General features: G+C 42.4%; 3 protein-coding genes across 4 annotated transcripts; 2 read left to right on the top strand and 1 right to left on the bottom strand.

Annotated features, from left to right (window-relative positions):
* The first annotated feature begins 8716 nt into the window (after nt 1-8716).
* Nucleotides 8717-24351, top strand: casp8ap2 (caspase 8 associated protein 2). The gene is made up of 10 exons (XM_061707350.1): nt 8717-9025; nt 10878-10937; nt 13583-13657; nt 13763-13863; nt 14070-14144; nt 14459-14574; nt 15046-17669; nt 18818-21551; nt 23186-23285; nt 23379-24351. The coding sequence occupies exons 2-10, from the start codon at nt 10913-10915 to the stop codon at nt 23439-23441; spliced, it is 5913 nt and encodes a 1970-aa protein (XP_061563334.1). The 5' UTR covers nt 8717-9025; nt 10878-10912; the 3' UTR covers nt 23442-24351.
* Nucleotides 24352-45945: 21594 nt separating this feature from the next.
* On the top strand, nt 45946-54094 carry gja10b (gap junction protein alpha 10 b). The gene is made up of 3 exons (XM_061707351.1): nt 45946-46066; nt 46160-47536; nt 51642-54094. The coding sequence occupies exons 2-3, from the start codon at nt 46181-46183 to the stop codon at nt 51678-51680; spliced, it is 1395 nt and encodes a 464-aa protein (XP_061563335.1). The 5' UTR covers nt 45946-46066; nt 46160-46180; the 3' UTR covers nt 51681-54094.
* Nucleotides 54095-100954: 46860 nt separating this feature from the next.
* On the bottom strand, nt 100955-246482 carry bach2b (BTB and CNC homology 1, basic leucine zipper transcription factor 2b). Of its 2 annotated transcripts, XM_061746747.1 has the most exons (6): nt 246218-246482; nt 220407-220542; nt 147336-147590; nt 119127-120638; nt 102533-102739; nt 100955-101486 (listed from the first exon to the last, which is right to left on the bottom strand). In XM_061746747.1, exons 2-6 carry the CDS (start codon nt 220443-220445, stop codon nt 101001-101003), a joined length of 2499 nt encoding a protein of 832 aa, XP_061602731.1. In that variant the 5' UTR covers nt 220446-220542; nt 246218-246482; the 3' UTR covers nt 100955-101000. The 2 variants fall into 2 exon arrangements, with proteins under 2 accessions (XP_061602731.1, XP_061602732.1); XM_061746748.1 differs by lacking the exon at nt 220407-220542.
* Nucleotides 246483-288358: the final 41876 nt, after the last annotated feature.

The raw sequence follows: 288358 nt of genomic DNA, 5'->3' as shown, positions 1-288358 counted from the left end.
AATACTTCGAGAATCTCCTCAACCCGACTGACATGCCTTCCACTGAGGAAGCAGAGAGTGGGGACTCTGGGGCGTGCTCATCCATCACCCAAGCCGAGGTCACTGAGGTAGTTCGTAAGCTCCTCAGTGGCAGGGCACCGGGGGTGGATGAGATTCGCCCTGAGTACCTCAAGTCTCTGGATGTCGTAGGGCTGTCTTGGTTGACACGCCTCTGCGACATTGCATGGAGGAAGGGGACAGTACCGCTGGAGTGGCAAACCGGGGTGGTGGTCCCTCTGTTTAAAAAGGGGGACCTGAGAGTGTGTTCCAACTATAGGGGGATCACACTTCTCAGCCTCCCCGGGAAAGTCTACGCCAGGGTACTGGAGAGGAGATTACGGCCGATAGTTGAAACTCGGATTCAGGAGGAACAATGCGGTTTTCGTCCCGGTCGTGGAACACTGGACCAGCTCTATACCCTCCGCAGGGTGCTCGAGGGTTCATGGTAATTTGCCCAACCAGTCTACATATGTTTTGTGGATCTGGAGAAGGCATTTGACCGTGTCCCTCGTGCCATTCTGTGGGGGGTGCTCAGTGAGTATGGAGTCCGGGGCCCTCTGTTAAGGGCTGTCCGGTCTCTGTATGATCGGAGCAGGCGTCTGGTTCGCATTGCCGGCAGTAGATCAGACTTGTTCCCGGTGCATGTTGGACTCCGGCAGGGCTGCCCTTTGTCACCGGTCCTGTTCATAATTTTTATGGACAGGATTTCTAGGCGCAGCCAGGGGCCGGAGGGGTTCCGGTTTGGGAACCTCAGGATTTCATCTCTGCTTTTTGCAGATGATGTTGTCCTGTTGGCTTCATCAGACCGGAACCTTCAGGATGTGCTGGGGCGGTTTGAGGCCGAGTGCGACGCGGCAGGGATGAGAATCAGCACCTCCAAGACCGAGGCCATGGTTCTCCATCGGAAAAGGGTGGCGTGCCTTCTCCGGGTGGGTGGAGAAGTCCTGCCTCAGGTGGAGGAGTTCAAGTATCTCGGGATCTTGTTCACGAGTGAGGGAATGATGGAGCGGGAGATTGACAGACGGATCGGTGCAGCGTCCGCAGTTATGCGGTCGAGGTACCGGTCCGTCGTGGTGAAGAGGGAGCTGAGCCGAAAGGCGAAGCTCTCGATTTACCGGTCAATCTACGCACCTACCCTCACCTATGGTCATCAACTTTGGGTAGTGACCGAAAGGACAAGATCACGGATACAAGCGGCCGAGATGAGTTTCCTCCGCAGGGTGGCTGGACGCTCCCTTAGAGATAGGGTGAGGAGTTCGGTCACCCGGGAGGAGCTCGGAGTCGAGCCGCTGCTCCTTCACATCGAGAGGAGTCAGCTGAGGTGGCTTGGGCATCTGTACCGGATGCCTCCTGGACGCCTCCCTAGGGAGGTGTTCCAGGCATGTCCCACCGGGAGGAGACCCCGGGGAAGACCCAGGACACGCTGGAGAGACTATGTCTCTCGGCTGGCCTGGGAACGCCTCGGACTCCCCTCGGAAGAGCTGGAGGAAGTGTCTGGGGTGAAGGAAGTCTGGGCATCCCTGCTGAGGCTGCTGCCCCCGCGACCCGGGAACGGATAAAGCGGCGGACGATGGATGGATGGATGGATATATATATATATATATATATATATATATATATATATATATATATATATATATATATTACAACATATTATTACATGTGTATATATATTAAGTAGTTTTTCGAAAAGAAAAGATACAATTTCAACATGTCCAAGCATACCCGGAATCATACCCACGTTAATGACGTTTATAATAAACCAAGCCGTTTGTAAATCCGTCAACATTTCAGCAAGTTATGAATATTTTTGTCTGTACAGACCACTCACCCTCCAACAGCAACAACGATAGCGTGCCAAAGAGTGTCCTGTGGTAAGATGGCCGCCGGTGAACAATCGTGAACAATCTGCAGGATTTTTACCTGGCTTATAAAACTGTTATGATAGCAGAGTTCCATGTCGCTGCCCATGTCTCATTGTCTAGCGCCCAATTATAAGGTTTACACAAAAGTGGAACCAGATCAAATTGAAATTCTTTGAAAAACTAATTTGTATATCCAGAGGTGGACAGAGTACTCGAGCCCAGTACTTGAGTAAGAGTACAAATACTACTGGTCAAAATTAAGTAAAAAAAAAGTAAAAGTAGCTCAGTCAAAATATTACTCGAGTAAGAGTAGAAAAGTACTTGCTTTTAAAGGTACTTAAGTATCCAAAAGTAAATGCTTTTAAATTTACTTTAAGTAAAAGTAAGAGTAAGAGTAAGAGTAAATTTCTTATTTTCCACATCAGTAAATTACTATATTTTTTCTAAATTAATTAAAGGATCTTTTAACTCTTGTTTCTGAGAATTAACTCTTTGAAACCAGCTGCACTGATGTGCTGCTTTTAGAACCACAATGTTATATAAAATCTGCAGAAACACCAAAAACAAATCAAATGAATGGGATCATAAGAGCATAAGCACATGATGCAGAGTTTATTAACAATCATGAACTGAAACCAAATGAACCTGCACCATCCAACTAAGTCTGGATCCCCCTCAAAGACCACTGCTTTACAAAAAACTACATCTCTGCTTTCAATAACTCAATGTTGAAGTCACTTAACTTTACATGAAGGACATGTACCAGTACAATATAGCAATATAGAGCGTAACAAACTGTCTCCCCATGTCTGTCTTGGCTGTCTCCCCATGTCTGTCTGAGAGCGTGCACTGTGATAGGTCTCCTCCTTTGACAAAAACAGCTTGTGTCCAATAGGATTTTAGGGAAGAAGAAAAAAGAGCAGACCTGAAAGTAACGAGTACTTTTCAGCCTTCCTAGAAATATACTCGAGTAAAAGTAAAAATATTTGTTTTGGAAATGTATTCAAGTAAGAGTAATAAGTACCAAGGAAATCTAATACTCAAGTAAAGTACAAATCCTCTGGATATGTACTTAAGTACAGTACTCAAGTAAATTTACTCCGTTACTGTCCACCACTGTGTATATCCATCACTTCCAGGCGATTAATGTGCTTTAAGTTTTTTAATTTGATTATTAATTTCTTCCTCTGTTATTGCCCCTGTGAGTGCGATATTCTGTTCTTCGGAAACTTCAGGTAAATTCAACTTTTGGAAAAATTGGCAAATTGATTTGCTATCTCATTTCGACCCCTTACTACAGTCTTAGCATTTTTTTCAATGAGCTGCATTACCGATACCCTCTTTTGCTGTTTTTTAAGCTTATAGGCCAACACCGTGGCTGCTTTGGGGCCTCTGTCATATGTTCTTTGTCTTATGAAACACAATGATTTCTCTACTTCCATATTCAAAATATCATTCATTACTGCTTTTGCCTCTTTAAGTTCTTTCAATACCGAGGTTTCCCCAGAGGTTTTGTGTTCTCTTTCTAATTCCTCAATTATCCTTTCAAGTGATTTTCTTGCGTTTTCTTTTTTTTTTCCTAAAAGAGGCATAAGCAATTATTTCACCCCTTAAAGGAGCTGTATGTAAGAGCAATAATAAAACGAATCATAAAATGACCCCGATATGTCAACAGACATTTAAAAATCATGTTCATTTCAAATACTTATGTCACTGACAACAGCACTCAAGCCAGGACATTCCAGTTTAAAAAGAGGAGTTGCAGCCCTCAACTGATGTTTATGTTGTCATTTTTTGTTTTGGCCTGAAGCTCCACCCTCCACCTATCTCCCAATCACCAAGTCAGTATTGTTTCTGAAGCTCCACCCTCCACCTATCTCCCAATCACCAAGTCAGTATTGTTTCTGAAGCTCCACCCTCCACCTATCTCCCAATCACCAAGTCAGTATTGTTTCTGAAGCTCCACCCTCCACCTATCTCCCAATCACCAAGTCAGTATTGTTTCTGAAGCTCCACCCTCCACCTATCTCCCAATCACCAAGTCAGTATTGTTTCTGAAGCTCCACCCTCCACCTATCTCCCAATCACCAAGTCAGTATTGTTTCTGAAGCTCCACCCTCCACCTATCTCCCAATCACCAAGTCAGTATTGTTTCTGAAGCTCCACCCTCCACCTATCTCCCAATCACCAAGTCAGTATTGTTTCTGAAGCTCCACCCTCCACCTATCTCCCAATCACCAAGTCAGTATTGTTTCTGAAGCTCCACCCTCCACCTATCTCCCAATCACCAAGTCAGTAGTGTTTCGGCATCCGGGTTGCCAGCTCGGCTCTAATTATCGCAGCCATGGCAGCCTACGTTCCTGCTGCATTCTGCAGCCTACCTGGCAACCTCTGGTCGGGGGGAGGAGGGGGAGGGTACACGCCGCTCAACAATATTTTGAAAGTGACTGCAGTACCAGTTTTGGACATTTCTTACAGACGGCTCCTTGGCCCCTTCCCATAATATTAATGAATTCACAGCTTCTGTGTCATTAAACCTTATATATTCTTGTAACACCTCTCTTACTTTTATTTTAAATTCCTTTTCTAAAATAAGAGAATTATTAAACCTCCAAATATGAACACCTTTCTCTATACTACTCTTTAATGTCATTTGTACAGGTGCATGATCGGATAACTGCATTTGGCCGATTTTTATGTTTTTAACTGATGATAGGTCTTTAGCAAACACAAAAAAAATTATCAAGTCTAGAGTAATTTTTTGTAACTGAAGAATAATATGTGTAATCCCTTTGAGTTGGATTTAAGGCTCGCCACACATCCACTAATCCAATATCTTTAGAGAATTTTCTCATCAAAAGTGCATCCTTTTAGGCCTTATGTTTTGTACTACTCTGTGAATCCATCTTCTCGTTCATCAATAAATTAAAATGTCCTCCTCCTAACACAGTTATACCTTTACTTTGCACTGTAATTAAGTCAATAATCTTCTCAATTACACTTGGACCTTCCTCAGGAGGGTTGTATATGTTAAGTAGTGTAATGTATTCACATCAATCCTCCCCACTACAAAAACATATCTGCCCTCTTTGTCACACACTACATGTTCTATTTCAAAAGGGATGTGGTTCTTGATCATAATTATAACACCTCTTCTGGATGAGTGATAAGATACTTTAAACAGTTTTGCTAATTTCTCATGCTCTATTTTGGACAAACGTGTTTCCTGCATATAAATACCATGTCTCCTCCTTGATATTTTCATTTGCGCAAGCACTTTACTCCTTTTAATTGGTTTGTTCAAACCATTAACATTAAATGAAATTATATTACAATTCATACACTACCACTTAGTGTTTTCTGTTTTATAAATCTGCCATACTGATTCAACAATACATCCTGTAAACTTAATCCCATGTAGACAACATTAATATCCTCATTTGTAAGTAAAATATTCAATATATCCTCCAATCCCGTATTATTTTTTTTATTTTTATTTTTATTTTTCTTTATTTAAATCTAAATACAGATAGATTCCAACACCAAATTGTAAAGAAATAAACAAAAAAATATATATAAATGTAAATGCTGTACTTTATTTATATAGCACCTAACATCGCCCTACAGGTGAACCGAAGTGCTTTACATAATAAACATGCAATCAAGACAAAAAGTGCTTGCAGAATAAAAGAAGAATAAAACATACCATCAAGACCAAAGTATAAAAAAGTGTCGCCACACTACTGGGTATTAAAAGCCACCCTGAATAAATACGTTTTCAGTTTAGATTTAAAAAGGCCCAGGTCAGAGATCACACGTAAGTCACAGGGGAGTTTATTACAGAGCCCGGGGAACTGAAGAGGCTCGGTCCCCCCAGAGCTTCTGCTTTGACCTGTAAACTTCCAACAAACGTTGGTTGGAGGCAGTACACGAGTTGTAAAAAAAAATCAAGGGGGATGGTGGATTTTATCATATGGGGACAGATAATTTGTGCTGATTACAAATAATATAATATATTACAAATAATAGCAGTGACCAAAACAGCTGCAGAAATACTGCAGGAATGACATAGCAGCAGTTAAATGCAGCCTTCTGTAAGCTTTAAATATCCACTGGGCTTACATCAAATACATCAAAACACTACAATAAAAAACATTTTTTAAGAACTTATCAATATGTCTCTGTCCTTCACAAGATAAGTAAAATGGATCACTGCAAAAACTCAAAATCTTAACAAGAATATTTGTCTCATTTCTAGTTAAAATGTCTCATTTTAGTAAAAAAATCTCATTACACTTAAAACAAGACTCATCACTGGAAAAAACAACAATTTTCACCTGTTTCAAGTAGATTTTCACGTGAAATAAGTAGAAAAATCTGCCAGTGGAACAAGATTTTTTTGCTTGTAATGAGAAGATAAATCTTGTCAGATTTTCCTACTTATTTCAAGTGAAAATTTACCTGAAACAGGTGAAAATTGTCACATTTTTCTGGTGTTATTTTTCTGGTGATGACTCTAAATGTTGAAATAGAAGTAAAACCACATTCATTGATGAAATGACATGAGGGATGGAAAGGGGGGGTGGCAGTTTTACTTTTACAGGGGAGGGGGGGAGGGGGGCCGTTCCCTCTCATCCCCCCTCAGCTCCAGTACTGGTTGGAGGATCTCAGAGCTCTGCCAGGCTCATGCACTGTTAAAATCTCTGATAAATAAGGAGGGGCAAGGCCGTTCTGAGCTTTAAAAACAAACATTAAAAGTTTCAAATCAACTCTAAAACGAACAGGCAGCCAGTGAAGGGAATAGAGGACCGGGGTGATGTGCTCTCGTCTGGGTGTGTTCGTTAAAAGACGGGCAGCTGCATTTTGTACCAGCTGAAGACGGCTAAAAGAAGATTGGGCGATGCCAACATAAAGTGCATTGCAATAGTCCAATCTGGAGCTGACTAGAGCGTGGATAGCTCTCTCCATGTCGTTAAAGGCTCAAAAATGTTTTCACTTTGGCTAAAAGACGCAACTGATAAAAACTCATCTTCACAACAATGTCCACTTGTCGGTCAAATTTTAAAAAGCTATCGAAAATCACTCCCAGGTTTCTAACTTTGGGCAAGACAGTTGAATGTAAATTAAAAAGATAAATTAATAAAAATAAAAACAGCATAATGTGCGAGAGTAAGTTTCATGTTAACAAATTCAGCGATTTATAGATGCTGATGGTCTTTTGTGCCTTTGTATTTTTCGATGAGTAAATCGTCGTCATATATTGTTCAAGTTCTTTTTTGAGTATAAAGAGTTCAGGCTTTCTGTGGATGAATTTGCACTTATGTACGTGAAACTTTGCTAAAAATAAAGACAGATTTATAAAAAAAAAAAGCGTCACTATCTTTGTGATTAAAATTTAAAACCAAAAATAACATTCTTATAATAAAGATGAAAATCAGAAAAGACAGAATCAGCAATATACTTGTGGAAGTCCCTCCAGAATTTATAAGTGAATTCACATGACCAGAATAAGTGAGAATATTTTTCAGGATGCCTTTGGATAAAACAACAATTAACATCTATATCATTCTTAAATTTTGATAAATATTGTTTTGCAGGGTAGACCTTTTTTTTTTTTTAATTATTATTATTTTATTGGAAACCAAATCTCTCACTCTTTTAAATCAAATCCACCTCAAGGGTCTACTGAAATGTCACAAAAGTAAATCTTCAACAGAAACACCTTTGCATGTTCACTTTTAAACAATTCAGGGTTGTTTCCTGTAACTTTGACTTGTTGTTGCGTATTTCAGGAAACAAAGACACGTCAGGTTCGGAGGTTTTACTTTGAAGATGGTTTCAGTGGGTTTTTTTGTTTTTTTTCTCATTGAATTTACAAAAAAACAAGGCACATTGTGCATTCCAGAAAAACATTTTCATTAAAGAACACTGAGCGACCAATGAGTAAAACAAAACAAAGAACATACACAGCGAAAAGAAAAAAAGGAATAAACAAACAAAAAGAAAGAAAGAAAAAACGCAAGTGATCAGTCAGGAATTAGGGTACAAAGATACTTCTGAAGATGCTGGGAATCATGCAAGATTTTAAATATTTGTTGTACTGAATTATTTCGTTTAGATATGCAATAAAGATTGGATTAATTTTCAAAAAGCGACATTTATGAATAAAAACTTTAGCCAATATAATTAAATTATTAATTCCAAAGTCTCTTTTTTTGTCCTCCACTTGTAAACCAACTTTAATGCTTTCAAATGTAAGAATAGGAATGGTTTGATCATTATAGGTTATCCAGTATTGGAAAGCTTCCCAAAAGGTCCTGGTTAAGCTACAAGAGAAAAAAAGATGCTCTAAGGTTTCGATGTCTGTGTTACAAAAAGTACAATTATTCAAATCTAAATTAAACCTTTTATGTAAAAAATCATTACATGGATAAACCTCATTCATTATTTTAAAATGAACTTCTTTAGCCTTAGGTGCAAGGGGAAATGAGAGGTAACGGGTTCTCATCTTAATTAAAAAAACCAATGTTGATATGTTTCCTCTTCAAAGGTGAAGAGAAATACACCAAAGTAAAATTAGTTCTCAAGAATTTATTATTGCATTTTTCTCTAAAAAAATACAACCATCTGTAACTAAAGAAGGCATTTGTGGACTAATCATAGAATAAATCATTCTTATCTTAATCTTAATCTTAATCAATCTTAATTTTGATCAATTTTGTTTTGCAGGGTACGACGCGCTGCGTAGCGATGACGCGGCACGTAGCGATGACGCGGCACGCAGCGATGACGCCTGCGCAGCGACACCGACGTGCTCCCCCAGCCGAGAGCAGCAGCTGCTCCGGCTCTGATCAGCTCTTCTATGCAAGCTCTTCCTTATTTACTTTTTCCCCCCCAGGAAACGTGAACCGCTAGAGCAGCCAGTGGACCTAGGTGTTGGCGACCTTGCTGAAGTTGTAGTGGTTGTTCTAAGAGTTGTTTTCTGTGTTTAATTCCTCATCCTAAGCCGTTTGTAGCAGCGATCCCCCGAGCTGTGACGAACGCGGGAAAATGTCGTCGCTTCCGGTGTGAGGAAGAGTTGGCGCGACTCTGCACTTGTAAACACAACAGATCACCAGCAGGTAAGGGAAACGCTTTATTACGCTTTATTTGCTTTTTTACTTGGTTTACTTTTATGACTTTGTTTAATCGATGCCTATTAACTATACACGTTACAGATCTGATAATTGAACTGATGTTCAATACTCATATTCAAATTTAACCTTACCTCCAATAGTAACTTAACTGACCAGTGCATTTGTAATTAGCATAAAAACATAAGCATGTTTTTCAAAGGTATTATTTTATCATTATTATTTTATCAATAAACTAAGTATAATAGTATTATCGCTAATCTGTGACATTTGACTGATTCACATTAGAAACGGGTTCAGGGCTGAGTTTGGTTTCCTGTCTTTTGTGTTGTGTCCGATTCGCAGACAGATTTCAATAAAGGAAGTTAGTCCAAGTTGTTTTTCAACTGAAGTACATGAATAAACATTGTTTATTCAGTCAAAACCCATACCAAATAATCCCACATAGCAGTCTTGCTTTATTTACAGTTGATAAAGTGTCAACAAGGGTTTGAAAGCCGTAACTATCTGATTTCTGAGATGATTTCACGACTGATTTTCATATAGACCAGAGGTGGGTAGAGGAGCCAAACATTGTACTCAAGTAAAAGTACTGTTACTTCAGAATAATATGACTCAAGTATAAGTAAAAATTAGTCATCCAAATAATGACTTGAGTAAAAGTAAAAAAGTACTTGGTGAAAAAACTACTCAAGTACTGAGTAACTGTTGAGTAACGTCTGATTTATTTTTTTAACACAACCATTCAAACAGACAAAAGTACAAAATAATCATCTTCAGGTAAATTAAATCAATAAAATAATACAATAAATTAAAATTAATAAAAAAATAAAAATAGCTTAAATTAAAATAATCTTAAAGTAAATTCAAGTACTTTAATAAATAATAAAATAATAACAGAATACAAAAATAAATTAAGCACAAGTAGCACAAAATTTCCAGCCTTTGTACTTTTCTTTTTTAACCAGGCAGAACTAGAACAAGCCCATGAACTCATAGAAACTCTGTGTGTTTGAGTCTGTGTAAATGTGACAAAACATGCAAAAACAAACTTTTTCCCAAAGAATCACCCAGTGATGTCATGAGATTGATGCGTACGTGGATAAAAGGGATAAAAGAAAAGTAACAGCTCAACGTAGCCTAATGTAGCGGAGTAAGAGTAACAGTTTCTTCTTCACAAATCTACTCAAATAAAAGTAAAAAGTATAGTGATTCAAAACTACTCCTAAAAGTACAACATTTCCCAAAACGTATTTGTGTGTGCGTGTGTATATATATATATATATATATATATATGTATATATATATATATATATATATATATATATATATATATATATATATATAGGACTGTCTCAGAAAATTAGAATATTGTGATTTTCTGTAATGCAATTACAAAAACAAAAATGTCATACATTCTGGATTCATTACAAATCAACTGAAATATTGCAAGCCTTTTATTATTTTAATGTTGCTGATCATGGCTTACAGCTTAAGAAAACTCAAATATCCTATCTAAAAAAATTTGAATAATTAATCTTAAATTTACATTTTTTCAAATTTTTTGTTACAACGGATAAGAAAAAACAACAGCAGCACATAATTCAAGTATACCACACCCGACAATGTTAGATAAAGTTAATTAAGTAGTAAAAGAAAAGACAGAATTATGTTAGATTGCATGCAATGGTCCAAATAATCCAGTGTTATGGTTAGTTCTTTGAATAGTAAGTGGAAAATTGTTGGTTTGAGATTTATGAATTCAAAAAAAGGAAGTCTTTTAATCAGTTGTGATAATTTTTTTCCTTGGATAATAAAAACACTTTAATTTTCTCAACAGCCTCACTATATGAAGTCCAAGTGAAATTTGACAGAATGGAGAGCAGCTCTGCTTCTTGTCGTAAGTATAGTATTGTTGGTTGTTTTATTAGATTGATATGTCTTTTGGTTTTTAATACTGGTTTTTAATACTGTTGGACATTTTCAATATTTGTTTGTGCTCAACATTGGTTTCAGTTACAAAATGACTGATGATAGCGAAGTAACATTTTAGAAGAGTTATTGTGGGGCTTTATTCTGATGAGTGAGAGGTTTTTCTCTCTGGATCGTTGACATGATGTCTGTGTTTTAATCAGGAGCAGAGGTGTCTTCAGTATTCACATTCATTACTCAGGTAGAAGTATAGATACTAAAGTTTAAAAATACTCCTGTAGAAGTTGAAGTATCAACTCAAGTTTTTTACTCGAGTAAAAGTATAAAAGTACTGGTTTTAAAACTACTTAAAGTATAAAAGTAAAAGTAATGTAAGGGGGGAAAAGCCATGAAGGACAAAAGCCATTGAAAATGAATGCATCTTAGTATAATGCAAATATATTAAAGAACCATATATGTGTACTATTGAGCATTAACATGTGGGTCAAAGACGTATAAGGCCTTTGAGTAGCCCATTTTTAAAATACTTAAAATAAAGATATTTTTGGCCATTTTCCAAACATTTGAAATGTAGTGTACACATACATGTATGTGAAAACTTCAAACAAAGGTATTTTAGTGTTTTTAAACCTTTAAACCGTCATTTGGGGCGACCATTTATCTCAAAATTAATAGATTTACATAACAAAATTTATATTTTAATAAGTATCAGTAATTAAATTAACTGTTCAAGAAAGATAGACACATTTTTCCTTTCATTTTTTGAAAACCATTTTTAAATACATTCTATCCATAATGGCAGTGTCACCCTCTTACTTACTCTAAAATTCATAAAACTGATTTAAAATGTGTACAAGGTGTATCCACTTATGCATGCTATACCAATAATTTATATTTGAACCAAAACTGATAGACATTCAATTTTGAATTTGATACAGAATTGCCATTTGTTGGTTACCCCACATGACAGGTGGTCACCCCACATGATGCTCTCAAGTTTAATCAAATATAACAGGCTAACAGTTAGCTATGTGATCTAAGCTAGCTACTTCTCACCACATATCACTAACAAATGTACCTTCAAAATATAGATTTGCAAATAAAACAAATTATTTACAGTTTTAGGGTGGTCACCCCACATGATATCAAAATGTGACGTATACACTGCAGCAGTTAGAAAGAGGATTTATTTGTAAAGGAGAGAGAGACTACTGACCTGCAGGTTGTCTCTCTGGGACCCTCATGGAGTAACTGGCTGATGCAACATCCTCTTTGAGATGATTTTGAATATAAAAGTCCCTCAATTGTATTTTTTTCATGGTCACCCCAGATGATAATTCAGACAATGAACATATTCGGACAAGATTAGTTTGTGTATTATGATTGAAATGTGTGTACAAATGTTCCATAACTTTGTCAATAAATCTAAAACAAGTTTGAAAGTATGCCCAATAGGGCAAGCATTATTTTTAAATTGTTTTAATGTGATTTAAAACCAGTTGTCCAAACAGAAGTCAAGGCGGGACGGTCACCCCACATGATGTTTTCACACTTCAGATGGCAGAAAATGACCAATAACCAACATGTTTAGATAAAATAAGAGTGGGCACATGTAGAAGGAACGTATTAGACATACATGTTATATTTTTTATTCATTTTTATGTTTATTATTAGGTAAAAAGTTCCATCGGACAGAAAAAGTAAGCGTCACGTCTTTGACCCATGTGTTTCAGAGAGCAGACGATATGATGACTAGTTGCCTATAAGTATTGTAATGGTGCAAAAAGTCAAACTTCAGAGGCATGTTATCATTTATCCTAACATTTATTGGAATGTACATCCAAGTTGTACATCCAAAACTGGACAAGAACATCTGAAACAACCACAACCAAATTCACTCTATCCGGATGGAGCAATTTAACTGGATAGTTTTTAAGTTTTTAAGTTTAAGTTTTTAAAGGCCCAAATGAAATAGAGTAACGAGGCTGTTTTTAAAATGTAAGGAGTAAAAAGTACAGATAATTGTGTGAAAATGTAAGGAGTAAAAGTAAAAAGTCGTCTGAAAAATAATTACTCCAGTGAAGTATAGATAACCAAAATTTCTACTTAAGTAAGGTAACAAAGTATTTGTACTTCGTTACTTGACACCTCTGATCAGGAGTCACCAGTTTGAACTAATAATGCAGATTAATAGCCAGATGCACCTGTGATTAGCCCTTTGCTGTAAAACATGTGACCACCACTTGTTCTATTTTGTATATTTAATTTAAATTTTTTTTTTATAATTACTTATTTAAGTTAAGCCAAATTTTGCAGCTTTTGTAACTTACAAACTGTTTTATGTTATCGAATGGGGGGAAAAAAGAGGAATGGCCTAACACAAACAGTTGGCCCAAACTTACAAACCGGCCGCATTAATCAGCAATCAAAATAAACTTGTGATGGAAAAACCCATGTCAGTTTGCCTCTAATAGCTCTATTTTGTTTAAACCCATCGTTTTACTACATTTTTATTGTCTAATTCGTATTGTGAAATTATTCAACTTGTGGCATTTTTACTAAAATCAATGACATTATTTTGATTAAAAATTCAAACATTCTAAATGTTTTCAGGCGCAGTCCCTGCAGTTAACGAAAACTCTGTGGATATTTACGATGGCCTGGACGTTGGGCATTGTAGCAATCCAGGTAAGACTACTGTTTGAAAATGTTTTGCCTTCATCTGCTACACATCACTACGATGAATCAACAATATGTTGAGTTCTGACGCTGAATATTTTTGGTTTATTACAGAGAACTCGCCCCGTGTTAGCCCTAATCTGAAAGAGTCGATGGATCTTTATGAAGACATTGTGACGGAGGAACAGCAGAGCAGAGAGTCGTCATACATCGAGGTGAGACGTTACCCGTTACCTTTTACATTTCTCACAGGTCTGCCAGTGTGCAGCCGTGCTGCAGGAAAGCTGTGCTCAGTTAGGCAGACATTGTGATGGAAGTGGGGAATTATTGGTCAGTATGAAACATACTTGGCATCTGTGAAAAAAACTACAACAGTTTGCATATTGGAGTAATGTTTTGTCTCCGTTTTGCTCGTCCGCAGTTAAAGTCCATACTCCAAACGGCTCAGACCCAAATCAGGGAGTTGCGCGGGAGACTGGAGCAAATGGAGATGCAGGTTTGTTCATTTTTTAAAAATGTTTCTGCTTAAACAACAGGGGTCTAATATCGTTTAATGTTCATTAACATTTTTTGTTAAGAATCCATTAGATATAATTATTCAACAAGTTTTTTTATTTCTTGTTAACTCTACATTTTACTCATGAAGAACTCTTACAGTTCACAGAGGAGTGATTCTGAGTGGGTTGGCAGATTTTCTTCATGACTAAATAAATGAATAGACTTTGTTCCAATGAAATTCTGTTCAGCAAATGTTTTTTTGATCAGAATTGATCATGTCTGATAATTTCTTTCTCGTCTCCTTGTCGCTAGAACACAGGGTTGAGCAGTGAAAACTGCCGTCTGAAAAAGAACATCTCTGCGCTTTTACGGACGGCGAGGCAAGAGGTGATGCGAAAAGATGCCGAGATTCAACGGTTGAATCAACGGTACGTTTCATTAAGACCCAGTGAGCCACTAAAACTGCAGTTTATGTCTGATGTTTGGGCAAACTTAAAGGGGACCTATTATGAAAAACAGGTTTTCTCTAGCTTTAACATTTATAAAGTGGTCTCCCCGCCCACTCAGAATCCCACATAGATAATGAGGTTAGAGAATGGGAAGATAAAGACATGGCTAAGAGGCTGGATTTCTAATTTATTTAGCAAAAACAATCAAAAGCTTGTTATTAAGACATTCAAGGCCTGTTTAAAATAGGTATTAGATGTCATAATAGGTTCCCTTTAACACTTTAGACACTTGCTCAAGGAACAAGTGGCTGAAAAGGCCTGATGTCAAGGCCTCGGTCTTCTGGAGCTGTTCTTATAGGTTTAACTACTGTGATTAGTGGACAAAAGTCTGTCTTATATGACTGTTCTTGTAAAATTATTCAATTGTTGTCCAATCCCTGCTCTCCACAGGGCTGAGAGAGGTCGCCATTCCCACCAGTCTCATGTGAACAATGTTCGGGATCCAACGTTCTCCAGTCACGCCTCTACAATTGATCCCATAAGCAGAGCGCCTCTTCCACCACCACCTTGTCCTCTTCCACCACCATCTTGCCCTCCTCCACCACCACCATGTCCTCCTCCACCTCAGTCTTCCAAGACAGAAAGTCACAGTTGTCCCCCTGCTTCCCATCCACCTTTGCCAAGTTCACCTCACAAGGAGGATCTTCCTCCAAAGCATCCGCCTCAACCTTCCAAGAAAGAAAGTTATAAATGTCCTGCTCCTCCCTCTCTACCTCTGCCGGCTTCTCGGCCGGCTTCACCGCACAAGGAGGTTCCTCCTCCGAGACATCCGCATCAACCTTCCAGGAAAGAAAGTCACAGTCGGACCAGATCATCCAAAGTGTCGCCTCATAGGGATCCAAAAAGAGATATCGAAGTAGCTGACAGACGGACTAAATCAGAGAAATACGAGTCCAAAAATGGTCAGAAATTACCTGAAGCGGCTGATAGGAGGCATAGAGATTATTCAGATCCCAACAAGAACCCTCATGCACCTGCGAAGAACAGGTCTCAAAGAGCCGACAGAGATGAAGAACAAAGGTGTGACTCCATCTCGTGTAAGAGCAAGAGCGACCTAAGTGTAGACGGGCTCCACAGATTAGCTGCATCTAAGATGTCTTCGTCAGAGACTTTACACAGTTCAGCCTCCTCTGACAGCAGCAAAGGAAGCGGTCGTGAGCAGCGGCCAGATAAAGCCAAAATGGTCACCCAGAACCATGAGGGTGATAAGGCTCACCACTCAAAAGAGGGCCATAGCCGAGAGCGCAGGAGAATCAGAAGCAGCCATTCTCACGACAGACATTCCAGCTCCAAGGACAAGAAGAAGTCCTCCCCAAGTCAACATGCCGAGGGCCAGGCCGATCTAAACAAAGACAGGGAAGGGGATAGACAAAAAGAGAGAGCGGAAAAGGGACGCGAGAGCCAACTTGACAAAAAGCACAAGAGGAGAAATGGGTCAGAGGCGAATAGAGAGCGTGAAAGACGGAACCCCAAAAAAGACAAAGTTAAAGCAGATGCACGCAGCCAGGAAAAACCCCAAATGAAGTCTGAAGCTGTGAAAATCTCATCTGAAAAGCCAAGTCTGGATGGAAAGAACTTTTTGACTGAAAACAGTCCGAACAGGAAGCTGTGTTTTATGGAAACGTTGAATCTGACCCGTTCACCAAATAAAAAACCGGCGTTTCCCATTGATGTCACCCAAAAGGACCTCACACCGGTTGATAAGGACGCTGGAAATAAACCTGATCTGGATAACTCTCTGCTTAACATGGAAGACATGTGCGTCATTGATGAAGCAGACAACAGTGAATTAGAAGAAGGCTCGGGGGAAGTTTTAGGGCAGTCTCCAGATCTCCTCAGCAGCCCCGGCTCTGAGAGGATCCATGAGAGATGTGCGGATGTCGTGGGTGTCCAGGAAAAGGACAAAGCTGTCTCCGCTCAGAGCAAACCCTCTGATATCGGCCAGAATGAGGAGACTGTGCACCTCAGCTCCAAATCTCCAGAAAGTAGTTCTTTAAAAGATATGGACGGGTCAAAACAGGGGGACAAAACCAAGCTGGTCGCAAAAAAACAGGAAACTGAATGTGGAACATTGGAGGTCGCACATGGTACAGATCCCAGCGACACGCCGCAAAGCATTTCTGAACATCACACAAAACCTTCCCCTGTCTGTCACAGAGATCTCCCTGATGCTCTCCCTGATGCTCTCCCTGATGCTCTCCCTGATGCTCTCCCTGATGCTCTCCCTGATGCTCTCCCTGATGCTCTCCCTGATGCTCTCCCTGATGCTCTACCTGATGCTCTACCTGATGCTCTACCTGATGCTCTACCTGCTGCCGACACAAACGGTGCTGCTCCCCATTCACACGAATCCCAGAAGGCGGTCTCTCTGGATTCAAATGAAGGCGCTGCAGACTCAACCCACCCAAAGGAAACAAACGCTAACAAGGACATAAGTGAAGAGACCAGTCCCAAAACCTCCCCCATTCCCCCCGGCGTTGCACCTCATTGTCCCAAAACCTCCCCTATTCCCCCCGGCGTTGCACCTCATTGCCCTCCCTCCTCAACCCAAGTCACTCCCGAAAAGGAACAAGAGTTTCCCAAGGACACGGATCCCGTATCGAGTACCATCAGCCTAGACTTGCTTCCACAAGAAGGGCTGAGTTTGACAGAGGCCATTTATGTTTTAACCGAAACTACCAAAGATGTCAGTGACAGCAGTGTCAGTGTCAGTGAGCCCAGCTCTTCCACGGGCTGCATAGCAGTGTCCAAAGTAAGCAGCACAACGGGCGAGAAGATGCTACCAGAAAAGGACTGCGTTGTCACTGCCACACCCAAGAAGAGTCAGGAGAGTAGCGCCGAGCCGTCCAGCTCTGTGCCCTTTCTCCACGACGAGGACTCAATGATGCGCACGCTGAGCAATCTTAAGAGAATCCCTGACGCCATCAGCCCCCTGAGGAGCCCGGTGCGGAAGAGCAGGCGAAGTCTGGCTTATGTGCAGAGCAAGCCGGGATTCATCAAGAGTCTTCAAAAGGGTACAGTTTACCTTTTTGTGATATCTAATGGTTTCTACTTTGCTTCGTTTTAAGTACTTTGTAACTCCAAATCTGAAAAAGTTAGGCAGTATGGTAATGAAAAGTAGAAGATATATTATTCTTATATCAATTTTTACTTCCTCGCTTACCTCCATGTTTTTCCTTATCTCATTTATTTCATTTAATATACATTAGGAATGGGTGATATTTTACCGTTCACGATAAACCGTCAAAAAAATTCCCCACGGTAAGAATTTGTCATCTTGCGGTAAAAACGATAAATTCCCGTTGATGACGTTTTTGTGTGAAGCTGATTTATAGTTCTGCATTAAATCGACGCGGAAGGAAGGAAGGAAGGAAGGAAGGAAGGAAGGAAGGAAGGAAGGAAGGAAGGAAGGAAGGAAGGAAGGAAGGAAGGAAGGAAGGAAGGAAGGAAGGAAGGAAGGAAGGAAGGAAGGAAGGAAGGAAGGAAGGAAGGAAGGAAGGAAGGAAGGAAGGAAGGAAGGAAGGAAGGTGGATAGATAGATAGATAGATACCCGTTGATTAAGTTTTTTGTGTAACAAACATGGCGGATCTGAGTACAGGTGGACTCATTTAATTGGTTTTTATCAATTCAATTTAATTGGTGTAGTTTAGTATCTTTTAGAGCAGTGATTTGGGGGCTCCAAAGACTGAATGTGGTGATAGATTTATAGTTACAAAGGTGGAGTTGAATTGGTATTTTTTTTTATCGTTATCGGGATAAATGCCAGAAATTATCGTGATACATTTTTTAGTCCATATCGCCCATCCCTAATATACATCCATTTTTGTGCTAACTATCAGCAATGTGTTCCAAGAAAAAGTCTGGCTAGTCCTGCTTTTGCCGATTTTTCAATGCGACCATCCTTCCCACACGATTAAAGAGTGTTGTTGTATTGAGGACACAAAGCCAGGGCATGATTTTGTCATTCTTTTCCCCCAAACCCATCATCCGCCAACCGTTGAGGTTTTCCATTGTCCTGTTTCCTTCATCAAAATTGTTGATGGAGACTTTCATGAATACTGCTTGTGTTCCCCTGTATGAGCAGATTGCTCCTCTGCAATGAGTCTTTAATGTGCTGCATCAACAGATATTCTCTTACTATTATCTGTCTTTCCTCTACAGATTTTTCCACAACTCCCGTCGACGGAAGTTCAAAGACTTTGGATGTAAACAAGGAGAACAAATATCCCGGTTGTGCTACAAGTCATGACCATGAAAACTTGGCAGATACGGTGTCCAACCTGCCTTCCTCTGACACGGATCTGGAGGAAGGGGAAATCTTAAGTGAAAGTGATGAGGCAACTTCAAGTTCCCCGGTTCCTGCAACTAAGAGAGCGAAGCTAGTAAAGCCAGTCAGACAAAAACCAAGCCCCATGTCTGTTTTAAAGCGAAAATCTGAAGAAACCCGTGCTTCCTCAAAAGAGACTCCTGAAGCAGCAGGTATATCAACTCAAAGTCCCAGGAGTCGCTTTAAAACAGTTTGCCCTACGGCAAGCAAAGCTTCTTTTTCCAACATAGAGGAAATAATGGAGACGTTTAAGTTGGTTCGGGCTGAGATCCGTAAAAAGTTCATGAAACTCCATAAAACATTCCCTAAAAAGAGCTTCTACGGTATGATGGACAACTTCCAGAAGTCTTTCTTAGAGTTTGTGGACGGCGCCCACTTTGGCCAAATCTGCAGTCAGGTTGAGGAGCTGAAGGCCAAGCTGAAGAAACTGATTGGATCTGTGTTTGGCAAAGTATTAAACAATGGTATTGTAAAACGAATTTTTGAACAACAGGCAGTTGATCTGAAGCAAAAGTTGTGGGACTTTGTTGACGTCCAAGTTGACTACTTGTTCAAGGATATACATACGACGCTGAATAGCCTTTGCAAACCGACCAGAACACGGGTTGGGGACAAGAGGACCCGTGGAGATGAGAAAGCATCTCAACGGCCTCCCCCAAAGAAGCTACAGTACAAGCAGAAAGAACTTCAGTCTCCACCCTGCAGCCTGGATCAGGTCAAACAAGGTGCCACGCCTCCTTACAAAACAGGCCTTGGCAGTAGGGGCAAAGACATTAGAATCACACCCACAGAAAAAGACAGAAATGCTAGTTCAACGCCACCAAATTGCCAAAGTACACAAATGGTGGTTAGACCCCTTCCTCGGAACAATCTTCCCTCGACTCCAGAAAAAAAGAGAGTGTCTACTTTGGTGGTCTCTCAAGGTCGCTCTGCATTGGACAAAACGGACTTTGAGCTGCTGACAGAACAGCAAGCCTCCAGTTTAACATTCAACCTGGTAAGAGACTCTCAAATGGGAGAAATATTCAAGTGTCTACTGCAAGGATCTGACTTGTTGGAAAACGGTGGGGCAACTGGAGACAACCCCGCATGGCCCCTTGGTACTCCAAGGAAAGACGGAGAAAGGTTCATCAGCATCACCACACCATCCAAATTTGACTCCCCATGCAAGCTGCATTCCCCTGCCAAGTTTGATTCTCCCTCGAAGCTTGTGGCCACCGCATGGTCCAGCATTTCTCCTCGTAAGATGCTGTCCCCACGGCCAAAAAAGCAGATATCACTCAACCCAGCGATGTTTGACGAAAGTTGCCTCTTGGAAGTCCCATCGGAGAATAGACTTGTGCTGCAGACCAGCTTGGCACAGAAGTCCTACTCCATTCTTGCAGAGGATCTGGCAGTGTCCCTTACCATCCCATCACCTCTCAAGTCTGACAGCCACCTCAGCTTCCTACACTCATCCAGTACCAGTATGCAGATTATGTCCACTCCAGAGAGCGTCATCAGCGCACACATCAGTGAAGATGCCCTGCTGGATGGGGAGGACGCTATGGAGCAGGACATTCACCTGGCCCTCGATACCGACAACTCCAGCTCTGCTTCCAGGAGCAGCGTGGCCTCGGAAATGTCCATCACCCCTTTTGTGTTCAAGCCTGACATACCTATGCAGGCGTTGGTGATGGAGAGGTCGAACGATCACTTCATCGTGAAGATTCGACAGGCAAGCATCGATGCCAATGTGACTTTGACTGCTGACGAGAGCTTAAGTCGGACATTAACAGAAGAAGATGACCAGCATCACACAGACGGTGAAGTACGACCTCGGGAAAGTCTAACTGTTTTTCTGGAGACATCTCAAAGAGAGAGCACTTCCTGCTGTGCTTTCCCCTCAGAGAAAAGCTTCTCTGAACATACTGGAAACATAGACATTAAATTGGATACGCACCACACTTCGTACAATCCATCCCATAAAGAAGGAAATATTTCTCTTCAACAAAATACCTCAAAATCCATGAAAAACCAACCTGAAACTGCTCATTCAGGTGACGCTTCTAAAAAGGATTCTGGTCAGTTTACAAACTCTGCTCGTGAAAGAAGAAGTCGGAAGAAAATCAAAAAAGACAATAAAACAAAACGTCCTTCAAATGCTCCTTCTGAGTCACAGAAAAGGACTGGTTCCCCTGAAACCGCTGCCTCCAGTAACTGTCTGCCTTCCACTCCTGATACCAGAGGCACAAATGGGCAAAGTCAGGGTTCACGGGCATGCCCGTCGCAATCGGAGACTGACGACATCAACGTTTCTGAATCAGAGAGGAGTCTCACCATTGCAGAGGACATGAGCATGAGGACACCAGAGAAAGCTCGGGGTTGTGATAAAAGCAGGAAACGGAAGAGGCATCGAGAGAAAGTGAAAGCTAAGAGGCCTAGAAAGAAGGATGTGCTGAGGGAAACAACCCCCTCCAAGAGTGATGATGAGGAGGCAAAGTCTTCACCGCCAGCGCTATCACCCAGCAGTCTGTCAGCCAAGAATGTTGTCAGAAAGAAGGGCGAGGTGGTCATGACTTGGTCCAGGTTTGTATTTTCATTTTGTCAATGACAGAATTTCATGTTTAATGTTCCTTTGAGATTTTGTTCTTTGAGAAGATTATCATATCTAAAGGGTCTATTTCCTTTTCTGTGGTTGAGATCAATACCAATTCAAAAACCGGTGTAATACAGCCCTGTCAGTTGGCTAGGAAAGGATTAGTTCTGAAAAGTTCTCAAGTGAGCCTTTCAGAGTTTCTGTGAATGTTGAAATCACAGGCCTAGATATCCGGCCTCCTCCTCATCATCTCCATCCAACTTCCCGTCTTGTTGCATTTCCTTTCCCCCAGAAGTGGTTAGCACAGAGCTTTCAAAAGAGGTATTTGAATAAAGGGTGGAACACAGCGTTGCTAGAAACAGAGCAGTAACAACATGGTTGAAAAGGGTGTTTTTGTATTGTTCCTACTAGAGCTGGGCGATATGGACCAAAAGTCATATCTCGATATTTTCTAGCTGAATGGCGATACTCGATATATATCGATATTTTTTCTTTCTTCTTCGTGACATAATTGGGGTTTCCCCCAAAGCATTATAGCATAGCATCTCTGTTAGCTTCATTTTTTTCTGAGGCAAACCCTTAAAAAAACAGTCAGTTTTAATACAAAGCCTCGTTCCAAATGTCACAAAGGTTCCTTTATTAACAGAGGTCTGCACAATATCAAAATGTATAAAACAAATGAAATAAAAATAAACTGCCTGCATATATAGAATAAAAATGCTTGCAGTCAGGTTGAAAGCATGAATCAGAAAGAAGTTTATTGACAAGTTTAACACACACACAAGGAATTTGTTGTGGTGATTGCTGCAATACAAAAGAGCATATTAAAGGAAAAATGTACAACAAGTTGGTGCTAAAGTGCCGGAGTAATGAGTCTGTAGGAAAGAAAATGTACATGAGGTGACCTGGGATGTGCGTTAATGTGACACATAAGGTCAGGAGTGGAGTCTTTACATTAATGTAACGTAGAGTGGGGTGGGGGGACAGTCTTGTTGACGAGGCCAGCTGCAGTCGGGAGGAATGTGAGAGTCCATTCAGAGATGAAGCTCTACCTTTGCAGAAAGTTAACCTTCAGATGCAAACTGGAGTTCAGTAAAATATTACCTTTTCTTTGTTGTAGCCATATACTGTATCTACAATACAGGACTCTCTCAGAAAATTAGAATATTGTGATTTTTTTCTAATGCAATTACAAAAACAAAAATGTCATACATTCTGGATTCATTACAAATCAACTGAAATATTGCAAGCCTTTTATTATTTTAATATTGCTGATCATGGTTTACAGCTTAAGAAAACTCAAATATCCTATCTCAAAAAATTTGAATATTCTGGGAATCTTAATCTTAAACTGTAAACCATAATCGGCAATATTAAAATAATAAAAGGCTTGCAATATTTCAGTTGATTTGTAATGAATCCAGAATGTATGACATTTTTGTTTTTTTTAATTGCCTTACAGAAAATAAAGAACTTTATCACAATATTCAAATTTTCTGAGACAGTCCTGTATAGACATGTTTTCCCTAGTGATTCTGCAAGACTATACAGTATTGGAGGAACAGGAAAACCGTTTAAAACATGGTGGTTAAAAGGATGCGCTGCTTTGTTCTGTGTTCTGCAGAGACGAAGATCGAGCTATTCTGATTGATCTGAAGACAAAGGGGCCTTCACGTGAGACGTTCACCGCACTGTCAGAGAAACTGAACAAGCCGTCAGGCCAGGTAAACTACACAGCCTTTGTTCCCATTCTTTTAAAAACATTTTTTATTGTATTTACTGTGCAGGATGAGTAAATGCTACCGTTTCTTTTCCAGGTCGCCCACAGATTTTACCAACTCATGAAGCTTTTTAAGAAGCAAGAGAAGAAGGAGGCCTGATATCTTAACTGATCGTATCAAAACATTTTCACATTTCCTCCAGCAGCAATATCGTGACGTTATGCAGGAAGGAGCGAGTTTGAGCTTTAAGTTGACGTGTTGATCACCAGCGACTGTGTCCGCTGACATCTGGAGCTCTCCACCCACAGAATTTTGGACGACTTTCTCGATTACATTTTTTTGTTTTCCAAGGACAACTGGAAATCCCGTCATCGGTTCTGCTTACTTAACATTACCAGCCCTTTTTGTATTAAAAAGAGATGAGGGCTTGGAGGGATATCAGTGGGGAAACAACCACTCAATACTGTTTTTTCATGCACTTTTTTTTTTCAGCAATCCACATTGCGATCACTACTGCAGCTCTGCATCCAGATCTTTGCTGATTACACTTCTCACAGAGAAATGCACAACTATAAACTTTGCTGAACCTGTTTCTTTCCTTTCTTTCCTTTCTTTCCTCACCTTAATATGACATGGATGCCTACATATTATTTCTTTTTCCTTAAATAAATAGGGAATCTACCTTCAGACCTCCCTGTTCCACTGCAGGAATCCTCAATTTTCTGACATTGTGTTATTCAGTTCATAAGAAGTTACCAGATTTCTCTCTGAGAACAGTTTGAATATCACACATTGATATGCTGTCGGGTTGATGTTTTTTTGGCCTTTTGTGTGTGAGTGTGTGTGGTATTTTTCATTTTACTCAAACGGATCTATTTGTGTTTAAGGTACTTGATACATTTAAGATGCTTCATGTGAAGGACAGTACACCTATCTCTGTTAATACAGAGCTTGTATCTGTGGGCCGAAGGGGCATCTTTCTTTCCTCTCATAGATGAACAGAATTAATCCACATTCAAAATGTTGTACATAATTTTTACTGAAAATAAAGTTTTATTTATTTATACTGGTTGGTTTGTGAGTATTATTGTTTTGTAATGCACAGGCGGGCGTTTCATCCTTCACTGTAAATGTGCTGCTCAATAACAGTAATTTAGGGATGGTCACTGACAAACATTTTTAAACATTTTATGAGTTATTTTATACGATCACACTTTTACCAAAACCCCTTTCAAAGTCAAGAAGTTCAAACATTTTTGAGCAGATACTCGTAAAAAGTGCAGGACAAATAAGACAAATAATAAATCTGTAAAGCGCTCTGGGTGCCTAGAAGGGCGCTATATAAATCCAAGTCATTATTATTATTATTATAAATGCAATCTGAGATAAACAACATGACTTATTAAATCATTATTTGAAGTGAGTGAATGAAGAGATGGCCAAAATGTGTAAAAGAAATACACTATTACTTCCATAAGAAACGAGGGACTGGAGTATGGACTGAGCCTTGTCTTGAAAAATACTAAACTACATTCTCAGTATTCCACTTGGTTCCTTGTCAGTAGTCCATACTCCATTCATTTGCCATTGATCTCACATTTCCCACGACAATCAAGGATGGGAATAGTGCAAATTTCCTCCTTGCTCTTCACCTTTTTATAATTCAATATCCACATGTTCTTCAACCCTATTCCAGTGATGCTTTGGAAAGCTCAGTTGCTTCCTCTCGCAAGCAAAGTTCCTGTCATTATTGGGCGATAAAAAATCCCAGAATTACCATCAGAAATTCTTAAAGCAGACCATAATTCAAATAGGTGTCAAAATTGTTTCAAAAATCTGTTATATGGGTAAAAAGTTCATTATAATATTTCAACATGATACAAAAGACGGCAATATAGACAGAACAAACTGAATATAATAACATTTTCTTCTAAGGCGGATTTTTATATTTCAACACTGTTTGTTTAGTCAACAGAGGTTTACACACCGGGTCCTCACTGCCTTATGTATCACAAAGAAAACCATACTAGTAAATTGGAAACAAAAATCCAGTTTATGTATCAACCATTTTAGGAATCTTTTATCAGATCATATTAGTAGTGAGATAATGTCTGCCTCCACTGAACAACATTCGGCTGAATTACACTCTCTCTGGTCCCCGATTATTGGCTTCGTTACCTAGTGGGGGCGGGGGGGTGGTGATCTCGTAGCCCTTGGGGTTGGGGGTCGGCTTGGAGGGTCTGGGGCGCGGGCCTCTGGTGGCCCCTGGGGGGCCGTGGGGGGGGGCCGTGGGGCCCTGTCCCTGGCCGGTGGGGGCCTTGGGGGCCTATGGGGGGGGTTGCCTCATGGCAGTGGGAGGGGTGACTGGGGGGGGGCTCGGGCGGGGGGCGGTGGCTTGGGCATCTCCGGTTTTCCCGAGAGGGGCTGGGCCGTGGGCTTGGGTGTCCCGCTCGGAGGGCCCGGCCCTGCCTGGGTGGGGGGTGGCTGTCTGCGCTGGGGGGGCATTGCTGCCTTGGTGCTCTGTCGCTGGGCGGGGGCCGCGTGCCCCTGCGTTTGTGGGGACTCCGTGACCCTTGAGGTGTCCGCCGGGGTGGCCCCGGGGGGGGGGGGGGGCGGTCCGGGGATCGGGCCTCCCCTGACCGGGGGGTGCACGGGCGGGCGCGGCGGCGGGGTGGCACCATTCCCAGGTGTCTATGTCTTATGTTGTCAGTATGAATGGGGGGATGTTGGACCGTTTCCCCCCCCCCGTCTGGGGGCTCCGGCGGCGCCGGGGGCGCCCGTGGAGGTACGGTGGGGTCCTGGCCCGGCTCGGAGGGCCGGCCACCGTCTACTGAATGGCCGGTGGGGGAACGCGGGAGTCTTACCAGGGCCGGCTTTGCTGGTCCTGCTTCCTGGCTTCGGCCTCCGCTCCCCCTCCTTCCCCCCCTACACGATTCATACGCACATAGGCTAAGGGGCGGGGGGTCCGGGTCGTGGGGGGCATTGTCCCGCGTGGCCTGGCACTCCCCGCCTCACGGTTTTAACAGCAAAGTAGACACTGCACATTCAACACTTAATAAATACATTTGACAAGGACACGTAGTTCGGGAGGGGGGGGGTCGGTGTCAAATCGATACTTGGCCCTCCCCCTCCCTGTTTTTATGGCATTAATCACATGCACTCAACACCAGGGTTAGGAGGGGGTCCCACATCACCCGCGTTCCCTCACCGGCCTGGGATAGGTGGGTCGGGATACCCGGGCCCGGCGGGGCTCGCCGTGCAGCCTGGGGTGCCTTCTGGCGGTGCTGGACCCCGCGGGGAGGGGGAAACGGTGCGTGATTGTGCGTCTGTGTCGGTGAGAATGCGGTGTGGAAGTGTCCTGCCATGGAGGATTTGAGCCTCCATGGCTCGCAGGCGGTGGGGCTCGCAGGCGGTGGGTTGCCTCCCTCCTGCTTCTCCCCTCTGTGGGGTTGCCGGTGGCCTGGGTTCCGGGTTCTTCCGTGTCGGCCTCTGGTCTCGCGGGTGGCGGGGTTGCTCCCCCCCTCCCCCACTATAGATACACTTCAGGTGGAGCTTTGTTTGGTTTATTACACACACACACACACACACACACACACACACACACACACACACACACACACACACACACACACACACACACACACACACACACACACACACACACACACACACACACACACACAGCCACTCAGTCACATACATATACACACACATACACAGCCACACAAACATATACATACACACACACATAGCCACAAAGACATGTACACACACACGTACACATACACATATACACACACACATGCATGATCATATACATACACGCATACACACACATAGACATACACGCATACACACACATAGACATACACCGGCTTGTTCACCTGCATGCTGGCTCTGTAGTTTTTGGGGTTAGGTAGCGGTAGCGGTAGCTTAGCTCAGACTGCGATCAGATCTCAAGATTTGGGTCGATTGCTGTTCATGTTTTGGTTGGCTCCGTGCTGGTTTCGTGTTTTGTTTGTGGTTTTTTGTTGCAGATTTCCAGTGCTTGACGTGTGTCTCCGTGTGTTCCTGCTTCCTGGATTGGCAGTGGATGTCGAGACAGAATGGGGGGAAAGAATCCAGGAAATCACATTGTAGGATTTTTACTGAGTTAATTGGTAAATTCCTTGGTAAAATAAGTATTTGTTCACCTACAAGCAAGCAAGATTTCTGTCTTTCACAGACCTGTAACTTCTTCTTTAAGAGGCTTCTCTGTCCTCCACTCGTTCCCTGTATTAATGGAACCAGTTTTAACTGGTTATCAGTATAAAAGACACCTGTCCACAACCTCAAACAGTCACACTCCAAACTCCACTATGGCCAAGACCAAAGAGCTGTCAAAGGACGTGAGAAACAAAACTGTAGACCCGCACCAGACTGGGAAGACTGAATCTGCATAGGTAACAGCTTGGTGTGAAGAATCAACTGTGGGAGCAATTATTAGAAAATGGAAGACATACAAGACACTGATAATCTCCCTCCATCTGGGTCTCCAAGATCTCACCCCGGGGGGTAAAAATGATCTCAAGAACGGTGAGTAAAGATCCCAGAACCACACAGGGACCTAGTGAATGACCTGCAGAGAGCTGGGACCAGAGTAACAAAGGAACCATCAGTAACACACTACGATCAGGGACTCAGATCCTGCAGGGCCAGACGTTCCTGCTGAAGACAGTACAGTCCAGGTCTGAAGTTTACTAGAGAGCATTTGGATGATGCAGAAGAAGATTGGGAGAATGTTATATGGTCAGATGAAACCACCAATAGAACTTTTTGGTAGAAACACAACTTGTCGTGTTTGGAGGAGAAATAAAGCTGAGTTGCATCCAAGAAGAACACCAAACCTACTGTGAAGCACGGGGGTGGAAACATCATGATTTGGGGATGTTTTTCTGTAAAGGGACCAGGACGACTGATCCGTGTAAGGGGGAGAATGAATGGGGCCATGTATGGTGAGATTTAGAGTGAAAACCTCCTTCCATCAGCAGGACATTGAAGATGAAACGTGGCTGGGTCTTTCAGCAGGACAATGATCCAAACACATCGCCCGGCAACGAAGGAGTGGCTTCATAAGAAACATTTCAAGGTCCTGGACTGGCCTAGCCAGTCTCCAGATCTCAACCCCCTATAAAACCTTTGGAGGGAGTTGAGAGTCCGTGTTGCCCAGCGACAGCCCAAAAACATCACTGCTCTAGAGGAGATCATGGAGGAACGGACCAATCACTGCTCTAGAGGAGATCTGCACGGAGGAACGGACCAATCACTGCTCTAGAGCAGATCTGCACGGAGGAATGGACCAAAATACCAGCAACAGTGTAGAGAACCTGGTGAAGACTTACAGAAAACATTTGACCTCTGTCATTGCCAACAAAGGGTATATAAAAAAGTATTGAGATTTACTTTTGTTATTGACCAAATACTTATTTTCCACTATAATTTGCAAATAAATTCTTTAAAAATCAGACAATGTGATTTTCTGGATTTTTTTTTTTTTTCACTTTGTCTCTCATAGTTGAGATATATCTGTGATGAAAATTACAGGCCTCTCTTATCTTTTTAAGTGGGAGAACTTGCACTACTGGTGTCTGACTAAATACTTTTTTTCCCCACTGTATGATATATTGTAGACATTATACAGTACATACATGCAGTTGTAAAGTGCTTTAGAAAAGCATTGATTAGGCGATTAGGCTCCTAGGCTGGAAAAGTTATCAATGGTCATTTTTACGCTCCAACTGTTTTTGAAAGCGTATGGTGTCCTTGATACTTTTCTCTGTTGTTGTTGTCTTGCCTAGTATAGCCTAGTATTGAGTGTGTGGGTGTGTCAGTGTACTCACACGTGGACGCCGCATAGCTGCTGCTATTTGATTTGTTTGATGTGTGTGTGATTGGATTGTGCCTTAAAATGGATTTTAAACTGTGTGATTTTGTAGAGCAGCCAACGCTTGATTTATTTCATCGCTACACGACAGAGCAGTTGGTTTAAAATTGCCGATCACTTTAATGTAGACATTTCCAGTTGCAGAAAGTTTAAAAGTTTAAATCTGACCTGTGGTCTGCTTTAACAGATAGTGAGGTTTACCTCCTAAACCGGTCTCTCCCTCTAAGGAAAAGTCGTTTGAAATGCTTCGCCTTAGAGAGTTAGATCTCGAGATGTGCAGGTTAGAGATTAAAGAAAGGGAGCTAAACAATAATCTCGAACTGTGTAAAATGGAGAAAGAAACAAAGCACAGGGGCCATCCTTGGAACAGTGGCGCAAGGCAGAGATGGACTGGGGAGACAACCAGCAACCCGCTTCGACCGTGCCAGCGGAAGAGAGAGGCAGAGGTTGGTGCGGGAGGAGGTGCGAGCTTCAGTCGAGGAGGAGAGAACCAGCAGAGCAGTGGCCATGTGGCAGCAGGGCGCCTGGATGAAGTGGGAGCAGGCGATGGAGCGGAGCGTCACCTGGAAGGACATCTGGCGGTGGAATCCCCAGAGGATCAAGTTCTTGATCCAGGGGGTTTACGATGTCCTCCCAAGCCAATCCAACCTGTGCACATGGGGCAAAATAGAAACAGCTTGCCCCCTGTGTTCCAAAACAGGGACACTGGAACACATCCTGATTAGCTGCTCCAAGGCGCTGGGTGAGGGCCGGTATCGATGGAGGCACGACCAGGTCCTCAAATCCATTGCTGAAGCAATCAGCAAGGGGATAGAGGGAAGCCGATACACCCAAGCCACAGCTAAGGCCATCCGCTTTGTCAGGGAAGGACAAAGGCCAGAGAAAAAACCGAGAAACTGCTCTACTGGTTTGCTTTGCACGGCCTGAGACTGGGTGATGACAGTTGACCTGGAAAGACAACGGAAGATTCCACCACACATCCACCAGTCAAGATTGAGACCTGACATCATCTTGGTCTCAGAGGCAACAAAGCAACTCTTCTTGCTGGAGCTGACGGCTCCCTGGGAGGAGAGGATGGAGGAGGCCCATGAAAGAAAGAGGGAGAAGTACCAGGAGCTGGTGGAGGACTGTCGGAGGAACGGGTGGAAGACCAAGTGTATGCCAGTGGAGGTGGGCAGTCGGGGGTTTGCCAGCCACTCCCTGAGCAAAGCCTACAGCACACTAGGCATAACGGGTGCCAACCGTAGAAGGGCCATAGGCAACAATGTGGAGGCAGCAGAAAGAGCCTCCAGATGGCTCTGGTTGAAAAGGGGAGAGCAGTGGTTGTAGTGGGGGTAGCATGCCACTTGGCCGCAGGCTGAGACTTGATCACCTCGGCCGGGTCGCCTGGATGAGGGAGTCTGTTGCAAGACCCGAAACACCCAGTGAGTCCAGGATACAACACTGATGATGTGTCCAAGTTTGTGCATCAGCAGATGTATTGTTAACTGAATAGACGTTATACATACATGCAGTTGTAAAGTGCTTTAGAAAAGCATTGATTAGGCGATTAGGCTCCTAGGCTGGAAAAGTTATCAATGGTCATTTTTACGCTCCAACTGTTTTTGATAGCGTATGGTGTCCTTGATACTTTTTTTTCTCTGTTGTTGTTGTCTTGCCTAGTATAGCCTAGTATTGAGTGTGTGGGTGTGTCAGTGTACTCACACGTGGACGCCGCATAGCTGCTGCTATTTGATTTGTTTGATGTGTGTGTGATTGGATTGTGCCTTAAAATGGATTTTAAACTGTGTGATTTTGTAGAGCAGCCAACGCTTGATTTATTTCATCGCTACACGACAGAGCAGTTGGTTTAAAATTGCCGATCACTTTAATGTAGACATTTCCAGTTGCGTTTAAAAGTTTAAATCTGACCTGTGGTCTGCTTTAACAGATAGTGAGGTTTTACCTCCTAAACCGGTCTCTCCCTCTAAGGAAAAGTCGTTTGAAATGCTTCGCCTTAGAGAGTTAGATCTCGAGATGTGCAGGTTAAAGAAAGGGAGTTTAATAATAATCTCGAACTGTGTAAAATGGAGGAAGAAACAAAGCGACAAGTTAAACTAAAAGAACTTGAATTACAACAGTCATCTTGTTTTCTAGCTCGTTCTGACAAATTTGACATAAATCGGTGTTTTCGTTTGGTCCCCCCATTTAGCGATAGAGATGTGGATAAATATTTCATTTCAATATTTCTATTTGAGCGTGTTGCCACCACATTAAAATGGCCTAAAGAAATTTGGCCGTTGCTCCTGCAATGTGTTTTTACGGGTAAAGCTCAGGATGCGTAGGCTTCTTTGTCACCACAAGCCAGCCTTAAAGGAGCATGAGGCAGGATTTATGAAAAAAATGCGTATACGTTTTAAGTTTTCTAGTAATAATGTCAGATGAAGCGTTCCAAACCAAAAAAGAATGAGCCCTCTAGTGTATCTCTCCGTTTCCTTGAACAGGCTGTGTGCTGCAAAATGTGCTGCAATTCCGGGCCCAAATTTCCCGCGCTGTCCTGCGGATGTGACGTCACATGACACTGCATGCGCATTCTCCCGTGCCGGCTTTGCTGTTGGCTGCAGCAACCCCGACGGTCGTCGTGGCGCTCATGAGTCTCATTTCTTATTCTTGCCTCAAGCTCCTTTAACTATGATCAAATTAAAATAGCTGTGCTAAGAGCATACGAGCTTGTACCTGAGGCGTATCGTCAGAGATGCCGCAAGGTTAAAAAAAAACGATAGCGATCGCTACTCATATTAACGAGCAGAATGTTGCTGATGTGTCCAAGGCGGCTGTCTTGGCTGATGACAATTTAGATTGTTTTCTGGTAAAATAGCACTATATCTGGTACATTACTGTCTTTATTTCAACACTCGCTCATTTTCTCTTCCGTAACTTTCACTGTCACCAATCACCGATACATTTTCTGTCCGTTAGCCTCCGTTAGCATCTTAGCATGGGCTCTCCGTCTCCCACCGTTTCACCTCTTTGCTGCTCAGTGTGTGAAATGTTTAGCTATTCCTCTGCCTCCTTTAGTGAAGACAGTAAGTGCTTAAAGTGTAGCTTATTTGCAGGGCTGGAGGCGAGGCTCAGTCAGTTAGAGGTCCGGTTCGGCCAACTAAACCATAGTCCGAGAGCCTCCTCAGCTAACCAGGCTAAGCTAGCGGCGGACCGGCCCGTAGCAGCTGAGCGTAGCCGCTCCCCTGCAGCTCCCGAGCAGCCGGCCAGTCAGGACCGCTGGGTGACGGTTCGGAGGAAGTGTAGTCTTAAAGGGCTCACGGAACACCACCACCCGCTTCATGTGTCTAACCGTTTTTCCCCACTCAGCGACACATCTGTTGAGAAACCGACCCTGGTGATTGGAGACTCCATAGTCAGACATGTGAAGCCGACTCCAGAGACCATAGTTAGGTGCATCCCGGGGGCCAGAGCGGGCGACATAGAACCAAATTTGAAGCTACTGGCAAAGGGTAATCGTAAATATGGTAAAGTTATCATCAATGTTGGAGCTAATGACTCCCGTCTTCGCCAGTCGGAAGTAACCAGAATGAATATTGTCTCGGTGTGTAACTACGCCAAAAGTATGTCGGACTCCGTAGGTTTTTCTGGTCCCCTCCCCAATCTGACCAGCGATGACATGTTTAGTCGCATGCTCTCGCTCCGCCGCTGGTTGTCTCAGTGGTGTTCAGAAAACGACGTGGACTTTATTGACAACTGGGAGACATTCTGGGGAAAGCCCGGTCTGATTAGAAGGGACGGCATTCATCCCCCCCGGGATGGTGCAGCTCTTATGTCTAGAAATCTGGCCAATGTTATTAGACACTCCCCCTGACAATGCAGGGTCCAGGCCAGGATGCAGAGCTGTAGTTTAACACACTTCTCTGCTGTCTCTCGAGGACCAACGCCTGCCAACAAAACTGTAGGATTGCATTATGTAATTAGCAACTCTAAAACTGTAGGATTACATGATATTGGCGACTCTGGCCAGGTGCCTAGCAAAATAGAAGTGGTTGCAGTTCCCCGCCCTCCAAAAGTTCACCAGGTGCGGCGTTTTGGAGGCGTTAACCAAAATAACCTTGTAAAAATTAAAACCAATGTACATCTGGTACCAATTACAGACCGAAAAATTAGATGCGGACTACTAAATATACGATCATTAAGCTCTAAGTCTCTGTTAGTAAATGATATAATTACAGAGAGCAGGAGTGATATTTTCTGCTTAACAGAAACATGGTTACAGGAGGAAGAGTATGTTAGTTTGAATGAATCAACTCCGCCCGGCTACTTTAATCATCACATTCCTAGAAGCACGGGCCGAGGCGGAGGAGTCGCAGCAATTTATAACTCCGGTCTCCAAACAAAAATTTAACCTAAGTGCAATTATAATACATTTGAAAGCCTCACGCTTAGTCTGAAATTTCCGAGCTGGAAATCAGAGAAGCCAGTTGTGTTAGTGGTAGTGTACCGGCCCCCTGCTGGTGCGTATCTAGAGTTTTTGTCTGAATTTTCAGATTTCCTTTCTGGATTATTGATCAGCACAGATACATTCATCATAGTGGGTGATTTTAACATTCATATGGATGTTGAAAGCGATAATCTTAAATTAGCCTTCGATTCTCTTCTAGAATCAATGGGTATCTCAGAAAAAGTGAATAAACCGACGCACTGTTTTAATCATACTCTCGATCTCGTTCTCACCTACGGTGTTGAAACTGATGGTCTGTTGGTGTCACCTGTAAACTCCCTTTTATCCGACCATTACTTAATAACGTTTGAATTTAATTTTGTTGATGTTGAAGTGCAAAATAGGAGGTATTATTTTAGCAGATGTTTGTCTGATGAAGTTATTGTTAAATTTAGGGAGGCCATTGCTCATCTTACGACAGTGCAAAATAGTGATGTAGTCGAGACCAGTGACCTGGGTTCTACCTCTACAGATGTTGATTTCCTTGCTAGTAACACTGCTGATTTGTTGCATTCAGCTTTAGATGAAGTTGCTCCTTTGAAAAGGAGGGTTTCTAGCCACAGGAGCTTAACTCCCTGGTATAATTCAGATATCCGCATGTTGAAACAAAACGTGCGTAAAATGGAAAGGAAGTGGTACTCTTGTAGGTCTGTAGACTCTTATCGTGAATGGAAAGATATTCTAATAGTATATAAAAAAGCCATTCGCAAAGCCAGAACAGCTTATTATTCAACGTTGATAGAGGATAATAAAAGTAACCCACGTTTTCTGTTCAGCACTGTAGCCAGGCTGACAAAGAGTCACAACTCTGTTGAGCCGTGCATTCCTGCAGCTCTCAGTAGTGAGGACTTTATGAGCTTCTTCAACAGTAAAATCACGAGAATTAGAGAAGAAATCAACCAGCCGGTTGTAGGTGTTTCTTCAGCTTTAGCAACTTCCCTAGGCTCTGACTTGACTCTAGACTGTTTTGATCCTATAGACTTCCCTGAGCTGACCTCACTCGTCAATAGAGCTAAGTCAACCACATGTATGTTAGACCCCATCCCGACTCGACTATTCAAAAATGTTTTTTCTCTTATTGGTACGACAATACTGGACCAAATTAACCTATCCCTAAGTTTAGGATATGTACCACAGGTTTTCAAAGTCGCAGTAATTAAACCTTTACTTAAAAAACCTTCTCTTGACCCAGACACCTTAGCTAATTATAGACCAATTTCCAACCTTCCATTTGTATCTAAAATTCTGGAAAAGGCAGTTTCAAGCCAGTTATGTGACTATTTGTATAGAAATGATCTGTTTGAAGTCTTTCAGTCAGGGTTCAGAATGCATCATAGCACGGAGACAGCACTGGTTCGAGTCACGAATGACCTCTTTATGGCCTCAGATAAGGGATTAGTTTCCATACTGGTTCTACTGGACCTCAGTGCTGCTTTTGACACTATAGATCATGGCATTTTACTGCACAGGTTAGAGCATGTTGTTGGGATTAAAGGGACAGCTCTATGTTGGTTTAAATCATATCTATCTGACAGGTTCCAGTTTGTTCATGTATATGAGGTTTCTTCAGAACAGTCAAGGGTCTGTTATGGTGTTCCGCAGGGTTCAGTGCTAGGGCCAATCTTGTTCAGTTTATACATGCAGCCATTGGGAAGTATAATCCAGAATCACGGCATACACTTTCATTGTTATGCTGATGATACTCAGCTCTACTTGTCTATGAAGCCGATGAAACAGAACCGTTAGTTAAACTTCAGGCATGTCTTAGGGACATCAAGGACTGGATGTCCAGAAACTTCTTGCTTCTAAATTCAGATAAAACAGAGGTTATCATTCTTGGTCCAGAGCATCTTAGGAAGGGATTAGATGGTGTTGCGATGGCTTCCAGTGCAACTGTGAGAAACCTTGGTGTTATTTTCGATCAGGATTTGTCGTTTAAACCATATGTTAATCAGGTTTTTAAAATAGCCTTTTTCCATCTCCGTAATATTGCAAAGATTAGGAAGATCCTCTCGCGGAGTGATGCAGAAAAACTAGTTCATGCGTTTGTATCTTCTAGACTAGATTACTGTAATGTGTTGTTAGCAGGATGTCCAAGTAATTTGCTGAATAGGCTCCAGCTGATCCAGAATGCAGGAATCAGCAGGAGAGACCACGTCTCTCCAGTGTTAGCGTCGCTCCATTGGTTACCCGTAAAATTCAGAATCCAATTTAAAATTTTATTACTTGCGTATAAAGCCCAAAACGGCTTAGCTCCGCATTATTTGCAAGACCTGATAGTGCCTTATGTTCCTGTCAGAGCTCTCCGTTCTCAGAGTGCAGGTTTACTCGTAGTTCCTAGAGTATCCAAATGTAGATTTGTAGGGCGGGCGTTATGCTATCAGGCACCACTACTATGGAACCAACTTCCAATCTGGGTTAAGGAGGCTGACACCACCTCCATCTTTAAAACTAAACTTAAAACCTTTCTGTTTAGTAAAGCCTATAGTTAGTGTTTAGTAAACCTCTAGCTGGTGTTGGTAAATCTCTAGGTAGTGTAAACTTTAGTGTGTCAGAGTCGCTCCTGTAGTTTCTTGTGCTGGCCCCCCCTTCTCCTCCCTTTTCTCTCTTTTGTCCATGTTGCAGCATCCTTTGCCGGACACCGGAACCTGCAGCGTGGGAGTGAGGGGGGCAGGGTAACAGCCCGGGCAGGCGGGGGAGAAGGTTTGTCCGTCAAGACTCCTCTCCTTGGCCCTGCCCCTTTTCAACCCTTCCCCAACCCTGCACCCCAACCTGGGACTTGATGATTGGGCCGGAGCTTCGGGAGCTGCGTGCTGGCCTGCGGTCCCCACCCCTGGTCATCCCGTTGCTGCTTCCACCTGCCTGCTGTGCTGTTGCCGTCCCTGACCCACCAGTCTGGCCCTCGGCAGGAGGGTCCCCCCTTATGAGCCTGGTCCTGCTCAAGGTTTCTTCCCTCCTAAAGGGGAGTTTTTCCTTGCCACTGTTTGGCTTAAGGTTTTTCTCCCACTAGGGGAGTTTTTACCTGCCATTGTTTATGTAATAACTGCTCGGGGGTCATGTTCTGGGTATGGGTCTCTGGAAAGCGTCTAGAGACAACTCTGTTGTCAGTGTTGGGGGTAACGCGTTACAAAAGTAACGCAATTACAGTAATGTATTACTATTTGCTGTAACGCAGTAATGTAACGCATTACTAATAAATTTTCGGTAATATTTTACTCGTTACAATCTAAGTAACGCGCGTTACAACGCATTTTAACCCGTTTAGCTGTTGTTTTTTAAAGAATTCACCAACACCGCGTCCGCGAGACATCCCGACAACAGAAAAAAGCGTTGGGAACGCGGCGCGGCGGAACGTAGCGCCGCTGGACACTGTTTGTGTGGGGACTGTTCAGTGAGCAGAGCCGGCAGGGAAAAGTCAACAGTGCGGCGTGTCCGCGTGTAACTTAAATCTACCATGGTCTCAGCGTTAGGGCTCTTGATGGGTGCTTACTTGTAATCTTCCTACGTTTGTACTTTCTAAACAGAAAACAAGCTTGATATTGTGATATTTAAATGTTCTTCTATTTTCTTCCTGTCACTCGCGTTGAAAGCTGGTTGAAAACACTGTAGGAAACAGTCATGGATGAGGAACGGCTGATCCAGTTAGTTGAAATGAGAAGTTATCTCTATGATTCCTCCTCATTTCACTACAAAAACCTCAATAAAGTGGCAGAAAGAAATACTATCTTATTATTATTATAAGGTCCCGGAACATCGGGAGGGAGAGAAAAGGTCCTGTAAGTGGGGAAAAAAACGAACAATTAATAACTGCGTGTGGTGACGCAATCAAACAGCGAACAGCGTGGAATGAGCGGCGTGTTCGTGGTGTTAAATGCAGCAAACATATCAGCATGTCAGATCATTACTGGGATGTGGGGAAAAAGCAGAGAACACGAGAAATGATCCAGGCTGAGTTTTATTTGGGAAACCGCTGGTGAAGTGGAAGAAAATAGAAACAGGGCGCCCGACAGAAATCCAGCTCAAAACGGCGCTGCGTTGCGCTGCGCCGCTCGCAACCAGTATGGACAGTGCAATAAAAAATAAAGCAATGGAACTGTATTAACTCTGTATTACTGTAATAACTCTATTCGAGTTGAAAGCGTTAAGACCCTTTTTAACCCTCAATGGTTCCTTTCTGAAAAAGGAGGTTATAGTAAAGAGATTCACGGGTTCAAACATGTTGTTTACAACGGTGCCTGCTATGCCTGTAAACCGGGTCGGACGTCAGCCTAGAAATGACGTCACGCTAAACAACTCAATTCGAGTTGAGGGGGGATGAGGGGTGATGTGATGGCACCCCCCCTGAAATTAAAACGGTCCAAATCATCCCCCCTGAAATAAAAACAGTCCAAATCATCCCCCCTGAAATAAAAACGGTCCAAATCATCCCCCCTGAAATAAAAACGGTCCAAATCATCCCCCCTGAAATAAAAACGGTCCAAATCATCCCTGAAATAAAAACGGTCCAAATCATCCCCCCTGAAATAAAAACGGTCCAAATCATCCCCCCTGTAAAACTGCCATCCCTCCTTTCCATCCCTTATGTCATTTCATCAATGAATGTGGTTTTACTGCTATTTCAACATTTAGAGTCATCACCAGAAAAATAACACCAGAAAAATAACTTATTTGACAATTTTCACCTGTTTCAAGTAAATTTTCACTTGAAATAAGTAGAAAAATCTGCCAGTGGGACAAGATTTATCTTTTTTTGCTATTTTGTTGAAAGTAACTCAAAAGTAATACACAAGTAGTGTAACGCATTACAATTCAGATATAGTAATATTGTAATGTAACTAATTACTTTCAAATGACAGTAACTAGTAATATATAATGTATTATATTTTGGATGTAACTTGCCCAACACTGTCTGTTGTATTAGACGCTATATAAATAAAATTGAATTGAATTGAATTGAATTGATGAATACGGCCTCACACATAGGGAGTCATTTGAAAAGCTCGCTTATCCATCTTCAGAACGCACGTTTCCTTCTTTAGCCCCTCTGTTCCAAGTCCGACATCGGCAAATTCGGAGGATGGGAAGTTAAGGGTGGAAGAAGGTGATAAACCAGTTTGTGTGTATTGAAAAAAGCGGGGGCATTTGCTCTTGAAAGGAAACATAAAACTTCAAAGGCTGTTAACTTGCTGAAAACAGAGCCACGGTCCCAACAGCAGGTTTCAGTAAGACCTGAACTCGAGGTGTATTCTCCTTTCCTGATGAAAGGGTTTGTTTCCCTGTCAGATGGAAGTCCAAAAGTTCCGGTGACCATCTTGAGGGACAGTGCAGCCTCACAGTCTGTACTTCTTGAGGGGGTTTTGCCGTTATCTGAGGAGTCCTCTGTAAATACATGCGCTTTGGTGCGTGGCTTTGGGATGCAGGCGTGATTGGGAGGAACGGCCTCCCCGATCTGAACCCGAGTGGTGTTTTGTTGTTGGACTTCTGTGCGAGTCGCAGTTTGTCCATCACGAACACCATGTTCAAGCATAAGGGTGTCCATCAGTGCACGTGGCACCGGGACACCGTAGGCCGGAGGTCAATGATCGACTTTGTTGTCGTTTCATCTGACCTTCGGCCGCATGTCTTGGACACTCGGGTGAAGAGAGGGGCTGAGCTGTCAACTGATCACCACCTGGTGGTGAGTTGGATGCGCTGGCGGAGGAGGAGGTTGGACAGACCGGGCAGACCCAAACGGATTGTGAGGGTCTGTTGGGAACGTCTGGCTGAGCCCTCTGTCAGGGACATCTTCAACTCCCACCTCCGGGAGAGCTTCTCTCGGATCCCGGGGGAGGCGGGGGACATCGAGTCCGAGTGGACCATGTTCTCTGCCTCCATTGTCAACGCGGCGGCTCGAAGCTGTGGACGCAAGGTCTCCGGTGCCTGTCGTGGCGGCAATCCTAGAACCCGGTGGTGGACACCGGAAGTACAGGATGCCGTCAGACTGAAGAAGGAGTCCTACCGGGCTATGTTGGCCGGTGGGACTCCTGACGCAGTAGATGGGTACCGGCAGGCCAAGCGGGCCGCGGCTCGGGCAGTCTTGGAGGCAAAAACTCGGGTCTGGGAGGAGTTCGGGGAGGCCATGGAGGAGGACTTTCGGTCGGCCTCGAGGAAATTCTGGAGGACCGTTCGGCGCCTCAGAAGGGGGAAGCAGTACTCTGCCGGCACCATTTATGGTGCTGGTGGGGAGCTGTTGACCTCGACTGGGGACATTGTCGGACGGTGGAAGGAATACTTTGAGGATCTCCTTAACCCGACTGACATGCCTTCCACTGAGGAAGCAGAGGGTTGGGGCTCGGAGGCGTGCTCATCCATCACCCAAGCCGAGGTCACCGAGGTGGTTCGTAAGCTCCTCGGTGGCCGGGCACCGGGGGTGGATGAGATTCGCCCTGAGTACCTCAAGTCTCTGGATGTCGTAGGGCTGTCTTGGCTGACACGCCTCTGCGACATTGCATGGAGGAAGGGGACAGTACCGCTGGGGTGGCAAACCGGGGTGGTGGTCCCTCTGCTTAAAAAGGGGGACCGGAGAGTGTGTTCCAACTACAGGGGGATCACACTTCTCAGCCTCCCGGGGAAAGTCTACGCCAGGGTACTGGAGAGGAGATTACGGCCGATAGTCGAACCTCGGATTCAGGAGGAACAATGCGGTTTTCGTCCCGGTCGTGGAACACTGGACCAGCTCTATACCCTCCGCAGGGTGCTCGAGGGTTCATGGGAATTTGCCCAACCAGTCTACATGTGTTTTGTGGATCTGGAAAAGGCATTTGACCGTGTCCCTCGTGCCATTCTGTGGGGGGTGCTGAGTGAGTATGGAGTCCGGGGCCCTCTACTAAGGGCTGTCCGGTCTCGTTATGATCGAAGCAGGAGTCTGGTTCGCATTGCCGGCAGTAAGTCAGACTTGTTCCCGGTGCATGTTGGACTCCGGCAGGGCTGCCCTTTGTCACCGGTCCTGTTCATAATTTTTATGGACAGGATTTCTAGGCGCAGCCAGGGGCCGGAGGGGATCCGGTTTGGGAACCTCAGGATTTCATCTCTGCTTTTTGCAGATGATGTTGTCCTGTTGGCTTCATCAGACCGGGACCTCCAGCATGTGCTGGGGCGGTTTGCGGCCGAGTGTGACGCGGCAGGGATGAGAATCAGCACCTCCAAGACCGAGGCCATGGTTCTCGACCGGAAAAGGGTGGCATGCCTTCTCCGGGTGGGTGGAGAAGTCCTGCCTCAGGTGGAGGAGTTCAAGTATCTCGGGATCTTGTTCACAAGTGAGGGAACAATGGAGCGTGAGATTGACAGGCGGATCGGTGCAGCGTCCGCAGTAATGCGGTCGATGTACTGGACCGTCGTGGTAAAGAGGGAGCTGAGTCGAAAGGCGAAGCTCTCGATTTACCGGTCAATCTACGCCCCTACCCTCACCTATGGTCATGAACTTTGGGTAGTGACCGAAAGGACAAGATCGCGGATACAAGCGGCCGAGATGAGTTTCCTCCGCAGGGTGGCTGGACGCTCCCTTAGAGATAGGGTGAGGAGTTCGGTCACCCGGGAGGAGCTCGGAGTCGAGCCGCTACTCCTCCACATTGAGAGGAGTCAGCTGAGGTGGCTTGGGCATCTGTACCGGATGCCTCCTGGACGCCTCCCTAGGGAGGTGTTCCAGGCATGTCCCACCGGGAGGAGACCCCAGGGAAGACCCAGGACACGCTGGAGAGACTATGTCTCTCGGCGGGCCTGGGAACGCCTCGGACTCCCCCCGGAAGAGCTGGAGGAAGTGTCTGGGGTGAGGGAAGTCTGGGCATCCCTGTTGAGGCTGCTGCCCCCGCGACCCGGTAACGGATAAAGTGGGAGAAGATGGATGAAATATTGGTTTTTATTGGTTTTATTGACTTCATGTTGAGGTATTCTCTGATTCTCAGCTTCTTTTCTTTATTACCAGAAATACGGTAATTATTTAGGTCTTCTCATTCAGTAGAAGGACGTTTTGTGATATCCAGTTGTTTACATTCTTGAGGCACTGACAAAACACATTAATAGGAGTGTGGTCATGTAGAGACAGTTCTAGATAGATGGATAGATTTACCATTTAGAAAGATCTAGGTATCATCTGCATAGCTACAGTACGATTATTATTAGCACTGGAGAATATGGAAGAGTGGGATCATGTGCGGGTTGAAAATCCTTGCAGCCCTCTGTATGTCAAGGTGTTTCACATACCAGTACTATTGGTCACAGAACCACACAGCTCTCTAAAACGTAGCTTTTATCTGTACTTTAATATGTTGGAAAGTGTTTATTTTACAGTGGCAACTGCCTGTGTGAAGACCTCGTCCCAAAATGTTTTGGACATATTTTTGGTCACAGAATTACCACCTTTTGCTGAGAAGGATTCAAATAAAACTTAAGTATGCCACGAAGGGATATGTCCAAACTCTAAAAGTACATATGGTTGGTAATAAAGTTAGACTGGAGGCCAGGGTTTGCAGATTACAGTACAAGCAGGTGTAGCCTTATCTTACATTTCACAGATTGAACTTCTAGCATCAACACTGTTCACACACTGCAAAGTAAGATTCATTTTTAGTGCTGTGTAGTGCTAGATATGGCATTATAAAGATGTAATATACCATATATATGACATACCTGATGCTTAGCACTAAATATAAAGCTATAGCTTTGTGTCTGGTGCTTGGTAGGTCCATTATCTGAGGTAAAGTCATGACACTATTGGAGATAAATGTTAGCTAATGTTAGCACAAGCTAGCTAAAGGATAATGCAAAGGCTGCAACATAAGCGCAATTTAATAACTAGGTAACTTTAGCAGAGTTAAAATGTCCTTGTTGAGCTTCCTAACTAACATTACGCACCTTGTTTTTGAATTGTGCTATAGAAATAAACTTACCTTGCCATTAAGTTAGCTGCTTAATCCAACGCAAACATTTAGCTCTGTTTTATTTGGATTTAGGAAATGGAGTGAAATAAACAAAATTATTCATCATCTTGGAATACCTGGAGACAGTAATACTTCAGACACATTGTTTTAATTCTTTTGACGTGAGCCAGTGGCCAATAGACGTGGCCAATAGAGGGCGCTAGGGCCACAAAACCACCACAAAAAAATAAATAAATAAATGTGTAGAAATATGTATTTATAATTTTTTTGGATGAGCAAGATAAGTAGTAGCCTACATAGTGAGTAAAGGTGTTTATTTTCATTTATGCTTACTAAAGTTAATGATTGGTCACGTGTTTCCCACGATGCGTCTGTGACTACTTTTACATGCAGTCAAAATTCGGGTTATTGCTAATATTCCGGTTACTGAAACATTTGGAATATTCCGTTTACATGCGTGAGCAAACAGGGTTATCCCTGTATACATGGTAATTAATAATTTGGGATATCTGGATCAAACCAGCGACGCACGAAGAACGTGATGACGCAATTACTGTCATTTCCGCTTCTTCTTCCTGTATCCAAATTCAAAACAACTGCTGCTTCGCGCAACTTTTCGCTCACCTTCTTGTAAATCTCGCTATCCCGGTACTTTCTACCGTCTACAAATGACAAAATGTTCATATCCTTCATTACATTTATGAAGTGATTAGTCTCCTCCTGGTCTTGTGTTTCTCCGTGTTTAGAAGAACTTCCTGGACTCAAAAGACCAGGATTCCTTGTGAACAGAACATGTGCAGAAAACAAATTCATGTTCCGTTTGATGGGGATATTCCGTTTGGCGTTTACATGACCCAATATTCGGGTTTTAAAGGTATTGTGACATGAAAAACACATTTTTATTGATTTTTTGTGTTTTGTTAGGTGTCTTGACATCAATTACACCCAAAAAAACCGAACTTTTAACATTCAGTGCATTGTGTGCTTTCTGGGATTTTCCGCACAATTATGCAAAAACGGCGCATCTGGTTTGGTGGCGGACCGTTACGTAACGGTCCGCTAAATCACCGCCCCCTCCACCCAGCTCCCTGCCTCCTCTCCTCTCCAGCGCACCATAAAGGCTGATTTATGGTTCCGCGTTACACCGACGCAGAGCCTACGGCGTAGGGTTACACGGCGACGCGCACCGTACGCTGAACCCTACGGCATAGGCTCTGCGTCGATTTAACGCGGAACCATAAATCAGGCTTAACACGGAGCTGTTTAGAGCCCCCTCTGTTCTCATCACCGGAGGACAACTGCTAAAAAGACCCGCGGCCACTGACTGGACTTAAGATAAGGGGACACTGCTGCTTCGCATGCCTTTATTTTTATGATTGTTTGCTGTGGACTGCTTTGCCGTGCTGCTTTTCCGTGCATGCTTCGCCTGTCGCTCCTGGCTTAACTCTCTGACGCCGCTGTTAGCGTATTGGTTGTGGCGAGCTACGGTGCTGCCTTCCAGTCCTCTTGTCCCGGACTTCATCCCCGGGCTGTAGTCGCCCTGTCTGTGCTGTGTGTGTGGGTGTTTGTGGTTCGGTGTGCGCGCGTGTGTGTGGAGACGGCAGAAGTGTGCAGCAGTTGGGTTGGAGGAGGTTGGGAGGAGGAGCGGGGCAATGATTGACAGTAAAGGGGGAAAAGGAAGCGTTTTTCACTGCGCAAAAAAACACCGTCATAAAAAGCCAGGCATGGAGTACTGGAGTGAAGTTTTTCTTGTTACACCTTTTTAGACACATTTGAGGGATATTGGCCAAGACTTTTAATAGTGTTAAAAGCATGTTAAAAATTATGTCACAATATCTTTAAAAGGAGTAACCCAGGGCTCATATTCGGGTTTTTAAAAACCGGAATATGAGCAAATTCAGGTTTTTCAAAGGGGTTATTGGTGTTTACAGGGCCGTGCAAATTCGGGTTATTGCCAATATTCGGGTTTTAAAAGGGTTATTGATGCATGTAAACGCAGTCACTGAGCAGCATCGCAGGTCCTTCCTCCCCGCTGCCATCAGACTCCACAACCAGGCTGATCACCGTAGCAACGGACAATAATAACATGTGCAATAACAACATGTGGAATATCTGTCTACCTCCTACACATCCTACCTGCTTTTTTTGCACTGTTTTTCTTTCTTTCTCATACATGTACTACTTTTTATTGTTCATTCCAATGTATATATATGTTTTACTTTTTAACCCTTTCCCTGCATGTGTGTGTTGAGTGTACTGCTGCTGCACAAAGTGAATTTCCCCATTGAATTTCAATTCAATTCAATTCAATTCAATTCAATTTTATTTATATATCGTCTCATACAACAGATGTTGTCTCTAGACGCTTTCCAGAGATCCAGAACATGAACATAAACATAAACCCCCGAGCAATTATTATATAAACAATGGCAGGTAAAAACTCCCCTAGTGGGAGAAAAGCCTTAAGCCAAACTTGAGCAGGACCAGGCTCATAAGGGGGGACCCTCCTGCCGAAGGCCAGACTGGGGGAGTCAGGGACGTCAGCAGCACAGCAGGCAGGTGGAAGCAGCAGCGGGATGACCAGAGGTGGGGGGGGGGGGGCGTCAGCAGCACACAGCAGTCATGTGGAAGAGAAATAAAGGATAATCTTATCTTATCTTGTCAAAAACAGGACAAAACTTATGTACAAAAAATAAAACGCTGCATGTAATTATAATGTTGCTATTGTAATTTAATTTATTCAAATACAGATCTGATACCTTAGTACACTATTTGCCTGCTTTTTGGTATATGTCCATGTTGGAGTTTGGTATAGCCCCCCCCTGGAGTAATCTACACCAGCAGCCACTGACGTGAGCTCTATAAAACAGATGAAGGTTCAGGATGGTTTGCTATGGAGCTGAAAGCTACAGATGCCAAAGCTCCAGTCTCTGTGCAGCTGATACATAAAAACTATTGGCACCATCGGCGTTTCCAGGCTGGGTCTTACCAATAGGTCAACTGCAGAGAAGCAGACCACAAAGACAGCGAGGAAAGAGTTGATATTGGCGACGTCCCACTCTCCTGAGCTGTAAAACACAAGCCATACTGCAAAAGGGAAAATGCAAAGTTGTTTCTGCATTCTTTCAGTCGTATTGTGCTCAAAGAAAAAACGCTGTGAAACATTCTGCCTAGCTATGTATTGACATGTCAGTTGGTGCTGTTTCCAGTGTAGTGTCCCGGTGAAAGTGTGGCAGGGTGAAACTAACCTCGGGGGATTACAGGGTCATGTGGTGGATCAATAGATTCAGACTAGAGACCTAGTTTGCCGCAGCATTGAAATAGTGTCATCCACTGTGAGAAGCGATGTCCTGACAGTCCTCAAGGGACAACAAACAAGCGCTGATGTCACCTATAATAGGTATATTTTTGGATAAAGGTTTTATGGTAAACCACTCGAGGAAAGGATCCTTGTAAACATGTAAGTAAAACTGCCTTTGTTGCATTTCGATTCCAGTTTTATTCTGCCTGCATAAAAAAAAAACTATGATGGGTTTTTTTTCTTCACCGACAGCTAATTATGATATGAGAGAGGATGGGGGACTGGAATTTATTAGGCAGTATTTTAGAAGAGGTCCACATTCATTCCACCATCGTGGGAAAGATCTGGCTAACCATCCTCTTCATCTTCCGGATGCTTGTGCTTGGCGTTGCGGCCGAAGACGTCTGGGATGACGAGCAGAGTGAGTTTGTCTGCAACACGGAGCAGCCCGGCTGCAAGAACGTGTGCTACGATCAGGCTTTTCCCATTTCCCTCATACGCTACTGGGTCCTGCAAATCATCTTCGTGTCCTCCCCCTCACTCGTCTACATGGGCCATGCGCTGTACCGTTTGAGGACCCTTGAAAAAGAGAGGCACAAGAAGAAAGCCTGCCTGAAAGCTGAACTGGAGGGGACGGACCCCGTCCAGGACGGGCACAAGAGAATCGAGCGAGAGCTCAGGAAACTGGACGAACAGAAGAAAGTGAGGAAGGCTCCACTCAGAGGCTCCTTGCTACGCACATATGTTTTTCATATCTTGACCAGGTCTGCGGTAGAAGTGGGCTTCATCATTGGTCAGTGCGCTCTATATGGCATTGGACTGTCTCCCCTGTACAAGTGTGAAAGGTTGCCTTGCCCCAACAGTGTTGACTGTTTTGTGTCAAGACCAACAGAGAAGAATATTTTCATGGTTTTCATGCTTGTTATTGCTGGAGTTTCTTTATTCCTCAACATCCTTGAGATTTTCCATCTGGGGCTGAAGAAAATCAAAGACAGTTTGTATGGATATAAGTATGGAGATGATGAGAGTGTTTGCAGGTCAAAGAAAAACTCCATGGTACAGCAGGTTTGCGTGCTCAGTAACTCCTCACCGCAACGGTTGATGCAGCTCACGCAAATGACTTGCTCTGATGTTCATGGAGAACTTCTGCCTTACAATGTGGTCTCGATGGCCACTCAGAACCAGGAGAGCTCCAACAACTCCAACCAGCAGCCCCCCGCACAGATGCAGTTGGCGTGCCGGGATAACAGGAAGCCCTCGTACAGCAGCGAGGAGTCAAACGGACCTCAGAGTTCGGGAAAGCCGCACTACGGAGGACCGCGGGCAACGCTGATGTCCAGCCACATGGAGATCCCAGCCGCTCTGAAGAACCCGCAGAGGAAGCAGAGTAAAGTGAGTGTTTACAAGGAGCTCAGTGACATGAGCGATTCTCCAGAGAGTGGCCACTACCCTGGCGCTGCCAGGAAGTGCAGTTTCATGTCCCGAGGAATGTCGGAGGCTCAGCTGGCCAGTCCGTCCGACACTTGCGATTCTCAAAGTGGGACAGACGGCGAGGCGCAACACCTCACCCAGGGAGAGAGTCCAGCGGTGACCCCACCTCCTCCGGCTGGCGGGAGGAGGATGTCCATGGTGAGGAAATGTCCCCACTTTCATGTTTAACAACTTTAAGGTGTACCATTTTATATCAATTTATTAACAACCTGAAAAGTTATGTCTCGGCTAAAAAAATGGAAGGAAACAATTAGAATGACAATGTTTTATGTGATCGTCGGCACATCTTATAAAAGCCAGTGACATCCATTTGTATTGAGTATTTTTGCATCTCTGTTGGTCAAAACTGGCCAAGTTTTCTGTCCAATACAGCCCAATTATCAACCAATTATATTCCATTTGAATCCAATTTGGTATGATGTAGCACAGTGCACTGGCACCACCTGGAGTTCACCTGTACATCAGAGCTGGACAGAAATCAGACCACACACGGTTTCTAGTTAGTTTTGTGATCACCACCGGAGAAGTTTTCTTATGGCGCTTATCCACTAGTACCTACTCAGCGCACCCCGACTCCACCCGCCTCGTCCTCGTTTGTTTCTAGACACCCAGATCAGAAGTAGGAGGTTGGAGTGAAGCTGCTGTGACGTATTTGATTGTGTAATCTAAACGAAGAAGACAACAACACTAAAGATGTAGAACCTGGAGGAGATGATATATGTGCTGCTGGGTCTGTGACTTGTGTTTGATATCAAGTTAAAAAATGAGAGTGAAAGAAGCTTCAAACGGCGACGATTTAAAAAAAAAATTTGTTTGTGTCGGAGCTGAGGAGAAATCAACTGAGAGCCGCGAGCAGCTATGAAGAGACAGATCTCCTGGTAGATCTGGTCGTTCCTTATCGCCCGTCTAGATCCGTTTTTAATTCTCTCCTCAGCACCAGGTTTATGAACATCTGCACCTCAGAGTTGGATCACCAAACAGACTTTTTCGCTGCCATTGGCTGTCGGATAAAATGAAGAGCCGCGACTCCCGCTTCCTGACTCAAACGTCTGACAGCCCTGCCCCCCGACCAATTGGTGGCGTGTAGTGTTATGACGTCATGGCGCTTTTCCACTAGTACCTACTCAGCGCGCCTCTACCCGCCACGCCCCCGTCTTGCGCTTCTCCACTACGGGCCGAGGCGGGTGGAGGCGTGCCGAGTACGTACTTTTTCTGTATCTATTCTGCCGAGGTTCTGAGCGGCTGAGTCGGCTGTATCTGACGTCATCACACTACAGGCCACCGATTGGTCGGGGGGCCGGCAGACGTTTGAGTCAGGAAGCGGGAGTCAGCGCGAGAACGACTCGCAGCTCGCAGCGATTTTATTATACAGCGCAAAAGTCTGTTTGGTGATCCAACTCTGAGGTGCAGATGTTCATAAACCTGGTGCTGAGGAGAGAATTAAAAAGGGATCTAGACGGAGATAAGGAACAACCAGATCTACCAGGAGCTCTGTCTCTTCATAGCTGCTCACGGCTCCAGCTGACTTTTCAGCAGCACAGACACAAACTAACAAAAAAAAAGCGCCGCCACTTGAAGCTTCTCTCTCTCTCATTTTTTAACTTGGTATCAAACACAAGCCACAGACCCAGCAGCACATATATCATCTCCTCCAGGTTCTACATCTTTAGTGTTGTTGTCTTCTCTGTCTAGATCACACAATCAAATACGTCACAGCAGCTTAGCTCCAACTCGCCCACTTCTCACCTGGGTGTTGAAAAACAAACGAGGACGAGGCGTGCCGAGTCGGGCGCGCTGAGTAAGTACTAGTGGATAAGCGCCATTAGAACCTCGGCAGAATAGATACAGAAAAAGTATCTACTCTGCCAGCCTCTACCCGCCTCGGCTCGTAGTGGAGAAGCGCAAGGCGGGGGCGTGGCGAGTAGAGGCGCTGAGTAAGTACTAGTGTAAAAGTGCCATTAGAAGGATAAGGTACTGGGTTCTGTAAAGATCTGTAGCTCATTTCCCTCAAAACACATGTCTGTGTATGTCATTTACATGAAAGAATTGAGTGGAGGTGGCTCATAAAACTGTTGTGGCTCTTGTTCAGTAGCTCCTCAAGATATCAATGGGCCAACATTAAAACAAGGTGAAGAATAAACAAATATCCCACTCAGCAATGATCTTTTGGATAATTGAACCATAACAGCCCCTGAAAACTGATTTATTGGTACAAAACCTTTGAACCAGCTGATTCAGCGTGTCCTCTTGTCCTCCTCAACAGTAGGTGTGTAGTAGTAGAAGTAGTAGAAATGGTGTGTGACACCCCTGGAAATATCTTCTGCCTTTACGTCAAGGCCAAATGTATTTATATAGCACATAAAAAAAGAACAAAATTGACCAAAGATCTTGATAATCAATCAAAAATCATAATTTGAGATATGTCAGGAAAGTTTTTTCGGTAGCTCTGGATCACGTCTGCATAATGTACTTCCATCCTTTCATTTTACAGAATCGCCCTGACATTATCCCCGAGCATAATCTGATTAACTTGGAAGTTCACGACGGCAAGGGGGTTGAGCAAAGCAAAGCTAAACCAGACTTCACTGTTGACATGATGTTTTGAATTTTGCAAGCTCTTCCCTTTTTGTGCCATATATGATGCTGAGAAGAATTGCTGAACCACTTCAACTGTTTCGTCAGTCCACCAAACATTTTAACAGCAGCGTAGCAGATTGTCAAAGTGGTCTTTGTCATCATTTATAATAATATCATATGTAATATCACAATTCTTTGTGGAGAGCAGCATCTTCCTTCATTCTCTGATTGACACCCTGCCTGTACAATTATTTCCATACGGTAGAATCAAAGATATTTGTCTACTACGGCGTATTAGGGCCAAACTAAGACAAAAAAATTACGAGAATAAAGTCATAATATTACAAGAATAAAGTTGTAATATTACGAGAATAAAGTTGTAATATATTATAAATATATAAATATAACTTCACAAGAGGCTCAATATTCCTCATTTTAACACAGGGAGAAGATGCTCTTCCTGTTAGAGTTCTCATAAATTACCACTTCATTTTCATAATATTACGACTTTATTCTCATAAATCACGACTTTATTCTCGTAATATTACGACTTTATTCTCGATAATATTACGACTTTATTCTCGTAATATTACCACTTTATTCTCGATAATATTACCACTTTATTCTCGTAATATTACCACTTTATTCTCATAATATTACCACTTTATTCTCGATAATATTACGACTTTATTCTCGTAATGTTACGACTTTATTCTCGTAATATTACGACTTTATTCTATTAAGACTTTATTCTCGCAACATTACGACTTTATTCTTGCAAAATTACGACTTTATTCTCGTAATTTTCCGACTTTATTCTCATTATATTATGACTTTATTCTCATAATTTCCAATTTTTTTTGTCTTAGTTTGGCCCTAATACTCCGTTGTATTTGTCAGATCCAGTAATGTATTTAAGTCTTCAGCATTATGGACTGTTTCTTCTTCACTTCACTGAGGATTCTGAAATGCTTACTTGTAGGAGCATAGTCAGAGTACGAAACTGTCTCCATTATAAGTAATGTTTAGTTTTATTTTAGATTTAATTAAGTCTTTCTTTTTGACAACTGATGGATGTCTAAACACTGAGATTACTTTGTTTCCGTGTCCAACTTTAAACAAATCAAATATTCTTGATCGTATGTCTCCAGAGATCTTCTTTTGCTAGGCATGGTGCACATTATGAGTAGCAAACTTAACAACTTTTAAGTAAAAACTTTAATAACTGTGCTTTTACCAATCAAAGTAGCTCCAAACCCATTTCATTAATTGAACTGCTTTTATTTTTTTTGCAAACAACTGACTCCAATTGACTTTGACTGAAGTAATTTCAAGTAAATGGTTCAATGATTTAATTTCCCAGAATGTGAGTGTTTAACAGTGTGTGCAGCACATTGTGTTTGTCTGATGTCTAAGATAAAAATCAAATCACATGAACAAGCAAATCAATGCAGAAAACAAGTTGCTCTTTTTTTCCTACTGTAACCTTGGAAAGATAATTAGAAAAGTGTAGGACTTTTGCATGTAGGTGACATTAAGTTAAAAGCTCAAAAGTACTTAAAACTATTGTAAAGCAAAAGCTTCTCATTTGTTGCTAGCTGTATATGTTACATGAATGATAATACGTCATCCAAATGTACTTTTTATTTATTCTTTTGTCTTTCAGAGCATGATTCTGGAGTTGTCTTCAATCATGAAAAAGTAAATTGAAGTGGTACTTGGGACAAAGCCAGAGACATCTTGAGACATCTGTTCCGCGGCGACATTGTCTTCACAGCATCTTTATTTGCGTTTGCACAGAAGGTTCAGTGCAGTTACGTTCACACTACTTAACAGGCATCAAACCTTTCCATTCTTTTCATTTAGAGTTCAATTGTTTTCTTCAGCGTATTCTTACCAGAATAGATTTCCATCTACTTGTTTAGATCAGTGGGTGGTAGGAGTCATCACGACCATATCTGTATATATGTTAAAGCACACGACTGCTCCGTCATGACATTACAACATGATACATGGAACAGCAAAACCTTTTTATTTGTGGACTTGGCAACAAAAAGATGACAGAATTCTCTAAACCACATTCATATGTATGCCTGTATATAACCAGTACTCGAGTTGTAAAAAAGAATCAGGGGGGATGGTGGATTTTATCATATGGGGACAGATAATTTGTGCTGATTACAAATAATATAATATATTACAAATAATAGCACTGACCAAAACACCTGCAGAAATACTGCAGGAATGACATAGCAGCAGTTAAATGCAGCCTTCTGTAAGCTTTAAATATCCACTGGGCTTACATCAAATACATCAAAACACAACAATAAAAAACACTTTTCTGAACTTATCAATATGACTCTGTCCTTCACAGGATAAGAAAAATGGATCACTGCAAAAACTCAAAATCTTAACAAGAATATTTGTCTTATTTCTAGTTAGAATGTCTCATTTTAGTAAAAAAAATCTCATTACACTTAAAACAAGACTCATCACTGGAAAAAATAACAATTTTCACCTGTTTCAAGTAAATTTTCACTTAAAATAGAAGATAGTAGAATAGTAGAATAGTAGAAAAATCTGCCAGTGGAACAAGATTTTTTTTGCTTGTAATAAGAAGATAAATCTTGTCCCACAGATTTTTCTACTTATTTCAAGTGAAAGTTTACTTGAAACAGGTGAAAATGGTCAAATAAGTTATTTTTCTGGTGTTATTTTTCTGGTGATGACTCTAAATGTTGAAATAGCAGTAAAACCACATTCATTGATGAAATGACATAAGGGATGGAAAGGGGGGATGGCAGTTTTACTGGGGGGATGATTTTGACCGTTTTTATTTCAGGGGGGATGATTTGGACCGTTTTTATTTCAGGGGGGATGCAATCGCCCCTCATCCCCCCTCAACTCGAGTACTGGTGGTAGGAGTCATCACGACCATATCTGTATATATGTCAACGCACACGACTGCTCCGTGACTCACATTACAACATGATACATGGAACAGCAAAACCTTTTTATTTGTGGACTTGGCAACAAAAAGATGACAGAATTCTCTAAAGCACATTAATATGTAGCCTGTATATAACACACTAAATGTATCCAGCTGCACAGAACAAAGGCTGAGATATAATGGAAATGGGAGCTGCCACCTTTTTCTGGTCATTTTCAATGTCGTGGTCACCCCTCCTGTTTAAGCCAAATCTTGTGTTGCCAGGTTGAATACTTTTTTGCTTCCTCGAGTACATGTATGTAAGGTCACGATTTGAGGTGGCCAACCCTGACAGCCCTGGGAAGGTTTTAAATTTATTGAAAATTATAGAACATTGATAATGTATCCATAAACATATTCTTTTGACATGAAAACACATACACCAGAATTTTTTTTTTCTTTTTTCCTGACAAGACTTACTACCACTACGGAAGAGTATCAGGGCCAGGCAGGAGAAAAATAAAAATAATATTTTAGGATAATAATAATAATAAATTTCATTTATAACGCACTTTCCATTCGGAGAATCTCAAAGTGCTACAAGAGGGAAAAAAAAAAAAAATCATTGATCATTGATCATAGCTAGCGTATGCTTTGTTAAAAAGGTGTGTTTTCAGTCCTCTCTTAAAATAGAGGAGGAAGATTCTTTTTTCATTATGGACTTCGAGAAAAAAGTGGAAATGCCGAGATTAATGTTGAAGTACAATGTCGAGAAAAAAGTCAAAATGTTGAGAAAAAAGTCACAATTTTGTGAATAAAGTGGAGATTTCAACTTTATTCTCGAAATTTCAACTGTATTCACAAAATTTCGACTTTATTCTTGAAATTGTATTTCAACATTAATCTCGACATTTCCACTTTTTTCTCGAAATTGTATTTCAACATTAATCTGGACATTTTGACTTTTTTCTTGACATTTCCACTTTTTTCTCGAAGTGCACAATAAAAAAAAATCTTTCAAAAAATCTCTCTCAAATATTTTTTCTCCTGCATGGCCCTAATACTCTTCCGTACTACCACCCACTCACAGCTTACACATGCAAACTGTGTGTTTTTGGAATTGCAATCTGTATTCTGTAGTTGCTGATACATCTGTGCTTGCAAAAATAAATGACCATTATTTGCTTGGATTCTTGATAAATCTACAAGTCTTCTTCTTCTTCGTCTCCCTCTCTCTTTCTCTCTCTCACCCCCTCTCTCTCTCCATACACACACGCACACACACACACACACACACACACACACACACACACACACACACGCACACACACACACTGATCTGTGAAGTAGTTCCTTCCATCTGTTGGGGCCACTCTCCCAGCTGTGAGGACATGACTCCAAGTACTCCGACTACTACTGGCTTCTCTAATGCCTTCACCTTCCTCACCTTCTTCATTTCTTCCTTCAATGCTACATATTCAGGTTCTCGTGTTCCTTCCTCTTGATATTGCCGTCACTTGGGATTGCCACGTCAATCACTCTCTTCTGCAGTTTGTCCACCCCAACAATGTCCGGTGATCAGTACTGGAGTTGAGGGGGGATGAGGGGGATGGCATCCCCCCCTGAAATAAAAACAGTCCAAATCATCCCCCCCTGTAAAACTGCCATCCCCCCTTTCCATCCCTTATGTCATTTCATCAATGAATGTGGTTTTACTGCTATTTCAACATTTAGAGTCATCACCAGAAAAATAACACCAGAAAAATAACTTATTTGACCATTTTCACCTGTTTCAAGTAAATTTTCACTTGAAATAAGTAGGAAAATTTATCTTCTTATTACAAGCAAAAACATCTTGTTCCACTGGCAGATTTTTCTACTTATTTCAAGTGAAAATCTACTTGAAACAGGTGAAAATTGTTGTTTTTTCCAATGATGAGTCTTGTTTTAAGTGTAATGAGATTTTTTTTTACTAAAATGAGACATTTTATAGAAATAAGACAAAGTTTTTGCAGTGATCCATGTTACTTATCCTGTGAAGGACAGAGTCATATTGATAAGTTCAGAAAACTGTTTTTTTATTGTTGTGTTTTGATGTATTTGATGTAAGCCCAGTGGATATTTAAAGCTTACAGAAGGCTGCATTTAACTGCTGCTATGTCATTCCTGCAGTATTTCTGCAGGTGTTTTGGTCACTGCTATTATTTGTAATATATTATATTATTTGTAATCAGCACAAATTATCTGTCCCCATATGATAAAATCCACCATCCCCCCTGATTCTTTTTTACAACTCGAGTACTGCCGGTGAGTTATCCATTACCAGTATCGGTCTGGATCTGCAAACCTCACGGGATCTTTGCTCTTTCATTCTCCACCATACATGGAGGTATCTCCCACCATGACTTGGGGATTTGCAACCCATACTCAGTGCAGATGTTTCTGTACACTATAACCACTACATGGTTGTATCCTTCCTTTAATGCTTTACCTGCCAACATCTTCCATCCTTCTATTATGCCCTGCATTGTCTCTGGGGCTTCCTTACACAGTCTGGGGTCTTGTCTGGTGTGGTAGACCCCAGCCCCTATCGCTCTTGTGCTCACGGTCTGTTCTTGTGCTGCTATGCCTAATGCCTTTGTACTTGGTCTTCCGACCAACCTTTTCCAGACACTGCTAGGATTTTTCGACGTCAGCCAATTCTTTAATCAGTCGATGGTGCGTTGGCTTCTCTTTCCAAGATGGTTCCTGCGTCTTCTTTCATGGCGTTCCCTGATTGACATCCTGCCTTTAAAATTATTTCCATACGGTAGAAGATATTTGTCAGATCCTGTAATGGATTTAAGTCTTCATCATTACGGGCTGATTCTTACGGAAGAGTATTAGGGCCAGGCAAGAGAAAAGAAATTTGAGAGTGGAAGATTTTTTTTTATTGTGCACTTTCAGAAAAAAGACGAAATGTCGAGAATAAAGTCGAAATTTCGCCTTTTTTCTCAACATTTCGAATTTATTTACGAAATTTCGACTTTTTTCTCGACATTTCGACTTTTTTCTCGAAATTGTACTTCAACATTAATCTCAACTTTTCAACTTTTTTTGGCAACTCTTTTTTTTTTTTTTTTTTTTTTTTTTTTTTTTTTACCTTGTCTGCACACATATTATTGATTGATACCATGACGGTAGAAACCAAAAGTGTATATATGTGCATTATTACTATAGGTAATATATACATATATATACGCACACATATGCGTACACATACATAAATATACACATACAAACCCAGTGTTTTTTTTTTTTGTTTTTTTTGTTTTTTTTTTGTTTTTTGGGGGGGGGGAGGGGGTGGGGGGGGGGGGTGACGACATCCACTGCCAATCCAGGAAGCAGGAACACACGGAGACACACGTCAAGCACTGGAAATCTGCAACAAAAAACCACAAACAAAGCACGAAACCGGCACGGAGCCAACCAAAACACGAACAGCAATCGACCTAAATCTTGAGATCTGATCGCAGTCTGAGCTAAGCTATCGCTACCGCTAACTAAGCCCAAAAACTAGAGAGCCAGCATGCAGGTGAACAAGCCAGTGTGTATGTCTATGTGTGTGTGTGTGTATGTATATGATCATGCGTGTGTGTGTGTGTGTGTGTGTGCATGTGACTAAATGACTAAATGTGTGTATGTGTGTATGTGTGTGTGTGTGTGTGTGTGTGTGTGTGTGTGTGTGTGTGTAATAAACCAAACAAAGCTCCACCTGAAGTGTATCTATAGTGGGGGAGGGGGGGGAGCGACCCCGCCACCCGCGAGACCAGAGGCCGACAAGGAAGAGCCCGGAACCCAGGCCACCGGCAAACCCCACAGAGGGGAGAAGCAGGAGGGAGGCAACCCACCGCCTGCGAGGCCCCCCCCCCGCCCGGCGGCGGCCGAGGGGGCCCGCGGGCGGGGCCCCCACGGCGCGGAAAGAAGCAGCCAGGGATCCCGCGGCGGCGGACCGCGACCCAGGCAATCCCCGGCCACCCGGTCCGGGCCGGACACGCGGCCAGGAGGCCCTCACCCTTCAGGCCAACGACCCCCACCCGGCAGGGGGCCAGCCTGCCCGGAGAGACAGAGCCGCCCCGGCCGCCGACGCGGGCAGGCGCACCCGTCCCCCACGAAAGTGGCCCTCCAAGACCAGAGGGGCGCCCCGCCGTAGAGGCAGCGGGGGGGACCGGAGACGGGCCCGGAGAGAGGGAACCCCCCAACAAGGCGACACCCGCGCAGGCCCGACAACGGAGGGCCCCAGACCCAGGCATCCCATTCATTCATCCATTCACCTATCCGATACCTATACTAATAATAATATAATATACTATACATAATAATAATAATAATAATACTAATAATAATAATACTAATAATAATAACCATCTTTGTATAATATAATATTGATAAATTATTAAGTTTTTGATGTCCTGCCAATGGAGGCTCAAATCCTCCATGGCAGGATCCTTCCATACCGCATTCTCACCGACACAGACATACAATCACGCACCGTTTCCCCCTCCCCGGGGGGGTCCAGCACCGCCAGAAGGCACCCCAGGCTGCACGGCGGGCCCCGCCAGGCCCGGGTAACCCGACCCACCCGTCCGAGGCCCAGGCCGGTGAGGGAACGCGGGTGATGTGGGACCCCCTCCCGCCCCTTGTGTTGAGTGCATGTGATTAATGCCATAAAAACAGGGAGGAGGGAGGGCCAAGCATCGATTGACACCGACCCCCCCCCCTCCCGAACTACGTGTCCTTGTCAAGTGTATTTATAAAGTGTTGAATGTGCAGTGTCTAGTTTGCTGTTAAAACCGTGAGGCGGGGAGTGCCGGGCCACGCGGGACAGTGCCCCCCACGACCCGGACCCCCCGCCTTTCGCCTATGTGCGTATGAATCGTGTAGGGGGGGCAAGAGGGGGAGCGGAGGCCGAAGCCAGGAGGCAGGACCAGCAAAGCTGGCCCTGATAAGACACCCGCGTCCCCCCACCGGCCATCCAGTAGACGGGGGCCGGCCCCCCGAGCCGGGCCAGGGCCCCACCGTACCTCCACGGGCGCCCCCGGAGCCGCCGGAGCCCCCCAGACGGAGGGGGAAACGGTCCAACATCCTCCCATTCATACTGACAACATAAGACATAGATACCTGGGAATGGCGCCACCCCGCCGCCGCGCCCGCCCGTGCGCCCCCCGGTCAGGGGAGGCCCGATCTCCGGACCCGGCCCCACCCCCCCCCGAGGCCACCCCGGCGGACACCCCAAGGGTCACGGAGTCCCCACATCCGCAGGGGCACTCGGCCCCCGCCCAGCGACGGAGGACCAAGGCAGCAATGCCCCCCCAGCGCAGACAGCCACCCCCCACCCAGGCAGGACCGGGCCCTCCGGGTGGGACCCCCACGTCCACGGCCCAGCCCCCCCCAGGAGGCCCGGAGACGCCCAAGCCACCGCCCCCCGCCCGAGCCCTCCCCAGCCACCCCCCCCACCGCCATGAGGTACCCCCCCCCACAGGCCCCCAAGGCCCCCACCGGCCAGGGACAGGACCCCGCGGCCCCACCCACCGCCCCCCAGGGGCCACCAGAGGCCCGCGCCCCAGACCCCCCAAGCCGACCCCCAACCCCAAGGGCTACGAGATCACCACCCCCCCGCCCCCACTAGGTAACGAAGCCAATAATCGGGGACCACAGAGAGTGCAATTCAGCCGAATGTTGTTCAGTGGAGGCAGACATTATCTCACTACTAATATGATCTGATAAAAGATTCCTAAAATGGTTAATACATAAACTGGATTTCTGTTTCCAATTTACTAGAATGGTTTTCTTTGCGATACATAAGGCAGTGAGAACCCGGTGTGTCCAATTAGGATCTATTTGAGTGTCTCCCAGGTGACCTAATATACACACCGTGGGGCACACTGGGATTCTGTGGTCGATCCATGTGGATAAATCCTCACAAATCTCCTTCCAGAACCTCTGTACCGGTGTACAGAACCATAAAGCATGCATATAATTATCTGGGGTGTTCTCTGTGCATTGTGAACAGATATTAGAGGTGACAAAGCCCATCTGGAACATCCTTTGTCCAGTATAATGTATTCTATGAAGAACTTTATACTGTATAAGTTGTAAGTTTGGGTTTTTAGTCATAGTAAACGTATTTAAGCATATTTGTGACCAAGAAAGCTGGTCGGTATTCAGAGAGAGATCCGCCTCCCACTTGGAGATCGGGAGAGAGACTGACTCGTCCAGTTTAGACACTAACCTGTAAAGTTTTGATAACAACTTTAAATTGCTTAGATTTAATAAATCTATTATCTTAGCGGGAAGTTGTAAGTCTAATTGTCTAATTTTGTATGTTTTATTTATTATGGCCTTGAGTTGTTGATACTCTAAAAATTTACTCCTGCTAACTCCGTATTGAACCATAAGTGTATTGAAAGGTACAAACTGTCCTCCTACAATTACGTGCTGTAAATACCGTATTCCTTGATCTCTCCATTGAACGAAGTTAACCATCTTTTTATCATTTTTCACGATGTCTGGGTTGTTCCATATGGGTGTACGGTCACATGGAAAAAGTGAAATTTTAGCTACTTTAAGAAATTCCCACCAAGCTGATAAAGTTGTGCTAATATTAATGCTTTTGAAACATTGATGACGTTTGATACTTTGACTAATAAATGGTAACTCTGAGATTTCTAGTTCGTTGCAAAACACTTGCTCTGAGTCCAGCCATTGACTATCTAAAGGATGATCCTTTGACCATTTTACAATATACTGTAATTTATTGGCAAGGAAGTAATACTGAAAATTAGGTAGCTCTAAACCTCCATATTCTTTAGATTTCTGCAATGTCTTTAAACTAATGCGTGGAGTTTTATTTTTCCACAGAAATTTTGAAACACCTGAGTCCAGCGATTTAAACCAGGAAATAGGGGGTTTGAATGGTATCATTGAGAAAAAATAATTTACTTTTGGTAAAACCATCATTTTAATGGTGGCTATTCTACCCATGAGTGAAATGGGGAGAGAGCTCCATCTAGCAAGATCATCTTCTATTTTCTTTATAAGTTGAACATAATTTAATTTTATTAACTCTGACAGCCTAGGGGAGATGTTTATGCCTAAATATCTAATGTTCCCTGATTGTAATTGAGTATTGGATATATTCCTAAAATTGCAGTTCACGCACAAAACGGTGGATTTAGACCAATTAATAGAATAATCAGACAGAGATGAAAATCCCTCTATAAGTGCAATTGTCTGTGATAGTGAAGATCGTGAGTTCTGGAGGAAGAGGAGTACGTCATCCGCATAAAGACTTATTTTGTGCTCTACTATTTTGCATTGTATACCTTTAATATTTTGATTTTGTCTAATAGCTGCTGCTAAAGGTTCGATAAATATTGCAAATAATGAGGGAGATAGAGGGCAACCCTGTCTAGTGCCTCTTTGCAAGGTAAAACTTGTAGAGACTTGATCATTTGTCCTTACACGTGCCTTGGGAGAGCTGTATAATATTTTTACCCAGTCAATGAAAGATTCACCAAATCCAAATTTATGTAAGGTTGCCAATAGAAACTTCCAATTTACCTTATCGAATGCTTTTTCCGCGTCTAAGGATATAATAGTAGTTTCCTGTTTATTGATACTGGAATAATCTATAATATTTAATAATCTGCGAATATTAGTAGAGGAATGTCTACCTTTAATAAAGCCTGTTTGATCCGGATGTATAATAGAAGGGGTGACTCTTTTCAGACGTTCAGTAAGGGCCTTGCTAATTATTTTAAGGTCTACATTTATTAATGAAATTGGGCGGTAGCTCGATGGGAGCAAGGGATCTTTATCCGGTTTTAATAAAAGACTAATATTAGCAGAGTTCATATTTAAGGGTAAGCTTTTATTTTCCCTAATATTTAGAATCATTTTATAAAACGTTGGTGCTAATATGCTCCAGAATTCCTTATAAAATTCAGCTGGGAAACCGTCTGGGCCCGGAGCTTTATTATTGGGCATATGTTGAAGAGCTTCATGGAGTTCTCCTATTGAGAGTGGTGAATCTAAATTCGTAACCTGTTCCTGATGTAACTTTGGCAGGTTGATTTCTCCAAGAAACTCATTAATGGATTGATCAGATGGTTCAATTTGTGACGAGTATAATTTGTAGTAAAAGTCTCTAAAGATTGAATTTATTAAACAGGGATCATGTGTAACTTCCCCTGACTGGTCCTTAATAGATGTTATGGTTGTTTTTTCTTTGTTTATTTTTAATTGATTGGCTAAATATTTTCCTGATCTGTTAGCATGTGCAAAGTTTTCCAGGCGAAGCCTTTGTACTAGAAACTGCGTTTTTGCGTCAATTATTTTATTTAATTCTATTTTAGTTTTCCTTATTTTGCTAAGGATACGTTCATCTGCAGAAGTCTGGAAGGCCTCCTCTAGCGTCTTTATTTCACCTTCTAATTCTTTTGTTTTTAAGTTGTCTTTTCTTTTTTTATTTGACGAAAAGGAAATTATTTTGCCTCGCATTACTGCTTTCCCAGCTTCCCATAGAACGCTTGCTGATATTTCCGGCTGGTCGTTAATTTGCAAAAAAATGTCCCATTCTTTCTTAAAAAAGTTAGTAAAGTCGGGGTCTTTGAGTAATGATGTATTAAATCTCCAAACTTTGGAGGATGATACGCTCCCCCTCTTCCCCAGAGTGAAAGAAACAGGTGCGTGATCGCTAATATTGATTGGGTGTATTTGTGATTCTGAGATATCTCTCATCAGAGAGCTACTGACTAGAAAATAATCTAACCTAGAGTATGAGTGATGAACGGCTGAGAAAAAAGTGTAGTTCCTAAGGGTTGGGTGTAAAGAGCGCCATGTATCGCAAAGACCCAGATCATTCATGTATTGCTTAACAATACTTGCTGACTGCCAACTCCTGTGTCCGCCTGCATTACTGAGCCTGTCCACTCCAGGGTCCAGAACCATGTTGAAGTCTCCTCCGATGATGACTGTGTTGTCTAGGTGAGCAGAAAGTGAGGTGAAAAAAGAGTGAAAAAACGAGGAGTCATCAACATTTGGACCATATACATTAGAAATACATAAATTCAAGCTTTGAATTTGCAAGACTAAAATTAAATATCTACCCTCTGAGTCAATGTGTGTGTCCTTTACAGTGAAATTTACTCTTTTATTAATGAGAATTGCTACCCCTCTTTGTCTGGAGTTGTAACAGGCGGAATAAGCGTGCGGAAATTCTGGTGTGGCCAATGCATCTGCTGAAGCTTTAACTAAGTGTGTTTCTTGTAGTAAAACAATGTCTGCTTGCAGAGTTTGAATTTGATTAAGAAGTTTTAATCTCTTTACTGTGTTCCCGGCCCCGTTTACGTTCCAGGTGACGAACTTTAATTTATCCATAATCCAATCACTAAAAATAACATTATATGTAAATGGTAATGTTGCAGGAGTTGGATGTGTGTGTGCCATGTTAATCTAAATGTATGTTTGTACCAATTAACCAACCGGAAAGTGCAGCAGAGTGAGACATGGAGGGAAAGAGGAAAAAAGGAGTGTGACAATTGGGGTGGGGTGAGGGGGAGGGAAATAACCCTCCCCCCCTTCAACTTTTTTCTCGACATTTAGACTTTTTTCTTGAAGTGCATAATGAAAAAAAAATCTTCCTCCTCTAAAATATTATTTTTATTTTTCTCCTGCCTGGCCCTGATACTTTTCCGTAGGTTCTTCTTCACTTCACTGAGGATTCTGAAATGCTTACTTGTAGGGAGCATAGTCAGAGTACGAAACTGTCTCCATTATAAGTAATGTTTAGTTTTATTTTAGATTTAAGTAAGTCTTTCTTTTTTACAATCGCTCTGATGGTTCCTCCTCCACATCTTCTTCCCCACTGTATTTCTGGTGTTTGAGACATTCACTTAGCAGCTTATCTTCTTGATGTATTCCTGCATCTTTGTTATTTCCTGCTGGGTGTTTGGCTTTGACACTTACTCATCCACGTCCTCTCTCTTTCCACTTCGTGTACAATCTCATGGTGTTGGACGTGGAATGAAATCCTCTGTGCATCATGAGGAGCTTCCTTGTGTCGACATCAGTGGCTTCAATCTCTTCCTGTGGCTAGTTTACTATATCAGCGGCTTGCATGATTACTGGTAGGCAGTACTCGAGTTGTAAAAAAAAAATCAGGGGGATGGTGGATTTGATCATATGGGGACAGATAATTTGTGCTGATTACAAATAATATAATATATTAAAAATAATAGCACTGACCAAAACAGCTGCAGAAATACTGCAGGAATGACATAGCAGCAGTTACAGTTTTTCACAATTCATTAAACACATTTATTGGAACATCATACACAATGTGCACAACCTGAAACTCATGTTTCAGGTGGCTGAACCAATCCTGCTGAACTCCAAGCACATTTACTGCTCTAGACTCAAATTCCCATTCCATACTACACATTTCTTACAACACTACACACAATTCCCAATATCCTGCACACTCTTCCTGATTTCCCTCTCTTGGTGTTCACACAGAACACACAGTCAATCACATTTCTAAACTCCAAAGGCTGTTGTGCAACATGCAATCAGCAATTTGCCATTGAATTCATATTCATTGATGAAGCGGGGTTCAACCTTGTAAAAAGAAGGTGCCGAGGGAGGAATATCATTGGCCAGCGTGCCATCACAGAGGTCCCTGGCCAACGTGGAGGGAACATAACAATGTGTGCTGCCATCAATTTGATTGATTTGATTTGATATGTTTATTTGGTCATGTTATAGAAGTCAGTAGTCAATACAAAGTTGTTTTTTTGCATGTATATCAAACAACGACCAAAAGGTGTAGACTGAAGCCAAAGCTTATTTTGTCTACCCTTTTACAGTAACACAATGTAACCACTAGAGTGCAAGATTTGAAAAACAAAACAAAATTAAAGCTGCAAGCAGCGATGAACGGGCCCTCGCACTCACGGCCACCGCCCCCATAAGCATATCAGAAATTACACCACCCACGACTTCCTATGTCAAACCATTCAAAAGTTATAGCAGATAATCGGGACAACCAATCAGAAGAAGGGGCGGGGCTAATTCAGGCCAATGAAAGTCAAGGACTCCATACAGAATCTGATGACACCACCCACGACTCTCTATGTCAAACCATTCAAAAGTTATAGCAGAAAATCGGGACAACCAATCAGAAGAAGGGGCGGGGTTAATTTTCACCAATTATGGTCAAGGACTCAATACAGAGTCCCATGACACCACCCACGACTCTTTATGTCAAACCATTCAAAAGTTATGGCAGAGAAAAGTATTCTAGGGGGCGCTGTTGAGCCGTTAGGCCACGCCCATTAATGCAAACCATGAAATATCAAATTTATCGCCAGGCCTGCCTTGCATGCAAAATTTGGTGACTTTTGCGGAACTATCAAATATGGACCAATCAGATGAAGGGGGGCGCACTTTTTTGGCGTTGAGTGTTGCCACGGTAACACTTTTGAATGAGAAAAGTAATGCGCGTCGTCGCAAGATGGAGACGCACATTTTGATGTTAAAAAAACCACACAAATTGCTGACAATAAACTTTGCATTGTGCTGGGATCGAACCCGCGATCTCTCACACGAAAGACGGTGACATTACACCTCTGCCACGAATCAGCTTGGCCGTTTTCTGACTGACTGATTGAGGACAGACCAACATAGCGATATAATCTGAGTCCCGAATTGTTTTTCGTAATTTTTAAAATATTTGTAAGATATAAATATTAGTAAAACCCCACTATTTGTGCTTTTGTGAATAGCATGTTCCAGTCTTTACTTCCTAGACCCACACACTGCATGGAAGAGAGCGTTTGATTTATTGTACCCGTAACATTACTCTTATTTTTTCACAACCAAACCACGCACTTTATTTATGTCATTTGCACCGGGCAAGGACAAAAAATAAATGATTCCACCAAAATTCCAGAGATTTTTGTGGTTGGCTGACACATTACCAGCATATTTCAAATATGTCAAACCATTCAAAAGTTATAGTCAGAAAATATGGACAACCAATCAGAAGAAGGGGCGGGGCTAATTCAGGCCAATGAAGGTCAAGGACTCCATAAAGAATCTGATGACACCACCCACGACTCTATGTCAAACCATTCCAAAGTTATAGCAGAAAATCGGGACAACTAATCAGAATAAGGGGCGGGGCTAATTAAGGCCAACAAAGCTTAAGGACTCATTACAGAGTCCCATGACACCACCCACGACTGCCTATGTCAAACCATTCAAAAGTTATAGCAGAAAAAATGGACAACCAATCAGAAGAAGGGGCGGGGCTTATTTAGGCCAATGAAGGTCAAGGGCTCCATAAAGAATCTGATGACACCACCCACGACTCTCTATGTCAAACCATTCCAAAGTTATAGCAGAAAATCGGGACAACCAATCAGAATAAGGGGCGGGGCTAATTAAGGCCAACGAAGCTTAAGGACTCATTACAGAGTCCCATGCCACCACCCACGACTTCCTATGTCAAACCATTCAAAAGTTATAGCAGAAAAAATGGACAACCAATCAGAAGAAGGGGCGGGGCTTATTTAGGCCAATGAAGGTCAAGGGCTCCATAAAGAATCTGATGACACCACCCACGACTCTCTATGTCAAACCATTCCAAAGTTATAGCAGAAAATCGGGACAACCAATCAGAATAAGGGGCGGGGCTAATTAAGGCCAACGAAGCTTAAGGACTCATTACAGAGTCCCATGCCACCACCCACGACTTCCTATGTCAAACCATTCAAAATTTATAGCATAAAAAAGGGACAACCAATCAGAAGAAGGGGCGGGGCTAATTCAGGCCAATGAAGGTCAAGGGCTCCATAAAGAATCTGATGACATCACCCACGACTCTCTATGTCAAACCATTCCAAAGTTATAGCAGAAAATCGGGACAACCAATCAGAAGAAGGGGCGGGGCTAATTAAGGCCAACGAAGCTTGAGGACTCATTACAGAGTCCCATGACACCACCCACAACTTCCTATGTCAAACCATTCAAAAGTTATGGCAGATAAAAGTATTCTAGGGGGCGCTGTTGAGCCGTTAGGCCACGCCCATTAATGCAAACCATGAAATATCAAATGTATCGCCAAGTCTGTCTTGCATGCAAAATTTGGTGACTTTTGGAGAACTATCAAATATGGACCAATTAGATTTAAAAATGGCCGACTTCCTGTTCGGTTTCGGCCATGGCTCCAAGAGACTTTTCTTTAAGTTGTGCCATGATACAGGTGTGTAGCGATTTTTGTGCATGTACGTCAAACCGTATTGTGGGGCTTGAGGCACAAAGTTTTCAGGGGGGCGCTGTTGAGCCATTTTGCCACGCCCATTAATGCAAACCATGAAATATCAAATTTATCGCCAGGCCTGACTTGCATGCCAAATTTGGTGCCTTTTGGGGAACTATCAAATATGGACCAATCAGATGAAGGGGGGGTGCGCTTGTTGGCGTCTAGCGTCGCCACGGTAACACTTTCGAAAGAGAAAAGTAATGCGTGTAGTCGCAGGATGGAGACACATATTTTGATGTATAACACATCTGGGTTCACGATACGGTTCGGGCTGAATTAACTCTCGAAGGAATGGCTCATATTGCTCCAAAATTACGCGATTAATTCAGAATGTTCAAAATGGCCGACTTCCTGTTCGGTTTCGGCCATGGCGCCAAGAGACTTTTCTTTAAGTTGCGACATGATACAGGTGTGTACCGATTTTCGTTCATGTACGTCAAAGCGTATTATGGGGCAAAGTTTTTTCTGTCTGAACCAATCAGATGAAGGGTGGGCACGCTTTTTGGCGTCTAGCGTCGCCACGGTAACGCTTTTGAAAGAGAAAAGTAATGCGTGGTGTCGGAGGATGGAGACGCACATTTTGATGTATAACACACCTGGGTGCACGTTACGGTTCGGGCTGAATTAACTTTGGAAGGAATGGCATAAATTTCGCCAAAATGACACGACTAATTCAAAATGGCCGACTTCCTGTTCGGTTTCGGGCATGACGCCAAGAGACTTTTCTTTCAGTTGCGCCATGATACAGGTGTGTACTGATCTTCGTGCATGTACGTCAAACCGTATCGTGGGGCTTGAGGCACAAACTTTTCAAGGGGGCGCTGTTGAGCCATTTTGCCACGCCCATTAATGCAAACCATTAAATATCAAATTTTTCGCCAGGCCTGACTTGGGTGCAAAATTTGGTGACTTTTTGGGCATGTTAAGGGGGGCAAAAAGGCCATCACTTTGTCAGAAGAAAAATAATAATAATAATTAAAGCTGCAAGCAGCGATGAACGGGCCCTCGCACTCACGGCCACCGCCCCCATAAGCATATCAGAAATGACACCACCCACGACTTCCTATGTCAAACCATTCAAAAGTTATAGCAGATAATCGGGACAACCAATCAGAAGAAGGGGCGGGGCTAATTCAGGCCAATGAAAGTCAAGGACTCCATACAGAATCTGATGACACCACCCACGACTCTCTATGTCAAACCATTCAAAAGTTATAGCAGAAAATCGGGACAACCAATCAGAAGAAGGGGCGGGGTTAATTTTCACCAATTATGGTCAAGGACTCAATACAGAGTCCCATGACACCACCCACGACTCTTTATGTCAAACCATTCAAAAGTTATGGCAGAGAAAAGTATTCTAGGGGGCGCTGTTGAGCCGTTAGGCCACGCCCATTAATGCAAACCATGAAATATCAAATTTATCGCCAGGCCTGCCTTGCATGCAAAATTTGGTGACTTTTGGGGAACTATCAAATATGGACAAATCAGATGAAGGGGGGCGCACTTTTTGGCGTCGAGTGTTGCCACGGTAACACTTTTGAATGAGAAAAGTAATGCGCGTCGTCGCAAGACGGAGACGCACATTTTGATGTTAAAAAAACCACACAAATTGCTGACAATAAACTTTGCATTGTGCTGGGATCGAACCCGCGATCTCTCACACGAAAGACGTTGACATTACCCCTCTGCCACGAATCAGCTTGGCCGTTTTCTGACTGACTGATTAAGGAGAGACCAACATAGCGATATAATCTGAGTCCCGAATTGTTTTTTCGTAATTTTTAAAATATTTGTAAGATAAATATTAGTAAAACCCCACTATTTGTGCTTTGGTGAATAGCATGTTCCAGTCTTTACTTCCTAGACCCACACACTGCATGGAAGAGAGCATTTGATTTATTGTTCACGTAACATTACTTTTATTTTTTCACAACCAAACCACGCACTTTATTTATGTCATTTGCACCGGGCAAGGACAAAAAATAAATGATTCCACCAAAATTCCAGAGATTTTTGTGGTTGGCTGACACATTACCAGCATATTTCAAATATGTCAAACCATTCAAAAGTTATAGTCAGAAAATATGGACAACCAATCAGAAGAAGGGGCGGGGCTAATTCAGGCCAATGAAGGTCAAGGACTCCATAAAGAATCTGATGACACCACCCACGACTCTCTATGTCAAACCATTCCAAAGTTATAGCAGAAAATCGGGACAACTAATCAGAATAAGGGGCGGGGCTAATTAAGGCCAACAAAGCTTAAGGACTCATTACAGAGTCCCATGACACCACCCACGACTTCCTATGTCAAACCATTCAAAAGTTATAGCAGAAAAAAGGGACAACCAATCAGAAGAAGGGGCGGGGCTTAATCAGGCCAATGAAGGTCAAGGGCTCCATAAAGAATCTGATGACACCACCCACGACTCTCTATGTCAAACCATTCAAAAGTTATAGCAGAAAATCGGGACAACCAATCAGAATAAGGGGCGGGGCTAATTAAGGCCAACGAAGCTTAAGGACTCATTACAGAGTCCCATGCCACCACCCACGACTTCCTATGTCAAACCATTCAAAAGTTATAGCATAAAAAAGGGACAACCAATCAGAAGAAGGGGCGGGGCTAATTCAGGCCAATGAAGGTCAAGGGCTCCATAAAGAATCTGATGACATCACCCACGACTCTCTATGTCAAACCATTCCAAAGTTATAGCAGAAAATCGGGACAACCAATCAGAAGAAGGGGCGGGGCTAATTAAGGCCAACGAAGCTTGAGGACTCATTACAGAGTCCCATGACACCACCCACAACTTCCTATGTCAAACCATTCAAAAGTTATGGCAGATAAAAGTATTCTAGGGGGCGCTGTTGAGCCGTTAGGCCACGCCCATTAATGCAAACCATGAAATATCAAATTTATCGCCAAGTCTGTCTTGCATGCAAAATTTGGTGACTTTTGGAGAACTATCAAATATGGACCAATCAGATTTCAAAATGGCCGGCTTCCTGTTCGGTTTCGGCCATGGCTCCAAGAGACTTTTCTTTAAGTTGTGCCATGATACAGGTGTGTAGCGATTTTCGTGCATGTACGTCAAACCGTATTGTGGGGCTTGAGGCACAAAGTTTTCAGGGGGGCGCTGTTGAGCCATTTTGCCACGCCCATTAATGCAAACCATGAAATATCAAATTTATCGCCAGGCCTGACTTGCATGCCAAATTTGGTGCCTTTTGGGGAACTATCAAATATGGACCAATCAGATGAAGGGGGGGTGCGCTTGTTGGCGTCTAGCGTCGCCACGGTAACACTTTCGAAAGAGAAAAGTAATGCGTGTAGTCGCAGGATGGAGACACATATTTTGATGTATAACACATCTGGGTTCACGATACGGTTCGGGCTGAATTAACTCTCGAAGGAATGGCTCATATTGGTCCAAAATTACGCGATTAATTCAGAATGTTCAAAATGGCCGACTTCCTGTTCGGTTTCGGCCATGGCGCCAAGAGACTTTTCTTTAAGTTGCGACATGATACAGGTGTGTACCGATTTTCGTTCATGTACGTCAAAGCGTATTATGGGGCTTGAGGCGCAAAGTTTTTTCTGTCTGAAGCAACGAGATGAAGGGTGGGCGCGCTTTTTGGCGTCTAGCGTCGCCACGGTAACGCTTTTGAAAGAGAAAAGTAATGCGTGTGGTCACAGGAGGGAGACGCACATTTTGATGTATAACACACCTGGGGGCACGTTACGGTTCGGGCTGAATTAACTTTCGAAGGAATGGCATAAATTTCGCCAAAATGACACGATTAATTCAAAATGGCCGACTTCCTGTTCGGTTTCGGCCATGTCGCCAAGAGACTTTTGTTTAAGTTGTCCCATGATACAGGTGTGTACCGATTTTCGTGCATGTACGTCAAACCGTATCGTGGGGCTTGAGGCACAAAGTTTTCAAGGGGGCGCTGTTGAGCCATTTTACCACGCCCATTAATGCAAACAATTAAATATCAAATTTTTCGCCAGGCCTGACTTGGGTGCAAAATTTGGTGACTTTTTGGGCATGTTAAGGGGGGCAAAAGGGCCATCACTTTGTCAGAAGAAAAATAATAATAATAATTAAAGCTGCAAGCAGCGATGAACGGGCCCTCGCACTCACGGCCACCGCCCCCCATAAGCATATCAGAAATGACACCACCCACGACTTCCTATGTCAAACCATTCAAAAGTTATAGCAGAAAAAAGGGACAACCAATCAGAAGAAGGGGCGGGGCTAATTCAGGCCAATGAAGGTCAAGGACTCCATACAGAATCTGATGACACCACCCACGACTCTCTATGTCAAACCATTCAAAAGTTATAGCAGAAAATCGGGACAACCAATCAGAAGAAAGGGCGGGGCTAATTAAGGTCAAAGAAGCTCAAGGTCTCATTACAGAATCCCATGACACCACCCACGACTCTCTATGTCAAAACATTCAAATGTTAGAGCAGGAAATAGGGACAACCAATCAGAAGAAGGGGCGGGGCTCATTTTCACCAATTATGGTCAAGGACTCAATACCTAGTCCCATGACACCACCCACGACTCTTTATGTCAAACCTTTCAAAAGTTATGGCAGAGAAAAGTATTCTAGTGGGCGCTGTTGAGCCGTTAGGCCACACCCATTAATGCAAACCATGAAATATCAAATGTATCGACAGGCCTGGCTTTTCTTTAAGTTGCGACATGATACAGGTGTGTACCGATTTTTGTTCATGTACGTCAAACCGTATTATGGGGCTTGAGGCGCAAAGTTTTTTCTGTCTGAACCAATCAGATGAAGGGTGGGCGCGCTTTTTGCCGTCTAGCGTCGCCACGGTAACACTTTTGAAAGAGAAAAGTAATGCGTGGTGTCGGAGGATGGAGACGCACGTTTTGATGTATAACACACCTGGGTGCACGTTACGGTTCGGGCCGCATTAATGACCGAAGAAATGGCATAAATTGCGCCAAAATTACACGATTAATTCAAAATGTTCAAAATGGCCGACTTCCTGTTGGGTTTCGGCCATGGCGCCAAGAGACTTTTCTTTAAGTTGTTACATGATACATGTGTGTACCGATTTTGGTGCATGTACGTCGAACCGTATTGTGGGGCTTGAGGCACAAAGTTTTCTAGGGGGCGCTGTTGAGCCATTAGGTCCCGCCCATTAATGCAAACCATTAAATATCACATTTTTCACCAGACCTGGCTCAGTGTTTCGAGAGGAGGTAGTAAAACGTTTTTACTTTTAAGTTTAACAGCACACTGGTTGGATGAAAGCTTCGTGCCACACAGTACAATTCTAAACACAACTTTTATCTTATTTCTAAAGATAAAGGAAGCTCTGAAAACCTTAAAAGGAACCCTGGCTATTAAGACATGTAGAAGATAAATGTTGGTATCAATTATAACAATGTGATATAAAAAACCTTTTAGATGTCTTCGTTTTTATAAAATTTGAAAATATAATTTAACATGTAGGTCGCCATTGTTGTTTACATTCTGGGTAGTGACGTCAGACGGTGGCACCTGCTAGCCCCCGTCCACTGTTTTGACACCCAGAAACAGATGAAAACACAGCTAAACAGGTGACGGCGCACCAGAAACACAGATCAAAACATAGCCAATCATTAAGGTGACGAAGCACCTACAAAAAAGTTAAAAAAAAAAAAAAAAAAAAAGTACAGCACCATAAAGCATGAACTATAAAAACACCACAAAACTCAGATAGACTAACAGACCACACGTTTCAACTAGCAGATAGCCGATGCTACAATAAAAACCCCAGCCAGATCTGGCATCATTAAATTAAATAAAGATGTTCTTGCCTATTTGACGCGAAGTCTGCACCTCCCGTTTCATCAAAGTCCCGGGCCAGTCCCCTCAGCCTCTGGTCTGTCATCACCCAGCACCGAAGCCGGTTTTAGGGGGGGGCAGGGGTGGGCTATGCCCACCCAAACGTGCATCATGCCCACCGGCGTCTCCATCCCGGCCAGAGCGGAGAGCGCAGAGCGGAGAGCGGGTGGCGGTGCGCTGCAGGCTCTAAAGCCCCGGCTACGCCGTCTACGGCGTAGGCTACGTAGCCTAATGCACTGGTAAGATGCGCACGACTTTGATCATTTTTGCAGATCTCCCGTGCATCACAGAACTTTGATCCAGTTTGCCTGAACCGAGACGTCTTATGGGCTCCCTCGTCAGCCTCCACGGCCGGGAGAGTGCTGCTCATCTATGTTTTAGATACCTGTCCCAGTTAAACTAACGCGGCTTATCTTCCCAGAGCCACCGCTCTACGTCATCGCCCCCAGAATGCATTGCGCAGGTAAAACATGGCGCCTCCCGCAGGTCAAAATATGTGATAAACATTGTAGATTTTTAAAGCAATTAGATTATTTTATGTGTTTCTAACAACATATTTTAGTATAAGAGAACAATTGTGGCTAATTAGGGACTACAAGTCTTAATAACCAGGGTTCCTTTTAACAAACCATGGTTTACTATAGAACTTAGGAAATCTGCTTTAAACAAAAACAAGCTTTATAAAAGGCATTTTCAAAGTCCTAGTCCTTTAAATTGTGCTACATACAAAAATTATAGGAATAAATACAACCATCTTATTAGAAATAAATAAATGATCCGACTACGAGTGAAAACTCGTAGTCGTAGAAATTAGAGTTGTATTCACAAGACTTTGCACTCACAGCTTTTAGATTCACACTCACATAAAAACAATCCTAACCCTAATAATTTATCAGACTCATGTGTGTGACAGCAGAATTTTGGGTACAACTTTTTTATTTACATACAAATGTTTATCATTACGAATACGAATCGTTATAACATGGACACATCTTTTTTACGCACACACAAATAATATTGGAACAATAATACCCCCATAGGGGGGGGCTATGATAATGAGGCTCTGCTCTGATTGTCTGCTTGAATGCCGTGTAAGAGGAGAGGAGACAAAGCGTTGCTCCGTAGCAAAGCGTGTCCACGGTTCTGCGTTAAATCGACGCGTACCCTACGCCGTAGGCTCCGGGGGAGAGCTCTCCCCCGGAGCCTACGGGTTCGGATCCCCTCGACGGGCTGGTCCGTGAGCAGCTCCGGCAGCTCCGTACGCGGCGCCGGGGCTCCGGAGCTAAGCTAAATACTTAGCCCATGCAAAGATCATATTCATAGACAAATATAAATTACATTAAAAAAACCGGAACTTACCGCTGGCTCGTGTCAGTTGTCGGGTCCGTGATGCGGGATCTGATCCTTTTATGAGGGTAAATGTCCATGCAAAACCTCATCTTAACTCTCCCTCGTTGTTCAAACAGCCAGCGCTGCTGAACATGGCGGAGCTCGAGCGGCCGGCTGAGCTGGTGGTGGGCGTGGTTTCAGCAGCGGAGGAGACCGAGGGCGTGGTTTGCATTTTGGTGACGTAAAGAAAATGCACCAATCACAACGGCCCGTGGAAACCACATGACACTGTCACTGGGGGACTCTGTAAGGGTGGGGGCGAGCAGACCTTGCAGATTTGCATGGGATATCATCTTCTCTGTGTTGGCAGGCTGACGGGAGACCACTTTATATATGTTACAGGGACGTAGGCATATTAGGGCCAGGGCGGGCCTAGGCCCGCCCACTTTTTTGATTGGCCCAGGGCCCGGCCCTCCCAGTGAAAACTTGCATGATTTTTCTCACTATTTTTTTTTTATTATTGATATTTTTTATTCACTCATTAAAAAGTATGCTTAACATTGACATTCCAAGCAAACAAAAACGTATAAAAATGTATTAATAATAAAAACGTTTTATTCACTGTCAACTGTTACAACGGAACTAACTTTAGCAATGATTTTCCGGCGAACACTGCGTGCTGCGTCAGTCCACTCACAATCAAATCCGTTCCACTTTATGAGTAGGAGATTACCCATATCTACAGAAATCCACTCCGCGTTTTACTTCTGTTTTTTAACACGGCAGCAGCAGCAGCAGCATCATTCACTGGGGGAGGTATGGGCAGCAGTTCACCGCATGTCAGGGGTGGTGCGGAAAAGGAGGATGCCAGTGTTAGAGGAGGAAGGGGTGGTTGCAACAAGTGATGTAGAAAAGGCAAAGCTGTGTGAGAATAAGTTTAAGGCTGTCCATAGTGGAGTGAACATTGGGGAGGAAGGTGTAAGGGAAAGAAATGAGACATTAAAGTGCAATAGGTTTAAACTTAAAGTAAATGAGGACAATACTGATGCAGTTAATGTGTATTTTTCTATGTCAGAACTGTGTAGAGCTATAAGGAATGGGGGAAGAACAGCACCAGGAAAAGATGGATTAAGCTATGAGATATTCAAAAATGTGGGTGGTTTAGTGTTGGAGGAAATACTTGCGCTCATTAACAACATATGGATGGAGGGAACTATTCCCTCAGCCTGGAAACAAGCAGTGGTGGTCCCAATTTTAAAGCCAGGGAAGGATGCAGCAAAGCCAGGATCTTACAGACCTATTGCACTTACATCAGTGTTATGCAAAATTATGGAGCGGATGGTGACTGATAGGCTGGTGTATAAACTAGAGAAGGAGGGGTGGTTCACACCAAGGCAAAATGGGTTCCGTAGAGGTAGGGGCACCATGGACTCAGTGCTCGTCCTTGAGTCTGAGATAAAGAAGGCTATGGTAAATAAAGAGGGGCTGATAGCAATATTTCTGGATATTGAAAAAGCATATGATATGTTGTGGAAAGAGGGGCTGATAATAAAATTGTACGACGCAGGAATACGGGGACGCATGCTTAACTGGATCCAGGATTTCCTTAAGAACAGGGAAATCCAGGTGAGGGTGGGAGGGGCGCTATCCAGTGGCACAGGCATTGAGAATGGGACACCTCAAGGTAGTGTAATCAGTCCAGTCTTATTCAATATAATGATAAACGACATGTTTAAAGACATTGGGCCTGGGTTTGGCTTCTCTCTGTTTGCTGACGACGGGGCAGTATGGAAAAGTGGGAGGAACTTAAAATATATAACGGAGAAAGTGCAGGGAGCATTAAATCAAATAGCTGACTGGGGGAGCAGGTGGGGCCTTAGGATATCAGTGGACAAGACAAAGTATGTGGTGTTTGGGAATAAGAAAACGGAGTGTCAGGGGTTAGTCCTGTATGGACAGGGGATTGAGAGGGTGAAAAATTTTAAGTTTTTGGGTGTGCACTTTGACGAAAGGCTTACATGGAAGAGGCACATTGACAGCATAGTAACAAAGTGTGAAAAAGTGATCAATGTGATGAGGTCTCTCTCTGGAAGTACTTGGGGTGCTGGCCAAGAGACTCAAAAGTTAATATACAGGGCAATGGTGAGGTCACGATTAGATTATGGGTGTTTGTGTTATGGAACAGCAGCAAAAACAACATTAAAACGGCTGGATGTAGTGCAGGCGAAAGCGCTTAGAGTGTGCTGTGGGGCCCTCAGGACCACTCCAGTTCCGGCCCTGCTGGTAGAAATGGAAGAGACTCCACTGGCAAAGCGGAGAGAAAAACTGGCCATGCAGTGGGTGTGCAAACTGAGGGGGTTCCAAGGGGAGAACCCAGCTAAACTAGTCCTGGAGGAAGCGTGGGAGTGGGGAGGAGGCAGGGTTAAAAAGGAGTGCTTTATCAGCAGGACTAGCAAAGGGATGGAGGGGATGCGCTTGGGAGGGGTGGCCCCCACAGTGTGCTGGCCAGCTGTGCCGCCTTGGCTTTTACCTGCTCCAAAGACAGACCTCAGCATTCTGGACTGTGTTAAAACAGGTGGAAGGGCCGCCGACAGTGGAATGGTAAAAAAGAGACTAGAGAGCTCCTGGAAACATCATCTTCAAATATACACAGACGGGTCCCTAGATCCTAAAACGGGAAAGGCTGGGTTTTCCTTTTGCATTCCAGGGTTGGGAATTGTGGTGGGTAGACGACTGTCTGAGGGGGTTTCAGTTTTTACGACAGAGCTGACCGCTATAATATGGGCACTGGAGTGGGTGGAGGAGGTGCAGCCAGGGCAGGTTGTCATTTGTACTGACTCGGCCTCCGTCCTGATGACTTTGAGGGAAGGCAAGCTGGGAGTGCGTTCAGACCTGGTGGTGGAACTGTTAATGCTGCTATATAAGATTGAGAAGGCAAGAGGGGAGGTTGGGTTCCTCTGGGTGCCAGCCCATGTAGGGGTGGAAGGGAATGAGAGGGCAGATGCGGCAGCAAAAATGGCATTGAGGAGGGAGGTGGATGTTGAGGTGGGCATGGGAGTGTATGAATGTAGGACCGTCATAAAAAAGGAAATAACAGCAGTATGGCAGGAGGAATGGGAGAGGGAAACGAGGGGGAGGCACTACTTCAGCATCCAGAGAAATGTGAAGAGAGGGCTGAGCTTTCAAGAATCAGAAAGGAGGGGAGCAGTGCTAATGACAAGATTAAGGCTGGGGCACTGTGGGCTGGCCTGGGACCTGCTGAAGATGGGGAAACATCCAGATGGACTTTGTGGAATGTGCAGGGAACATCAAACAGTGAGGCATGTCCTTATGGAGTGCAGCCAGTTCGCAGAGGAGAGGAAGAAATTGTTTACAGCAGTAGCAGGGCAGTCCCCAAGTACAGTTACACTTAAGACACTGCTTAACCCCAAAGAGAATAAACCAAGGACTGTGAAAGCAGTCCTTCAGTTTATGGCAGCAACAGGACTCCAGCTGTAGTTCTGAGCTGCTCTTTCTGATCTTTTTGACTGTTCTGGACTTGACCTGTGGGAGGCAGCAATGTGCCGAAAGGCATCTAGTCTGCCGGAAACTACAAGAAGAAGAAGAAGAAGAAGCAGCATCATTCAAAGCATTCAGTCAGTCTGAGGCAAGCCGATGTGGAGATGCCGAGATGGACATAAGAAATTAAGTAAGTTACCAAGTTTTACCTTGAGTGGCCAAACAGCAAAATTGCGTTGTTCCATGGTCAAACACAGCCAGCTTATATATATATCGACGCAGAGCCTACGGCGTAGGGTACGGCGTACGGTGTGCGTCGCCGCGCGGCCTGCGCCGTAGGTTCTGCGTTGGTGTAACGCAGAACCATAAATCAGCTCCGGAGCTGGCAGACAGACAGAAATCAGCCTTTATTCTGGCGAGGTTGCAAAAAACGTGCAAAAAAGTGATTATGTACATTCACTGAGTGAATATTATGAAAGTAAAATATATATTTCTCGCTGTATGACGACTAAAAGCATTCTGGGATTTTTTTTTGTCCCTAGAAAACTAGTTTTTTCTTTTTAAATCAGAGGGTGTTGTGTAAAATTCCCACTGTGACGTACTGGGTGCCTTCACAGGTGTTGAACACTGGCCTGCTTCTTGTTACACCTCACATCCTTGATAAATACTGTAGTAGGCCTGTATGGTTCATCTAGAAACAACAGGATTGAATAAAATGATGTTGTTGTTAAGAAATCTTGTAAGCCATTCTTTTACTTTTTGTTGAATATAAGAAAATAGGGATAAGTAGTCAACTAATATAAAATAACATGACGCCGTGGGTTGGTTTTCCTCCCAACCTCCCCAATTTTTTCAGTCACCAGCCGCCACTGATATATAAAGTGTTAATAACTGGAAAGGTGGAGGATGTGGATGTGGTCAGTTCGTACCCCGAACTAAACCGCCATTCGTTGGAGGTTCAGCTGGCCATGTTCAAACTTCAGTATCCCTGCAGCACAGCACAAAGCTATGCTGCTAGAGGTTCCAGGTCTGTTCACTCAAGTAGAAGTGTTGGTCAGGCTTCTTCTTGTTGTGCCATGCTCCTCAGCAGAGGCTTAGAGAAGTTTTAGTGCCTTAAGAAGGTTCAAGACCTGGCTGCGCTCTTAAATGACTCAAATCGCTTGAACAATGTGGCTGTTTGCCACATCCACCAAGAGCATCTTGACAAACTTGACTAGAGGAGATTTGCCAGTCATTTGTGTCTGCAAATGACAAAAGAGGTCACACTTTTGGAGCCTTTGTATGATGGTTATGTTCTATTTGTAGAAATCCTGCTGTAAGCATGTACAGATAAAAGAGGAGATGGGTGAAGATATGGAACATTTAACAGGTTGTATTGAGTATTGAGTTATAGTTGTATTGAGTTATAGTTGTATGTTCTGCAGGTCACTGAATATTTTGTATTTCCTCATTACTTTTTTTTCAAGAGATTTTTTGTTACATGACATTATTAATCCTCATTTAATAAAGTGCCTAAAAAGTGCCAAAAAAGTTGTCAGTGTCAGTCCTCTATGAATTAAACCAAAACATAATAGTAGTCAGTAATTGCAGACCATGCCAGCTCCAAGGAAAAACAAAGAGAGAGGGAGATTATTTTGGGTGTAAAATGCACCAGAATGCGGGAAATTGAATCTACTATTTTCAAAATTTTCTGGGGGAGGACCCCCAGACCCCCCTCCAAAAAAGGGTCCCCCCCCACATTACAAAAGCTGCTGACGGCCATCATTAACCTTAAGGTTGTTTCTGCTAGGCATTAGTGGATATTATATTGATTTTTCCTCTGGCAAAAGTTGGCCCGCCCAGTTTTCTTCAGGCCCACCCTATTCAAAATTTCTGGCTACGTCCCTGATATGTTAAAACAAGAAAACACGTGTTTTTCATAATAGGTCCCCCTTTAAAGATCCCAGGGAGTCGTTTGCACCATGTCATAACTGCATGCGAGAGTCCGATTATCACGTTGAGCTGCGTGACATCGGATGCTCTCTGTCCACACTGAAACTGTTAAACTCTCTCTGTCCACACTGAAACTGTTAAACTCGCAGCCAGTTAGGACAGTCCAATACAAAAAAAATAAAGCAATGGAATTGATTTTGTCGCTGAAGCTTGTTCGCATTGCATGGAACACGCTTTAATAGTGTACGCAGCTGGCTCATCTGCCTGGAACGGCTCATATTAGAATTCCGACCGGGCCCTGAATGCATCTCGTCGTTCTCCTGCGCGTGTGAAACAAAACACTGGGGAGGTGTCAGGTTTCTCCCAATACATCCATGGTTTCTCCCAGCAAGGGCACGTGTGAGTGACGTCATCACGCAGTCCGGGCTCGGAGCTCCGGGAGCGCGCCCCCTCCCCTTTTCTATTCCCCAACTCAGAGTTTCAGTGTGCGCGTTCACGTGTCTGAGACAGGCTGAGACAGGGTGGCAATGATTCATTCGACATAAATATTCATAGAAAATCCCATATTGGAAGGACTTTATTGCAATTCACACAATATTTTCACATTACAGTAAACAATATATGTACGAAGTCACATGTCAATAAAATAATTGTATGGCAAAGTCATAGCTTTTTACGTTATTAGTTGGTATTTTCAAAAAAGAGAGTGGCAGAGTTCTTCAAAAATAATATATTCCAGTGTATGATTTTTTCGTCATGCCAAAAGGTCTCTGAATCTGCCATTTAATTTTCCTTACACAAAATCTTTGATTTTTAATTAATATTTTTCCAGAAATACAGAGTGACATAAAAATGCCAATTCCTTTCAAGCAATGACCACGATACGCGACACGGTCAACAAGGAACCTACTGCCAATCAAATGTGTCAATTTCATTAAGATTGGATAAACCAAACAGCAACTAAAGCACATAATTTGATGAAAAATGTATACCTGACCAAAAGGTGGCGCTATGGAGTTCATCCAAGATTGTCATATCCACTTGTTCAGAATGCAAGCCCGATTAAATGTATTGATTTTGGGTTGATTCTGACCAATTATGTTTAAGTTACAACAACTTTTATGTTCATGGCGAGACCCCGAAATTTGACAACCTCTGACAGCAACGCCCTTTGATAAGAACTTACAGTTTTCTCTGTCACTCATCGTCAATGTCTTACCTATTATCTCACCAACTTTGAGATCAAGAAACTGATCTCGTTTGGAGCACAGATGCAAACTAGAAGACATGACAATTCCTGGTGCCAACAGGTGGCGCTACAACCGATCCTGAATATTCCACCATAGATGGGTTCAGGCTCAGCCTATAATCATGCACATACGTTTTCAACCACATCAAATCATGTATTGCTGAATTACAGCCAATTGATGTTTGATGGCGAGGCTTAAAAATGACCTCAAACTTCGCCGAATCACTACGGTCAAGCCCTCTGCTGAAAACTTAAAAGCTTCGCAATTTAGCGTCGGCCATGTGTCTAGATTGTACAAACCAAGTTGTGAGCCAATTCGATAAAATCTCTAGGAGGAGTTCGTTAAAGTACGAGGCCTAGAAATGATCAGAATTCATGAAAAATGACATTTTCTGTTCAAAATGCCGGACTTCCTGTGTAACTTAGAGCATGGGTCCAAAAGACTTTTTTGTAGCTCTTTGTCTAATATAATACACACATAAAGGTCATTGCTGTAAGTCAAACCATATTGTGGGGCTCGTCAAAAAACATAAAATAGGTGGCGCTATAGAGCCCATTCTTGTGGACCCATGCCTGTCGCCCATAAAATACGTAATTTTACGCGACTCTGGAAGCGTGTGCAAAATTTGGTGAGTTTTCGAGCATTTTAAGGCCTCCAAAAAGGCAATTTATTTACGGCGAGAATAATAATAATAATAATTAAAGCTGCAAGCAGCGATGAACGGGCCCTCGCACTCACGTTCACCGCCCCCCATAAGCATATCAGAAATGACACCACCCACGACTCTCTATGTCAAACCATTCAAAAGTTATAGCAGAAAAAAGGAACAACCAATCAGAAGAAGGGGCGGGGCTAATTCAGGCCAATGAAGGTCAAGGACTCCATACAGAGTCTGATGACACCACCCACGACTCTCTATGTCAAACCATTCAAAAGTTATGGCAGAAAATCGGGACAACCAATCAGAAGAAGGGGCGGGGCTAATTCAGGCCAATTATGGTCAAGGACTCAATACCGAGTCCCATGACACCACCCACGACTCTTTATGTCAAACCATTCAAAAGTTATGGCAGAGAAAGTATTCTAGGGGGCGCTGTTGAGCTATTTTGCCACGCCCATTAATGCAAACCATGAAATATCAAATTTATCACCAGGCCTGGCTTGTATGCAAAATTTGGTGACTTTTGGAGAACTATCAAATATGGACCAATCAGATGAAGGGGACGCGCGCTTTTTCGCGTCTAGCGTCGCCACGGTAACACTTTTCAAAGAGAAAAGTAATGTGCGTCGTCGCAGGACAGAGGACATTTTGATGTAAAAAAAACACAAAAATTGCTGACAAAAAATTTCGTCATGCTGCCAGGCTCGAACTCTCGAACTATGGCACCAAAGACCGCAATAATGAGGCTGAGCTATGTCTCAGCTATACCTTTTTCTTTGACTTACTGCCTTAGGATAGACCAACATAGCGATAAAATGTCTGGAACTTTTTTTTCCTAATTTTTTAAATATTTGTAAGGTATAAATATTATTAAAACACTACTATTTTTATTACTTTTTCTGTAACCATTCTACCGAGGTTCTAACCGGGCTGAGCACGGGTCTATTTCTGACGTCCCATATTACAGGCAGCTGATTGGTCGGGGAGCGGGGCCGTCATCACCCTACTCGCCACTGATTGGTCGGGGTGCGGGGCCGTCATCACCCTACTTGCCACTGATTGGTCGGGGGGCGGGGCCGTCATCACCCTACTCGCCACTGATTGGTCGGGGGGCGGGCCGTCATCACCCTACTCGCCACTGATTGGTCGGGGGGCGGGGCCAGCAGACGTTTGAATCAGGAAGCGGGACTCTCTATGTCAAACCATTCCAAAGTTATAGCAGAAAATCGGGACAACCAATCAGAAGAAGGGGCGGGGCTAATTAAGGCCAACTAAGCTTAAGGACTCATTACAGAATCCCATGACACCACCCACGACTTCCTATGTCAAACCATTCAAAAGTTATGGCAGATAAAAGTATTCTAGGGGGGGCTGTTGAGCCGTTAGGCCACGCCCATTAATGCAAACCAAGAAATATCAAATTTATCGCCAAGTCTGTCTTGCATGCACAATTTGGTGACTTTTGGAGAACTATCAAATATGGACCAATCACATGAAGGGGGGGGCGCGCCTTTTGGCGTCTAGCGTCGCCACGGTAACACTTTTGAAAGAGAAAAGTAATGCGTGGTGTCGCAGGATGTAGACGCACATTTTGATGTATAACACACATGGGTGCACGTTACGGTTCGGGCTGAATTAACTGCCGAAGGAATGGCATAAATTTCGCCAAAATTACACAATTTATTCAAAATGGCCGACATCCTGTTCGGTTTCGGCCATGGCTCCAAGAGACTTTTCTTTAAGTTGTGCCATGATACAGGTGTGTAGCGATTCTCGTGCATGTTCGTCAAACCGTATTGTGGGGCTTGAGGCACAAAGTTTTTCGGGGGGCGCTGTTGAGCCATTTTGCCACGCCCATTAATGCAAACCATGAAATATCAAATTTATCTCCAGGCCTGGCTTGCGTGCCAAATTTGGTGCCTTTTGGGGAACTATCAAATATGGACCAATCAGATGAAGGGGGGGTGCGCTTGTTGGTGTCTAGCGTCGCCACGGTAACACTTTTCAAAGAGAAAAGTAATGCGTGTAGTCGCAGGATGGAGACGCACATTTTGATGTATAACACATCTGGGTTCACGATACGGTTCGGGCTGAATTAACCCTCGAAGGAATGGCATATATTGCTCCAAAATTACGCAATTAATTCAGAATGTTCAAAATGGCCGACTTCCTGTTCGGTTTCGGCCATGGCGCCAAGAGACTTTTCTTTTAGTTGCGACATAATACAGGAGTGTACCGATTTTCGTTCATGTACGTCAAACCGTATTATGGGGCTTGAGGCACAAAGTTTTTTCTGTCGAACCAATCAGATGAAGGGTGGGCGCGCTTTTTGGCGTCTAGCGCCCCCACGGTAACGCTTTTGAAAGAGAAAAGTAATGCGTGTTGTCGCAGGATGGAGACGCACATTTTGATGTATAACACACTTGGGGGCACGTTACGGTTCGGGCTGAATTAACTTTCGAAGGAATGGCATAAATTTCGCCAAAATGACACGACTAATTCAAAATGGCCGACTTCCTGTTCGGTTTCGGGCATGACCCCAAGAGACTTTTGTTTAAGTTGTCACATGATACAGGTGTGTACTGATTTTCGTGCATGTACGTCAAACCGTATCGTGGGGCTTGAGGCACAAAGTTTTCAAGGGGGCGCTGTTGAGCCATTTTGCCACGCCCATTAATGCAAACCTTTAAATATCAAATTTTTCGCCAGGCCTGACTAGGGTGCAAAATTTGGTGACTTTTTGGGAATGTTAAGGGGGGCAAAAAGGCCTTTACTTTGTCAGGAAAATAATAATAATAATAAAAATTCCTGCAAATACAATAGGGCCTTCGCACTGAAGGTGCTCGGGCCCTAATAATAATAATAATATATATATATATATATATATATATATATATATATATATATATATATATATATATATATATATATATATATATATATATATGATAGAAAGAAAGAAACAAAGTAAATAAATAAGAAAAATAAATAAATGTTGCTCAAACTGGCAAACTGGACTCAATCACCACGGCACCTCCATCACCATGCCACCCTTGGCCCCTACAACACTGCACTTCTTCTAGCATTTCTACTCATACTGTAAAATATTACGTATTTGTTGTTACAGTAAAGAATTGTGTGTTGTTTTCTATTTGAGTAGCCTATACATAAGAATACTATATGGTGATATATTCCATCCAACAGCTGAAGGTGAAACACTGAACATACAAATGCATGATTCTGCTGAGGCATTCATATAGTGTTTTCCATTCATACTATAGTGTCTTCCATTCTGCACATCAGTGTTCAGTGGGTGCTTAGAAATGTCTACTCAAATGATGTATGTGTTTGGCATTTGAGAAGGAAATACCATTTAGTGAAGAGTTAACACTGTTTTGAGGGTAGAGTGTGCTTTTGCAAGAGAAGTGTAGGATTTAGCATTTTGTGTGTGAGTTTTGTCATTTGTGTTTAGAGTTTTGAGAAAGTGAGGTAGTCTATCAGGAAATGTGTTTAAACAATTGTGAAAAACTGTAAATGCAGCCTTCTGTAAGCTTTAAATATCCACTGGGCTTACATCGAATACATCAAAACACAACAATAAAAAACACTTTTCTGAACTTATCAATATGACTCTGTCCTTCACAGGATAAGGAAAATGGATCACTGCAAAAACTCTAAATCTTAACAAGAATATTTGTCTTATTTCTAGTTAAAATGTCTCATTTTAGTAAAAAAAATCTCATTACACTTAAAACAAGACTCATCACTGGAAAAAACAACAATTTTCACCTGTTTCAAGTAGATTTTCACTTGAAATAAGTAAAAAAATCTGCCAGTGGAACAAGATTTTTTTGCTTGTAATAAGAAGATAAATCTTGTCCCACTGGCAGATTTTTCTACTTATTTCAAGTGAAAATGTACTTGAAACAGATGAAAATTGTCAAATAAGTTATTTTTCTGGTGTTATTTTTCTGGTGATGACTCTAAATGTTGAAATAGCAGTAAAACCACATTCATTGATGAAATGACGTAAGGGATGGAAAGGGGGGATGGCAGTTTTGCAGGGGGGATGATTTGGACCGTTTTTATTTCAGGGGGGAATGCCATCCCCCCTGATCCCCCCTCATCCCCCCTCAACTCCAGTACTGCCTCTGGTACCTCAACTCCCTCAGGTGGGATCATTTTGCCCCTTTTTGATACCATTTGAGTGCATTTACCAGTCCGAATGACATTCCAATATCTCTGCTGTAAATCTTTGTGAGGTAGATCAGTTAGTTGATGACATACAGCATGATGTCATCCATGTAGAGGAAGTGGCTGATCATTGCTCCATCTTTTTTGTTTTGATATTTTTATTAGGGGGTAAGGCACAGTTGAATAGGAATAAACAAAAAAAAGATATACAGTCTACCTCCTTTTTTTTTGGGGGGGGGATTAAGAACAGAACAAAAAATCCACACAAAACAATGACAAATACACGAAAATTATTATATTCTTATATATAAGTAATATTTAAGTATTTAAGCTAAACAGTATGAATTAAAAAAATAGATGAGTAAAAAGGGGGAAAAAAAAACAAAAAAACCCCAAAAACAAAAGAAAAGTAAATAAAAAGATAAATAAAAAGGAGGAAGAAAGAGAGGAATGAGAGAAGAGAGGGAGGGGGGGGATCCGTCAATCAGGAGGCAGGGACTGGAGAGAGTGGAAGAATGTAAGAAAGGGAAGCCACTTATTATAAAATTTGTTGCAACTACCCTTCAGTGAATATTTAATCTTTTCCAGCTTCAGAAAAAACATGGTGTCGTTGAGCCACTGGGTACTAGAAGGAGCCTTAGTCGACTTCCAGTGGAGAAGAAGGTGGCGTCTTGCCAGTAAGGAAGTAAAAGCCAAAATGTCTATTTGGTTTGAAGTAAACCGGCCATGGTCCTCTGGGAGCCCGAATATGGCAACATGGGGGGAGACTTTTATATTCACCGAGAGTATTTTTGACATGGTGTCAAAATAATTCGACCAAAAGCGAGAAAGTAGTGGGCAAGAGTAAAACATATGGGTTAAATTGCAGGACGAGGCATGACATTTGTCGCATTCGTCAGTGACACTGGGATAGATCTGTGAGAGTCGAGCTTTAGAAAAGTGGACTCTAAACAGTACTTTAAACTGTATAAGTGTAAGACGAGCGCAGGATGAACTTGTGTAAATTTTTTTAAGAGCAGCGTCCCACCAGTCATCCTCCAAATTTAGATCCAGTTCATCTTCCCAGACAGCCCTAACTTTAATAACTGGAGAGAGATCGAAAGACAGAAGGTCATCGTAAACCTTAGAGATCAGTGATTTTTGAAGTGGATCATGGCTTAAAAGCACCTCCCACTGTAGAGTCGGCGGAGAGGATGGAAAAACTGGAAACAAAGCTTTAGCGCAGTGTCTAATCTGAAAGTATCGAAAGAGATGAGAAGGCGGGAGATTAAATTCACCTGAGAGATCTGCAAAGCTGCGAAAGATACCATCCTTGTAAAGATCTCCAAAACTTTTCAGGCCCTTATTATGCCATATGAGAAAGGTTGAATCTGTAAGCGGAGGTCGAAATAAATGATTGTTCAGTAATGGAGCTAAAGTAGATGCTGACTTAAATTTGAAGTGTTTCCTAAATTGATACCAAATTTTAAGTGTGGAGTGAACCACTTGATTATTTGTAAAGACAGAGAGGTTGGATGGAATAGATGAGGTAAGTAGAGCAGGTAAAGAGGATGAAATGCATGACTGTGCCTCCAATTTACACCATGGCATATTCACCGATTTGAACCAAAATGAAATTTTTTGAATATGTGCTGCCCAATAATACAGTTGGAAATTGGGAAGTGCCAGTCCGCCATTGAATTTACATCTCTGAAGTGTGGATTTGCGGATTCTAGGAGCCTTCCCACACCATAAGAAGTCAGAAATAGTTTGATCAATTATTTTAAAAAAGTGTTTTGGTAAGAAAAGTGGAAGACAATGGAACAGAAATAGAAATTTGGGCAAAATATTCATTTTAACTGCGTTAATTCTTCCAATTAATGAAAGAGGTAAGCTTTTCCATCTATGGAGGTCAGATTTAATTGTAGACATTAAAGGTGAGAGATTAGCAGAAAAAAGAGAGCTTAACGTTCTGGTTACGTTGATCCCAAGATACCTAAAGCCGGAAGGACTAATCTTAAAAGGGATATCTGACTGTACGAGCTGTGTTGCTGAGTCATTAATGGGATAGCATTCACTTTTAGATACGTTCACTTTATAGCCTGAGAAAGACCCGAATCTCTGGAAAGCAGATAAAATTGAAGGAATGGAGAGGACAGGATCCGAGACATATAACAGTAAGTCATCAGCGTAAAGTGACAGCTTATATTCTGTTCCCAATCGGGAGATCCCAGTAAAAGTGGGGGAGGACCTCAGAAAGATTGACAGGGGCTCTATAGCTAGTGCGAATAATAGGGGAGAGAGGGGACACCCCTGTCTGGTGCCACGGGCTAGAGTAAAAAAATTGGACTGAATGCCATTAGTGGAAACGCTTGCTTGTGGAGACGTGTAAAGGAGACGAATCAAAGAAATGAACCCATTCCCCAGCCCAAACTTCTTCAGTACAGTAAATAAATAGTCCCATTCAATCCTATCAAATGCCTTTTCAGCATCGACCGAGATTACGACTTCAGGTGTTGTGGTGACAGTTTTAGAGTGAATAATATTTAAAAGTGTCCGCACATTAAAGAATAACTGTCGCCCCTTAACAAATCCTGTCTGTTCATTTGAGACAATAGTTGGCACAATGTTCTCCAAGCGATAAGCCAAGGCTTTAGCAAGGATCTTAGCATCTACATTTATTAACGAAAGAGGTCTGTATGAGCCGCAGAGAGTTGGATCCTTATCTTTTTTTTAAGAGGAGACTTATGGAGGCTTGCCTTAAAGTGGGAGGGAGAGTGCCATGTTCCAGTGATTCCTTATAAACAGCATGCAATAAAGGAGACAATTTATCCTGAAATTTCTTTAAAAATTCCACTGGAAATCCATCAGGGCCAGGAGCTTTGTTATTTTGCATACTTCTCACAGCGAGATTAATTTCTTCTACCGTTAATGGCGAGTCAAGATTTTTAGCAGCATCGGAGCCTATAACAGGAAAGTTGAGGCTATCTAAGAATGAATTCAATTCAGTGGAGCCAGATGGAGATTCAGACGTATATAAAGAGGAATAAAATGAGTGAAAGACAGAATTAATGGCGGTGGGATCCTGATGCAATGAGCCTGATGAATCTTTTATCTGAAGGATCATACGTGAGGCTGCCTGGCGACGTAACTGATGAGCCATGAGCCGACTTGCCTTGTCTCCATGTTCATAATATACGGAGCGTGATCGTAAGAGAAGTCGCTCTGCGTCATTAGTGGTAAGGAGATCAAATTCAGTCTGTAAATCGACACGTTGCTTAAGAAAACTGGGAGAGGGGCAAGTAGCAAGTTGTTGGTCCAATTTTGTGATCTTAATAGAGAGTTCTTGTAATTTGGCTTTCCGGGACTTATTCAAGTGAGCAGAGAAGGAGATAATTTGTCCCCGCAAATATGCTTTTAATGATTCCCACAGCAGTGAAGATGAAATTGGTTCCATATCATTTTGATTTATAGAGATGTAATCATCAATCTTAGTTGTAATAAAATTGGTGAACTTATCATCTGAGAGAAGTAATGTATTGGACCTCCAAGATGTTGAGTAGCGTGGCTGTGAAGAGAACTGAATATCCAAAGAAAGAGGAGCGTGGTCGGAGATCACAATAGGATGATAATCAACAGACAGTACTTTGGGAATTAGTTTAGCATCAATAAAATAATAATCAATCCGAGAGAAAGATTGATGCATCTGAGAAAAGAAGGAATATTTTTTGGTACAAGGGTTATAAAATCTCCAAGGATCGGTGCAACCGTTCTTGGACACAAAATCTGAAAGAGACCTCGACATTGAAGAAGGAGTCAGATTTCGTGGGCTGGAGCGGTCTAGTTTGGGGTCAATTACGCAGTTCATATCCCCGCCAATTATAAGAAGAGTGTCGTTCAATGAGGGGAGACATTCAAAAAGCTTGTTCATAAAGTGTGGGTTGTCAAAATTGGGGGCATATATATTAACTAATAATATGGGAATATGAAATAGCGTACCCGCCACAATTAAGCATCTGCCGTTTTTGTCTGAAATCACCTTAGATGCTGAAAACTGCATTGACTTACCAATTAATATAGCAACCCCCCTGGCCTTAGAGTTGAAATCAGAGTGAAACACCTCAGAAACCCAGGGACATTTAAGTCTGACCTGGTCTTTGGTGCGCATGTGGGTTTCCTGAAGGAACACTAAGTCAGCTTTAAGACGTCTCAGGTGAGCAAATATTCTCGATCTCTTAATTGGACTCCCCATGCCTTTAATATTCCAGCTCAACAACCTCACAGAAGTACCAGTATTAGTGGCCATATGTTAAATTCCTAAAGATAGAGATGTACCGAATGCGGATCCCCAAGGAAGGAAAGGAAAGAAAGGGATGGAGGGAGGAAAGAAAGAAAGAAAGAGAAAGAAAGAGGAAAGAAGAAGAAGAAAAAAAAAAAAAAAGGGGAGAAAAAAAAAAAAAATAAAAAAAAAAAATAAATAAAAAAAAAAAAAAGGGGGGGGAAAATTGAAAACAACAACAAACTTAACCTACTGAACCCCCCACCCCCCACCCCCCAATTGCACTTACAACGACCCCATCCCCAAACGATGGAGAACCCAGTGCAAACTCCAGAAGGAGTCAGATCCCTGAAAAGAACACTTACGGCTTTAAGCATAACTAACAAGATAATAACTAACAAGCTTCGTGTTGAGCTCCTGCAAGCCCAGCAATTTAACAGAGAGGTACAACCAATCACGACCAAGTTAAACTGAAAACCACATACCGTGTATATATGGGAGAGAGAAAAAAAAAAAAAAACCGACACTGATGAACTGAAAAAAGTTCAACTAGACTTTGAGCGACGTGATGAAAGCGCTGGCCTCCTCTGCCGACCTGAACTCCCTTTCTGCGCCGTTGTGAGTGATGCGGAGGCGGGCGGGGTACAGCAGACCGTAGCGGATCCCCGGGATCTCGCGGAGCCGGCGGCGGACATCATTAAAGGCGGCTCGGGCACGGGCCGTCTTCTGGGTGTGGTCGGGAAAGACAGAAAAAGTCAACTCTCCACACGTAATCCGTTGCTGAGCCCTGGCTCGGCGCAATATATCCACACAGTCTGTATGATAGTGCAGACGGGCGATGATGGGACGAGGGCGCTCTCCGGGCTTCGGCTTCGGCTGGAGGGTGCGGTGCGCCCGGTCCAGGAGAGGCTCCTTCTCCAGGCTGAAAGCCTTCTTGAGCAGAGAGGGAATATCCGTAACAGCAGAAGAGGTAGAAAAATCTTCAGGAATTCCTACGATCCGTATGTTATTGCGCCGGGATCTCGCCTCCAGATCCTCGCATTTACCATCCAGCCTCATCAGTTCAGCTGACAGATGCTCCACTTTAGCCTGTAAGGTTGTGATGTCATCGGTGCAGGATGAAAGAGATGTTTCCATTTCAACCACGGTGTTCTTCAGAGCGCGCACATCAGACTGGATGTTTGTAATGCTTTTTGATAATTCCGACTTCACCGCTTGCAGCTCAGTCTTGATGCTCGACAGGTTTTCATTTAAAGCAGCCTGAAGCTCCGCTTTAAAAACAGCCGCCATCTCAACGCGGAGTGATGCGAGCAGCTCGGCCTTAAAGTCGTGTGAAGGAGCGGCCCCGGCGGCCTCGGCCAGGCTGGACGGGGGGTCACCACGAGGCGGGGATGCTGCGTGCGGAGAGGGCCGCGGCGGTGGTGCGGATGGTTTGAGTTTTGGAGGCATTTTGGTCGGCAAAAATACGGGGCCAAAGTAGAATAATGAAGGTCGGGAAAAATAAACCGAAGGAAGATGAAAAAGCTGTACCAAAAATAGATATTTTTAAAGGTTGTTGCAGGAGCTCAAAAAAACACGTCCTAGTCCATTAGTCGCTACACCGGAAGTCCCATTGCTCCATCTTTGAACTGGTATCCATAGCCACTCTTTGTGATAATGTGGCTGCGAGGGTTCAGGCCTGTGCAGAACCGCGGTGGGGACAAAGTATCTCCTTGGTACTGGATATGCTGCACTTGATGGCAACTTGTGCAACTGTCTTTGAGTTGGCCTCTAGAGTAGTCTTCCACAGTCCAACCGACTTCTTTATGAAGGCTCTTTGTGTTAATGTTGTACAGTTCCAAGATATCCATGAGTATTGAGTTATAGGCTTTCTTGTAGTGGATCCAGGCAGCGCACAGACTGGTTTGCCTTATAGTGCAGTCCTTAGATACTGCCCTGTCGACCAGTAGTTGGTGCTCGGCTCCTCTGGTGTCCCTGCCAATTCCCTTCTGAGTTGTGCTCATATTGTATGTGGAACCATGATGCTATATAATATATATATATATATATTGTTTTTTTGGGGATATATATGGTGTATTGCTATATATATATATATATATATATATATATATATATATATATATATATATATATATATATATATATATATATATATATATATATATATATATATATATATATACATATATATATATATATATATATAAACATAAACATAAACCCCCGAGCAATTATTATATAAACAATGGCAGGTAAAAACTCCCATAGTGGGAGAAAAAAAATAAAAAAATATATATATAAATATATATATTTATATATATATATATATATTTATATATATATATATATATATATATTTTTTAAATATATAGCAATACACCATGTATATACAATATATATATATATATATATATATATATATATATATATATATATATATATATATATATATATATATATATATATATATATATATATATATATATATATATATATATATATATTGTTTTTTTGGGGATATATATGGTGTATTGCTATATATATATATATATATATATATATATATATATATATATATATATATATATATATATATATATATATATATATACATATACATATACATATCTTTATTATATAGTCAAATGCCAATTATACAAATTGACCAATACCTGGCCAGCCGAATATTATATAAAAAAATATCTACAATGCACAAATCAAGATATGCATGTTTCTTTATTTCATAAAGAGAAATGGTGTCTAGACAAAAAAGTCATTTATATAACACTAGCAATTGAAATGAATGAAAATGGGGTTGCACAATACCGTATTTACAAAGGTTAAGTCATTTAATAATTAGGGGCATGTAGCATTTAAAAATTAGGTAAGAACTCTTAGTAGAGAATACGCAAATAACAGCTATTTCAAATGGACAATATTAACACAAAACAGTTGTCTAGAAAATGAGAGAAAAAAAACCCAACTTGAACTACAAGCTTAGGAGCTATTACATTAAAATGATGCACCAAAATTCTACTAATACAATAATCCATATAATCTGTGTAAAAAGCATGTAGAAAAACACCTGATGCAGTTTGCTGATACAGTCATTGACCAGTAATGAGAGGTATGAAGGATTTCACAGGTAGATAAGTGTGAGAAAGTCCGCACTGGTTACTCCGGGATGGGGGCTCATGCCCTTGCATACACTCACTTCACTTGAATGTGAACTATGGCCTCTGCAAGTTCTAAGGCAAATATCGGAGATGCACTTGTAACCATGTAATGGTGACCCTTCCAATAAAGTTGGGCGACAGACAGGTTGGGTGACCTCATTCTTTGTCACCGAGACGACACCAAAGAGCCCGTCCAAAAAGAAATGAGCGATTTTTACATGGCAAAAAATTTATCAAAACATGACATGACACCTATCTGTAAACATATTCCATTGTATACTTTACTCAATGATGTCAGCTTGTGCATTCAACCAAGATACATTTTTTTTCTTTCTTTCTTTCTTTCCTTCTTTTATTTTTTCAAATTTAACTTGAGCAGTCTGTGAAAAGGCATTTTTTTTAGTTCATATTCTTTCGACAACCTTTGGAGTTGCAAAAGCCAGTGTTTGTTTCGGAGGAGCAGCGACAAAAAGTGTTAAAGTAAACAAGACAAATACACAGTAAAAAAAGGTGAGCGCTTTTTGATTACTGACCTACAGCAACATCAACATTGTTCACAAAAATCAACGAGTTGTAATGGTCACGAAGAAGCTTCGACCTGCACAAAGCAACCTGGAGGATTCCTCATATCCAAATATCACATTCTTAAATTGATGTTATTTGTGTTTGTAATCTTAAATAAAAAGAGTATATTTGTATGCTGCCAATTGACATGTAATGATGATGAGTAACATGAAACAAGTAGCTAAATAAAAGAGAATCATCACCCCCTCTGCATCTACTGCTGTTCTGCATAGCTTTTCAGGTCGTTTGACCTAATAACGTCTTATAACAATCAAATTCAGACGTGTGTTCCAAAAGCAGATGTTAATATCAAACACTTGAATCTTATTGTGTGCTACCTGCAACACCTTAATAAAAACGTATTCCAATGACACGTTTAAAGTTGGTTCTGCTGTGCCCTCGTAGCCAATGAAAACACTCTAAACATTTTAGCCATTGCTTTTGTAATAATTTTAAGCAATGCAAAGTGGGGGGGGGGAAAAAAGAAAAGAAAAAAAGTGGTCTGATTCAGGGGGCTTTTTAAATGATTGACACCCTGAGATTTTTGAAAGAAGGTTCGTCCAAATGGCAGCAAATGCAAATTACTCCTGCTTGTATTTTTGGCCATGCAGACAGCTTTGGTTTATAAAATATTTTGGATTTCTGCCACAACTATCTTTTTTCTCTTAATGCTGCTCTTTTTGTCTTTTTTGGTTCAAAGGTTCAAGCTTCCTGAAGTTTTGAGTGCATGTATATATATATATATATATATATATATATATATATATATATATATATATATATATATATATATATGTATATATATATATATATATATATATATATATATACATATATATATATATATATATATATATATATATATATATACATATATATATATATATATATATATATATATATATATATATATATATATATATATATATGTATATATATATATATATATATATATATATACATATATATATATATATATATATATATATATATATACATATATATATATATATATATATATATATATATATATATATATATATATATATATATATATATATATATGTATATATATATATTTATGCAGACACACACAATGGATTAGCAACACTGAGTAATTACAACAGAAATGTTGTGATTAAAACAGAATAATTATGACATCACAGGGTCCACAAAGCTTGCCTACATTTGTGGACATAATGAACTGATGTTATCTCCAAATAGAGATCCCGTAAAAAGACTGTGCTCTTTGACGTAAACACCAGGCTTCCTCAGTGTAAGAATGACCTGATTCAAATTATTTTAAAATGAGTTGCATAATGTGCACAGAAAAGTGTTTCTAAACTCCACTTTAGTTTTCTGGCTCAAACATGATTAAACGTCAACATGGGTAAGTAAATACTGCTCCGTCACTGAATATGTGTGCAGGAAAGCAAGGAGTACAAATCAGACAAAAGACCAAAAAGAAAAAAAAAAAGGCTTAACAAGCACTAGAATCTACACCAGTTAACAACTAATCGCCACTGCTCCAAACTTAGCCTGTGCCAACACGTATGTACTTTGTGTGTGTGTCGTATGAATATATGCTGGTGTGTGTGTGTGTGTGGGTGTGTGTGTACTCTATAAAATAGGAACCAGTCTTAACATTTTAAAGACAGGATGATAAAATACACTTAAGAGTTTTTCTGTCCAGCTCTACAACAGAAACAATCCCACGCATGAGAGCTTAATTTATACTACAACAAAAATTTACATCAGTAAAAGTCAGGGGGAAAGAACTTCAAAAGAAGAGAAAAGAAAACTCATTCAGACTTTAAAGTCCCAATCCTGGATTTACTTGGCCAGTATAACGTCAGAAATGTCGTGAGTTAACTTTGACTTGGACTTAAATCTACGTGTGAAGGCAAACACTCGTAACACTGTCGTAAATGGAGCTTATTAAAGGCTGTACAAAAATGATATGTTGATAAAAACAAAGGCCTGTGTCGTTTCATACCGGGACAACTGTGAAATTGGGCTTCATTGTTACATTTTTAAACCAGGCAGGGAGACCCAACAACTTTTTTTTTAAATCAGCAACATTTTTTTATCCGTTTCATTTCTTATTATCATGTATTTTTTTAAGCCGTGCTTTGTTTGGATGAGAGTACTCAGTCACATGAAGGCAGGGATGTTTCCGTCACCGAATCCTCTCAGTTTTCAAACTTCAACGTTCGACACTCACAAACTTCCCCTTTACCCAGCATGCACTGGTTTAAACAGACTGACTTCAGAAAGGCTATTTAGCAAGTTAAGTCCACGAGAGCTTAAGACCTAACGCTGCAGCTAACTCGCACGTTGGCTGAGATGAAAAGAAATAACAAAAGTTAGAAACAGTTCCCTTCAAAGTTATAAAAAATGACTTGAGAAGAGGATAAGTGTTAAAACAGTGTATTTGAAGACATGATCATAAAAGTAGTTTTTATAGTCTGTCTCTGGGCTATTTTTGATCAAAATCTTTAACATGCATGATATTAATACCTCAGAAAATTGTGTCCAATTAAAAGAGAAAAAAAGCGCATAATATCTCTCTTTTAAGTTTTACGAAAACATTTTTCCTCAAGTTATTAACAAAGCTGTTCAGCTTATTTAAACTAACAGTGGGGCTATGAAGTTTAACTTCTTCCCCTAGCATTATATAGTGAGGGAAATTAAGTCAGGTTTTTAGGAGAATCGTTCACTTTGTGAGACAAGCACCAAATTTTGCATGAACATTGCCTAGTACCTACTTATGCAGAAAAGCCCGTCAGCCACCTGAAAATCCAAGATGGCGGCCGTTTTTCAAGATGGCTGTCAATGCTAAAACAAGGTTGTCAGTGCAGAACTTGAATTGCTGAACATATTTTAATGATGTCTTTATCCAAATGCATTGTGTTTTGGCATAACAAATTCTATGATGTCAATACAAATGAAATTCGGCTTCCAGTTTTCAAGATGGTGGGCCAATTTTGACTAATATTATCTGTTTTCTGTTGCAATTCGATCAGAAATTAAGTTTCTAAATTTTAACCGGATTAAAATCTGAAAAAAAAAAAAAAATATTTATAAAAAATGTTTATGATGATCGCCGATCTACAAGCTCATAATGCGATGTGACATGTTGTGAGCTTGTAGATCTGCTGTTTTCACTATTTTGGGTTCCACGCAATCTTCAAATTTATCTTTTGGGTCACGGTCAAAAAAGTTTGAGAACCACTGAAAGTGCAAAACAATCAAAATCTAATTATATAATCACAATCCAGGTCAAAAAACACATAAAAACGGCTTTTTCTGCAGCCATTTTGGAAATTGGCAGCCATATTGTTGTTTTATTTGAATGGCTAATGGGGGAGGGGGTGGGAGGTCCCAAGATTATAGTCCGATGTCAGAATAATCAAAATTGGATTTTCCAATCACATTCCAGGTCAAAAAACATATAAAAACGGCTTTTGTGGCAGCCATTTTGGAAAACGGCAGCCATATTGTTTTTTTTTTTGCATGGCTAACGGGCTTTTTTGAAAAAGTAGACCTAGAACATACTTTGTGCAAAATTTGGCGCTCGTCTCACAAAGTGAACGATCGTTTCACTAATGTGCCTGGCTATTAGGGCATTAGAAATCAAGAACAGGAAGTGAGAAAGACGCCCAGCGTTGCAGACGTGAGCCTCATTTCCATATTTCCATGATTCCAACACTGGGATTGGGACTTTAAAGAGCAGTAAACAAAACTTCATGCTGAATTCAACGTGTGTGCCAGAGCTCGTCGCCCTGCTTGTACTTTAAAGCCTGTTTCTAGTGGGGGCGGGGGGGGGGTTGACATAGTTAGGCTTCTTTATACATAGAAATTTTGAAAAATAGCATTTTAAAAATCAGACTGCTCAAAAGAGAGAACTTACAAGGCAAAACAGAAGCTAGACCAACTAACTAGGCTTACAGCTATAGGCAGCATGCATGCACATCACGGAGGAGGATGTTCAAACACAATAAGGGCAAACAAGTTACTATCTTATATGATTGTTAATCATTTCGACAACACATTGTACATTGCTTTCACGTCAAATTAATTATGAATTAGCTTATTCAATTCCTAAAGAATTACAGATATAAGGTGTGAACACTCATATACTAAAACGTTAGCTTCTTTCTGTGTTTAGGGTTTCGGATCTTCATAGATATAATCTTTTTTCGTGTATATTTATATAATAACTTCAACAAAATGTTTCCTCTTGCAGTGCCAATTTAAGTGCTCCAGTCTCAGACTTTGGATGGGGTCTGAAATAAAAACAAACACTCATTGAAGTGCTAAATGGCTCTGAGCGTCGGGGGCAGGAAACAAAGTGCCTGAATTTGGTCTTTCCTTTCTTACTTTCTTTCTTTCTTTGCCTTTCTTAATTTTATACAGCATAATTTAGAGTAATAAAAAAAAAAATTCAAAAAAATCACTTTTGATCGTCTCCAAAAATGAAATAGCAATGCTGAAGAAATTCAAAGAGTGTTTGCAAGAGTGTACACTAGTAGCATATTTAAATACTCATACAAAATCGATTTTCCTCAAAATTATCAAGGGGAAGAAAAAATCAAGAAAAAGCAAGGAAGACGTTTTTCACACTTAAAGAGGAGTCGGAGGTGTGGAGACGCTGGCCTGGGCCGCCGTTAAAAACATGTCTCCAATGTATAACTTTGATACATGCAGGGGACTCAAAATCCTATCTGCGTCTGGATATGTGTAGGTGTAGGTGTGTGTGTGTGTGTGTGTGTGTGTGTGTGTGTGCGCGCATGTCTACATGTGTATGAAGCTGATTTCCTGAGTATAAGAACACCCACCAAGATGGGAAGTATTCATTAGGCAGGACAGGAAACAGCAAAGCAAAGATTTTCCCTTAGCAAAAAGGTGCTTGATATAACCCCAGTGGAAAAGAAACATCTAAGCCTCTACCTGTACAAAATCACCGTTACAGTCATCATGCTTCGTACTATATACACGTCTGCCATACAAGCACTTGAAAATCACCATTACAACATCCAAATACAATGGTATTGCTGATGAGTGGGAAATAAAAATAGCCATGTGACCAAACCCACACGAGCCTCTCTTTTCTCCCGTCAGTTCAGTGCTGTGGAAGGCATAGGAGGAATGTTTTCAGTTCCAGCTGTACAAAGTTCTCCTGTACAGAAATACAAATGCAAGATGCCTGAAGACACGTTTGCATACGAACATTTTACAGTCTCGCTCCATCGTAACTTCCTCATCTACAGAAGCTTTTTTTTTTTCTTTTCTTTCTCATTTTTCATGAATTAGGTTGAACATTCAGAGGATTTTTTTTTTCCTGAGTTTGAGATGCTGTGACGAGAAGGGCCACTGAGATATCAATCATAGAAGAGAAACAGAGGGGGGTAGAAGTAACTGATGAGCTGTTATCACACATGATCGTTTGAGAGTTTCTGAAGAATTTGCAGAGATTGGGTTGCTGTTCACACATGCTCCACAAACGGAGGTCCTTGGTGTTATTGCAACAAGAAATACCGCGGAGGGGTGTTTGGGGGGAAATCGTTCGTCCGTAAAAAGGAGGTGGGGGTCATGCAAATCAATAGTACTAGGAAAACGTTAGGAGTCCTGGTGCGACATCCTAATGGTGAATTTTGCTGGGAGGGTTAGGGCATCGTGACTTGGGCTAGTCCAGGGGTTGGCAACCCAAAATGTTGAAAGAGCCATATTGGAGCAAAAACACAAAAAACAAATATGTCTGGAGCCGCAAAAAATGAAAAGTCTTGTATAAGCCTTAGAATGAAGGCAACACATGCTGCATGTATCTATATTAGTTATTATAACTGGGGGAAGATTCTTTTTTTCATTATGCACTTCCAGAAAAAAGTTAAAATTTTGAGAAAAAAGTAGAAATTTTGAGAAAAAAGTAGAAATTTTGAGAAAAAAGTCGAAATGTCAAGATTAATGTTAAAGTACAATCTTGAGAAAAAAGTCGAAATGTCGAAATTTTGAGAAAAAAATCGAAATTTCGAGAAAAAAGTCGAAATGTCAAGATTAATGTTAAAGAACAATCTTGAGAAAAAAGTCGAAATGTCGAGAAAAAAGTCAAAATTTCGAGAAAAAAATCAAAATGTCGAGATTAAAAAGGAAAGGAAAAAGGAATAAAAGAAGAAAAAAAAGAGAAAAAAGGGAGAAAAAAAAGAAAAAACGGGAAAAAATAAAAAAAAATTAAAAAGAAAGGAAAAAAAGAAGAAAAAAAGGTCAAACATTTTTGAAAAGCTCCAGGGAGCCACTAGGGCGGCGCTAAAGAGGAGCTCTGGAGCCGCGGGTTGCCGACCCCTGGGCTAGGGTTAGGGTTGCCTCAGGTCCTGGAGCTTTTTGTCTAATAAATTTTAGCGAGATATTCTCCAGGATCCTGTCAGATTGGCTGTTGTCCCGCTGCAGCTTTGCAGACGCTCGACGATGCAGCAGGACAACGCTACGCATCAAGTGAGCACCACAGAACGGATTCAGAAGATGAAGCGTCGCCTTTTGGAGCGTCCCAGTCAGAGTCCAGACCCTAATCCTTCACAATGACTGTGGAATGACCTAAAGAGCTGCGTACGCCAGACATCCTACGTCCGACTTGAAGCAGTAACGAGGAATGGCCAAGGAGTCGTGAAAGCTGTGCAGCCCTAATGCAGAGCTACTGAAAACACTCCTTTAAAGTCACTGCTACAATGGGAGCTTTCTCCAGCTCCAAGGGTTCACTTATTTCTTTCTCCAGCACTGTGAATGTTTACTTGGTGTGTTCAATGAAGACATCTGTGTTGAAGCTCATTGTGTTTTTTCTATTATTGCGACTTCAATGAGACTCAAACAACATGCACCTCATACCTATCAAGTGCAGGGTTCACATACCGTATTGGCCCGAATATAAGACGGTGTTTTTTGCATTGAAATAAGACTGAAAAAGTGGGGGTCGTCTTACATTCGGGGTCTAGACATTATACCCATTCACAACGCTAGATGGCTCCAGATATCTTTAAAGCGGATGCTGAACTTAACTCCCCAGGCCAAAGGAACTCCTGTCACGAAGAAGAAAAATAAAAACCGCGGTAAAAAAGAAAAGAGAAGAAAATAAAAGAAAAGATAACAGAAAATGGAGAAACGTAGCGACAATCTGGAGAAAAGCTGGTTGAAGATCGGCCAGTTATGATGCAAACTTCAAGATGATGATTTGAATGAGGCAAAATAACAGGCTTTTTTTCTCGAATATATTGTTATAATCATTTGTTTCAGATGTACTGTAATTATTTTCTGTATAAAAATTGAATTTGGTGTTCAAAAAGACTTTTTTCAAACTTGAGTCTTGAAAAAGAGGGGGTCGTCTTATAATCAGGGTCGTCTTATATTCGGGCCATTACGGTACTTTGTTTTACCAAGTTATCTTTTCTCGTGTTAGTAATCTCTGCAAGAACTTCGGAAGTGAATACATGTGGAGAAAACCTCAGGGCTGCAGCACGTGTGAGAACAGCTATTGAGACACAGTGGGGGAAGGAGAGGAAGAGAAAGGCAGGAGCAGAGATACTGGCGGTACGCGGACAGACAGAGGGAGCTCCAATGAGGTTTCACTTTGAGTTGTGATGTGTGACACGAGAATAACAGAGTCTCCACTGTGGAGGTTGCTGCCGGGGCGAGTATAGCACCATTTTAAGGGTTTGGTGAGATGTTCCCACTCCGTCATGGTGAGAGGAGAATGCCTGTAAAACAGTATTGCTGCTGTTAAGACAACTTTAGTGTCAACTGTTCAAACATTAAAAAAAAAAAAAAAGCACAAAAAGACATAAATATAGAAACAAAGCTTGTTTTTCAGTGAACACTGGCAGAGGCTGACCATCTCACAACCCAGAGAAAGGGTTTGTCAGAAGAGTAAAATTAAATAATACAAAAACATCCAAAACAATGAAAAAAAAACACCAACGACAAACAAAAAAAAACAACCAGGACTACTTGGCGCAGTCCTTCCTCGGCTGCTCGTCGGTTGTACATTTGTCAGTCATTTCCTGGCAAAAATCCACCGTTACCGTCTGGTTGGAGTTCTCCACAAACGTGGGGTACAAGCTGGTGTCTTGGCCGTCCGTGCTTGGATCCGCTCCGTTCCGGACCGCCTGGTCGGGCTGGTCGTCGGGGGGGCCCGAGGGCCCGTGGTAGCCCGGCTCCGGCGTGGCTGAGCCGGAGTGGGTGGTGAGGTCGATGCTGGTGGCGGCGGGCCCGCCCGGGCCCGGGGCGGGCTTGGGCTCGTGGCCGGCGTTGGCGCTGGAGTTGGCCGGCCGCAGCACGGGGCAGTAGTGGTGGAGGGACTGGACCTGCTCGGGGCTCAGCTGCACGTCCCTGCACACCTCCTGCGACAGGCAGGAGAAGTTCTCCCACAGCTCCCCCATGCACGCCTTCAGCTGGTTCCTCTCCGTCAGCAGCTTCTCTTTCTCACACACCTGCACACACACATGGACACACACCACGACTCAATTCAGAGATGGAATCAGTGTTTGACCGTCTGCAACATTGAAAAGCTCCCTCAAACAGCCTTATACTCCACGGGCTCCTGTGTTACTGACAAGCCTGTCAGACAGGAAAGTCCCCGGCCGCTCACACAAGGCCTACGTGACCGGAGGTCAGCAATCCAGGCGCAGAGGAGTTGCTGACAACCTTCCCCATCAGCCTCTCACTCAGCAATGGTGGGACGTCATTATATTTGAGTGAAATAAAGCAAGAAAAAACTACACACAACTTAAACTCATTGCAGAAACGACAGAAGTATTAGGGCCAGGCAGGAGAAAAATAAAAATAATATTTTAGAGGAGGAAGATTTTTTTTTCATTATGCACTTCGAGAAAGAAGTCGAAATGTCGAGAAAAAAGTCGAAATGCCGAGAAAAAAGTCGAAAAGTCGAGATTAATGTTGAAGTACAATTTCGAGAAAAAAGTCGAAATGTCGAGAAATAAGTCAAAATTTCATGAATAAAGTTGAAATGTTGGGGAAAAAGTTTAAATTTTGAGAAAAAAGTCGAAATGCCGAGAAAAAAGTCGAAAAGTCGAGATTAATGTTGAAGTAGAATTTCGAGAAAAAAGTCGAAATGTTGAAAAAAAAGTCAAAATTTCGTGAATAAAGTCGAAATGTTGAGAAAAAAGTCGAAATGTTGAGAAAAAAGTCGAAATTTTGAAAAAAAACTCAAAATGTCGAGAAAAAATTAGAAAAGTCGAGATTAATGTTGAAGTAGAATTTTGAGAAAAAAAGTCGAAGTCGAAGTTGATTATTCTCGAAATTTCGACTTCATTCAAGAAATTGTATTTCAACATTAATCTCGACATTTCGACTTTTTTCTCGAAGTGCACATTGAAAACAAATCTTCCCCTCTCAAATATCTTTTCTCCTGCATGGCCCTAATACTCTTCCGTACAGAAACCGCTGGCTTGGGTCAGCTCCTGGTTCCAGCCCAGGGGAGGCTGATGACGGGCACTGGAAGAGACGGCCCACTCACCAATTTTCTGATCTCACACTCCAGGTTGAGGATGCAGTCCAGCTTCCTCTTGCGGCAGCGCTGCGCTGCGATGCGGTTCTTACTCCTCCGTCTCACATCATGGATGAATTCAAGCTGCTCTGAAGTCAGTTTGTGCATTTTTACCAACATTTGGAAGTCATTCCTTGGAAGATTTGTGATTTGATCTACAGGGAAAGGAAGCTTCACCTGAGAAGGACGAAAAAAGCAAACAAACAAGACATTATAAGACGAGTGTAACATTGCATGTTATCGTGCTTCGATTAAGGTGGATAAAATATTTTGGACGAAGAAAAAAGGAGAGCTATTACACTTTTATGCTGAGATGAGAGACACATTTAGTGACACAAGCTTAAAAACGTAATCTTGACCACTTATTTAGGCTTGGACGCACTCTCGTCACGTTTTCATACCATTAATTTAATCCAGGACCTTCCTTCAGGTCTATTATTCATATACAGGACTGTCTCAGAAAATTAGAATATTGTGATAAAGTCCTTTATTTTCATCTCAAAAAATTTGAATATTCTGGGAATCTTAATTTTAAACTGTAAGCCATAATCAACAATATTAAAATAATAAAAGGCTTGCAATATTTCAGTTGATTTGTAATGAATCCAGAATGTATGACATTTTTGTTTTTTTTAATTGCATTACAGAAAATAAAGAACAATATTCTAATTTTCTGAGACAGTCCTGTACATTGAATTATCATAACAATACTTGTTATACTACTTGTTATGCAATAAGACCAGAGTGTTATTGTTAATTCATCTTCTAAAATTCTTTTTTTATTTGCATTTTCCATATTATCCCAACTTTGTTCTGATTAAGGGTTCAAAACTTATTTTACACTTATCATTTTACTTCTCTTCCTGCATGAAGGTACCAAGTTCAAATCAAAAACCTGAACTCAGTTGCATCTCCTCTCAGGTAATGTTAGTTAAAGTTAGCAGCCTGGGACGTTCGTCACGTACGGAGGATGCTTTACCATATTTTGGCCACAAGATGGCAGAAGAGCTCTGCTCTACATGTCTTGCAAAACAGGGCTTGGAAAGCTTTCAGGTCTCTTCCTCTCACATTTAACATGAAGCACAAAAGGTGATCCAAGTAAAGACTCCTCCTCCATCTGTCCCTTAGCACCTGGAAGCATGCCAGGGTGGCAGGTTGAGAGAGCCAGTGAGTCGGTGACTTGTCAACCTGATCCAAATCACTGTCAGGTGAATCCTGGGGGCATGAATATCTGCACTGACAATTAGAAGCAGTCTCCTTGTGCTTAGGAACAAAAGAATTACAGGAGTAAATACAGCAGAAATTGGCAGCTCTAACCCAAATCTGAAAGCCATGATATCCCCCCCCCCGATATGACATGTTATCAAGGTTGCATGTGTTCATTCTCTTTCCCTCAGTCTGGAGCGCAGCCGCAATATCGGCCTCTCTCCCTCCGGTGATGGCAAACCTTATGATAAGCACATCATAGGCAGATCCACCCCAGCTGTATCTGCCTGCACCAGGGAGCTGTAGCTTTAGGCAGCAAAAGGAAGTGGTTGAGGCGTAACAAAGAGCCAGAGGAAGACGGACGTAAAGCCTGGCGGAGATGAGAGGAGCCAGTGCGCTCTCTCTTCCCTCTCTCTCCCAGCGGCTGCCTCCGTGGAGTGCAGAGAGAACAAAGTCAAACAAAGGAGGAAGAGGGAAAGATGGAGCTCCACATTCCCCCCTGTACCTGGCTCCTGAAGCCGGGCCAAGTGCTCCCCGGAGACCTTTCTGCTGAGACCTTGCTGAGAAAGACTCCAGACAGAAGCAGAGCAGCTCCGCTTCTGCACCAACAACGGCAAAGCAGGCACCGCGTTCAGGAGGATAAAGAGAGGTGCCAACTCATGACAGAATCAGAACCACTCTTTACTGACTAGAAAATCTAGATGTCGATCTATCCCTCTGAGGGAAAGCGGCTTGAGTTTCCTCATTAGAAGTGCAGCCCTCTAAGCTGCCAGGAGCCCTATTTCTCATCTCAGCTCGACATCTGCATGCAGACACATGAATAAATAATGGGGTGAGCTTTCAAGGCCACACTCAGCTCCCACTTCTTTGCCAGAGCATGACAACTCCCGCCTGAAACGGAGGTGTGAGGAGAACAATGGGACACCGAGGGAGCTGCCAGCTGCACTAAAAGCAAAGGGGATGACTCAGTTTGGGATAGAAGGACTCCTAAATATTGGAATTCCCACAGTAGGTTTGGTCAAAATTGTTGCCGAAATGAGTGGCTAAGAAAAACAAGTGGACAAAGGAAGGTTTCAACCTTGTGATGGTTTCATCCCTGCCAACCCCCCCATCCACCAGTCACTGGTACACAGGGGACGGCTAAATTTAACCACTCTACCACAAGAACCAGTTCAGCAGCACAGTTGGGATGACAGAGTACGCTTCAAGCAGGGTCATCAATTCAAAGCCTACTGGATTTACCCACACACCCCCACCCCCACGCCGCAGTGGGGTACAGAGTGAAAAGTAGGCCTCATCTGTTAATGACAGCAGTGCTGTGCAGGGCCTTGGCCCTTACAATCTGCTATGGTTAAAAATAATGAATGCTAAGATCTTACATTTGAGCTCAAAATTATATAGGACAAGTTTGAAATCCAGTGAATTAAAATTTTCATCTGTTGTGCAAATAAACCTTGCTGACCTTTTCCTTCCACTATTGCTTCTCTGATAGAGTACCATCCATCATCTGTACCTGCTTATTATTATTCAGGGCCACAGGGGTCTCCTGGTGTCTTTCCCAGCTCTCTTTAAGCAAAAGGCAGGGATATGTGCCAGACAGGTCGCCAGTCCATCACCAACCACACACACACCTAGAATACATGTCTGTGGGATGAGGCCGGAGCAACCGGAGAAAACCCCTGCATGCACAGGGAGAACATGCAAACTCCACACAGGAAAGCGCCTGCCAGGAGTTGAACCAAGAACTTTCTTGCTGTGAGGCAACAGTCAATCAGTCAAAACAGTCAATCAGTCAAAACAGTCAACAACATCTATTGGCCCTTTTCCACTAGTACCTACTCTGCACGCTTCTACTCGCCACGCCCCCATCTTGCGCTTCTCCACTACGGGCCGAGCCGGGTAGAGCCGTGCTGAGTAGGTACTTTTCTGTACCTATTCTGCCGAGGTTCTAAGCGTGCGTAGTTGGCCCTGGATCTGACGTCATCACTCTACACGCCATCGATTGGTCGGGGGGCGGGGCCGTCAGATGTTTGAATCAGGAAGCGGGAGTCAGCGCGAGAACGACTCGCAGCGATTTTATTATACAGCGCAAATGTCTATTTGGTGATCCAACTCTGAGGTGCAGATGTTCATAAACCTGGTGGCTGACGAGAGAATTAAAAGGGATGTAGACGGGCGATAAGGAACGATCAGATCCACCAGGCGCTCTGCTCACTCTCTACTCTCATCAGCGCCGACACAAACAAAGGGGTTGCGGAATCGAGTACGTCACAGCAGCTTCACCCCAAGCCGCCCACTTCTCACCTGGGTGTCGAAAAACAAACGAGGACAAAACGTGTGGAGGCGGTAACAGGGATTAAAGCAAAAAAAATATTTTTGACTGAAATTTTTTTTTCATGCCAGTTCATATTCCCCCGCCATCTATGCGCTGCACCACACTTTAAGAATGGCCCCTTTTCTGCCGTGCGGCCGCTTCCCAAAAGTTTCAAGTAAAAAAGTCAAATGCTGTATTAGCCCTTCTGTTTTCTAATACAGCATTTAAGGTGTAAGAAGACTTTAACCAACACTATTTAAATACTCGAGACCAATAGCATTTTATAGGAGGAAGGTGATTTTGAGTAGTTTTATTATTGTCAGTTTGCTTTTAATTTATAGTCCACATCAATTTGTGCAGTCCTCTCATTAAAGCCTTAGGCCTGTTCTCCTAGATCTGAGTCAACCTGGTAATCTCGCACTTCTTCATCCAGTTGACCAGCTGCTCTGATGTCACTGCACTTGGCAAGGCTTTGGCCAAGGTGATGAAAGTATCCTGGACTGTTTCATGGACAATCAGTGATGGTGTTAGTGCAGACAAAGAGATGATGATGTTATTGTTGAGAAGAAGGTTTTTCAAAATCGCGTCAACACCCCCCGTGGGCCTTCGAGATGCTTTGTTTTATTAAACAGTGGGATTCCCCTGGTCTGCACCAGTTCTAAGTTTAGCTGCTAGACGCCGGCCGAGGAATACGTAATTGTTACGTAATTGTGAATTAAAAGTTGCGTTCCGTATTGAACCAATACAGACACATATTATGCTCTTATTTATTGATGTCATAATCTACATGTGAAGGTCGGAAAAGTTGAATATATCGCAAAACTTAATTCGTAGTAAATTCAACTAAAGGTGAAACAAATATTTTATTACCCATATTCAAAGTAAGATACTTCAAGCCTTTATTTGTTATCATTTTTTCGTGATTATGGCTCACAGTTTATGAAAACCCCAAATAAAAAATCTCAAAAAAATTGATTTTATGAAATCAATAAACAATTCAACCATCAAAATGATAACAAATAAAGGCTTAGGATATCTTGCTTTGAATGCATTGAGACTATGTAATATATTATTTTCACCTTTTAAATTGAATTATTGAAATAAATTAATTTTTACACCATATTCTAATGTTCCGACCTTCACCTGTAGGTTATATTCTACATCTGGGCTGATGTGGACATACGTAGCATAGGAGACTATTTCAGTTACTGGTATGGTTGTCTGTCTGTACAGTCGTGCAAGTCCAATGCTATTAAAGCACTTTAAACTTTAAATTAAAGCATTTTGTTTTTTCATATAAAATAAATATATTTCTATGCAGTTTAGAAGTTTTGGGGATGTCCCTTTTTTTGGCTCCTGCGCTGCTGAAATCAGGCGTTCCTTATTTCTATGCCTCTAGGTGGTAAACCTAGAGGCGACCTGCCGGGGGCCCGCGTTAACGGGTCCCCGACGGGCGCCGCAGCTGGGGAGATCCGCGAGAAGGGCCCGGCGCGCGTCCAGAGCCGCCACCGCCATCCGCCGTACCCGATCCCCCCCACCGGTCCGCCTTCCGCGCGGCGCCGGACACCGCCCCGCATGAAAGACCCCCGCCCGACGACGCGCAAACGCCGCTGGACAGAGGCCCCCCGCGAGGCGGGCCGGACGACCGCGCCTCCGGCGGCGGGGGGAGAAGGGCGACGGGGCGACTGCTCCCCCAGCCGCGGCTCGAGCCCAGCCCCGCTTCGCACCCCAGCCCGACCGACCCAGCCCTTAGAGCCAATCCTTGTCCCCAAATTCCAAAGTTTCCCTTACTGATCCAACACCGCCTCCTCTGTTTTTGATTGGCTAATCCAAGGCGCTGGCAGCTTTATTGGTTTACAACAGCGTCAGTTTAATGCCTAACATGATTTAATTGGCTAGTCTAAACTGTACCACAACAAAACGCACAGGCAAAGCTTTTTTTTTTTTTTTTTTTCCTCATTTTCCAATTGACGGAAATCCGTCTAGAGACGGAGAACTTTAATCCCTGCGGTAAGAGGCGTGACGAGGCGTCCCGAGTCGGGGCGCGCTGAGTAGGTACAAGTGGATAAGCGCCATAAATCAAGCTATAGGCAACAATCTAGCTAAGGCAGACAATCGATTATTGAGTGAGGTGCGTTCGACTCTGCGGCGCCACACGCACTTCTGCGTTGGCGTTCTTCCGGTTAGTTCTTTGTTGTTCATCTTCTTCTTCTCCTACTGTGTTGATATTTTGCCTTTCGTCACTTCCGGAAGGAGGAGTCCCGGGGCGGTCGCTAGCTCAGCTCAGCGTGGGTTGGTATACATGCCAGAATAACTCGGATTAGGAGCATTATCTGGCACTAAAAGCTCCATCTCAAGAGCTTCAGTTCGGCCTGGCATAGGTGTATACATGGCTTTTAAAAATTCGAAATCTGTCGGATTAAGGCAACAATTCGACTTTTCTGATTGTGAGCCGCCCCTAGCACCCTGCCTGCCAGAGCCCCGAGTACGTGAGATACCAGAACCAAAAGTTGAAAACCGTATAATAATATACAAAACAGCATAAAATGTTCACATCAAATATCCAGAAAAATCCAAACAAAAGAAGTTGACTTTCACTTTTAACTAATTATACCCGGGAGCCCCTGGTACAGCGGGGAAATATCATTTAAAAACATCAGCCTGAGATTACGCCGGGTGTGTTCATTCAAGTTTATTCATATTGTGTAATTCATACCCACCAGCAGTTCAACATGCTTTGTAACATGTACAGGAAAAAGAAGGGATGTTGACTAGATTAAAAGCAAGGAAACGTTCCTTGTTTTCAAGCTTTTATATTGCCATCTACCTTCTTTAAATTCTCATCACACCTTTCTCTTATAGCCTGGTTTCCAGAACATTTTTCTGCAATTACTGTAAGTGGGCTCCAAAGGCTGCTACAGGTTTCTGCTAAGCCTTAATAAAAAAACCAAAGCGACTATCGAAAACAGTGTCCCATCAAGATGTGATGTGAATCAATTGTTTGTCAATAAATTCCAGAAACTGTGACTGTGAAGGTCAACCTACTGTAGAGATGAGCAGCGGGGGAAACCTGAAAGGAGCCGAACTTCCGCTCCAACGTCTCCCTCTTCGTCTTACAACCCTCTGGAACAGCTTACCAGAACATCATTCTTACACCAAGACCCCAGAGACAGACCGTAGAGCTCAAATATTTGCCCTGATCTGCTTTGAAGCTTAAGATGAGACCTCTTGTCCGGGTCTGTGTGATACCTGTCCCTCATCTACACGCCCAACTAAGCTCTGCTTCCCTAAGCTCTCGTTTAAGTTGCAGTTTTTAGTTGTGCTCAGTAACCAGGGACAGTTTCATACTATCGCCGTGACTAAAACCGTGTTACGTCACATACACATGTGCTGAGTCAGATCTTAATGAGGACAGTGACTACGTTTACATGCAGTCAAAATTCGGGTTATTGCTAATATTCCGGTTACTGAATCATTCGGAATATTCCGTTTACATGGTAATTAATCATTTGGGATATCTGGATCAAAACAGCGACACGCGGAGAACGTCATGACGCAATTACCGTCATTTCCGCTTCTTCTTCCTGTATCCAAATTCAAAACAAATGCTGCTTTGCGCAACTTTTCGCTCACCTTCTTGTAAATCTTGCTATGCCCGTACTTTCTACAAATGCAGAAATGTTCATATCCTTCATTACATTTATGAAGTAATTAGTCTCCTCCTGGTCTTGGTTTTTCCGTGTTTATAAGAACTTCCTGGACTCAAAAGACCAAGATTCCTTGTGAACAGAGCATGCGCAGAAAACAAATTCATGTTCCGTTTGATGGGGATATTCCGTTTGGCGTTTATATGACCCAATATTCAGGTTTTAAAAGGAGTAACCCAGGGGTCATATTCGGGTTTTTAAAAACTGGAATATGAGCATATTCGGGTTATTCAAAGGGGTTATTGGTGTTTACATGGCCGTGCAAAACCGGGTTATTGCCAATATTCGGGTTTTAAAAGGGTTATTGATGCATGGAAACGCAGTCATAGCCTGGAGGAGTGCCCCCTGAACGTATGAAAGGCTAACTGGGTTCAGACCACTGCCACATCATATCGAGATTAGCGTTTCTCTCACTTTGAAAATAGACAACAAGGTCTGAGCATTTTCTGTCATACATTCTATTTTCTGCAGTGCCTTAAAAAAAACAACAACAATAACAATCTGATGGTGATTTCATGAAGTTCATTTTGTCCATGGCTTTACTATTTAATTTAATTCTTTTTGGTGGACAAAAAGATGTAGGTCTTTTTTTGAAAAACCTGACCTGTGACCCACCAGTTATCAGCTGATGTTAAAAGGAGGCGGGACTCGCCTGGCAGATTCACGCTCTGATGAAGGCGAAAGGAATCGCTAAGACGTGTCAGGTATTAAAAAAAACGTTCTTGTTCGACAAAAAGAATGAGCAAATTAAACAATGTCTCAGGACTGCTCCTTCTTTCCTCCTACAAGATCAATATTTGCACCTCTGTGGCCAGACTGTGCACCAGACCCTAACCCTAACCCTAACCTTACCCCTAACCCTAGTCCTACCCTCTAACCCTACCCCTAAAACTACCCCTAACCCTAACTCTAACCCTACCCCCTAACCCTACTCCTAACCCCTAGCCCTAACACTACCCCTAACCCCTAACCCTACCCCCTAACCCTACCCCTAACCCCTAGCCCTAACACTACCCCTAACCCCTAACCCTAATTCTAACCCCTAACCCCTAACCCTACCCCCTAACCCTACCCCTAACCCCTAGCCCTAACACTACCCCTAACCCCTAACCCTAACTCTAACCCCTAACCCCTAACCCTAACCCCTAACCACCAACCCTACCCCTAACCCCACCCTTACCCCTAACCCTAACCCCTACCCCCTAACCTAACCATAAGCCTAACCCTAACCCCTAACCCCTAACCCTACCCTTACCCCTAACCCTAACCTTACCCCTAACCCAACCCCTAACCCTACCCCTAACCCTACCCCTAACTCTAACCCCTAACCCTACCCCCTAACCCTACCCCTAACTCCTAGCCCTAACACTACCCCTAACCCCTAACCCTAACTCTAACCCCTAACCCCTAACCCTAACCCCTAACCACTAACCCTACCCCTAACCCCACCCTTACCCCTAACCCTAACCCCTACCCCCTAACCTAACCATAAGCCTAACCCTAACCCCTAACCTTACCCCTAACCCTAACCCTAACCCAACCCCTAACCCTACCCCTAACCCTACCCCTACCCCCTAACCCTAACGCTTACACTGCAATAACAGGCAGCACCGTGACGCATCCGAAGAGACGAGACGGACTGCACAGATGCAGAGTTCCCGCTCAACTCAGATGGAGAGGTCGACCCGTACGATCACACTGTCCTGGGATTGCTGTGACTGCAACCCGAGTGACATCCCGGTACAACATCCATGAAAGACAGGGCAAACACTAGTCACACTTTCATCCATAATGACAGATCGTAAGAGCAGTAAAAGGTCTCACTGGGTTCCCATAAGTGTGAGTAAAGCGTCACATCCTTGCTCTCAACTCTCATCCCATCATAAGACTTTGTCTCTTGTAACTGCACAGAGACGAAAATGATATATTTATTCACTTAAACACTAAACTTGCCTGTAACCGATATGGATCACGACATGAAAATGTCTAACCATTTGTTATTTGTTTGATCATTGATAAAAATGTTCTGACTTGTTTTTATTGTGATGATTTATCATCTTGAACATGACAGAAAGCTCAAAAAGTCAGATAAAAATAAACTGCAGTGTTCCGATGCACAAACTGCTAGTTTTTCATGACATTAAGCTTCCTTCTTGAAACCTTTTGCTAACATTGGTTGGCTGCATTTCTCTGAGAGGTACATGTCCACAAGAGCTACAGCCCACCATCTCCAAGGCATCTCTGTGACTGCGGACCGAGGATTGAGGGTGTTTTCAGTCCTGGTGGATCTGCTATAACTTCTTATTAAACAGTTCCAAGATGTGTCCAAAGAAATGCGTTTTGTGTTGTGACAGTAGCAAGTAGACAGTCTGTGTCGGTGGAGTACAAACATCAAGGCTACAATGACAATAGTTGTCAAGTTGCTCATATTTATGCACCGTCTCACGTTAGCCAGGAAATTCAAAAAGAATCGATTCACTTGAAAGCAACTAAGACAAAAAAAACCACGCCCCTTGTTGTCTGCAACTATGGAGAAAAAAACTGTTCAGCGACACGATGATTAGTTTTTGTATTTCTTGGCAGCAGACATTTCCTGAGTCCGTCAGCATCTTACTGCAGTTTTCACAAAGGCATGTATCAACACAGATGTATTACCGAAAGACATTCATACAGAAGAGGAGTGGCCCCAATAAACGATATAGGCTGCAATTATGCAGCATAATGGAAGGATGTGAGGCCTTGATGACATTTACAGAACATTTTTGAAAATGTAACATTGATGATGTGAGGCTGCTGAAATGTTTTATTTCTTCCTTTTCACTGATGTGTCTCAAACAGTATCCACGCAACAGGCAGCCTTAAGCAGCTCTTGGCTGTTGGCTGTTGGCTCGGGGACGAGGCTGCGACCGACCGGCCTGCACACGAACAACTTCCTTCCTCATCGGGATTCATTGTGTTCAGTACAAAGTTGCAGGTTTGGAGCTATTTTTACACTTTCTCCCCATCCTCTGCAGCAGCGCAAACCCAGCGAAAGCAGCATTCTCCGTCTATTTGTTTGGATGACTATGTTACATTGAGGGATAGAATTAAAAACAAGCATCTCACACTGCATTGGGATGCATTCATTTAACGTTTATAGGCAGAAAAAGATATGCGTTGCCTCTACCGTGAGCAACAGACTTACAATGAGTGAAAGCCTGGCAGATAATCTCAGAGATTTGACGCGGGGCATTGTGTGCGGAGGAAGCTGGTATGCGCAGCAGCTGGCACAGTCAACATAAACAGTATTCACACAGAGAAATGACAAAAGGAACCCAAATGTCTTCTTGTCACTGTTGGGCTTGTTTTCCCAGATTATAGCAGAGTCATGTAAATCAGTCCCACATCATTCACAGTGACACGTTCAGCAGGCCCTTCAAAGGCCCATAAATCTAACAGCAAAGGGAGGCGTGGGCCATATTGCCAGGGTAATAACTGTACATTGCCGGTTAACCTCCTAATCGTCTCTCTCGTTGTGCAGCACAGCTGAGTTATTTTAACAGAAAAGCACGATCCTGTCATGCAGCTTCAACTCTTGCAGCATGCCACTTGCTCTATAGTCTGATCACCATGGTAACACCCCCCACCCCTTCCCCAGAGCCCCCACCCCCTTCCTGCAGCTCCCTCTGCACACTCAGCTCTCTACCAAGCTCATCAAAAGTAATTCTGCCTATACCACTAGCAAATACATTTGAATGTGCTATTGCTCGTGGAGATGGCCTGGTGCTAACACCGACTTCCCTCGAGACGGGTCAGAAGTTCACGGTCTGCATCAGCCAGCACATGACATCACAGTCTGAAAGCCATTTGATGGTACTTCTTATGAAACGCCCATCAATGTATAATTTATTAGAGAAGCATTTCACATTCCAGCCAGAGAAATGGAAAAGCCAAGGAGCATTCAGGGCGAGACGCTTTTGAAACTGTCTTTCACCCGAAAGAAAAGAGCCTGTCTCAGCAAACCTGACACACACATGGGACTTTCTAAATAAGCAAAGCTATTCTTCGTTGATGGATTTTCTTTTCTTTTCCCTGAGAGAAAATTCAGCTTATTTGTAATACTATCAATCTTTACAGAATAAGAGTGTCTTTGATTGATCCCCACCGGCAGCCTGGAAGACTTCTGCTCAGGCGGATGACAAGACTTTACCCACTTACACCTTTACCTACTTGCACTACCCACAGCACATTACTAATGGAATAGATTGGCTGTGATAATACTGTGACATTGGACTTGTAGACTGTCCTGGTCTCTGAATTAGCAATATAAAAGTTAGGGGTTAGATAAATATCAGTGTTTTGAGTTAGACAGTTTGGGATATTAATACTAGCAGAGAGACACGGACAATGGAGTATGACCTCACGGTAATATGTCTTCTACTATCATCTAATTACAAGAGTAGGCGCAACGTGCTTAAGCTGACGAGATATGAATGACTCACGTTTGTTAAGTGTTCACAGTGCTGGAGGAAAAAGGCAAGCCAACCCTTGGAGGTAAGAACCTTTTGCGGGACTGATTTTAAGCAAATGCTTTCTCACGCACTGGATCACACCTGCATAACGGTCAGGAGGAACTTCTGTCTGTTCCTCTCCAGAGAACTGCTTCAGCTGGAGTTATTCTGCAGCGTCTCTGTGGGGTTTAAGGTCTGGGCTCTGACTACGCCTCTTCTTTTTCTGAAGCCATTGTGTAATAGATTTACTTCAATTGTTAGGGTCACTATCCTCCTGATCCCCCGAAGCTTCAGCTGGTGGAAAGCACCTTCACATTATCCTGTAGAATATTTTGGTAAACTTGAGACTTCATTTTTGAGAATACTAAGTTACCCATGGCTCTTAATCATCCAAGCAGGCCTTTATCGTGATGCCCCCTTCTGCACATCTCCCCGGTGGGATGATGTGTTCATGGCAACCTGGGCCAGTTTTGCGTCACACGTAATGTTTTTTACCACACTATTCTGCTTTGTTTCGTTTGTCCATGAGACAGTTCCCCAGGAGCAGGGTAGAGTAGTGCCCTGTAGCGGAGCCAGAGGGGGGCAAGGGGGCGGTCGCCACGGGGCCCACAAGTTCATAGGGCCCAATGATAGGGCCCCGTTTTGTGTGATACGTTCATATATAATCGTAAATTGTAGGCTATAATAACGATAAAATGTGCATTGTGCGGCCAGTGTAGGCTAATTCTTACTTTACAACTGTCCTGAACGCATCAGGGCTGTGAGCCAACGCTGATTGGCTGTAAAGCCTGAATTATGGTTCCGCGTTAAATTGACGCAGAGCCTACGGCGTAGGGTACGCGGCGACACGCATTGTACATGCGCATCGCCGCGTACCCTACGTCGTAGGCTCTGCGTTGGTGTAACGCGGAACCATAAATCAGCCTTAACAGTTACAGCCAATTTGCCGACTCGGCAAATTTGCTGCCATGAAGGAGATGAGCACTAAACTTTAAAAGAGGACTAAGCATATACAAAGTTTTGAATGTTACCCTGTTTTCCACGTTACCTGGATTATTTTGTTCGGGCCAAGGGTTATGGAAGAGTCAACTTCCTAACACAACACACAACTGCTATTGGTGAGTCAGTGTAACCTTCATAAATAATGTCTTTATCAGAATGTTGTGTAGCATTGACCACCTGCCTATTCTAATGAGCTTTGTTGTCAACTAGACCGCTGAGTCTATTCTCTGTTATAGAGCTCAGAAATTATGTTATAGACCGCTGTGTCTATATCTATCTAAATAGATTGTGTAATTTTAGTCCAGTTGTTTTTTTTTGTATTTAAGCTGTATCAAAGATGGAACTGAGTCAGTCCGTGACTATCTGAGTTTTCAGCGCCATGTGATTGACAGCTGTCAGGCCGATGTGTGTGTGTGTGTGTGTGTGTGTGTGTGTGTGTGTGTGTGTTCTGAACAAGTTTGTGACTTTACTCTGCTTTCTGCAGCATAGGCCTATAGGCTTGGCTCAATAAAAGTGAGAATAAATGTTGTTTGATGGGTAGGATGAGGTGTTGTTGAACGTTAAAATGACTATCATAAGGGCCCATGGAGAATGCTCCGCCCCCTCTGTACTGAGACCCACGCTCCGCCACTGCTAGTGCCAGTTTGCTCCCTGGTAAACTTCCTTCCTCTGTGACGTTCTGCACGGATGCCGCGTCTATTCAACGTCTCACGTAAGGTAAACACATGAACGGAGATGTTTGCATCAGCATCAGCGATGGCTTCGAGCTTTTAGCTTGTGGGTTCTTATGGATTCTTCGTCACCTCCCTGTGATGCGTCTTTTAAGTTCATTTGTCTGGGCTCCTGCCTCTAGGACTAAACTAGCCACTTAGATGGAAGGGTTGTATACTGGACCAATGGATGCCCAAACACTTTCAGATCTCTTTGTATACTCTTCCAACCTTCAGTTCAGTATTAATGTATTCATTCCCTAAGGGAAATTATATTCTGCAGTCTCAGTAAGGTCTCTTTAAAGAGTCACTGTAGACCCCTGTGGGATCTCCTGTAGCGGTCTGCATTACAAAGGACCTGAGGAAATCTCTCACTGCTCTGTTGCTGAATCACTGTATTGTGAGGAGGATACTTGGCCTTGGCGCTTATGTTTTTCATTTTATGAAACATCGTTGTTTAAATTGATGCTGTTATGAGGATCAGCTACTCCTAACTGACTTCAGAGATTTCCTATGAACACTGAACAGAAAACTGAACAGACTACTTCAAACTCATTTCTATTTGCACAATTCACTGACACCAAATAGTTTTTGTTGAAACAATTCGCTTTTAGGTGAACCTACTTTTTTTTCTTCTCCAACACTGTGAATATTTAATGGTAATGCTTTGTAATTGATTGTGTTTTATCAGCTTTAGCAGATTGTAGTCTATTATTGTGACTTAGATGAAGCGCAAAATATATTTAATGGCAAAAAAAAGTCATGCAGAAAACCCACTAATTCCAACAGATTAACATACTAATTAGGGATGTCCCCATCAGGTTTTTTTGGCCCCGATCCGAGTCATTTGATTTTGAGTATCTGCCGATACCAAGTCCCGATCCGATACTTTTGTAACACATTTAAAATAATGAACAAATGCAAAATAAACAGATCAAGGTTGTCCCTCATTTTTATTTTATTCACCTTATTTGTTCATTTTGCAATTAAACAGTGAAGTTCTCTTTGAGGTTGCCTGAACAATCAAGTAATAATAGTGCAACTATTTACTAGTAAAAATAGTGCAAATTTAAATTTGAATTAAATAAAAACAGCCACTCAACTTAAAATACCCAGCCGGCATGGAAACAAATAAGCAAATAAAAGTGCAACAGTGTCATAAAGTAAGGCGGTAATGTGCTTTTTAGACTGTACTCTTACTTCTGACTGTTTTCTGGCTTAAAGAATAAAATGTTTGTGTTTGAAAGACCTACAATCTTCTTCGCGGTACCAGGGGGTCCATCACGCTCGTGCACACAAAGTCGGCAAGAATGCGCGAAAAACTGCCTGTGGCGTTTTTCTGAACGCTCAGCTGAGGAAGACAACACAGACGCCAGCTTCGTTCGGGTTTCTGTCACCGTTGTAACTTAACTTTTATTTATTAGCCTCCGCTGTAACAGCGCTGTGTGCAGATCAACAAAAACAACCAACTTTGTTGAACTCACTTTACGTGACAGCCCACACTCTGCACCCCCACCTCACCCACAGTTTTCTTCATATTAGCAGCGTTGTCACATAGTTTGTTTGATGTGCTGATCAAAATTTTGAGAATAAAATACATATCCCATCCCTGATCGGGATGCAACATCCGATTTCGATCAAGTCTGAAACAACGTGATCGGGCCAATTTCCGATCACGTGATCGGGACATCCCTAATGCTAACCATTCATGACTTCAAGAGCACCTGCCATACCGCCACCAGTGCTTTGCCTTGTCAGGTTATGGATTAAAAAATCTTGTGGGTGTTCTAATCTGGAGTATCTGTTGCTGGGATAACTGGAATCATATTTTTGTCTTGGAGGCTTGGGACTTTGTAGTTTGGGCCTCTTTCCCACACAAGCCATCAGATCCCACCAGACTATTATCTAGGGAGTTTGGGACCATGTGAACCTCCGACTCTGTGTGTGTTCTCCCAGCCCTTCCTGAGGGGTTTTCGGGGCACCCAGTGCCGTCCTGCTCGGGGAGACTGCTGCTGTACGGTAGTGCTGTTGGTTAGGGATGGGCGGTATGGACTAAAAAATGTATCACGATCATTTCTGGCATTTATCCTGATAACGATAAAAATGACAATAAAAAAAATACCAATTCAACTCCACCTTTGTAACTATAAATCTATCACCACATTCAGTCTTTGGAGCCCCCAAAACACTGCTCTAAAAGATACTAAATACTACTAAACTACACCAATTAAATTACATTCTTTCTTTCTTTCTTTCTTTCTTTCTTTCTTTCTTTCTTTCTTTCTTTCTTTCTTTCTTTCTTTCTTTCTTTCTTTCTTTCTTTCTTTCTTTCTTTCTTTCTTTCTTTCTTTCTTGCTCATTTCTTTCTTTCCTTCCTTCCTTCCTTCCTTCCTTCCTTCCTTCCTTCCTTCCTTCCTTCCTTCCTTCCTTCCTTCCTTCCTTCCTTCCTTCCTTCCTTCCTTCCTTCCTTCCTTCATGTACGTTGTGCGCGGATTTAACAAAGAACCATAAATCAGCTTTACACAAAAACGTCAACGGGAATTTATCGTTTTTACCACGATATGACAAATTCTTACCGTGGGGAATTTTTTTGACGGTATATCGTGAATGGTAAAATATCACCCATTCCTACTGTTGGTACATGGTACATGAAAAGGGCTCTGATGGAAAGTGTCTCCCACAATAACCATAACCAGTGGCACTAGGCAACAAGACAACCACTCTTAAAATGTGACTTATAATCAAGTACTTGTAATTAGATTGGTAGACAAGTTCATCTTCTTCTGAAATGTTCTTTCTAAACAGGGTCAAATAAATGCATTTATATATCCTGGGTCACCTGCATGGTTCTCTCACCGTCTCCTGTATTTACACTGGCCTAGAGTATTTGAACTTTAATATCCAGACTCATTACACTGATATCCAGTCACACAGATTAATAATATTAAAGCACATCTGTGCCCTGTGTACTGCTGTAGATCTTTAAGTGAATACTCCCACTTCAGTTACATGAGGATTTACTGACTGCTAATGCAGAGCTGCAGACAGGGCCACGGCCATGTGATTAGCCAGTGAGGAATCAAGTAGGTTGCTTACATTGTGTGTTGCATGTGAGAGACAGTGTTTTACACTCACCTCTGGCCCCCGCTCCTGCACGTTGCAGGACTCGCTGTCCCCCTCAGAAAAGGAGCCTGATTCGTCACTGGAGTTGGTGCCATAGGACTGCTCACACTTGATCTTGGGTCGCACCTGGCTGAAAAGGGCGTCCCCTCCTACGCTCGGCTCCTGCTGGTCCACATTGAGGCAGCGTGCCACGGTGGAGCACGGCGAGGAGGAGAACTCGAACTGGGGGAGGCTACAAGGGGAACCTCCGCTTCCGTCCTCCGCATAAGAGTAAGAGGAGCAGGAGCTGGAGGTCCTGGTGCGCGTCTCGCAAGGTGGTGAGCGGGGGCACACTTTGATTGGCACTGGGCAGCTGGTGTTGGGCCGTGGACGGCACAGGACTGGGGGCTCAGAGGAAGTGGTGCTGGGGGAATAGTTCTGGGAGTTGGGCAGGGACTGGCTCGCTCCAGCCCACAGGCCCTTTGTCATATGCTCAGAGAGCTCCATTTCCAAAGAGTTCCCACAAGGGTAGGAATGCGCTGGTGTTCCCAGACGATTGCAGGCTCCTGAGGAAAATATGACACTACGGCGGTCTAGCTCAACTTCCTGTTTGCACATCACATCGCAGGAAGAAGACTTGAGGGACAACCCTGCAGGGAAACCATCTACCTCTTTTGGGGATGTAACAGACAGATCCAGCTCCCCCGTAAAAGGCTTTAAGTCTTTGTTATGATCTCCCTGAGAGTTTCCTTTGTCCTGGGGGCAGACGAGTCTGTTGGTGAATAGCTGCTGTGATGTGTTGGACAGACTGGGGAGGTCCACCCCTTTCTTGAAGAAGGCTCGGAGGCAGGACGGGGATTTCGTTCTCTTGGTTCTTTCCAGAGATACAGGGTTATCCATTTCCATGGCTGTCACACTGTCCATATCCCTGACGTCTTGCTCATCCCCTGACAGGCACAATGAAATGGCCTCTTCGTCCGCTTGTGGTTCAACTTTTATCTGTGCTACAGGCAGTCTGTCCTGAGCTGGAGCTGCCCCACTAACACTGCTCTCCTTTAATGTGCTTGGAAAACCTGAGGTACTGGTGTGTGAGGAGGTGTCATTATTGTGCTTGTTGCAAGCCCACTGGTATTTCCTGTACTTAGGGCATCGTGGCAGGTCTGATGCTCCATGTCGATCAAAGTCCAGCCGGCCATCTGTGAAATTACCAGGCATGGTTATTTCCAGCCTGTCATCGTCAGGGTGTCGGAAGGAGGTGAGGGCCTCTGCACAATTTCTTGCCCTGGGGGAGCTGGGCCGTTCTGCCTCGGGTTGCATGCTCTCATCCTCTGAGTTATTTGCCTCTGCCGCCTCCTTGTGGCAAAGCAATAAGCTGTCCTCCTCTCTTCGTAGCTGAGCTTCCAGGAAGCGAAAGCACGAATCCTCGAGGTTGTGCATCCGCAGGAATTCGGCACAGCGGATGACCTCCTGGATGTTTTCTCTGCTGAGTAACAGCTTCGCAGTGTAGGCAAACTGCAACAATGGGGCGAATCCCCTGGCAGTGACCTGCAAAAAAACAGGGAAATTGCCAGCATTACCATCAGCACAGCCATTGTTCAGAGCACTTGGAGTGTGGTAAGACAAACCGACAGCTTCAGCGACCATAAACAAACACTGTAAAGTACCGGTTAATCTTTTTTATCAGGTCAGCACAGCAAATTCTTTACTACAGCAAGTATGATCTGGTGCCCTGGGTTTGCAGTCAGGTTGTGAGTCCGGCCTCCTGTTCATAATAACAGCCTGTGGACATTCCAGCTGTCCACCACTGTCTGCCCTGTGGTTATATCATTGGTTTTGTGTACACTCACTCCTTTCATTGCTCCCTCTCTCTCTCTCTTTTTCAACTTACTTGAGGTATGTCGTCTAAATATAAGTGATGATTTATTTTCATTCACGTACACGTATTCACTCTTGACCGTACAAGTCTAAATCCTTTTGCCTTTTTTAAATCTGTTAAACTTTTGTATAAACAAGGAACTATTTGCTCAAATCACAAAGATTAGGAATTTGACTACACGCCATATTTTTTTGGTTTTTAGAAAAGTAGGATTTAGAAATACAATTTTGAAGTTTGATATCTGTTTATATTTGAGGTGGGATCCCCAGACCAGAACTACTCTGTGTACCCGTTAAAATGGTTTGAACAGCAAGCGCTCGCGAGTCTTCACCCCAGAACCTCACTTTCTGTGTCAGTGCCCTGTGTCCTTAGGTCAAGTGCTGCAAAGCCTAAGGGTTTGTAAGACCACGGCTTATCCCCGTAGTGGCCATGTGGTGTGGGATGATAGAGGGAAGCCTTCCATTTAGACTTAATGCCAGATAATTAGGTAAACTCCTGAGCCTGCAGAGTTCCAGGCCGCCCTCTGCTTCTGTTGTCGGCCAGCACACGGACATGAGAAAGGAGTCCGTAGAGCTGGCCTGTCTCGTGTTTAAACATTGGCAGGACATTCACATTAGGTTGCGTTCACTACTTCGCTGAGGTTGTAGCAGCCAACCCCTAGAGCTTTTTCCCAGTGACAAACATGTTGCCATTGGTGGTAAAGGAGCATGATCTAATGCCTAATGTGAAATAAAATGTTGCGAAAAATGCAATAGCAGCAGGGGGCATGTGGGGGCACTGACTGGCAATAACGACTTAAAAGATGCATTCCGATAAGAACAGTGGTGCACAAAGTAGTTCCTGTTCCTGCAGCCTTTGTTGGTGAAAGCCAAAAAAAAAATTTGTAAAAGTATCTTACTGCTAAGAGTGATCATTGCAGCAGCTTCCACAGATAAAACAGATAAAACACCACTGGCAGAGGAGGAATTTTTAGATGTAATGTGAACACAAGGGCAAAAACGAACAAAAAAAGGAACTGACAAAGGAAAACGCTGAATGTCTGTGTCAATTCACTTTTGATTAATAGCTCTGAAATATGGTTGATGTGACTGAATTTGGAAACAGAATGATCCCAAAATATGCCCCTTCAGTAGATGTGTAAATGTCCCTGTATGAAGTTTACCACTCCATTTCACACTTCTCTCCTTCATGAAGGACTGTCTCTCATGTCAAGTCAATAGCTCCCGTACGTGAAACATGCTCTTAAAGCGGTAAGCAAATATTTTTCACTCCACATTCACTCCTTAGTGAAATGAGTTGTTTCCTCTCGAGGGCAAAAGCCGTCAGATCTACCAATATCCTTTCAGGTGGGGCATGACAAAGTGGAATATTTTCCCACTGCATTTATAACTCTGTGCTTGCTTTTCAGTTTCAATTCTAGACCACAAGCTGTATAATTAGAGTTGCATAGTAAACATAGTACAGTATACATCTATTTACATACAATTTATTTCTATGTGATTTAAGATTAGATATGTTGTTAGACATATACTGTAAGATGTACACTAGTTTGGTCTGAAGCGGGAATGCCGTACATACACCAAGCGACCTGTACTCGAGTTGAGGGGTATGAGGGGGGATGGCATCCCTCCTGAAATAAAAACGGTCCAAATCATCCCCCCCTGTAAAACTGCCATTGCCCCTGTCCATCCCTTATGTCATTTCATCAATGAATGTGGTTTTACTGCTATTTCAACATTTAGAGTCATCACCAGAAAAATAACACCAGAAAAATAACTTATTTGACAATTTTCACCTGTTTCAAGTACATTTTCACTTGAAATAGGTAGGAAAATCTGCCAGTGGGACAAGATTTATCTTCTTATTACAAGCAAAAAAATCTTGTTCCACTGGCAGATTTTTCTACTTATTTCAAGTGAAAATCTACTTGAAACAGGTGAAAATTGTTGTTTTTTCCAGTGATGAGTCTTGTTGTAATGAGATTTTTTTACTAAAATGAGACATTTTAACTAGAAATAAGACAAATATTCTTGTTAAGATTTTGAGTTTTTGCAGTGATCCATGTTACTTATCCTGTGAAGGACAGAGTCATATTGATAAGTTCAGAAAAGTGTTTTTTATTGTTGTGTTTTGATGTATTTGATGTAAACCCAGTGGATATTTAAAGCTTACAGAAGGCTGCATTTAACTGCTGCTATGTCATTCCTGCAGTATTTCTGCAGGTGTTTTGGTCAGTGCTATTATTTGTAATATATTATATTATTTGTAATCAGCACAAATTATCTGTCCCCATATGATAAAATCCACCATCCCCCCTGATTGTTTTTTACAACTCGAGTACTGCCAGCGACATATACCAATGTGTGTGCTATAAAGCACCTTGCAGTGTGCTCTGGCTAACAGACAGCCTAGCAACATTGCAGACATCAGTCACTGTTAAAAGGAAGCTGCTGACTCCATATCTGTGAGGGGGGATGGTGTGGGTGGGCTTGTGTGTGTGTCTGAGTGTGACGGATTGGGGGGAGGATTGAGGCTTTGACTGGACTATCCCCTCTACTGATGAGCGCAGCATATCCACATCAGCACTGCCACTGGACCAGCCAGGAACACGACATGTACATGCACACATGCTCACACCATGACGCACACACACGCCTCTACAGCGGCAATAATGATTCTGATGCCCTTTTTTCACAATAAACTGTGAGGCGACATCTTGTGTGTGTCCTTTTTGCTGCTGAAAGAGCTTTTATCTTCATAACCATCATGCTAGCTTGATGATACCCTTTTTGTATTTGTTTTTTTCTTCACCCTAGTGGCTCGTTGTCATTTACGTAGAATCCAAAAAGAGTTCCGAGTGACACATTTGGAAAAAAAAATTAAAATAAAAAAATAAATAAAACTATGAAGCGGAGGTGTTGGTACCTTAAATTTAACCCCCAGATGGATAAAAAAAGAAAAATGTAAGCCCTTGCCCCATTTGGTTTCTCTGTAAACCTTTTAAAAAGAATCTGACGTCATTGAAAGACAACCATAACTGTGAACTTGACTCCAACGCTTTTTACTTTTTGCATTTCCATTGTTGGATCAGGTGAACAGAGCACCAAAAAACTAATCTGGACTGCTCCACTTTTTAGTACCCTTTAGTCCACGGAGATCTGTCACTTCCATGTGACACGATGAACAACACCGCATGTAACAAAATAAGGAAATGGCTTAAGACTTTGTTTAATGCAGTTACAGCAGTGGCAGTGAGCTCTGGATAGCTGGGAAGGTGCACACCTTTATCATAGCTGCTGAGTGTGTCACAGTTTCACAGTGTAGGATAGGTTTTTTTTTTTACCGTTTAACTCACTCCCCTGTTTTTCCAGATCCTGCCACCCTAATCAGCCAGAGATCCCCTCATTCCCTTCACCTGTGCTTCCCCACCCAGCTCCACACCTGGTTTCCCTCATCAGCAGTTCCCCTCATATACCGGCCCTTTTCCACCTTCTAGTTTGCCAGATTGTCGTGTGTTTTTGCCTCGCTTTCCAGCCTGCATATCCTGTTTTGTTTCTGCCTGCCTGCCTGTCTTTGAGCCTGCCTGATTCTTGGGGTATGGATTTTTGCCTGTCCGTTTTTGGTTTTGTTTCCTGATCTGCCTGACTACCCGGTTTGACCCCTGCCTGCCTTTTGACAAAGATTAAAGCCTCTTGGACTCTGATCCTGCCTGGTGTTGTGCTTTTGGGTTCTCTGTCCTGTCTGAGCCGTGACAGTACAATCTGGCCAAGACTGAACCCAGCCAACATGGACCTACCACGTAAGGAAGAGGATTTGTGGGATTTTTTTTATGGGGACCGAGTGGCGTTCTACCACCGTACGGTGAAGGGGACAGAGACATGCCCCCAGTTCCAGCCTGTTGCTGTTCCCGAGGTGGCCCCGGACACACCCCAGTCTCTTCCCCCTTTCTGGGGAACACGCCTGGCTCTGGGTGGGCCCAGAGGCCTGCAGGCTCAGGGGAGACAACGACGGCGTCGGCCCCAGCCCCAGCTTGTTCCTGCTCCCCGAGAATCGGCTGATAACATGCGCTGGGCCAAGGAGGAGTATTGGGACCCCTTTTGGGGAACACGCCTGGCTCTGGGTGGGCCCAGGAGCCTTCAGGGCAGGCAACGACGACGGCGTCAGCGCCAGCCCCAGCTTGCTCCGGCTCCTGCTCCTGCTCCGGCTCCTGTTCCAGCTGCTGCTCCAGCTCCAGCTCCTGCTCCGGCTCCTGTTCCGGCCCCCCGCATCCTGTCTGCTCCAGTTCCGGCCCCCCGCATCCTGTCTGCTCCTGTTCCGGCCCCCCGCATCCTGTCTGCTCCTGTTCCGGCCCCCCGCATCCTGTCTGCTCCTGTTCCGGCCCCCCGCATCCTGTCTGCTCCTGTTCCGGCCCCCTGCATCCTGTCTGCTCCTGTTCCGGCCCCCCGCATCCTGTCTGCTCCTGTTCCGGCCCCCCGCATCCTGTCTGCTCCTGTTCCGGCCCCCCGCATCCTGTCTGCCCCGGTTCCGGCCCCCCGCATCCTGTCTGCCCCGGTTCCGGCCCCCCGCATCCTGTCTGCCCCGGTTCCGGCCCCCCGCATCCTGTCTGCCCCGGTTCCGGCCCCCCGCATCCTGTCTGCCCCGACTCCGGCTCCCCGCATCCTGTCTGCCCCGACTCCGGCTCCCCGCCTCCTGTCTGCCCCGCCTCCGGCTCCCCGCCTCTTGTCTGCCCCGACTCCGGCTCCCCGCCTCCTGTCTGCCCCGACTCTTGTTCCTGAGGCGGTCCCGCAGCCCTCGGTTCCTGAGGCGGTCCCGCCGGTCTCTGTTCTGGAGGTGGTTTCTGTTCCCCTTCCTGAGGCGATCCTGGATGGATCTGCCGCAGTCCCAGACCGACCCCCTGACCAGCCTGCCGCAGTCCCAAACCGACCCCCTGACCAGCCTGCCGCAGTCCCAGACCGACCCCCTGACCAGCCTGCCGCAGTCCCAGACCGACCCCCTGACCAGCCTGCCGCAGTCCCAGACCGACCCCCTGACCAGCCTGCCAAGCCCCCAGACCGACCCCCTGACCAGCCTGCCGCAATCCCAGACCGACCCCCTGACCAGCCTGCCGCAATCCCAGACCGACCCCCTGACCAGCCTGCCGCAGTCCCAGACCGACCCCCTGACCAGCCTGCCGCAGTCCCAGACCGACCCCCTGACCAGCCTGCCAAGCTCCCAGACCGACCCCCTGACCAGCCTGCCAAGCTCCCAGACCGACCCTCTGACCAGCCTGCTGCAGTCCCAGACCGACCCTCTGACCAGCCTGCTGCAGTCCCAGACCGACCCTCTGACCAGCCTGCTGCGCCCCCAGACCGACCCCCTGACCAGCCTGCCGCAGCCCCAGACCGACCCTCTGACCAGCCTGCTGCAGTCCCAGACCGACCCTCTGACCAGCCTGCTGCAGTCCCAGACCGACCCTCTGACCAGCCTGCTGCGCCCCCAGACCGACCCCCTGACCAGCCTGCCAAGCCCCCAGACCGACCCCCTGACCAGCCTGCCAAGCCCCCAGACCGACTCCCTGACCCGCCTGCCAAGCCCCCAGACCGACTCCCTGACCCGCCTGCCAAGCCCCCAGACCGACCCCCTGACCCGCCTGCCAAGCCCCCAGACCGACCCCCGGATCCGCCTGTTACGCCCCAAGGGCGACCCCCCCGAACTGCCTCGTCGGTCTGCCCGGCACCGAGGACGGCCCCCGGAGCTTGGCCATGTGTTGGCCGGGGCCCTCCTCCGGGACCCCTCCTCCTGCCCGGGGTGGGGGGTTTTGGGCCATCTGGAATCTGTCCCTTGAGGGGGGGGTTCTGTCACAGTTTCACAGTGTAGGATAGGTTTTTTTTTTTACCGTTTAACTCACTCCCCTGTTTTTCCAGATCCTGCCACCCTAATCAGCCAGAGATCCCCTCATTCCCTTCACCTGTGCTTCCCCACCCAGCTCCACACCTGGTTTCCCTCATCAGCAGTTCCCCTCATATACCGGCCCTTTTCCACCTTCTAGTTTGCCAGATTGTCGTGTGTTTTTGCCTCGCTTTCCAGCCTGCATATCCTGTTTTGTTTCTGCCTGCCTGCCTGTCTTTGAGCCTGCCTGATTCTTGGGGTATGGATTTTTGCCTGTCCGTTTTTGGTTTTGTTTCCTGATCTGCCTGACTACCCGGTTTGACCCCTGCCTGCCTTTTGACAAAGATTAAAGCCTCTTGGACTCTGATCCTGCCTGGTGTTGTGCTTTTGGGTTCTCTGTCCTGTCTGAGCCGTGACAGAGTGTCACTTTTCTCAGATCATCTCAATGCTTTTCACATGAGAAAAGTGGTAGATTTCACTCAGTGCGGTTACATGGAGTAACAGAAAGTGGAATTGTTGCCTTAATCCGACGGATTTTGAATTTTTAAAAGCCATGTATACACCTATACCCCCCCCCCCCCCCTTTTTTTTCCTATTTTTGTGTATAGGCTGGATTATGGAATAATATTCTGTGTTACACCAACGCAGAGCACACGCCGCTGCCGTGACGCCGTCATGAGCCCCTCGGACTTCTCCATCACTTCATTTTGCCGCGGTGCAATACCCCCCCGCAACCGCTAGGGGGGTGCGATCTTTTCCTGAATGGTTTATCCGACTTTTCCAGTCACAGTGAATCAAAGAGATAAGGACAACTATTGTGCAAAAAAACAAAACAAAATAAATCACACACTCACACGAAGAAAAGAGCGCTGAAAGTTCACGACTGCTTCATGAACTGGAAACCGGAAATGAGTTGCTACCAAGCGAACCAATCACAGCCCTCTCGGTCTGCGTTGGGTCTGCGACCTCTTGACGCGTAGTTACAATTTGTGGGAGGTGCGTATCAGGCACAGCGTGGCGTGCGGCGTGGGGTGCACGACGCAGCCTGCGGCGTAGGCTTGGCGTCCATTTGTTGCAGAACCATAATCCAGCCTTTAGTTTGCAGGCCGGAGCTTCAGGAGCTGCATGCTGACCTGCAGTCCCTCTGATCATCCCACTCCTGCTTCCACCTGTCTGGGTGGATGTCTGCTATATGCCTGCTGACATCCTGGCCTATTTTTTCACATGTTGTCCTCCTCCGCGCTTGTTTACTAACTTGTTTACTTGTACCGGAAGAACGCCAACACAAAAGTGTGTGTGGTGCCGCAGAGTCGAACACACCTCACTCAATAATCGATTGTCTTCTCGCACACTATGTATATTTGCTTTCTCTGAACCTTCAGTTTAATCCTTAGCTAGATTGTTGCCTATAGCTTGATTTAGATGTGCATGGAACCGCACTGACTGATAAGTTAACAACTATATCTGACTCATTACAGCAGTCGTGCACTTTCAGGAGATATTCTCTCTGGCCACTCCACAAACGCAATCAATGAAAAAAACCTTCTTTTAGGTCTGCTTAGCGATTTGGTATCGATCTACCGCCTCCAGAAGTTGAACCAGAAACCTTCCCCCTGCGAGGCAACAATGCAGACCACTCGGCCACCTTGATCCTCAACATAACTGAGCAAATACCGCCCGTCTTCAGGAAGAAGCGCTTTGTAATCCTCACTCTTTGTCATTTGGAAGTGATGACAGGGTTTTGGAGTTATGTGCAGTTATGTGCAGTTATGTGGTCTTGCTCAAACATGTTATAAATGGAAGTAGGTCATTTTGAGTGTTCATGTCAGCTTGTCTGGACATTTGAAAAAAATCGTGAAAACAGCATTGCAACAAAAAACTGTCCAAGATGATCTCAAGTGCTTGTCTGAAAACGTATGGACTTAAACTGCTGCAATATTCTTTCCCAGGATGGTCTTTGGGTTACTTTACTATGGAGTACTACGTAGTGTTTCTCTTGACCAATTTGGAGCAGATAGAAGAAGCTTCAAGGCTTCCAAACTGTAAAAGATCCTTCTTTAGGGATTTTACTTCCTCTAGGTAGAGCGTTGTTACCACACATGCCTCATGCAAGAGAACTCTGGCACTGTGAGAACACCTGGGACCGAGCATCCAACCGTCATTCTAGCCAGATTTCAAGCCTAAATACATAAAATATAAGGTATAATAGAATGAACCGATCTAACCGTGATGGTGTGGCAGCAGCAGCTAAAGAGTGACTGGTCTGCTGAATCCAGCGCTGCTGATAAACAGCAAAGCTGCAGAAAGAAAATTGCTGAGCGTACCGGGGATCTATTTTCAGTAAGCATCAGCAGCTGCTGCCTGCAGGAGCACATCTTTATGTGCGCCCTGCACCATATGTGATTACTCCACTGTTATAACCAGTAGAGCCGCCTCATCAACGAAGCCCTAAAGTCAACCTCATAAATGGAGAGAGAGAGCGGACGATGAACAGAGCAAGACACAAGGAAGGGAGACATGCAGGCCTGGAAATTAACTGTTGAAGGAAAAAAGAGGCGGGGGGGGGGGGGGGGGGGGGGGGTGACTGAACTGTTTCAGGTGTTATAAGAGTTTTCAAGTATAAGTCAAGACAATGAGACAATTCATCAGCCTAATATACTGAGGCCAGTTTGGGCTAAAGGCCCTGCTCCATGTCTGGAGCAGACAGACGACACCATTAGAAAGCAGGTAATTATTACCATTGGCCAATCACACACAGACAAGGTGCATGACATTTATCGCAAGCTTGCCAAATAAACAAGCTGTGCAATGCTACACCCCTCCCTCCCTTAATCATGCTTACCAAGTACTCTTCTTTTACTACAGTTGACTTCACAGACGAGAGGGCTAATTTATGTAAATGTGCTCTTGGGAATTCCTTTTCGTGTCATGCATGTTAATGACACGACACGGCGTGACAAAGGAGTACTTCCCTGCTCAAGAGAAGACACTTCATCTTCACTGGAGACAGCAGCCGTTGCTTTAACATCCGATCTGCTGAGTAAACTCGCATTAATCTCTGCACCCACACCAACAATAGGGAGCAAAGGAATAGCACCAATGGAAATGAAAGAGTTGCTGTGTTGTGGTGTCATGATGGATGGTGGATTGAGAAGGAAATCTGTTGAGAACATAACGTGCTATAAAAACTACTGCGGCTTATGTTAAAGCAGCAACATACTTCCTAATGCACTGCAGGCCTGGAGCTCATCTGTCTTACTATGAAATTAAACTAGAATTCAAGTTTATGTGAGGAGAAACATCTCTTTACCGAGACGCACCGGAGATTTTGCACCTGTACCTCACCTAAAACATTTTCAGCTGTAAGAGTGCACAGTCCTTAACCTGGTGAGTCTGTCTACGTGTCTATATTTGCCCTCAAGACAAAATACGGCCTTGAAGTTACTTTAGCAAGAGCTACCACAACAGGTGGTCTGGACTGGCAGGTGTTTTTATATCCGTCTCTCAACAGATTTTGTCAACCTGATTGTATCAGAGCTGTGTGAAAAGGCATTTCCAAAAACTTAGAGATGAGCATTTAAGATTAAGGTGGATTGAAAATGCATGTACATGTTTAACAAAGATAACACGGAGGGCTAAGATTTGGGATTTCACGAAACCTTTGGGTCACCAGATATGGAGATGTCAGGTAATATGAATGAAAGTCCCGTTATTCTCGTGTGTAACGGTTCAGACTATTGTGACTCTCCACCGCATCTAATGTGACTTAAATTTTATGCTTTTTTTTCTATTTTTTTAGGATTAGAAAAGTAAATATTTTAGAATCAATTTCCCCTTCACATCTTTATTCTTTGACAGATTACTGTGATTGCCGCTACCGCTGTTGAGAAATTAGCCAGATGATGTTGCAGATGATCATTCATGATTATTCAGAGGCAAAGCCCTTATGTAATAAATAATGATGAAGTGGTGTTAAAGCACAACTACGTTGTATTAATGAGGCCAAGAGCAGCTGGAAACTAGATTCTCAAATAGCGTTTACATTACACTTTTGTAATTAAGTGGATAATTGAATCACCGAAAAACCACCTCCTGGAAGCGTAAAAAGGTTTATTCAATATTTTGGGAGTTTTTCGAGTTAGTGTCATTTCCATTACATTGATTTTTGTTTTTTGGGCAAATCTAGGGGTTGTGGAAACGCACTTAGTGAGATGCCCAGGTCCTGCACTCATCACCTGCCGCTGTGCTCAACTGTGTGTGTGAGGTGTTTATGCTCTTATCCTGTGATTGGGTTTCAGCAAACGTGTTGCTGTTTATTTTGGCCAAACGTGTCCACTTTGGTCTCATCTGTGCCCAGGACACTGTTTCACAAGTCCTCTGGTTTGTTCGGACGCAACTTTGCAAATCCAGGCCGTCATGTTCTATCTAGAGGCTTTCTCCTGGAGATTCTTCTAAACAAGTCATAGCCTATTTGTGTAATGAATAGGGTTCACATAGGGGCTCACAAGTCCCTTTGGTCATTTTTCCACCAATTCCTGTCTGGTTTAGACATCAACAAGCCTTGAATTACTATTATCAAATATTTATGTAGCTGAAAAATGTAATGCATTACCTCAAAACATGTGTTCAAAACACATGAACCCAAAAATGATGTTAAATGTTGCAAAAATAAATGATGGCTTTGGAAACATTTCAGTCTCTGTGAAAACATTTTGACTGAAATGTTAACCATGGGGAACGTGAGGAAAGTGTCATCTTCAGTGACAGCAGAGGCTCAGACATTCCTGGTGCTGAGCTGGGGGCCAGTAAACCTCCCCCCGACAGTGGATTAAATCAGATAGTGTATGTCTAATCCCCAGCCAGTGCAGCTTACAGTGCCGGCCAGACACTGGGGAGGAAATGACTCCATTTCTACACTGTTCCAGACCCAAAAATGTTAGATATTCTTTCAAATGGGGAGAGTACATTCATGTGTATTAACATGCCAGGAGCTAGAAATGAAGAGACGCTGAGACAGGTCTCTTAGGCAACACTGATCATCAAATCCCCCTTCATTAAGGGGGAGGTTTGCCGGTCAATAGTGCAGGATTTGGGAGGTTAAATAAAAGAGCGTAAACATGGGGATCACACCACCGGCTGTCACTTGGCAATCTGGTCCTCTACCCTACGAACACTCAGACAAAGACCCTGCATCATCTTTGTCAGCTTGCTGGATGAGAGGTGCCCTCATGCTGGCTGAGAGAGTGACAGAGAGAGAGAGACCCCTGCTGAATGAAGTAAGGGGGTTGGGTAGAAGTGCAAGCACTACTCCTGCTAGAGCTCATCGTTCCTCTCCATAAAGCTTCTTCATCTCCTATCAACCAACCCCCATCTTTCCCTGGCTCCTTACTACCGCCATCTGTCTCGCAAGCTGCATGTGTGTGATTGTTTGGGCCAAGCACTTAGTGTGGGGCAAGTCTGCGTGAAGCGCCTTCAGATTAGCAGGCATCGTGCGGGTCAAGATCAAGTGATCAAGCAGGTTGTGGATGGATGTCACTTGTCAACATTTCCCCAAAGCTCTCACACCCTGTCGTGCGCTGCTCTGCTGACCCAAGAAGAAACCCTGCTCTTCACGCTTGGAAGGTTTTGTGTCACTACATTGGTTTTATTTTGCTACATATTTATTATATCGCTTTCAAGCAAGGACACTCAGTTATTCACATCATTGCAAGTGATTTCTACAGTCAAACGGTTTAGTTAATAGCACGAATGCATAACTTTTAAAACCAACAGAGAGATCTTGCAGCATCTCACCAAGTGTCTCAAGGTCAAGAGGTACTGTACGCCAAGCTTTGTCTCAGGCTTGTCTTTCTGCTTGTCTCAGCTCAGCTCCCATGAACAAGTGCATGCAGCATTGTCAGTGTCTCTGAGGAGAGATTGTTCACAAATGTGTCCCTATTGTAAACAAGAGCAAAGACAACATAATATGCTCTAACTGAAAGGTTGGTTGGTTATTGAATCATTTACAATTGCTAACTATTTGCAATTAAAAGTAACAACCAATTTCATGATAATGTTGAGTTGATTTAAAAGAAAGCTCCAGACAGACCAGAGCAGACACATGAGTACATGTATTATTCCAGCTGCCCTCGGAGGTGAGGGCTGTGGTACGTGCTGGTAGGTTGATTACATGTACATTTAAGGATTAAACTCCTATTCTCTACTGAGTATTGATAAAGTAATGCCCTGGGGCCTCTTTTATAAAGCTTGCTTGCGCACAAAACAGGGCTTGAAAGATGCGCAAGCCACCTTCTACGCAAAGGTTGGGATTTAAAAAGAAAAAACTAACCGAAAAATCTGCGTATCCCTACGCCAACCCTGACCCTCCCGTAGGAACATGCTTAAGATATGGCTCATTCATATGCAAATAATACTTTGCATTGCCCATTTATGGTAAAAAGTGGCCGTTTAGAGGGCGGGGTATGAGCCGAATTCAGCTGCGCAACCTTCCAGCTGGACTGTGATTTATAAAGCGAACATTGCGTGGAAGTGTGCGTGCACAGGGTTTTATAAATCCAGATTTTTTTTTGCGCCCGCCTTTTTCGGATTTTGGCTATACGTGCACTTTTAGTATGAATCCTGCGCACTCTTTTATAAATGAGGCCCCTGTTGTCTAACCCCTCCTCCCCACTGTTGCCTGGATTCTTCAGTTTCACCCCTCTACCCCACCCCTCCACTCTGTGGCTTGGGTCTTCTTCCTGGGTGGATGTGGGTCCAGAAGATGCGTTATCCCCTTTACATTGGTAGATACATTTATCGCCTGGATCTAGCGTGTCGCCTGTCCTTTTTACATTGACAGGCGCGGGTGGCGTGTCGAGGTGCCCCGCCAATAACTCGCCTCCAATGGTGTACTTCACCGTGGCTCAGGTCTAATGTAAACAGAACTAATGTGGGGTGGCGGGTCGTGGGAGGGACTTGTTAATCATGTACCTGAGTACAGTAATCCCTGGCTGTAACACGGTTCACCTTTCACCGTCTCGCTGCTTCACAGATTTTCATTGTGCATCGTGTTCTGCATTCTGATTGGCTAAACAGTCTCCCCGCTTCTTCACTTCCTGTGTCAATAAAGTTGGTTGCTTAGCAACAATGCTGAGAACGACCAATGAGCTTCAGCAGCAGCTCAAGAACGGGACACTTTGATGAATCGTTCATTACAGTCTCAGATATAATCCATGGTGGCATGTCGGTTTAAAAGAATCTTTTTGCTCAAAAGAAAAAAGAGAGACAACAACGACCCATAACTATGTTCTTCTCTGGAAAAAACACACCTGCACCGCGGCTTTAGAAGAAAAAGATGCTACAGAGTCGGGATGCAGCAGCATCAGAAGAGCAGGGAAATACACACCAGTCACAATTTGTCCTACTGTACTTATTGTATTTCTTTTCATTATCATTTTTCATTTTCTCCAACCAATTAATCGGGTCACGGTGGGGCAATTTGAAGCCTTGTATAATAATTGTGAAAAAAAAAGGTTGCTACATCGCGGATTTCACCTATCACGGGTTCTTTTTGGAACGTAACCCCGAGAAAAACCAGGGATTACTGTACAGCCCACCAGGGGAAGGTTTTTTTAAAATATTTATTATAATAATTTCATAAAATGAGGAAACGGTGGATGAGAGTAACAACAGCAGCAGGAAGTCACAGGTACGATCTATATTTGCAAGTTGAGTAACTGGGGACAGAAGGAGATTCGCGAGCCACTCAGAAACCTGCGTATGTCCGGAACCACAAAGGATGATGGTCCATTGTTTGAAGGACTGAACACAAAAATGACAAACCAGGGCTTTGCAAGAAGCAAAACCCGGCCAAAAAACCCTACTCCCGATGTTCATCCATCCTCATTTTGGACTCCTACACCTGTCTGACGGTGATAAATCTTGCTGATGTGGGGACAATACCTCATTCTACACCACACAGGATACGTTTTGCCTCCCGACTGGCCTTCCCTCCTCTCAACTCGCCTTCAGGCCCGAGGTGACAAATAACACGCCTTGCGTCAAAACATTATCCAACGAGCCTTAAAAACGTGTTCACCATCCAGCGGGATCCAAGAGTTCGGCACATGAGGGGATTATTTCTTTTCATATGTGTATTTTTGTGTTTTGATCTTTGAAAGTTGTGAACTTTAGCAAAATAAGTGTACGGTTTTTTGCATCCCTCTGTTGGGGTACCAAAATAAGTGGTAAACTGAAGTGCGGTTGGTTGACAAAGGATCATCTATTTTGTGAGAAGGAGATGGACACAAGATGCACCATTTAGAAGACTGTTCTGACCCGAAATGAGCTGTAGCACCTGGGAGAAACACTGCTTCAGATGGTGCCAGTCCTTTCCTTTGAATTCTTTCGGCAGCCTTCGTGGCTGAAGGGTTAAATTGGCTAACCCTAACCCTAACCCTAACCCCTCTAACCATGGCCTCCACCGCTTCCAGGGAAAAAGTCTTTCAATATCCTACAACTGCCTCTGAGAACAGTATGGAGAATAATGAAGCCTTTAGAGGCCACAGGCCCCAAATAAACCACAATTAATCCTTTGTCACGCTGCAAGTGAACACACTCTCTTTGTCACAACAAGGTGCATACTTGGGCTTTTTTGTCTTTACAAATATTAAAAAATGCCTAATTTTCTTGGCTCATTAAAAGCATTAATGCACTACAGCTGCACCGTCGTTATTTTCTGTGCCCAGTGTAGTGATGGCCACCATCATTTCATTGTTCCTACGATGATTTGAAGCAATCTTTCCACCCACTCACAATATTCCCACGTTGGTGGATGGCAGAGTGTTTAATAATTACAATGGCTTTGTGATTTAGCAAGGAAAAATATTCACCCATCTGATTACTGAACTGTTAAAATGAAATAAACTCTGGACATGAACAACAACAAATTAACATTGTGAAGAACCTTGGAGTGATTTGCGGCTGTCTCCACATCAAACAGAAACTCTTTAGTCATGACAATTTTCCCCAAGTAAGGCTTTCTTGGGAAGGTAAAGATCCCCGTCCCTCCACAACATGAGAAGACGTTTCATGCTTTCATCGCTTAAAGGAGCTTGAGGCCGGATTGTGGCAAGATTTATGAAAAAAATCCGTATACATTTTAAGTTTTCTAGTAATAATGTCAGATGAAGCGTTCCAAACCCAAAAGAATGAGCCCTCTAGTGTATCTCTCCTTTGCCTTGAACACGCTGTGTGCTGCAAAATGTGCTGCAATTCGGTCCCGAATTTCCCGCGCTGGGCTGCGGATGTGACGTCACATGACGCTGCATGTGCGTTCTCCCCGTTCTCCCGTGCCGGCTTCACTGTTGGCTGCAGTACCCCCAACGGCCGTCGTGGTGAAGGGTGGCGCTAGAGAGTCTCATTTCTTAAAAGGAGCCTCAAGCTCCTTTAATGTTTGATTTACAGTAATTCATGGTTTATTGTAAAATCTATATTTGTCTTCATTAGGCATGAAAAAACAAAAAAACTAACAAGAAATCTGTGGGATCACATCAAATCCGTTTTGACCCCAAGGATCCAAATTAACATTTTATTACTTGTCTTTTAAAACCTCAAAAGCTGGTAACGTCGTACCTGCTCAACCTTTTCCGTCCCCACACCACCCAGAATCCTCAGATCCATTAACCACTATCTACTGGTTCTTTCCAGTCACAGGCCCTGAAATCAGACGTGACAGAGCCTTTTCAGAGGTGAGCCCTTATAGTGGAATTGGCTGAAAGCTTCTCTCCGACTTTTAGTCCTTGTTAAGCAGGATATCTTGGCTTTTATCGCACAAACACGGTTTATTCTTCCCATCCGTGGATTTATTTCCTGTACCTGCTTCAATCCCGTTCAAGGTCCATGAGGTTTTGCTGGAGCCTGTCCCAGCCGTCATCGGGTGAAAGATGGGCTCTACCCTGGAGAGGTTACCAGTGGCTTTGTTGGTCTCTTTGCTTGTTTTAGTTCTATTTGTCGATGATTGCGTGATTGTTGAGTATTTATTTGTATTGCCTGTGATGCACTTTGCTCGGTGAAGTTGTTTCAGTTGTGCTATGGAAATACAACCGGACTTGACTACTGAGTAAATAGGAAACAGCATTCCAGTGTAAGTATCATCAGGGTTTTATGCAGAAGAACAAAGATGAACATGGGGATCTTTGTCACAATGTCACAAACATGACTCCTTTTCAGTGGAGGGCTGTTTGTCAGTACGTTTACATGCAGCAAAGAAATGGGATTTCTGATCGTATCAGATAAACATCCAGAAGATCCAATCACTTGTCTGAGTTTACATGCTGTTCAGAGAATGGGATAAATGTCCAGAGCATGGCTGACTCCGTGACGCTCTGTGGCGCTGTAACCATGGTAACCATGGTAACCATGGTAACCATTTCAACAAAGAGCCACTTCCGGTTGACGGTTGTTTTGTTTGGCGCCAATGTTACGCCTTCCGTATATTTTTCCACTTTATTTTGATCTGCTCCGGTGTCCTGATGAAGCTTCTGACATCTCTTTCGCAATCTTTTTAAAGGTGTTTAAACAACTATTTAACACGAGCCGTCTCCTTTCACTTCCGGGTGAAGCCCCAGAGGAAATTCTCCAGCATGTGCAGACTGCAATATCCGATGTCTCCGTATACATGGCGTTAAAATTCCGACTGTGAACGAGGTGTTGCTATCCGATCATTAAATGTCCGATATAAGTCCGAAATAGGTCAGAAGTAGATGGGATTGAGGTGTTTACATGCAGTTTAAAAGTCCGAACGATGTCTTATACGATCAGAAATCCGATTGAACTGCTGCATGTAAACGTACTGAGTAAGACCCCCCCTCCCTGGTCAATGGGATGCTGCCCAGTGATGTAAATATGCTGTAGAAACATCACACGGGTTGTGATCTTTGCCCTGCTGTCAGCATTCCCGAGAGAAGGTGGGTTTGTTTTGCTCCCATGATGTGATAGTCAACAAAACCCCTTGAAAACTGGCTTCCACTGTCCAAGATGGCAATCACATTAGATATAGATGATGTCACTCAGCTGTGCCAGCTCCAGCAACTCGAGAGGCGGAGAAGCCATGGGAGAAGTATGATGTGGGTGGGGGGTGGTGGTGGTCTTCGCTTCATGTTTCATCTCCACCAACTTCTCCCTTTCTCTCACTGGCAGCCGAAGCAATTCTGATGTGCCCTTTGTTCCATGGGGATGGTTGCCCTCAGTGGCCGCAGCAGGAGTCCCCCAACACGACCAGACAGCCAACAGTCAGTCAAGCACTGCTTCAGTACATGTTTTCAAGCTAAAGGATGAGCTGACAGAACGGTGGCGACTGAGCGGACCATCCCCCCAACTTAAGAGAGAAGAGAGAGGTCAGACTGAAGCCAGGGATGCATCAGCAGACTCAAGTCAGTGACCGGAAAGCAAAGGGTGACAAGAGATGTTCAAAAAACATCAGCGCTATGACGGGCTTCAAGTATAAGCCACTGCCTTCACAGTGGCTGTCGAGACGGGACATAGAGGGAAGGTAATTCAAAGGTAAATATAGAATAGAAACATAACTATGCAGGGGGAAAAAAAGCTTAAATTGAGCCAAAAATAGTTGTACTTATGCTTAAACTTAAGCTGTACTCCTGAACCATTTTCACTGTATTCTTCTTGTTTTTTTGTGCCACTTTTGTACTCTACATTTAAGGGGAAAATATCAAAGAACTTGGTTTTTCTTTTACACATTATGTTATCTACACATATTTGTGCATATACAGGGGCATGACAAAGTGTGTGAAAGCTTTGCATTACTTTGCCATAAAATGTCATCCAATTCACAATACCAAATGTGCTGAAGCTGAAAACATACAATTATAATGTCCATCCATCCATCCATCCATCCATCCATCCATCCATCCATCCATCCATCCATCCATCCATCCATCCATGCATCCATCCATGCATCCATCCATCCATCCATCCCTCCCTCCCTCCCTCCCTCCCTCCCTCCCTCCATCCATCCATCCATCCTCCATCCATCCATCCATCCATCCATCCATGCATCCATCCATCATCCATCCATCCATCCATCCATCCACCCTCCATCCATCCATCCATCCATCCATCCATCCATCCATCCATCCATCCATCCATCCATCCATCCATCCATCCATCCATGCATCCATCCATCATCCATCCATCCATCCATCCATCCACCCTCCATCCATCCATCCATCCATCCATCCATCCATCCATCCATCCATCCATCCATCCATCCATCCATCATGTCTTTATTAAACACACACATTACTTATTAACAGTGATGGAGGAAAAAATAAATGAGCCCACAGACTAATTATCTCAATGAAAGTTATTCATAGTCAGTGGTTCGCACACCTACTATGGAGGATTTTTTGTGCCAAAATTAAATAAATAAATACATCATTAATTAATTAAATTGGGAATGAAATATATCATTAATTAATTAAATGTGTCGTTAATTAATTAAAATTAGAATTAAATATGTCATTAATTAATTAAAATACAATTCATTTTAAGTAAAAATATATATTTATTGTTTCAGCATTTAATTAATTAATGACACATTTAATTAATGATTTCGTGTTGCGTGTGAATCATGAAATGTAAAACTGCATTTAATTAATTAACGACACATTTAATTAATGATTTCGTGTTGCTGAATCATGAAATGTAAATGTAAAACTGTCAGTTTCACTCGTCAAACTCAGTGGGCGGAGCTAACGCAAATCTAGTGGAATCCACTGCTTTGGTCTGTACGGAGCCCTGGAGGTGACATGGAAATTATTATTGTTATCTCGTGCGCACGACTTTTTATCTCATGCCATTCACTTCAACATATACAGCTATTGATGCCAAGCATTTATCTAGTCGTCGAAGTCCGATCTCGGGAAACTAGCTTCACAAACGACGTTTTAAAAGTGGAACTATTTCCAGAGGCGGAGTTGACACAAAGTGCTTCGACATTGTCACGTGAGCGTGCTGGACCAATCAGAGTGGCCGCTGGTCCAAGATAGCTGCCTACAGTGCTGATTTTATTTGTAGAAATAAGCTTTAAATTGAACTAAAATGACTACAAACAATGTTATATGTAAACGAAAATTAATCTGAATTTTTTATATATTTTTTTTTTAAATATTTTTTACTTAAAATTTTTTTAAATATTTTTACTTAAAATGAATTGTATTTTAATTAATTAATGACATATTTAATTCTAATTTTAATTAATTAACGACACATTTAATTAATTAATGATATATTTCATTCCCAATTTAATTAATTAATGATGTATTTATTTATTTAATTTTGGCACAAAAAATCCTCCATAACCTACAGCCCAAATAATGAAATAAGTTTGGAGGTGTGAATTAGAGCTCTCTTTATTGCTAAAAGAAATAATGTTTCAACTTGGTTGGTCATCTGATAAATGTGAACTATGTCTCACAAAAAGATCTCTGAACATGGCCTGAAAAGGATATGAAGTTATAGTATATAAAGTTAAGTGTTGAGGCAGTTGGATTCAGTCCACAGTTAGTCTATAAATGGATAACGGTTTAGTATATTGGCTACTGGCCAAGATAACCCCAAAGTCACCACGAAGAGTCTTTAATGAGGTAAAGAAGAACCCAGGAGCAACGGCTTGGAGACGTCAGCCTGTTCATAACAGAGAACATGAACCACCGCGCTTCCAGCTTCTAGCAATATTTTCAGGACCAGGAGTGAGAATAATTTGCTAATAACAGAACACAAGTCAGCATTCTGGGATGACACATTAAAGACAATAGAATAGACAACAGAAAACCACTAATCTTTTCTTTGTTTCTTTTCTTTTTAAACCACCCCTGCTGAGATATTTTTTGACGGAAGATTTGGTTACTGTGAAAAAGGACTGTTAATTTAGCCAAATATTTAGAATGCGGTCATAATATTTTGGAGCCTTTTGTGTTAATAACAGAAAACTCTCAGCAAATGCAAATATGTGTACAAAACATTAATTCTACATTAATTGTACTTGAGAAAAAAGACCAGATCAAATAAGTTAGAGTCTAATATTTCCACGACAAACATGTCACTGATATTCAATGTTCTGGGGCCTCATTTATAAAGGAGTGCGTAGAATTCATACTAAAAGTGCACGTACACCCAAAAGCCAAAAATGGCGGGCCCAATAAAAAATCTGGATTTATAAAACCGCATGCACGCACACTTGCACACAATGTTCGCTTTATAAATCACAGTCCAGCTGGAAGGTTGCGCAGCTGAATCCGCCTCATATCCCGCCCTCTACACACCCACTTCATACCTTAAAAGGGCAATGCAAAGTAGTATTTGCATATGAATGAGCCTGCTGAGCATGCGCAGCGGCTCCTGCAGCCTGTTTGGGCGTCAGGATGAATGAGACGTGTCGAGCCACCGTGCCACTGAATTTCACGGAGACTGAGATGGAGATGTTGTGGATGAGGTGGAGGACAGGAAAACCACATTATTTGGTGGTCACAGTAAAAGTAAAAAAGTATATAAATAGTATAAAATAAAGCGAGTGAAAATAAAACGCTGTGAGGCGCAAGGGCGCAATTTCCACTGGGAACAGGGGGGACATTTCCCCCCCACTTTTCAAACTCATGCTTTTGTCCCCCCCCCCCCCCCCCTTTTTTTACAGTTTAAGAACTAATGGTAGGCTCAGCCTGTAATTGCAAATCATCAAGACACTCTGTGCGAAGACGGGACGGGAGCCCCGCTACCCCTCCTCCCCTCCTACCCTCCCCTCTGTGCTGCTCAAGGCTGATTTATGGTTCCCCGTTAAATCGACGCAGAGCCTACGGCGTAGGTTACGTGGCCCGCGCTCCGTACAGGGCACGTCGCCGCGTAACCTACGGCGTAACCCTACGGCATAGGCTCTGTGTCGATTTAACGCGGAACCATTATTTAGGCATAATTAGGCTTAACTAGTGTGTGCGTGTGTGACAGACGTGCATGGGACGATTGTGAAATACGGAATAAAAGGTTTTTATATAAATTTTAATTCCCAATTACGTAACAATTCTGTATTTCAAGGGGCGTCCTGACTGACGCTGAGCTTCAAACACAGAGGGACTTGATCAGCGCTATTATATTATAAGTCTGATATGTGATGACATTATTAAGAGTATGACATGAATCTGGCTTCATTTCACCACCTCACCGCCTGCGTCGCCAGTTCCCCATGTCTTAAGTAAATTCCTACGGGAGGGTCAGGGTTGCCGTAGGGATACGCACATTTTTCGGTTCGTTTTTTCTTTTTAAATCCAAACCTTTGCGTAGAAGGTGGCATCCGCATCTTTCAAGCACTGTTTTGTGTGCAAGCAAGCTTTATAAATGAGGCCCCTGGGCCTCTGAAAAGCACCTAGGGAAAATCTGTATTGTAATAGAAACTATAACAATAAAATTGAATGGAGTTTTTTTTTTAAACTAGATATTTGCCATTGTTTGCTGTCCAATCAGTCAGCATCTCTATCTGTCAATAAAAAACTCAACATCAGTGAACCACTAATCCGAAGGATCCGTTATGACTAAATAGGTTCTTCATGTCATGTGTTGCCATTTAAATGAAATGTGAATTTGTCCAATTGTATGTACGTTAACAGAAGGTGGCTTAGTTAAAACCTCCAAAGTAGCATTTCTCTTTGGCACATTAGAGACGCAGCCATTGGAAGATGTTACTTCCTACACTTCATCTCACACCTGAAACACGCAGAAGCTCATGAATTATTCATACATGCATGACTGAAAAGGATGCTGCTTTCCGCACCCGTTACTTCCCGCCGAAATGGCTTGACTTAAAAAAGATGTTTAAAAAATGAAGTAAAATAAACAATAAAGGAATGAATAAATAAAAAATGCGCCGTCTTTCTTTTCAATAAGAGCAACAATAAAGTTGGTTGATAAGCGTTCATTTATGAATGTGTGCTGGCCCCAATGAGGCGCCACAGCTCCGAGGCACATGTGGGATGTGCCCCATTTTCCTCAGCAGCACATGTTTGTAGCATATATGTGACATCAATGTGTCGGGGAAGTGCTTTCCCCACGGAATCAAGGCCATTTCCCCTCGCTGTGGCCTCTGGTAAGCAGAGGTGGGTAGTAACGAGTTACATTTACTCCGTTACATTTACTTGAGTAAGTTTTGGGAAATACTTTTAGGAGTAGTTTTGAATCACTATACTTTTTACTTTTACTTGAGTAGATTTGTGAAGGAGAAACTGTTCCTCTTACTCCGCTACATTAGGCTACGTTGAGCTGTTACTTTTCTTTTATCCCTTTTATCCGCGTACGCGTCAATCTCATGACATCACAGTGATTCTTTGGGAAAAATGTTTGTTTTTGCATGTTTTGTCACATTTACACAGACTCAAACACACACAGAGTTTCTATGAGTTCATGTTTGTTCTAGTTCTGCCTGGTTAAAAAAGAAAAGTACAAAGGCTGGAAATTTTGTGCTACTTGTGATTAATTTATTTTTTTATTCTGCTATTTTTTAATTTATTTTATTATTTATTAAAGTACTTGACTTTACTTTAAGATTATTTTAATTTAAGCTATTTTTAATTTTTTATTAATTTTAATTTATTTTATTGATTTAATTTGCCTGAAGATGATTATTTTGTACTTTTGTCTGTTTGAATGGTTGTTTTAAAAAAATAAATCACATGTTACTCAACAGTTACTCAGTACTTGAGTAGTTTTTTCACCAAGTACTTTTTTACTTTTACTCAAGTCATTATTTGGATGACTACTTTTTACTTCTACTTGATTCATATGATTCTGAAGTAACAGTACTTTTACTTGAGTACAATGTTTGGCTACTCTACCACCTCTGCTGGTAAGGCCTGTAAAACCCAGGCACCCCTGCTTACACTTGTGGTGTACTGTAGGGTTCATCGTAAATGTTGTTTACTTCAGGCATTAAAACATAAAAATGAGATTAAAGGAGATCTGAATTGATTGAATGATTTCTCCTCTGAGCAGTTCTGAAGCCGATCATTGCAAAGGGATAGAAGTGAGGTGAGCAAGACGGAGGAGTATTCCTGAACCCGATGAGCGCTGAGCCAGAAGTAGCGTTAATCTTGTAACAAAGTGCTATGTGCCGCTGACACGTTCAGCAGACAGGTGCTAATTAACAATCACATACTACAGACTCAAGAATTCACTCTGTCACACCTTTCACTGAGTCATTATCCTTCAGACAAATCTACTCCCATCTGCTCTCTCTCTCTCTCTCTCTCTCTCTCTCTGTCTCTCTCTCTGTCTCTCTGTCTCTCTCTCTCTCTCTCTCTGTCTCTCTCTCTCTCTCTCTGTCTCTCTGTCTCTCTCTCTCTCTCTCTCTCTCTCTCTCTCTCTCTCTCTCTCTCTCTCTCTCTCTCATACATAAATACATTGTCTGATTTTTAAAGAATGTATTTGCAAATTATAGTGGAAAATAAGTATTTGGTCAATAACAAAAGTTCATCTCAATACTTTGTTATATTCCCTTTGTTGGCAATGACAGAGGTCAGATGTTTTCTGTAAATCTTCACCAGGTTTTCTACACTGTTGCTGGTATTTTGGTCCATTCCTCCATGATCTCCTCTAGATATATATATATATATATATATATATATATATATATATATATATATATATATATATATATATATATATATATATATATATACACATATATATATATATATATATATATATATATATATATATATATATATATATATATATATATATATACATATATATATATATACATATATATATATATATATATATACATATATATATATATACATATATATATATATATATATATATATATATATATATATATATATATATATATATATATATATATATATATATCAAACTGTATATAATTCAACATAGTACTAATTGTGATTATTTAATATTCTTTAAGAGAGGAATTTCATATTTTTCCTTCTACTTGAGCTGGAAAAAATAATAATTAAAAAGTAATAAGTAATAAATAAGTAATAAATAGATTTTTGAGGAATGTGTGAGGAACGTGTGCAGACAACTAAACAGGTGCAGGAACAAGGTTCGCTACGTTGGAATTAAGAAGTTTAAAGTTAATTAAAAAGGAAAACAGAATTAAGATGAGATTTCTGGGTATTTGCTCTTGCTGGACAAATCTCGCCCACTCAGTTCCAAGAGGGGTGAATGATGAGTCCAAATGAAGCCAAAAAGATGTTGTTTTTTTTCCTTCTAGTCATAGTTTTTAAATTATTATAATGTCTAAAACCAGCTTTCTGGTTTTCTTTGTATAGCATCAGCTAGAACAGCCTTATGATAAGATAGTTCCTCCTCTACCAGGCAGTCTTCATGACTGCTTTTGTGTGTTTCTACTTCTTAGAAATACTCTGCTACTGGCTAAATACAAATTGATTGTAATAATGTAAATATTCAATATGTTGAATCTTTATGATTTGAAAGAAGCACTCTCAAATCTATCTCCAAGCAGATTCTGGACTTCAAACCAGATAAAGTCAGATAAAACTATCTACAGGCTGATAAAAGTGATTGGGACTTTACTGTTGCGAAAGAGAATTAGCATCAAAATATCTTCTAGTGCGTGGCCAGTTTTTCTTTGTGTCCAGTAAATTAAGTTTAACATAGCTTGGCAGTCAATAAGTTGTATGTCTTCTAGCTGCGTTGCTTATAAATGTCCAGAGTTGCCAGAGCTGCTGCAGCAACATGTCACACTTGTCAATAGTAAAATCTAAGACATGCCTTTTCTCAGCAGTAAATACTGGTATGAACGGGGTGGAGCAAAGTGAAGTAAATCAGGGCGATAATCTTCCCCCGATTCTGTGGTCTGACAGGGAAAGTCCAATAAATACACTTGTAACAGAACCACACGCAGAGATGGATGTGTCCAGTCTACCACCGCACTCGTACCGGTATTTTTCAATGTCAGAGCAGAATTTGTGGCGATCGGGTGTATTGATTCATGAGAGCGAGCTTTCTAAGACAACTACTTTTTTTTGTTTCACCTGAACGCAAACAATTTAAAAGCAATTCTACGAAAAACAGGTAAAAAGTGTATGTAAACTTCTTATTTGACAGAAAGTAATGAAAAAAAACCTCTCTTATTATTCACCTTATAAATTAAAACAGAGGGAATCGTGAGGGACTGGGAAGAGAGAAAACTTTAGACAGACGCGAGGAACAAAAATGTGTTTACGGGAGTTTCTAAACGGAACGAGGTACACATATATGTACATATATATATACAGTATGTAGGTGTATATATGTATGGGGAAATGCATGTACCTATACATGTATGGACAGTAACAAGCAGTACTCGAGTTGTAAAAAAGAATCAGGGGGGATGGTGGATTTGATCATATGGGGACAGATAATTTGTGCTGATTACAAATAATATAATATATTACAAATAATAGCAGTGACCAAAACACCTGCAGAAATACTGCAGGAATGACATAGCAGCAGTTAAATGCAGCCTTCTGTAAGCTTTAAATATCCACTGGGCTTACATCAAATACATCAAAACACAACAATAAAAAACACTTTTCTGAACTTATCAATATGACTCTGTCCTTCACAGGATAAGTAACATGGATCACTGCAAAAACTCTAAATCTTAACAAGAATATTTGTCTTATTTCTAGTTAAAATGTCTCATTTTAGTAAAAAAATCTCATTACACTTAAAACAAGACTCATCACTGGAAAAAACAACAATTTTCACCTGTTTGAAGTAGATTTTCACTTGAAATAAGTAGAAAAATCTGAAAAATTTTCCAGTGGAACAAGATTTTTTTGCTCGTAATGAGAAGATAAATCTTGTCCCACTGGCAGATTTTCCTACTTATTTCAAGTGAAAATTTACTTTAAACAGATGAAAATTGTCAAATAAGTTATTTTTCTGGTGATGACTCTAAATGTTGAAATAGCAGTAAAACCACATTCATTGATGAAATGACATAAGGGATTGAAAGGAGGGATGTCAGTATATGTATATATATATATATATATATATATATATATATATATATATGCTTGTAGAAATATCTATGAGTAAGAATGCTAGTAATGAATAGGATATGAATTTTTTGTATAGATGAATACAGGGACTCAGGGTAAAAAGTGTTTATATACAGTAACATATAACTGCACATGGGGCAAAAATCACTCAGGTATCCGCTACTTTATACCCAGGTATACCACAATATATATTTATTTGGTGTAAAATTCTAATAATTTCTAATAATAAAACCCAGCTCATGTGTCCCTGGTGTAACTGTTCTTCTCTGATCATGAGGGCTGGATAGGAGTTCACGTGTACACCCATTTAGGCTTGTTTTGCTGCGTGTCAGAGGGGAGATTTAGTGCTGCATTGTCTAAAAGTCAGCATCCTTTCAGCCCCAGGGAAGGGAAACCTGCCAGTGTGTTTGATGGGCCTACCTCTTCAGGAAGGCTGACAACCAAACCATTCTCCGCTTGGCCCACCAGCGCCTGGAGGAAATACTCGCTGCAGGCGGCCAGCACGGCCCGATGCCCTCGGAACTCCTTCCCCTCCACCAGGACGGTCACATCGCACAGGATATCCTGCTTCCGCTGGTCGTTGAGGCAGATGAGGATATTGGTACAATGAACTGTCGACTCATACACATACATGGGGGCTTCAGGCTTCTCATCCACGGACATTCCGCTCACACCCTGGAAATAGAAGCACAGCAGAGGGGGTGGTCAGCTTACAGCCGAGCCCAGCCAGTGCATACCGCAGCGCTGACATCAGCCGGCAGTTTACCGCAGCCAACAGCATGATTCAACACATAACCCTGACAGAATACAGCTCCACATGCGCTTTTCCCTCTGTAACACTTACAAGGCAGCCAAACGTTGTGCAAAATACCCTCATCCACCATGATCACAGAGGTATTTCCCCACATAACCTTGGAAACAAAACTTCAAAACTTCATTTAGAAGCCAAAAACATTTTCATTGCAAGGTTGGTAATGCTGTCCCCCTCCAGCTTTCCACTTGTCTTTGCAGTATGCGACGGACTCAGGCGCACTTGAGCTTCTGCAAACCCAACTCTGAAAACGCTCCAAGAGTAGGATGTATATAGAAATAACGCAGTGACTGTGTTTCCATGCATCAATAACCCTTTTAAAACCCGAATATTGGCAATAACCCAAATTTGCACGGCCATGTAAACACCAATAACCCCTTAGAATAACCCGAATTTGCTCATATTCGGGTTTTTAAAAACCCGAATATGACCCCTGGGTTACTCCTTTTAAAACCCGAATATTGGGTCATGTAAACGCCAAACGGAATATCTCCATCAAACGGAACAGGAAATTGTTTTCTGCACATGTTCTGTTCACAAGGAATCCTGGTCTTTTGAGTCCAGGAAGTTCTTCTAAACACGGAGAAACCAAGACCAGGAGGAGACTAATCACTTCATAAATGTAATGAAGGATATGAACATTTCTGCATTTGTAGACGGTAGAAAGTACCGGGATAGAAGATTTAAAAGAAGGTGAGTGAAAAGTTGCGCAAACTAGCATTTGTTTTGAATTTGGATACAGGAAGAAGAAGTGGAAATGACGGGAATTGCGTCATCAAGTTCTCCGCGCGTCGCTGGTTTGATCGGGATATCCCGAATGATTAATTACCATGTAAACAGGGATAACCCTACATGCTCACGCATGTAAACGGAATATTCCGAATGTTTCAGTAACCGGAATATTAGTAATAACCCCAATTTTGGCTGCATGTAAAAGTAGTCAGTGATTTGCAAGATTTGCATATTTTATTACAGTACAGAATTAGAAAACATCCAAATGTTGAAAGTGATACACTTTACCATAAAAGGTAAATCTGAACTTTGAACACATCTCAGAAAAGCTAGGGAATAGACAAGAAAAGCCTGTAAACAGAAGTGAAGAAGGAAACAGTTGGAGGAACATCTGGAGACTAATTAGGTTCATTAGTAACTTGTCAGTGACGTGACTGGTTATCAAAGTAACGTCTTAGAGAAGCAAAAAAAGGGCAGAGGTTAACTGAAAATCTCTGCCTATAACTTGTATAATTATATTAAAACACTGCTCCTCAGTACAAACACGTGAAGACTTTGAATCGGCCACAGAAGATCATATCATTAAAAAATAAATAACTAGAAGAACTTGGATCCACATGGGACACCTGAGAGTCCTCCGACGACTGTGCACCAACAACACACGCTGGGAACAACTGCATACTCACCAACATGTCTGGAAGTCACCAAAAACGCAGTTGGCTGTGGTGAAAGTTTCATGTGAACACGATCCAGAACGCTGCTGTCTTTTCTGGGACAACGCTTAAAACGGAGGCAAAAGGAAAAACTGTCCTATGGTCAGAATCTGAAAGTCATTCTGGAAACCATGGATGCTGCTTCCCTGCGAATCATTGCATTCTGCTTTTATTTTTTTTCCAATGTTTTTGGAACTGAGGTTGTACTTTAATTACCAAGCATGTGCACTTTAGAGGCGTTGCCATTTTGAACCGGCCAGACTCACGTTCTTGATCCTTAGCTGGCCTCACCACATCCTAAACCTCCGTACTGACGAGAGATTGGAAAGGTGTGGACAGAAGGACACATGGCGCTTGGAAAAAATATCTCCACTCAAGTACACAAGGAACTAAGGCAAGATCCACTGTTTCAGTTTTCATTGATATCTGCACAACCACAAACAAACCCACACGGAGACAAGCGGGAGGTGAAGTGGACCACGGTTCTGGGGCGAAGGCAAGGCCCTGGCTGAATGTGCACTTCCCTTCTCAGGTGCAGAGAAGGAACCACTTTAAATGATGTGTTATGGCTTCCCTGCCGGGCTGGAGTCACGGCAGGTCAGGTCAGGCAAACCAGACTAAAACCTGGAAAAGCTCGGACGGAAACACAGATAGGCCCTCGGACCAGTAGTGGAACATATGAGAGCCGGGCTGGGGGGCGGGCCTATGGCAGGGGGCGGGGCATATGACCGGAGGGCGGGGCATATGCAGCTGCTGAGTCCCTATTATCATCCCTACAGCCGAGACACAGAGAAGGAAATAAGCTAGGGCTACTATATGAACTATAGCATGCTGCTATAGGCTTATGCTGCAGGGGGGCACCGACATGATCCGTTGGGCAGTGCTTCTCACTCTTCTTCTCCTCTCCCTTTCCCTTCCTCTCTTCTCCATTACCATTTTTATTTATTATAAATATCTCATAGCTATCACTTTTGTCCATCGTTCCTGTAGTTTCTTGTGCCGGCCCCCTTTTTTCTCTTTTGTGCATGTTTGCAGGCCGGAGCCTCGGGAGCTGCAGTTCATCTCCCACAGGAGGAGGATTAGGGCCAACAAAATATGCGTCTAGCTTAGACAATTTGTCTTTTTCTTGCTCCCTTTTTCTTTTTCTTTGCATTTAATTGCTCCACTTTTGTGTTTATAACTCCCACTCATGTTTATTAATCAATCAATTATTTTATTTGTCCCCAAGGGGGCGATTAGTTTCGCGACAGGAGAAGCACACAATGGTAAATATACATAAAATATACATAATAAATTACAATAAGTTACACATCATAGTACAGACCTAAGCTATAGTTAAGAGGGAAGGCTTTTTCATCCACTACCTTTCCTTTCCGGCATTTAAAGGAGCATGAGGCTCCTTTTAAGAAATGAGACTCTCTAGCGCCACCCTTCACCACGACGGCCGTCGGGGGTCCTGCAGCCAACAGTGAAGCCGGCACCGGAGAACGGGGAGAACGCGCATGCTATTACTAGAAAACTTAAAATGTATACACATTTTTTTCATAAATCTTGCCTCAATCCTGCCTTTAAAAGAACAATAGCGGAGGGACAAAGGAGTGTTTGTCTTTGCAAAAGGAGTGTAAGCAGTAACTGATGGTAGAAACTGAAACTGTTTATTAAGGGATGTGAGAGTTCTTTTTTTTTTTTGTTTGTTTTCTGTTCTTGATCAGCTGTTTGTTATAAAGTTCTTGTAAAGTTTGTTGAGCCGACCCAATGATTTTACTGCTTAGACTGACAACCTTATTGAGCAAGTTTCTGTCTTTGACCTTCAAAGATTGAAACCGACAAATAAAAGAAAAAGTGATAAAAGATTCGATAAAAGAACGATAAAACATACGTTTAGGCTGTAGGATTACTGTGCTCTGTTGACAAGTGATCGATGATGACGTTGATAAACGGCTGTTGATGACCAACAATTTTACCCAAAATACATTTGGAGATTCACTTGCAATTTTTGTTTTAATGTTAACTGTGAGTGTGAAAATCTCAGCACAACATATTATACAATGTTTTATACGTAATATGAAGCAAGAAAAAACACAAAAACAAAAAAAAATTTTAATAAAATCTGGCGGGCGGGGCCTGCTGCCTCAGGGGCCCATTGGGCCCCGGGCCGGGGGAGTACGGCCCCCCCCAGCCCCCCCCGACGCCCCGCCCCTGCCTCGGACCAAATTCCCCTGCCCAGCGCTGCATGCTGCTCACCTACCCATTGGGTGAACCATTTTTCCTCACATGCACGAGAGCACACACACTGCACGTGCACAGCCTGCTCAAAGGACCTGTATATGAAATGATACTCCGTGCACAGATGAACTACTCTGTCATCTGCTGTAACAACACCGTACCACGGTTCGCTCTCCTGTCACCTCGGCGTGTCACGCCTTTCATTGAGCACTCTGGTCATCCGTGTTGATGCTCACGATTACTCTGATCTGGATTGAATGGGAGATATTTTATTCCATCGAGTTAAATCAAAAGGAATGCTTTGACATAAGGTGACTTTGTCTTTTTGCCCTAGTTTTGCACGTCGTTCCAAATGAGATCTTCCCAGAAAAGTTCTTGTCTGGCTTTTTTTTAGATGGGGCAAGGGGACAAATGTAAAGTCAAACAAGATTACATGAAGGGATGTCCTCATTCTTGCTGAAATGTCTTCCTTTTTTCGACTAGAAACAAATGGCAGCCACATCTGTCACCATGTGGGACAGGGGCTTATATATAAAACTGCTTAGAGGAGGGAATTTTCACTTGTACATGTTTTTGCTTAAATAAAGAGAAAATACAAGTTTTAGTGATGACCAAATAACCAAGAAGACCAGTGACTCATTCATTATTGCAATATAAATGTTTTGCAGGAGGAGAAGTCTTACAGAAAATGAGGAAACATAACTAAGATCGTTTGGTGCAATAAAACTCGGGGAAGTGTTCCTGTGCAACGACCTTTTTCCATCGAGTCAGTATTTTAGTGACATCTAAAGTCCTCGGGATTTAAAGATCTTATAAATGGTGAGAAATGGTCTGAGTCCACCAATCTTTATAATACATTTTGAGAAAATTGAAAAAAAAAAAGATCAGGATCAAGATAAAAGAGTACATGAAAAGGTTCTCCTCACAGAAAACGGATGCGTGAGCTATGACAACAGACAAATACAGTGTTCAGGGGAACATCTCCTACTTAAATAGGTTTGGATACATGAAAATGTAAAAAAAAAAAAACAAATATAACAAAAAGTGCTAAAATGACTGCATTTATCACTAAAACAGCACTTTCTACTGGTAAACTGAGGCATCCCTTAACAGCTACCTTTTCACACAAAATAAACAATGCAACGCAAAGCGCTTTACATAAAGCATAAAACTACACACACACACAGACAGACAGGCGCAAGCACACAGCGATTCGCACAAGTATATAATCCTAATCGCTAAGAGTCATTGAGAACAGAAATAGTGAAGAGACAAACAGGCTGCTTGTGTGTGTTGTTTCTACTTTCACTCCATGTTGTTTCAGTTCTTCATGTTAGTCAAACACAGGTAGCTTATGAAAATAAACAATTTATAATGTCTTGTGTCTTTATTCTAACTGAACAATCGAAAATGTCTGTGAATCCGCTCCCGCTGACTTCGTTTGGCTTGGCAGTTTAATTTTATCCTCAGGTACCAGAAGCACCAAAACGCAGTAACACAATAACTTACTGATCAACACTGAAGCTAAAAATACTCTCTTCTCTTCTTCTTTTTACCAATACCAATTAGAGACCGAAAAATTAGATGCGGACTACTAAATATACGATTGTTAAGTTCCAAGTCTCTGTTAGTAAACGATCTAATTACCGAGACCAGGAGTGATATTTTCTGCTTAACAGAAACATGGCTACAGGAGGAAGAGTATGTTAGTTTGAATGAATCGACTCTGCCCGGCTACTTTAATCATCATATTCCTCGAAGCACGGGCCGAGGCGGAGGAGTAGCGGTGATGTATAACTCAAGTCTTCAAATAAAATCTAAACCTAAATACGATTATAATACGTTTGAAAGCCTCACGCTTAGTCTGAAACTCCCGAGCTGGAAATTAGAGAAGCCAGTTTTGTTAGGGGTAGTGTACCGGCCCCCTGCTGGTACCAGTTGTGTTAGTGGTAGTGTACCGGCCCCCTGCTGGTACCAGTTTTGTTAGTGGTAGTGTACCGGCCCCCTGCTGGTACCAGTTTTGTTAGTGGTAGTGTACCGGCCCCCTGCTGGTACCAGTTTTGTTAGTGGTAGTGTACCGGCCCCCTGCTGGTACCAGTTGTGTTAGTGGTAGTGTACCAGCCCCCTGCTGGTGCTTATCTAGAGTTTCTGTCTGAATTTTCAGATTTCCCATCTGGATTATTGATCAGTACAGATACATTCATCATAGTGGGTGACTTTAACATTCATATGGATGTTGAAAGCGATAATCTTAAATTAGATTTTAATTCTCTTCTAGAATCGATGGGTATCCTTGTATCCTTGTCACTGTTTGGCTTAAGGTTTTTCTCCCACTAGGGGAGTTTTTACCTGCCATTGTTTATGTAATAATTGCTCACATGTTCTGTTGTAATAGAAGCTATATGAATAAAATAGAATAGAATTGAATTGAATTCTTTTTAAATACCACACACTGTGTATGAAAGTTGAAGCTTCTGACGTGACCGGCTGCAGACACCCCGGCATGCTTTTCTCGCCAGTGGCTTTAAATAAAATACACCGTAACCCTTAATGCCAACAAAGCAGCTGCCTTGAACCACTTAAATGGCTTACAGTCATTAAATATTCAAGCACTTGGACGCTTTGGAATCCTCGGCCAGCCATCGTTTCTCCTTGGCTGATCATCTGATGAGACTGGTTTCTGTCTCTCTAAAGGTTAAAGTTTTTGCAGGAGGAATCTAGAAGACATCGGGAAAACATCAGCTGACACTGAGATAAGATGTGAGCCACAGCGACCTGCGAACCGAGGGGTAAACATGCACACACGAGACACAACAACTGCATGAACCATTTCCCACCTCAAGTTGAAAAAGTTCACACAATCACACCCTTTGGACCTGCTCTCTTGTCCGACAAGGAGCAACAACGGGCAACGTTACAATTCACCGGAGGAAAACACTATAAACTACAATAACCCTCAGTCTACTTGACAATGCACTAAAAGTGATGTCTGACATAAGCAAATGTACCCTGAGCGTAGACCACACTGAGGGAAGTGAAAACAGTGAGCTGGCACTGCAGGAAGTCTTTTCGTCAAGGTCCTTCGTGTACTCGCTTGTTTAGCTGTAACAAAGTTGTAGTAAGGTTTAGTAAGTAAGTCCAAACAGCTCGACTGCAGCAGCTCCCAGCGGGGTGAGGGAGCTGTTATGGAACAAGTATATCAGTCCAGACTGTGGTTCTGGCTGGTCACACTGTTGCACAGTTTGCTTATTCCCACTAAACATTTCTCAGTTGGTTTACCAGGATAATGACCTGTATTCCAAGAATAATGTTTCCAGATGCGGTTGCGAGGCTCAGAGCAAACTAAGGATGCTATTTCTACCCTGGAATGCACAATTCACTTCAACTTCATATGGCACAGACACACACACACAAGCACATTCTTAAATACGGTACATACGTACATGCATAATCAGCCCAACAGATGTACACTCCACAAAATACAAGGGGAGTGAACACTGATTAGAAGTGCTGATGCTTGCTGAGGAGTTTTTTCTCTTTTTTACTCATGGATTCAGTTGTTGAGTAGGCCTGTGTTGAAAAGATCGATTCTCCGATTCTCATATTAATTCCTAAAAATCGATTCATATGCCTAAAGATCGATTTAAAACATTTTTTTTTTTTCATCATTACATTACAACTTTTGGTACTTTTTTGTTTATGTCCAAAAAAGGAATATTTTGTTGGACACAAGAATAACTGGTGCCATGTTTTTGCCTTTAAATATGTTTAAAGGTATGAAAACATTAAAGTTTTTAGTTATAATTGCATGAATTTTCTATATTTCTTTACTTTATATACTGTATTGGGGTTACATTTGCATAAATGTTAAAAACCAAATTCTCATAAATGGGGAAAAAAAATAAAACCGATTTCATCCGTCTCTGTTTCCTCCCTGGATCTGTTTGATAATTCTGCCTCACGATGTTTCTGAAAGCAGTTCTATCTGCATTCTGGGAGCTGATTGGTCCTTACAGCATCATTAGCTGCAATACTTGCTGTTGAATCTCAACATAATACTAGTATTAATATGTTGCATAACTAGACAGTCATATAATTCATGCAACAGCTTGAAAAACAGTTTTAATAACACTAACCCAAATCAATATCGGATCGAATTGAATCGGATCGAATCAAATCTTGATAATCGGTTCTGAATCTTAAGAATCGGAATCAAATCGATTCTTGACATTTGAATCGATCCCCAGCCCTATTGTTGAGGACACAGAGACTGGTGCTGATGCTGTCAACCTTCGCGGGGAGTTTATATCATTCCTGTAAAAACTGCGAATGAGCAGCATTGTGTGATGGTGATGAGACGCTCCAGGTCTGACCAGAGATGTAGGCCGGGCCAGAGCCGGCTGCTCCTGGAGCCATGCAGATGTAGACTCACAGCTGGAGACTTGTTAGATCTGCCCCCTTATAGCTATAATGCCATAGCTATATCTTGTAGCTATGGCACATTAGTTAAAGCACGTATGCACAGCAGCCCACGCACCACTGTCTTGTACCTGAAGTGTAGACGAAGCTGCAGGTTACATCATACACGCAGAAGCTTTTTCTGTTTGATGAACCGACCACTCCACGCACCACCTCTTCACTTAAAACCAGTACATGTATAATTCTAAGTGGAGTTGCCTTATTATTGATCAAAAAAGTAGGTTCTTTTGTGGTTTTCTGCAGTGGCACAATCAAACACTTTCAGCTCCTGGAGCAAGTGTATGTTTGTACCTGTTTTTGCTTGATTAAATTCATTCAAAAAATGTACATGTATGACGTAAATGTCATTATTTGCACTGGGCCAAAGGTGTGTAACCACTTGGCCTGAGCGTGCACACCACATGGATGCTTGATTTGGTGATTTTGCAGTTCCCAAATGATCTGATCTAACATTTAAACTTTCTCTTGCAGAGTCCCCTGTTAGGCACATCTATTCAGCGTGTTGTTGACTAGTTCCAAAGTTTACAATTGAATGCGAGGTGTGACTGCTTCTTCTGCACTGGTTGTTTTCATGGACGAAAGTCAGAAGCTAAAAAAGAGCAGACCGGCGGGTGAGCAGTCCCGCTCCTCTGAGTCACCGGTCACACTGTAAATCTAGGCTTAGTGAGCAATAACAACCAGTAGCAACATAAACGCATGAAGGGAGTGGGGAAGCTAGGGGCGTAACGATACACTAATCTCACGATACGATACACGATATTGAGGTCACGATAACAATACGATACGATATTATAGCAGTATTTTTTAACAACCTTGAATGAGGAACATATGACTGGAAAAAATTGTCTTTTATTTGAAAGACACAAAAAACAAAACAATGCTGTGTGTTTGCCCTATTGTTCCAGTTTGTAATGCTTTATAACTGTTTAAGTTTTAAAGATAAAACCAGGCCAACCATTTTCCACAAACTGAAATAAAAGTAAATGTCAGGTTTGCAGTATGCATCTTCAGTTTCATATTTTGCCACAAACTGAATAGTTTCTCTCATGTATGACTTGACTTTTTTCTTTTCCAGAAATTTAACAACTAAAATTAAATAAATAAATAAAAGTAAATAAATACATACAATTTTACATGATAAAACAGATTGATTCATGCTCACCTTATAAGTGTAAGAGGAGATTTATTTTTGTTAAGAAGGTTATTTTGGTAATTCAGGGTTCATTATTTTATTTAATATTTATTTATTATTATTTATATTGATATACTACTACATCTCATCTTGTCAGTAGGTCGGCATGAAGCTGAATAAAGCCCAGAGATCCATTCATGAACATCTGCTGCAAACAGAAAAAAAGCTCAGCCAAAATCACAGACTCTGTTGGACAAATTGAGTCATCGAGTCATTATTATTATTCTTATTGTTTTGGAAAATCTACAAACCATGATTGTTGCAAAATATACACGTACCTTGAAGCTGTTTGTAATAAAGAAGATTAGTCTCAATTTGCTGCTGCTGCTGCTGCTGCATTCCAGCTACGTTATTCCTCGAAGCAGAGCAGTTAAAGGAAGGTTAACATGTGGTAGCAACACTGTGTCACTGTGCACAATATGGAGGGAGGACTACCATCCCATACGACTGTAATTGCACTACAGATGAACATTGTTTCAATTGGAATAACAAAATTATGCAACAGCAACGGATGCCCTTAAAGTTGTACAAAAGTCAATGAGTGATTAGTGATAATTATGAAGCTCGGCCATGGAAATTTACTACTTTTCTGCTAGTAAACTTTTAAGGAATATTTGTGATGGTAACTATTGTAGAGCTAGACCAGGGGTCGGCAACCCAAAACGTTTTAGAGCCATATTGGACCAAAAACACAATAAACAAATATGTCTGGAGCCGCAAAAAATGAAAAGTCTTGTATAAGAGTTAGAATGAAGACAAACACATGCTGCATGTATCTATATTAGTTATAACTGGGGGAAGATTTTTTTTTTCATTATGCATTTTGAAAAAAAAGTCGAAATGTTGAAAAAAAATTGAAATTTCGAGAAAAAAAGTTGAAATGTCAAGATTAATGTTGAAGTACAATCTTGAGAAAAAAGTCGAAATGTTGAGAAAAAAGTCGAAATGTTGAGAAAAAAGTCAAAATGTCGAGAAAAAAGTCAAGATTTCGAGAAAAAAGTCGAAATGTCGAGGAAATAGTCAAAATTTCATGAAAAAAGTCGAAATGTTGAGAAAAAAAGTCGAAATGTCGAGAAAAAAGTCAAAATTTCGAGAAAAAAGTCAAAATGTCGAGATTAAAAAGGAAAGAAAAAAGAGAAAAAAGGAAAAAAAAGAAGAAAAAAAGGAAAAACAGAGAAAAAAAAGAAAAAAAGAAGAAAAAAAAAGGTCAAACATTTTCGAAAAAGATCCAGGAGCCACTAGGGCGGCGCTAAAGAGCCGCATGCGGCTCTAGAGCCGTGGGTTGCCGACCGCTGAGCTAGACAAAGGTTTCCCACAGTAGGCCTTGGCCCATGTGCTTATATTGGTTACTGATAGATGATTTTCTTGGTCTAATGTTATCTAGGGGGTTAAACATCACAGGTCTTGCTTCGTCAAGGTTTTATACACCTGCATTCCTCCAGATTTCTTGAATGGTTTATTGACATTTGCACTCAAAAGGAAAGTTTTCGAATCCCTTCCAGTCTTTCTCTGAGGAGCATTGTTTTTAAACGTTTCAACAAGTAATCGTTGCTATTTTTGTTTCTGTTCTTTGTCAACTATTTCTTGACAAAGAAAACCCTGAGCTATATTTACTCCTGGAAGACTGCGCCTTTCATGGATACTGCTTTTACACCACATCATAATACCGTCACCATTTTACATCTTTTGTTTGTAATGACATATGTTTTTATTTCACGGTCTCCCTAGCACTGTTCCCATGTAGGGCTGCTTTACCACGGAAACAACATATCATAATAAAGATGATTAATGTCAACATTGAAGTGACAATTGGAGCATTGGAGCCCGCAGGAAGAAGAAGATTTAGGCTGGGCGATCTAACAGACCCAAGACCTTTTTTGAGTCGCATCCTCTGTTGTGGTGCTTGTGAATAGGGATGAAAATAGCATTATATGGACATTTTTAATTCTGGACTAAATAAAAGTCCAGAGATAAGATTGAAAATGATTCATGGCAACATAACAAATACTGATGGATCGACTCAAATTATCTCGGAAACATTTTTGGGCCGAAACACCAGAGTGATCTCAATATTACTACCTGAGACAAACCGAAAGGAGGAATGAGGCGCTCACATATGAACAATGCCTATAATTCTGCCCAGAATTATGGCAAAATTATGTATATTTTTTCTCTAAATTACATTATTTTTACAATTGCTGAGAGCAAAAACTGAAATCATGATTACAATTGTCAGGGTTTGACATTCCCCCAGTTTGTGTTTTCTGTTCTGTCCCGCCTGTTTTCCATCTGCCCTGATTGTTCGCACCTGTGTCTCGTTACCCCCTGTGTATATTGGGTCTTGTCTTTCCCTCCTCCCGGTCGGTCCATACTGTTTGCTCCTTCCATGTTCTCCTCGTCAGTTTTTTCCTTCATGATCCTGCTAAGCAGCGCTTTTGGTTTTGTTTTGTGTTAAATAAACCCTGTTTTTGGAACTCCTGCCTCCCGCTCTCCTGCGTTTGGGTCCTCAACAACCACATCCTGACAAAAATGTGCTTGACTGCGCAGCCTAGCTACCAAACAACCCATTTCTGAATGTTTTGCAGGCTAGAAAAATACAAAGATGCTTTTATCCAAAGCAACTTACTTCTGAGAGAACAACACAAGCAAGAAATCCCATAGGAGGGTCCATCATGGATAAGTGCTGGTCAGACAGCTGTGAGTCCAGTTGTACAGTTCCATTTATTTTTTTGTTCCCTTCTTGCCCAACCCAACATACAAGAAAGTTACGTCTGAAAAGACACCATCATGCGATCATCTGGTCATACGTGCATGCAGCTTCCTCAGTGCTGAGTCCTGTAAAGAGCTGGACAAATCTTCCAACTAATTCTGATGAGCAGAGAAGTTTAATAGATGCAGAACTTCTTCTTAAAGAGCTCAGTCTTTGGTGGGACATTCAACCATCGGGGAACAATGGAGGAGAAGAGTCTGATACTGATTTCACCAGCTCTGGATGAAGGAGTGAAGGTAGAGGGAGAGTAGCTCTGGATGAAGGAGTGAAGTTAGGCAGGAGCCGTTTGTCTAAGTGTTTGGTAGCCAAAAGCAGAGCTTTGAACTTGATGCTGCAACTGGAAGCCAGTGCAGGGAGATACTCATGGTTGCATAACCCCCTGAGCACTAATATATGCGATCTGTCATCCCAAAAGTCAACAAGATTATTTCCGTGAGTCCCAGAAAGCATCTGGATGTGTCTGCAGCTCCGTGCCCGACAGACTTTACTGCGAGCTGCTGGTTTGAGCCCGTGTCAGGCTGCCTAACTGCGACTCCGTAACTTACAATTAGTGATTAAAAACGTCAGGCCTGAAGATTCATCACAACAACCCAGAATTCACTTAAACAAACAACAATCCTCGGTCATTTTGTGCCACAGTTGAGGTTATAAACATAACCTCATCCTCCAAGCCATTTCCTCCCTGTAAGATGGTTTAATAAGATTAAAGAGTTTCTGGGGGACTTTCCACCCCGACCATGGCTGATGTTCCTCATTCTCCACACCGCTGAAAACACTGCTGACTCTGTGAAATCTATTTAACTCCTGAAAACCTAAACAGCTTTTCAGAGGGTCACTGGGTTGGTGACATTGATCCTGAGATAATATAGGCTGCATGGTCACATCTAAGACGCACCTCCTAAGCTCACCAGGCTCTGCTGAGTGTATAATGTATAATGTATAATTAGAGCACTTCTTTGCTAATTTTGCTGACTGACTCAGATGTGTGACACGATTGCTTGTAAAATCAATTTGAAAGCGTGTCCTCTCATGAAACAAACACTGTCTAAATTTCACGGTGTGAAAACAAATAAATGTGTCCAGGATGAGTCAGATTTATAATACGTACTTCACAGTAAGTACTTCAATATGTACTTATGGTGTCATTGGGCTGGCACCGGAACCAGGGAAAGAACTTTTGCTCCACTTCATGTCCAATATGTGTTGAAATGACAATAAAAACTCATTGAGTCCTTGAATCCTTGAAGGGAAAACACTGCAGACAGTCGAATAAAGGCAAGGCTGGAGTCATTACTCTCAAGTCCATCTAAAAATGTCTCAAGTTGTGTTTACTTCAGATAGAAATCAATACTGTCTCCTTGCACTTTCTTTTTTGGATTGATGCACAGAACAGAGCAAAACAGCCTCAGTCATGACGAAGAAAGCTTGACACAGACACGGTGCTCATCGCCCCAAATTCAGCTGCAGGAATGTTCTGATCTAATCTGTCTGACTCAGGGAGGAATCTACTCTGGAATTCCTCCGTGTCACATTCTCAGCAGCTCTCCAGCCCCGGCCGGCCAGGTGACTGCGAGGACCCGGGTTGGAGTGGTCTGCCAAGGACACCGTGACGATGGGGCCGCAGTCTCTGACATAGATGAATACAGCTCAGAGTGCTCCTTCAGATCCAACAATCCCCTCAGAGTGCTGCAGAAGCCTGTCTTACAGCCAGTTAACAACAGAGCTTCTCCATCTACCAGTGCTCGGGCCCTAATTAAAGCTGCAAGCGGGGTTGAACGGGCCCTCGCACCCTTGTGCACGTTCAGGCTGCAGTGGAAGCTTGTATGACTTGCATGTAGATTCTTCAGGCCTGGACATTTAGCGGATGAAACCACCCACGACTCCCTATACCAAACCATTCAAAAGTTATGGCAGAACGTAGGAACTATCAGATATCGACCAATCAGATGAAGGGGTTGGGCTAATTTGCAGCAATTATGTTCAAGGACTCAAAACTGAGTCCGATAACACCACCCACGAGTCTTTATGTCAAACCATTCAAAAGTTATTGCAGAAAATCGGAAATATCACATATCGCCCAATCAGAAGAAGGGGCGGGGCAAATTTGCACCAATTAAGGTGAAGGAGTCAAAACTGAGTCCGATGACACCACCCACGACTCTGTATGTCAAACCATTCAAAAGTTAAGGCAGAAAGTAGGAACTAGCAAATATGGACCAATCAGGAAAAGGGGCGGGGTTATTTCATGCCAATGAAGGTCAAATACTCAAAACTAAGTTCGATGACACCACCCACGAGTCTTTATGTCAAACCATTCAAAAGTTATGGCAGAAAGTAGGAACTATTAGATATCGACCAATCAGATGAAGGGGCGGGGCTAATTTGCAGCAATTATGTTCACGGTCTCAAAACTGAGTCCGATGACACCACCCACGAGTCTTTACGTCAAACCATTCAAAAGTTATTGCAGAAAATCGGAACTATCACATATCGCCCAATTAGAAAAAGGGGCGGGGCTAATTCATGCCAATGAAGGTCAAGTACTCAATACCGAGTCCGATGACACCACCCACGAGTCTTTATGTCAAACCATTCAAAAGTAGGAACTATCAAATATGGACCAACCAGATGAAGTTGGGGCGCACTTTTTGGCGTCTATCGTCGTAGTGACCATAACCTTACAAATCAACACTCAAGGCTATAACAAGATCTACTGTTAAAAGAAACAATTAGTTTAGAGCTTAATATACATTAAAGTAATATGGTTAGTTTGGTGGCGCTATCTATATCCAACTGGACGAGAAGACACCAGAGGAAAAGCTTGATTGGACAGATGGGAAGTGAAAAGAGACCCATCTTTCTGTTTCTCTGGTTCAGGTGGCAGCAGCATTCCCGCGTGTTCCAGGGCGCCGCAACGCCACGACAACCACACCATATTTCATTTTAATGGAAGCCAACATGCCAAGCATGAACACACCCTAAATATACCAATGACAGAGGAGGAAACACCTGGACAAGACATTCACTCAGGTACAGCTGTTTGGCAACAACTAACTGTTGTGACAAAGAGCATAGATGCAAATCTTTGCTGTAGTCCAACTGATAAGCTCAATTATCCCAAAATTAGCCAAGACTTATCAACAAAACATGTGGCCCTACAGTGTCCAATCACATGGCACTCGATTAATCGTGCAAATGTATGTACTGAAGGAACAAATAAGATCCACATAGTAGCATGGTCTAATTAGAAGCAAAGATGCAAAGATATGCAGACTGTCAAAGAGTTATCAGCATCACTAACACGCAAGGACTTTTATTGAACATTAAGGACCACAGTTCAGTTCAGTTAAAAAAAATCAGGTTTGCATTACAAACATTGTCAAATAAACAGAAAAACAGCTGGTGAAAGAGTTGTGGGTGAGCTGGCATTACCTCAGAAAGGCATGGACCCAGGCATCGACACCGGCCCAGTCATTCTGTTATCCCAGTCTTTGGTCTGACAACTTTTGAATGTCTCTCACTGTATGTTAGCAGCAGCATGTGAGCCTATCGCTGCCTGTGGGTGGTGAGTATGACTGAGCAAGTAAAGTATGTGTGATTGTGTGTGTGTGTGTGTTTGTGTGTAGGTGTGTGTGTGTCTGCGTCTGATACTCAAGTATGTTTATGTGTGTGGTAGCAAGCCAGAGTATTTTGGGCCCTGCCTGCTTAAATGCAGCCTGCATGAATCATGACTTCCCACATAGTATGTCAGTGAGCAGGGTGAGTCATATCGCTGTCTTATATGGTAACACGCTGCACATGTGATAGAAACACTGGGGTTTATCTATAGACCAGGCTTTACTGCCGTCAGCGTGCAGCAGAGTTGCTGTGTCTCAGCTCTTTCCTAGGTTCCACATGAACCCCCGTCTCCATTCACTCTCATTTAATTTAGCTTTGAACAGTTTACCCGGCATTTTGTTGTGTCTCAACAACTTTAGTACTAATCTAACACAAGGTTATTGTAAATGCAACACCAAATCACAGAGAATGACGAGCTCTTCTTGTGCAAATGGCTGAATCGAAAACTGCATGTAGCAATGTCTTTGAGAGGTTGGTTTAGGACATGTGCAAAGCTCTCCAGCAGCAGGTTGAGCAGAAGAAGATGTTATACTAATCAGCCTGATGCCTGGCAGGAAAAGTGCGCCCAGGACTGGTTTACATGCCATAGAAGCAAAAGTGAATAAAATGGAGAGTGCAGGGTCCTTGAGGAAAGCTTGTTTCAAAACAATAAATGTATCACCTGCAAGACGATCAAAATCCAACTATCGGGTTAAAAAAATGTGCATGCAGAGCCCTCATGGAAAAAAAAGGCAAGTGGAAAGTCTCCCCGCAGGAAAAAGTGACACGGTGCCATCGCCCACGACGCTACCTTCAAAAGCCACATCTGAATATATGTGAATGCGTGTGGGTGTAATCATGTGTGTGTCTGTGTGAGTGGGCTGGAGAGTGCAATTCTGTTGAGATGACAAAGAAAACCTGTTTTTCACACATTCCTCTCGCATCCGTGACATGCAAGTTTGTATGACATGCACGAATTAAGAAGACGTGTAAATGCTGTTGGTCGGGCAATGCTGCAAACATCCAGCTACAAAGCCGAGCAAGGGTTGATGTTACTTAAGGCTGAATTCTGGTTCTGCGTTGAACCTACTCCGTAGGATACGCGGCTACGCGGGAGTCTCTCCGTAGCTTGACTTGTACCTCCCAAAAAATGGAACTACGCGTCGAGGCAACGCAGACCGAGAGGGCTGTGATTGGTTTGCTTGGTAGCAACGCATTTCCAGTTCCGGTTCGTGAAGCAGTAGTGAACTTTCAGCGCTCTTTTCTTCGTGTGTGTTCAATTTTCAATTCAATTCAATTTTATTTATATAGCGTCTAATACAACAAAAGTTGTCTCTAGACGCTTTCCAGAGACCCAGAACATAAACCCCGAGCAGTTATTACATAAACAATGGCAGGTAAAAACTCCCCTAGTGGGAGAAAAACGTTAAACCAAACAGTGGCAAGAAAAACTCCCTTTTAGGAGGGAAGAAACCTTGAGCAGGACCAGGCTCATAAGGGGGGACCCTCCTGCCGAAGGCCAGACTGGGGGTCGGGGACGTCAACAGCACAGCAGGCAGGTGGAAGCAGCAACGGGATGACCAGGGGTGGGGACCGCAGGTCAGCATGCAGCTCCCGAAGCTCTGGCCTAATCAGCAAGCCCCAGGTTAGGTTCAGGGTTGGGTAAAAGGTTGAGAAGGGACAGGGCCAGGGAGAGGAGTCTTGATGGACAAACCTCTCCCCTGCCTGTCCGGGCCGTTACCCTGCCCCTCTCACTCCCACGCTGCAGGTTGCGGTGTTGTGCATTCAGAGATGCTCTTCACCACTGGTGTGTGTGACTTTTTTTTGGGGTTGTGGTTGTTTTTTTGCACAATAGTTGTCCTTATCTCTTTGATTCACTCTGACCGGAAAAACCAGAAGCTAAACAAAAGTATCAACTAGCGTTCTGGGGGGGTACTGCACCGCGGAGAAATGGAGTGACGGAGAAGTCCGAAGTGTTCACGACGGCGTCACGGCAACGGCGCAGGCTCTGCGTTGGTTTAACGTAGAACTATAATTCAGGCTTTAGTGTGCAGCACCCTGGCGAAGCACAACGAGATAGCGTGTGTCTGCAAAGCCCATCTGGAGCAAGATGTCATTCTCTTTCTGCTTTTCTTGTTTTGTGTCCTCTCAGTTGCTGTGACAGACCAGATGCATGCCGGCGTGGATCAGCAGCTCACATGCAGGCCGTGTTCTCAGTGCACGCCACAATCCCTTCACAAAGTCAAAAAACTGAATCCAGTCGCTCAGATGTCGGCTGGTGACGGTTCTCCAAGACCAAAACATGTTTGTTTGCAGAATCAGACTAAGATGTTAAACTTAAACTGCTGTCACGGGGGCAAGACCATGAAAATCATCACTCACGAAATTAAATGTGTTATTAATTAGTTCATGAGAACATTTGTAAAATCTGGGCATCGGTGTTTATTCTCCTGGCCTGCAGTCAAGTCATGTAGCTGGATTGTTCATTTCTTATTTCAAGTTAATACCTACAATTTTCAGGGTGACGCGGGTTTGTGGCCTGGTGCCCTAACGTGTCTTGCTGCTATTTGTTTTGTTTATCTATTTATGTTCATTTATGTTTTGCTTTGCAGATTTCTGTGTAACTTTCAGACTGCTGCTATTTCATTTCATTTTCACTTTTGCTGTCTGGCACTATGTGGTCAGTTTTGAGCAACATTTCTGATCGGGATATGAAAGTCGCCACAAAAAAGGGAAGATGGTGAACAAAATATTGGACTTAAAAGGAGACACATTACACATGAGTTCATATTATTTCTGAATGCCCAGCATGTCATAAAAAGCTTTGCTTTATGAGAATAATTTGATAAAAAAAAGGATAGAGTTGATCTGAAAAAAAGGTGAACTATCTTCGGCTGATGGTGAACGCAATAAATAAAAGTTAGACTGAGAATTGACATTTTATCATGTTTGTCTTTCCAGCATTATCCCATTTTTTCTGATTTGAGTTTGTATATTAACAATCTCAAAGTCTTTCTGCTCCCACATAATGATCATAGAAACTTCATCATCTGCATCACAAACAGTGAACAATAAGTTTAATACTATCACTGTCTGATGTTACCGTGGTTACCAACATCTAGCACAGCCATGTCTGATAATAAATAAATACTCACATAGACAATATTGAGCCGATTATCTAATGGCAAGTGTTTTTCCAACATCTTGTCTTTTTAAATCACATAAATAAACTGAGTGGTCTCCATGACAACGGAGCCCACATCATCCCTTTGATAGACAATGCCTGGTGTGGATGAAAGTTTTTCAAAGAGCAAATTAGTGAGCCTTAATATTTTTCCCAAGATATCTCCCAGAATCGTTCCTCTAAGCACTTTGTGACACGATAAATCATCTTTCTGAAACCTTTTATGACTCACATCATTAGAAACCCTGAACGATAGCTTACATCAAACCATGTAACCGCTGTGAGGTGTTGTGATGTATTACAGCAACAATAACCCGGTAGTTCCCTAAACCTGCAGCGCTACTTCAGCTTCTCTTTGTGTATTTTTCTGCAGTCTTCAAGTATTCTGTTCTCGCTCCTCAGACGATACTGTATGTGTCTGTGGTTTCAGAAACCACCGTGCTCATTTTACATTATCTGGCGAGGCTGCCTGGAATCCTCTGCAAAGCGCTTGCACGGTTCACGCAAAGCAGCCGTTAGTCAGCTGATTTCACTGATTTGGGCGCAGGCATACAGGACTGTGTCAGAAAATTAGAATATTGTGATAAAGTCCTTTATTTTCTGTAATGCAAAAATGTCATACATTCTGGATTCATTACAAATCAACTGAAATATTGCAAGCCTTTTATTATTTTAATATTGCTGATCATGGTTTACAGCTTAAGAAAACTCAAATATCCTATCTCAAAAAATTTGAATATTCTGGGAATCTTAATCTTAAACTGTAAACCATAATCAGCAATATTAAAATAATAAAAGGCTTGCAATATTTCAGTTGATTTGTAATGAATCCAGAATGTATGACATTTTTGTTTTTGTAATTGCATTACAGAAAATAAAGAACTTTATCACAATATTCTAATTTTCTGAGACAGTCCTGTATCTTTGAGTATGACTGAGAACTACTGCTGCACGGCTCCTCTCAAATTTAGCTCGTCATGGTATCGGCCTATGCTCGTAAACCGCTGTAGACTACCCGCCCTGCTGGTAGTCAAAGCAGAGCGGGTTGATTTACAGTATGGAAGTGTAAGCCAGCAGCATGGAGACGGCATCATAGGTCAGGAGATGTCAAAGTGTGTCAACACAAGTCCCAACCGCCTCACTCGTACCAGGGCAAAGAGAGAAGGGTTACAGTTTCAAGAGAGCGTATATGTGACACGGTGTGGTTTAGTGGCTTCAGGCGGCATTTCTCGGTGACTCATCCCGAGAAGAGAAAGCTGTGCTTATTGATTAGACCCCTCAGCTCTCCAGAGTATCAGAAGTCACACTTGACTGTAGGAGGAACTCCGTAACCACCCATGACGTCTCAGAGCGAAACAACAAAAGACACGAACGTGATTTCTTAAAGCTAGTGTGTTTAAAATCAATATAAATAGTTACTGTGCATTCAGTCCACTGTTCAGGTCGGGTCGAAATATCTCACGTTTTTCTGAACCTACAAAGAGAAAACAAGGAGGTCCTTGGGTCTTCTAGCCGTGTCTGAGCAGCGCTGCGTTTGAACCTTTGAGCGTTTAACGGGGATTATTCAGCTGTGATTCAGCCATCACAGACACCTTTCTGTCTCTTACAGTAAAGCATCCGGTGCATGTTCAGGTGCTGCAGTACGTTGTTTGAGCACAGAAAACATGATATTTAAACTGCCGCATTATTCACAGACACCATATTTGTGCCTTTAGTTAGCTTCCACTTTAGTTGCAGGTTTTAATCGCATTAATTTTTCTGAATGCTCCCTTTAAGATGGAGAAATCTTTATTTATCCTTTATCTAACCCTAACGAACAGACAAAAACCAGAAAGTGAACCAAATGATGCATCTGCTTCATACTCAGCATTGCAGCTTCATCATCTGGATTGCTTTTCAGAAGTCAAACCATAACAAATGTTTTTGTTAAAGGAGCTTGAGGCAGGATTGAGGCAGGATTTATGAAACAAATTTGTATACGTTTTAATTTTTCTAGTAATAATGTCAGATGAAGCGTTCCAAACCAAAAACAATGATTCCTCTAGTGTATCTCTCCGTTGCCTTGAACAGGCTGTGTGCTGCAAAATGTGCTGCAATTCGGGGTCCGAATTTCCCGCGCTGTCCTGCGGATGTGACGTCACATGACGCTGCATGCACGTTCTCCCCGTTCTCCCGTGCCGGCTTCACTGTTGGCTGCAGTACCCCCGACGGCCGTCGTGGTGAAGGGTGGCGCTAGAGAGTCTCATTTCTTAAAAGGAGCCTCATGCTCCTTTAATATAAAATCAGCTTTTTAGTGTTCAGGAAGGCGGGGTACCGCCCTCCATTTACACTGATTCGTGAACCCAAATGAGTTTCATACACATCACATGTGTTCTTCGAGCAACTTGAATGGATCTGGACTTTGCGTTTCAGTACTAAATAGTTCATTATTCAGTACGTTTACATGCAGCAAATAAATGGGATTTCTGGGAAATGGGAAATGGGACCCGATCACTTGTCTGAGTTTACATGCTGTTCAGAGAATGGGATAAATGTCCAGATCATGGCTGACTCCGTGATGCTATGTGGCGCTGTAACCATGGTAACCATTGTAACCATTTCAACAAAAAGCCACTTCCGGTTGACGTTGTTGTGTTTGGCGCCAATGTTACGCCTTCCGTATATTTTTCCACTTTATTTTGATCTGCTCCGGTTCCTGATGAAGCTTCTGCCATCTCTTTCGCGATCACATGTTGGTGTTTAAACAACTATTTAACACGCACCGTCTCCTTTCACTTCCGGGTGAATGCCCCAGAGGAAATTCTCCAGCATGTTCAGACTGCAATATCCGATGTCTCCGTATACATGGAGTTAACATTCAGACTCTGAACGAATTATGTAGGTGTTGTTATCCGATTATTAAATGTCCGAAATAGATCCGAAGTAGATCGGATTGACGTGTTTACATGCAGTTTAAAAGTCCGAACGATGTCTTATACGATCAGAAACCCGATTGAACTGCTGCATGTAAACGTACTGATTGATGGTGTAAGCTGAATTGTGAACAGTTTTTATAACAGTTCATCAATCCATCCATCTATACAAAGCTTTGCCCCTGCAGGGTTTCCAGACAGCCTTTGTGGGCAGCACTAAAGTTCCAGCCGGCCGGTCCAATAACTGTGTCAAAGTCTTGGCTCTAGTGAAATCAATATTTATCTCTGGGGGCGATTGATTTCCACTTGATTATAAACAGTAAATTGTAACAAGTTCAAGGAGAAAAAACACATCACATTGCGAAAGCAAGTGGGTGTTTGGGATGAGTCACTTGGGCAGTAACCCGAGCCCGGCCGGTCCGGCCAAGCTCAGCACGCTGGGGACAGTCGGGCTTTTTTATCTGGACTTCATTCTCCTGATTGATTTTCCACCGCGGCCGCAAATAATCAGTTGAAATCATTAATCTATTGGCAGAGCATAGCAAAATAGTGTTGGCTTCTTTCATCATGATTGATTCAGTCGTGTGAAGAGATCAATATGTGCATGAATGAATATTCATAATTCACATCCATTTATGTCAGATTTAAATATCCAACTTGGAGTGAGTGCTGTGGATGAGAGCAGATAAAGAAATCTTTATCTAAAGCTCAACTCTTGATTTATCACTCAGTATTCAGATGCTACATTTCCCTTTGAAAGGAAATATGAAAAACAGTAGCTCAGGGATTTTTTTTTTTGCATCCTGCAATTGAAGGGAAATCGGTGTCACTCATTTGCACACGGTGTATTTTCAGTGATCATTTTTAAAAGATTCAGAGATAAGAAAGGTTTCAGCACTCGGGGTTAATGTCAGGTTTAGAGAGTCATTTACAATGGAACTATAATCAATCCAAAGTGTTTTAACGGATTGCTAAATTAGGCTAACAAAAGCTTATTCCTTTTTATAAATGCCAAAGGTTTCTAGAAATAGCTTTGAATACTATTTACTGTAAAAGAGGGTAACATGAACATAAAACAAGTTATTAATGATGTGTGTCTAAAGTTAGTTAACTCAATTATCAGTCAATAACAGCCAACGTTAGCGACCGCAGCAGCTTCTTTCAGGACCAGGTTGAAACAACACGTGACTCAAAGGTTTTATGGATTCGTTAGACTGCTAGATGCCAAAACCACATGGTCTACCACCATTCGGATACTGATTTCACAAAAAATGTCATCTGCAGTATATGAAAAATGACACAATCTATGCTAAAATGCTGAAAACACCCTGAGGATGCGGCACTTGCATGAACGTTTCCAGTGTGCAACTGACCAGTCTAGCTCAAGACCTCTGCTCTCTCTGGAAAGCACGGCTGGTGCAGAAAGCAGACAGGATACTATCCCACCCTGATCATGCTCTGGCCAGTGACTTTGTAATTATGCCCTAAGGTCGGCGGTATTATGTGCCGGTGCGGAAAACAAACCGCTATGCAAATTATTTTATCCCATCTGCCATAAGGCTGATAAATGCACAATTTGCTGAATGAATCTTGAAGTTATCTTGCCATTAACTATTGTAAACTGTGAACCATGAAGTATTTGCATCCTGTTCTGCTGTGCTGTCACTGGTTGTGGTTGTTGTTGCTGATCTGATGGTGGATATTGGCTGTTTGGTGTATTGTGTTTTGTTGCTATGGACAGGCCGACTGTAGAAATGAATTGCCCTTTTGGGACTAATACAGTATTCTGAATCTGAATCTGAATCACCTACCGTATCCATCTCATACTGTACAAGTGAGTGATCCCTAGGACTAACAAGCCTGTCCGTCCTTCTAAGGCATTAATGACATTAAGCAGGCGCTTTTAGCAGCCCTGGATCAGACCTGCAACGTTCAAGGCGGTTTTTAGACCACTCCTCTTCACAGGAAAGCTTCAGCAACCTTCAGTCAGCAAAAGCAAACCGAGGTGTACCGAGCCAGCAAAGAAAACCCAAATCAGGATTCTCATTCCACAGTAATTCAGTGCTGAGATGATGTTTGAACGTCCGTGAACGTCCCTGTTTTGCACCACACAGAGTGCTGTGTATTGAGCCTTTGTTTCATTAGCCCACTAAACTTTGTCCCAGCGGTGTTGCAGATTGCCAAGACACTCTTCGGCAAACCTCAGGCATGTAGCAGCGTTTCTGTTTTTTTTGTCTTTTTGGCTTCCACCACATTGTTCTTGTTTACTCGGTAAAAGTGCCTTGACATTGGCATTATACAAATAAACTGAAGTGAAGTGAATAGAACTACTAATGCCCTGTACTGTGTCCTCCAGGTCGTTCCACTACTACATTAAGCCTGAAGTCAAGTACAGGGCAAGCAGTCACTGACGGACGGAGGCGACCAGTTCTCTTGGATTGGTTCATGTCGAACCTCTGGGGGAAGAACTGCGTACGCAAGCTGCCTCTATATGAAGATGAGAGACGGCGTTGGCCCAAATGACATGTTGGACGGTGGTTTGCGGTGGGACATTGGGTTTTGTAGTGGCCTTTACTTCTTGGAAGGTATGATCGGCGCATATCTCTGCTCAAGCGTCTTAATGGCTTTAGCTTGTCTGTGGCGGCGCAGCTGCCACATAGTGGACATGGCCAGCGAGAGGGCCACTCTTAAACTCCAAAAGGAGCTAAATGCTTCGTCTTTATTCTGCCGCTGTTTCCTCACCGAGGTCACACCACAAATGTTTCCCTGAAACGCTGGCCTCGGAGAAACTACCATTTGTTTGTTTATGGTTTAGACTGTGCACTAAGTCCCCTATCGTAGCGGGCTATTTTTAGTTACTTAATCCTTCAATGGATTTATAATGGCCCAGACAAATGACAAAAATAAACCTGAAAGGCCTCACGTACGCTGGGTTTATGTCTGATCTGTCATTATTCTCGTACTTTAAATTTCCATCGTGATAAAAACAAAACAAAAAACTGTTCATGGTTATGAAAAGCGATATGCAGTATAGTCACTCTCTTTATAGAAGCGGAGAGCCTTTCTTGGACGAACAATGATGTTTTACATCTACCAGGAGGGGGATTTCAACGCTTAGTTTTAAGAGCAGCAGCTTTGTCACGGGGAATACCTTCTTAAACTCATATAGTGGTTTGTCTGACACAGACTCCTCACGGCAAGCCGGCCAGCATTCACTGTGCAGCTAATCTGCACAGGTGGGTGGGGACAAACATGACCACACACAAAACAATTCCTGCCCTCCCCTGCCCTCCCTCGGGCTTTTACCCAGTACAGACTCTTCTGTCTGGAGTCCTGCAGACATGAACGTTCACAAGTGGGCTGGGTGTCAGCCCTTTACCCTATAATAGCTTTATAGAGCCCTGTTAGGTGGAAAGAAATCCACAACAACAACATATTGTATGATGCATAAGCCACTTGGGGTATTTACACACAGATACGCTTGTGTCCACCAGTCGTTAGTGGCGTTACAGCAGAGGTGGCTCTATCTGTCAGAGGCTCCTCACAAAGATAAAGAAATCTTTATCTAAAGCTCAACTCTTGATAAACCACTCAGTATTCAGATGCTACATTTCCCTTTGAAAGGAAATATGAAAAACAGTAGCTCAGGGATTTTTATTTTTTTTATTTTTGCATCCTGCAATCGAAGGGAAATCGGTGTCACTCATTTGCACACAGTGTATTTTCAGTGATCATTTTAAAAGATTCAGAGATAAGAAAGGTTTCAGCACTCAGGGTTAATGTCAAGTTTAGAGAGTCATTTACAATGGAACTATAATCAATCCAAAATGTTATAACGGATTGCTAAATTAGGCTAACAAAAGCTTATTCATTTTTATAAATGCCAAAGGTTTCTAGAAATAGCTTTGAACACTATTTACTGTAAAAGAGGGTGACGATAACATGAAACAAGTTATTAATGATGTGTGTTTAAAGTTAGCTAACTCGACAGTTATCAGTCAATAACAGCACAGCCAACGTTAGCGACCGCAGCAGCTTCTTTCAGGACGTTTTATGGATTCGTTAGACTGCTAGATGAGGCCATTTCCAAAACCACATGGTCTACCACCATTCGGATACTGATTTCACAAAAAAAAGTCATCTGCAGTATACTGTAGGTGTCACCCCAGACACCCCAGAAATCCACAACAACAACATATTGTATGATGCATAAGCCATTTGGGGTATTTACACACACTCAGCTACACTAAGTGTGAGTTTAAGCCAAAACTGTATGTCCTCTAAGTTCTGTAAGCAGGGTTTTAAGCAATATTTCAGCTATCTCAGAACCCAAATACAAGTTTCAGCATGAGGTCATGCTAGCATGTTTCCGCTTTCTGTTTCCAATTTGATCACCTGCAGCTCGCAATCTCATAAAACTCTCAGTGGAGACTTCACCTGGCTTTACGGCCGACCTCCACCGGCTGAAGGTCATTCAGAGGAAAAGCTGATGCGTGCCTTGGTGGCTGCAGAAGTACTACCCCAGAAAGGTGCCCTCAAAATGATTAATTACAAGTTTATTATGCCTCTTCACTCGTGCTCCAGGACCTGACAAGCCCGTTCGGCTAAATATCACTGAACACTATTTAACACGCTGACTTATTCTGAGCTCTTTCACATCCGGTGTGACTAACATCATCTTGTTTCAAACTGTTGTTGGGCTCGTCACAACAAATACTGTGCAGTGAGATGATGATGAAGTAGTTTATTTGGTCCATCAGTTTCCATTGCATTTCATTTCCTTTTGTAGGAAAGAAATAATAAAAAAAGAAGTAAGGAATAAACCGACCAAAAGGTGTAGGCTGAAGCCTGAGCTTATTGTGCCTTCCCTTTTTAACTTTGTTTACTTCATAGTACTACTACTGTACTAATACCACAAGGACAAACAATATACAACAACAACAAAAAACAGCAAAGTAAATGCAAAACAAGAAGGAAGAAAAATGTAAATATGACAGAAAAATCAAGTAAAAAACAAACAGAAGACGGATCTCAGAAAAACAACATTTGCTGAAAGTGGAAGTCTTTTGCCCCCCCCTTAGTACCCCAGAACGGCTGTGACACCCCCTGATTCTGGTTCATGGTGCAGCCTGAAATGTTTGGTAACAATTCAAAAGAAGTTGATGAGAGAAAAAAAGAAATATGTTTGCACACACACGCGCACACACACACGCGCACACGCACACGCACACGCACACGCACACGCACACGCACACGCACACACACACACACACACACACACACACACACACACACACACACACACACACACACACACACTCAGGAATGCTCTGAGCAGAGTTTTTCACCTCTGTCTGAGTCAGGATTCAGGACCAGAGCCAGGAATGAGTCAGAAAATGTTCCACCAGCCTAATAGTTGCATTTCAGAGCCGCATGAATGACTCAGGGACTGTTTGCCTCTTAAGTTAAACAAGCGGAGTGACTATCCTGCAGCAATGTCTGGAGAAATGTTGCTATTTCAATCCCTGTGAGGAGTGTGCTGGCTGTCTGTCTGTCCATCTGCACACATGTGAGACAGACGGTTCTCCCTCAAACAACCATCTCTGTTACCAGTAGGAATGGACGATATTTTACCGTTCACGATAAACCGTCAAAAAATTCCCCACAGTAAGAATTTGTCATCGGTAAAAGCGGTAAAAACGATAAATTCCTGTTGACGACGTTTTTGTGTAAAGCTGATTTATGGTTCTGTGTTAAATCAACGCACAACGTACCTGAAGGAAGGAAGGAAGGAAGGAAGGAAGGAAGGAAGGAAGGAAGGAAGGAAGGAAGGAAGGAAGGAAGGAAGGAAGGAAGGAAGGAAGGAAGGAAGGATGGAAGGAAGGATGGAAGGAAGGAGGGATGGAAGGAAGGAAGGAAGGAAGGAAGGAAGGAAGGAAGGAAGGAAGGAAGGAAGGAAGGAAGGAAGGAAGGAAGGATGGAAGGAAGGAATAAAGGAAGCAAGGAAGGAAGGAAGGAAGGAAGGAAGGAAGAAGGAAGGAAAGAAGGAAGGAAGGAAGGATGGATGGAAGGAAGGAAGGAGGGATGGAAGGAAGGAAGGATGGAAGGAAGGAGGGATGGAAGGAAGGAAGGAAGGAAGGAAGGAGGGATGGAAGGAAGGAAGGATGGAAGGAAGGAGGGATGGAAGGAAGGATGGAAGGAAGGAAGGAAGGAAGGAAGGAAGGAAGGAAGGATGGAAGGAGGGATGGAAGGAAGGAAAGAAGGAAGGAGAGAAGGAAGGATGGAAGGATGGATGGAAGGAAGGAAGAAGGAAGGAAGAAGGAAGGAAGGAAGGAAGGATGGAAGGAAGGAAGGATGGATGGAAGGAAGGAAGAAGGAAGGAAGAAGGAAGGAAGGAAGGAAGGATGGATGGAAGGAAGGAAGGAAGAAGGAAGGAAGAAGGAAGGAAGGAAGGATGGATGGAAGGAAGGAAGGAAGGATGGAAGGATGGATGGAAGGAAGGAAGAAGGAAGGAAGAAGGAAGGAAGGAAGGAAGGATGGATGGAAGGAAGGAAGGAAGGATGGAAGGAGGGATGGAAGGAAGGAAGGAAGGAAGGAAGGAAGGAAGGAAGGAAGGATGGAAGGAAGGAAGGAAGGATGGAAGGATGGATGGAAGGAAGGAAGAAGGAAGGAAGAAGGAAGGAAGGAAGGATGGATGGAAGGAAGGAAGGAAGGATGGAAGGAGGGATGGAAGGAAGGAAGGAAGGAAGGAAGGAAGGAAGGATGGAAGGAAGGATGGAAGGAAGGAAGGATGGGAGGAAGGAAGGAAGGAAGGAAGGAAGGAAGGAAGGAAGGATGGAAGGATGGATGGAAGGAAGGAAGAAGGAAGGAAGAAGGAAGGAAGGAAGGAAGGATGGATGGAAGGAAGGAAGGAAGGATGGAAGGAGGGATGGAAGGAAGGAAGGAAGGAAGGAAGGATGGAAGGAAGGATGGAAGGAAGGAGGGATGGAAGGAAGGATGGGAGGAAGGATGGAAGGAAGGAAGGAATAAAGGAAGGAAGGAAGGAAGGAAGGAAGAAGGAAGGAAGGAAAGAAGGAAGGAAGGAAGGATGGATGGAAGGAAGGAGGGATGGAAGGAAGGAGGGATGGAAGGAGGGATGGAAGGAAGGAAGGATGGAAGGAAGGAAGGAAGGAAGGAAGGAAGGAAGGATGGATGGAGGGAAGGAAGGAAGGAAGGAGGGAAGGAAGGAAGGAAGGAGAGAAGGAAGGATGGAAGGAAGGAGGGATGGAAGGAAGGAAGGAAGGAAGGATGGAAGGAAGGAAGGAAGGAAGGATGGAAGGAAGGAAGGATGGATGGAGGGAAGGAAGGAAGGAGGGAAGGAAGGAAGGATGGAAGGAAGGAAGGATGGATGGAAAGATATGAGCCTGAAAGAAAGAAAGAAAGAAAGAAAGAAAGAAAGAAAGAAAGATTCCCGTTGATGAGGTGTTTGTGTAACAAACATGGCTGATCTGAGTCGTTCCAGTTTTGCAGTACAGGTGTACTAATTAATTCATATTAATTCAATTTAATTGGTGTAGTTTAGTAGTATTTAGTATCTTTCAGAGCAGTGATTTGGCTCCAAAGACTGAATGTGGTGATAGATTTATAGTTACAAAGGTGGAGTTGAATTGGTATTTTTTTATCATCATTTTTATCGTTATCAGGATAAAAGCCAGAAATTATCGTGATACATTTTTTAGTCCATACCACCCATCCCTAGTTACCAGTCTCACTCATTTGAGTCTAAATTTCAAACACAAAGCAGTAATGCAGCGCCGTTCCCCTGTGAAAGATCGGAGAGAAATATATGCAGCCGCAACTTTGAAAGTCCGCTCCCCACCACAAATTAATTGGCTTTGCAGATGAAAGAATGTGCATTGTTGAGTGCTAAAAGCTGAACTGAGCAGCTTAGCGGAGCGGCGTCACTTCAAAGCGCCCCCAATTACGCCGGGCATCCCCGTTCTGCTGACGTGGGTGCCGTGTGCAGCGGGGGGGAATGGAAGGAGCATCCCGCGCCGCCAGGCTTTGACTCAGGAGTTCACTCAGTCTGCTACCTGAACAGGAATCAAACTCATAACCCCAGACAAACAAGTGCTCTGAATCAAACAAACAGATCAATACGGGTTCCCGTATGCCAGAACAGTAGAATGGAGCAGCTAGACTCGTACAATGACTGGGTGCAAGGGGAGACTATTATTTGAAAAAGGGCCTCTGACTGAACACAAAACACAAAAGACTATTATTTAAGATTTCAACATTAAGCCTTTGACAAAGCGTGGGTGTTTTATAAAATACAAACACTCAGTCTAGAGTCGTAACCAAAGTGTAACACACAGGTTGAAGGAAGCGTATATAGAATAGAATAGAATAGAATAGAATAGAATGTCTTTATTGTCATTGTACAGGTACAACCAAATTGGATGCAATCTTCTTTAATGTGCATGGTTTAATACACAATATATATAATGATATTTAGGTATGGACCTAAAATCCTAAGACATGAATGTTGTGTCTGTGTTATGCTTTGGGTGAAATTCACAGGAATACAGCGCAAAAGGGCCCCTTTCAAACTTAAGTGGACATCTCTATTCGTCATACATGATTTTAAGGCGCTTTTCCACTAGTACCTACTCAGCTCAACTCGGCCTGGTTTCTTTTCCACTACAATTCAGCACCTGGAGCAGAAGTGAAGCTGCTGTGACGTATTTGATTGTGTGATCTAAACGAAGAAGACAACAACACTAAAGATGTAGAACCTGGAGGAGATGATAGATGTGCTGCTGGGTCTGTGGCTTGTGTTTGATACCAAGTTAAAAAATTAGAGTGAGAGAAGATTCAAACGGCGACGCTTTTTTTTTTTGTTTGTGTCGGCGCTGCTGAAAAGTCAGCTGGAGCCGTGAGCAGCTATGAAGAGACAGAGCTCCTGGTAGATCTGGTCGTTCCTTATCACCCGTCTAGTCTAGATCCCTTTTTAATTCTCTCCTCAGCACCAGGTTTATGAACATCTGACCCTCAGAGTTGCATCATGAAACAGACTTCTGCTGCCATTGCTGGTTGAATAAAATGAACAAGAATCTGTCAGAGTCTCTTTCTCTGATTTCCTCCTCCTGACTCAGACGTCTGACTCCAACCCCCCGACCAATCGGTGGCCTGGAGTGTGATGATGTCAGATACAGCCGACTCAGCCGCTTAGAACCTCGGCAGAATAGATACAGAAAAGTATCTACTCGGCACGTTAAACCCCTAGTGGAAAACAACCAAACTGAGGCGAGTGGAGTCAGGCTGAGTAGGTTCTAGTGGAAAAGCGCCATTAGTCTCTCTGTGCTGAAATCACCGTTAGAGTCTTGCACTACAGATGCAGATGCAGCGAGAAGTAAAGAAGGGGATGCTGGGTAATTGGACTCTGACAAACTAAATGGGTGGTGATTTGTCATTCCAGACATCTCAAATATATGTTCTCAAGCAGAGAAACAAGAAAAACAAACTTTTCATAACATGTGCCTTTGAAATAAAGCAAGGCTGGCTGCAGAGAATACAAGATGACCCTGTGACTCCTTCATTATGTTTTATTACATTTAAGTCTTTTGCTCTCAAATATGTAGCAAGTTGGATGAAAGTATCTCAGAGTCAAAATGAATAAAATGACCTTGCGTTGGCTATAAATCTGCCACCCTAATAGAAAGTGGCAGTTATTCTATTTACCGTCAACACAGTCAGCCATTGAAAGTTTACATGTGAAAAGTGCCACATCACAGCCATCCCTGGAAACAAAGGAAGATGACAAGACGCAGGAGAACGCTTTCATACTCTGAATAAGGCAGGAAATGTGCAGATCTTTGCAAAAGGAAAGCTCTCTCAAAGACACGGGGAGCATCATCAGCAGATCAGCTAATTACGCTGGTTAATTGCAGGAGAACGACCCGACTGCTGGTTCCTTTCCTCCTGAGGTTCAGCGGTTGCAAGCAGCATTCAGAGGAAATGAGCTCCAGCATTCATATAGGAGTTGATACACAGATAACCAGTACTCAAGTTGTAAAAAAGAATCGGGGGGGATGGGGGATTTTATCATATGGGGACAGATAATTTGTGCTGATTACAAATAATATAATATATTACAAATAATAGCAGTGACCAAAACACCAGAAATACTGCAGGAATGACATAGCAGCAGTTAAATGCAGCCTTCTGTAAGCTTTAAATATCCACTGGAAATACATCAAATACATCAAAACACAACAATAAAAAACACTTTTCTGAACTTATCAATATGACTCTGTCCTTCACAGGATAAGTAAAATGGATCACTGCAAAAACTCACAATCTTAAAAAGAATATTTGTCTTATTTCTAGTTAAAATGTCTCATTTTAGTAAAAAAATCTCATTACACTTAAAACAAGACTCATCACTGGAAAAAACAACAATTTTCACCTGTTTCACGTAGATTTTCACTTAAAATAAGTAGAAAAATCTGCCAGTGGAACAAGAATTTTTTGCTTGTAATGGGAAGATAAATCTTGTCCCACTGGCAGATTTTTCTACTTATTTCAAGTGAAGATTTACTTGAAACAGGTGAAAATTGTCAAATAAGTTATTTTTCTGGTGTTATTTTTCTGGTGATGACTCTAAATGTTGAAATAGCAGTAAAACCACATTCATTGATGAAATGACATAAGGGATGGAAAGGAGGGATGGCAGTTTTACAGGGGGATGATTTGGACCGTTTTTATTTCAGGGGGGATGCCATCCCCCCTCATCCCCCCTCATCCCCCCTCATCCCCCCTCAACTCCAGTACTGCAGATAACTCGTGTTTACCCGGCAAAGATTCCTGTTGCTTCTACCTGCTCAGCTGAACTACACGACGCTACTCTCCTTCATCAATCCTGCACACGCACAACTTTCCCAGGCTAATTGTTCTTTTAAAGGGTGCACCGAGAGGGGCTCCCATGGAAAAGTCAAAGAGGGGCTCCCTTATACTTTGAATGAAATCGGGAATTTATGGCAAGCGATTTAAAAAGGCAGATATTTGCACAGCAGATTCTTTAAGTACTCCAAACTAAACACCAAATATATGGTCATGTCATATTTCTCTGCTTCAAAAGCCAGATGTTGGATTTCTTTTGTGGTCGGCAGCTGGACCGATCCTCCGGTTTCTCTGTTCTCCATGTGGCAGAGAGGAAATGTATAAACAAGCCATTACGCACTTTTAAAAGGATTATGTTGTTTCAGAGGCCATCGTTATTTTTTTTTCAAATGACTAGAATAATTTTGGAGTGGAAAACGAAGGGCCGCTACAGGTGAACATGCTAGAACCGAGGATGTAACCGCCATGACTGGGATTTTAAAACCTGCTTGGACCAAATTAACTCCTAAACTAAATACTTATGATTTCCGCGCAAAGTTACACTAGTGATGGATAAGTCCTGAATGCAGGCATTGTGACATAGAATTGTCAAATTGGTTTGATTCACCGCACAAATTGTTACAGATTACTTTTGTAATCCTGTATTTGACCCGGTCTTTGTACGTTTTGACCGTATAGAAATGTAATTCTTGCCATTGTAAGAATGATTGTGCCTGCTGTACTCTACTGCCCTTACTTTTAACAACTTGTGCTTTTTATTATTTTACTTCTTTTCTTGTCATTTTATTTCATTTTATTTGTTATTTACTGTTTAATTGTGTCTTGCTGCTTTTAATGTTGATGTAAAGCACTTTGAATGACCTTCTGTTGAATTGTGCTTTACAAATAAACTTGCCTTGCTCCCCTCTAGGGTCCTCCAGCGGGTTGTAACATCTGTATTTAGTGTTTAACAAAATCTGTGTGCAGCACTTTTTACATGAACTTCGTGGAACTCATTCTAACAGAACATTTTTCTTTCTGAATGTATCACATGTTAGCTTTTATTATGCTGAGACTTCATACTCAATCAATCAATCAATCAATAACTTTATTTGTCCCCAAAAGGGCAATTAATTTAGCAGCAATATATACACATAGTAAAAAAGGACAACGAGTTTAAATCTAAAAATCCAAGCACCACAACAGCTACCTTTTCCTCATGGAATTGAGAAGGGAGATACAGAAGGTACAAAAGAATGTTTCTATCTGTTAGTTTTGACAAGTGGAAGTCTGAGCAATGTACCCGATGGGAGGAACTGAAACTCTTGGTGTAGAGGATGGAACAGTCCCATAGGATAGTTTTTATTTCCTATACAGCTGTTTGTTATCCAGGTCCTGTAGAGTCACCTGAGTCAATTATTTTACTACAGACATTAAGCACCTTGGTAAGAACAGTTTTCTGCTTTACCCTAAGTGATGAAAACCAACAAATGAAAGAAAAAGTTAATACAGACTCAATGAAAGAGCGATAGAACATGGACATCAAGGATGAATCAACATGGAATTTGGACAGTTTTCTAAGACAGTACAGACTTTTCTTGTAAATTACCGTATTGGCCCGAATATAAGACAGTGTTTTTTGCATTGAAAAAAGACTGAAAAAGTGGGGGTCGTCTTACATTCGGGGTCTAGACGTTATACCCATTCACACCGCTAGATGGCTGAACTTAACTCCCCAGGCCAAAGGAACCCCTGGCACGAAGAAGAAAAATAAAAACAGCAGTAAAAAAGAAAAGAGAAGAAAATAAAAGAAGAGATAACAGAAAATGGAGAAACGTAGCGACAATCTGGAGAAAAGCTGGTTGAAGATCGGCCAGTTATGATGCAAACTTCAAGATGATGATTTGAATGAGGCAAAATAACAGGCTTTTTTTCTCGAATATATTGTTATAATCATTTGTTTCAGATGTACTGTAATTATTTTCTGTATAAAAATTGAATTTGGTGTTCAAAAAGACTTTTTTCAAACTTGAGTCTTGAAAAAGAGGGGGTCGTCTTATAATCAGGGTCGTCTTATATTCGGGCCATTACGGTAAGTTGGTGTTACTCGCAAATGTCAGCTTATTGTCTATTATAGTTCCCAGATACTTGTAGGACAATTTCTACATACATACTCATACATACTATTACTGTATTGTGTCATATTGAACAGCTTCTGGATGTGAACTCCTCATTGGACCGGCGTCGCTGCCCCCCCGCCTGTCCCCCCTGGTGACTGGAGCCCCAACGCTGCACAGACGGCTCCATCAATGAGTTCTTTCTCCCCGGGGAGCCACTGTTGACTCAGACCGGAGCGGGCTGGAGCGCGGCACAGCGGGCCCCTGCACCTCTCATTGATGTCATCTCACTCATCTCTGCATCATCCCAGATATTGATTAGTCTGATCTCAGCCCGGAGCTTTGATGCCAACAACAATGGAGATAACAGAGCTCTTGTTTTCCTTCCTCTCTCTTTTCCCATCGCATCCCACTGACAGCCGCAAAACACTGAGAAAAGTCCCTCCTTTTTTGCACCTCTGTGCTGAAGCTCTGCACAATCCATTCATGCTTTATTGATCAGGGCTATGCTAAGATCCTACAGTCCTGCAGACTGATACGAAGCTCTCAGAGAACAAGAACAAATACAAAGGGCAGATGTATATCCGTTTTAGGAGTAAAACTGTGGAACTCATTAGATCAGGGGTTCCCAACCTTTTTTGTGCCAAGGACCAGCAGAAGTATAAACAAAAAGCTCAGGGACCGGTTGACAATTTATGTCAATTTTAATAAACATTTCAGAAAAAAACAATGCATTTTAAAATGCAGGCTATCATCAGCTACGTTAGCTGATGTTGTTGCCTTTAAAACTTGTTTCTGCAAATCTAACTCACGTTTTTTCCTTTCGAAAAAATCCACTGGTTTGTCTTTGAGAGAAGGATGTTTTGTATTTAAGTGTCTTTGGAGCTTGGATGGCTTCATTGCTTCGTTGGCGAGCGTTTCTCCACATAAAATACATAGTGGGTTTGGCGTCTCCAAATCGCCCGTTGCAACAAATCCGTATTTTATATACATAATGTCGTACTTGCGATTAAAGCTTTTGCTTTTCTTTTTGGTAGGATTTTCCACTTGTTCATCACTATTTCTTTTACTCGAACAACCAGTAAAGAAATGGCTCATGGAGGTTTGCTGAGGTCCGCTCATCTCTGCAGCTGACTGAACCTAACCTAATTATATGACAAAAAAATGCAAAAATTGTTTTCTTAAATTTAGTATGAGGTTGCTTTAATTATGTGGCAAATGATAATAAACACGAGAAAGATGGCTACTTCAATGAAAAATAAATATTTTGTTCAACTTTGCTGCTGTTCATACAAAAAGTAAATAAAAAACAACAATTTTCACCTGTTTCAAGTAAATTTTCACTTGAAATAAGTAGGAAAATCTGCCAGTGGGACAAGATTTTTTTGCTTGTAATGAGAAGATAAATCTTGTCCCACTGGGTTTCATTGATGAAATTACATAAGAGATGGAAAGGAGGGATGGCAGTTTTACAGGGGGGATGAATTGCACCGTTTTTATTTCAGGGGGGATGATTTGGACCATTTTTATTTCAGGGGGGATGATTTGGACCATTTTTATTTCAGGGGGGATGATTTGGACCATTTTTATTTCAGGGGGGATGATTTGGACCATTTTTATTTCAGGGGGGATGATTTGGACTGTTTTTATTTCAGGGGGGATGATTTGGACCGTTTTTATTTCAGGGGGGGATGATTTGGACCGTTTTTATTTCAGGAGGGGATGATTTGGACTGTTTTTATTTCAGGGGGGGATGATTTGGACCGTTTTTATTTCAGGGGGGATGCCACCCCCCCTCATCCCCCCTCAACTCCAGTACTGTTTGTTGCTAGGCGACCGAAAAAAGTTTTTCCGATCTGGCGCCCTTTTCCCAGTTGTTTGGACATACAGTATAGCTACAGCTCAATTTGCAAAATGTATCTGTCCCTGCTTCAAAGAAAAGCCCTGGCTTTAGTTCTTCTGAGGAGGAGACGAGCAGCAGCAGCAAGGATTCCCCCAAATCCTGTCTTCTCATGAGGATTTCATGGACCCTCCATGAAATCCTCATGAGAAGACAGGATTCGGGGGAATCCAGGCTCGTTGGAGCTACAGCTCCATGGTCTACTTCAGATTGAACAGGGAGCAGTTTGACAGCCTGTTGGGGAGTGGGTCCTCAGCAGGATGACAACCACCTTCTCTCCTATTGGTCGCACCGAGATGCCCTCACAGCGCGATGAAATTAAAAAATGTTCAATTCAGACGCAGGCAGGTGAAACGCCCGTGGCAGGTGGCCTCTCGCGCGCTGCCAAGCTCGCCAGCAGAGCGGTCCACTCTTGCGCTGCGGTAGCACATACACAATGAATGGGAAAGCCGGCGGCGGTCGCCGCTTTGCGCCCTCCTGAAAGGGGCTTAATACTGTTGGCCCCTGAAGGTTACATTTGGCCCCATAATGGCCCCTGTTTCAGAAAAATCCTAGAACCGCCAGTGCCAAGTTTTGTTACCCGCAGCTGCGCTGAGACGCAAAAAAAAAAAAAGGCGCTGAGAGAGACCCTGCCGTGCAGCGCGGCTGTACGCAGAGATTGTATGTGGTGAAGTGAAGTGAGATGCCTCACTCCATTGGGAAAAAAACGTCTGGTGACAATTGCCGACAATTTTGATTATCGCTTTTTGTCGACAACGTCAACGAATCGTTGCAGCCCTAATTATGATCGGAACACAAGCCATTCCACGGCCCGGTAGTAACGCCTCTACGGACCGGTACCGGTCCGGGGACCGGGGGTTGGGAATCACGGCATTAGATAACCACCTTAAACTAGCAAACTAAATAAAAGCATACAAGATATTATTCAAAGCAAAGGTAATGGACACATATATAGGAGCACAATAAGCAAACAAAGAAGAATATACACATGCATGAGAGGAAATGACAACCTAAATTGGTTTTGTCGGTTTCCTTAGCATCTTTTCACTTTCTGTTTTCAGAGCTATCATTATTATTATTATCATTATTATTACTATTACTATTATTACAGTTATTTAAGCTAGTATTATTATTATTATTATCATCATCATCGCAATTATTATTATTATTACTATTATTATTATTATTATTATTATTATTATTATTATTATTATTATTATTATCATCATTATTATTATTATATTATCAATATTAATATTATTATTATTTTTATTGTCATTATTATTATTATTATTATTATTACTATCATTATTATTATTATTATTATTATTATTATTATTATTATTATTATTATTATTATTTTGTGTAGCCTCATGATACTTCATTTGTTCTTTTTGTATATTCTATTCTGTTAAAAGGTGGGCAAGATAAGCTTTATGCTTCAAGTCCAGACCTTTTTGGTCAAAATAATCACAATGCTGACCAGGGAAAAACCTGTGTTATCCTGTTTGTTGATTTTTATGTTTGTGATTGACCAAAATAAATATTAACTTACTAACTCTCCATCCCTCTTTGTAGTGGATCCATCCTGAAAAAGACGCAGCATCACAGAGTTGAGATGTTGCTGTTTGACGATATCTGCATGGACTCAACTTGTGTCAGCTGTGAAGTTGACTTGTGTGATTTCAGCGTGTTTGCAGCACTCTGAAGGTGCCTGTCACATCATGCTAACAGTGAACTAATTACTCACAGAGAAACCGGGGCTGAAGGAGATTTACAGTAAGTGGAAAATGTGAATCACCAATAGAACGCTTCAACCCCCAAAAATCAGTGGAAATGTAGGCTGCGCCTGCCACCCCTCATTGTTTCCACATAGGAAAATGTACAGGGCTTTTAACATATTCATAAAAGCAGATTATATCATATCCCTGACTGCAGGATATCTGCCTCTGCTGCGGAGGGAAGTGGGCAGAACGCCGTTTCATCTCATGCGTCATGACTGCATGTATGGAATCTAGCAGAAGCAACTATGAACACACAAAGTTAGTGCATCAGATGCAAAACAGCCAAGCTTTGCACATCACTTTAAACGTTCAAGTTTACACAACTAGCAGTGTTTTGTTGCTGGAAAAATGTCTTAAAGGGTCTAATTTCCAGAACAAGATCAAGTATGATGTGTTTCAAAAGTATTTATAAGAAGTCAACAAGTGATGCTGAATGATGACAAGATTGTCTTTTTAAAGATTTCAATCTACAGGTAATTACTGATGTTGAATAAATCAAGTGAGGATAAAACAAAAAGAGATATTTGAGGATCAGTGTTATGTTTTACAAGATATTATTAGTCAGAGCTCAGACTGAGCGCGTTCTGAAAACGATGAGAAATCTTTTACGTCTTTGTTTCTTGTTTCTCTTGGCCAAGGTTTCAAAATTTCCCCATATTTTATTGAAGTGTTTTGTTATTAGTGACTACAACTGAAAACTGAAATTGAAATCTTGGTCATAGAACACATGAAAAACAACGAAACTTTGTTAGCAGGAATATCTTGACATGTTTTTAGCAGGTTCATGTTTTTAGATTAACGCATATTTGGTCATAAATAAATAAATAAATAGACAAAGATGCAGGTAAAATGGTAATGTTTGCGCGCGTGTGTGTGTGTGTGTGTGTGTGTGTGTGTGTGTGTGTGTGTGTGTGTGTGTGTGTGTGTGTGTGTGTGTGTGTGAGTGAGAGTGTGTGTGTGTGTGTGTGTGTGTGTGTGTGTGTGTGTGTGTGTGAGTGAGTGTGTGTGTGTGAGTGAGTGTGTGTGTGTGAGTGAGTGTGTGTGTGTGTGTGAGTGTGTGTGTGAGTGTGTGTGTGTGTGCACGTGTTTTTACCGTATAGAAACGTAATTCTTGCCATTGTAAGAATGAGATGTACCTGCTGTACTCTACTGCCCTTACTTTTAACAACTTGTGCTTTTTATTATTTTACCTCTTTTCTTATCATTTTATTTCATTTCTTTGTTATTTACTGTTTAATTGTGTCTTGCCGCTTTTAATGTTGGATGTAAAGCACTTTGAATTACCTTGTGTTGAACTGTGCTCTACAAATACAGGACTGTCTCAGAAAATTTGAATATTGTGATAAAGTCCTTTATTTTCTGTAATGCAAAAATGTCTTACATTCTGGATTAATTACAAATAAACTGAAATATTGCAAGCCTTTTATTATTTTAATATTGCTGAAAAAAAAAAAAACAAATCACGGCTTCTGCAGGGCTTGGGGTTTCAAATAAACTGATAAAAGTTTGTTTTATTGTTGTAGTGCGAGGCGGCCTGGAGCTACCGGCAGCTTTGCACCTTTGAGCCGTGAGTCCACATGACGGCGGAGCTCAGAGTCCAAGTGGGAGCAGCGGTTTGTGATGCAGGACGGCCGCGCTGAGAACCTTCCCGGGCTCCTCTGCCCCCCCCCCCCTCTGTCACTCCAGCCGACAGACGTGTCAAGTAACCAAGTACAAATACTTCGTTACCTTACTTAAGTAGAAATTTTGGTTATCCATACTTCACTGGAGTAATTATTTTTCAGACGACTTTTTACTTTTACTCCTTACATTTTCACACAATTATCTGTACTTTTTACTCCTTACATTTTAAAAACAGCCTCGTTACTCTATTTCATTTCGGCCTTTAAATAAAAACTATCCAGTTAAATTGCTCCATCCAGATAGAGTGAATTTGGTTGTGGTTGTTTCAGATGTTCTTGTCCAGTTTTGTTCTTACATCCGTTCCCTCAGATTCCTGCAACTAAACTTGGATGTACATTCCAATAAAGGTTAGGATAAATGATAACAAGCCTCTGAAGTTTGACTTTTTGCACCATTACAATACTTATAGGCAACTAGTCATCATATCTCCTGCTCTCTGAAACACATGTTAATGCTCAATAGTACACATATATGGTTCTTTAATATATTTGCATTATACTAAGATGCATTCATTTTCAATGGCTTTTGTCCTTAATGGCTTTTTTCCCCCTTACATTACTTTTACTTTTATACTTTAAGTAGTTTTGAAACCAGTACTTTTATACTTTTATACTTTTATACTACCTGAGTAATGAATGAATACTTTTGACACCTCTGCCAGCCTTCCCTGTGACATCAGCGCTGCGTCCGCTCACCGTCTATCTAGGGTTTCAAGCGAGACGAGGTGTAGTAGGAGGATAACTGAAGCTCTGATGTTTGCTTGGTCACTGTATCTCCTGGAACTAAAAATAAACCAGTGGTGTTTGCCTTCAACCATGTGCAGAGGAAAGCCCACGCAGGGGCAGCGGATGTTTGCAGCAGGACAGAAGGACCGAGGACCGAGCCACCTCTAAGCTGTTTAGAGGAACAACAAAGCTCAAGGTGCACTCTCTTACACCTTTATTCACCCTGCAGTTTGAGGGTTTTTTTTTTTTTTTTTTTAAAGAAATTAAACGACAGGATGTGATTATCCACGTCAAGCCGACATATCCCAAACATGCAAAACTTGGCTTGTCTCTTTAAATCTCCACCTGGTTAATTATTCACAGCCCCGGGGTTCTCTAGTCTAGTGTACCAGGGCACCTGTGTGTACAACAACTCGTCTTTCCTGATTTTATCAGTGAAAACTTTGGTTGTTCTGGGCACGCAGTCAAAGACAGATGCGTCATCGTGCGATTGTTTTGGTTTCTAGGAAGGGAGAGAAGGAAATTGATCACAGAGCAGTTAAACCGTCAAAACCTGGCCGAGGGCACAGCCAGGTGAGCGAGGCCTGCGAGTAAAAGGCCGGCCTGCCGGGCTCGCTGGAAACAGATGTCAAACAGGAACTTGTGTGTTTAACGTCTCCTCTGCAAACGAGCTTCCTGGAGACGCAATCTTCCTCTATAAGGGCCGCTCTGCAAACTGCTGCCTCACACTTCTCTCCGGTCAGCCGCTGACCTACTTTCTGCTGGGATTTCAGAGTCAAAACAAGAGGAACTTGAAAACAAGAGGGGCCCTCACATGCTGCCTGACGGGGATGGTTTTTAAATCTAATTATTTGGGGTCGTGCAGTTCTTTTTCCTCAACTCTGTGCTCAGGGCTGAAATCAAAGGGGAAAAAAGCCAACTATTCTAAATAAAGCTACATGTGTAATTAAAAAGAAAACACCGGGAAAGTGCTGAGTAGTTATGATTCAGTGTTGAATAATCAGTATATGATGAAATGTAGCTGCCCATCGGCTCTCCTGCTCATCAGGATTTATCTTTTTAGAAATATTAGATTAAAGATGTGATTAACCAGTACATCTGGTTTGATGATAAAAAACATCCTCATAATAAGAATGGTATTAGTTATCAGAGGTGGTAGTAACGAGTTACATTTACTCCGTTACATTTACTTGAGTGAATTTTGGGAAATTTTGTACTTTTAGGAGTAGTTTTGAATCACTATACTTTTTACTTTTACTTGAGTAAATTTGTGAAGAAGAAACTGTTTCTCTTAGGGCCTGATTTACTAAGATCCTAAATAAAGAATACTAAATTGCGTGTGCACTGAAAAAGTTTGCGCGTGCTGTTGTTGTGTGTTTTGCGGGTGATCAACTAAGAATGCTTGCCCAATTGATAACAGGCGCAAACTGCAGTATTTAAATGAGGTGTTGCGTGTCTTACGGTTTGCGCCATGGAGAGTCTGGATGGAAAGCAGGATAGTCGCAAGCGCAAAATGAAATTTGACGAGTTGGAGTTAGAGATATTAGTGGAAGAGGCAAATAAACACATTCAGTCCTCTTTGCACGCTGTTAGTAGATCAGCTGGCACTTTGGTTTGCGGGTGATGTCAAGTTTGCACACATTTTTATGCACGCAAACCTTTAGTAAATCAGGCCCTTACTCCGCTACATTAGGCTACGTTGAGCTGTTACAAAGGCTTGAAATTTTGTGCTACTTGTGCTTAATTTATTTTTTTATTCTGTTATTTTATTTAGTTTATTATTTATTAAAGTACTTGAATTTAATTTAAGCTTATTTTAATTTAAGCTATTTTTTATTCATTTTCATTTATTTTATTATTTTATTGATTTAATTTGCCTGAAGATGATTATTTTGTACTTTTGTCTGTTTGAATGGTTGTGTTAAAAAAATAAATCAGACGTTACTCAACAGTTACTCAGTACTTGAGTAGTTTTTTCACCAAGTACTTTTTTTACTTTTACTCAAGTAATTATTTGGATGACTACTTTTTACTTCTACTTGATTCATATGATTCTGAAGTAACAGTACTTTTACTTGAGTACAATTTTTGGCTACTCTACCCACCTCTGTTAGTTATTCAAAACAACTCAAAATACTCCCTTTCATTTTAAAATATCAGGTGTAATTTCATTTGAAGGAGTATTTGCTGTCACAGCCTTCTGTTCCTCCAAAAACCAGCCAAACGTCTGACTCCTGTCCTGGTTTTCTCTCCCAACAACTGTGTGTTACTTACAGGACTAAATATAGCAGCCAAAATGCTGCCAATCAAACGCACTAGAGTACATCAATGAAATGAAAGCAGAAGTACTGGCATGTCATCGGCCTTGAACTGTTTGTCTGGAAAGCTAGTTGCTAGTCTCAGAAAAGGTTAACAAGTCATTTTCAAATCATTTGGAGGCCGTGATTATACAGCGTGAAAGATTATTCACAAATGGAAAAAACACTGAAAACAGTCACCAGTCTCCTTGGTGAGTTGATTTCCCAGAAAGTTCAACCCTAAAGACCTAAAGAATTGTAAAAAAAAAAAAACCCCAAAAGCTGTATCTGTGGCTCTACAGGCCTGATTTAAAGCAGCAGGTTTGTGGTGACGGGTCGACCCCGCATGGCAGCGTCTCAACAAACCACAGCATCTTCTGGAACCATCTCTTTTAAACAGACCAGACCAAGGTGGAGATGTTCATGCACACCTGGGGCCGGATTCACAAAACATTCTTAAGAAAAAAAATCTTCTTAAGTGTCATTTTTTTCTTAAGTTCAGTCTTAAGAAGAAAAAAGAGAAGAAGTCATATTCTCCAAAAAAGTTCTTAAAGGAGCATGAGGCAGGATTGAGGCAGGATTTATGAAAAAAATTCGTATACGTTTTAAGTTTTCTAGTAATAATGTCAGATGCAATTGTGACCGGAATTTCCCGCGCTGTCCCGCGGATGTGATGTCACATGACGCTGCATGCGCCTTCTCCCCGTTCTCCCGTGCCGGCTTCGCTGTTGGCTGCAGTACCCCCGACGGCCGTCGTGGCGAAGGGTGGCGCTAGAGAGTCTCATTTCTTAAAAGGAGCCTCAAGCTCCTGGGTGTATTGTGTATTTTCACAACTTTCTTCTTAGGTTTCTTCTTAAGAAAAAACTTAAGAATAAATGGTATTCTTGAAATAAAAGTTCTCAAATTTGTTCTTAACTTTTTTCTTAACTTTAAGACAACCTTGACCTGTCTTAAAATGTCTTCTGTGAAAAGGTAAGACTGTAATATCACCTTTTTCAACACATTAATCTCATCCACCATAACCTCAAGCTCCTGCCTTGAAAAGTTCCTGCATCTCTTTTTCTCCTTCTCCATGTTTAGTGAGTGACTGACGGTTAAGACCAAACTACCTGTATAAATGTTGGAAAATAAAAGTAGAAAAAATAAGAAATTCGTAAGAAAGGACAGTTCTTAAGACGGTTCTTAAGAAAATATTGAGGAATTGCACTTAAGAACTTTCTTATGAACTTCTTAATTTTAGATCTTAAGACATTTCTTAAGATTGTTCTTAAGAACATATTGGTGAATCCCGCCCCTGGTAAACATCTGGCAAAAACACCAGCGCAGCAACAGTCACCTCGCACCGACCGTCAAGCAGAGAATGCTGGAAGGTTGAGCATTCGGGCTTTGCAGCCACACGACCCGGAAATCTCTGCATTCATCGGGTCAACAATGTCTGGCCGTCTGTCTGAGAGCCGAGCTCCACCTGGTCCTGCATGAGGACTACAATCCCAAACACACCAGCAAATCTACTGAACAAAGAGTGGAATCAAGGTTCTGCAATGACCCAGTCAGAGTCCAGAGCTGACTGAAATGATGCGGGGAGAGAGCTGTGCATATGGAAACGTCTATCGGCACAATGAACAGAAGAACGGGCCAAAACGTGAGCGACTGATGACGCTGTTTAGGAAATGATTACTTCTAATCATTTCTGCTTAAGGTGCTTATACAAGCTACTGAATCATCTGGTGGATGTTGGTTGTGTTTTTGTTAAACCAATAACATGATGGAGTATTTCATGTGTTTTCGTCCACCTGGCGTTGTATTTACCTCTTTTTACAACAAAGACCAGGGGCCTCATCTATAAAGCTTGCTTGCGCAGAAAAAGCGCCTGAAAGTTGCGGAAGCCACCTTCTACACAAATCCTCGGATCTAAAAAGAAAAAACTAACCGAAAAATCTGCGTATCTTTACGGCAACTCGGACCCTCCCGTAAGAATTTACTTAAGACACGGGGAACTGGTGAGGCAGGCTGTGAGGTGGTGAAATGAAGCCAGATTCATGTCATACTCTTAATAATGTCATCACACATCACAACATATGTCAGGCTTAAAATAATAAAATAATAAAATAAAATAATATAGCGCTGATCGTGTCCGTCTGTGTGTGAAGCTGTGACAGCTTCACACACGATCAGCCGGACACGATCAGCCGGCTCTGAAGCTGTCAGTCAGGACTCTGCTGCTGCTGCTGCAGCCTCTTCTTCACCCACCGCTTTAGGACAGAACAAATGAGGGGCTGCGTTTAGGGAGCCCCACGGAGCCCCTCATTTCTTCCCTAAAGGGACACAGATTTTTTTTCATATATATGAGTTTTACGCGCGCGTGAAACCTTAACGTGCTGCTTGTATATGGTGCCTAAATTAGGGTCCCGCGTTAAAACGACGCAGAGCCTACGGCGTAGGGTACGCGGTGACGCGCACCTACGGCGTAGGCTCTGCGTCGGTGACGCGGAACCATAAACCCGCCCTGAGCAGCTCTGAGGAGAGACGGGAGAGGAGGAGGAGGGGGAGCGGGGGGTGAAGCGGAGCTGCGGGGCCGTTTTCGTATCGCTTTCATACAGTGTCTTGATAATTTGCAATTTAAGGCTGATCCTACCGTTAGTTTTTAAACTGTAAAAAGTAAGGGGAAAAAAAACATGGTTTTGAAAAGACGGGGGGACGTGTGTCCCCCTGTTGCGCCGGGGAACTCACGGCGTTTAGTGCAGCAACGGCGTGCTGCCACCCACTCACTTTATTTTATTGTATACTATTTATATACTTATTCTAACTTTTACTGTGACCACCAAATAATGTGGTTTTCCTGTCCTCCACATCATCTACAACATCTCTGTCTCCGTGAAAGTCAGTGTCACGGTGGCTGCTACTTCTCATTCATTCATTCTGAAGCCAAACCATGGATCTGCGCCAAACAGGCTGTAGAAAGCCACTGCGCATGCTCAGCAGGCTCATCCATATGCATTTCTGGGCGTGTAAAGGGGCGGATTCAGCTACGCAACCTTCCAGCTGGACTGCGTGGAAGTCTGCGTGCACATGGTTTTATTGATCCGGATTTTTTTTTGCGCACGGCATTTTCGGCTTTTGAGCGTACGTGCACTTTTAGTATGACTCCTACGCAGTCCATTTTAAATGAGGCCCCAGATCATTATTTCTGTACTTGGAGGTGTAACATTGTTAGAATAGTAATAGGGTGTACTCTCTTTCTTGTCTCCCGGATATTTTCAAAGAAAATCAGTCAGTACGTTTACATGCAACAGTTCAATTGGATTTCTGATCGTATAAGACATCGTTCGGACTTTTAAACTGCATGTAAACACCTCAATCCGATCTACTTCAGACCTATATCGGACATTTAATAATCAGGTAGCAACACCTAGATAATTCATTCAGAGTCGGAATGTTAACGCCATGTATACGGAGACATCAGATATTGCAGTCTGCACATGCTGGAGAATTTCCTCTGGGACATTCACCCGGAAGTGAAAGGAGACGGCTCGTGTTAAATAGTTGTTTAAACACCTTTAAAAAGATCGCGAAAGAGATGTCAGAAGCTTCATCAGGACACCGGAGCAGATCAAAATAAAGTGGAAAAATACATGGAAGGCGTAACATTGGCGCCAAACGAAACAACCTTCAACCGGAAGTGGCTCTTTGTTGAAATGGTTACAATGGTTACCATGGTTACAGCGCCACATAGCGTCACAGCTCTGGACATGCTCTGGACATTTATCTGATTCTCTGATCAGCATGTAAACTCATACAAGTGATTGGGTCTTCTGGATGTTTATCTGATACGATCAGAAATCCCATTTCTTTGCTGCATGGAAACGTACTGAGGGACATTATGATCAGTCAGTGAATTTCTCACCAAGCGGTTTGGGTTGAAACCGAAATCAAACCCATGCAGTGCCGTTTGTTTGAGAAAAAGAGCAAAGGTGTGCTTGGGCTTGGAGAGCGTCTGTGTTCTTCAGCAGCTCAGCTTTGTCTAGACTGATCCGTTTCATAGCCAGGCTTTGTGGCATTAAACCTCCGGCCTCACCTGGCTCAGACAAAGTGCCAGCACAAGTGCAGCGTGTGTCCGCGCTTACTTTCGCTTTGTTCATTTTCACAAGTTATTGCTTTTAAAAACTGTAAGTGCTAACAATTACACACGAGTCCTCACTTGCCTCTCTGGCATCGCACCGTTCATCTGAAATGTCACAACTGGACAGAAAAGTTCCTTATGTGGCAAAAAAAAACAACATGAAAAAAAAAAAAAACAGAATAACAGTTATCACTTAATTGTGAATTTGCTAGTTAGTGATTTAACTCAAAGGTGTCAAAAACTAGCAAACATTTTCTGTTTCAGCCTTCTGAAAAGCAAAGATTCTCTGTTTTTTATCAATATTTGCGTTCTATGGGACAGACGGCATAAACACATCATCAAACATCAAACCAGAATTGGATAATAACCTTCTTTCATGTAGTCGCATATGAACAAAAATATACAGCAACTTCATAAATGCAGATTAATCTGACAGTCTGGTATCTACAGTATATATATATATATATATATATATATATATATATATATATATATATATATATATATATATATATATATATATATATATATATATATATATATATACTAAAACGCTGACTCCTAAAAGAAAAAAAAAGACTGTAGTTTTGTGGCAACACTTTAAATTGAGTGATGACAAGACAAAGTCAGTCCACCAAATCCATCCATCACATGAAGCTGAGGTGTTTTCCACATCAGCTTTTCGTTTCATGGCCTTTGAGAGCCATTTTCCCTGTTAAGAGGCCTTTTCCCATCACTTCCGTGGTGTTTGTTTCTCAAGTGCTCTATAAATAAAGTTGACTTAATTGAGTTGAGGCAAAATCTCTCAAAATCTCTCTCTCACTCCTCTCACCTTTACTGTGGTAAAGGTGAGAGGAGACTGACTCATAAAGGCTGAAAATGCCTCAGTTTTGTAATGAAATGAAAAAAGATATAAACAATAAACATCAAATAATAATGTTATGCCAAAATGTGATTTTTATTTAATTTTTATTTGAGGGTCCGGCCCCCAAGGTGACTGTCCCTCTGACAAATACAGTTGGTCACCCCTGGCGTAAACAGTCGCATGCGCCCAGCAAACATTGCACATGACATGCACTTTGCGCTACCTATAATGTATGAAAAGTGCTTTCTAAATAAAGTTTGATTGATTGATTGATACAGTTGACTCATGTTGGTTTATGGGTGAACATGTACATGGCTATAACTCCTCCCGACCGAGTCTGACGGGGCGAGAGGTCTGTGCTGCGTTGTGGAAGGAAACTAAACTGCTTGTATGTTTGAAAAATGCACACAAGCTAAAATAATTCATTTTATCTAGAGTTCAGTGAACTCACATTTTTAGTTGAGAATTTGAAGAGATAAGATAATTGGAAGGGCAATGCGAAAATGTCATTATTTTTCTGTTAAAAGAAACGTATTAACCTTTAAAAATAGAAAGTAAGGCACTACAACTTAATGAAGATTTCATTTGTGAAATCTGAAATAGCAGCACTCCTGTGGATATTCATGAGTGACTGAATCAATAAATGTGTCCTTTTTAATTCATATGTTAAAAACACAAAAGAAATAATCATTTTTCTTGACTTTTTAAAATTGCATGAAAGAATCTAGAAACTGCTGGTGGAATATTTGCATTGTGTTTAAGGCCACGTTTCCACATAGCCGGGTATTTCCAAAAACGGATATTTCCCCCTCTACGTTTTGAAAAATATCCTTGTTTACACGAACCCGCATAAATAGCTGTTGAGGTCCTATGAGCAGCCAAACCTGCAGGGGGCAGTGTAACGAGAAGATAAAGTCATGCTAGCCAATCAGAATCCTGGAAAAAAACGTCAACAAATGACACGTGTGAAATCTGAATAATATGGTTCCGCGTTAAATCGACGGCGTAGCCTACGTACGGTGCGCGTCGCCGCGTACCCTACGCCGTAGGCTCTGCGTTGGTGTAACACGGAACCATAAATCAGCCTTGACTGCAGTTACTTCCAAGATGAACGAGAGTCTTTCGTTTGGAGTGACAGAGAAGTGGAGTTACTTTTAAGTGTGACTTTAGAATTTAAAACAGGTAAAATACAAGAAACAAATTGTAAACACAGGTGGCACACATGACGCTGGTGACGTTTCTGTTGCATAATGTGACGTTCTGAAGTCTAAATCTCCGTTTCCCTCCGTTTACAAGCAAACGTGAAAACAGAGTTTTTGAAAATCTCCACTTTGGCCGGAGTTTTCAGAAATGATCGTTTTTGGTGACTTTGAGCTTCGTTTTCGTGTAAACGAACGGCCAAAACGCATGATACGCCACCGTTTTTGCTCCGTGTAAACGGGGCCTGAATCAATAGATGTGTCCTTTTTAATTCATATGGTCAAACACGAAAAAGAAATAATCATTTTTCTTGACTTTTTAAAATCGCATGAAAGAATCTAGAAACTGCTGGTGGAATATTTGCATTGTGTTTAAAAGGCGGGTAACGGTGGCAGCGTGGTGTTCTCACAGCAAGACGGACGTTCCAGGGATGAATCAGGAATACTCTGCATAATGAAGACGATGTTTATGTATACGGGAGGCTGAGGACCTTCAGAAGTAGATGACGCTGATTTTAAAGGGACTTGTCAGATCAAATTCACTCCACAAACTCCTGGATCATTGTCACAAAAGAAAAAAAAAAACAGCATCGTACTCCCTGAGCCGAGGCTGCGCTCCCAATCCTTGCAGCTTGACTCACATTCCCACTGACATTTGCTTTATTACTCATCATGAGCTCATGACCTCAATAGCTGCAGCGAGTGCAGAGCAACGAGAGCGGCGGGGTGACGGAGGTCAGGTGGGGGTTGGACGCGGCTGTCCGGAGCAGAGGTTAAGAATCTGACCAATGAGCAGCACGAGTGTGGAATGCCTGTCAATAAGCGGATGGAGGGGAGGGGCGAGCAAATGAGGGAGCATTAGAGCGGGGGTAAAGAACAAAACAGAGTGGGAAGCGGGAAGGAGAGGTGGAACAGACTGGCCAGGGTGGAAGTGGCTGAGTCAGGCCGGGTTCACCGAGTTCAGCTTGTAAATAAATGACTGATCCCTCCGAGTGCATTCCAAGGCTCCACCTCACCCTCCCGCCCAGCATCTTCTCGGGGGGATTCCTGGTCTTTCTAGGGCTGCTCTCTTCTCCATGTGTCAACATTTCCAGAAGCCCTTGCCAAAAAGTGATGGGGGGATGGGGGCCCGTTCACTTTTAGTGTGTTTAGTGCTAGAGATGAAGAAGGTAATGTCTGAATACTGCCCGCCTCCGTTCACTAACAAAAACATCCTGAGGGTGCCGGGCAGGCCAGCTGACAGTCCTGCCTGGACCCGGACAAAATAATCTAAGATGGGCCCCCCTGCGCCCGGATCTCTCCTTCTCCCTCTTCCTCTCCTCTCCCTCTGTTCTTCAGGTTTTTAGCTAATGGACGTTAACATTAGAGCTAGCCAGTTAGGTTAAGTTACAAGGTTGGTAAACGTTGGCTGCGCTGTTTCTTACCTTGCTCTACGCTGACTTTATTAATTCCAGCTTCACCGTCACCACCTTTTTAAAATATTTGTGTAGAGAATCTCTGAGGCCTCTATTTTCTTCTTCTTTTCTTCTCTTTTCTCTTCTTTTCTGAGCACCGGACTTGTGCTGACCGGACATTTTGACCATTCTAATGGTTGAATTAAATGATAACATCAAATTTTGATCAGTGGCCAAACCATTTTTGTGTTGACAATTAGGAAGAAAACAAATAACAAGCTTTTATGTAACTCAAATAGTACATATTTTTTCCACAAATAGGCATATTTTGAAATATTTAGAAAAAAGATTCCATCATTTAATGAGAAAAAAAATAAATAAAAAAAATGTAATGAGGGCCCAGTTCTGGGCCCCCCCATACCCTGGGCCCGGGACAACAGACCCGTTTGTCCCCCCCTATCGGCGGGCGTGGTGCCGGGTCCCCCAGAAACCCCCCCCCCACACACACGGAGCCGCCGCAGCCCGGCTTTCATTCACCCATTCAGTCACGTTACACACACGTTTTTCTTTTAAACATGGCTGTCATTTGTATATCCAGATTAATACACCCTTGAAACCATTCAGGATTTGGCCCTGGCACCATCTGCCCATCAGCTTCTGCTAATTACCTAAGGCAGATGGGCTTCTAGATCCTTAGGAGGCGTTATTTTCTTGCTAAACTAAAAAATGTGCAATTTCAGGGGTCGAGACAGAAAACTGCACTGCTTTTAAAAAAGCTATATAATAGTCACTGCCTTTGAGTGATCCCAGATGGAAACATATAAGATTGCGCTCCGGTCTGAGAATGTATATTACCAACAAAATCCCACAGGGGGATGTGCAGAGGGGAGGAAAGTCGTATCGCTGCCAGAGGACTCCATGGCGTCCTGAATCAGCAGCACATTCTCTCTGATGTCGAAGGCTCCAAAAGAGGAGTCTTTATCTTGTCTGGGGTTTTGCCAGATCAGGAAAAGAAGTGTGTGGTTATTCAGCTTAGCGTGGCAAATAATTTTATTTCCCTGATTGAAGTGGAAATCAAAGTTCTGCATGACTGGATCTTGAATGGGCCACTGAAAGTATTTTTCTCTTTTCTTTTTTTAAAGACCTTGTACCTTGAATTTACTGGAGCTTCACCGTTATCTGGTCATGCTTATTTTAGACTTTCAGACTAGTTGGGTTGCTTTTACATTCCTGCAGAGATCTGGACCTGAAGTTGGCCTCAAAACCCTGAGAATGTTGCCTGCAGTAAACGAGCTCCAAGACAATGGCGAGAGGTTGAAGGTGAGGAGAGTGGGGCCTTCGCAGCTACTAATATATTCCAGGGAGATTTCTAAAGTGCTCCACTGCTAGTTGTCTCACATAATGGTTTCCATGGTGATGAGTCCTGAGAGCCAAGACTATGTTAGAAAACAATGATCCCAACTTCCACCACATCATGAAACATTTTTCCAGCAATCTCCTTTTTCTGTTTCGTGTCAAAAAGTAAGTATATGTCCGTTCACAAAAAGAAAATATGCTTTTCGCCTTCTCTGCCACTTGTATTATTCTCATGGCTCCGGTCCAAAACATCCTAAACATTTTTTGTTGTTTTATTTTCCTGAGGAATCATTTCAGCCTATGGTCATGACAACACAGTTGGAATTTCTTGCTTCAATAGATTCAGAAAAAAAACCATCATGCTGAACTCACTCCACAAGTCTAGAGAACGATTTCCCTTTGTGTTGCATTCACTGGCAACGTTCAATTTCATGTCATGAACTTGAACAGTATGGGCCACCAAGAACACATGTTGATATGAACACCAATACTGTATTCACACCCAGATAGAGTTGCACCACAGCTCAACACAGCTACAGCACTAATGTTTCAGATAAAACAAGACCTGATAGTGCCTTATGTTCCTGGCAGAGCTCTCGGTTCTCAGAGTGCAGGTTTACTCGTAGTTCCTAGAGTATCTAAATGTAGATTTGGAGGGCGGGCGTTCTGCTATCAGGCACCATTACTATGGAACCAACTTCCAATCTGGGTTAAGGAGGCTGACACCACCTCCACCTTTAAAACTAAACTTAAAACCTTTCTGTTTAGTAAAACCTATAGTTAGTGTTTAGTAAACCTCTAGCTGGTGTTGGTAAATCTCTAGGTAGTGTAAACTCTAGTGTGTTAGAGTCAGTAGTCATAGTCGCAGCTATAGAACAAGACTATAATAGTTAGTCTCAAATATAGCTTCGCGGTAGATATGCTGCTATAGGCTTATGCTGCAGGGGGGCACCGACATGATCCGCTGGGCGGTGCCTCTCACCCTTCTTCTCCTCTCCTTTTCCCTTCCTCTCTTCTCCATTTCCATTTTTATTTATTATAAATATCTCATAGCTATCATTTTTGTCCATCGTTCCTTTAGTTCCTTGTGCCGGCACCCCTTTTTTCTCTTTTGTGCATGTTTGCAGGCTGGAGCGTTCTGGCCTGCGGTCCCAGCCCCCCCCCGATCATTCCGTTGCTGCCATTGTTTATGTAATAATTGCTCGGGGGTTTATGTTTATGTTTATGTTTATGTTCATGTTCTGGATCTCTGGAAAGCGTCTAGAGACAACATCTGTTGTATTAGACGCTATATAAATAAAATTGAATTGAATTGAATTGAAAACTGATGCTGTGCACCTCCCATAGACACAGCTTAGAACAGGCCAACACAAAGGCCCGCTATCATGTGCTGTAGGGCAGACATTTGGGCCTATTGTGGGATACTTTTGGGAATCATGGCTCTGTTACAGCCATGTAAAATTATGACGTAGTTCAATGGTCATGATCCTGGTCTGGCTTGAGTTATGGTATGAGTTGCATGGATCAGATGTCACCCAAATGTGATGTATTGGCATCGATGGACTATGGAAAGCACACTGAAGGGCAGATGTGACTAGTTACAGCAGGTACACTCACCATGATCATTCAACGTTGACTGTAAACCAAAGACTATTGCAGGTTTGTGTCACTTTAGGGGCAAATAATCTTTGCAACAGTTTGATTGAAGGTATTTTGCTTATAATTAAGAGTTCATCCCATAAAGGACCAGTTGATTAAATCGTAAGTGGACATCTCATATCATTAAGGCTAGCTATCCCGTACAACAGATATGATATCAGAGCCATCAGCACAAATAGTTGATGTGTGATTCTGCACCGCTCCGAACAGCAGCACTGCTGACGGAAAACACAAAAGCTTTTACATCTCCCATCAGTTTTCATTCTGACACTCACACACACACACACACACACACACACAAAAGAAGTGCTCGCAGCAACTTTAGTGCCTGCGTGGATAGTTTTGTGTGCCCACCCAACAACAGATCCCCCGGGCTCCAGATCATTTGATTTGCTCGGTGAAAATACCAGCGTTCAGGAGCTAAAACATGCATGACTCAGCAAGATCCATTCAGGGACTGGGAGGATACAGAGCTCCATGTTGCACTCACAGCCGTTCTCCACACTATCTCTATGAAAATTAATATTTGGTACAAATAAGCAACAGACTCTGTATGAAAGGCACAAAAGAGAAAACATGACAGTGAAAAGGACCATTTTTGAATATAATAATGTCAGGTGAGTAGGTGGTTTCTCAGGAGCAGCAGTTTGACCACAGCACTGCAAAAACTCAAAATCTTAACAAGAATATTGGTCTTATTTCTAGTTAAAATGTCTAATTTTTAGTCAAAAAAAATCTCATTACACTTAAAACAAGACTCATCACTGGAAAAAACAACAACAATTTTCACCTGTTTCAAGTAGATTTTCACTTAAAATAAGTAGAAAAATCTGCCAATGGAACAAGATTTTTTTTTGCTTGTAATGAGAAAATAAATCTGGTCCCACTGGCAGATTTTTCTACTTATTTCAAGTGAAAATTTACTTGAAACAGGTGAAAATTGTCAAATAACAAGTTATTTTTCTGGTAATGACTGTGTATAACATGGTCCTGGACCCGTTCAGTTCCACCTTAAGAAGCAGCAGATAACCCCAGTAATGGGGAAATAACCCTAAAAAGGAGGTTTTCATTTTAACATGACCCATTACCTTCTTGAAAAAGTTTCTGGGTTCTGTTGATCAAAACAACCTCTGAATGTGACCTGAACACTTTTGAGTGCATTAACGGTTATATTCAGTCCCATCCACACAATACACACGTTAGTATTTAGCGTGTACAATCCAGGTCAACGGATCAAGAGGCAAAGCTACAAATACTAAGATATCAATGACCTTCTCGTGACAGGTTCGCTGTTTACGTGGCATAAATGAGATCATATAATAACAAGAATTTATATATAAGTTTATAGTATTTATGTATGCCAGGCTCGTTTTCTCGATTTCTCTTACGCACGCACGCACGCACGCGCGCGCGCACACACACACACACACACACACACACACACACACACACACACACACACACACACACACACACACACACACACACACACACACACACACACACACACACACACACACACACAAATAAAAAAGTGCATATTGCAGAATAAAGACAATAAGACCTTCCCTCCCCTTTGACCTTGTGGTCCTTGTTAGCGGGTCATTAGTGACCACTGAATAACGTAATGTTAATAATGTTTTCCTGTTTTTGTTTACTATCGGTGCAGCTGGTTAATAGATCTGTGCAGCGGCTCCGTTTGTGTGATCATGTGATCAGGAAGGGGCTGCTGACAGCGCGTCAGTGGGTGACAAGTCGGGGACGAGCATGTGTTGGGACCAGCCATGAGGTCAAAAATAAACCTGGTTTGCTGCAAATCAGACTCCAAAAACTGATGAATATCGTTGATTATTAATAGTATTCCGTTGCTAGGTCGGACAAAACTGTCATAACTCCCGTCCACTTCCATTGTAAAAACAAGGTATCATGTAATTAGTTTAAAAAACTGAGCTTTTCGATATTTTCATCCAAAGGAGACATTTTTCGTAATTTACCGTTGGTTTTAGGATGAAATGTATTCCTGTGATTCTCCCTTGGTAGCGGGTGTCACTTTTACAAGTGCCCCAAACACACCGCTTAACCACTTTAAGATAAATAAAAAGCTTTTGCAGTTGTAGCTATAGGTTGTACCTGGTACTTTGTTTTGGCAGTACGGATGGGATTTCTGCCAGTTTGGGGATAAAGAACATGCTGCTCCCTCACTACTCCGTGTGCAGTGTGTTCCCAAGTGTTCATCTTTACTAATACAAAGTTTGAAAAAAATAATCCAGAGATTTAAATTTTGATACAAGGCAAGTAAAAACTAGGCTTTTTCCATTGATGTGAACGAGAGAGTCGGATATTCTGACTCGGATGTTTCTGATTGGTCAGTCAGGGACCAATCAGAAGGCTGACAAAGGGTCAATTCTAGGACTGGGGATCTATTCAAATGTCAAGAATCGATTTCGATTCGGATTCTTAAGATTCAGAATCGATTATCAAGATTTGATTCGATTCTGATATTGATTTGGGTTAGTGTTATTAAAACTGTTCTTTGAGCTGTTGCATGAATTATATGACTGTAGTTCTGCAAAATATTAATACTAGTATTATATTGAGATTCAACAGCAAGTATTGCAGCTAATGATGCTGTAAGGACCAATCAGCTCCCAGAATGCTGATAGAACTGCTTTCAGAAACATCGTGGGTCAGAATTACCAAACAGATCCAGGGAGGAAACAGAGACGGATGAAATCGGTTTTATTTTTTCCCACATTCTATTTTTATTGGTTCCATTTTCGGTCTATTTTTGTTTTTAATTTTTGAGCATTTGGATTTCAGCATTTTTTGCAAATGTAACCCCAAGACAGTATATAAAGTAATGAAATATAGACAATTTATGCAATTATAACCTAACACTTTAATGTTTTCATACCTTTAAACATATTTAAAGGCAAAAACATGGTACCAGTTATTCTTGTGTCCAACAAAACATTCCTTTTTTAGGCATAAACAAAAAAATAACCAAAAGTTGTAATGTAATGATGAAAAAAAATAAATACATAAATAAATCAAAGAAAAGAAAAAAAAATCGATCTTTAGACATATTAATTGATGTTAAGGAATTAATTGAATTGGGAAATCGATTTTTTCGACACAGGCCTAGTCAATTCTTTTCTTTTCTTCTTTTTACATTATCCCTAGTTATGTATTAACAAATGTATTTGCTTCTGTAAATGAATAACATGCACATAGTGATATTTCCAAAAATCAGTCAGTTGAACAATTACCTTAAGTTATGGTTGTTTACACGAGCCAGCTTGAACTAAATACAGAGTAGATATGATGCTGATGTTCTTATCCAGGTTTTTATTCCGCCATGACAACAACCAGGGGTGCTAAAATGTTGCCCTGATGACGGGACTTGATGCGCCTTAGGATCACCAAAGTGATCCACTTATATCCTGGAGTTTAATCAGCAAACATCACTACAAAGCTCCGTCCAGTAGCGTCACCATTCGCTTAGTCACAAGTGTGGACCTCCCAAAACAAGGAGTCAACGCTCCAGCATAAACCTCAAAAATCCCCCAATCAATATTTGCAAGTTACATTCTAAAAAAATATGAAGAATGAATGTTCTTTGGCAGATAATTAGTCCTTTATGATGAATAATGCTCACTTGAAAATCACCCAATATGAAATCATTAACCCTAACTCTAACGCCATCAGATGTGAGGAATAAAAATGTGATTCACCAAAGTGGATGTCAAAAATGTGACAGACACGCTCTTTGCAGCAGACGGGTAAGTCTGAGTCTGATTATAATTTCAGGCAGCTACTCATACTCGATCACTGCAATACTAAATACCAGACTGACATGCCAAATCCAAGCCTCCCCTGCAGGACATGCATGTGTAAGAGAAACTCGCCCGGCCGTTCCAAGACAGCAGGATGAGAACGAGTGCAAACAGCATTAAGGGGGGGACGGAAAAAACAACCCACATCATGCAGATTAAAAGGCCCAACTTGGACTAAAACTTGCCTCTGTTTGTGTTTTTTTATTCGCCTGTTGGGGTCAACTAAAAAGTCCTTTCTTGTCCGAAGTGTGACAGTGGTCCTGGGATGAACTGGCAGACTCCACATCCCTTCCCCCACCGGTAATGCCGACAGTGTATTAAAATAAATCTGTGCGCACGTCCCCACCCCGGCAGGCTCACCAGACATTACCTTATACAAAGCTAGCGGCAGCATGTTCTCCTGTCTGCTGCCCTACGAGCAGATTTGAGTTCCCCCCGCTGCCCCCGTGGCCCCGGCCCCCGGCCCCCGGCTCCACCCACCTCTATCTGCAGCCCCCACTTGTGTTTCTGTGTACACGCCGCTCACATGACTCAACAAACCTCAGGCCTGCAGTCGGAGCTGACCGGAGCTCTTCCCAAAGAAGGGAGGAGCACACTGACTTTGTGAAAGAGACCTGGACTTGCCCTTCACTTGTGGAGCCCTGGGGGGATTTTGACTAAAAATAAAAGGCAAAGAAAAGGGCCCTCAAGAGGCAGATGAATGAACTCGGCGGTTCCTTCTGCTGCTGAGCTGAGCCGCCACATTGTGTCTGGTCTCTGCACTGCAAAAACTCAAAATCTTACCAGGAATATTTGTCTTATTTCTAGTTAAAATGTCTCATTTTTAGTCAAAAAAATCTCATTACACTTAAAACAAGACTCATCACTGGAAAAAACAAAAAAAAATCATCTGTTTCAAGTAGATTTTCACTTGAAATAAGTAGAAAAATCTGCCAGTGGAACAAGATTTTTTTGCTTGTAATGAGAAGATAAATCTTGTCCCACTGGCAGATTTTTCTACTTATTTCAAGTGAAAATTTACTTGAAACAGGTGAAAATTGTCAAATAAGTTATTTTTCTGGTGATGACTCTAAATGTTGAAATATCAGTAAAACACTTAAAACAAGAGTCATTACCAGAAAAATAACTTATTTGACAATTTTCACCTGTTTCAAGTAAATGTTCACTTGAAATAAGTAGAAAAATCTGCCAGTGGGACAAGATTTATCTTCTTATTACAAGCAAAAAAATCTTGTTCCACTGGCAGATTTTTCTACTTATTTTAAGTGAAAATCTACTTGAAACAGGTGAAGATTTTTGTTTTTTCCAGTGATGAGTCTTGTTTTAAGTGTAATAAGAAGGCAGAAAGTATAAAATTCCACTGGCCCAGAAAAACATTTACAAAAAATCATTAATTCCATCCGCCACAATCATTCTGAACAATATTAAATAGATCGTTGCACTTTTAACAGGCACTAGTCAGGTCTGTTCTAACTTATTTACTGTTTTTTTTAATGTATTTTTAATGTATTCAATCGTTTTCTATTGTAATGTGTCATGGGAATTTGTGAATGTGGTTGTGAGCCCTGTCAAAGAGGAATTTCTGTCACCATTGGGACAGACAATAAAGTATTCGATTCTATTCATTCAATAAGATTTTTTTTTTACTAAAAATGAGACATTTTAACTAGAAATAAGACAAATATTCTTGTTTTATTTGGAGTTTTTGCAGCGTGGGTCTGCTGCGCAGCGTGCACGACCCGCAGAGCGCCGCGTCCTGCAAGCTAAACATGGCCTTTTCCGTGTGTATGTGTGGAATCAGTGGAGGAGCAAATGCAGGACGAGCCAACGGAGTGGGAATTCCTGCGTCCCCCCCCCCCCCACCACCTCCCCTCCGTTGCCCCGCCCCACGCACATTCCTCCGTCACATTCACAGCAGCAGAAAGAGCAACACAGAGCTACGAAAACAGAGCAAAACCAAGAAGCATGAAGCAACCCAAACAAACGCAGCAGCAGAGGGTGACCAGGGTGCTTTTGGACAATTACACGGAAGCAACGTTGCAAGGAGTGCTTATTCATAATCTTGGCAACGGTTACATGTTAATAACGCATTAATAATGCATTATAACATCAGTGTTCCCCAAAGAAAGTTGATGAGTTGATAATGCTGACTGGTCCTGTATTATTGCAATTTTAAAAATATGTTATTATGGCAAACAGGTCCTTAAAAGAAAAAGTTTTTGTGATGAATTGTGACAACTCTGAAAATCTTTAAAAACATCTTGATTAAGAAATGGAATCGATTGACAGCTCTACTTATTTTCTATTACAAGCAGGTTGAGGGACCTTTTACTGGATAGAATCAGAGGATGTTTGGATCACATGGAAAACGTTAAAAACTCATGGGGATTCTTTTAATTACTTTTATTTTGCTGTAGAAAATGTGAAATCAATATCTTTTGGTTTTTTTCTTTGTCTAATTCCAGTTTTTATTGTTCCTTTTTTGCATTCCAGGCTTGTAACACAGTCCAAATAAAAATGTTGACACAGGGCAATTAAGTGCTCTTATGAAAGAATTAGAAGAAATGTATTGTTGCTTCAAGGGATGCACCATAGCTATTAGCTAATGTCTAGTGTGTGTATGTATATATATATATATATATATATATATATATATATATATATATATACACATATATGTACATATATGACACATTTGCAGCAAGATTTAGATAAAATCTAGATAAAAAAAGAGTTGGGTGAAGGGATGGAAATATATAGCTCTATAGACCATTTTTTTCAATGTATTAAAATGCAAAAGTTTTTTTATTTTAACAAATGAAAAAAGGTGGTTTTAGAAACATGTATCTCAGGTTCATCCCGTCTGCCGAGAAACAAAATCAAAGTGAAAGAGCGACTCCCTCTCTCCCTCTCGCTTCTTTTTTGAATGTAGCGTGTCGTCTAAACCAGTTTGTTTTGGGGTTGTATAAGAATCACAGCCATTCACAGAGTACACCCTTAAATCAATATCCCAAATGTACGAGGTAATCAAATAAAAAAGACGGAAAAAGAAACAGATAATTTTATTAGCACTGGTATTTGGGGGAAGAGGGTGTATATGTACCATGAAAAATACTTCCACTACTACCAACGTGCAGCTCCTGCAGCTCTCTGTAAAGGTTAGGACCTCACTGACGTTAAGCTGCAGCAGGGGCGTAACAAGCACATTTTCCTGTTTAAGATTTTTATTCTTTATTTCATTCATTAATAGAAAACAAAACAGTTCAATATACAGGACTGTCTCAGAAAATTAGAATATTGTGATAAAGTCCTTTATTTTCTCTAATGCAAAAATGTCCTACATTCTGGATTCATTACAAATCAACTGAGATATTGCACGCCTTTTATTATTTTAATATTGCTGATCATGGCTTACAGCTTTAGAAAACTCAAATATCCTATCTCAAAAAATTAGACTATTCTGGGAATCTTAATCTTAAACTGTAAACCATAATCAGCAATATTAAAATAATAAAAGGCTTGCAATATTTCAGTTGATTTGTAATGAATCCAGAATGTATGACATTTTTTTTTTTTTGATTGCATTACAGAAAATAAAGAACTTTATCACAATATTCAAATTTTCTGAGACAGTCCTGTAATTACAACAAATCTTTTTCCTTGAATGAAAGGGAACAGAAAGAAGACTAAGCTTATTTTATCCGTCCCTTTTTCCTAAGAAATCAAATTTCAATTAATGTAATAATAAAAAAAACTGTTAAGTACACTGAGGGGCCATGATCACAAATGATGTCCAGCTTCATCCCATCCCGGGTTGTGAGGCTTCGCTGGAGCTCGTCCTGTCACCGGGCCAGAGCCCAGTGACCTGTGATTGACAGGTTGCCAATCCTAATGCTCTTCCTGACAGCTTGATAAGCCAGCAGTCACTTCACACAAGAAGATCATAACTGTCCCTTTCTCATTATTGACATGAACAACAGCATTCATGCCTGGAGGGAGAGAGCGTCTCGGAGTTGTTATAGTTGACACCAGTCTGGGAAGGCTTTGTTAACACTTAAGTAAGTAAGTAGTAAACAAACTCATGGATCAGGAGTCACTGCAGGTTTCAGTTAAGACTGGATAATGGATAAGCCCTGAATGCAGGCATTGTGATGTAGAATTGTCAAATTGGTTTGATTCACCGCACGAATCAGGACAGATTACTTTTGTAATCCTGTATTTGACCCGGTCTTTGTACGTTTTCACCGTATAGAAACGTAATTCTTGCCATTGTAAGAATGAGATGTACCTGCTGTACTCTACTGCCCTTACTTTTTAACAACTTGTGCTTTTTATTATTTTACCTCTTTCTTATCATTTTATTTCATTTTATTTGTTATTTACTGTTTAGTTGTGTCTTGCCGCTTTTAATGTTGATGTAAAGCACTTTGAATTACCTTCTGTTGAATTGTGCTATACAAAAAAACTTGCCTTGCCTAAGACTGATACACCCGTCATGTAGCATCGCTCTTTCAGACAGTACGTTTACATGCAGCAGTTCAATCGGATTTCTGATCGTATAAGACATCGTTTGGACTTTTAAACTGCATGTAAACACCTTAATCCGATCTACTTCTGAACTATTTCGGACATTTAATGATCGGATAACAACACCTAGATAATTCGTTCACAGTCGGAATTTTAACGCCATGTATACGGAGACATCAGATATTGCAGTCTGAGCATGCTGGAGAATTACCTCTGGGGCTTCACCCGGAAGTGAAAGGAGACGGCGCGTGTTAAATAGTTGTTTAAACACCTTTAAAAAGATCGTGAAAGAGATGGCAGAAGCTTCATCAGGAACCGGAGCAGATCAAAATAAAGTGGAAAAATATACGGAAGGCGTAACATTGGCGCCAAACAAAACAACCGTCAACCGGAAGTGGCTCTTTGTTGAAATGGTTACCATGGTTACCATGGTTACAACGCCACATAGTGTCACGGAGTCAGCCAAGCTCTGGACATTTATCCCATTCTCTGAACAGCATGTAAACTCAGACAAGTGATTGGGTCTTCCACTGTCAGGGTGTGGTTGTTGAGGACCCAAAAGCAGGAGAGCAGGAGGCAGGAGGCAGGAGTTCACAAAACATGGTTTAATTAACAAAAACCAAAACCAAAAGCGCTGCTGGGCAGGATCAAAAAGGGCAGAACAGAAACAGGGATCCAAGAACTAGAGGAGAACATGGAGGGAGCAAACAGTACGGACCGACAAGGAGCAAGGGAAAGACAAGACCAGATATACACAAGGGGGTAACGAGACACAGGTGCAGACGATCAGGGCAGATGGGAAACAGGAGGGACAGAACTGAAACTCAAAAACTGGGGGGAAATGTCAAACCCTGACATCTACGATCAGAAATCCCATTTCTTTGCTGCATGTAAACGTACTGACAGAGGCCACGTTTACACATAGCCGGGTATTTACAAAAACAGATATTTCCCCCTCTACGTTTTGAAAAATATCCTCGTTTACACGAACCCGGATAAATACGCTGTTAAGGTGCTATGAGCAGCCAAACCTGCAGGGGGCAGTGTAACGAGAAGTCATGCTAGCCAATCAGAATCCTGGAAAAAAACAACAACAAATGACACGTGTGAAGCCTGAATAATATGGTTCCGCGTTAAATCAACGGCGTAGCCTATGTACGGTGCGCGTCCTCGCGTACCCTACGCCGTAGGCTCTGCGTTGGTGTAACGCAGAACTATAAATCAGCCTTGACTGCCAGTTACTTCCAAGACGGAACGAGAGTCTTTCGTTTGGAGTGACAGAGAAGTGGAGTTACTTTTAAGTGTAACTTTAGAATATAAAACAGGTAAAATACAAGAAAATATTGACGGTGGCCAAACAAATTGTAAACACAGGTCGCACAAATGATGCTGGTGACGTTTCTGTCTCATAATGTGACGTTCTGAAGCCTAAATCTCAGTTTCCCTCCGTTTACAAGCAAACGTGAAAACTGAGTTTTTGAAAATCTCCACTTTCTGAGTTTTCAGAAGTGATGGTTTTTGGTGACTTTGAGCTTCGTTTTTGTATAAACGAACGACCAAAACGCATGAAAACGCCACCGTTTTTGCTCCCTGTAAACGGGGCCAGAGTGACCCAGGATCAAGGTCTCTTTTAATGGACCTTTACTGCTCTCCATATGTGCAGCTCGTACGGCTACTGCACGGGTGTTCCAGACCGCCATCTGGATCCCATCACAAACCTCCAGTACAGCCGGGGTGAGAGCGCTCGGTAGCTGCGCGGGCCGTCTGGGCCGACGAACCCCTGCAGCAGGTCAGCCCAGGCGTGGGCTTCACCTCGCCTCACAGAGGAGGAGATCGCTTGTTAGGGAGAGGTGCCGCCTCACCTCGCCTCCCACGCTATCTGAGATATCTCAGGAGTGTCCCAGAAATATCCCTCCCCGCTGAACAAAGGAGCAAAATGGCAAGACGTGATATGTGATACAGCGAGGTTTAAAAATAGCCCGAGCGCTGACGGAGCGGGCAGCGTGTCATGATCTCTGCGTAGTGCTCTTGGTTTACACCTCCACTCGCTGTTGTGTCTGCTCTCGCTCTCCCAATCAGCCCCGGAGATAAATAAAACAGGGAGTTGTTTTGGGTTTTTTTCTCGTCTTACAGATACAGGAATAGGGCCGGCGAGCCTTCGTTTCTATACAGACCTTCTGTGGCCTGCAACTTGAGAACGGAGGGATTTCGATGTTCTCACGCATGTCAAAGCACACGGCGTCCTGTTTTGGGGATTGAGAGGGTCTCGTGGTATGTGAAGCAGAAATGATCTGCCTAAGAAGTCTGGGAAGTCCACCTTTAAAAAAAGGGGGAGCGTATTGTTTAGTTTTGAATTTCGCTGCACATGCCATTATACACCGAGAATAATCAAAACATGACATCATTCTGGAAAAATCCATAAGAGGAGCTGCAAGCTTTTCCAGCTGAGTCTTGCTGCACATCAATCAGCACTCAGTGGGAGACAGACCATGAATGTGCCTTGTTTTCATGCAAAGTGCCAACAGGCTACTACATTCACGGGATCCAGTGTCTTACAGTGGTGTTTGCCCAGTCCAGGTTAAAGATAAAAAAACAGACAAGTTTGGTGCACTTTTGATTTAAAAGCTTTACATTTCTGTTCTTTTCAAATTCTTTTTACACTGAGCAAGAAGTTGTTTTTTTTTTCTTAAATATGTGAACGTGGATGATCTGCTTGGTAACACCGAGTCTGCTGAGGAGCAGTAGTTAGTTATACAGAACTGATTGATTCAAAGACATTCCAGGGGCATAATAGGAATCATTTCTCTCACTCCATGTCATAAGTGCATGCAACATGCCTTAGAGAGTGACGAGAACAATGGCCTCTTTCAGTGCCTGCGCCAGGCTGGAGATGGGGAGGTGCATCATGGGAAGCAGATAGCCTCTTACAGTTGAGCGCAGATATGTCGGCGACGCCTTGCACAAGCCCCGGCAACGAGGAATAGGCACTTCAACTCTCAGACATGAGTCATGTGAACGGGGGCGGCTCACAAACCTCTGACGATGCTTTATTTTATGTCGAATAACAGCAATGGAATGTTTGTGACCGAGAACAACATTAACACAGTTCACGCCTGCAGCGGCTGTGGTACATTTACCCACAAAATACTGCTCAGTCACATACAGCATTCTCATAACACTGCCTTCTTTTAGATTTGACCTAAGGCAAAGCCAGATTAACTATCCTTAAATCTAAGTATTAACCTTAATGCTTGATGAAATTCATGAGCATCTAAAAAGTTGAACATTTATGTCAATCACAATAAAAAACACGCTGAATAGGGCTGCACGATTAATCGTTAAAAAATCGCGATCTCGATTCATGCTTGAACGCAATCTCATTTCCAAATGACGACGATTTAAATTTTTTTTCTGAAAGGGTGTTCAACTCAGGGAGGAACAAATATTGTTCAAAATTGTTATTATTGTTAAAATTATTCAAAGGTTTGTGTAAAGAAGACAAGAGATGTTTATTGTTATTATATTTTTGTTCAGCTGTTGCAAAGTTAAAGTAATAAGTGCAATAAATTTTATATTGGAAAAAAATCGTGAGAGAATCGTGATCTCAATTCTAAGCAAAAAAATCATGATTCTCATTTTGTCCAGAATCGTGCAGCCCTAACGCTGAATGTTGCCTGGTGACAGATAGCCATTTTAAATGATATGTTGCCTCAGACTGAGCGGTAACAGGGTATTTACCTTTTTCCCAAAGGTACCAGCTGATTGGCTGTCCAGTGTGCGTACGTCATCTCCAACTTTTCCCAATAACTGTTTTCATGGCTATATAGCCTCAACTAGATGAGCAGAAACAGGAAGTTATCCTGTATTTTAACATTTGCTCCACCATTATATTGTTCACATACTTAGGATAGACTGACAATGTCTGCTCTACACTTTCCCCCCCTATTTTTTAACAAATATTTCAGCCATGAAACGTAAGCAACTTGAGCCCAAGAGGACCGTTTGACAAAGGAGGTTTAACAAACTGTTGCTAAACAAATTGTACTTTCTCGGAATTACCACACCTATAAAAAGCCAAGATCAATGGAGCTCAGATACTGTGATTCACCATGGCAAAGCAGAGCACCAACCACCTAACTTCCGGTTTGAAGCTCATGCAGAACAGAGGGTGCTTTCACACCTGTCCCGTTTGGAGCAGTTGTTCCGGAACAGGGAGCGTTTCCCCCTAAATATCGGATCGTTTGGTACATGTGAACACAGCAATCGCACTCTGAAACGGTACAAAACAAGCAAGCTGAGATTTCCTAGGAGAGGTGGTCTCGGCCCGATTCCATTCCAGACCTGGAGCGGTGCGTTTTTTTTATTAGTAGCAACCGACACCACTCCATTCATGTGTATGTGCGACCGTGGCACAAGGAGAAGAGTCGGTGCTACTCCACCACCTTCTCTCCATGCCGAGATGTCGTCCCAGCGAAATGAAAATATTTTCAATTCGGGCAGGCAGGCGCGGCACAAACCCTGCGGCAGGCGCCCTCTCGCCCACCGCTGAGCTCCGCTCTGCGCCAAGCGCACATAAATTAATGGGTAAAGCCTGATTTATGGTTCTGCGTTAAATCGAGTTGGTGTAACGCGGAACCATAAATCAGACTAAAGCCAACGGCTGCGGTCTGCGCTGAAAGGGGCTTGTTGTTTTTCCCGGGGTACGGAAGAAGAAACTCCTTCCGCGTTCATTTCTGACCAATCAGAGAGCAGCTGGTTCGCGCATGGCATTTGTTATCAGCTTTGAACCGGTACAGACGTTTGCCTTGTGAACCCCACGAACGAGAAACGAAACAACTGTATCGATTCAGCCCCTGAATCGGAACAAAACAAACGGGCCACAGGTGTGAAAGCATCCTAAGATTCGTTGCAGTTTCTCAACTGGCCACTAGAGGGCTGCTCCACAAGCCAATCCATCTCCAACTACTATTTACGGCCTGATTAAAGAAAACGTTCTGATATCGCACCCAGGACAACTCTGAGTGGGGTGAATTTTTTGGTAACCATGCCCGGAGAATTTATATAAAGTAAAAGATTTATTTCTAATAGGATTGATTGACAGGCTCAGCCAATGGCTTGCCATGATCACTTCCTCATGCTTAATCATCATGCTACCGCGCTTAGCCAAGGAACCAGCCATTTGCATGAACTCAGCTAAACGTGACCGTAACTTTTGATTTCACTTCCGAGTGTTAAATGGTATACGGTAATCTGCTGTAAACGTCTGCCAGCAGCTCTGCAGATATTTCAGAGAGGATCCAATGAAGGAGTTGGTAGCCAAAGCTAACTCTGATTGACATATTTTGACCATGTTCCGATTCGTTCGTCCTTTTTTACAGTATGGACAACACATAAAACTGAACATACCATATGCAATCATATGAAGACATTCAGACTAAAGCGCAACGTGGCTGCGGAAAAAGGACAGAGAATTGGCATCGGAGAAAACTGCAGAGCATGTGGTATTTTGCATGAAATATGAACATACATGATATTTATGATGCACGGAAGGATAAGACCAGACAGGCTTGACTGTGACCAACAAAAGAAGAAGCCAGCCATCTTTAAGAACCATCAGGGTGTCACGAGTACGAGTCATGGCTGGTTTGACGCATCAGAACCTATTTGGAGGCTTAGCTTCTGGCACAAACCATAATGTCACCGTCAGAGGTCTCTAAAACGCACGTTAAAAGATCGATTGATGAAATTAAGCCTGTTTCAGCTTCATGAAGGGGAAAAAAGTAACAGTTACCGCGGTAACAGACTCCAGTTCCTTGGTTCGTGAAACTGGCTCAACTGAACCCTTTGGCTCAGAGTTAAGCGACCCTGCTTTGTGAAACGGAAAACTTTCCCACAAGTTCAGGTTCAACATACTCAGAGTTTCAACGTGAAACCGGCCCTCGGCTCATTTATGAAGCTAAACACTTGGGGGAGCTTGTGCTGCTGAGCTTCTGTTCACTTTTGGATCTGGATCAGCCCAGGTGAAACACATTTTGTTGAAGATGGTTCAGCTCCTTTCAGTGCTCCGGGGTGCCTGACTGCTGTACACACCACCGACTCTCTGAAACCAACTCCAGTGGATGGAATGCTGTTACTTTTCATGTGAGAAGTAACAAATGTGCTTTTCCTGTGGTGACAAGCCAAAATTCCTGCTGGGAAACACCTGCTGAGTCAGAGCTTCATTCCTCCCGTGCTGTAGCCCGGACAGGAGAAGTGCCGGCTCGCTGTGTACCGTTACTCTAACGGAGCGGTCCCCAACCTTTTCTGTACCAGGACCGGTTTAATGTCTGACAATATTTTCACGGTCCAATCTAAAGGTGTAGCTGATAAAAACTAAATAAAATGACAAGATCGGCATTAAAAACTGTGGTATTTTCTCTATAGTAATAATAATAATAATAATAATAATAATAATAATAATAATAATAATAATAATAATAATAATAATAATAATAATAATGTATAATAATAATATTTTTAGTTATTAGGTTTATTATTAACGTTATTTAAAGCCAGGCTTTTATTTTATTTGTTATATATTAAGGAGACCAATATTTAGTGCTTTTATTTTGAAAGTGTCTCGCCGAGACCTTGTAAACATCCGGCGCTTCGGATTTTAACGGTAAAAGTTTAACGGCGGTAGAAAGTTTGTCTGAAAGACTAAACTAGTGTCAAGAATGCTAAAGTGGAGCCTAACTGACACAAAAATCACCTGGTGATAAGGATTTGTTTTCTTTGCAAATGTTATGGCGTATTTATGTCCAGCTTGAGTTTGGTTGCCATGGTTACTCATGTATTGTGGTTAGCGGTAGCTGTTATTACCGACCGACCGAGCAGCTGTGTCGGTCTGTATTTAAGTTAAATGAAACTTATATGAATGTAGAAAGACTAACTCTATTTTGTTTTATTCCTTTATAGCTCTTACGGTGTGTTTGCAGTGTATTTACATCCAAGGAATAAAAACATTGTGAACCATCAGTTCACCGCTTTTCTGTCACCACGGAGGAAAAAATCCTCTTTCTGGCTACACTTGAGGGGTCAAGCTTCTGGAAAGCTTTTATCCACTATTGCTCTGTTGCAAGAGCAAAACGGTCAGGCCAAGAACAAAGTACTTTTTCTTCATAGTATCAAGACATTATAAAAACACGATCTTAAAACATTAGATGAAAAGAACGGAGAGACGGATTAAAACATTTTATTTGACAAAAACGAAGACAAAATGCAGAAGCAGTAAAAAAAAACAAAAAACAACTAAGTACAGCCTAAGGTCGAATAACTTTTAAAACCAAGCTTCTTTACAATGTTGTTATTGAGGCTTGAAAACATGACTTGAAAGCTCTTTGAAAGGTTGGTTAAAGGATGTTGGAAAAACCAGTAAGAGCCAAACAGGTTTTAAAACGCAGTTTGTTGACTGAAGAAAAGAGTTTGAGTTGGACAGACAAGCCGACAGCCAATGACGTCAATGATTGGACGGTATTTTTAGAGTCCTGTCACCTCCTCAGGTGCTTTGATGAGAGAGAACTTAATTATTTGCTGTTGGCATTCAAAGAGATTGTCAGAAACAAAGTAAGGAAAGGCTTCAGCAGATTCAGTTAGGGTCCCACCACAGCACTTCTGTCAGGTTAGGGTTTGGACTAGACTGCAGCATTCCTAAATGCTTTCTTCTGGTCTGTTTGTTTGGAACTCACTGGTGTGTTTGAGACCATGTTGCACTTGTGTGATTCACTTTTTTTGTTTGTTTGTTTTAATATTTGTATCCCAATTGTTTTCCCCATTTTCTTAACCCCAGTTCTCCTACCTAAGTCAGTCCTGGGCATTGCTCCCTCTACCAACCTTCGGAGGTCAATGCACGGACTTAATGGCACTTTTCCACTAGCACCTACTCGGCTCTACTCAACTGAGTAGCAGCTCTACTCAACTCGGCCAAGTTTCTTTTCCATAACAATTCAGCTGGAGCAGAAGTAACAACAACACTAAAGATGTAGAACCTGGAGGAGATGATAGATGTGCTGCTGGGTCTGGGGCTTGTGTTTGATACCAAGTTAAAAAATGAGAGTGAGAGAAGATTCAAGCGGCAACGCTTTTTTTTTTGTTAGTTTGTCTCGTTGCTGCTGAAAAGTCAGCTGGAGTCGTGAGCAGCTATGAAGAGACAGAGCTCCTGGTAGATCTGGTCGTTCCTTATCTCCGTCTAGATCCCTTTTTAATTCTCTCCTCAGCACCAGGTTTATGAACATCTGACCCTCAGAGTTGGATCACCAAACAGACTTTTGCTGCCATTGCTGGTTGAATAAAATGAACATGAAGCCGTCAGAGTCTCTTTCTCTGATTTCCTCCTCCTGACTCAGACGTCTGACTCCAACCCCCCGACCAATCGGTGGCCTGTAGTGTGATGACGTCAGATACCGCTGACTCAGCAGCTTAGAACCTCGGTAGAATAGATACAGGAAAAGTATCTACTCGGCACGTTAGACCCCTAGTGGGAAAGAACCAAACCGAGGACAGTCGAGCTGAGTAGGTACTAGTGGAAAAGCGCCATACCTGAGGAGTGGCCCCCCCCCCGAGCCCCCCCCCCCGCCGGCTTAGACCGATGAGTCGGTTCAGGTGCCATATTACACCAATACAGAGGTCCGGCGGGGGGTTTTTGTAATCTCAATCGCTGAGATTAATATGCTGTGTTTGGTTTGGTTACCACCACATATGGTGCTATGCATTATGGCCAGAGAGCTCTACCATTTCTTCATCTGTCCAATCCACATTGTTCTTGTGGTTCGCAAACCAAAACATGCTACCATGTGCTGCCACTTTGCTTCCGATAACTTCAAATTGATTTTGCGATGAACTTTAACACCAAACATACTGAGACCTGAGACCTGTTTGGTTTAATAAGGTCTCACAATCCTCTCTACATTGATGGGCCGCAACTGTTGCTTCTCTAAGATTATTGTTGATGTATTTCCTCTTTGGCATTGGGTTAGCATACACCTGACGGCTCCATTCAGGTGTATGCAGGTGTATTCAGCAGTAAAGGTGCACTTCATTTTCCACACTCTGCTTCTGCATTTTGACCTTCTTTGTGAGATGAATGGAACACTGTAATATGGGATGTGGTGTTCATCTGATGTTGAATTTACACAGATCTGAGACTCTCAAATGCTTGAAACAAGGCAACGTGAATTCATTTTCTTTTGCTCCTTCAGATTTCAGAGTTTTTAGGATAGAAGGTGAAATGACACCTTGAAGAAGGTGAAATGTCTTGATACTGAGAGTCTACATCAGCATACTAATATCAAGACTTGATAAGGACGAGGGACTGTTAATGAGATTGTTAAAGATCTCATTCAAGACTGTGCCTTGCAATGTTCGGGTCTGACCTTCAGGAGTAACATGAGGCTCGGTAGGCTTCACGAAGAGAACTTTGTGTCAAAAAAACCCATCGAATCAATGAATCACTTGCGGTTTTATCCAGTTTTGATTGGACTTTTTGACAAATCTGCAGCAGGAAGTGCAGGAAGGACGCAGGCCTCCAGCAGCGTGCCATAAACCGCCAAAAGTGAAAAGTAAAAGCATCCACGTTGAGCAGGTCCCAGGGGGGGGACGCACAGATGCCACTGCTCCACGTGGCTTTACACTCCTACAGAAGGATTAACCTCTAACACCCGTCACAAACTGTGTCCGTGACATGACCAGCTCCACCACGGATCAGGACCTTGTGTTTTCTTTAAGAAAAACCAAGAAAGTTTTGACTTCACATTGTGACGCCAAGCACGTGTGAGCTTCCATGGAGACATCTGTGAGCAACGTGCCGCTTCAGATTTATAGTTTCCCCTTTAACGAGCACATATTCAATGGAATATCTGATTTCAACATTTTCAATGCAGAGAGGGTCAAAGTAGGTTTTCCTTGTTTGTTCGGCGTCCGGAGGCGTGCTTTTGCTTTTGTTCCGTTTTTATAAGACCTGATTACAGCACTCGCACAAGCACAGGAGGGAAAGTTGGATGACTTATCATCGAATATTAAGTCTACTATTGCCACTACTCTCGCACCTGCAAAGGAAGTCAGGCAAGGAAGCTTTATTTCCTTTGCAACATTAAGTTAAAAATGGAAATGCGCACATTGTCAAGCATGTATTTCTCAGACAGTGTGGTTTTTCTCTTGTAGTTTGAGTAGATAAAGCCAACATTTGTACAGTAGATTGGCAGTCTTCTAAAGCCACCGGATGACGTGATTTGATTAAAGACGTTCGCTTCTTGACACCAACAGTTCTGCCTGAACAACAAGAATAAATAAAATAAACCACCTTTTCTTGCTGTTGGAAGGATATTCTATATATTAAAGGGGTAATATTACGTTGTAGCTTTTGTTTGTGTTTGTCAGTGTGACGAATGTTTGCCTCGGCTTCACGCAGGCTAACCACAACAGGAACAAATAACCTTCCTGCCAACAGAAAACAACATCGTCTGTCGGCCTGTAACAACAAAAAGGTGTGCTGGATGTGCAGTGTTAGTTCTACTTACAGAGTTGTCCTTCATCTTCTGGGGTTGATTAGTGATCATTTATCCACGAGCGGCATAAGGACACATCACTATCAGTCACAAAGATGCGAGGTCGACGAGATGATTGGCAGGTTGGCGGAGCGCGAGGAGGGCGTCCCTGCAGCATGAACACAGACCCTCCTATCATCCACAATTACTCATCCTCTCTCACACAAAGCTACGCAAACATGTGCAGCATCAACAGGGCAGGAAGATTCCTATCAAACAGAGCGTCGCCACAGCTGCGGTTCCAGCTGTGGCGTAGATGTCCCGTTCTGTCACAGTTCTGCTCCATACGTAGATGCAAAGAAATGAACAAAGATTACAAAAAGTTTCCCTCGGCATTAAGGTAAATCTGCCAAAGAAAGATAATCAGCAAACACGGAGCAGTAAATGTTCTTGTTCCTGAAATCACCTGACTCACGGTGAGGAGCGACGATTTCTTTCCAAATACCAGCACAAAGAGGTGTAAAAGATCGTTCCAGAAGTTAAAATGGCTTGTTAGATTATAAGAAAATGTTTCAAGGGAGAGTTTCTGAAGTTGTTGATGGATTTTCAGGTAAACCCTCAAATGCAGCAGACGACAATGCACACGTTCTTTGCTCTTTTGTTTAACTCGCTTTTAACTGACTTTTCAAAGTTTTTATCAGTTAATTATTTTAACTTCATCACTGCACATCCCACCATTTAGCTCCTATTTTAATATTATTTTCAGAGCACCTACTTACTTTCTACAAAGATCTGCAAGTCGGCCTTCGATGGCCACGAGTCATTATTCTGCTCATCAGTTACAGATTTGTATAAAACAGTAAGTATCACCAGGAAACCTTTTATTCTCAGTTATTTAAAAGAAAGCATGAGGCATGTTTCACATGAAGCGAGCTTCCTGTTGAATGATGATCTGCCTCACACTGTCTTCGTCTAACCTCCCGACACGTCCGAGCTGTCTCTGCTGAACGTGACAAAGACACGCATCACATGCACAACATGCGGCCTGTTTGACACCTGTTGCACTCAAAGTCGTCAGCTGATAATCAATCACCTTGAAACTAGGCTCCAGCTGATCCAAAATGCAGCAGCGTGAGTGCTGATAGGAATCAGCAGGAGAGACCACGTCTCTCCAGTGTTAGCGTCGCTCCATTGGCTCCCCGTAAAATTTTGAATCCAATTTAAAATTTGCGTATAAAGCCCAAAACGGCTTAGCTCCGCATTATTTGCAAGACCTGATAGTGCCTTATGTTCCTGGCAGAGCTCTCCGTTCTCGGAGTGCAGGTTTACTCGTAGTTCCTAGAGTATCCAAATGTAGATTTGGAGGGCGGGCGTTCTGCTATCAGGCACCACTACTATGGAACCAACTTCCAATCTGGGTTAAGGGGGCTGACACCACCTCCACCTTTAAAACTAAACTTAAAACCTTTCTGTTTAGTAAAGCCTATAGTTAGTGTTTAGTAAACCTCTAGCTGGTGTTGGTAAATCTCTAGGTAGTGTAAACTCTAGTGTGTTAGAGTCAGTAGTCATAGTTGCAGCTATAGAACAAGACTATAATAGTTAGTCTCAAATATAGCTTGTTGGTAGATATGCTGCTATAGGCTTATGCTGCAGGGGGGCACCGACATGATCCGCTGGGCGGTGCCTCTCACCCTTCTTCTCCTCTCCTCTTCCCTTCCTCTCTTCTCCTTTTCCATTTTTATTTATTATAAGTATCTCGTAGCTATCATTTTTGTCCATCGTTCCTGTAGTTTCTTGTGCTCACCCCCTTTTTTTCTCTTTTGTGCATGTTTGCAGGCCGGAGCTCTGGTCATCCCGGTGCTGCTCCACCTGCCTACGTGGATGTCTGCTGTGTGCTGCTGATGTCCTCGACCCCCCACCAGTCTGGCCTTCCCCCCTTATGATCCAGGTCCTGGTCCAGGTTTCTTTCCTCCTAAAGGGGAGTTTTTCTTGCCACTATTTGGCTTAAGGCTTTTCTCCCACTAGGGGAGTTTTTACCTGCCATTGTTTATGTAATAATTGCTCGGGGGTCATGTTCTGGGTCTCTGGAAAGCGCCAAGAGACAAATAAAATTGAATTGAATTGAATGTGAAAACGGGCTTTTGAAAATGTTTCTGCAATAGTTGCCCCCCAACGTTCTCGCCAAATCCTGCTGATGAAAACACGCCACAACGCTCTTACGGTCCCGGCCATCACACTCACACTAAGCAGCACTTGCTAAGCACGATGAGAAGCAATTTGCTTCCTTTCCCTGCAGACAGAATCCCAGAGTGAGATGAAAGGCGCGCTGGGCTACTGTAATCCATCTAAATGGCCGGCTGCCCCGGCCTTTCATGCAGCCACCACTGATCTCCACTCTCACCACTTTCCCTCTCTTCCCTTTGTTTCCTCTGCTTATCTTCCTCTTTGCCTTTTGTAGGAAAGCCCTTACAGGACTTTAGACGTCTGCAACGATGCTTCCTAGAGCTGACATTTTATTGGCAGTGAACGATAAAAGTGGAGGCTCCCACTTTTACCTCTCAGGTTAACCGCCCTAGTATTAGACAGCAGAAACTCCCAATAGATCAATATAACTAAAGCTCATAAGGGATTATACATTCATGTAAAATATAAAATATATTGTTTTATCAAATATTTGCTCACATTGTAAATAAACTTAGCCAGAAAACGTCTTAAACTATTGAAACTGCAACTGAAAGCTACTTTTATTATCAGCAAACTTAAAAGATCTTAGCAATTAATATGTGAGAGAATAGTATTAGATCTTAAAGATATTCAGCACAGAATAATGTCAAATAAAATGTAAAAAAAAAAGACTTATTACCCAGTTTAATGACTTTAGCAGCATTCAGTTAATAGTTTTCTTTATCAATTATTTTGTTTTAAGGCGTCCACACATTTACATTCAAAAAGACGACTAAAAAAGATACTGATAAATAAGATAAATAAAAAATATTTGGATATATTTCTGAACATTGTGAACATATAAACAGAACTTGTAATACTGGCTTAAACCACTCTTAACCTGGAGTAGCTGATGACACCACAACCATCAGTGGACCGTTATGATACCCAAGTGATTAGGTCACCGCCTCTGTGAAGGACTTTTACTTTAGAAATGACTTTATCATGGAACAAGACAAAACATAGAGCAGATGCAAACTAAGACAGTAAAATAAAAAAGCTCAGTGCAGATAATCAGCAAGTAACGCTGACAAGTGCCTGACAGCAGGGAACCCATCTCTGAGATGAGATGGGTTCCCTGATAAAGTCTTACAAGAATGAAAAACGCGAGGCTATAAGATGTGAACATCCGTCATTTCACCCCCATGAACCTGCTCTGTCATATCCTCCGCTTCCACTGGAGCACCTTCTCACCACTAACCAGGAACTAACACCAACGTTTTTATCATGCAATTAATTCACCTAATTGACCTTCAGCCTAAAGTATATTGTCAAAACAACACAATTACATTTGGGTGTCAGTGTAAGCATTGGCTGGATCATGTACGTATTATTATTATTATTATTAGGGCCCGAGCACTGACAGTGCGAAGGCCCTTTTGTGTAGGACTCGTTTTTATTTTTCCGACGAAATGAGGGCCTTTTTGCCCCCCTAAACGTGCCCCAAAAGTCACCAAATTTTGCACGCAAGCCAGGCCTGGCAAAAAATTTGATATTTAATGGTTTGCATTAATGGGCGTGGCCTAATGGCTCAACAGCGCCCCCTAGAAAACTTTGTGCCTCAAGCCCCACAATACGGTTTGACGTACATGCACGAAAATCAGTACACAGCTGTATCATGCCATAACTTAAAGAAAAGTCTCTTGGCGCCATGGCCGAAACCAAACAGGAAATTGGCCATTTTGAATTAATCATGTAATTTTGGCGCAATTTATGCCATTTCTTCGGCCGTTAATGCGGCCCGAACTGTAACGTGCACCCAGGTGTGTTATACATCAAAATGTGTGTCTCCATCCTGCAACGATGCACATTACTTTTCTCAGTCAAAAGCGTTTCCGTGGCGACGATAGACGCCAAGAAGCGCGCCCACCCTTCATCTGATTGGTACATATTTGATAGCTCCTACTTTCTGCCATAGCTTTTGAATAGTTTGACATAAAGACTCGTGGGTGGTGTCATCGGACTCGGTTTAGACTCCTTCACCTTAATTGGTGCAAATTAGCCCCGCCCCTTCTTCTGATTGGTCGATATTTGATAGTTCCTATTTTCTGCCATAACTTTTGAATGGTTTGACATAGAGAGTCGTGGATGGTGCCATCGGACATGGTTTTGAGTCCTTGACCATAATTGGTGAAAATTGCACGCCCGAGGGCCCGTTCATCGCTGCTTGCAGCTTTAATTATTGTTATTATTATTAATAATAAAAGTATTCATATTATTAGTACTAGTAGTAGTAGTATTGTTAGTATTAGTACTATTATTAATATTATTTATGAACCTATTTGCACACTTCTAGCATGCGTGAAGGCACATATGGGTCACACCCAGTGACTTCAGCACTTTGGGAAAAGATGCAGATGTGTTACATCTCATTGTTTTCTGAAGTCTAATCAAATGATGTCCCCTAAAAGTTGAAGAGAAAGCACAATGTGCTGGTGGAACCTTTATTAATTTGTTGAACCTATATGTTGAATTGATATATTTATTTATATACCGGATGCACAGAGAGACCAGAACTCTGGCTGGCATGGCGGACATGAGCTTCAAACATGTCTGGTGGGAACAAACTTCGTTCCTTTGGCTTTGAGAGTTGCGCTCACTTAAAAAAGTTACAAGGTGAATCCATCAGGAACCTGTTTGACTGAAATACATAAATATTACTCCCCAACAGGAAGGACCTTTTTTACATGGATTAAACCCAGCATATAGATTTCCATGTTTTCCATTTCATCTGTGTGCAGCGAATGGAAAACCCACCGGGGTAAACGTCATGCTCCGAGTTTTATGCCTTTTCCTCCACCACATCCATCTCGCTGTATAATTCATTTCCCTGTTTTTCCTGTCTTTTCTCTGCGATGATTAGAAGAAGAGGAAAAACAAGGGGTATAGCAGCCAGAGTGGGCTGACGCACACGCCGCTCAGACGGGATCTGCAGCCCATGGCCGCCCGCTGTGAAATGGTAAAAAGCCACCGGTAGCAAATCCTTCTGATCTTGTTGTAAGCTTACGGCTTTACAGAGCAGCGCTGGTGCTGCTCTGGTGCAGGAAGTGGGCTCATTACAGCTCGTCCACGCCCACAGCCTCCCCATCCCCTCCCACCGCTACACCAGCTCCTCCTAACCACCTGTGCTGGTCTCACAGGATGCCCCCCCTCCCCAACCGTCCCCCCGTCATTTACAGCTGCACTTCTTCATCAAACCGCACTTCAACATGTTTTGTTGTTTGACACTTTGCTGCTTCATAAACAACTGTTCACTCTGTTTCTGGGAAGATGTTCCCCCTGAATTATTCTTAAAGTATACATATATTTAAAAAAAAAAAGTATAAAACGCATTTCTGATTGAGTCTGAAATTCATCTCAATGTGATACAAGTTTTAAAAAAGTCAGAAAAGAGGGGATGGTATGAAAGTGTGATTATATATGGAAGAGTATTAGGGCCAGGCAGGATAAAAAAAAAAATATTTTAGAGGGGGAAGATTTTTTTTTCATTATGAACTTCGAGAAAAAAGTCGAAATGTCGAGAAAAAAGTTGAAATCTCGAGATTAATGTTGAAGTACAATTTAGACTTTATTCACGAAATTGTATTTCAACTTTATTCTCGAAATTTCGACTTTATTCTTGAAATTGTACTTCAACATTAATCTCAACATTTCAACTTTTTTCTCGAAATTTCGACTTTATCGACGAAATGTCGACTTTATTCTTGAAATTGTACTTCAACATTAATCTCAACATTTCAACTTTTTTCTCGAAATTTCAACTTTTTTCTGGAAGTGCACAATAAAAAAAAATCGTCCCCTCTCAAATATTTTTTCTACTGCCTGGCCCTAATACTCTTTCATACATTACAACATTTATTTGAATTTCTATTTCTTTCACGTAATTAAATTATCTTTTAGCTCAAAAACTATTAAAGGCTGAATCAACTTTGTCAGCAAATGCATATAACAAATTCAAAAAGGAAAAATGATAAAGGATGTCCATATTTCTCTTTCCACGGTACAATAAATCATTAAACGTAATCAACATCATTTTCACCATGAAACGACTGGAGGAACCAGGATGAATTTCACTGCGTCCAGGACAAAGACATCTCTCTGGACCAGTAACTTCAGCGTTAGCTGACATAACCACACGGACCAGGGCTTGTTCTGACTAACCTTTAACAAGCTCTACATAACGTGACAAATTCATCTTAAAACTGGTGTGATGGCAGCATTAAAGCATTACCGAACCCCGTGGTTTTCAACATGCACAGCTGCCAAGGCCTAATCTTTTCCAGAGACATCCACGCATCCAGCGAGCTGCCTGAAAACATGACCTGGTCACTCTGGAAACACGTGATAACTACGAAACAAACGGAAAACCCACCAGTAACCTTGTGCTTTTTGCACGCCTTAAGATGTCTTTGTAGGTACACTGTTAAACTTCACAGCTACAATGGCTTTACAGTGTTATGGAAAGTATGACAAGATTACAGAGCAAGCTACAAGCTTCACCTTTCCTCATCATTTTTTGGGTGGAAAAAAAACAAGAGAATTCATACTATCTTCAAAGAAAAGGAGTCAATTTAAATTGCGGTTGCGGTCGGAGCAGCAGAGTCTTGTGTGTAAAAGTCAGGTCAGGTTCAAAACCGTGACGCTGTCATGACGATGAAAACATGAACCATTGTTGGCTCTGATGTTTGAGCTCACAGAATAAGTAAAAAGGTATTCTTCCCTGCAAGAAATCTGTTTCAAAACGACTGCCCCAAACAGTGACGATCATGAATTCGTGAAAGGAGACGTTGCAAGTGGTTGACGAGGGGAACGGAAATGGAGAACAGTGACTACGTTTCCAGGCAGTCAAAATTGGGGTTAAGGTCAATATTCCGGTTACTGAAACATTGGGAATAATCGGTTTCCATGCGTGAGCAAACAGGGTTATCCCTGTTTACATGGTGATTAATCATTTGGGATATTTGGATCAAACCAGCGACGCACGGAGAACATCATGACACAATTCCCGTCATTTCTGCTTCTTCTTCCTGTATCCAAATCCAAAACAACAACAATAACAGCAGCACGGTGGATAATGAACAGCCCAGTAGAAGTCGCCTTCTTTTGCGCTTTGGTGCTGGTACTGACCCACCACTTCGCGCAACTTTTCTCTCTCCTTCTTGTAAATCTTCTATCCCGGTACTTTCTACCGTCTACAAATGCAGAAATGTTCATATCCTTCATTACATTTATGAAGTGATTAGTCTCCTCCTGGTCTTGTGTTTCTCCGTGTTTATAAGAACTTCCTGGACTCAAAAGACCACGATTCGTTGCGAAAAGAACATGCGCAGAAAACAAATTCATGTTCCTTTTGATATTCGGGTTTTTAAAAACCGGAATACGAGCAAATTCCGGTTATTCAAAGGGGTTATTGGTGTTTACATGGCCGGGCGTAACCGGGTTATTGCTAATATTCCGGTTAGAAAAGGGTTATTGATGCATGGAAACATAGTCCTGAGTTGAGCGTCAGGTCCACTCATCATCCCTACATGGGAAATTCAGAAAGAGGTTCAAATCGCTGAGCGCCCTAAATCATCTGGCATTAAGAAAAGCTTGCTTAATACTTTCTACTCCAAACATCACCTGCTAATGTCAGACCTCGGTGTTAACAAGCCTCATACACTCAGCGGGAGTGTTTAGTTTTGCACAAGTTGCACAAATAAACCCATGAAGTTAGGAATGGTGCAGCTGCTGATTCCTCCGAGTTCAGGCCCATCGCTGAGCAGTGCTGGCAGACGGACAAGGCCCGGCCACTGGGGTCCTCCTCCCCCCCTCCCCCTCCCTCTCCCGCAACAATGATCTCACTGCAGAGAAAAGGATTCTGCTGATTGTCTTAGAATAAAGTCGTAATATTATGAGAATAAAGTCGTAATATTATGAGAATAAAGTCGTAATATTATGAGAAGTAGTAAAATTCCGAGAATAAAGTTGTAACATTACGAGAATAAAGTCGTAATATTATGAAAATAAAGTGGTAATCTAACAGGAAGAGCTTCTTCTACCTGTGTTAAAATGAGGAATATTGAGCATCTTACGAAGTTATATTTATATATTTATAATATATTACGACTTTATTCTCAAAATATTACGACTTTATTCTTGTAATATTACGACTTTATTCTCGTAATTTTTTTGTCTTAGTTTGGCCCTAATACTCCGTCGTACTTTTCCCCCCATCAACTTGCAGGACAGAAACAAAACTAAACCCGGCAGGAAACATGCAGCCCTCCAGTGAGACCAGAACCAGCTTGGTTCAGCTCCTCAGTAGTAATGCCACAGTAATAAAACATAACTTTGGCCACACAACATATCATAGAGACCAAATTATAACCCCCCCCTCCAGACTACAACTCACTTTCAGTCAATATTTATACAGGTAGACTCCCGTGACTTGGTTCAAAACTCTATTTCAGTGTGGTATTTTATCACACCATCAGTAAACTGACATATTTATCCAATTGTACACCAACAGCTCAGGAAGAGGAAGAAAGCAGTCATGATTGCACTGACAAGCTTTTTACTGTTTCATTGTTTGTTCTGTGATGTCAGCGTGCAGAACAAAAGGGTTCCACATGGAAGAATACAACGCTCAGCAGAGCCTCTCCCGCTGTGCATGAGCAGAGAAAAAGACGCTCAATCTGACACCTTTATATTTAGAAACACAAATCAACAAATAATAAACTCTGCTGTCACATGTGAAGAGGATGTTTGACGAGTTTGGCTGAAACAGGACAAAACTTTCTGACTGATAAAAGAGCAGGCAGGTTTAGAGTTAAACGGTTTATGACTCATCGTCATCATATAAACACGCTATATATATATATATATATATATATATATATATATATATATATATATATATATATACACACACGACTGCTTCAGTGGGTAAAATCAACTGAACTAAGTTTATCCTACTTAAGTTCGTACAACTTAAAAGCTTCAAACTGTTCCAATGTCTTGTTTTGTTTTGTCTGGTTTTTGCTAATTTACTGTATTACTTTAGCTTCTAAAGTAATAATAATAATTCTAATTACCTATACGAATGTAATGTTTACAGTTTACAGGAACAACATTCTGAATAAAACAAAAGCAGTTTTCACCCCCCCCAAAAAAACAAAAATAACACACAAACTCACATCAACTCCAAGAACTTTTGACCATTTCTATCCTTCAACATTAAGTCCCCTCTCCTCAAATCCCCACCTTTTCATGGTGGGGTCTCCTGCAGTGGTCCTGGGGGCATCCTTACCAAGTAAGTCTATTAAAGGAGACCTATTATGGCATTTGATGTCTATTTTAAACAGGCCTTGAACGTCTTAAAACAAGCTTTTGATTGTTTTTTCTATATAAATTAGAAATTCAGCCTCTGAGCCATGTCTTTATCTTCCCATTCTCTAACCTCATTATCTATGAGGGATTCTGAGTGGGCGGGGCCGGCGGAGTTAAGCCTGAATTATGGTTCTGTGTTAAATCGATGCAGACCCTACGGCGTAGGCTCTGCGTTGGTGTAACGCGGAACCATAAATCAGCCTTTACACCGTGTCATGCGATGCGAGCGAGCGTCAGCGACAAAATCAATTCCATTGCTTTATTTTCTATCGGACTGTCCTAACTGGCCGCAGCGACGCAGCACGACGCGACGTGCCGTTTTGAGCTGAACATTTGTCGGACGCCCTGCTTCTATTTTCTTCCTGTCGCTCGCGTTGAAAGCCGGTTGAAAGTGCTGTAGGAAACGGTCACGGATGAGGAACGGCTGATCCAGTTAGTTGAAATGAGAAGTTACCTCTATGATTCCTCCTCATTTCACTACAAAAACCTCAATAAAGTGGCAGCTGCTGGAGGGAGATGGACAGAGAGCATCTGATGTCACGCAGTGCGACACGATAGTCGGACGCTCACATGCAGTTACACGGTTTTATAGTTGTGGGTGTGGTTTGCATTTTGGTTACGTAACGAAAGGGAGCAGAATCTGAACGGCTCATAGATCCACATGACACTGGACGGCTCATCCGGGCGGCTGTACAGACACTGCAGAATTTGGTTGCTTTCCTCCTTCTCTGAGTCGGCAGGCTGAGGGGAGACCACTTTATATATGTTAAAGCAAGAGAAAACCTGTTTTTCATAATAGGTCCCCTTTAAGTTTATGTGGGTTAAAAATACCTATGCATAGAATATCTCCTCTGGATTTATGGTGACAGGACCCCAGCCTGGATCTGGCTGGCCGGGCCTTCACGCTCCAGACAGGCTAAGAATGGCTTTACCACCTGAAGGAGGGCCCACACAGGCTGGGGTGGGACGTTTTGGGTGGCAGCTAAAAGCATGGGCCTTGATGTGGGGGACCCAGTCTGGGATTCAGTCCCTATTCAAACAGAGTCAAGTTTGATCAGCATTGCCAGAAGCTACAGTAGATTTTTTCCAGGCTGTTTATTGGTTAACCTTTGTTCCTACCCTCTCTCATGGTCGTGGATTTTGGGTAGTGTCCAAAACAAGGAGAATAGAAGTGAACTAATGATTTTCTGTCACAATCACGTGGTGGGGTTGCCTTGTCTTGAGTCTTTTTTGGCTTGTCAGTATTTCTCCTCTTGTTTCAGGTCACTTGCCCCTCCTCATGTGTCACCGGTCTGATTGTCTTCCTTGATTCCCGATTGTGTTCACCTGCTCCTCATTACCCTCATGTGTTCAAATCGTCTGCGTCTCCCCTGGTGTTGTGCCAGTGTGTTCGTCTTGGTTCATGTACGTTCACCCCAGCCGTCTTCACAGTTTTGGATCACAGTCATTGCCATAGTTCTTATCGGTTTCCTCCAAGTGAGAGATTTTTGGTTGTAAGTTTTATATCTTAGGTGACTTTTCTAGTTAATGTTTGCACAGCCTTTTGTTTCCTCCGTGTGGAGTGATTTTGATTTTTTGGTATTGATTAACCCTGCTTCTTGGTGAAGAAGCACCTTATAGATAATGTTTCATAGCCTGCTTTTTTCTCTGCCTTGGAATTACTATTAAAGACTCTGATACCCTGCATCTGTGTCCTGTGTATAAGCCTGGTCATGGCATTTTCCTGTGTCGGGTTGCTGGACTCTCCTTTAAGCCGGGCAGACACTGTGCGATTATCGGCACGTTTTGAACTGATTTTCCAGTCGTGCGACTATTTTTTGGATCGGGCTGGATTTCGACCCAATCGTTGGTCGTGCCTCGTGCAGTGTACGTGGGGTAACGACGAGATATTAACACCTCACGACGAGCTCCCGATCATAAATCGTGTGCTCGCAAGAAAATCAAGCGTGTTTGAAATCCTGGTCGCTCCTCGTGAAGGAATCACAGTTGAAGCAGCTACGACCCGATTGGACTCATCCTTTCACAGAGAGAATGCACAATCTCTGATATCACGTCAAAAACTATTATTTGTAGTTTAAAGTGTTGCAAATTCACATTACAAATCATGTTTTAATAGCAGAAAAAAAAGACCGCATTTCCCACGTCTGCCCAGCCAATTCCTTGTCCAATCACGGTGTTGTGTAATCTTTTTTCATTTATCGCCACACAGAATGGCACAAATTGCTAGAGGCTGATTTATGGTTCCACGTTACACCAACGCAGAGCCTACGGCGTAGGGTACGCGGCGACCCACACCGTACGGTTACGCCGTCGATTTAAAGTGGAACCATAATTCAGGTTTAAGGCAGCACGTTTGTTTTTGCTGAGCACCTTTGGTGTCTCCCACTTCGGGGTTCCTCCTCTTCCACTTCTTTTTGACATTGCAGTTTCAGTAACAGAACTCCGACGTGAGGATTATGATCGTATAGTGTGAGCAGACGGAGCATCAGAGCATCGGGTCGTACAGTGTGAGAACATAAATCGTGGGCTGTGAACCTTTGAACTCAGGGATCTAGTCGTGCAGTGTGAGATGGAGCTGAATCAAACCATTTAAAATATCGCACAGTGTATGCCCAGCTTTAGGCTACTGACTCCGTTACCCAAATCCAGACAAGCAGAAGTTAATAGATGGACAGATGAAGGCGTGGGACATTGAGAGCAAAAAATTATATAACCAGTTTCAGCCTCTGAAATGTCGAAACTTCTCTATTATGCAGAACAAAACCATTTTTATACACCGACCGACCTTTACTAAACAAAACTCAACATGAGCACCGTAAAAGGCCAAGAAAAATGACATTCACTGATGGTTTGACATATTGTTCCAATTCAGCAGCTGGTCCACACCGTGATGACGGGGGCCAGTGGTGTTGGCGTCCCTCCTACACTCAGAGCTCAGACTCCCCGGTGCTGAGAGATGGACGTGTCCAGGTCTGTGCTCGGTGCCGTTTGTTTTGAGGAGTGAGTTGAATTCACAACAAAAGTCATCTGAAGGAACATTACACAGAAAAGAAACTACCGGTATTTGAATACGGTCCGACTCCAGTTATATTCCAGATTAACACAATTTGTTACAGCCTATTTATATCCATTCCAATTGAATCTACATTTAAAATTCATAAAATGCCAATTCCTTCAAATTATTGAATGATCTGAGCAAAATTTACACAAGAGCTTTAAATTAAGGTTAATGAACTTAGCTGGCAATCAGGGTGTCTACCTAAACAACAGAAAAACCGAGGGAAGACAGGAGACACAGTGGATGATGTGTGTTTGTTTTTGTTTTTTTAAATGGCAGAAGAGCTGCAAGCGGTATATGAATGAATTAATATGTGAATGACTGTGCCGAGCAGGTCAGTCACATAGCAACGGCGTGCATTGGCTTGACATGAACAGGACTCTACACCGTAAGAGCTGCACCACTCTCATCTTCAGGCATAAAACTTCATATTTCATGAGTTCTTGTGTATTCATGACCTTAGAACAAGCAAATTATATCATAATATCCAAAATACAGATGTTTCCCCGTCCTATTCTCTGTACGGCAACACTTCTTTTGTAGGGTCAGAGGACATATTCAACTCTAAACAGGAGCTTTCACAAACAGAATGTGTGTTTTTGTTGGTTTCTTTTACCTCCCCACTCACACAAGGAAAAGATGAAACTCTCACCAGCAGGAGCCAGCTGGGATTCCAACTACAGACCTTCTTACTGTCTCTTTTAAAGACTTACATACAGTATTTCTAAAATTTACAGTGGATACGATGTCCACGCTGGTTCACGTGAGTGGCATTTATCTTTTTAAATAAAGCCTGAAATGTGGAAAACTTCAGCTTCAATGAAGCAGAGAAGAATTGATCCCCATCACATTCATTAATAAATAATGTTTCAACGTCATTAAAAGGTTAGGATTTGGGCTTCTCTCTTGAGGAACACCTGTAGTTAGCAGCTGTGTTGGAATATTATATTAAAAGCCGTGATATATATCTACACTTTTGACACAATAATAGAAGTTCAAATCTGTTTTCCATTAAATATCTCATCAGTGTCGTTAGAAGAATGCAGCGCTGAAGCTCATTCCTGAGCCGGGGAACTAACCCAGCGTCGTAATGCACACATCTCTGCAACAGATGTCCAGGTGGAAGTGATCTTAGGGGTGTCAAATTAGCGCCTTAATTGCGATTCATTAATTACAGGCATATATGTTTTTGAATCGCTTAATCTAGTTTTTAATCTCTAACTTTACATTTTCTGTTTGCGAGTTGCCTTTACACTAGTGATGGATAAGCCCTGAATGCAGGCATTGTGACGTAGAATTGTCAAATTGGTTTGATTCACCGCATGAATCGGCACAGATTACTTTTGTAATCCTGTATTTGACCCAGTCTTTGTACGTTTGCCATTGTAAGAATGAGATGTACTTGCTGTACTCTACTGCCCTTACTTTTTAACAACTTGTGCTTTTTATTATTTTACCTCTTTTCTTATCGTTTTATTTCATTGTATTTGTTATTTACTGTTTAATTGTGTCTTGCCGCTTTTAATGTTGATGTAAAGCACTTGGAATTACCTTGTTGAATTGTGCAATACAAATAAATTTGCCTTGCCTTGCCTTTATTATGAAATCTGTGTTTGTGCGGTGGGCTTGTTGTAGGTGGAAATTAACGGTTTCTAGTTAAAATGTTTCATTTTTAGTCAAAAAATCATCTCATTACACTTAAAAAAAGACTAATTACCAGAAAAATAACTTGTGATTTGAAAATTTTCACCTGTTTCAAGTAAATTTTCACTTGAAATAAGTAGAAAAATCTGCCAGTGGGACAAGATTTATCTTCTCATTACAAGTGTCACGGCTCAGACAGGACAGAGAACCCACATGCACAACACCAGGCAGAATCAGAGTCCAAGAGGCTTTATTCGGGTCCAAGGCAGGCAGGGGTCAAAACCGGGCAGACAGGCAGATCAGGCAAACAAGTCCAAGGGGACAGGCAAAAATCAAAAACCGAGAGTCATACCGGGAGTCATGCAGGGTTACAGGCAGGCAGGCAGGAACAGGACAGAAATCAGGAAGGCTGGAAAGCGGAGCAAAAGCACACGACAATCTGGCAACAGGTATGAGGGAATGGGCAGGTTTAAGAAGGGGAAACTGATGAGGGAAACCAGGTGTGGAGCTGGGCCAGGGAAGCACAGGTGAAGGGAATGAGTGGATCTCTGGCTGATTAGGGTGGCAGGATCTGGAAAAACAGGGGAGTGGGTAAAACAGTAAAAAAAAACCTATCCTACACTGTGAAACTGTGACAACAAGCAAAAAAATCTTGTTCCACTGGCAAATTTTTCTACTTATTTTAAGTGAAAATCTACTTAAACAGGTGAAAATTGTTGTTTTTTCCAGTGATGAGTCTTATTTTAAGTGTAAGGAGATTTTTTGACTAAAAATGAGACATTTTAACTAGAAATAAGACAAATATTCTTGTTAAGATTTTGAGTTTTTGCAGTGCACATGAGCACATCTGCGCCCGATAGGCTGGCAAATGTTCTTGCCAAGTGGATGTAAATGGCTAGGACTGCATCTGTTAAAGTCTGTTAAAAAAAAAATCAATAAATGACTTTATAAAGCCACTTTTTTGGTTATATATCAATCTTTTGATCTGCAAAAATAATGTAATGAATTTAAAGGAAAACACCTCAAGTTGAGGAATTTTTCTCAGGAATTTTTAGGTGAGAAATAGAAATATAACCCGCAGAAGAGACATTAGAGGTAGATGTTCGATCAATAGATGTAGCACTTTAGATTTTCCCTCCACAGATGAACCACAGAGCATCCCAACGACTCAGAGAGCTGACTATAGAGATGTTGCATGTTAATCAGGTTAAGCAGTGTCGTATCTCTTTAATGCTCTGGACAGCAGCCCTAATTTAGTGAAAATTCATGACCAAGCTGCCAAGGACTTAGAATGACACTCCTTCTACTGTGCTTCCCTGTTTCCCAGAGGACTCAGACCAGGCTCAACCACAGAGACACTCTTCACACCGCTTCGTTTTCACGCTCCACTGCTCTAATTTGACAGGGTTGGCATGTCATTGCTATGGTTGCAGCGGGAGTGAACTCCGGGGGCCGTGCACACAACCATGCTCACCATGGATAACCGGAGAAACCCTGAGAAATACACCATGAAATGAAGACATTAGCCTCCCCCGATGCCGTGATAACGGTTCTCTACTGGTACTGAGCTTGATATCCACTGAGTGAAAGCCCTCGATGGCTCTCGTTTGGCGCTTTTCCACTAGTACCTACTCAGCCCGACTCCATTCGCCTCAGTTTTTTCCACCAGGGGTCTAACGTGCAGAGTAGTTACTTTTTCTGTAACTATTCTGCCGAGGTTCTAAACGGCTGAGTCGGCTGTATCTGACATCATCACAATGCAGGCCACCGATTGGTCGGGGGGTTGGAGTCAGACGTCTGAGTCAGGAGGAGGAAATCAGAGAAAGAGACTCTGACGGATTCTTGTTCATTTTATTCGACCAGCAATGGCAGCAGAAGTCTGTTTCATGATCCAACTCTGAGGGTCAGATGTTCATAAACCTGGTGCTGAGGAGACAATTAAAAAGAGATCTAGACGGAGATAAGGAACGACCAGATCTACCAGGAGCTCTGTCTCTTCATAGCTGCTCACGGCTCCAGCTGACTTTTCAGCTTGAATCTTCTCTCACTCTCATTTTTTAACTTGATATGGAACACAAGCCACAGACCCAGCAGCACATCTATCATCTCCTCCAGGTTCTACATCTTTAGTGTTGTTGTCTTCTCTGTTTAGATCACACAATCAAATACGTCACAGCAGCGTCGCTCCAACCTCCTACTTCTGATCTGGGTATTGAAAAGAAACGAGGGCAAGGCGAGTGGAGTGGAGACGAGTAGGTACTAGTGGAAAAGCGCCAATTGGCTGCTCTTTTACCAGAGGGTACAATCCAGAAAAGACACACTTGGGGATGGGGGGGCTCATATAAACCAAAACAATTCAAAAGCATGCAAAACAATCATCTAAAGTATTATTTCAATATAATGCGTAAGTGAGTATGTTTTATCCAGCGTTGGATGTGGAGCATGTGCGTGATCACAGATGAGTGCGTGTGATGCAGCTGCCACCTCACAGCTGAGACAGAAACTCCTGCAGGCCACGAGGACGGAGAAAAAAACACAACCAGGGCGGAATAAAGAGAAATGCCGGAATTAGAGGTCAAATGAAAGACTTCTGACGAGTGAATGAGAAATCTGGGCAAAGTCTTTGTCAGATGTTTCATTAGGATCTGCAGGATATTTACAACTTCAGGACTATAATGTTTTATTTCTGATGCAAATATAAATATATATAATTAGAAAAATTCTTAGTTTAATTGGATTATTTTGAAACTGAATTGAAAGTCAGAATAATGAATCTAAAGTTAGGAAATTCAAAAGGAAAACTTGAAAAAAAAAGTCAGACAGAATAAAATAAAATTCCTAATTTAAGTCATAGTGGCGAAAACTGGTAAAAGGAGAAAATATCAGATACATGCTTATTAAAGTAAACCTTTAAATAAAAAGGCTTTCAATTTTTGCATTTTCTTTTTTATATCATTATTTATTTATAGCTGTTGGAGCATAGACGATGTTTGTTTTTTCATCTTTAAGTAAAGAAAATGCAGTTAAATAAAAAATCAGGAATCGATTTAGAATTCTGATCAATTTTGTTTGATGTTTCTGTAGCTAACACATGTATAAAATGTATCACCTTGATTTCCATAATCATGCAAAAGAGTACAAAACTTGAAATGCCAAATTATTCCTTCAGCCTGGAATAAAGTTAACCAGTTTTCATATTGTTGAACTAACGGTGATGAATGAGATAAATGTCAAACATGGAGGTCAGAGACATGTCCAGAAGATTGTGCTGAATATTGAAATCGTAGAAAATTAAGGAAAATTCAACGCTCAATTTCAAATAAAGATCAAGTTATTTAAAAAAAAAAAAAAATAGAAGTCACATTTTGAAACATAGATTCTGTCATGAATTTAAGATGCAAAAACAAAAATCTGGATTGGTTAAGAAGAATTCATTAAGATCATCGTTGAATTCTAATTTGAAAAGCAGAAGTAAATTACTTCATTTACTTTCATTTGAGTTTTTATAAAAAATATTTATACAAATAATAATTTTCTTTTACGGCTTGAATTATGGGTCATTGTAAATGTTGTAATATATGTCAATATTTCCATATTCATGCATAGAGTAACAGTTTAATAACATTTTTCCTTATTAGAACAGATCTATATTAGATATATATTACACATTAGAACAAATATATTTTAGATATATATTACACATTAGAACAAATATATTTTAGATATATATTACACATTAGGACAAATATTTTTTAGATATATATTACACATTAGAACAAATATATTTTAGATATATATTACACATTAGGACAAATATTTTTTAGATATATATTACACATTAGAACAGATATTTTTTAGATATATATTACACATTAGAACAGATATATTTTAGATATATATATATATTACACATTAGAACCGATATTTTTTAGATATATATTACACATTAGAACAGATATATTTTAGATATATATTACACATTAGAACAGATATATTTTAGATATATATTACACATTAGAACAGATATATTTTAGATATATATTACACATTAGAACAGATATATTTTAGATATATATATATATTACACATTAGAACAGACGAACGCTTGTGTCAATCATGCAATCTAACGATTTCTCGCTACAGTCTCGCTACAGTAGATCCTGCAGCCGTTTAATCCTCTTCACTTTCTCATCCCCAGAGGTTTTGCATTTCTACAGAAGAGCATCAAAGTATTCAAGGTAAAACTTCAGTTTGCCGTTTAGCAAACTGACAGGAAGGAAACGCCAGCCCGTCAACCTGAACTTGTGTGGTTACTTTTGTAAACACAGATGGATTTAATATTTACAACTCTTTTGTAGAAGTTTTTCTTCAAGATTGAAGTATTTGTGCTAGCTAACTGGTCTAAAACAGATACAATGATCTTTTTATCTCTTCATTCTGCTCTGGGTACAGTTGTGTGTGAGCCCGTGATCATCTGGAAATGACGGTCTTCTGTTGTTTCTGTGGCAGTTTCCATTTTGACTGTATTTCCCACTATCTATCCTTTTTGATTAATCTTATCATTGATGATGTTCCACCTTTACTTTACTGCCTTCACTCTGTCTTTGATAGAGGAAAAGGTCATTCAGCGACAGTTCAAAAAGACACACATCCATCATGCTGAATGTCTTGGCTGTGTAAAAAAAGAAAAGAAAATAGCCACACAAAATCCAATCTTTTCTCGTTTTAGGGCATAATTATTGTCGCAATGGTTTTGAGAGGCTAAAAAAGTTACCGTTTTTTTCCTCTCTGTAGATCTGAAACTAAAACTAACCCAAATGTTATGTCCTCTCAACTGCACCTATTCAAATGTCAAATTTCAATAGAGCTGAATATCACCTCATTTACTCTTATTATTTATTATTTCATGTCAACTAAACCTAAATACAAATGCTTAGATCTTACAGATAAGGATATGGAAGAGTAAACACTGTGGGCGACATGTTGAGTCTGAGCAGACGTGTCAAGTAACGAAGTACAAATACTTCGTTACCTTACTTAAGTAGAAATTTTGGTTATCTATACTTCACTGGAGTAATTATTTTTCAGACGACTTTTTACTTTTACTCCTTACATTTTCACGCAATTATCTGTACTTTTTATTCCTTACATTTTAAAAACAGCCTCGTTACTCTATTTCATTTCAGCCTTTAATAAAAACTATCCAGTTAAATTGCTCCATCCGGATAGAGTGAATTTGGTTGTGGTTGTTTCAGATGTTCTTGTCCAGTTTTGTTCTTACATCCGTTCCCTCAGATTCCTGCAACTAAACTTGGATGTACATTCCAATAAAGGTTAGGATAAATGATAACATGCCTCTGAAGTTTGACTTTTTGCACCATTACAATACTTATAGGCAACTAGTCATCATATCTCCTGCTCTCTGAAACACACGTTAATGCTCAATAGTACACATATATGGTTCTTTAATATATTTGCATTATACTAAGATGCATTCATTTTCAATGGCTTTTGTCCTTAATGCCTTTTTTCCCCCTTACATTACTTTTACTTTTATACTTTAAGTAGTTTTGAAACCAGTACTTTTATACTTTTACTTGAGTAAAAAAACTTGAGTAGATACTTCAACTTCTACAGGAGTATTTTTAAACTCTAGTATCTATACCTGAGTAATGAATGTGAATACTGAAGACACCTCTGAGTCTGAGATGGATCCGTTCTATGTCAGATTTACATGGATTTGTTGAAAGGAGACAACTCAATTTAAATAACCTGGAATTGTCTTTTCGCTGATTTATCATTATTAAACTCATTTAACCTGCAATTTCAAGTAAAACTTATGAAATCTGGATTTTAAAAATGCACTAGAGAACAACTTGTACTTTCTGACACAATGGGATGAAAGTAGTTGTGTTTTTGCCGCTCAGATTCAGAGTCCAGTCTTCAGCATGGGCTACTACAGTGGATGTATAAAACTCTTCAGCCTTTTCTCTGAGAGTTTCCAGCCCCACGTTCAGAGCCACGTTCAGCTGAGCATTGGCTCTGAACCGAGCCACTTTGGGGGCCACAACGTTAGAGAAACATTACAGCATCCCAGTCCCATACCAATAAAGTACTACTACTATAATCCAATAAAAACAGCCTCTTACAGTGTTTCAACTGTGATTGTCACTCTTGGCTTCTCACCTACCCTTCAGTAACTTTAAACCCTCCTTCTCAGATAAATCAGGATCAGATGTGAATCATTTAATTAAATAAATATGTCCATGAATGTATTGCGGACTACATGATAAGTTACAACAGCATTTCCAGTGAGTCTAGACCAACGTCTTCGCTTGAGGCAGCGGGACGCGCCTCTACTCATCAAAAAAGGTTTGACGCAACTATCGGGATGATTTACGTGTCTCAATGGTGCGATACACGCATCATGAAATAGGGGGGGGGGGGGGGGGGGGAACACAAACCTAAACAAAGCAATCTGTTGGTTTGGTCTGGTGGTTTCCATCTGACAGCTTGTTGGCGCGAGCCGGAGCTGCAGCAGCGAGCAGACGGGGCAACCATTCTGCAGCTGCACACTGATGGGAGCTGCCGGATAATGCAATCTGATTTCACACACGGAGTGATAACGCGAGTGCACGTCGCTGCCGAGAACAGAGGAGGGAGAAGAATGAAACATCCACGACATGACGGAGAGAAGAAGGGATTGCAGTGGAGAGAGAGAGAGGGAGAGAGAGGGAGAGGGGACACAATAGCTCTTGGTGTGAAGTGGAGGATCTGAGAGTTGTGCTCCATCTACGCCTCACGCTGCATGAAGCCCAGTCAGACATGCCTTTGTGTTGACGTGGGAGCGCTATGGGAACATGTTGTTTTTTTGTGTGTGTGTGTGTGTGTGAGGGGGTAAGGGGGGGGTTCCAGGCCACGGCACTTACTTTTGATGTTGAACTTGAGCTGGTGCAGTTTTCAGTATCCTCAGTGATGCAACCAAAAGCTGCAACTGCAGAGGAATTCTGAATTTTTCCAGCAAATTATTTATGTTTTCCCTTTCAAAAACTACGCTTCTGCTTCTTCTTTTATTAAAAATATGATGCAACTTGCATAGATTGCCTCGAAATAAAATGTATGAAAGATCACGCTTCATCATCACATCCTATTCCAGCTTCAATTTCATGACTCATTAAGCGATGAATGCTCAGGTTCATCTGTTCCCAGGCAGCTTCCTCCTCCATTAGCATGGAGATCAGGTAAAACCCTGGAGGTTACAGGCTGAAGGAGCAGCGGAGGGTCAGCAGAGTCACGGCCGGGGTCCCTGTTGCTTGTGTGGGATCGTAGCTGTGGCCCGGGGGCCCTGGGGGACTCGTTACTCTAAGAACCTTAAAACAGAGACTGAAAGATGTTCCCAAGCCCAGCTCCAGCCAAGAGCAGCTTACATAACGACAGCCAGTCCATCCAGACTCGTTATTCATGCGTTAACGGACCCGAGTGGGGTCTGGCTTCCTTTATCTGGACATGCAAAGGGGGGGAAAAAAAAAAAAGGAGGAACTATTCCAAAATTCCAAGACAAAGCCAGATATTTAAACACGTACAGGTTTGAAGACGGATGAACATGCATCTGTTCAAATAAATGTCCTGTGATGTCACGGTACGGACACAGTTAAGTGTTTCTGGATTCAGTTATTTCATTTGATGAAAGTAAATCGTCTTCAAATGTATATATACAGGACTGTCTCAGAAAATTAGAATATTGTGATTTTCTGTAATGCAATTACAAAAACAACTTGTGCTTTTTATTATTTTACCTCTTTTCTTATCATTTTATTTCATTTTATTTGTTATTTACTGTTTTAATTGTGTCTTGCCGCTTTTAATGTTGGATGTAAAGCACTTTGAATTACCTTGTGTTGAATTATGCTCTACAAATACAGGACTGTCTCAGAAAAATTAGAATATTGTGATAAAGTCCTTTATTTTCTGTAATGCAAAAATGTCATACATTCTGGATTCATTACAAATCAACTGAAATATTGCAAGCCTTTTATTATTTTAATATTGCTGATCATGGTTTACAGCTTAAGAAAACTCAAATATCCTATCTCAAAAAATTTGAATATTCTAGGAATCTTAATCTTAAACTGTAAACCATAATCAGCAATATTAAAATAATAAAAGGCTTGCAATATTTCAGTTGATTTGTAATGAATCCAGAATGTATGACATTTTTTGTTTTTTTAATTGCATTACAGAAAATAAAGAACTTTATCACAATATTCTAATTTTCTGAGACAGTCCTGTATTTTGTACTTTTCCGATTATGGTTGTTTAATCTAAGGGGAAAATATTTAATTCAAGGTTGGATTTACACCTGGAGGTGATCATCCTTGTGTGATCTGCTCTGAGGAGGAATCCCACCCAAGTTGAAGCCCAAACAACCCAGACTGCTTTAACTCTTTTCTCTGCAGAAAGCTCCTCAGAAAGCAGCCAGCATCAGTCATTCAGCTTTGAAGCTTCAGCTCCGACATTAAAGACAGTCCTAGATGACAGAGGCCTTCACAAACGCTGATGCAACAGCCCTGCAACAAGCAATATTATTGTGTTACTCCGTACTCCGGGATTATTCGGGCTTTAGAGTCAGATTAAAGATTTAGGCAATGTTTTTTGCCAAAATGTGTCAGTTGTGAGAGTTTAATTAAAAACAAACAAGCAATTGGAGATGTTTCTTCTCTTGTTTGTTAATGTACTGTAATGTCAATAATGTTCTCATAATCACATATTATTGTGTTCTTTTATGGATGTGGAGTTTATGGATGTGCTCTCTGGTCCAGGCTCTCCGCCAGATGTTGACGCTATGACAAAAACATTCTGAATCTATTCTCATATTAATTCCTAAAAATCGATTCTTAAGTCTAAAGATCAATTTCTTTTTCATCCTTACATTTTCGCCCGGTGAACTTCCCTGTTCTCGGACGCACAGTTTGTCATGACACTTCTGAAAAATGCAGGTGCTTCATGGCAATATGTGTGTGTGGTGACAGAATAAATTAGACAAGCTAAAATGATTTATTGCATGAGCTGTTGCAATTTCTTTCTTTTTTTGCACTTTAAATGGATATTGAAAGGCCTGTTATTTCACAATTAATTAATTATTGTGAAATTAATATTTCACTAGTTATTTTACAGTCATATACTTCAGGCAACAGCTCAAAAAATCATTTTAAATAACCCAAATTAATATTGGATTGAATCGAATCGACTCAAATCCTGAAAATCGATTCTGAATCTTAAGAATCGGAATCGATTTTTGACATTTGAATCGATACCCAGCCCTAAAAAAACATGTATTTGTCGAAAATCACAGGTCGCATTCCCCATCCATGAATCAGGGTCTATGCTGATGCTGAAATATCATCACACCGCTCCTCAGGTCTGTTACAAAGGAAAAGGGGCGACAAAGGAACTGTGAATTGTCTGAGTCTGGTTGAGATGACATTTAATCCTGACTGAGGTTCCACGGTGATGACCCCCCCTCCCTGGTCCCCACCTTTCCTCACAATAACCAGGAGATTCATTGCTGTGCATGTGCAGAGAAAGGCATCAGGGCTACTGTACAGAACAAAGGGCTCGGTGCGTAAAACTGCGCATGAGCCGCCATGCACGTGTTTGTGAGCGCAGCGCGGTGTCAAGCATGATTTATGGTTCCGCGTTAAATCGACGGCGTAGCCTACGGCGTAAAGTACGCGGCGACGCACACCGTACGGTGTGCTTCGCCGCGTACCGTACGCCGTAGGCTCTGCGTCGGTGTAACGCGGAACCATAAATCAGCCTTCAGGGGGGAAAAATGTAAGCGCGTCAGCTGCTTTTAAAAAAAATTGTGATTGCAAAGGTACTTCTTCTTTTTTTTCTTCTCACACCTGCAACTTATTTCTCTCCTCCACCAGCACCGGTCCAGGGGGATAACACGGTGTGGAGCCGATGCGCGGGATGAGAGCAGTAATAATGCGACACATGATGATAGCAGTGTGAGGGATGGGGAGGGGGGAGGAGGGGGTGATGCTGCGATCCCCTCTCCGCTTTGCCTTGCATCAGCATTTCCAGACAAAGAGGCTGGGATGCCGTGGATGTCACTGCTCCTCAGAGTGCTGTATCACTCCATCATGGCAGCATCACCCCTCTATCTCTCCCTCTCTCTACTCCGGTGATTCCGGGCATGGAGACGCCGAGCATGGAGCACGTGGAGAACCAAACGATTGTTAATCCAGTTTACCCTTTAAGTCATTATTATTATTCTTCCTTGCAAGGGGATATTGTACAACCAAAACAAGAAACGTGGGCGTCTTCTTGTCATTTTAGGACAAAGTGAACAAAGCAAAGCGATGTCATTTGAGGTCGACACTTTGTCCAAAAACGCAATAGACGCGCGTAATATAAAATCGAACAGATCTCATTGATAATAATAATAATGCATCAAGATGCGCTGCAGAAACTCTCCATCCAGAATCACTTGATGACCTTTCTGTTCTAAAAATTCCATGCAAAGCACGTATTTCCACGGGCTCGTGGGAGCTTATGGTGGATAACAGCGCATTTTGCCCCCAACATCAGTGACTAAGCCACTGCAGCATCCACTCACATGACAAAGCAGGACCTCGCTCAGCACTCCGACACTCACCCTTCGGGAGTGATTTCTCCCCCTTTTTCACCCCCCCCTGATCGTGGCCGTGGATTCCGACTCCAATCAGCCCCATAAATAGTTAATGATCGTTTGTATTTCTATATACGTGCTTAGATCACGGCTTTGTTGCGCTGCACATACAGGGCTCGTCCTTACACAGCAAATCTGCCCCGGACTGTCCTGTCTTTTCTTTTTTCCCCTCCTCATTGTTTTTTTGCAGCGGCTGCTTTCTTTCTTTCTTTCTTTCTGCTGCAGATTTGAAAGAGGTACAAGCAGGAATTCCGTCGCACAGATAGGGCCAATAATAATGTATGCTGATATTAATAACAAGGGCTGTAGTGCGTGAATGTGCAACATTTAATGAGCGAGGGAGGCGTTTAATGACGCTGCAAGACAGACAGTGCTGTTTGTTGAGCATTTTCGCGCTGGCAATTGCCCTGATTCTCCCCTGGGATCACTAACGCACTTTACTTTTTGAAAACAGAAAAAAAAAAAAAAAAAGGGATCGCAAACGGTATATACTGAGTCAAAGCATAACAGGATGTGGTGCGGAGTTTCACTCCTGAACCCGCGTTCACACCCTTTACACATTACACCCGTCAATATTCGCACCGCACGCCAAGCTTTCGAGATTTCGTGCATGCGGTTTTTATTCCTCTTCTTCTTTTTTTTTTCTAAAATTGACATTTATCCATTTAAGTCGACAAAGGGAAGGCTCCGGCGGCTCCAGCTTGAACCCGCACTTATGCAACTTTGCAAACGCGATCGCAGCAGCAGCAGCTCAGCATCAACAATGGACTGAGATTGAGAGCAAAGCGGGACCCCTGGCAGGAATAATGACACAAGAATGAAACAGTCCAAGGAACATGCAGCAGGACTCACCTTTTACTTTCTATTCTGCTCGTATTCCAGCCCTTTTGTCCGTTTCACACACAAGTTCTCTCACATGATGACTCGCTTTGTCGTTTCCTCAACGCCTCGCGGCTGCAGAGTCTCCGGTCGCCGCTCGCCCTCTCTTTTCCCTCTCTCTCTCTTGGAATAAGGACTTTAGTCAGAAACAGTAACAAAAACAGACGTCTGGGATTGTGCGGTGGTGTTGTTGTGTCCGTGCTTGCGCGTGCACGTGCGGGTGCTGCTGCTGCTCCGTCTCCGCTGTTTGTTCCACTCGACTGGACCGCCCGCTCCGCCTACTCCCCGCTACATTGTTGACATTCGGCCGCTGACGTCACCGCTGCCTCATTCACAACATCGCTGCTGGCGCGGCGGCGCGCACAGGCACACAGGCGCGCGGCCGCGGGAAGCGAGCGCGCCGCCGCGGCAGCAGCGCGGGCTCGGAGGATCGAGAGTACAACAACACCACGTTCCCGCTTCTTCCGCAGCGAGCAGGGTCACTGGGAAATAGATAAGGGACACCTAAATCAACCTGGTTGTACGGAAGAGTATTAGGGCCAGGCAGGGGGGAAATACAAATAATATTTTAGAGGAGGAAGATTCTTTTTTCATTATGCACTTCAAGAAAAAAGTCGAAATGTCGAGAAAAAAGTTGAATTGTCGAGATTAATGGTGAAGTACAATTTCGAGAAAAAAGTCAAAATGTCGAGAAAAAATTTGAAATGTTGAGAAAAAAGTCGAATTGTCGAGAGATTAATGTTGAAGTACAATTTCGAGAAAATAGTCAAAATGTCGAGAAAAAAGTTGAATTGTCGAGATTAATGTTGAAGTACAATTTGGAGAAAAAAGTCGAAATGTCGAGAAAAAAGTCAAAATGTCGAGAAAAAAGTCAAATTGTCGAGATTAATGTTGAAGTACAATTTGGAGAAAAAAGTTGAAATGTTGAGAAAAAAGTCAAAATGTCGAGATTAATGTTGAAGTACAATTTGGAGAAAAAAGTCAAAATGTCGAGGAAAAAAGTCGAAATGTCGAGATTTTTATATTTATCAAATGAAAGCCACTATCCATCCAGGTTTAAATGAGGATATTGATTTCAGTCCTTTTTTGTAACTTTTCTTCTCCTAATCTCCAGTGTTTGGTTGTTTGACAATTTAATTGGTGGAGCCATCTATTGGACATTATCTGTTGTTTCTCTTGTTTTGTATTTGTCCTCCCACCTACCCAGGTGTTTTCAATCATCCCATTTAAGGAGAATCAATGCATTGAGTGTTACACCCTGAGGAAGGCTGTGGCTGAAACGCATGGGCTGTAACCCATTTTTAAAATCTTTTCTACATGAAATAGCCAATTTAAATAAAGGCTTTTTATATTTGAAGAAGAGTGCCTTGGATTTTTCTTCTTTTTGATATCCTTTTTCCCACCAAAGAGCACCTTCGTCACACGACTTAGATGAACCTTCTGAGCACTCTGGACTTTCTTTTTTGTTATGTCGAGATTAATGTTGAAGTACAATTTCAAGAAAAAAGTCGAAATGTCGAGAAAAAAGTCGAAATGTCGAGAAAAAAGTTGAATTGTCGAGATTAATGTTGATGTACAATTTGGAGAAAAAAGTCGAAATGTCGAGGAAAAAGTCGAAATGTCGAGAAAAAAGTCGAAATGTCACTGTTCTGTCGGTTCCTGCTGCTTTGTCGAAAAATGCTACCGCCGCATAAACCGATAGCGTCTGTCTTTCGATTTTTGCTACCCTATCAAAAAATGCCACCTAATGGTTGTCTACCTTTGTAGAGCTACAATTTTACTGTGTTTTACTCCCTAGCCCACGTCCTTTCCCCCAAGTGGTCATTGTCGCTTGCCAGGCCGTCATTGTAAATAAGAATGTTCTTAATGACCTGCCTGGTTAAATAAAGGCGATTGACTGAATAAATATCAAATAAAGCAATAGAATTGTTTTTTTTTCTCTTTATCATATAATGTTCACAAAGTATAATGCAATTCATGTCATGGGTAGTGTATTTTGAAGGATCAAATACTCAACATTCCATATTATCAATTTTAAATCAATATTTCAGGGGTAGCATAATTTGATAGTCCAGTAACATCCTATAAAATAATACTCCCGTCACTTAATGCATTCAGGTAAGATACTAATCACCTCACTGCCACTGCAGGATGAATGTCAGCATACTTACACCTCAATTTATCAATTTTGTAATCACTATTTTTGGATTGATAATAAGTATAAAATAATAAGAAATAAAAGTAAAGGCACACAAACAAACAAATTGCAGTGTGGACTGAAGGGATGCAAGAAATGATGGGTGTGGCAATTAAACTTTGAAAATCGACTGTGCGCAGAACCACAAAGTAGCAGTTCTGGACGGGTAGCATGGATGGACAGAACACCGGTCCTCACTGCAGGAACGTGGCGGGAAACGATGACACGAGACGTTTCCCCCACAGTTCCCACTCGAGCAGACGAGGAGCTGCCAATATGATAGTTGTTGTTTTCGTCTTAGGCACTCCCCTTTGCTTTATCAAAGTTTTATTGATCATCTGTGTTTATTGTTCATTCTCTATTTTTTTAGAAACACGCAGAAAATTACGGAAGCGTATTGCATTCACTTGAGAAAATAAAAATAATATTTTAGAGGAGGAAGATTTTTTTTTCATTATGCACTGCGAGAAAAAAGTCGAAATGTCTAGATTAATATTGAAGTACAATTTTGAGAAAAAAGTTGAAATGTTGAAAAACGTGAATATAGTTGAACAGCAAGGTTCAGAATACAAGAATTGGCTTTACGATATTGATTTGAAACACATATAACACATATGCAGTTGCATAACTTCAGAAACGTACCCTTAACTCCAAGGATGTTAGTTAGTTAGTTAGTTAGTTAGTTAGTTAGTTAGTTAGTTAGTTAGTTAGTTAGTTAGTTAGTTAGTTAGTTAGTTAGTTAGTTAGTTAGTTAGTTACGGCTGCTGCTGCAGAGCTGCCAGTCGCTCTGCTAACTGGATAAAATGGGCCAGAGGAGACATTTACACTTTATTCACGAAATTGTATTTCAACATTAATCTCGACATTTCAACTTTTTTCTCAAAGTGCACAATAAAAAAAAATCTTTCCCTCTCAAATATGTTTTCTCCTGCATGGCCCTAATACTCTTCCGTACCTTCACCTTTCCTGCTGTGGTGAAACTTTTTAGCCCCTTTTTTTGTGAGTGAAACGATCTTTTTACTATTGACTTGAACCTGAATTGAATTAGATGCATATTTTTGAATGCCATGAACATATGAACAAATTATTATCCAGCAATTCACTTTAATACTCGAGCAGACGAGGAGGTGCCAAGTCCAGCCATGATAGTTGTTGTTTTCGTCTTAGGCACTCCCCTTTGCTTTATCAAAGTTTTATCCATCATCTGTGTTTATTGTTCATTCTCTATTTTTTAGAAACACGCAGAAAATAGGCCTATTGGTACTCAATTAATTAATCTCTAAATAAAATGTATGCAAAAAGTAGGCTTGCCACCCGTCCCTTGAAATACGGAATTGTTACGTAATTGGGAATTAAAAGTTGCGTTCCGTATTGAACCAATTCGGACATTATTACGGATATTATGCTCTTATTTATTTATGTCATAATATACAGGTGAAGGTCGGAAAATTTGAATATATTGCAAAACGTCATTCGTAGTAAATTCAACTAAAGGTGAAATATTATTTCCCACTACATTCAAAGTGAGATATTTCAAGCCTTTATTTGTTATAATGTTGGTGATTATGGCTCACAGTTTATGAAAACCCACTCACTCACTCATCTTCTCCCGCTTTATCCGTTACCGGGTCGCGGGGGCAGCAGCCTCAGCAGGGATGCCCAGACTTCCCTCACCCCAGACACTTCCTCCAGCTCTTCCGAGGGGAGTCCGAGGCGTTCCCAGGCCAGCCGAGAGACATAGTCTCTCCAGCGTGTCCTGGGTCTTCCCCGGGGTCTCCTCCCGGTGGGACATGCCTGGAACACCTCCCTAGGGAGGCGTCCAGGAGGCATCCGGTACAGATGCCCAAGCCACCTCAGCTGACTCCTCTCAATGTGAGGAGCAGCGGCTCGACTCCGAGCTCCTCCCGGGTGACCGAACTCCTCACCCTATCTCTAAGGGAGCGTCCAGCCACCCTGTGGAGGAAACTCATCTCGGCTGCTTGTATCCGCGATCTTGTCCTTTCGGTCACTACCCAAAGTTCATGACCATAGGTGAGGGTAGGGGCGTAGATTGACCGGTAAATCGAGAGCTTCGCCTTTCGACTCAGCTCCCTCTTCACCACGACGGTCCAGTACATCGACCGCATTACTGCGGACGCTGCACCGATCCGTCTGTCAATCTCACGCTCCATTGTTCCCTCACTCGTGAACAAGATCCCGAGATACTTGAACTCCTCCACCTGAGGCAGGACTTCTCCACCCACCCGGAGAAGGCATGCCACCCTTTTCCGGTCGAGAACCATGGCCTCGGTCTTGGAGGTGCTGATTCTCATCCCTGCCACGTCGCACTCGGCCGCAAACCGCCCCAGCACATGCTGAAGGTCCCGGTCTGATGAAGCCAACAGGACAACATCATCTACAAAAAGCAGAGATGAAATCCTGAGGTTCCCAAACCGGATCCCCTCCGGCCCCTGGCTACGCCTAGAAATCCTGTCCATAAAAATTATGAACAGGACCGGTGACAAAGGGCAGCCCTGCCGGAGTCCAACATGCTCCGGGAACAAGTCTGACTTACTGCCGGCAATGCGAACCAAACTCCTGCTTCGATCATACAGAGACCGGACAGCCATTAGTAGAGGGCCCCGTACTCCATACTCACTGACCCCCCACAGAATGGCACGAGGGACACGGTCAAATGCCTTCTCCAGATCCACAAAACACATGTAGACTGGTTGGGCAAATTCCCATGAACCCTCGAGCACCCTGCAGAGGGTATAGAGCTGGTCCAGTGTTCCACGACCGGGACGAAAACCGCATTGTTCCTCCTGAATCCGAGGTTCGACTATCGGCCGTAATCTCCTCTCCAGTACCCTGGCGTAGACTTTCCCGGGGAGGCTGAGAAGTGTGATCCCCCTGTAGTTGGAGCACACTCTCCGGCCCCCCTTTTTAAACAGAGGGACCACCACCCCGGTTTTGCCACTCCAGCGGTACTGTCCCCTTCCTCCATGCAATGTCGCAGAGGCGTGTCAACCAAGACAGCCCTACGACATCCAGAGACTTGAGGTACTCAGGGCGAATCTCATAAACCCCCTGCCACCGGGGGTTTATGAAAACCCCAAATAGAAAAATCTCAAAAAAATTGAATATTTTATGAAATCAATAAACAATTAAATCATCAAAATTATAACAAATAAAGGTTTAACACATCTTGCTTTGCACGTAATGAGACTATGTAATATATTAGTTTCGCCTTTTAAGTTGAATTATGGAACTAAATTAACTTTTACACCATATATATATAATAATATAATAATATAATAAAATATATATATATATATATATATATATATATATATATATATAATATAATATAATATCATATAATATAATATCATATAATATAATATACACTAGTTTTACAGAGAATAAACTGTACAGAAGGATGCAGTGATATTGATTATGATTCCAGTCTGTTTAATAGTGGTGTTGCTGTATGTTCTGTATCTTTAAAAGACCACACAAAAAATATAGATGACTAAAACTTTGTCAGAACTAATTAATGAATTAATTAATTAACAAATGAAATAATTTGTTTATTAGATCAAACTGATTTTTTATTAGTTTCTTTTAAAGCTATGATTTCTGAATTTTCTTTACAAAAACAATAAAAGGTTTTATCCAAACATGGTGTTATTATAAGATGGTTGATGTGACATTGAGATAGTGAGACAGAAGTGTGTGTGTGTGTGTGTGTGTGTGTGTGTGTGCGTGCGTGCGTGCGTGCGTGTGTGTGGTGGTAGTTTTACTTCAGTTTTTCGGTTTCCTTGAGTGAGCAGCACTGACTCCAGCAGAGATTCAGCTTCATGCAGCTGAAGCAGTAGAGCATGGCGATCTGAGAACACGGGGAACAACAGTTCAGTTTCCTCTTTGTCACATCAGTGGAGTCAGCCTGTCCTCACATGAAGACCTGGAGGACATGTGGAGGATTAAAGGACTGATGTCTCAGCAGCAGGGGCGGAGCAGGGGTCCCAGCCTAGGGGGGGTGAAGCATTCTAGATGGGCCCTTGTGGCCTAAACATCCCCGTTAAAACATAATCGCTAAAAAAATGCCACAGATCAGCTCTCTGACACACAACCACAGCAGTAGCACACGGTCAGAACCTTCACATGAGGTTCTAGCACCAGAGATTTACCAGTCATTATGTCAAACCTAATTATAAGCCTAATGCAGACTTTAAAGGGGACCTATTATGAAAAACATGTTTTTTCTTGTTTTAACATATATAAAGTGGTCTCCCCTCACCCTGCCAGCAGAGGGGAGACGAAATCCCATGAATTTCTGCAAGGTCTCTGACCCCCGCCCGGCAGAATCCCCCAGTGTCACGTGATTTTTTTGAGCCGATTAGAATCTGCTCCCGTCGTGAGTCATGACAGGAGCAGATTTCCATAGGTTCAGCCTCCGCTGCTGAAACCACGCCCACAACCAGCTCTCTCCGCCGGCTGGAGCTCCGCCATTGTTCAGCAGCGGTGACTGTTTCCACCGGTTTCAACAGCGAGGGACAGTTAAAATGAGGTTTTGCATCGACATTTACCCTCATAAAAGGATACGTTCCAACAGCACGGACCCGGCAACTGCACACGAGTCAGCGGTAAGTTCCTTTTTTTTAATGTTATTTATATTTGTATGATCTTTGCATGGGCTAAGTATTTAGCTTATCTCCGGAGCACCGGCGCCGCATAGGGAGCTGCCGGAGCTGCTCACGGACCGGCCCAGCTCCAGTGTTCCCTAACGGAGCCACTCACTCGTTAGGTAAATTAGTAATACATTTTTTCTGTCTGGTTTCAGATCTTCCAAGCACCTGAAGCTGTTCAACGACACGGTCCTTCCTTGAGCCAGCAATAGTGCATAAATGTTATTTATATACAACTCATATTTAATTTTTTTAACAATAAAGTTGCCATTTGTGAAAATTCAGTGTTGTGATTTATTTACAGTTAACATGATTCATCTGTCTTGTAACATAAGAGATGAGAAATCTTCCTGTGTGAAGACGAGGTGACTAAAGGCTGATTTATGGTTCCGCGTTACACCAACGCAGAGCCTACGGCGTAGGGTAAGTGTCGATTTAACGCAGAACCGTAAATCAGGCTTTAAGATCCGTTTACAGCGTGTAACTGAATGAGAGCGTCCGACTGTCACGTCGAGCTGTGTGACATCGGACGCTCTCTGTCCACACTGAAACTGTTAAACTCTCTCTGTCCACACTGAAACCGTTAAACTCTCTCTGTCCACACTGAAACCGTTAAACTCTCTCTGTCCACACTGAAACTGTTAAACTCTCTCTGTCCACACTGAAACTGTTAAACTCTCTCTGTCCACACTGAAACTGTTAAACTCTCTCTGTCCACACTGAAACCGTTAAACTCTCTCTGTCCACACTGAAACTGTTAAACTCTCTCTGTCCACACTGAAACTGTTAAACTCTCTCTGTCCACACTGAAACTGTTAAACTCTCTGTCCACACTGAAACTGTTAAACTCTCTGTCCACACTGAAACCGTTAAACTCTCTCTGTCCACACTGAAACTGTTAAACTCTCTCTGTCCACACTGAAACCGTTAAACTCTCTCTGTCCACACTGAAACCGTTAAACTCTCTCTGTCCACACTGAAACTGTTAAACTCTCTCTGTCCACACTGAAACCGTTAAACTCTCTCTGTCCACACTGAAACCGTTAAACTCTCTCTGTCCACACTGAAACCGTTAAACTCTCTGTCCACACTGAAACCGTTAAACTCTCGGTCCACACTGAAACTGTTAAACTCGCGGCCAGTTAGGACAGTCCAATACAAAAAAAATAAAGCCATGGAATTGATTTTGTCGCAGAAGCTCCTCGCATGGGACACGTTTTGTGTACGCAGCCGGCTGTTCTGGCCGGAGCGAGGCTTATTCTCCTCCCCTCCTACACGTCATTCAAGCAGCCAATCAGTACAGAGCCTCATTATCATAGCCTCCCCTCCCCTTAGAATGGAGCACAGAAAAAGGCTTTAGAAGCGGTAAAAATAGAGACAGGGCCCACAGGCTGGATTTCTGATTTATGTAGAAAAAAACAAGCTTTAGATTGTTTTTAAGACATTCAAGGCCCGTTTAAAATATACATTAAATGCCATAATATGTCCCCTTTAAGATATAAGTATCAAACTGTTTCACCAGAGTCCTCACTGAGACCAGGAGACCCGAGTCCTCACCAGAACCAAACACGTTCAGCTTTAATGCTCCCCACCTGGGGAACAAACTCCCAGAATGCATCAGGGCTGCTGAAACTCTCATTTGCTTTAAGTCAAGATTGAAAACCTTTTTTATTTACTGCACGCTTTATCTCTAGGATTTCATTTGTTGAATTCTTTTTAACTTCTGTCTGTCAGTCTTAAAACATATTTTTATGTAAAGCACTTGGAATTGTCTTGTACATGAAATGTGCTCTCCTGATGAACCTGCTTTGCCTTGCCTGGCCTTGTCTTGCCGTTGTTCAGGCAGCTTTCTTGTTCCGGAAGGGACTCGCATCTTATTTGGCTGAGCAAACACTCGCTGGAGATGTTTTAATGTCTAATGTAAGAAACGACCCCGAGGGAGTTTGCATGTAATTACGTATTATCATCGTGCAGCAGACAGCCGGGTTTTCTCGGCAGCATTCGCTTTTCTCCCAATATTCCCTGACTGGCATTCAGACACAGCTTCCTGCTCTGTTTAATGCATTTAATGGCCAATTTGAGATGGTTCTGCTGGTAACATAAAAACAACACTATACTATCACTGTAGCTCACTTAGCTTCACTGCCGGTTGATCCGGTTGATCACGCTCCTGATGTTTCCCCTTATCACTTTGTTCTTTCACACTGCTGTCATACAACATTCACTTGTCCTCCTTTTCTCCCACATTTACCTGCGTGCTTCCTTGTTTTTCTCTGCAAATATTACACTTATATAGGAGTATACAGGACTGTCTCAGGAAATTAGAATATTGTGATTTTCTGTAATGCAATTACAAAAACAAAAATGTCATACATTCTGAATTCATTACAAATCAACTGAAATATTGCAAGCCTTTTATTATTTTAATATTGCTGATCATGGCTTACTTACAGTTTAAGAAAACTCAAATATCCTATCTCAAGAAATTTGAATATTCTGGGAATCTTAATCTTAAACTGTAAACCATAATCAGAAATATTAAAATAATAAAAGGCTTGCAATATTTCAGTTGATTTGTAATGAATCCAGAATGTATGACATTTTTGTTTTTTTAATTGCATTACAGAAAATAAAGAACTTTATCACAATATTCTAATTTTCTGAGACAGTCCTGTAAAGGAAACGCTAATATATCTGAAGGTGCTGAAATGAAATCAAAAAACAGTAGAAAGGTCCATATTTTAATACTCTTTATAAACACTAAAACAGAATTTGAACTGTTTATATCATGTAGTGACTGCTCATTTAAATAAAGGACTATAGTCAATTAACACAATAACAGATTATAGTAAACATGAATCTGCACTATATTTAGTTCATGACAGTAAAACACAAATCTGTGAACGTGCAGTGAAAAAAGAAAAGAGACACTAGTTAATGAATAATTCATGTTGACTGGAGGTACAATACATATCTTATACTCTTCAAGGTTTCAAGATTTTTACAACACAACTGCATAAAATATGGATCAATAATAATTAATAAAAAAGAGATATCTTCTATATCTGCCTGCTGTCTTATTTAAAATGTACTTTTCCTCCTCCAAAATAGTCACGTTCCATTTGGATGTTACGCATCTAGCTTCACTGTAGGCTCTAAACAAGCTTTTTCTTTTTTTTTTAGAGACAGCAGAGGTATTTGCCTAATCCAAAATGGTAATTTTTATCCACAAAATTTACCTCTAAGAAGTAAGATGACAGACACAGATTTCATTTCAGGCTATGCACGCAGCAAACGGAAATTAATATGCCTTCCGCGTAATTTAAAAGTCAAATGTGACAGAGGAAAGAAATCATAGGGATCATGAAATAAGGAGCTAAATGCCAAATAAAAAGTAGAGAAGTGAATAAGAAATGCAAGCTGTCAAGGGGTGATATTTGGAGGTCCAATGAAACAGTTTGACAATCCAGAAACTAATCCCACAGATTAGTTAAGGTATTTAAATTTGTATTCATCCACCCTGAAAACTTCAGAAAAATCTGAGCCTTTTAAATTCTAAAACTGTGCAACGTGTGGCTCCAAAGCCGGGCCATGGGCCGCTGCAAGGCGAGATGGTGCGAGGAGATGAGCCCCAGCATCTTTGTCTTGATGCAGTATATTTTTCACTGTCACCATATTGCTCATTCTGCCCATGCGCTTTGTGCATGAGCAGAATTAAATTACAGAGTATAGACTGCCGCCGCTGCACGCAGGGAGTGCAGTGGCAGTGCTGCACTCGCTGACCTTTCCTTTAACTCCTTTCAAGGAAAGCGGATGACTGAAGTTTGGTGGTGGAAAAGGCGGGGGGGGGGGGGGGGGGGGGGGGGGGGTGTCGTGGATGAATGAGCCGACGGTGGCGGCCGCATGAAAGAGTCCACAAACTACGGCTTTGGACAAGACTTCCCAAACAGCACCCACAGAGAGGACAAACTTTGTGTTTCCAAGGTCAGGAAGTCCAATTAGACTGAATAAAAGCAACATGTTAAATGTCTGCTGTCCCGTTTGGACAAAACGAGACGACTGCTTGTGTCGAATGTGGATTTTACTGAAGTCCTCGTATTAAAAAACCAGCTTGTGTAACAGATGTGGAATGTTATTGTTTGGCCGAAATGTGTCATACACGCAGTATCCTGTCATACACGCATTATTGAAAAAACAGCCACACAGGATATGGATTCAGATTACAGAATTGACTTTTTAATCAACCACGAATGTACAACACCATGTTTGTCCTCTTACAATCTGTGATTGACTGAAGACAAATCAGGGAAAGGAGTCATGTAACATCTCAGTCGGTCCACCATCGTCCAACATCGTCAGCAGATGTGTAAGAAAATAACTGACATCTTCAAAACAATGTTCTGTAAAGAAAAATTGGAAGAGCTTTGTACGTTTCTTCTCATGCATTGCACAATATCTTTAAACCAGTCAAAGAACCTGGAGGAATTGAGGAAGGGTGCAGGCCTAACTTGGACTTCCATGATCTCCAATCCCTCACACAGCAATGAACCATCGTTCATCAGTAGTTGACGTACAAAAACCCTTAACCCTAACCCTTTACCTGATGCAGAGACAGTGACTACGTTTACATGCAGTCAAAATTCGGGTTAAGGATACAGGAAGAAGAAGCAGAAATGACGGGAATTGCGTCATGACGTTCTCCGTGCGTCGCTGGTTTGATCCAGATATCCCAAATGATTACAATTATTAATTATACAGGGATAACCCTGTTGGCTCACACATGTAAACAGATTATTCTGAATGTTTTAGTAACCGGAATATTGACCTTAACCCCAATTTTGACTGCATGTAAACTTGGTCAGTGTCAACATCTCTGGGCATCTGCAACGGATTGTTGTAGAGTCAAAACTTATATCGTGCTTATACAAATCAGTATTGCAGAGCTTTCTTTTGGTGCTACGTGCTCTGGACCAAAATTGAAAAGGAACCATCCAGACTCCAAAAGCTGGGCTTTGGGTGTGTGGTTGTATCAGTGCCCTTGATAAAGGTTAGTAACTCATGGAACCACAATTGCAGAAAAGTACATAGAGATTTTAGAGTAATGTATGCTGTCTTCAGACAGCTTTTTTAAAGGAATGCCCTTCCATTTTTTAAAGAAAAGACTGTAAACCACAGTCTTGAGCAACAACATCAGGAATGACAAAATGACAACCTGGAGATATGCTTAACAAAGTGTTAAATCATGCAGCATCCTCCATGCAGGAATGGCTTTTTACTGTTGTATCCTGCTCAGTGAATGTGTTGCAGGCCTGAAATGTAACAATGGATGTATTATTTTATTTTTTTTCACTCTGAACAATGTTGCGCTTGCAGCATGCATTTTAGTCCTTTAAAACACGTACAAGTATAAGCAAGCTGCCGTTTTACTTCCAGATACATAACACAATGACGCAGGGATCATTTGAAAGCAATTTCACATACCTAACTTAAACCCTACTGTTTTTCTAAGCACTGAGAATTCATCCTTTTAGTGACCTGATATAAAAATTGCTGCTATGAATGGTGGTTAGCTGGATCCCTGAGGCCCCGTCAAAATCAGAGTAATTGATGTAATCAAAGGCACTTGGCTCCGGGTCACATGCTGGATTGCTGGCCGACAACACACTGCATTTACGTCTTTACCTCTGCCTGGACTTGCCGCTCCCCTTAGCCAGCAAATTCATGGAAGTTCCTGCTGGCTGGCGCTCTTATCTCGGGCTGCAAACTGATGAATCACACGAAAATGACTCATCCCAGCTCTGGAAGTAATGACTCTTTGACCGGTATGTCTTTCGTTCTCAGCAGGGCTTTCTTGTGTGTTCCTAGATTGGCTTTGAACACTTTTCTTATGAGTCACTGCCTTGAGCGCATGCAGGACTGTGCATGTATCAGCTTTGCTCACAGTGTAAATTTATTCTAATGCTCTGGATGCAAACTGCCAACTTTGCTTGTGCGAAAGACAGAAAAGCACAGGAACGCTCCAAATTACTTGATAAAGAAAAACATTTGCAGCATACGTGTAACACGTATATCATAAACGCTTGAATGCTATAATACTGAATGATAATACGTGTTTTAGACAGAGAGGTTCCTGCAGATATTGGATGCTACTGCAGGTTTCATGTGAATCATTGTATGCATTATTACAAACCTAAGGAAATAAAGGTTGTGTTTCATCTACTCCTTCCATAACAGCAAGCTGTTGTCATTAAAAGAGTCTGTCACGCTCTGTTGGATTCAACCTAAGAGTTCATCACCTGCTACAGGAAAACTGCCTGACTAATGCTGTGTATTACGACGTGTATCAGCTGCCAAACCAGTTCTGACTGGCTGAGGTAGGACCGGGTGCTTCCCCTTTTCTAAATCTATACATGTATTCAAGGCCGGTGCTGGGATTTTGGTAGCCTGAAACAAGATTTTACGTCGTGCCTCAAAAACACTCCGAGCACAAACAGCAAGTCACACACCGCTCATAGACGATTTTTATTATTTGAATTACCTTTCATGAGTAAAGCCTTTCGTTGATTATGTTTGTATGTTAAATAAATTTAATCCCCTTTGGGACCCTTTTGGTCATGTGGCCCCCCTTAGCGGCCGTGGCCCTAAACAACTGTATCCTGTAAGACAATCAAAATCAGGCTATCTTGTTTAAAATTATATAATTTGATGCTATCATGTCCCAGTGGTGTCCCAATTCCTCTTTGCATGTAGGGGGAGTGGAGGTGGAGAAAACGAGGGGTAGTGGATATGAATCTGGCCCTTCACAGCGAGGGATTTCAGATGCTGACTCGCCGAAAGAGGGCTAGAAAAATTTCCCAGAATGCTTTACGTCATCATTTGCAGACTGAATCAAAAAAAAAAAAACATGGCGGACATTTCTTATTTTTTAGTGAATAAAATCAATATTTTGATTTAGTTTCTGAATAAAAATGCCTTTTGATTACATTTCTAGCGAGGAATATATATTTTACTTTCATAATATTCACTCAGTGAATGTACATAATCACTCGCTTGCTCGTTGTTGCGTTGTATCTTCAGATGTCACCAGAATAAAGGCTGATTTATGGTTCCGCGTTACACCAACGCAGACTCTGTCGCAGCGTAACCTACGCCGTAGGCTCTGTGTCACAGAGCCTACGGCGTAGGTTACGCTGCGACGCGCGCCGTACTACGCCGTAGGCTCTGCGTCGTTTTAACGCGGAACCATAAATCACCGGCGATCCTCTCATCCGCGAAAATTTCGGAGCAAATTTCTTAACAGGCGTTATTTGGATAAACTGAGCCCAGGTTGGGGATCTTAACGGTTACTTTTACGCCTGAAAAAATATTAAAACTTAATAAAGTGGCATATTAACAGCGCTACAGCGGAAATTAAAACAGCTTCTAGTCTGCTTTTAGCTCTGGGCTTCCTGATATGGTGTGACGTTTGTACAAAGGTAACTACGCAGTCACTTACGTACCCGAGCGTAAACCACGCAGTGACGTAGAAAGTGGTGTCCCAATCCCTAGGGAAGATTACAAGGGCCCCATTCATTTTTAGGGCTAGTGGTAGTGGGTGAGGGCTAGTGGTAGAAAGTAGGGGGTGTATTGGGATTGGCCCTTAGTCAGCAACAAGGTGAGCTGCAGACACACTCATTATTATTATATTCAATCTAACTTCTCCATGTTTTTTCCAGGCATCTACCAGTCCAGGGAGTGTTAGCTCTCGCTCGCCTCTCACATCTTTCTGCCCCACCACCTGTAACCTGACTCTAAGCCATAAATTGATATTCTCAGTTGTTTTACATGCAAATGTTTTCAAAATCGAAAAACATTTCAATCGTTTTTTTGTTGTTTTTTCCCACAAATTTTTCTTGTTTGATAACAAAAACAGAGAAAAAACATAACTACAGCTTTATCAGGAATGAATGTGCCCTATAAGTGAATCACAGCTGATTAAAGCAGAAACAGGAGAGAAGCAAGCCAATGACAAAAGCAACAAAGATAATTTAGCATTTAAGAGTACTTTTATCAACATTCTACTAGTACATCCACTACCCAGGCTTGTACTTTGTTTCACATTCTGTCTGTAAATAATGAAGAATCATTTGCTTTGTCTTTGGTTGAGATGGCGGGATGATGAAACCTCGGATGATGTCACTGCAAGGTTGGTCCTCCGTGGCTCAGACAGTTTATCTATGTCACGCTTTGCAATCTTTCATGAATAAAATGGGTTGGTTCCACACTTCTTACACTCTGAAAGGTTTTCAAATGATGTTCATTTGAATTTTTACTTTCTTGTGTCTTTTCCTAAATAATTTACATCCCCACAACACAACTCCTTTTGGGGATGAGTAAAGTATTCATCTCATTTGGCTGGGTACAGTACTTTCTTTTCTGGAGGCTACTCACATCAAGGAATACCAGGAAGGTATAATATATTGAGTCTGTTTAGGTAGAAGGCGCTTTGCTTTTTCAGAGTGATATCCCCATTACTCAGAATCCAGGTCTTGTGGCATCACACTGCCTCTGCTGGTTTCCTTTCTAACCCTATCCCTAACTCTAACTCTAACTCTAACTCTAACCCTATCCCTATCCCTATCCCTAATCCTAACCCTAACCCTAACCATAACCCATCCTGCTATCATTTATTCTCCAGGTAAAACACATGAGATCAGATGATGGAGGTCGGCCTTTATCTCCTAAGGCAGTGGTCACCAACCCTGGTCCTCAAGATCTACTGTCCTGCATGTTTTGGATGTTTCCTAGCCTCAGCACAGCTGATTTTAATTAACGGTCGTCATTAGCTTGTCAACAAAGTCTGGACAGTTCTGTTGTTGACACAGCTCCTTGTATCACAGTGTGCAGAAGCAGGTTAGGATCTAAAACATGCATGACAGTAGATCTCAAGGACCAGGGTTGAAGACTACTGGCCTAAGGGTATCAGTACAGCCCGGATGCCTGTGACCCTGTGGCCATTGCAGTAGTTGTCCATACTAGTTACTCTTTGATTTGAAGCTTTTCTTGTTTGCTTTATAATTTTCTGGCACTGCCATCGAGCCGGCTCTGCATGGGTGCCTTTCTTAAGAAATCATCAGTGTCATTCACTTTTCATGGCTGCACATACCCCCTCACAAGCACGATTAGGTCTTTCAAATTACCTTCATTTCAATGAAATTGTGTGCACTTTTTCTAAATTGAGCAACACCACAGACCAAGAAATAGCAGGTTGCACGATCATAAAAAACCTGAACACTTGGGCTGTCTGAAAGCTTTGGGCTGTCCCCGTATCTGAACTAAATGTGGCAGGTTGAGTGCTGCTCCACCTTCACTCTCAATCAGTCTCATTGATTGACTGATTGTGGAGCGGTGCCGCAGTGCCACCTGTTAATTAGTCATGCTTTCGCTGGTGCGCTGAGTGTTGCCTGGCATTCATTGGGTGAAGGCTTTGTCTGGCATACTCCAGTTGTTGGCACAAAACAGGAGTTGTAAGGTAGGCTTGGGTGCAACTATATGGAAGTAATTTTATAGTGCTGCCATTTGACAGCTGCCATACATTACGTTACAGCGGTGTCAGCCATGTTGTTTGTGGGTGCAGCTTTGCAGAGGTTCTGAGAAGTGTGGCATCTGCTCTCTGCCCTCACTGCGAGACAGTGACTGTGTTTTGGGCTTTGTTTAAGCTCTCGTCGCTCGGGTGAGCCTGCTTTTCTCGTTTTTTTTTTTTTATTAATACCTTTCGGCTAGTTTTCATGAGCCTTATATTAGAGTGGTCCTGCTCTCTGTTCTGCTGCAGAATTCTTGCCGTTGGTAACTGGTTCAGAGAGCTAGTGGCACAGCTTAATGCAGATAATGAGCGGGTGTCTAGGGCGAGGAATGCTTCCCAGGCCAGTTCTAGTAGAGCTGACCCCGCTTCTATCACTTCAGGTGATAATCCTCCAGCTGCAGGTGCCAGCACTATGGTCACTGAACAGCTGATTGTTCTACCTAGGGACCGTGGATGTCCCACATTTAATGGTAGATCAGGTATCGGCCTAGTTGAGTGGCAAGAGGAGCTACAGGCATGTATGCGTGCCCGTCACCTGTCAGATCGTGACCATGCCTTTTTCATTTTTGACCATCTAGAAGGGGAGGCCAGAAAATAAATCAAGTATCGGCCCCATGTGGAGAGAGGACTCTGCCAAGGTTCTGGCTATTTTGACTGAGCTTTATGGCTGTGTTCAGTCATATGTAACACTGCAGCAATCTTTCTTTTCCAGGAAGCAGCAGGATGGTGAGACTCTGTTAGAGTTTTCCTTAGCTCTGATGGCCCTCATGGAGCGTGTCGAGTAGTCAGTGCTTGATGGCCTGCCTAACGCAGAACTTCTTCTTCGCAATCAGTTTGTGAAGCATGTGCTTGATGGTGCCATTCGCAGGGAATTGAAGCAGTCCGTCGCCCTACTGCGTCTCCACTTGATGTTTGTGGAGAGGCCATGAGATGGGAGCAGGATGATGTCCTTCTCTACCCACGCACTGGCCTTGGTGCTTTGATTAGTGCCCAGGTCAGCTTGCCCGCTGGTGTAACCGAGGAGAAGCCCACTACAGCATCAGTTTCCTTCCAGGCAGCTGCTGGTGTTGCACCAGGCGGTGTAGAAGCCGTGGACCTGTCTGCCTTAGCAGAAAAAGAACAGAAAGAGGTGTGAAATCTGCTGCAGAAATATCATGCAGTTTTCTCCAACCATGATGGGGATTTGGGTTGTACCAACCTCATCGCTCAAGAAATCCCCTTGCTTGATGATACTCCAGAGAGACAGCGGTACTGACGGATTCCTCTCTCTGAGTATGAGGAGGTGAAGGCTCACATTGATCAGTTGCTTGAAGCCAAGGTGATTCGGGAAAGCAACAGTCCTTTTGCTTCCCCCATTGTCCTCGTGCGTAAAAAAGATGCCAGCCTCCATATGTGCGTTGACTATCGCCTGCTTGATAGCAAGACACATAATGACACATTCCCTCTACCTTGCATTGAGGAAAGCCTTGTTGCCCTTGCGGCAGCTCGCTGGTTTACCACTCTGGACTTAGCGAGTGGGTATAACCAGGTCCCTATTGCAGAGCTGGATAAGCCCAAGACAGCCTTTTGTACACCCTTTGGTCTCTTTGAATGGAACCGTATGCCATTCGGCTTATGTAACGCTCCGGGCACCTTTCAGAGACTGATGCAAAGGAAAGGGGATCAACAGTATCAATCTTTGCTTTTGTATTTAGATGACATTGTTGTATTCTCTTCTTCAGTCTCACAACACTTGCAGCAACTGGAGGTGGTTTTTAGTCGGCTGCAGAGGGAAGGCTTGAAGGTCAAGCTTGGAAAGTGTGCCTTTTCCCCAGCAGGAGGTCCGTTATCTGGGGTATATCATCTCCAGTCAAGGCGTTTTCACTGACCCGGCCAAGATTGAGGCAGTGGCAAAATGGCAGAATCCTTGCCAAGAGCTGTGCTTGTTCTTGGGGTTCACCAGCTATTATAGGCAGTTTGTTGAGGGATTTGCTAAGCTGGCGGGCCCCCTGCTTAAGCTGGTGGCAGAACTCGCAGATACCCAGTCCAAGCGAGGCTCTGGGTGGGATCTGAGGTCTGCAATGACACCCCAATGCAAGCAAAGCTTTAAGGCCTTAAAGGCTAAGTTGGTTTTGGCCCCAGTGTTGGACTATGCTGACTTTTATCCTGGAGCCCATTTATCCCATTTATCCTGGAGATCGATACAGTTTTTATGTGGCCTGGGAGCTGTCCTCTCACAGGAGACAGATAATGGCGTTCGGCCGTTAGCGTATGCAAGCAGAGGCCTCTGTCCCACGGAGCGGAATATGGAGAACTACAGCTCCATGAAGTTAGAGTTTCTCACACTGAAGTGGGCAATGTGAGAAAAGTTCTGTGAGTATTTGTTGGGACACAAATGTGTGGTTTTCACAGACAACAACCCATTGAGCTAAGTTGGGGGGGCACCGAGCTGCGGTTGGCGTTCCAATTAGCTGTCTTTGATTTTGAGATCAGGTATCGCTCCAGGCATGTCAATAAGAACGCTGATGCTCTCTCTCAGCAGTATCTGTCAGGGTCCAGCCTACCTGAACATGCTCTACCTGGTACTTCAGTTCCATTGCTTTTCCTCTTCAGGCTCGGACCCAGTAGTGCCTGCCGTCCAGTCAATGGTGTCTGTCTTCCGGGGCCATTCCCCATCAGACCTCCATTCATTGCAGGAGGCGGATGCTCTTTTGCGTGGGGGGTTACCTCCAGCTTGTCCTACGCTTGTCCTTAAGGAGGAGATCCTGACTCAGCTGCACCAAGACCATGGTCACCAGGGTATCGAGCGCACCACTGAATTGGTACAGCAGCGCTGTTACTGGCCGGGGATGTCCGCCGACATCAAGCAGTGGGTTCAGACATGCAAGTGTTGTCGGGTTGCCATGGACACAGGGTCGTTGCCCCATAGCTTTATGGGTCACTCACTGGCGTCTTACCCAAATTAGATTGTCGCCATTGACTTTATGTTGTTGGAACCCTCACGGAACAGATTGAAGAATGTTCTGATAATGACTGACGTATTCAGCAAATACACAGTGGCGGTCCCAACTCGGGATCGGCAGGCAGCAACTGTGGCTCAGGTCTTGTTGACTGAATGGTTCTTCAAGTTTGGGGTTCCAAGTCGTATTCATTCCGACCAAGGTCGATGGTAAGCCTGCTTTTCTCGTTTTTGTTTTATTAATACCTTTCGGCTGGTTTTCATCAGTCTTATATCATGTAAAGTGGTCCTGCACTCTGTTCTGCTGTAGTCAGGGCCACAGTTTGTGCCTCCTCTCTTCCTCCTGCGCTCTGTGTGAGGCTGCCTGGTGCCGCCTGGTGACCTGTGCTGACAGCTGGGTATCCTGATTGACGGCTTTCCACGGCCTCCAGCCCCGGTGCAGCCGCTCCGTCTTTTGCCGCTGCTGATGACATTAATTGTTCCGACATTGATTAAAGTGCACCTAGCAATTCTGCCGTGTGCCTATGCAGCTTTGGGTTTTTCATCCTACCACAGTTTCTATTTTGATTAACTGGTTTAGTAGTTTCCGAGGGGAGTCCGAGGCGTTCCCAGGCCAGCCGAGAGACATAGTCTCTCCAGCGTGTCCTGGGTCTTCCCCGGGGTCTCCTCCCGGTGGGACATGCCTGGAACACCTCCCTAGGGAGGCGTCCAGGAGGCATCCGGTACAGATGCCCAAGCCACCTCAGCTGACTCCTCTCAATGTGAAGGAGCAGCGGCTCGACTCCGAGCTCCTCCCGGGTGACCGAACTCCTCACCCTCTCTCTAAGGGAGCGTCCAGCCACCCTGCGGAGGAAACTCATCTCGGCCGCTTGTATCCGCAATCTTGTCCTTTCGGTCACTACCCAAAGTTCATGACCATAGGTGAGGGTAGGTGCTTAGATTGACCGGTAAATAGAGAGCTTCGCCTTTCGACTCAGCTCCCTCTTCACCACGACGGTCCGGTACATCGACCGCATAACTGCGGACGCTACACCGATCCGTCTGTCAATCTCCCGCTCCATCGTTCCCTCACTCGTGAACAAGACCCCGAGATACTTGAACTCCTCCACCTGAGGCAGGACTTCTCCACCCACCCGGACAAGGCACGCCACCCTTTCCCGGTGGAGAACCATCCCCTCGGAGGAGCTGGAGGAAGTGTCTGGGGTGAAGGAAGTCTGGGCATCCCTGCTGAGGCTGCTGCCCCCGCGACCCGGGAACGGATAAGCGGCGGACGATGGATGGATGGATGGATGGATGGATGGTTTAGTAGTTTTGATTAATTATTTTTCTTTTGCTTATTTAGTTTAATATTAAGCTGCTGGGGTAAGTTACTGGTGTAACTACTACTCCTGGTCACTGCCCACAGCTGAGTTTTGGGGTTAATTTTGTTTTGTCCCATTATCTTTTTGTTACGTTGTGTTTTCTTGGTTTGTATTGTAGTTGGTTTCAGTTATTTTAATTAGTCATTGGGTTTGTTTTCCGTTTTGTGCGTGGGTGTGAGTGCTGTGTGTGTGTGTGTGTGTGTGTGTGTGTGTGTGTGTGTGTGTGTGTGTGTGTGTGTGTGTGTGTGTGTGTGTGTGTGTGTGTGTGTGTGTGTGTGTGTGTGTGTGTGTGTGTGTGTGTGAGACATGTGGTGGTTTTGTTTAAATTGTTGAGTTGTTCTTTGGTTTTCGTTTGTCTGTCCGCCAAACAAAGCCTTTGCATTTTTATGCCACTTTTGTGCCTACCCTCTGCACTCTTGTCATTCTTGTGTTCTTTTAAACATAGTTAATTTTAATTAATAAATCTTTGCTGTATTTGGAAGTCCGTCTCCCGTCCTCCCTCTGTGTAATGAATCTGTGACTTCCTAATATTCAGGCTACTGGTCAGTGTATTTCCTGGGGTGCAATTTCCCAGGTGGCGTAGTTGTGCAAGTTCTGAAATATGCAGCGCACAAGTTTGAACTGAGTGACTCATACTGTAGGTAATGGGGTCAGTGAGTTTGATGGGGTTAACTATTTTAAGGCTTTCCTCCCTCTGTTGGTCAGAAGGGACAAACAAAGAATCCCAGTGTAATGTACACCTTGTGCACCTGGCAGTAAAGCTCGGATGTTTTTCAATCTCTCAAATAGAACCTGTAGTGAGGGCTTTATGCATTATTTTAGACAAAAGTCATTAATCTCTGATTACAAAAAAGAATTAAAGTTTGGGACACTGTGTAAATTATACATTGTAAATAAAAATCCTATGATTTGTAAGTTCTACTCAAAACAGAACTCACAAATATATGTCGAATGTGTAAACTGAGGGAGCGTACAGCTTTAGGCTGGAATGGATCCCAACTACACTTCCCAGAATGCACCAGTAGCAGCCAGCAGGCTGCTGGTCACCTGATCAGTTATTATCACTGATTTTGAGCACTGAGAGACTGGGGGAAGCTCAGTTAGTCAAACAAACAAACTTCAGAGGAAAGAAGCTCCAAGTCCACTCATGGATTCAGTCCAAAGACGCCAATGGTCAGTGAAATGTTTTATTTGCTTTCATAGTTTGTGAAATCCTACTTAATATAGTCAAGTTTATGTTTTAACTGCTGTGTAGATTGGAGAATGAAAGCACTGCAGCATTGACTTCATTGGTTTTGTGTTGAATGAGTTAGGATAATATTTCATTTTTCAGTAAGAAAATATTTCATTTTGAGTTTTAAAAATTAAAAGTATAGAATACAGAAGGATAATACAAAGGTGAAATTCTGTTTAATGTTATAACTTTACTAAAAATGTGGAAAGTTCATGAAATAAGATTTTTCTTTATTCCATTTAAAAGTTTTAAAAGGGTTAAAATGTGTGAAATTCATGAAATTAGATGTTCTTTATTCAATTTAAAAGGCTTAAAAGATTGATTAATTTAAAAATGTTTAAGATATTTGATTCATTTAAAACGTTTAAAATGTTTCAAATGTTTAAGAAGGTTTACAATGTATTGTGATGAAGTGACCAACCTAAAGAAAAAGAAAAATTTGAGTTGGAAATTGGAATTGAGTCCTTGCGTCCTTTGGAGGGAAAAAGAGGTGGACTTGACACCTGCTAAACTGAGCTACCCAGAGCTCATGGAACATTATTTTGTAGATGCAGCTTTTTGCAGATTGCTCAATCTTGGCCCAGATCCTCGCAGGGACACTGTAAGCTCGTCAATCTAAAGCAACAGTTTTTTCAGACGCAGTAATTACAGCTGACCTCGCCAAGTTGTGGCTATGTGTGGGGGGGGGCTCTTCACTTTTCATGTCTCTATCTTACCTTTTATCCAAAGATTTACCACAATGTGTCATCCGGTGAGGGGTCGCATTTGTCTCGCCACTGCTTCACCTGCAACTGTGTCCGATGTTCCTTCCTTCTAAAATTCAAAGGACTTCCAGACACTCCATTTGATTCTGTGCAGCAACGGGATGTGTTTGGTTGTAAACTGGAGAACTGAAAAGGTTTCAAACAGTGTGTGTGTGTGAGTCTGCATGGTTGTTTATCTCATTTTTCTCCAGACCCCTCCTCTGCATCGGATAGTTCAGTCAAAGCATGGATGGTGTTGGAACCTTGTGGCACTTTTCCACCAGCACCTACTCGACTCGACTCAACTTGGCTAAGTTTCTTTTCCACTACAATTCAGCACCTGGAGCAGAAGTAGGAGGTTGGAGAGAAGCTGCTGTGACGTATTTGATTGTGTATCTAAACGAAGAAGACAACAACACTAAAGATGTAGAACCTGGAGGAGATGATGGATGTGCTGCTGGGTCTGTGGCTTGTGTTTGATATCAAGTTAAAAAATGAGAGTGAGAGAAACTTCAAGCAGCAACGTTTGTCTCAGCGCTGCTGAAAAGTCAGCTGGAACCGTGAGCAGCTATGAAGAGACAGAGCTCCTGGTAGATCTGGTCGTTCCTTATCGCCGTCTAGATCCCTTTTTAATTCTCTCCTCAGCACCAGGTTTATGAACATCTGCACCTCAGAGTTGGATCATGAAACAGACTTTTGCTGCCATTGCTGGTTGAATAAAATGAACAAGAATCCGTCAGAGTCTCTTTCTCTGATTTCCTCCTCCTGACTCAGACGTCTGACTCCAACCCCCCGACCAATCGGTGGCCTGTATTGTGATGATGTCAGATACAGCCGACTCAGCAGCTTAGAACCTCAGCAGAATAGTTACAGAAAAGTATCTACTCGGCACGTTAGACCCCTGGTGGAAAAGAACCAAACTGAGTGGAGGCGAGCTGAGTAGGTACTAGTGGAAAAGCGCCAATAGAATCCTTATGTGCTTAACTTTTACACACCTAATAATACTAAAAACTTGATTGCATTGATAAAAACAATAATAAAAGCTATTAGAAGCTCCTGAGGAATTCTGGGGCAGGACCTTACCTTCCTGCAGGTGTGCTCAGAGGAGCTACTGTTTGCTTGGAAAAGCAAAAGTAAATGTACAGGACTGTCTCAGAAAATTAGAATATTTTGATTTTCTGTAATGCAATTTAAAAAAAAAAAAAAAAAAAAAAAAGGTAATACATTCTGGATTCATTACAAATCAACTGAAATATTGCAAGCCTTTTATTATTTTAATATTGCTGATCATGGCTTACAGTTTAAGACAAAAATTGAATAGTCTGGGAATCTTAATCTTAAACTGTAAGCCATGATCAGCAATATTAAAATAATAAAAGGCTTTCAGTTGATTTGTAATGAATCCAGAATGTATGACATTTTTGTTTTTTTAATTGCATTACAGAAAATAAAGAACTTTATCACAATATTCTAATTTTCTGAGACAGTCCTGTAAGGTCAGTCCCTGCTTCCAGGATTCCCCTGACAGGCTGACTGGGTCCGCAGCTCTATCCATATCTCAGATTAAAAGGCAAAACCTTAACGAATGACTGTTATTGAGCGGTTTTCTTGCGTGCTTGTCATGCGTACAAGTGTACGTGCAAGCCCAAGGGTTCAGCAAGTCACTTTCTTGCCACATAAACAGAACCATCATGGTTTTCTACAAGCAAAAACAGCTTACAAACCACAGGGTACAACGTCCAAAGAGGAAGCCTTTGTTTACTGGCTACTGGCTACTGATGTTTGGCCAGCGGGCTGCAAATTTAAGCCCACAGACAAACCTCGGGGGGAAAAAATCCAAACTAATAATTAGGCACTGAATCATAAGAGCTGGAGTCTGTGTTTTGTGTTCACGCCACAACTAATCAATCTGACTCATGTATCCTGCAAAACCAACACTATTTTTTATTTGACCAATAAAACACTGACAGCAGCTTTTCAAAACCATTTTTTTTAATGCCGTCACTTATTTAATGGAAAAAAAAAGTTTTTAGTAGAAAGTTGCAGTTACTGATTGAAAAAACAAGAATAAAACAGAAAATTCAACTTAGCTGTCCATTTGCTGAGGTAATTGATAAAGATAGTTGTGATCTGTTATTACATCTCTGTTTAGAAGATGATCCGATGAGATTTAATCAACAACTATATGCTTTTTATTTCATTCAAAAACATAGACATTTGATCATTTAATAAAGGAAAAAATCTACAAAAAACACAAATTAGATAAAACGAGACGGTATGTGAAATAAAACAATACTAAACAGAGCTTGTAAAATCGTGATATATATTTTATAACAGTTCATTACATATTTTACATTTTCTTTTCCTTTTAAATTCATTTTATTTGTTTATATCTATCCAATATTGAATTTGTATCCAACACATTCCATAAAAGTTAGTAAGTGGCAAGTTAACTTGTTAGGAGCTTAAAAAAAGAAAAGAAAAAATATGTTATTTTCAACAATTGAGTCAACAGATAATTGCAATAAAGATTTTATACGAGAGCAAAATCCATGAAAAGCGATCATGGGCAAGGACCTCCACTTCATCCACAAATGTACCAAATGTACCACAAAGTACCGGTACATTTGTACCGGTACTTAAAAAAGAAACAAATAAACCCCTGGAAAGTGATGCTCCTCAGATAAAGAAAGATCAGAAGGGATTAGTAGTTTTCCTTCTGCAGTGCATAATGTACTGTAGGAATGTGGAGCAATCATTCAATCATTAGTCTGTCACCAAGGCCTCATTAGTCTGTTCATGATTCATTCACTCATTTGAATTTGAACCAAAAAGTTTAAGCAGCTTCCCTTGAGGACTGAACCCTGATCTAGACGCTCGTCAGCAATGAATGCCGGAGCTTTGCTTTGTGATGCTTACCTTTATGTATATATATATGTGTATATATATATATATATATATATATATAATATTATATTTCGATTTAATCCGATTCATTTCATTTAATCTGATTCAATTCAGTTCCATTTAATTCAGTTGAGTTCACTTCAGTTAATTTCAGATCAATTCAACTCACTTCAGCTCAGGTCAATTAATTTTATTTCAGTTTAATTTGGTTCAAATCAGTTCAATTCAGGTCAATTAAATTCAGATCAATTCAATGTAATTCAGTTCAGTTCAATTCGATTCAATTCAGTTTAATCTGATTCAATTCAATACAGTTTAGTTCAGATCAATTCAGATCAATTTAGTTTAAATAATTTCAGTTTATATCAATTCAGTTCGATGCAGTTCACTTCAGCTTATTTCAGATCAATTCAATTCACTTCAGCTCAAATGAATTTACTTCAATTCAGTTTAATTTGATTCAAATCAATTCAATTCAGTTCAGTACAGTTCAATTTAACATAATTTAACTGAACTGAATCCTTTCACCTGCCTAAAGTATTTTCTGATTTTGGTGCTGTTATTTTTCAGACATTTTTTTCATTATGAAAAATGAAAAAAGCATGACACAGAGATTTCAGACACAGATTTACATTTTGCACCAGGTGTGTTTGAGAGAGAGAAAGAAAGCCTCTCATAACGACAACACGCAAGATTAACACTGTTCATTATATTATTTTTTCCAGGCTGCTTTTGTGCATTAAGAATAAATAGTTGTTGTTTTTGTCAATGAACAACACCAAGAGAGAATAGGTCAATATAGATACAGATTTTCATATTTATTTTTTTGATGGATCTCTTGTTGATAAAGTTGAAACATTCAAATATCTTGGACTTTGGATTGACCCGGAACTTACCTTTTAAACCTCACATTGATTATACTGTTAAAAAAGCTTCACTTTACCGTTCAATCAACTGTTTCACACTTCCTGTCAGAAAAAGGTTAATTTCTCAACTCATACTACCACGTGTTGATTATGCAGATATTGTTTATCAAAATACTCCAGATACCCATCTTAAACCTCTGACTGTATTATTTAATTAATTATGTAGATTTGTGTTACGTTGTCCTTTCAGAACATCATTGTTTTATGTTTGGTTCATTGAACTGGTTTCAACCCAAATCTAGACGGCAATTTCACTGGCTTCAGTTTATTTTTAAATGTGTTTGTTTTCACTGTCCTCCATATTTAAAAGAACTCATGATTCCATATAACTCTCCATACTCACTCAGACATATGCATTTTCCTTTTTTCTTTGTTCCTAGAATTTTAAGAGGTTGGTAAAAGATAATTTTATTTTAAAACTCCATCAGATTGGAATGATTACCTCTTTTCATTGTTTTAAGTTGGCATTATATTCTCATCTTAAAACAAATTGCCTATGTTTTTAATTTATTTATGTATTTTTTTGTCGTTTTTTCTATTTATTTATTTATTTATTTTTCTTTTTTTTTCTCTCTCTGTTATGTTATTTATCTAATTGTTTCAGTTATTTAATTAGCCTACTTTGTAACTAGACTTATGTGGGTAGGGGTTGTGTGTGGGAGGGGGTGAGTACTGTAATGTGATTTATTTGTAATGTTGTATATTTTATGGGACCCCCCTTGAAAATGAGATGTTACATCTCAAAGGGCTATTCTTTAATACAAATTCTAAATAAATACACAATTGTAATGAACAGCATACTGCCAGCAGTCCCTGAGTGTTTGGGGTGAATGTGTCTGACTCTCCTCTCTCCAGTAAACACAAGGCTCACAGTCTGCCAGTCCTGGAAGTTGTTTACATGGGAAGTGGACCTGGATCTAACTAAGCTGCTTGTCCTGAAGTCTAAACAGGTAAAATCCTTTAAGACGGCTGGATGGATGGCTGGGGGACAGTCTGCTGTCTGTCAGGGCTCTGGCTCAGGCTGCGGATGAGTGGAGTAAACAAACAGGAGTGAAAGGGTGTGAAGGATGAGTCATCAGTTCTGGGCTGCCCGGGCTTCTCTGTGCGCCGTGCATGCCTCAGTCTGCTCGACATCCGCTCCCCTGAAGGCCCTCGTCACCACAGGCATACTTCAGCAATTACCTTCTCGCCCACACACTGTCAGTCACATGAGCTGTAATAACAGGCTGTCGCAGCGTCCCGCTCCCAACCCGTTCCCCGGCACTCTCCGGCGCTCTGCAGCGCTCTGCAGCTCAGCCTCGCTCACACACCAGCACATGCAGTCTGTGCGCACGCTGGCTCTGATTACGGAGGCTGGAAAACGCTGATATCCCAGGTTTTATTACTTGAAACACAATAGGAACAAATATTTCTGTGCTTTAGAGTGGAGGCAAAATGAGAGTAATTGGTGCAGCCAAAACTCGGCCTGTGACGACTTTTGGATTAGATAATACAGAGCCAGTTCTGATTTTGAACGATGCACTCCAGGACCACAGTGCTCTCATAATGGCCGTCCACCTGCAAATGTCGGTAGCTGCGGTATTTATTTGTTTACTTTTTCTGCAGAAATGAACTGCGTAACAGCCCGACACCAAGGGCAACAGAGTCGTTGTTGTTTGCTTTGTTGTCTGGGCTCGGAGTAAGGGGGGGTTAGTCGATGACATGCGAGAGTAAAGCATAAACTGAGTGTCATTGTCTCTAAATGCGTTTGCTGTGTCAGAGGTAAGTTGGTTAAATTGGCCACTTGCTAACCGATCGTTCTAGTCAGCCCCTTTGGTTTATCCATCCGCATTAAACCGCAGCAGCTGCATTTACCAGCTGAATCGGGTTTGTGTGAAAGTATGAACGCCAGCCATAATGTGACAAAATTAAACTGCACTAATGTGGGTATAACCTTAGTGGGAAATGAGTGTGGTTGTAACACTTTTTGTCCATCGCTCCTGTAGTTTCTTGTGCTGGCCCTCCTTTTTTCTCTTTTGTGCATGTTTGCAGGCCGGAGCTTCGGGAGCTGCGTGCTGGCCTGCAGTCCCGGTCCCGGTCCCCACCCCTACCCCTGGTCATCCCGCTGCTGCTTCCACCTGCCTGCTGTGCTGCTGACGTCCCTGACCCACCAGTCTGGCCTTCGGCAGGAGGGTCCCCCCTTATGATCCAGGTCCTGGTCCAGGTTTCTTCCCTCCCAAAGTGGAGTTTTTCTTACCACTGTTTGGCTTAAGGCTTTTCTCCCACTAGGGGGAGTTTTTACCTGCCATTGTTTATGCAATAATTGCTCGGGGGTTTATGTTCTGGTCTTTGGAAAGCGTCTAGAGACAACATCTGTTGTATTAGACGCTATAAAAATAAAATTGAATTGAATTGAATTGAATTGAATGAGGGTCCATAACAAGGAAGAAAACATTACACGGGGCATATTCTGCTGACAATAGCGTGGCCAATGGCGACACATCTTGGACATGAGACCTGACACAGCAGACGTGTTTGCAGTTCTGTTCACAGCAGCAGGTTTGAGAGGTGGAACTCACACATTCTCCTCTGCTACATCCTGAGAAGTAAACCGCTGGATAATTGTACTTTGATTCAGAGCAGCGTGAAATCTGACTGGCTCAAAAGCTGGCGTCATTTCAGACTCGGCCATCCCAAACAAAGTGGCGGGGTTGTGACGCATCTGGGTTTTTGATATGGCAGTCTACGCAAACGCATGCTCTCACTCATATTCTGTTCTTTTTCAATTAATAATAATGTCGTTTCTGAGGTTTTCTTTCATTTGCTTTCAGACACAATACGCAACATACATGTGTGAATAATCTAAAACTGATTGTCTGCAATATTTAAACTAAACTAAATCATAGTACAGTATTTCCACAGGAAGACGGGGTCTGGTTCCAACCCTGCCGGAGTATTTCCAGTGTCCTCTGCAGGAATTTTCTCTGGTGCTGCAGCTTAATTTATAAATCCTGGGTATGGGTGTCGGTCGTCAGTAGCAGACCTGTCCTTGGTGTACCAGATGCTTGCAAATGCTTGCAGATGCTTGCAGATGCTTGCAGATGCTTGCAGAGGCTCCAATCCCAGTGTCCAGACTCCTACCTCTTCATGAGGAGTGCAGGTAACTGCTTGATTTTTGTCTGACGGGTTAGAAAAGTTGAACCGAGAGAAGTTTCGGCTGCACCAACTTGACTCTGCATTGAACCACAGAAATATCTTTTCCCAAGCAATGAATCCCAGGTAACATTAGATCTACAGAGGTAGGAAGAGAATGGAAACCCTGTGGAGGTTATTGGTTTTAGACAACAACTGGGATCAGATCTTCTTCTACATCACAATAATTGACACAACAACTGTGCACTAGCTGCCACCAAGGAGGAATCCACTGCTCTCTGTGAAACACGGTGCTTTGCAAGTTTGCAAAAGGGCAGTCCACGACACAACTGGCGCTTCTGAGGATGGATGAAACAGAAGAAGAGTTGTTAGGCAGGAATACTCAGTGAGACAGCATCAACGGTCCACCATCATGCTTACTAACATCAAAGCATCATCGTAACTAGGGATGCCCAGATACTGATACTGGTATCGGTATCGGGGCCGATACTGCTCTCATATACTCGTACTTGCAAAAATTCTCTGATACCACTGCATTGTTGTTGTAGTTACTGATGAGTGACTCTAGGGGGAGATGTTAAGCTGCAGTCAGCGTGGTGATGAGAAGAGAGTGATACATGAGTGAGAAGAGAGTGATACATGAGTGAGAAGAGAGTGATACGTGAGTGAGACTGGCAGCGCCGTTTCAGGCAAGATAGCGACAATTAATGCAGCGGGACCTCAGCAGTGTGGACATGTTTCAAAATAAGGGACGATGACAGAAGCAAGACAGACTGAAGCTACTGATGCTAAGGTGTCAAGAGGAGGATAATACATGATTTAATACCAGCAACTTGATAAAACATCTCAAGACGCATCATAAAGCTGAGTATACGGAGTTTGCTAATAATACTGCAAGACCACAACAGCAACATTAGCTCAGGTTCTGCAAAAGAGACAGACAAAGGCAAGAGACGACCCATGGGTCGTTAAGATAACAGAGGCTCTAACCCGTTATAAAGCGCTGGATGAGCAGCCACTGTCAGTTGGAGAAGACGAAGGATTTCAGCGTCTTCTCAACGCACTCGAGCCACGATATGATGTTTCATTGATATGTTATACGTTTGATATTTTCTTAAATGTGAAGACAGTGCCAGTGTGGAGACTTTTTATTTACACAGAAAGATTATTTTTTGTTTAAAATAGTTATTCTACTCATTTTATTTATTTTTATTGAATTTATCTGTTGTAAATAAAATCTTTCTTCCAATTCATTGCATTTTTCATTGCATTTTTAGCCTAATTATTTTTGTGGTAGAAGTATCGTATCGGTACTCGGTATCGGCAAGTACACAAATTAAAATACTCGTACTCGGTGTGAAGAAAATGGTATTGGGGCATCCCTAATCGTAACCATAAGGTATGGTGGAGGGAGCGTCCTCGGATGGCGCTCTGCCACCAAGCTTGGCAGAGGGCGAGTGATACGGCGGGGACAATGACCCCGAGGAGGTTGCTGATCCACCAGAAAGGATCCACCCTTCGGAGCGATCCCGTCAGAGCCTTATGGAGATGCTGTGGGAGGAGCTGAAGAGAGCTGTCCACACCAGTCGTCCCACAAAATTCAATTCAATTCAATTTTATTTATATAGCGTCTAATACAACAGATGTTGTCTCTAGACGCTTTCCAGAGATCCAGAACATGAACATAAACATAAACATAAACCCCCGAGCAATTATTATATAAACAATGGCAGGTAAAAACTCCCATAGTGGGAGAAAAGCCTTAAGCCAAACAGTGGCAAGAAAAACTCCCCTTTAGGAGGGAAGAAACCTTGAGCAGGACCAGGCTCATAAGGGGGGACCCTCCTGCCAAAGGCCAGACTGGGGGAGTCGGGGACGTCAGCAGCACACAGCAGGCAGGTGGAAGCAGCAGCGGGATGACCAGAGGTGGGGGGGGGGGGCGTCAGCAGCACACAGCAGGCATGTGAGAAGCAGCAGCGGGATGACCAGAGGGGGAGGGGGGGGGGTGCAGGCAGGCGGAAGCAGCAACAGCAGACATCCACGTAGGCAGGTGGAAGCAGCAATGGGATGACCGGGGATGGGGGGGGGGGGGGACCGGGAACACAGGCCAGAACGCAGCTCCCGAGGCTCCGGCCTGCAAACATGCACAAAAGAGAAAAAAGGGGGGCCAGCACAAGAGACTACAGGAACGATGGACAAAAACGATAGCTATGAGATATTTATAATAAATAAAAATGGTAATGGAGAAGAGAGGCAGGGAAAAGGAGAGGAGAAGAAGGGTGAGAGGCACCGCCCAGCGGATCATGTCGGTGCCCCCTGCAGCATAGGCCTATAGCAGCATATCTACCGCAAAGCTATATTTGAGACTAACTATTATAGTCTTGTTCTATAGCTGCGACTATGACTACTGACTCTAACACACTAGAGTTTACACTACCTAGAGATTTACCAACACCAGCTAGAGGTTTACTAAACACTAACTATAGGCTTTACTAAACAGAAATGTTTTAAGTTTAGTTTTAAAGGTGGAGGTGGTGTCAGCCTCCTTAACCCAGATTGGAAGTTGGTTCCAAAGTAATGGTGCCTGATAGCAGAACGCCCGCCCTCCAAATCTACATTTAGATACTCTAGGAACTACGAGTAAACCTGCACTCTGGGAGCGGAGAGCTCTGCCAGGAACATAAGGCACTATCAAATCTTGTAAATACTGCGGAGCTAAGCCGTTTTGGGCTTTATATGCAAGTAATAAAATTTTAAATTGGATTCTGAATTTTACAGGTAGCCAATGGAGCAACGCTAACACTGGAAAGACGTGGTCTCTCCTGCTGATTCCTGTCAGTGCTGCTGCATTCTGGATCAGCTGGAGCCTATTCAGCAAATTACTTGGACATCCTGCTAACAACACATTACAGTAATCCAGTCTAGAAGATACAAATGCATGAACTAGTTTTTCTGCATCACTCTGCGAGAGGATTTTCCTAATTTTTGCAATATTACGGAAATGGAAAAACGCTATTTTACAAACCTGATTGACATATGGTTTAAACGACAAATCCTGATCGAAAGCAACACCAAGGTTTCTCACAGTTGCACTGGAAGCCATCGCAACACCATCTAATCCCTTCCTAAAATGCTCTGGACCAAGAATGATAACCTCTGTTTTATCTGAATTTATAAGCAGAAATTTCTGGACATCCAGTCCTTGATGTCCCTAAGACATGCCTGAAGTTTAACCAACGGTTCTGTTTCATCTGTCTTCATAGACAAATAGAGCTGCGTATCATCAGCATAACAATGAAAGTGTATGCCGTGATTCTGGATTATACTTCCCAATGGCTGCATGTATAAAGTGAACAAGATTGGCCCTAGCACTGAACCCTGCGGAACACCATAACAGACCCTTGACTGTTCTGAAGAAACCTCATGTACATGAACAAACTGGAACCTGTCAGATAGATATGATTTAAACCAACATACAGCTGTCCCTTTAATCCCAACAACATGCTCTAACCTGTGCAGTAAAATGCTGATCTACAGTGTCAAAAGCAGCACTGAGGTCCAGTAGAACCAATATGGACACTAATCCCTTATCTGAGGCCATAAGGAGGTCATTCGTGACTCGAACCAGTGCTGTCTCTGTGCTATGATGCATTCTGAACCCTGACTGAAAGACTTCAAACAGATCATTTCTATACAAATAGTCACATAACTTGCTTGAAATGCCTTTTCCAGAATTTTAGACACAAATGGAAGGTTGGAAATTGGTCTATAATTAGCTAAGGTGTCTGGGTCAAGAGAAGGTTTTTTAAGTCAAGGTTTAATTACTGCCACTTTGAAAGCCTGTGGTACATATCTTAAACTTAGGGATAGGTTGATTTGGTCCAGTATTGTCGTACCAATAAGAGAAAAAACATAAGCAAAACAAAAGCAGTTTCACGAAGAGGACGGGTCAGAAATCCCTCCTTAATGTTCTACAGCTCTGATGATGCTTGACGCCGTTGGTGCCAGAGGAGGTCTGAGTAGCCATTACACCCGAAGGTTTACTGTTCATACAGCTCTTTGAAGTGAGTTTATTCAGTAAAGTACAACTGTATGTGTGGTATCAGCTGAAGTACATTAAACATATTTCTCATTGTAACTGAAAATCAGGTCCTATTTTATGACAAACTAATGCAGAACATTAATACATTCAAAAGGGTTCTCATATTTTGTCTCGCCACTGTTCGTGGACATCAATAAATACTGGACTTCAGCTCGTTTTGCACCTGGACTGTTGTTCACCACATACTCAGACCTTCATCCTTAGCAATAGTTTGGAAATAGAGACACTGATTTGTGGGAGTGGAAACTTTTGTCTGCGATTTCAAATCAGACATCTCTCACAGATGGAACAACCCCCCGGAGGATGGTGAACATTTTTATTTCTGTTTGTGATACTGTGAATATAACATGGAAACATGGAAAACAACAACAAAAACCTTTATATCTGGGACCTAAACCAAACCTGCTGGTAAAGAGAACCCGTCTGACATCTGGCCAGGGGTGTCAAGTAACCAAGTACAAATACTTCGTTACCTTACTTAAGTAGAAATTTTGGTTATCTATACTTCACTGGAGTAAATATTTTTCAGATGACTTTTTACTTTTACTCCTTACATTTTCACACAATTATCTGTACTTTTTACTCCTTACATTTTAAAAACAGCCTTGTTACTCTATTTCATTTCGGCCTTTAAAAAAAACTATCCAGTTAAATTGCTCCATCCGGATAGAGTGAATTTGGTTGTGGTTGTTTCAGATGTTCTTGTCCAGTTTTGTTCTTACATCCGTTCCCTCAGATTCCTGCAACTAAACTTGGATGTACATTCCAATAAAGGTTAGGATAAATGATAACATGCCTCTGAAGTTTGACTTTTTGCACCATTACAATACTTATAGGCAACTAGTCATCATATCTCCTGCTCTCTGAAACACATGTTAATGCTCAATAGTACACATATATGCTTCTTTAATATATTTGCATTATACTAAGATGCATTCATTTTCAATGGCTTTTGTCCTTAATGGCTTTTTTCCCCCTTACATTACTTTTACTTTTATACTTTGAGTAGTTTTGAAACCAGTACTTTTATACTTTTACTTGAGTAAAAAACTTGAGTTGATACTTCAACTTCTACAGGAGTATTTTTAAACTCTAGTATCTATACTTCTACCTGAGTAATGAATGTGAATACTGAAGACACCTCTGCATCTGGCTGCTTGTTTGCCTTTTCCCTCGACCTGCACATGTGGAATAAGTGTGCGGGTTTATGCAAGCTTTGTGTTTACACTGCAAAGGAACTGAAACCGGTTTGTTGTCATCTGGAACATCACGGCCTGCCTCCCCCTGCCAGTTGTAGCAGGTACGAAGAGATGCTCCCAGATAAAGCTTTAACCTCTCCGCCGTGCTGATGCTGGATCCGCTGGATCCGCTCGTGTGCTTGCTGCTGAGGAACTTGGGCGTGGAGGACTTGCTGATGCTGAACACCAGGGCATCTCATCTTCTTCTCTGGCGGTGCTCTCATCACCTCCTGAACTCAAGGGCATTGGGGAACAACATGTTCATCCTCCCGTAACACAGACGCCTGGTGTCTTACTCATGCAGTTTTTCCACAGTGAGGCAGCAGCACTTTCTGCTGTTTAACCAGTCAATGAGAGGATTTGCTGCTTTTAACAGCGCGTATGACTCTTGACCAGAGGTGGTGGTAACAATTTACATTTACTCCGTTACATTTACGGGAAATGTTGTACTTTTAGGAGTAGTTTTGAATCACTATACTTTTTACTTTTACTTGAGTAGATTTGTGAAGAAGAAACTGTTCCTCTTACTCCGCTACATTAGGCTACGTTGAGCTGTTACTTTTCTTTTATCCCTTTTATCCATGTACGCGTCAATCTCATGACATCACTGGGTGATTCTTTGGGAAAAATGTTTGTTTTTGCATGTTTTGTCACATTTACACAGACTCAAACACACAGAGTTTCTATGAGTTCATGGACTTGTTCTAGTTCTGCCTGGTTAAAAAAGAAAAGTACAAAGGCTTGAAATTTTGTGCTACTTGTGATTAATTTATTTTTTTATTCTGTTTATTATTATTATAATTACTATTATTTTATTTATTAAAGTACTTGAATTTACTTTAAGATTATTCTAATTTAAGCTATTTTTGATTAATTTTAATTTATTTTATTGATTTAATTTGCCTGAAGATGATTATTTTGTACTTTTGTCTGTTTGAATGGTTGTGTTGAAAAAATAAATCAGACGTTACTCAACAGTTAGAAAGTACTTGAGTAGTTTTTTCAGTACTTTTTTACTTTTACTCAAGTAATTATTTGGATGACTACTTTTTACTTCTACTTGAGTCATATTATTCTGAAGTAACAGTACTTTTACTTGAGTAACATTTTTGGCTACTCAGCTCTGCTCTTGACCCCTGGATCTGTTTACATGTCTCAGTATTTTCTAATTGCAATGCTGCAATCTCAGCTTTTTTAAGTGTGTAATACTTTATTTATCTATGATTTACTGGTGTGTACTTTGTATGTCTCAGATCAGAAGAAGTTGGGATGATGCAGATTCAATTTAAAACATCCTTAAAACATCATTCCTACATCTGCTTTGACTGTTGTCTAGCAGACGATATGAATTGGTGGTTTCTGAATCCTGGTTTCATGTTGTGAGTGTGTATCCGGAGAGAGAAGCCCTCTTACTGCTCAAAGATATTTGGAAGCCAAATAATCAGTTCATCAACGAACGCTTCAGGTACTTTCACAACTTCTGCCCACGCGTGTCGACTAAAACGTCAACCTTTCCCAGTGACTTCACACTTGAACTTTTACTTTTGTCTTCCTTCAGCACTCGTGTTCCAACTAGACTTCAGCGTCTTCTCACGCCGTCACTCTCATTCACACTTTAGTTTTGGGTTCAACCCTCAGCTTATTCAGTCTGCAGTACCATCACTCCCAGCAATGTTGTATTCCACCGTGGGCCGTCCACCTGGACACCAGCTGACTGACCTGGACCTCGCAGAAATCATTCTGGTATTCAGTGTGACGTTCAAGTCTCCTTTCAACCACCTGTCCTTTCACCTTCCTGCCCTGTAACCTGCCTGTCTTTCACCCGTCTGTCTTTCACCCGTCTGTCCGTTCACCCGTCTGTCTTTCACTTGCCTGTCTTTCACCCATCTGTCCATTCACCCGTCTGTCTTTCACCCGTCTGTCCTTTTCTCCGCCTCTCCTTTCACCTGCATGTCCTTTCACCCGGCTGTCTTTCACCCACCTGTCTTTCATCCGCCTGTCTTTCACCCACCTGTCTTTCATCCGCCTGTCTTTCACCACCTGTCCTCTCAGTTCCACCTGAACCCCCTCACCAACCTCCCCACAACAGCTCATCTTAAGACCTTCATGCACTTTTAGATTGCAGCGCCAGACGTAAGGTACACAGTAGCTGTGGTGAGCAGGGTGGACACAAGGCTGTCTTTATCATCGTGTGTTTATGTTCGTAGTCCCTCTGGTTTCCAATCACCCTTGCTTTGTGGTTTTCTGTGGGTTTGTGTAGTGTTTGTGTTAGTACTCCATTTTCTCTTGGATATCGATGTTTCATGTATCAGCATTATTTCCTGTTTATTGAGTCAGTTTCCTCTTTGTGCCTCTTTTGCTTCCTGTCTGTGTTTTGGAATAAAGGAAAATATATTTTTGATCTAAGCGACTTTATAAAATGATTCTGTCGCTGTGTCGCACCACAGGCATGCCTGCGTATGCATGGGTCTAGTATGCATGGGTCTGGTATGCATGGGTCTAGTATGCATGGGTCTAGTATGCATGGGTCTAGTTTGCATGGGTCTAGTATGCATGGGTCTAGTTTGCATGGGTCTAGTATGCATGGGTCTAGTATGCATGAGTCTAGTATGCATGGGTCTAGTATGCATGGGTCTAGTATGCATGAGTCTAGTATGCATGGGTCTAGTATGCATGGGTCTAGTATGCATGAGTCTAGTATGCATGGGTCTAGTATGCATGGGTCTGGTATGCATTGCTCTGGTATGTATGAGTCTAGTATGCATGGGTCTAGTGTGCATGGGTCTGGTATGCATGGGTCTGGTATGCATGGGTCTGGTATGCATGGGTCTAGTATGCATGGGTCTGGTATGCATGGGTCTGGTATGCATGGGTCTAGTATGCATGGGTCTAGTATGCATGGGTCTATTATGCATGGGTCTAGTATGCATGGGTCTGGTATGCATGGGTCTAGTATGCATGGGTCTGGTATGCATGGGTCTGGTATGCATGGGTCTAGTATGCATGGGTCTAGTATGCATGGGTCTAGTATGCATGGGTCTAGTATGCATGGGTCTGGTATGCATGGGTCTAGTATGCATGGGTCTAGTTTGCATGGGTCTAGTATGCATGGGTCTAGTTTGCATGGGTCTAGTTTGCATGGGTCTAGTATGCATGGGTCTGGTATGCATTGCTCTGGTATGCATGGGTCTGGTATGCATTGCTCTGGTATGTATGAGTCTAGTATGCATGGGTCTAGTATGCATGGGTCTAGTATGCATGGGTCTGGTATGCAAGGGGTCTGGTATGCATGGGTCTGGTATGCATGGGTCTGGTATGCATGGGTCTGGTATGCATGGTTCTAGTATGCATGGGTCTAGTATGCATGGGTCTAGTATGCATGGGTCTAGTATGCATGGGTCTAGTTTGCATGGGTCTAGTATGCATGGGTCTAGTATGCATGAGTCTAGTATGCATGGGTCTAGTATGCATGGGTCTAGTATGCATGGGTCTGGTATGCATGGGTCTAGTATGCATGGGTCTGGTATTCATGGGTCTAGTATGCATGGGTCTAGTATGCATGGGTCTGGTATGCATGGGTCTGGTATGCATTGCTCTGGTATGTATGAGTCTAGTATGCATGGGTCTAGTATGCATGGGTCTGGTATGCATGGGTCTGGTATGCATTGCTCTGGTATGTATGAGTCTAGTATGCATGGGTCTGGTATGCATGGGTCTAGTATGCATGGGTCTGGTATGCATGAGTCTAGTATGCATGGGTCTAGTATGCATGGGTCTAGTATGCATGGGTCTGGTATGCATGGGTCTAGTATGCATGGGTCTGGTATTCATGGGTCTAGTATGCATGGGTCTAGTATGCATGGGTCTGGTATGCATGGGTCTGGTATGCATTGCTCTGGTATGTATGAGTCTAGTATGCATGGGTCTAGTATGCATGGGTCTGGTATGCATGAGTCTAGTATGCATGGGTCTAGTATGCATGGGTCTGGTATGCATGGGTCTGGTATGCATGGGTCTAGTATGCATGGGTCTGGTATGCATGGGTCTGGTATGCATGGGTCTAGTATGCATGGGTCTGGTATGCATGGGTCTGGTATGCATGGGTCTAGTATGCATGGGTCTAGTATGCATGGGTCTATTATGCATGGGTCTAGTATGCATGGGTCTATTATGCATGGGTCTAGTATGCATGGGTATGGTATGCATGGGTCTAGTATGCATGGGTCTAGTATGCATGGGTCTATTATGCATGGGTCTAGTATGCATGGGTCTGGTATGCATGGGTCTAGTATGCATGGGTCTGGTATGCATGGGTCTAGTATGCATGGGTCTAGTATGCATGGGTCTGGTATGCATGGGTCTAGTATGCATGGGTCTGGTATGCATGGGTCTAGTATGCATGGGTCTGGTATGCATGGGTCTGGTATGCATGGGTCTAGTATGCATGGGTCTGGTATGCATGGGTCTGGTATGCATGGGTCTAGTATGCATGGGTCTGGTATGCATGGGTCTAGTATGCATGGGTCCAGTATGCATGGGTCTGGTGTGCATGGGTCTGGTATGCATGGGTCTGGTATGCATGGGTCTGGTATGCATGGGTCTAGTATGCATGGGTCTGGTATGCATGGGTCTGGTATGCATGGGTCTGGTATGCATGGGTCTAGTATGCATGGGTCTGGTATGCATGGGTCTAGTATGCATGGGTCTGGTATGCATGGGTCTGGTATGCATGGGTCTGGTATGCATGGGTCTAGTATGCATGGGTCTGGTATGCATGGGTCTAGTATGCATGGGTCTGGTATGCATGGGTCTAGTATGCATGGGTCTGGTATGCATGGGTCTAGTATGCATGGGTCTGGTATGCATGGGTCTGGTATGCATTCTGACAGTTGCTGCAGCTGTGTGTGTGTGCGAATCTCCCTTTGCAGAGACTGAATCTTTCTTTGCTGCTTTTACTATTATGTGTTTCACACCTGGTCCATTACTCAGCGGTCAGCATCTGCACTGTTCTTGTACTGAGATTTAATTGGTGCCAAGCCCTAGCTGTCCCTACGATACAGGATTTTTCTGCAAACTGCAGATTATGTAATGTATACAATCTATTATACATCATAATATTTTGTCAGTAGTGCTTGTAGTGCAGTATGCAATTTTGAAAATCTGAATAAATTCTCTGGTTCTTTGCAGGTTTTTCTGGATTATTCACGTGAACTGCGCCTTGAGGCTTCTTTTGGTTTTTCGTTCTCCCCTTTAGGGCTCTGTACCCATCATTTCCTGTCTGCCTTCTGCACCTCCCTCTGCCACACCGAGCAACGGCACCTTTCACCACATCCAGAACTCTCCTCTCTGGTCACTTCCGTGTCCTCCTGCCCTGCAGCTCCACATCCAGCATCTCTCTACGGCCGCACTCCCCCATCCATCTTCTCGTTGCATCCGGACAACTCAGCTTGGCTTCTCTCACTTTCGTCTCCAAGACATTTATTCCGGGCTGTTCCACTTACAAGATTACTGTCTTTTGCGGGAAAATCCACCAAACGGTAGCAGATCAACTCATGTGAAGAAACCAAACACACAATTTGACAAAGTGCTGGTTTCAAATTTACATGAGGAAAGGAGCATCAGCTCCTCACACGCTCCCTCCCCGCAGCCTCATTAGTGTCCCTCTAAACATGAAATTATGAATGAGGAATGACGGCGAGGATTACCGGTCCAAATAATACATTAATTCACACCCCCAATCAACACAGCCAGCTCTTCCAGTCACTACAGTGTGGAGTAATTGCATAATGCATGAAGTGGAGTAAACAAGAAATTTGGTGTGAAAGGTTCTTTTCCCTTTCACCATCGCTGAGTCCTTGAATCCTTGAATCCTTGCCTGGAGTCACTTTGAAGACCAACCAGGGACTCTTGCAGATTAATGGAGCCCGAAGTGGCACACGATGCAATTTATAGATCCAACATGCAAGATATTATGACCCAAATTTTTGTCCATTATTAAAAACTGCAACATCTCTCTCTGCCACTGCTAGCCTATTTATGTCATCCAGTTTCCATGGCTACCATGCCATAGATAAAAATCACACACAGTTTTCAAGTGCAACGTGAACTTTTCCCTGGAAGAGGGAATGAGATGGCAGCACTGCTTTACCATTATTAATGCTCTTGAACAAAGGTCCCACCACAACGCTGTTTCCAGGGTTCAAAGGGGAGTCCAGACGAGGACGAGCTGCAGTAATACGGAGATGCTGAAGGGGTTTGAGAGTCAGCATTTCTCAACATATTATTGAAAATAAACGTTACTGAACCAAAGTCCTCTCCTGGACACCGTTTACTGCAGAACGCTGGCTTCCAAAATGAAACTCAGGTACAAGCATCTGCAATTCAGACTGGTACGTGACGCATTTATAAGCGTTTTCTTTTCTTTGGTGCTGCTAAACGGAGGCCAAATGTTGAATCTAATATAGAACAGTTTCTTAGGAGCAAAATGTTTCCGTGGCAACGAGTGTTGAAACTGTCAAAGGTGAACTTGAACATGTTATTATAAGGTGTTTTTTTTTTTTCTTTCCACTTTCTCTTGAATATTTTTAGATTTGACTTAGATGCTACTTTTGGATTGAGTTTGTTAAACCTACAACGTCACGTTGTCCTTTGATCAACGTGCTGGTATCGGCTGTAATGTTGGAAATGTTGGTCACCTGATATCAGTTTGTGTGTCCACTTTAGTGATCAAGTAGTCTCACAAGAAGTGACATCAGGTTTAGATCAGAGAGAATGACGGATAAAATCTATCTATTGCTGCATCTTATCTGAACCCGGGTTAATCTGCTCATGTGAAGGTGAAATCTGACAACGGGTTAACCCGATCAAGCCGTTGTGAACAAGCTCTTTGGGCAAACGAGCTGCACTTCCTACAAGAACATCACATGTCCTACTGGAAACAAAGGAACCCCGAAGAAAACTGGCAACAACACGCCGTCTTCCTTATTAACACACACACACACACACACACACACACACACACACACACACACACACACACACACACACACACACACACACACACACACACACACACACACACACACACACACACACACACACACA

Source organism: Cololabis saira, chromosome 18, assembly GCF_033807715.1.
Source record: "Cololabis saira isolate AMF1-May2022 chromosome 18, fColSai1.1, whole genome shotgun sequence".
In the NCBI taxonomy this organism is placed as follows: domain Eukaryota; kingdom Metazoa; phylum Chordata; class Actinopteri; order Beloniformes; family Belonidae; genus Cololabis; species Cololabis saira.
Note: the sequence above shows the minus strand (reverse complement) of the source record. Positions and strands in the feature narration are given on the sequence as shown.

What these genes read in the sequence shown, in the direction of transcription:
- bach2b (XM_061746747.1), bottom strand. Translation starts at nt 220,445, where the DNA reads ATGATCACTAATCAACCCCAGAAGATGAAGGACAACTCT. An exon ending in AGAAGATGAAGGACAACTCT is followed by an intron (nt 147,591 to 220,406) that starts GTAAGTAGAACT and finishes TTCTATTTCCAG; the next exon opens with GGTGTGAGCGGAATGTCCGT. An exon ending in TTGTCAGCCTTCCTGAAGAG is followed by an intron (nt 120,639 to 147,335) that starts GTAGGCCCATCA and finishes GTTTTTTTGCAG; the next exon opens with GTCACTGCCAGGGGATTCGC.
- gja10b (XM_061707351.1), top strand. Translation starts at nt 46,181, where the DNA reads ATGGGGGACTGGAATTTATTAGGCAGTATTTTAGAAGAGGTCCACATT. An exon ending in GCGGGAGGAGGATGTCCATG is followed by an intron (nt 47,537 to 51,641) that starts GTGAGGAAATGT and finishes TTTGTCTTTCAG; the next exon opens with AGCATGATTCTGGAGTTGTC.
- casp8ap2 (XM_061707350.1), top strand. Translation starts at nt 10,913, where the DNA reads ATGGAGAGCAGCTCTGCTTCTTGTC. An exon ending in GAGAGTCGTCATACATCGAG is followed by an intron (nt 13,864 to 14,069) that starts GTGAGACGTTAC and finishes GCTCGTCCGCAG; the next exon opens with TTAAAGTCCATACTCCAAAC. An exon ending in TGAACAAGCCGTCAGGCCAG is followed by an intron (nt 23,286 to 23,378) that starts GTAAACTACACA and finishes TTTCTTTTCCAG; the next exon opens with GTCGCCCACAGATTTTACCA.